The following is a 288,358-nucleotide window of genomic DNA, read 5'->3' as shown; positions in this document are numbered from 1 at the left end:
TTCCTTCCATTATCTTTTCCACAGGTCCTGAACTTTCAGGTGCATGTGGGCAGTACTACTTAACCAAGACTGCTGTGCAATACATTGCTCATTTTCTCTGTTTCATTTTTCGTGGCTTTAAGCAACATTCAATGGTCTTATAAGCAACAGATTGGCAAGAGTCAAAGGCTGTGGCCTTGTCCTTTAAAGCATTGTTTGCCAATGCATTGTGATTTAACACTTGTAAGAGAATGTGGAGAATTTCAAATTCCCCCTCTTCCCCCCACTCTGCCCCCCATCCTTTGGTGGTGGAAAAGGTCAGATTTCGAGGCCTTCAACTTGATGTTTTCACACAAATAGTACGAGATGCATTTGAACTAGTAAAATGTATTATAATTGGCAAACAAGCTATTACAATTTGCAAACTTGCAATCTGTTATTTTTATCAGCAAACTAGAATGCAAGTGAAAAAAGGCAAAAGAGGAAGAAATGAAGAAATATGTCATACAATTCATTACAAAGTGTTTTTATTATGTGTGTTTTACCAATGAGCTTCACAGAATTAAACAGAAGAGAACTGATACATTTTAAATACCATCAAACTCATTCCGTAATTAGTAATTGACTGATTTAATATAGGCTTCAGGGAGGTTTTACCTACATAGAGATTGTACTGCAAAGTTAAATCACAGGAACAGAAAATATGAGACTATAAGACTGTAGTTTCTAGGAGTGTGATAAACATAAGCACAAAGGTTAAAAAAATAATCTTTTTCTTAATACATTCTCTGAAAATGAATGGCTCACAATATTTGAAAGATGATGAAGCAATTCTTTTCAAATAATGGGATGAAATATTCTATGCAAGGACCCAATAATTTTTTTCTAAAGTCATAATGAGTTTTAATTTCTGAATGCAGCCTTGTTCTACATCATATCCACAGGTACATTTAAAGTGTATATTAATACTAACTGGTTGCCTGTAGTTCATCAACCTCCTATCACACAATGCTGTTGTGAGTAAGATTAATCTCTTACAGAAGGCAAAGAAATGGAAAAAATTATGAACTAGGATCACAACTTTTCTTATAATTTACTCTTCTAATAGTCTTTACTGCATTTGGTATTCTGATGGTGAAATAGCAAGTATCTCGGTTTCACCAAATCACTTACACAATATTGCTCCTGTGGATGCCTGACTCATTCATTGAACATGTTTTTCTACTTCATACGTTTTACGGAAAGATTATAAAAATAGGAACCATTTTTCTTATACGCATTAGTAAGTTTTGTTTTAGTATTATCAATATATAAACATATAGTACACGCTGTTAATAAAATAACATATATAATTATATAAATATATACATAATATAAATATATATTGTTAACAAAGACATCAACTTATGCAATGTTGACAAAAAAATGACAACTTCCCACCTTCAAAACCCTTATCATTACAGGCATAGCAGCATACCCAAAACTGGAAATTAGCTAGTACTACATCAACTGCTGATGGCATAATCTACATTAATTCCTCTATTTTAAGCTAATTCAACAGTTTTCTTTTCCTGAAAACTGTTGACACATAATTGCGGAAGAGCAGCTCTGCAATCTTAGTCTCATTCACACACATAAGCTCTTGCTTAAAGTCATATCTGATTGATAGGTATCCCATGGAAAATAAAAACATATTTGAACAACCTCTACATTCATCAGCACTTTCCTACAGCTAACTGGAAGCTATTCCTTGATTATACTGATTTGTTTTACTAAGTGGCACCATTTTCAAAACTGAAACTGTGAGATGGGAAATAAATTGAGCTTCTTGCATTTTTGACCTACCTTGAATCATACTTTGTCATCTATACTAATATTTTTCATCAAACTGAATTACGCATTCAATAAATTCACTGAAGGAGGAGATAACCGCTTGCGTATTTTTTTTTTTTTTAAATTCTGTGCATCAGCACTCAAGTATTTTTCCATGAGTATTTAGTATAAGGTTGTATATAATCCTCAGTGTCTGTATACTCCTACAACTTCCTTTGTCAGCTCCAAAGTGTAACAGTATAGCATCCTCTCACAGTTCTGGATCATCACACATTTTTTGCCTAGTAATGTAGTAACATACACCTTTGCTGATGTGTTAAGTGCACTGTTTTTCTATTCGTTTTCAGGTACAATTTAATAATTTATTTGCTAAGTTACTCAATAATTGGTCTTGACTTGGCTGTGTTAGGTGACTGCTTTTCTCTTTGCTTTCTACTGGCAGAAATTAAGATCAGCTGAGCAACTTAGTGTAAATGTGAAGTGGCTCAATGAGGATAAGTTGGATCTTTCCTAAGTACAAAAGCCAAATCCAAAAAAGAATTAAGTAAATTCACAGACAAATGTCTGTAAACAAATAATAATGAAAACAGGCAGGGATGTACCCTCTAGCACCTCCTGAAACAACTGTGGATGCTGGGGAGCAGGAAGGGGATGGACTGCAGGAGGTGGCCAGGCCCACTTGCTTTCAGTAAATATCACCTCCTATTGCTGTCGTTGGAGACAAGAGTACTGCTCTGGGTGGCCAAACTTACTAGTCTGACCCCAGCAGAGCATGCCTTGGGTGTGTATCTTAATGAATTGGAGGCCTCCTGTCTTGGCCCATAAGGCCCACTTGAAAGTCCATTTATTTATTTATTTATTCAAGTTTGGCTGAGACAGAGTGAACATTAACAAGAAAGTCATAGGCTTATTGGATTCAGTTGTGCATTTGTAACGCATTATTTACTTTGTTTACACACTTGAATATTCAGTAATCTAAACAATAATTCAGTTCTTTCAGCAACATGATCAATGGGATCGTCTCATAGTGGTAAATTCTATATACCCATAACTGTCAAACAATATGTGGATTTCTATTAATATAAATATTTCATGTTTCAAAAATCTCCAGCAAAATGTAACAACAATTTTTTCAGTAAAATTGTTGTTAGTGTACCTAATATTTTAACATAAAGGAGTATTATTCAGATGTCAAACTTCTTGTTTCTTTTGTAGCTCTGATTAGAAAAAAAAAATTAGATCATAAACTTGTAGTATCTCAATGTTTTTGTGTTTATATTTGCAATAAATTGATATTTCACATATATCTTTCCATATGAGTTACATAATGAAACACTTTACATAAAGATTAATGCCATCTTGAGAGCTAGATTATGCATACAGTAGCATTTCAGATCTTTTGTGTATACTCATAACTGTTTGATGTTTCGCATTTCAAAGTTCATATGCCCTTGCATCATTAAATGCCATTATTGTGTACCTGACAACTACACTCAATTGAGACAATGTTTTGCAGCCTTTGTTGGGGGACATGTCTTCACATTCAGAATCATGAGCCACACTTGTAGACACAGTTGTTAGGAAACCAGAAGAACACATATACCCCTCATTTTCTGTGATAGGAAACTTGTGGGAATGTTTTCTGATGTACGATAAAGGTTGCTGCAATTTCTGCGCATGTCAATCTTTTTATTTGCTGCTACTGTTCTGCTCTATTCTACCACAATCACACTTCAAACAAGTTTTTTTGCTTGATTAGGACAGAATGCCATTATCCAGACACCAAACATTTCAGACGTGTTATTATCTCCAAAGTAGGAAGAGAGGACTTTGGGTAAAATCCCAATCCAATTGGGATTATTATAAAAATACCACATTTGCCTTCATCAAATTGAAATCTGTCCATATCAAACAATGTGTTGCATCTATATTTCTTGTATTCTGTTAAGTAGCTCCTTGATACTAGTGTCATTAACTTTATTTCCACATCATGCTTTGCTTTGGTCTTCATAAATGCTTAGGCCATAAAAAAGTTAGAGGATGCGACTAGTCAATGTAATATTTGACCATATAATAATTTATTTGCAACATACATTCATTTAGAATTTTATCATCAGCCTAATTTATTACACAATATGTTTTGTTCAGCAAGTTAAGACAAAAAAAAACACAACAAAAAACAGGGAAAATAAATTATTTTGTTTCCACAATCAGTGAGCAAGCGATGCTCCTTTTTATGCAGAACAACAACATTGTTACAGCCAAATCAGTCCTGAAGATGTGTAGAGCTCTGATTTTGCATCCATAAACCTGAAGTACTACACCTAAATGAAGTACTGTCATTACACACAGTTCAGCATAGTGTCTCTGCCAAGAAAAATATTGGTCTTTAGAAAATGAAAACCACTAGAAGAGAAAACACATTTTCTCCCTCTGAACTTTAATAACACATGATGAACTAATGCAGTTAAAGATGCATATCATATCATTCACATAGCTAGACATTACTCTGCATAGAAATAACCATTTTTACCAAGCAGTTCTTGAAATATACACATCAGCCACAAACTGTAGAAAGGGCACTGTAGATATGAACTAAGGAGCTTGGCTACAGTTAGTATCCAGCCTTCATGTCCTCTCATATTTAATATTTTTTATTATTGACACCCAAATTCCCACAGCTGAGTTAAGCAAACATCAAAATCATACTCTTACTCTTCATCTACAAAATTGATCTAGTAATTATGGTGATGGAAAATATAAGATTTACACTTTTTTCAAGATTTCATATCCACCAGTATCTCCACTAACACATGCTTAATGATTCCATGTAACCAAATGTATATCCTGACTGTCTTAATAGAGGCAATTTCTGATTTGAAACCAGAATGTTTTAAATACCCATTATCTATGCCTTCACAGTCTATCAAATAACTTTACACCCAGCATTTGTACTTCTTGAGTACAAGTACTGGTGCTAATGTTAAATAGATTAAATATTTATATAATAATACATTATTAAAATCCTTTGTCGAGCCAATTATATCAGCAGAATTCTGATACTCATGCTTGTAAAGAGGCTGAACTTTCACACTGGATCACCAGACTGCCTGCCAGGTCATCTGAGTTGCTAACATCAATAGAATCAAACTAGAGCACATGAAGATGGCATTCCACAGCCCTGCAATGATATGCATTCATTACATATGGAAAATATTCATAATTTTATTCTTAATGACATAGGTTTGCCTTCTGATATTGAAATTATATTCAGTATACCACTGGATAGACAAAGATATTTGATAGCATTTATAAATATTAACCTTGTTACTTCAGTCTCAGCTGTTGTTTATTGTCAAGCTCACAACAATGGATTCAAAGCTTGACTACAAATACAAGTAAAAATACTGAAAAACAGGAGTATTATCTCAATTTTTCACTGAAAATTATTTTCACTGATTTTTTTTATCACATACAATGAGATCAAAAGATTAAATCTGGTATGAGTTTGACTTTGCAGCAGCAGATTGAAATCTCTTTCAAACATCATAAAGAGCAACCTGTTCTACATTAGGTATCAATATGCTTTCGCTTCTGTAGTAAATCAGGAGCAGTCGTGCCTACAATCTCTTACGTAAGCAATGGCTAAATCTATACTAATTAACTAAACCATTCAGGGCTTGAGTTCTCACACTGTCGTGTGATCATCCACGTTATTTAACGGTTTGGTGTATTTTTGGCCTGGATCAGCTGGCATTCTCCTTGCCAAGAGCAGGCATAGTGCACAGGATGGCACAGGTTGGGAACTGTTCTCAGGAGACTTCTGTAAGGGCAGCAGAAGGGATTAGTCCTTTTTGTGCAGTGGGAGAAGGAGAGTTTCGCTAGCTCTGCGGGCATTAGCTACACTTGCATGTTGCCACTAAAGACAATGGAGAATCATTACCAGCAGATATGATCAAAATGAACCACACCTTCAAGAAGAGAGGCATTTCTAACTGAACCTTTTTTAATGTTTCATACAGTTACCTCATCTAGAACATATGAAATAAAATGCTGCTAGGCTTCTTCCCTTAAATTTGACCTGTGATTTTCCAGTACTGAAAGCTACATGTCTACAGATACTTTAGCTGTAGACACATCTGTACAACGTGTCAATTATGTCTGCCATAATTTTATGTGGAAACAGACTGCCCAGCTCAGAGCTCCTTCCTTATAATTTCTGATTTCCTCCAGGGGCTTGAGAATAGTTTTTCTGTTGAGGTATGCCAACCTTTGAGGCTGCCATCAGCCTTATGAAAGTGGCAATTCCTTGTCACAGGTCTAATACAGTCCCAAAACACTAGAGTTAATAGCTTTGTGAAAGTTCTGGAAAAGGAAGGGAAGGACAGAGGACAGAAAGAAAATGGTGTTATTCTCTGAGGCTGTATTATCTTCTAGATCTGACATTTCCATCATTTCCATTGTCCAAGAGTGCTTAGGGGACAAAATCATACTAAGATGGAAATGCCCCATCTCATTGGCAAGGGTGTAGTCCTTCCTTTTTACTTCAGCCTTACAGTTTTATAAATACACAAACCAGAGTGGTTTATAAAATAAAGATCAGAATATTTTAAATTTGAGTCTTTCACTGACTTCAGTGATTTATGGACTGTTGCTTAAACCAGTACATGCACTGATCTACTTCAAAGCTTCTCATTTAATGTCATACAGCTGCTTTCTTCTGAGCCATTCTCTGATTTTATTATATTAAGAATCATTCCATAGAAGGTAGATCTGTGTTGAAATTGTCTCCTAAACTGGGAGAGGTAAAATTAGATTCTCAATTTCTCATACATTTGGTGAAGGCTGTAACCAATGTTCTGCTAGGAAAAAGAATGCTCTTTCTTTTCTGATATCTTTTGTGTCGTGTACTCAGAATAGCTAAAAAAAGGCCCCATGTCTCAAAACAAAACAAAAATGCCTGATTGAGTAGTCTGTTTACAAAGGTTTAGGCGTTACACTGATTCGTTATCTCAAGATTTAAGTGACCTTGTATATGTTCAGCAGAATTTATGAAATTTTAATTGTTCAGGAATGATGAAGCAATGAGCAGGGTTTCTGAAGCTTTCAGTGGTGCTTAAGTGTTAGACCTGTTATTTAAATATATTTGAGGAATCTCACGCTAAATGTTTTTACTATAGGCATAATTCAAAGGACCTCATGGCTGAATGCCAGGAAGTTCTCATAATGGCATTTTCAAAAACAGTAAGGCATAACAACAAACAGAACACTGCAAATACAGTTTCAGAGTCTTAGAGAGACCTTCAAATTGCACCACAAAGTGTTTTTAGAATATGCTTAAATTTATTATTTTGCTATCAGTGCTCTGAATCCTACCCTCCTGCCACTGGTTTATAAAGCAGTTTCTCAAAGAGAAATCTAATTCCATCATTAGAGGACAGATTGTTCTAAGAAGCTGGATTAAAGCAGCGTCAGCATGAATTTCAAAAACTTGCATGGAGCTATAAATATAATGTGCAATATTTTGCCATATCTAATGTGTTTTGGTCTAATGTTGAACATGCCCCATTGTTAAAACCAGCTGTGTTCTTTCACTTTTCGTTTCTATAAAGCTATGATAAAGGCTGTCAAAGCAAACCCTGCAGCACCAGCCTTTCTTGATAAAAGTTCTGTGTACACAGTACATAGTAATCTCAAGATGGAACTTTGTTTCAAACCAGAACAAAATCTTCAGCTAATTATAAGTGAACTATATTAAGCACAAAAGGCAATTTCAATTTATACTGAACAAAGTTGCATTTTACTCTTCCCTTTCAAAATGCATTTGTCATGGTTTCTGAAACTAATTGAAAATTCATTTTGCTTAATTTTCTAAGGTTATTTCTCTTATTGCTTTTAAGTAGTCTGTGTAATACTGTAACATTTAAATACCCCCTAAAGAAGATTAGTGGGCCTTTTTTTTGTGTTAATTTGTATTTAAAGCTTTAGAATAAGAAATGAATAATTCTTTTCATTCCTTACATCACATTAGTGCAGCAATCACTAAACTAACAAACACTCGTATTATGAACACATTCAAAGCTCTTGGAGGAAAATTGCCATAAAAATAGGTCTACTGTTTAAACAGAAGAGGACTAAAAATAAAATTGTAGTTTACAGGTGACCAGTTAAAGGAAAAAAATGCTCATTTTTATTTGTTTTCACTTTTCTGTATATGGTATAAAGAAAATTTGAGAAACATTTTTTTTCTTTTTTATTCTCCTAGCTATTTTTTTCAGCTATATTTTACGGAAAACCTATGGAGTTTTCTCTTGTCCTTTTCCTGAAAGCTTTATGACTGGTGGATAATTCACACCTCCCTTTGTAGTAAGTTACAGGATTTGGCTGGACCCAAGCAAAGACATAAATGTTAAAATGTCCTAGATGTATTACCTTGGCTCTACCTCCTTGAGAACCTTTGGCCATTTTTTGTCTCAAAGAAGTCAACAGTAAAGTTTATGAGCCAGAATTCAGTCCAGATTTAGATCTAGTAGGAGTGGTCATGCCAACAAGAGGACAGGTATTAAGGTATGTAACTAAATGGGAGGTCACCACATAGCAAGGGGACTCAACACAGCAGCTGGTGTAGGAGCAGGACCCCAATAGGGAACCTGGGAATGGATCAGATGACATGCTGAAAGAGCTAGTTAACTCCTTATAGAAACTGCAGGCCTGGTATGTGGCTTTCTCCTGGGATGCAGGAACTCACTTACCAGTCACCCAGCATTGCCTGATGTGGCACCAACCCAGGATGTGGGTAGTGTTTTCTACTAGTCCCTTGAGACTAGGACTGAGTTCTTTATATTCCCTGGTTTATTTACTATGGGTAGGAACAGCTTCAATCCAACAGCCACCTTTCTGCAGCCCAGGTACTGGTGGCAGTGTTGATGAGCAATTCAAAGTTCCAGGCATTTCCTCTTGCCTCTCTGATCAAAGGAAAATTTGGGAAGAAACATTTTGAACCCAAGTAAGGAAAGAAGAAAAAGACTGGAGGAGCAAAGGAAGTTTATTTTAAATGCATCACACCATCATTGCAGTTTCATCTTCCTACTCTGGGGTCTGCAATGCTTCTAAAAAAATAGTCTTACTGTCAGTGGGGACTTGCTGAACAGAATTCAGAGAGGTTGGCAGAAGTGATTGGAGCCAGCTCAAGACTTCTCAGCAGTGTTAACTGATCTTAGTTCCCTAATGCTAAAGATAAAACTATACTTCTGAGTCTATGAGGTAGGATGAGAGACAGAGAGAGCAGTGATTTCTCTTTCTACTATTAAAGAACTAGAAGAGACGTTTGGTTTTGATTATTACTTCAGCTTCAGAAGCTGAGGAACAGCCACGTTGACATTATCTGAATGTGCAGGTAGGAGGCAGAAATTAACAGGCTGTTTTGCTACTTTTGCCAAAGCAACAGAGTCTGAAACCTGTTATTTGAGCCAACCTGGTGTTCTAGGTAAATCTTAAATACCTAAACCTAGCTCTGGTTTGGCATCTCCAGTAGATAGTTAAAAGGAAAGGTATCATCAATTGTGTGAGAGAAGAAAGGAATGGAGTAAGAATCAGGCAGAACCCAGGACATGTAGGGACCAGCTCCCCTCAAAAAAACAGTTATCAGTCATCTTTATCAGTTGTTTAATGGTTATTGGTCTTTTTTAAATTCATATGATGTATTTAGTTAGAAAATGGACAAAATGATGTAATCGTTATCAAGGTATATTGAGAGAAAACTGTAGGTCTGAGATCCATGGAATTCAGACCCAGAAAGCAAATTAAACACATGAACCTGTGGTTAACCTTATTACAGTCTACTGCGCACTTGCTAATAGGTGTCTGTTTGTGCGCCCAGCAGGTTGTGTAGGAAGCAATGTCCTACCAGACAGGATCTTCAATCCATATTATAAAGTCATAAGGTGTTACGACCCTTAACACACTCTCCCCTGTTCCAGAAGATTAGGACCACAGGAAGGTTCTTGGTGTGTTCAGAAGTTACCAACCCAAGATTCATGAGTCTTCTCTATTGGTTTGATAGCTAAAAAGGGCTAGATGAATGTAGGCTGATTTACCGTTTTTGTTCCCCCAGTAATTTACAATTTGGTAAATGATACAAATGGTGCACAGCTGTGGTACGTTATTCATTTGACTCAGTCATGACCAAGATCTGGGCTGTGTCTTACAAAGTGTCATGTTTAGTCCTGTTCCTTCCAGCTCATTCCTTCAATTTCAATGTGTTAAGTTACAGGTTTATGGGTCAATGCTTTTCTGATCAGGTTATTCTTTTCCATTTTCATTTCAATGTTTCAGTGGCATAGCACAATGCTGAAAGAGGCCGAGTCCAGCAAGCTGGGAGTCACAGGTAATTCATGATCTTGACAGCTACCTGTTTACAGGCAAGCTTGAGACTAGCGAGTATGACAGTTTTCAGCTGTATTTCTGGCTATCAATCAGAGGTGCATTAGGAAAAGGAGGGGTTTTCATCTTCTTCCAGAAGAAGAAAAAATGTAAAAGCCTGGTACCCAAGTTTGTGTATTTGAATTCAGAGACTAGCTTGGGTGAATCCTGTCTCTGATAGAATAAGATATAATCTTAGAGCCATGACCTTGGGAGCAGCATTGGATAGAAAAGTATTAATTGAGTGTTTAAAGGTTCTTTTGTAACCTTGTACCTGGCAATGGCACCTGTTAGGACATTTTGTGACAGATTATTGATGACCATTGGTTTTGAAAGTTGTCTTTACTATGTCAGAATGACGAAAGTGATGAGTCTGAACAGTAGCTCTCCTTCCTATGTTAATTTAATGGGGTTTTACTTTGGCATTTAGGATTAAGCAAGCAGGAAAACCAGAAAGTGCTCTCAGATACATCAGAAAGGGCATTTTTAATTTCTGTAAGGATTTCCAAGTAGATTAGTGTGTCCAGAGATGCCCAAGACAATAGCAAGCAAGGACATTACTGAGAAGGAAAGTTTACTAAGAGCCAGATTCAATTTCCCATGTGACAACAGTCAGACAACAGAATCACAGAATCACAGAATCACAGAATGTTAGGGATTGGAAGGGACCTCGAAAGATCATCTAGTCCAATTCCCCTGCCGGAGCAGGATTACCTAGACCATATCACACAGGAACGCGTCCGGGCGGGTTTTGAATGTCTCCAGAGAAGGAGACTCCACAACCTCTCTGGGCAGCCTGTTTCAGTGTTTGGTCACCCTCACCGTAAAGAAGTTTTTCCTCATATTTATGTGGAACCTCCTGTGTTCCAGCTTGCACCCATTGCCCCTTGTCCTGTCAATGGACGTCACTGAGAAAAGCCTGGCTCCATCCTCATGACACTTGCCCTTTACATATTTATAAACATTAATGAGGTCACCCCTCAGTCTCCTCTTCTCTAAGCTAAAGAGACCCAGCTCCCTCAGCCTCTCCTCATAAGGGAGATGTTCCACTCCCTTAATCATCTTCGTGGCTCTGCGCTGGACTCTCTCTAGCAGTTCCCTGTCATTCTTGAACTGAGGGGCCCAGAACTGGACACAATATTCCAGATGCAGCCTCACCAGGGCAGAGTAGAGGGGGAGGAGAACCTCTCTTGACCTACTAACCACACCCCTTCTAATACACCCCAGGATGCCGTTGGCCTTCTTGGCCACAAGGGCACACTGCTGGCTCATGGTCATCCTGCTGTCCACTAGGACCCCCACGTCCCTTTCCCCTGCGCTGCTCTCCAAGCCAACAACCTTGTTGGTCCTTCAGTCAGCTAGAGCTTTTGTGGTTCACTGCCTTACACATTCTTTTCTTGGGTGACATGACAGCACAGCAGGAACTCTGTGCCACTTAGAGGATGACAGACTCAGTAAATTCTCGTACAGGCAGTGAAGACCCCACCTAAGGAGGTAGGAGTTAATGGAGGGGAATCAGCATTTGTGCCAAAGATGTTGCAGGTATGTAAGCCTGACTTTTGGGTGTTCCAGAATGTACTACAGGTAGATCTCTTAGGGATGGAATGCTGTGTCACACACCTCAGGGGACAACTGAATTCATCTTGTTGAGCTGGTTAGCCCCCCTAAACTTTGGTTGGGATGAACAGGAATTTAGGACAGGAACCAGGACAATAAAGCAAAAATTTTTTAGTTGAAGCTGTCAAACTGAGTAAGGGAATGTACTAGTAGACTTTTTAAAGACCCTTACCATTTAATTCAACTTTGTTAGCATTTATCATAAATGTCTAACAAACAGTTGAAAGAAAAACCTGTATTTGTTGCATTCTTCACATTCCCTGATCCTGAAAGAAGGGATGATATTTTGGTTCTATTGAGAGAATGCTATAGTCTCTTCCTTATTCGGTGCAGTAATTTATTTTAAACAAAAAGTAGCCATTCTGGTATCAATGTTACTACCTACATACTCAGTTTCATGCAGGTATAAGTGCAGTTATGTTACAGTTTCCAGCAGCAAGAGTTGGTCTTTAAAATCCAACTCTGTCACCCCCATGGCCCTACAAGTAATATAGTCTATAAAAAGAAACAGTAGACTTCATATTCATCAAAAGCAAGGATGAATTTAAAACCCAAAACATTCTTCTTAATATGAAGAAGTCTTTAGGCCTTAAATTCTCTGCTTTTCATTCTTGGCAAATTAGTGGCATAGTACACTGATAGGAAGACGCCACTTTGTGCATTTGTACTTTGAAGACACTTTCTGGAGTCTGCCCTCATTAAAAAGATGGTGAAGGCAACTAAGATCTGCATTTTAATTTTATTTCTGGTTGATTTCTTAGAGAGTAGGACATCTTAATGTGTCTAATGCAAAGTTGGTATGTCTTCCCTCAGTCACTGTGCACCAGTCTGGGAACTTTTATCTATAGTCACCATGTATTTGTTAACTGTATGCTACTTTGTGATTGACTTATGTCTTTGAAGTAATTTATTTTGTTCACTTACTTTTTAAAAGAAGTTCAAATAAGTAGAATGTTCTTGCCTTATTATTTTGAAAGGAAAAATATGCAACTAAATTAACAAAAGATATCATGTAAGACTTATGAAATCTGTGGATGCCATTTCTCTTTCCTTAGGTACTGAGAAGAAAGGCTGTCTCCCTGCAACTGTGCAGAAAAGGACAAACCAAACAATTGTAACTCTATAGCAGAACCCTAACAGAAACGAGGGAGAAGGGACACACGCACACACACAGAGGAAATTACTGTTGTGATGCTCTTAACAGTGACATTGTTATTGCTACAAATTTATCATTGTTTTAAAGTGCCCATTAAGATCAACAATATTGCTTCTTAATATAGTACTGGTGTATTTTACTGTCTCCTAAATCAAAAAGAATACTGAATTACTGATGGCCATAGGTGCTATTCAAAATGAACTCAAAAAGAGTATCAGAATGGATGCTCTTGTATGTATGCTGCATTTTTCAAATGTTTGGGGATACGTTAGGTTATAGATCAAGATCCATAACTCATTGGTGTATGCTTAATTTTAAGCACATGAATAGTTTAACTGATTATAATGGGATTATTCAGATATTTATTATAACTCTTTTGCTGGACTGGCAAAATTAATAGATTTAACTATACATGTGAAATAAAAGCACCTTTGCAAATTTCCTTTTTCTGCCTTGATTAGTTCTGCCTTTAGTCTCAAAATGTTCCAAACCCAAAATATTACTGTTTCTTATGATTCTTAAGTCTACCGAAAATGGAATATTATATTCTAAGTTTCTTACATACTTTTTGAAAATTTAATTATGATGAATGTTGTCACATCTTTCTAAGGAAATTCTGTCTATGAGGTTGAAAATATATTCCTTTTTGCCAGGAAAGAAGCTTCGTCTTTATCTCTGGAGGCACTAATATGTCTATACGATAGACAGATAGATAAATGGAAACCTCTTATATATTCCTTCACTTGAGAGAAAATACACAATTCATTTTCCTCTCCAGCTGTTTCACTTCTGTCCATGTCTTCTTTGGATATATAATGAAAATACCATAACTGTAACTTCCCATTATATGTAATCTAATTTGAGCCTGATGACATATTTTATTAAGACTTCTAAATTATTGCTTAGATCTTAAAAGACATTTATATTTTTATTTAATCTGTGGAAGTCATAAATGCTAATCATCAGTTCATATACCTAATCTTTAACCTTGCTATATAAAAAATGTCTTCTTTATATAACGCTTGCTTCATCAAATATTCCATTGCATCTTTCCAAATAGTTATAAAAGCGATGGCATGCTAAGCAGTAAAACCAATAAATGTTATCTAAAACATATTTAAAACACCTGGCTCATTTGTACCACTTTTAAATATAGAAGATATTGCTTCATTATGGGAGACATAACTAGATAAATAACTACTAGTAAAATTATGGTTCGTGATTCAGTAAGGTACAGCTTAAACCTGGAGATGCAATCATCCATCCAGATGACAAAGCTCTTTTTAAGAGTCACTTCATAAAACTAATATGCACAGATGAATCTTTGGCAAGAGAAGAAGCAGGCAAAACCAGTCAGGTCTTTTAAGAGTACATGCAGAAGGAGGAAAAAATCTGCCAGTCATACCAATATTGGCAATAGACGTCTGCTTTTAACCTTTCACTTTACTCATTTAGATGGTGATCTACTGGAGTTCCAGGTATATAATGAATGGCCAGTGCATGTATGCATAAAGGCCATACTGTTTCCACAGTGAGTCGAATAGATCCTGAATAGATCAGATCTACTGCACATGCACAATAAGTTCATTTATGTTTGTGCTGAATTTTTCCCAGGATGCCTCAAACATGCTGTACATTTACACAGCAAGTTCATATATGTGCATATACATGCTTCCAGAGCTAATAATCTTGGATCCACTAATTCTAACAGACTAATAGTTTTATCAGTCTGGTACCACAGCCCTAAGTAGGAACAGCATTGTCACCCAGTAGTAACTGGCCCTGGCTCTTCAGTATGTTCTCTGGGGCACCAATGAATTCTCGCACAGAAGAATGTCCTTTCTTCACTTTGGTCTCTGTCAACTCTAACACTTGGCACACAAAGAGTCATGCCTTTGGCCTTTGGCCTCCATGAGTGATGCCATGACACAAACACAAGCAGCACCACAGCTTTGCTGTTAACTTGTGGCCCTATAAGCCTGATGCAGCTCCTCCCAAACATTACATTCACAATACGGAAACTTGGAGAGAGATTGTGGCACCATACAGCAGCAAAACTGAGTATGTGGAGAACAGTGTTCTCTGCAGTTTCTTCCTAGACCCTTCAGACAGTTTTCTGTTAAGCAGGTGGGGCAGGTGCTCCTTTTCCAAATACAGAGTATGGCCCCTTACTAGTGAGAAACAAAAAATTAAGAAGTTTGTACCTCTCAAAAGTTCTAACTACTGGAAGTAGAATATACAAAGGGTTTTCCTGACTCTGTTCCGTCTCATGAGCTGACACTTGCATGGTGTTTAGTCAAGAGAAATATATTAACTTGAACAACCATAGTATGTAGACCACAATACTGCTAGCTGAGTGCTAAAATCCACAGAAAGACAGCTAAAGCTAATCAGCCAGAAGAAGAGAGAAAATATTTAGGTTGATCATAAGAAAAGTTCCCTGACAAAATGATACACTATCCAATGGAGTGATTTCCTGAGGGAAATGATGGAAATGCCATCAAAAGAGAATTTTTAAACTGAACTTGACAAAAAGAAATGTGCTTCAGGAAAAACCCTGTATGTATCCTATGCCAAAGAAATGTGCTGAGTACATTTCTGTTTTTTAGATCCTCTGAGTGTGCATCAGTTTATGCTATGTATTAGGAAAACAAATGCTTTAAATATATAAGCTGACTATGCAAACCCAAGCAAAATTATTTTCAACATTCTTAGATAATCTTTCTAGATAATCCCTGATGGCAAGAACGAATCAGGGAATCTGTTCAAATTACTGACAAGTATTTTCTAGAGGTTTTATCTTAATGGTATAGATTTAATATACATACTTGTCCCTTAAATTAAGCTGGTTTTCTGTTCTCTTTCAAATTAGAATTCAGTATTCCTGAAGTGCTTTCTTTAACTTACTTTTTCCAAATCGCAAAAAAACTTCATTCCATGTGCTGCATTACTACATGATTCCAATACTCTGAGATCTATTATAATGAGTAACAATAACTTGGTGTAAAGTTCCTTTTCTCAGACAATATTCAGAGCCAAATAACAGGTAGATCAAAGATATTACAGCACATGTGACCCATCACTACGGAGACTGAATTTTCTCTGGTTTCAGATTGTGTTGAAAGATCTCACCACAGAGAAGCAGAACCAGCATTACTCTTGAGTGATTGTCTTGCTCCTCTCCCTCTCTGTGCTGTTTTCTGTATGTTTTCTTGTTCATTTGTGATGTAAAATTATCTGTGCTCTAATGGAATTAAAATGTCCATGTCCGTGTCATTAGATTGTCAACTCATGGGAATATTTCTGAGACTCTGCTTAAGTCTCCACAATTCATAGCTATTCTGTGTATTGAAATCACATTTCAAGAGTTTTGGTGATGAAGGTAATTGGGGTTTTAAGAAAATTCCCATGGTTTTCAAATGGTGGACACTGAAAAACATTAATATAATCCTAGTCCATTTTTCAGTTATGTTATTCATCTCTACTCAACCATTTCTGCTGTAGTCTCAGCAGGATGTCTGTCACAGAAAAAGATCTGTTACAGAACTGTTCATAAAAATTAAAACCTTTTCATTTTGCAATGCATTATTACAGAAGCAAAATGGCAGTTTCTTCATATTTAACAGACACTGTTTTACAAGTATGCTGAAAAACAAACAAATCTCCAGAGAGCCAAGTACAAAACTCAGGAATACATTTGAGAGAAGGCTGAGATATGTATTTTTAGAAAATTGCTACGTAGGTAACCAGCTACAATAGTTTTTACAGACATGATGATACCTGACACTAACGGGCTTTCTTTTGTTAAGCAAAGGAAAGGATTATGTGTTCATGTTCCTTTGAGCCTGTTCTGCATTAGAGTAGATTGTGTGTTTTAAAGAGATTTTTCTCCAAGGAGTTGGCTTACTGTGTTAAGAGTGGAGAGAGGGTGGAAGGAAAATGGAGCAAAATAAAGGCTCTTCCCCACATGAATAATCTGCTTAGTGTGAGGTGGAATTGTGTTTACCTTGTTGGATTCTAAAAGCCTTTTCATTTTACATCTGCTTCTGGGGGGGTAGCAGAGTATGGGACCCAAATCCAGAGTCACACTTTATGAACAAAGTATCAAACACAGCCAAATTAGTTTGGGCTGCTGGTTAAAAATAAAAATGACTTAGACCAGATTTAAGTAATTTAGATTGCAATTTGATTTTAAATTTATTGATAGAGTTAGACATAAAAGTTGTTCATGTAAAGTAAAAGTGATTTATATAAATAACTTATAAAATAATTTATTAACAAAATATAACAGTAATGATGTTTTATTTCTAAGGATTATTTTTAGAGATAGTATTAAGTAGAGAAAACAGGGGAGGTGACACAGAAAAGAAACATCTCAAAGCAGAGGTGAGTGACTATCTGTCTGTTAAACCTGGCCTAAATAACCTTTTTGTTATTTTTCTATGGTGACACCTAAGGCCTCAAGGATAGGAATTCCAAGCACAAATACAGGCTGGGTGGAGAATGGATTGAAGGCAGCCCTGAGGAGAAGGACTTGGGGGTGATGGTTGACGAGAAGCTCAACATGAGCCAGCAATGTGCGCTTGCACCCCAGAAGGCCAACCGTATCCTGGGCTGCATCAAGTGTGGCCAGCAGGTCAAGGGACGTGATTCTGCTCCTCTACTCTGCTCTCGTGAGACCCCACCTGGAGTACTGTGTTCATCTCTGGGGACCCCAACATAACCATGACCCCAGGACATGGACCTGTTGGAACAAGTCCAGAGGAGGGCCACAAAGATGATCAGAGGGCTGGAGCATCTCTCCTGTGAAGAAAGGCTGAGAGAGTTGGGGCTGTTCAGCCTGGAGAAAAGAAGGCTACAGAGAGACATTATAGCAGTCTTTCAGTACCTGAAAGGGGCCTACAGGAAAGTGGGAGAGGGGCTTTTTACAAGGGCAAGTAGTGACAGGATGAGGGGTAACAGTTTTAAACTGAAAGAGGGGAGATTTAGACTAGATATTAGGAAGAAATTCTTGACTGTGAGGGTAGTGAGACACTGGAACAGGTTGTCCAGAGAAGCTGTGTCTGCCCCCTCCCTGGCAGTGTTCAAGGCCAGATTGGATGGGGCTTTGAGCAGCCTGGTCTAGTGCAGTGTCCCTGCCCGTGGCAGGGGGGTTGGAACTAGATGATCTTTAAGGTCCCTTCCAACCGAAACCATTCTATGATTCTGTGATAGCGAGTATAAACTTCATCCACTGACACATCTGCTTAAGATAGAAATTTTGGAGAATGCATATAAAATCTTTCTTTTTTTTTAAGGAAAAATGTTCCAAATATCCGGTTTTGGCGTTCACAGCTTCACCGTTTCGAAGCCGCGGCTGCTATTACCGAAACGGGCGAGCGGTGTGATCGCCGGCTCCCACTAGATGTCTCTACAGGACATGGAGTCCGCCCGGCGCCGCCGCGGACCCCCGGGATTTTGACAGCTAGAAATGACACCCGTGGTTTGTGTATGCAGCTAGTGCGGCTGTTTGCACATTCAACACGAATGTAACAATAAGTTAAACTCAAAGAACGAGGTTCTTAACAAATGCAGTGTCAGCAGCCTGGTGAGAAGAATGTGTGCTACCTAGAAGTGACTTATTTATCTTTCAGAGCATCAGGCCAAGCACCACGGTACCTGTTACAGAATAGGCATCTAGGTACTTTTTTATTTAGAACTGGTACATTAATACTTTGCAAATACTAAACATGATAAAATTTCACACAAATTATTAGTTGAAATATCGGCAGGTCTGTGGGTAACCAGTGGTAGAGGAAACATGAAGTTTTTGCTCTAAGAAGAAGTCCCACTTTTTAAGATTAATTTAATCAGGAATTACTAAACAGAGGCTATGAATATTCAAAAGTACTTTATTTTGCATGTGGTATTCAAGCTTCCAAACTGGACATTCAAATAGCACAATTTGTCTCAGTGGTCTGCAAATATGATCAAAACAATTTTGTATCCATATGTTGTTCATGAATATATACATTCATTATTTAACCAGCTGTAATGTTCTTTCAGAATTTATTTAAATAGTTATCTGGGTAGCATTCTGCACTTTTATTACAAATACAACATTTATTGAATAGTGTTTCCTTAAGGACAGTCAAATTTAGAATTTTTCATGTTCATACAATTATTTCTATTGTATTCTTTCACGAAGATATGGTACATTTGTGGAATGTGTGTATGTGTGGCAAAGGGCTGCACAAGGGGTAGACAACTACAAGCACTCCATATGTGTACAGAAAGGAACCAAATAGAAGCCAGTAATGTTGCATGGGATAGAGAGATAAACTGAAGATTTTTTTCCCTCTTAACATCTTGGGAACACTTAAACCCTACTTACAAGTGTATGGGCCCAAAACATGGCTGGAGTGAAAGGAACTAGTAATTCTACAGGGCATGTGTACTCATTAGAGCAGATATATCTGCCATTAGAGGGGGATATGTAAAATGTACTAGCAGTGTGACAGCAAACGTATGTATATGAAGGAAGGATACAGCGGAATAAGGGAAATAGCAAGCTTTAGTATTATTGTATGTGTACCTAAAAAAGAGAAATTGAGACAAGTATATCTTGGAAGAATCACAGAATCATCGAATCATTTAGGTTGGAAAAGACCTTTAATATCATCAAGTCCAACCGTTAACATAGCACTGCCAAGTCCACCACTAAACCATGCTCCTAAGCACCACACCTACACGTCTTTTAAATACCTCCAGGGATGGTGACTCAACCACTTCCCTGGGCAGCCTGTTCCAATGCCTGACAACCCTTTTGGTGAATAAATTTTTCCTAATATCCAATCTAAACCTCCCCTGGTGCAAATGGAGGCCGTTTACTCTTATTCTATCGTTCATTGCTTGGGAGAACAGACTGACACCTACCTCGTTAAAACATCCTTTCAGGTAGTTGCAGACAGCGATAAGGTCTCTGCCGAGACTCCTTTTCTCCAGGTTGAAAAAAAACAGTTCCCTCAGCCGCTCCTCATAAGACTTGTTCTCCAGACCCTTCACCAGCTTCGTTGCTCTTCTTTGGACTCACTCCAGCACCTCAATGTCTTTATTGTAGTGAGGGGCCCAAAACTGAACACAGTATTCGAGGTGCAGCCTCACCAGTGCCAAGTACAGGGGGATGATCACTTCCCTAGTCCTGCTGGCCACACTATTTCTCATACAAGCCAGGATGCTGTTGGCCTTCTTGGCCACCTGGGCACACTGCCGGCTCATATTCAGCTGGCCATCAATCAACATCCCCAGGTCCTTTTCTACCAGGCAGCTTTCTAGCCACTCTTCCCCCAGCCTGTAGCATTGCATGGGGTTGTTGTGACCCAAGTGCAGGACCCAGCACTTGGCCTTGTTGAACCTCATACAATTGGCCTCAGCCCATCAATCCAGCCTGTCCAGATTCCTCTGCAGAGCCTTCCTACCCTCAAGCAGATCAATATTCCTGCTTGGCTTGGTGTCATCTGCAAACTTACTGAGGCTGCAAACTTAAGAGACTGATTGAATTTAGTTCTTTTTAAGATGCAAAGATACACACAGATGAATCACAGTTCCTAAGTGTGTGAGACATAGCTGTATATGTTCAAGAATTAATTGTAAAGTATAAAAACATCAGGTTCCTACATCATGTTGTTTATGTATGCGGAAGATGGAGAGGGATCTTTGAGGTAATGAAGGCCTCATAGAGGTTAAATTACGTAGAAATTCAGATGATAATTTGATAAAAATTAATATTCTTCTGTAAGAAAATGAGGCAAAACCTCAAAAAATTTCTGATTGTTCCTGTCACTGTTTGGCTGTGTCAGCCAGGATAATTCACATATCTCTGTGTACCTCAGGTTTTCATGGCTGAAATGTTACCTATGGTTTGAGTTCTGGCACGATGGACAGATTTCTGTGTCAGAACGTTATTGAAGTTGTAGTATGAGGATTTCCTATTGCTATGCAAAATAATTTAAAAACCAATATTGATTCCAACTACTACAGTTGTCAGTGTGGTCACGTGATTGGGGTTACATCATAGTAATATTAAATTTCTTTAATATGACTTCTTCTAGATATTTATTTTAATGGAAATGCATAAGATTTAATCAAATTTAAGTATTAGCAAGTTGGATTTGTTCTGGAGAAAAGTAACAGATATTTGGTGATATGCCATATCACATGTCATTCACTGGTAATTGCCATCACTTTGTCCCCTCCCCTGTTATATTATTTTTTAGCAGAAATCACTTTAGAGACAATGCCAGCCCAAATAACATTAAAATGTTTGCCTATAAGAATCCACAATTATGTACCCATGTGTGTAAATGTAAGCAAATGCTAATGAGTGGGTATTAGGGTATTGTTAAATAATATTAGTTGTCTAATATCCTACCTATGATAACTGTACATAGCCCCCATTACAATTAATAGGAACTGTACATGCATACTGAAGAGAAACAAAATAACTAGCATTTAAAGCATTTAACTTGGCTTCTTACAGGAATCCTCTAAACAGAGAGAAGAACATATGTATACACTATGGGTCTAGCAGATTATATTGTCAGCTACAGTGGAAAGTCACCAAACTACATTTTAGATTTAAATTACTGTTTAATTAACTACCCAAAAGTAAAGGAGTAATTTCAGTTGTCTTTACTAAGGTTTTCTAGCAGCTGGAAGAGTACATCATGGAGGAGTGTGGAGTCATGCTAAAGCTAACGTATTGAAAAAAAATTGTAACAGTGAGCCCTAGAGGAGAAATGGGCATGTTTCCAGTACCTCTAAAAAGTGCATATTGTTTGCATTTAGCAGCAGCAAAACATGCTATGGGATGCAAATTTTCAGTGGAATGGGACCTCCCACAATGGGAGCTGTTCTCCATCTAAAGGATTGTGAACATCCATTTGGAAGGCAAGACGACATCGTGGGTATATAGACAAGCCAATCCACTACTTGGCATCCAAGATTTCTTTTTTAACAAATCTTTAGACAAAACAGTTGTGAAGGAAATTGATAAAGTGTGCCTCAGTATGAATCACAGAACGATGCTCTTCTGAGTTAGCAGATAGGTGAAGCAATAGCTGTGAGATGTGAACTGCCCATTTTCATCTAGTAAAGAAAATAAGCCCCTAAATTACAATAAACGACTTTGACTCTCAGAGATCACAGAATCACAGAAACACAGAATGTTAGGGATTGGAAGGGACCTCGAAAGATCATCTAGTCCAATTCCCCTGCTGGAGGAGGATTACCTAGATCATGTCACACAGGAACACGTCCGGGCGGGTTTTGAATGTCTCCAGAGAAGGAGACTCCACAACCTCTCTGGGCAGCCTGTTCCAGTGTTCAGTTACCCTCACCGTAAAGAAGTTTTTCCTCATATTTATGTGGAACCTCCTGTGTTCCAGCTTGCACCCATTGCCCCTTGTCCTGTCAATGGACGTCACTGAGAAGAGCCTGGCTCCATCCTCATGACACTTGCCCTTTACATATTTATAAACATTAATGAGGTCCCCCTCAGTCTCCTCTTCTCCAAGCTAAAGAGACCCCGCTCCCTCAGCCTCTCCTCATAAGGGAGATGTTCCACTCCCTTAATCATCTTCGTGGCTCTGCACTGGACTCTCTCTAGCAGTTCCCTGTCTTTCTTGAACTGAGGGGCCCAGAACTGGACACAATATTCCAGATGCAGCCTCACCAGGGCAGAGTAGAGAGGGAGGAGAACCTCTCTTGACCTGCTAACCACACCCCTTCTAATACACCCCAGGATGCCATTGGCCTTCTTGGCCACAAGGGCACACTGCTGGCTCATGGTCATCCTGCTGTCCACTAGGACCCCCACGTCCCTTTCCCCTACGCTGCTCTCCAACAGGTCTGTCCCCAACATGGGGTTGTTCTTGCCCAGATGCAGGACTCTACACTTGCCCTTGTTATATTTCATTAAATTTCTCCCCGCTCAACTCTCCAGACTGTCTAGGTCTCTCTGAATGGCAGCACAGCCTTCTGCTGTGTCAGCTACTCCTCCCAGTTGTGTGTCATCAGCGAACTTGCTGACAGTGCACTCTATTCCCTCATCCAAGTCATTAATGAATATACTGAATAGTACTCATCCCAGTACCGACCCTTGAGGGACTCCGCTAGACACAGGCCTCCAACTGGACTCTGTCCCATTTACCACCACTCTCTGCCTTCTTTCCTTCAGCCAGTTCACAGTCCACCTCACTACCCGATCATCCAGACCACACTTCCTCAGTTTAGCTGCGAGGATGCTGTGTCAAACGCTTTACTGAAATCGAGACAGACCACATCCACATCTTTTTTTTAGATGAGCTGTTATTGTTCAGATTCCTGCAGCTGTACCAGCTGATAGTTTCCAATTAGAATGAAATTATTTATAGCCAAAATGTGGTCCAAAGTAAACAGAAATCCCTAAGCTCCAACATAGGTGCTCAGTCTAGTTGGAGGCCTGTGTCTAGTGGTGTTCCCCAGGGGTCAGTACTGGGCCCGGTCCTGTTTAACTTATTCATCAATGACCTGGATGAAGGAACAGAGTGTACACTCAGCAAATTTGCTGATGACACAGAACTGGGAGGGGTGGCTGATACATCAGAAGGCTGTGCTGCCATTCAGCGAGACCTGGACAGGCTGGAGAGCTGGGCGGAGAGGAACATCATGAAGTTTAACAAAGGCAAGTGTAGAGTTCTGCACCTTGGGTGGTATAACCCCATGGACTGGTACAGGTTGGGGGCTGATCTACTGGAGAGCAGCTCTGCAGAGAAGGACCTGGGTGTTCTGGTGGACAAGAAGTTCACCATGAGCCAGCAATGTGCCCTTGTGGACACGAAGGCCAATGGTATCCCGGGGGGCATTAGGAAGAGTGTGGCCAACAGGTCAAGGGAGGTTATCCTACCCCTCTACATGGCCCTGGTGAGGCCACATCTGGAATACTGTGTGCAGTTCTTGGCCCCCCAGTTCAAGAAAGATAAGGAATTACTGGAGAGAGTACAGCGAAGGGCTACAAAGATGATCAGAGGACTGGAGCACCTCTCTAATGAGGAGAGGCTGAGAGAGCTGGATCTGTTCAGCTTGGAGAAGAGAAGACTGAGAGGGGATCTTATCAACACTTACAAATACCTTAGGGGTGGGTGTCAAGAGGAGGGGGCCAGACTGTTCTCAATGGTACCCAGTGACAGGACAAGGGACAATGGGCACAAGCTGAAGCATGGGAAGTTCCATCTGAATATGAGGAGGAACTTCTTTACTTTGAGGGTGGCAGAGCACTGGAACAGGCTGCCCAGGGAGGTTGTGGAGTCTCCTTCTGTGGAGATATTAAAAACCCGCCTGGACACGACCCTGTGCAACATGCTCTAGGTGAACCTGCTTTGGCAGGGGGTTGGACTAGAAGATCTCCAGAGGTCCCTTCCAACCCTTAACCATTCTGTGATTCTGTGATAGGTTTCCCTGCCTGTGGGAGGGGCGTTGGAACTAGATGATCTTTAAGGTCCCTTCCAACCCCAAACGTTCTATGATTTTATAATGTGAAAAGAGAGTAGAGGAAACAGAAATACATTAAAAAAAAAAACCCTACACAAACCAAATAACTTCTTCTCACAAAACAAGGCAATCCATCTTTCCTGCAAAGAAGGCTGAGCTCTAGTATGGCATTCTCTCATGGACTAAGTGGTTTCAGTACAACTATTTCTGCCTCTAAGTGCTTGGCCATACATGGTCAATGCAGGAAGTATTAGGCTGTTAGTGTTCATTCACTATTTTAGCTGCTTCTTAACACCTCAGAATCAAAGGCAGCAGTCAGACGGAGTCATCCTGTAGGCTACATTCAGTGAATGGTTCCTCACTTCTGTTATAAGAAAGAAAATGAAGACTGCGAACACATCTGACTAGAGAACACATATGGCAATTTATGTAATTCCTTTCTGTTTTATTTCTAGCATTTACGATTACAAGATTCCAGGTGAATGAAACATTGCATGCTGCAGATGGAAGCAGAGCCTTCTTAAATCTATGAATGTGGAAGAGTTGTAGAACAAGGTGGTTACTTCAGACTACTGCTAAACAGATCTCCCTCCTCTAACAACACTGCATGCTGGAATATTTAAATTCCCAACAGAAACAGAGAAAACCCTGAGGTATCAGAACCTGTGGACACTTTTTTGTTTGTTCTCTGTTTTTTGCAGGTGCAAGTGAGACTCAACATCCTAGGCTGCTAGGTGTTACTTCATTATAGAAGCAGAAAACAGAAGTTGGAGTGTATCATCAGTGGAGTTAGAGTTGAGAGGCCTTGAAATAAAGGACACAGGAAGAGTCTCTCAGGGAGGCTTTAGGAAGCTGGAAAGAGAAACTGCACCGAGGTGTTGTTTTGCTTATATCCCTAATTATTTCGTACTTCCTAACAGCTGAGCATATATGCAAGGCTTACATTTTTCATTTCATGTGTCATTTACCTTTAAAATGAAACCTTGCAATATTACAAGAAATAATATTAAATATAATGTCTGCTTTCTAACACTGTGTTAGAGAGGCTAGAATTAGACATTATCTCTGGAGTCTGTTGAATTCCACACAGCTTGACAAGCACAAGTGTTCCCAAGATTAGGTCCAGTTAAAAAGAATGTGCGCAACGTTCCCTTGGAGACTTGTCCAATATGTAATTACCATAACCGAGGGCTTAAATCAATGAGAAAGTGACTATATTACTATTCTGTATGGGTATGCCAGAATTTTTTTCATTCTTTAGACAGGGCCTAATTAACAATGTTAGAATTTGTAAGTAATACAAGTTGCTGTGACTTAAAATTCTATTTCTCCCCTGAGATATCAAAACAACCTAATAACAGGGGAGAATTTTAAAGTTACTTCAAGAATTTAAGAGCATACTTACCCCTTCTTAATAGAAAGGATGGAGGCATCTTTAAAAACTGACAAAATGGTACAGGACTCACTTAGAAACAAAAAACTATTTAATCAAACACAGGAAAAACTTCCTGTAGCATTGTACTTGTTCTCTAAAAGATGCCCTCAAGCAACTACTCAATTTATTAATACTTGATATCTGAGATCTGATAGGTGATATTATTTGTGGAAAGGAATACATTATGGCTCTATGCTCTACTTTTTGCAATGCAGGTACAGCACTTTTGCCAGCAAAGCCTAACAAGAGAGAAAACATGGGTATTCCACCGCTGCTAAGTAGAGAGGAGAAATTCCAAAAAGTAAAAAATATGCTTTGACAAAGGACATAGACTGTCCTTTTTACTATTGTGCTTCACCTTCTGCCTGCCTAAGAAAAAGAGGGAGGTGGGAGTCTGTTAAATTATTTGAGTTTGAGTCAATAGATCTGAGCAGTCGAGTTTTTGAAAAACAGAACCTATATATGCTATATTGATTTAAGCAGTAATACATCATCTTTTCTCCTGGCTTTACTATAGCAGATGTTATTTACATTGGTGATGTTGTTCTAACAAAAGCCTCCCAGAAAGTCAGTATAATGTAAACCATAATAATAAAGAACCAAGCAAAACATTATCAAACTTATCAGTAAGCAAATAAAGCAGATTTATTTTTCCAGTTAAGAAAAAGAATCTCATCTAGTAAGCTGATTGACTGATTTTGTCCATCATCACTTCTTCCATGGTTTAGCTGAGGTATGCAACGTCCAAGTTTCAACCAAACCTACATATTAAATAGTCTATAAGTTTATGCGTGACGTTATACTATGTTATATACAAAAGATATAATTCTTATTTTCTGAGCAGCGTAAGCTCAGAATAAGTTTCTTTCATCACTGACAGGACACTGTGTACATGCTACAGTATTATCTACCTTTTATCAAGTGTTGGTGACCTGAATTATGTTAAAATCCAGGAGAGATGTATCTGACTGCTCACAAACAACATGCAAAAATACTTTATATTATGGTTTGATGTGAGCTACATTAAGATAATTTGAAAAACATATTGGCTCAACCACGTAAATGTTTGAGTAAGCATGAATCCACTTTCTCATAAATCCTCAGTTAGCATATGAATGTTTAAAGAAACTTCAGTAAAATGCCAGGAGAAACACTGAGAGTGTGTTATCATCCATTTGCATAGCGATTATTTCCTGTCTAACACCAGTTACCTTTTGCTGACTTTTAGAGAAATCAGCAAATATCCATGTCAACCATCTGCAGTCAGCAGTTACTGAATGTCTCTCTTCTTCTGACAGTTTTGCTTCCTTGGGAAACTGACTTTTATGCTCAAATAATACTCATATAATGCTCAAATAACACAGTCTACACTCTCCACTGACTCGGCCTTTGTCATTTAAGTGAAAGATCTGCAAAACATGGAGTGGTACAAAACATGATATCAGAAAGAAATCTTAAAGACAGAGGCATTCATCTTCTGTGTCTTTTATTATTATAGCCTCCCTCTTCAAAGATGCACAATATACTAAAGCATTATTTAATGAACTGTATATGGTGTAGGGACATGGAATTAGGCTTCCAAAAAGGACTTAAAAAAGGAAGTAAAAGTTTCAGTCAGGAACAGCCTATGATCAAGAAAGGACTAAGTTAAGAATATACCTGTCAAGAGGACCCTTGGTCAGAAGCTGAGTGGAAACTGAGGATGAAATGACAGGAGGCCAGAGGAACGGGTACAAGAGGCACTCAAATCAGAACAATTTCAGACCCTATAAATCCATGTTGAGCAACTGGAGGTATTTACTTATACTCCTAATGGATGGTCCCATTACCAGTTAGACTTATGGTTAGTTGCAGTTACACTGCTCTTAAATTTAACTGCTGAAGAGATTAAGTGTAATCAGTTTCCCAGCCAGCCTTCTCTAGATGGCCTTATTGGTCTTTACTTGGTCCTACACAAATTTTCCTGAGGGTCTCAGGATATTTCACATCGACCGTAGCCTTTGCAGGTAACTAAATAATAAGAGTTTACCAGGATTTTCTCGCAGTCTATTCAATGCGATCTTTCTACTGACAGGTGGTGGTGGTGGTGGCATGTAAGTGATGCAGCCTTAAAGCAATTGTCATATAAAGCTTAAACTGAGACATGAGAAATATTGGTTGTAATGTACATTAACATGTAATTTACATGTAAATTGTCAAAATACATTAAGATGTAATTTGATGTGAACTTTCCTAAGAACAACCAATGCATCCAAAGTATCAATACTCCAGCCAGTGAGACAACTGGGCAGTTTAGTTCAGCGGGTACTTACTGGGTTCACTAGGTACTTTCAGCATCCTAGTCCATTTTTTTTTTTTTTAACTGTACCAAAATTCTCTCAACACATGAAAGACTTAGAGATTAGCAAATGTGATGCCCATCTACAAGAAGGGCCAGAAGGAGGATCCAGGGAACTACAGGCCTGTGAATCTGACCTTTGTGGCTGGGAAGGTTATGGAGCAGATCATCTTGAGTGCCATCATGAAGCATGTACAGGACAACCAGGTGACCAGGCCCAGTCAGCACAAGTTTATGAAAGGCAGGTCCTGCTTGACTAACCTGATCTCCTTCTATGACAAGGTGGCCTGTTTAGTGGATGAGGGAAAGGCTGTGGATGTTGTTTACCTAGACTTTAGTAAAGCCTTTGACACAGTCTCCCACAGCATTCTCCTGGAGAAACTGGCTGCTCATGGCTTGGATGGGTGCATGCTTCGCTGGGTAAAAAACTGGCTGGATTGCTGGGCCCAAAGAATTGTAGTGAATGGAGTTCAATTCAGTTGGTCGCTGGTCACAAGTGGTGTTCCCCAGGGCTCAGTATTGGGGCCAGTTCTGTTCAATACCTTTATCAATGATCTGGACAAGGGGATCGAGAGCACCCTCAGTAAGTTCACAGACGACACCAAGTTGGGCAGGAGTGTTGATCTGCTTGAGGGTAGGAAGGCTCTGCAGAGGGATCTGGACAGGCTGGATCGATGGGCTGAGGCCAATTGTATGAGGTTCAACGGTGTCAGGTTCTGCACTTGGGGCACAACAACCCCATGCAACGCTGCAGGCTTGGGGAAGAGTGGCTGGAAAGCTGCCTGGTAGAAAAGGACCTGGGGGTGTTGATTGATGGCCGGCTGAATATGAGCCGGCAGTGTGCCCAGGTGGCCAGGAAGGCCAACAGCATCCTGGCTTGTATGAGAAATAGTGTGGCCAGCAGGACTAGGGAAGTGATCATCCCCCATACTCAGCACTAGTGAGGCCGCAACTTGAATACTATGTTCAGTTTTGCACCCCTCACTGCAGGAAAGACATTGAGATGCTGGAGTGAGTCCAAAGAAGGGCAACGAAGCTGTGAAGGGTCTGGAGTACAAGTCTTATGAGGGAACTGGGGTTGTTTAGTCTGGAGAAAAGAAGGCTCAGGGGAGACCTTATAGCTTTCTACAAGTACCTGAAAGGATGTTGTAACGAGGTGGGTGTCCATCTCTTCTCCCAAGTGACAAGCGATAGGACAAGAGGAAACAGCCTCAAGCTGTGCCAGGGGAGGGTTAGATTGGATATTAGGAATAATTTCTTCACCGAAAGGGTTGTCAAGCATTGGAACAGGCTGCCCAGGGAAGTGGTGGAATCACCATTCGTGGAGGTATTTAAAAGACATGTAGATGCAGTGCTTAGGGACATGGTTTAGTGGTGGACTTGGCAGTGCTATGTCAATGGTTGGACTTGATGGTCTTAAAGGTCTTTTCCAACAAAACAATTCCATGATTCTATGATTTCCTACTGAACGCAAAAGATTCTCTCATTGTCATTATTCACCTGAAACAATGCTTGAAAACTGTTGTGAAAGGATGGACCCAGCTAGGTGAATAAAGCAAACCATTTGATATTTTATTTCACCAAAAGTTATAAAGTGTATATTATGGCAGGACCTGGAGTTCTGATTGGAAAATGGTATATCTTTCTGGCCTAGCTACACTCTCAATTTCTTTTCATTCTCCCATTACTCTTCAAAGGGAAATGCTTTATGTAGAAGTAATTCCACCTGGAAAAATGAAGATAGTTCCTGTTCCTGGGTTTTTGTGCAAAATCATATGAGAAAACTGTCTCTGAGGGAAAGCTTTTAAGCAGTGGTAAATTAATAACCATCAGCAGGTAGAGAAAAAAATAATTTCAGGATGTTCACATGCTGTCATGTCTTGCTGTATGTTGTCTGATAATCCACTAAGTTTATGTTATTTATGATATCCTGTGTTACACCTAGTAGTCTTAAAACCACAACATATTAGACTAGAACAGAATAGAACAGAATAGTTCAGTGGGAAGGGACCTACAACGATCACCTAGTCCAACTGCAACATAGAAAAATGTTGTTGATTTAGATAATTAGTGTGAATCATATCAAATTTGTTGTGAGTTTATTGAGCTATTCACATACGAAAAGCATATTAGTAACATCAAAAGCATACTAATACTATGATGTTCACATCAGATTACTATTTGTGGTAGTTTTACGTAGGGGAAAGTTGAGTAACGTGTGCCATAAAATCATGTACTATGTACGTAGAATTTTCCCATGTCACCCTACATGGTAACATGCCATTTTCACTCTTGTCCAAAGAAGGCTTAATGCTGCATCTACCTTACCTTTCCAGCACATCAGATAAACAATATATTTAATTCTAGATTGACATCTATGCTAGCTTAGTGATTTCCAGTGTGAGCATGATCAGGAAAATCTAACCTGAATTTGCTTAAGACTGTCTCCATACTGACACACGTAAGATGCTTAAACAGCATTGTGTAAAGATGTTAAGAAAATATTTGTAGCACTTCACACACATCGACAGACAAACACAGTTCTTGTTGCTTCTACAGCAACAACACAGTACGGCCTTAATTAAAACTTCATCTGACTTTTTTTTTACTACAGTTGCAAAATCCTGCTGAAGAAAAAGGATCATTATAGGTGGGTTTGGTGTCCTGACAATTAACTCTTGCTGTTTCTCCATCCCTCCTGCTCTCCTGCTGAGGCTCTGAGATCAAGTGAACAACAATGCCATTCCTTGGGAAAAGTGTCAGGGACACACAGATATGAATTTTGGCAGAGGTGATACTTCCCCTTGAAAATTTGAACTCAATGAAATTGATCTTGCTTGTGTACCTTTTGCATTCCTCTTTGCTCAAATTTCTGTATATATTTTTATGGATATTTAAAAAGTTGTTTGTACTTTGTGCTTATGACTTAAAGTGCTCACACTGTTGCTTCCTAAGTTAGTTGGCTCCTGCCTCTTAGGTGTTGGTGCCTTTCGATGTTTCTGCTCCCGTACACCTTGCAAACATTTTGAGGAAAGCAATTCTGATGAGAGAAGCTATACACTAGTAAATGTCAAGTATTTATAAAGAACAGCTCAATACCTTTGCTCTCTGACTTTAATTATGTTTCAGTGTTAGATGCTGGTTTATAAGCACTCTGAAAAAAGCAGAATATGCCAATCTCAGTATCTGACAGAATGCTACTATTCCCACTTACTGTGGCAAAATCCATTATCCTTTGGGCTGTGTATTTTAAAGTACCTCTGTTTTTTGTTCACGACACTGTTTAGAAAGACCTTCAACCTTCCTGATTTAACACTAAAGACATGTCTTAGTCTCTTATTTAATTACCGTCACCTTGATAAACACTATTCTAGGCTCTCATCTGAAGTCTAGTTAGCAAGGACAGTTGTCAGTCATATGTGGACAACTGACCGCTGGTCAACAGGTCAACAGCTCACGCAGAATTCTTCGCACAGACTGAAAAAAACAATCCTTGCCAGAAATGAATACTAAAGTGATATCTCTGAGAGACAGGAGGCCCTAAACACATCCGTTAGTTCTTTTTTTCACTGGCACACTTTGGGATGCTGTTTTTGTGCCACAGACACAGCTTTGAGCAGTAGCCAATACCCATACTCTTGCTACTTAAATTTCATATTCAGTTTTGGTCAGTCAGAGGACGAACATTCAAAGTCAACCAGATGTTTCCTTGCCCATGGCATGCCAGATTCTTTCGGCCCTCCAAAACAGAAGACAGTAATCATCCCATTTGAATTATCCATCTGTACTGACCTACTTGTATTTCATGTGAGCAGAAATAAATACCTAATTTTCTCAACTAGCCAACATTTTTCCCATTCCCCAGCAACATTGCTACCACCAGGAAGTTGCTTTGTTACTCTATACTTTTTTTATTTCTTTCGAAAGATCAAGAGTAGAAATTTTGTGTATATGCGTATACATTATATATATTCTAGAGTGCTATCATTATAGTGCACAAATTTTCTGCTGGAAGGTAATGTACATGCAAATGCCTATTTCCCATCCCTCTCAGACCTCACAATGGATCATACCATTTAGTTTAGGAGAGACCTCCTTTCTGTACTAACTGCATTTATCGCTTCCATATGAAAGATAAAAATTGTATCAGAACTTAAGATTTTAAAGATCACAGAATCACAGAATCACAGAATGGTTAAGGGTTGGAAGGGACCTCTGGAGATCTTCTAGTCCAACCCCCTGCCAAAGCAGGTTCACCTAGAGCATGTTGCACAGGGTCGTGTCCAGGCGGGTTTTTAATATCTTCACAGAAGGAGACTCCACAACCTCCCTGGGCAGCCTGTTCCAGTGCTCTGCCACCCTCAAAGTAAAGAAGTTCCTCCTCATATTCAGATGGAACTTCCCATGCTTCAGCTTGTGCCCATTGTCCCTTGTCCTGTCACTGGGTACCATTGAGAACAGTCTGGCCCCCTCCTCTTGACACCCACCCCTAAGGTATTTGTAAGTGTTGATAAGATCCCCTCTCAGTCTTCTCTTCTCCAAGCTGAACAGATCCAGCTCTCTCAGCCTCTCCTCATTAGAGAGGTGCTCCAGTCCTCTGATCATCTTTGTAGCCCTTCGCTGTACTCTCTCCAGTAATTCCTTATCTTTCTTGAACTGGGGGGCCAAGAACTGCACACAGTATTCCAGATGTGGCCTCACCAGGGCCATGTAGAGGGGTAGGATAACCTCCCTTGACCTGTTGGCCACACTCTTCCTAATGCCCCCCGGGATACCATTGGCCTTCGTGTCCACAAGGGCACATTGCTGGCTCATGGTGAACTTCTTGTCCACCAGAACACCCAGGTCCTTCTCTGCAGAGCTGCTCTTCAGTAGATCAGCCCCCAACCTGTACCAGTCCATGGGGTTATACCTCCCAAGGTGCAGGACTCTACACTTGTCTTTGTTGAACTTCATGAGGTTCCTCTCCGCCCAGCTCTCCAGCCTGTCCAGGTCTCGCTGAATGGCAGCACAGCCTTCTGATGTATCAGCCACCCCTCCCAGTTTTGTGTCATCAGCAAATTTGCTGAGTGTACACTCTGTTCCTTCATCCAGGTCATTGATGAATAAGTTAAACAGGACCGGGCCCAGTACTGACCCCTGGGGAACACCACTAGCCACAGGCCTGCAACTAGACTGAGCACCACTGATCACAACCCTCTGGGCTCTGTCGTTCAGCCAGTTCTCGATCCACCTTACTGTGCACTCATCTAAGCTACACTTCTTGAGCTTTCCTATGAGGATGTTATAGGAGACAGTGTCAAAAGCCTTGCTGAAGTCAAGGTAGATAACATCCACTGCTCTCCCCTCATCAACCCAGCCAGTCATGTCGTCATAGAAGGCTATCAGATTGGTCAAGCATGATTTCCCCTTGGTCAATCCATGTTAACTACTTCTGATGACCTTCTCCACATGCTTAGAGATGGCATCCAGAATGAGCTGCTCCATCACCTTTCCAGGGATGGAGGTGGGGCTGACCGGCCTGTAGTTGCCTGGGTCCTCCTTCTTACCCTTTTTAAAGACTGGAGTGACATTGGCCTTCCTCCAGTCCTCAGGAACCTCTTCTGTTCTCCATGACCTTTCAAAGATGATAGAGAGTGGCTGGGCAATAACATCTGCCAGTTCCCTCAACACTCGTGGGTGCATCCTGTTGAGGCCCATAGATTTGTGGGTGTCCAGTTTGTCTAAATGGTCTCTAACTTGATCCTCCTCAACCAAGGGAAAGTCTTCCTTTCTCCAGACTTTCTCTTGTACCTCCAGGGTCTGGGATTCTTGAGGGCTGGCCTTAGTAGTAAAGACTGTGGCAAAGACGGCATTCAGTAACTCCGCCTTCTCTGCATCCTCTGTCACCAGGGCACCCTCCTCATTCAGCAGCAGGCTGATGTTTTCCCTAGTCTTCCTTTTGCTGCTGATGTACTTGAAGAAGCCCTTCTTGTCTTTGATGTCCCTTGCCAGATTTAATTCCAAGCGGGCCTTGGCCTTCCTTGTCACCTCCCTGCATACTCTGACAACCTTCCTGTATTCCTCCCAAGTAACCTGTCCCTTTTTCCACATTCCGTAGACTTCCTTCTTCCTTCTTCCATTTCAGTTTTGTCAGAAGCTCTTTGCTCGTTATTGGAGGTCTCCTGCCCCCTTTGCTTGATTTCATCATTAAGATGATGATTAAACTTTTAAAAATTAAAATGCCTTTGCAGTACTTCATGGATGTTACTCTGAAAATGCCTTATAGTCCCATTCTCTTCTAGAGTTGTTTCACAGCTGAATGTCATCAAGAGGTTATGCTCTACATTGTGTTAAAAAGAAGCGCCTCACTTTCAAGCTTCTTATAGAGATGTTTTCCTCCATGAATTTCAAAATGAAACCACAGTAGTGTTTTGATGTGGAAGGCAGTCCCAATTTATATAATTCCTTATCCCATTAGTTGTTTCTTTTAAAGTAAAAATATCCTACCAAGATGAAAAACTAATTAGTCCTATCTAGACTATTCAGTCCTGTCAGGAGTAAAATATCATATCAGGACTAAAAATATTGATAGTGAATTTGCTGTTTCTATAAAAGCTCTGTAGTAGCAGCTGCCAAAGTATGGTACATAACACACAAGTCATTTTTCCCAATACAGAAGTAAGAGCTGGTCATGGCCAGGTATATTAGTGACTACAAGCACTGATGGTGGCTCCTGTACACAAAAAAAAAGTTATAAAGCTCTGCTCTAAAGTCGCTCCTTAATTTTAAGGAAATATTTACAGTTGTAGAGTGCATTGTAGAAAATACTTGTTTATTACAAAAAGTTTAGAAATATCACAGGCTTCTTTACATAAATTTATTTGAAAATAATTTATACCTAGTGCAGTCTTCATTTAGTAATTTGAAAGATTCATTACTACATAACTAGAAGAGGTTGTACTTTAAATATAATAAGACCATTTACTTATGTATCTATAATGCCATATTAGTAGTAACTCATATTAATTTGGAAACTATCTGGTAATCTAGTATACTTCAGTGATTTCTTTACAAATTTGGCAAATGCAAAGGAAGTTTTCCAAAATTTCCTAAGGAGATTTCATTGAAGACCATCTTAATGAAAAGATTTTCTTTCTTGTCCTTGGGTCTTCGGGAGGTCATAGAAGGAACTCTGTACTGTAGCTGTTAGAACTAGAAGAGAGAATATCACTGAATGATACACATACACAGGCAAAAACAATGGCCTGGATTTTTTCTAGAACACATGAGGTTTCATATTAGATAAGTCGTTCAGAAAACTAACAAATATTTCGTGTTAGCCTCATACCCTTAATGGCCCTGCAGATCTCTGTGAAATGACAAGTGGATTCAAAGACACTAGTAGTATTCCATGCCTGAAATGCGTTAGAGGAAAAAAGACCACATAAATTTGATCCAAATGACTAAGTTTAACTACTGCATGAGCAAATCAAGATAACAAGGTAATGTCATTTCATTAAAAAAGTCATTGTTTTGACATGTTTAATTCAACCTACAGTAATCTGATTGGCCTACCGAGTGTAGAAAACCTGAAGCTGACTTGGCTTTATCTGTTTTGGCACCTAAACTGTGTATTAATTAATGATGTGAACTTTGAACATGTAAGGCAGTTTTCATCATATGCTAACAAGCAGTCTCATAGTGTCTCCTCATCAACACTAGCTTCATGTTCTGCTTCCACAACTTTTCCAAGCATTTTGAAATGACACCCTGCATTCTTAATCCTTCTCCAACTGAACTTTTATCTGCCACTGGGACCTGTAATGAAAACAAAAATGAAATAGCAGTTTTTGTCATTTGACAAATTCTTAGAGCTTTTAATTGTAGAGGCTTCCAGCAGCAGTGTAAATTCATTCAGTTTCAGAAGCAACACCATTTGTAGGAACTGAAAAGTCACACAGATGCATTGTCTTAAAGTCCTCATGTACTAAGTTTATAATGGACTTACATTGCGGTTCACATTTTTTTCTCATTTACGCATTGCATTGTAACTGCAAAGTTCCTGCCTGTCCTTTAACTCTACACAGAATCACAACTGTGAGGATGTAACTGCCTTCTAACATTGTTCTTATTGCTGTGGCATGTTGATGTGTTTAGATGATTGCATCCATGTAGACAGGCTATCCTGCCTTTCATAATTTCACAGATGTGTAAGCAGCCACATGAAATGCTTTCAGAGTGCTCATCTTCAGAACTGAAAATGTAAAAATATTCATATATTTTTCATGGAAAAATGAAGGTTTTTCTCAAGTGACTGATAGAGAATACAGAATGGTATGGGAAAGGAAGGTCTGTTGAAGCAAGATTTGTCCAGGTTATGCCCAAGCAATCTTCTTACAGTGTCTAATCTTATGACAGCTGCACTCCATAGAACTGCCAGTCACAGTGTTGACAGTTGTGCCTTGACAGTGAGAAGATTTTGGTAATAAATTTGCAACTCAGACTATTTAAAAAAAATAAATGGTAATAGCCATCTCCTTTAAAGACTTTAAGCCAAATGCAAAATGCATTCCTCTGACATCACTTTTCTGTGTTTGAAAAACATGAATGTATGTGGTTACAGTCTCCCTGAATGCTGTTGCATGGACAGTCACCAAGTTGCTGATCTAGTCTGTGGATCCCTTGTGCTTCTAAGATCAGTGAGCCTGAGCAGCACTCAAGACACTGAATTTGTCTTGGTCCTATCAAATACTGCCACAGCTAGAAAACCAATACTGGTGCAGGAAACACTGTGAACCCCAAGACTGTGTAGGAGCTTAAATGTGCTCCCTCACATGATCTCTACATTGTAAAACTCTAAGTTATATTTTTTTATGATTGGTGAAGTAGTTAGCGTCACACAGATAACAAATGAGTAATATAAAGTTTTGGAAAGACACAAAATCCTGACTTTTTTTCAGTCCTTGTGCAAGTAGAGAAGAGTAGACCTCAGGCCTATTGGACCAGGTCACCTATGCCACAGAGAGATTGTAGAACTGTTTTCTCTTTTACTCAACCTATTCTTTCCAGTTCAATTTTTCATTTGCCAATAAATACTTTCCTCTAAAGTTTTTTCTCTGATATTGTGTATTAACAAGACGTTGCCTCCTCATTTCTAATAGTAGTGGGGCAATGCTATTGTGTTCTATATAGTTCCTAATGCCTATACAGTGCAGGGATGGGAACCCAATAGATGCATCCTCTCATCTCATTACAAGAAAGATGATCCAAGGACATGATGAAATGTACTTAAAGATATACTCATTCAGATGTTTTTTTAAAAGAAAATGGAAGTTAATTTCCAAACTAAGCCTAAGACTCACTGGTTGAAAAGAATATGCATGAATTAATCACAGTTTAGCAAAACAAACCAATGACTCTTCTATCTATAGCTACCTTAAAATCTTATTTAAGGAATAGTGGCATTATATTGCTTCCTGGAATTACATAATTGAACGAGGTTCATTTGTATAAATCATTTTTAGAGCTGACTGGGCAATCATTGATTTTTGGAGAAAAACTGAAAGCAAAAATTATTTCATTTCTAAGTTGCTTTTAGGTGCTTGTACTCTCTTCTAAGACATTCCATACTCTGAAATGAAGCTCAGATTCATCTGGTTAATCTATATCATAAAAAATGGAGGCATGTGACAATGTATTGGAGCTTTCACTGAATATGGAAGAAGCATACAGAATCAAAATACAATTTTTCCACATTTCCAGTGTTTTGGGTATAAGGAATTTTCATTAAAAATCTTGTGAAAGAAGTACAGTTTGAGAGGAACATTTTCAACCATTTCTGACAACATTACTAATTAACCCCTTTTTGATCATTAAGTCCCAGAAAACACCTTGCTCTGAAGTTGTTACATTTTATGTCAGTGATATTTGTAAAGTAGGCTGACTGGCTGTATTATGTTTATTATGTTATCTTTTAAAACTGACTCAAACCCTTTTGGAAGAAAATTAGAACCTTTCAGAAATGCTAAGACTTAAACAACAGGGTGCTATTTGTATTCCCTTGACCTGAGCCACAGTAACATCACTGATTATTTCACTGAAGAAAAGGAACTAGAAAGATCAGACAGGTTACTTCTTTAAATAAAAATACAAATAAAAATAATACACACACCCCTGAACCCCAACATCCTTTGTTCTGATTTCTTATTTGCTCCTTACACAAAGGACTTAGTTTAGAAAAAAACAGTTCTTTAGTTTTTCTAAAAAGTTTCTTAAGTTCTACTTTCTGTTCCATTTTTTTCAGATAAGACTAGGATAAAAACCAAGGTTCCACCAGAACAATTTTTTTTCAGCCAAGATATAACCACCCTTTGTAAGAACTGACTGAAGTGTTTCCATCTGCATTGCGTGCTGCACCTGAAGCCTGTGTTGGAGGTTTTATCCTGCCAACATTTGTACGCTGATTACTCCTATAAAACTTGAGAGTCATTTCCCCAGCAGCACCTGGAATAATTGCAGAGTGACTGGCAAATGAATCACGAAGGTACTGTTAAGTGTGCCTGTCACTGTGCAGCTAATAATAGTTCTCCAGAATCAACATGAAACGTCAGCATATGACCTTTTGCTTCACTGCAGCCCTGTTTTTGTATCCCTCTTCCCTTGATTTGCTTGTTGCTGCATGTAATAACGACAATAAAAGGAAGCACACTAAATTCTTTTCCATTAAAATGAACTATGTTCATTAAAATGAAGAATGAGTGTAAAGGCTGCTAAATCCAAAGGGCCTTTTATCAAAATAGGTGACCACATATTGGCTGAAGATGTTGGTTACATTGACATGCACCAGTTGTGCTTTAGTATTTCTGCTGAACTGCAGTTAGTTAAAAGTGTAATGTACTTTTAAAAAACAGGTCAAAACACCTCATTGTATAAAATGGGGATTCTCAAAGAACAACATTTACATAATACATTCACCATAGTTGCTTTTCTGATTAACTTTTTTAAAGATGTCAATGTGAATACTACATTGCATCTGGCTTTTTTCGTTTGAGAAGGATAAATTATTTCAAAGTTGTCTTTACATCCCTTCATGCTGACAAGTCCCTCTTAAAAGAAAAGCAGGCTACTTAGTGAGTTAAAGATGCTAGTAGTTTGCGATAGCTTACTTTTTAGGGGTAATAATGTCTAACAAGTCCAGGACAAACACCTGATATGAAGAAGTCCTAACCAGAGCTGTTTCGGAATATTTTGACAACACGTTTATCATCAGAAAACGGTGTTTCACTGAAAACAAAGCTTTAAATTTAAAAATATTATCTTCAGTATAATGTACATGATTTCATAAATACATAATTTCTTCAGGAGACTTAAGTATGAGATTTTCCGTATGGACTTCCATATTCAGACAGGTGCCCTAAATTCTGGTCTTCTGTTTCCTTTGCATTACATCTCTTCCTCTCACATTACATTTTTCATGCTATTTCTGGAAGGGTTTGCTTTTATTCTAATGCAGGATGAAAACAGTTTTACAGGCCTCAAAAGTATCTGAAAGATAAGAGTTTGATTTTCTGACAAGCCCTGATTTAAAGCAGTATTACAGAAACTGCCAAGAAAAAAATGTGGACAATCACTTATGATCGCCACAGAAAGAAATGATGGCAACTCTTGATTACCAGTCTCTAAGTTTTGCTTTATTTTAATGGGAATAAGAGCAGAGGGTTTGGGGATTAGGGTAATATAACCAATAGTAGATGCAGGATACACTTGAATGCTATCCAAGAGAACGGTTTCCACCTATTCTCCTATTTGTAATGGGACTCTGTGTCTTCAGAATATGTATAGTATATAATTCTACTGAAAATGCAGGATAGCTATATTAGGAAAATATAAATTATATAGAATGTTGGGTTTTTTTACTCATAATCCTCAATTAAAATGATGCCTAAGAGCAGTGTAGTTAGCACAACCCTAATTAAATGATCTTCCTTTGGTTTACTTGGCTGACAGCTGCCAACATGTAAAGAAGAGAATAAATATTCTAATAAAATGGGAATTCTGGAAACCTCAGTATCCTGTGTATTTCTACGACTTTATTTCAAAAGACTTCTTCCCTCCTTCCTTTTCCAAATGACCACTTCCTGATGCTCTTCTCCTGTTTCCTCTTCACTCATCATAGGGTCCTTTGGAAGAATCCTGTCTCATGTCAGACCTGAAGTGTTCTTGATGCCTAACATCCCCTACTGAGAAGCAGCCACTAAGGACAGGAGCCACTGCTAGTCAGTCCCTAATTTCCAGGTAGAGAAAAGTGCCACTGACCATGCACTATAAAGGCACCTCAGGGAATCACAGCACAATCCTGGAGCTAGTTTTGAAAATACATAACTGCAATTATCCACTTACTCATGGTAGTCTCTGCTTTGTTGTGTTAATGCTCCTAGCTTCCTAAGCCTTGGCCCAGCAGGATTAAGCCCAGTACTAAGAAGCAAAAGACATTTGTATATGCCAATCGAGTTGGATTAATGCTTGTGTTGTATGAAGTTGTATAGAGAAATTCTCACATATTGAAGGACAGATACTTTCACAACTCCATACATTCTTATAAAAACATCTTGGAAATGGTAACTACTGTTTTTTATCCTGCTACTATCACGTTATTCAAATCATCAAGTTTCCAAAGTTCATGAAATATGCTGTAGTTTAGGAATTGCTTCTCTAGTGCATGCCTTTTTGACTTTCTGAGAGACAAGACATATCTTTTAAGATCAATATTTATTTCCTCTTTGAATGCTTTCTCTCTCAGCAACATTAGAAAGTGCCCTATGTGAAAAATGGTTCTGATTATGTATTGTGGCAAAACATTCCTCAATACAGGCAATAAAAAGAACAAAGTCTGAACTTCATTGATAAAAAATGGGGAGAGAAAATAGGTGGCCTTTTGACCAACATAAGCAGACTCAGTATAAGTTCTACAGCAAGGAATTTCAGAATTTTTTAAATGAGAGCAAGTCAGAAAACAGAGGAAGATGTATCCAAACCAACAGTGGACATGGACAAGTGTTTACAGCTTAGTATATGTGTGAGGCTGGAGGTAAGAAAAGGGAAGCTCATATCCTCTTCCTGTCCCTCTGAGTCTAAAGCACACTTTCCTGTCTGAAAACTCATCTGCAGGACATTTGGATGGGACACACAGGCTGCATTTGGCACACAGGTTACTGCCTGAAAAACCTTGCTGTAGAAAGTGCCAGTGGGAATACACCAGTAAGTTCATATTTCATCTTTTACTAATATAGTTTGTATACTACTAACCACTCTTATATGACTAATTTATCATACTGCCTATGAATGCTACCAAATCCATAAAGCTTCCCCTTCATAATTAAATGTTTAAATCTAGTACCTAACTAAAGTCTACTGTTAGACGAAGAACTGAGGAGGAATAGCAAGGTATGCATTCTCTTTCTTGGTTCATTAAGTGCAATGTTTATGTATTCATGTAGTCGCCTGGTTTAAGAGGTTGTCATAAATGGGATGAAGATACTTAGAGAGCCAGTCATTCATAGAAGTTTTAGAAGCTCCTCTATCTTCCAAGAACAATCTCCCAATTAACTGCTTCAACATGAAATTGTGGAATTCCTAAAGAGGTAACACCAAGAAGCACAACATTCGGTGAAGATATTTTGATATGAACAGAGCTGGTAGCTGCAATACAGCAGTAATTGCTGGCTCATTTATGGACTATTTAGCTCGTGCAGTGAACCAGATGAGAACAGCTAATGAGCACAGCTTCTTACTGTAATTAATAGAACAGTAGTGGCTCACAGATGATTTACAGTTTGCAAAAGTCAGTATATTTACCGAAAAGCTTGTGTTCTCTGTGAAGTTGTGCCTATATGATGACCTGAGGAGCCCATGTTTTACTTTCTAATGAGCCTTAAGACTGATTTACAACCACCTCAGAATTCATGTAAATCTAACAGAAACACAAGACTGAACATTTGTGTGTGCTCTCTCTTAGCCCGCATCCTAGACTATGACAACCTATTTTGCCAGTTGAAATATTTTCTTTCATTTTTGTTGTTGCAGAAATAAATTAAAAAACAAATGGTATAATTCTTGCCCTACTGACAGAGTAAAGACCGTTCTCTGTTGTAGTAAATCATAGAAATACAAGCTCTGCAGAGTGGAATTCAAACTGTCATATGGGCTAAAGAAGAGACAGCAAAATAGGGAAGTAAAATGCTTGCAAAAGAGCACTTGATCAAAATTCACATCAGTGCAATACTGATATTTATAGGCTCCTAAATGAACAAATGGATATTTTTAAGAAAGGTTTAATTCTCTTCCTTTCCTCAGCTTATACATCTGTATAGACTGCTTATAGCCAAGACTGCAACTAGAAATGTCAGCCAAATACACCAAAGTGATATTTACTAAATCTATGCAGAAATATTCATGTTGTTATGAAATGTCCAGCTGAGTGTTGCAGATTTACAGAACTTAACCATAACGGAGACTGATCTCAATTTTCTAGAATTTTATCTGCAGTTATTTTTATCACTGTGGGTGATACTGTTGTTCTTGAAGGATAACAATATAATATTACTGAATCTATGAAACTGCTCAGGCCTAGTAAAACCATAGCAGTGGCTTTCCTTTAGTTTAGCTCTGCACACTTGAAATCATACCTCTAAGAGTAACAAGAAAATAATTCAGTTGGGAAATTCACTGTCTCCCACAGCATCCTCGCAGCTAAACTGAGGAAGTGTGGTCTGGATGATCGGGTAGTGAGGTGGATTGTGAACTGGCTGAAGGAAAGAAGGCAGAGAGTGGTGGTCAATGGGACAGAGTCCAGTTGGAGGCCTGTGTCTAGTGGAGTCCCTCAAGGGTCGGTACTGGGACCAGTTCTATTCAATATATTCATTAATGACTTGGATGAGGGAATAGAGTGCACTGTCAGCAAGTTCACTGATGACACAAAACTGGGAGGAGTGGCTGACATACCAGAAGGCTGCGCAGCCATTCAGAGAGACCTAGACAGGCTGGAGAGTTGGGCAGGGAGAAATTTAATGAAATATAACAAGGGCAAGTGTAGAGTCCTGCAGCTGTGCAAGAACAACCCCATGTATGAGTACAAGTTGGGGACAGACCTGTTGGAGAACAGCATAGGGGAAAGGGACCTGGGGGTCCTAGTGGACAGCAGGATGACCATGAGCCAGCAGTGTGCCCTTGTGGCCAAGAAGGCCAATGGCATCCTGGGGTGTATTAGAAGGGGTGTGGTTAGTAGGTCAAGAGAGGTTCTCCTCCCCCTCTACTCTGCCCTGGTGAGGCCGCATCTGGAGTATTGTGTCCAGTTCTGGGCCCCTCAGTTCAAGAAGGACAGGGAACTGCTACAGAGAGTCTAGTGCAGAGCCACGAAGATGATTAAGGGAGTGGAACATCTCCCTTATGAGGAGAGGCTGAGGGAGCTGGGTCTCTTTAGCTTGGAGAAGAGGAGACTGAGGGGTGACCTCATTAATGTTTATAAATATGTAAAGGGCAAGTGTCATGAGGATGGAGCCAGGCTCTTCTCAGTGACATCCCTTGACAGGACAAGGGGCAATGGGTGCAAGCTGGAACACAGGAGGTTCCGCATAAATATGAGGAAAAACTTCTTTACGGTGAGGGTAACTGAACACTGGAACAGGCTGCCCAGAGAGGTTGTGGAGTCTCCTTCTCTGGAGACATTCAAAACCCGCCTGGACGCGTTCCTGTGTGATATGGTCTAGGTAATCCTGCTCCGGCAGGGGGATTGGACTAGATGATCTTTCGAGGTCCCTTCCAATCCCTAACATTCTGTGATTCTGTGATTCTGTGAAATAACAATAAATTATGAAGGTAACATAACTGTGAAGTACATAATTTAAAAGATACACGAATAAACTTTTTCATTAGAGAAGAACATAGCTCCTGAATAAAATATACTTCTGCTTCAAAACACAATCAAGGCAATGAAGTTATTCAGCAAATTCAATTCAAATTTACTTGTCAACTTCAGAGGAAACAGAAGCGACTTTAAAGATCACCTAGTTCCAACCCCCGTGCCACGGGCAGGGACACCTTTCCACTAGACCACGTTGCTCAAAGCCCCATCCAATCTGGCCTTAAACACTGCCAGGGAGGGGGCATCCACGGCTTCTCTGGGCAACCTGTTCCAGTGTCTCACTACCCTCACAGTCAAGAATTCCTTCCTAATTTCTAATTTAATCTACACTTTTTCAGTTTAAAACCATTCATTTTCAGAGTGTAATAAATACTACATGATAGTTTCATGTTATTGATCGTAGTTTGTAATTTATTTAACCGTCCACTGATTAGATCTCTTACATGCAATGTGGAAAACCTCAGGTCCTTCGTGGGAGTTTCCATTCATCAATATGTTCTATCCACTACATTGTACTGTAAGGACACGTTCATCTCATTTGCTCATGCTGACCTATTTGCTTTACCTTGCAGGTACTACTAATTATTTAATGAGTTAGAGAAAGGCAATTCAAATGAGGACATTTGACATAATAGGAATGTACCAGGTTCGCTGCCTTAATAAATTATACTCAATAGCTCAAAAAGTTCTAGGACTCATGAAAAGACCACTCAGTCCATAAGAGACACTGGTAGCACCCCTAAGTCAAATCTAGCTTCTTACAGTACTGTTCTAGTATTCAGTAAAATGGGTTTGAACACCTTTATGAGGGGAGAGCAGAATATACTTCTTCGAGACTTCTGCTTGAATGGGGTAGGCGGGACAAGATGACCTCCAGAGGTCCCTTCCAACCTCAACCATTCTGTGATTCTGTGGTTATATATGGGGTTTTTCTTCATTTTGTTGCAAACCAGGAACAAGTATTTATTTATAAAGCTCTGACACATAATGTTTTATTTGTCAACTTGCTGGCTGGACAATTATAAGTCAAGTAGCTGTATAAGACAATGCACAAAATAGACTAAGCCAAATTAACTAGTGTAGAATCCTAAACAGCAAAAGAAATTCAGTGTACACTGGTTTTGTTCTTTACACTTCCTACCTGCTCTTTTTCACTACTACTTTTGTGTTTTCATTGTATTGTATGATGGAGGTAAATTCTGAAGCATGGTAAAATGTCATTAAAATGTTTCAGCAGCAACTCTTCAGCAAGATGGTACGTAGGAAGTAACAATATCCACAAGGTTCACTGAGAGTAGGGAGGCATTATCAGTGCCCAAGTATGCTATGACAAATCTGCCTCAGATCATTGTTTTTGCCCATTTCTAGTTGGAAAGAGTTTTCAGGAAATTTAGTAACTATTTAATGCAGAGAAGTTGAATAGTTTGGCTAGTGAAACAGCTATGCACAGGATGACAGAGACTCTTCCTGCTTTTAAATATTTTTTGATTTTGCACCAATTTCATTTTCTTACCTATAGCCCCTCATTACCGTGGTTTCTTTCTCATTTTTGTGTCTTTTAAAATGAGGAACAGCAACAGCTTATTTATGTTTCTCTGCACAATTATTTCCCATTCCTGTTTGGAAACTTGGGTCCCTTTGTGACTGTTTGTATAATGAAAAAGATCATCACAGTCAAAAGTCAGAAATCTCACTTTTAGCTGCTGGAAACAACCATCTCAGTCCCAAAGACTAATGAAAATTTTGGCTACAGAGCATGACTAGTCTCTCATGTCTGACCTAGTGTACCCAGATGCATTGATTATGTGCTTAAAGGTAAACAAGTGAGAACAGTAATTTTGTATGAAAGCTGCACAAAGGCAGCTTCCTGTTTACCAGCAAAATCCCTAGGTCTTTTCTGTTTTGGTTTTTTTTTTTTGTCAATTTTTCTTTTCCTGTCATGGCTTTAAATTTCTCTTCAGAGGTGTCACGAAACTGTCTGTTTAGGAAGTGAATACAGAAATTCTCCTTGTACAGACAAACTTTAATAACTTTTCTCTGCTGAATTTCTGTGACTGAGATTTTTCACAGATTTAGCCACTGGCTGGATGTGAGTACATTTATATATAGATGGTGAAAGTCACGTGTCTTTTACCACACTGACTCTCACCACAAAACTACAAGTACATATAGCAAAACTGTGAGGAGCTAGAATTTCTCAGAAAATTATATTTAAAAGATGAACAAAAACATATTCTCTAAATGTGTTTTTTTCAAACCTTACTCAGGTTCATGGTTTGGCAAATTTAGAAAGAAAATTAAAATGTGGCATTTCATTGGAAAGGTAAACATTATCACCTGTACATCCTATACTATTTTACGCTATTTTTTTTCAAATATGCAATCATTAAAAAGAAAAAGGCTTTAAGTTTATGCTGATAAACTATGCCTTGACTTACTACTACTCTGATATACACACAGTAGACAAACCTTTAAACTTCGTTCTACTCAGAGAAGAATCTAAATTACACTGTATGATGTCACATTTAAGGAATATGTATGATATTTTATTAAGTTAGTCCAAACATACAGGAGTAGGTTAGTCTTCATTTTGAAGCATGATCCATTACAAATGAAGTGTTTTTCCCTGGAACTTCCAATTTTAAAAACATAAAGACAAATTTCCTCTTTATGCATTGCTCTGTTTTGCAGTGTTCTTTGATACACTTACACTGTCACAGACATCTCTACATACTTTCAGCTATCGATAAGTTCACACTTCTGTAGATGATAAACCACACCACAGTGACAAACTGTGTAATGTTCAGGAAATCCCCTAAGCTGAAAGGGTTTGCAGCCTGGGAAAGTATAAGCAGGGAATTAGGAGTATACATGCTAGCCCTGTTCTTATTTTTCCCCAGATATCCATTTATAGCCAGTTCTTTTTTCCCCTTCAGTTCACTGAGCCTCTACCAGCACAGGACAGGTGACCTTGGGCCTGAAGATGCCTACCCTGCTCCTGGAGGAGCAACCCACCAGTTCAGCCTTTTTCTAATGGTTGATATTGACTGGTCACAGCTTTTGATAAGTGACTGAGATCTATCAGTCTCGCCTGGACTCAAGGCAGGCTGGCTCTGCCTGAAACCCCAGTTGGAGTGCAGCTCCAGGCAGAAGCAGGTAAACAGAACTAGATGAAACTTCGATCTGAATCAGTATGACCAGACTTTCGATATTGTTTTGAATTGTGTCAATTAGTTCTGTTCACGGAATCCAGCATTTAAAAAAGAAAATCTACCTTTTGTCTCAAAAAGCATTAGAGGGATAAAAAATAATCACCTAATACACCTTAGTGTATACCTCAAATGGGAGGAAGTAGAAGGAAATTTGATTAGTAAGAAGATTCACATTTCACATAGAGTTTTCATTCATATTAGGAGGTCATATTTAAAGGTATACTTTAGAATATTAAAGAGCAATAATCTTTCAAATAATTGTGGTATTGTTTTCCAATTCACCACTGAAATGTAAGTGCATAGTCAAAAAAGTTTAACTTACTGTCGTAAAAAATATCAGTTAATGTTGATACCTCTTCAAAGTGTGAATTCTTTCTGAACATTTAAGTGATACGTGTAATATCTTTGATATTATCAGACTGATATATATAATAAAATGTAAGGCTATTATTGAATGTAATACATAGATGTAGATCATCAGTATGTCTGTGTTATTTGGAATATTTTAAAGTAAATTATAAATAAAAAGATTTATGGAATCCATAGTTGGAGTTGTACGATGAGAATTTAATTACAAACATTGAACACAAAGTTTTAAAGAATTAAATATTTAAACCTTTGATATATTTGCTGAATATGAAATGAAAACCAAGTGAACATAAAACTTTTGCATGTTAGCAACACTATCTCTTTTCTTTAAATTACAAATTCATTATAAAGAAATTTCTGCAAGGAAACAACAGGAGCTTAAAGGCAAGAAAATAATTTCTTCAGACTTCGGAGCCTGAATACAATTTGAACATGATAGGAATTGTATTTTTCAGATGTTCTTCAAGCAAGGATTGTTAGTGCTGGAACGAGACAATTAAAAAGATTCTGTATACAGATGTACCACTATCCACTCTTCAAAATCAGATGTACATTCATCTAATAAAAGCAGGCAAGAAGAGTCCCTGCTTTTAAAAAAATGTACTTTTTGAGAGGGGAGAGGGTCTCTCACACATGAGTTCCCATAAACTCCTTGGTCAATACAATGACCTTGGTCAAAACAATACGAGAGCATTGTTACTTCTTTGCTATATATTTAGTATATATTATAATGTTTATAATACATTATATTGTGAAAGATAATTTTTATAACCTTAGAAAAAAATGTTAACTATATTATATGACTCTTAAATTTCATGTCTGCGTGCTCTTTCTTGGTTCATTCTGAGTAGTAGTCATAATCAAGGAAGTTTCTGCTATCCATCATATCACAGAATCACAGAATCACAGAATGGTTAAGGGTTGGAAGGGACCTCTGGAGATCTTCTAGTCCAACCCCCTGCCAAAGCAGGTTCACCTAGAGCATGTTGCACAGGGTCGTGTCCAGGCGGGTTTTTAATATCTTCACAGAAGGAGACTCCACAACCTCCCTGGGCAGCCTGTTCCAGTGCTCTGCCACCCTCAAAGTAAAGAAGTTCCTCCTCATATTCAGATGGAACTTCCCATGCTTCAGCTTGTGCCCATTGTCCCTTGTCCTGTCACTGGGTACCATTGAGAACAGTCTGGCCCCCTCCTCTTGACACCCACCCCTAAGGTATTTGTAAGTGTTGATAAGATCCCCTCTCAGTCTTCTCTTCTCCAAGCTGAACAGATCCAGCTCTCTCAGCCTCTCCTCATTAGAGAGGTGCTCCAGTCCTCTGATCATCTTTGTAGCCCTTCGCTGTACTCTCTCCAGTAATTCCTTATCTTTCTTGAACTGGGGGGCCAAGAACTGCACACAGTATTCCAGATGTGGCCTCACCAGGGCCATGTAGAGGGGTAGGATAACCTCCCTTGACCTGTTGGCCACACTCTTCCTAATGCCCCCCGGGATACCATTGGCCTTCCTGGCCATAAGGGCACATTGCTGGCTCATGGTGAACTTCTTGTCCACCAAAACACCCAGGTCCTTCTCTGCAGAGCTGCTCTCCAGTAGATCAGCCCCCAACCTGTACCAGTCCATGGGGTTATACCTCCCAAGGTGCAGAACTCTACACTTGTCTTTGTTGAACTTCATGAGGTTCCTCTCCGCCCAGCTCTCCAGCCTGTCCAGGTCTCGCTGAATGGCAGCACAGCCTTCTGATGTATCAGCCACCCCTCCCAGTTTTGTGTCATCAGCAAATTTGCTGAGTGTACACTCTGTTCCTTCATCCAGGTCATTGATGAATAAGTTAAACAGGACCGGGCCCAGTACTGACCCCTGGGGAACACCACTAGCCACAGGCCTGCAACTAGACTGAGCACCACTGATCACAACCCTCTGGGCTCTGTCGTTCAGCCAGTTCTCGATCCACCTTACTGTGCACTCATCTAAGCTACACTTCTTGAGCTTTCCTATGAGGATGTTATAGGAGACAGTGTCAAAAGCCTTGCTGAAGTCAAGGTAGATAACATCCACTGCTCTCCCCTCATCAACCCAGCCAGTCATGTCGTCATAGGAGGCTACCAGATTGGTCAGATATGTCCTTTTTGAACTTTCTTAGATCACTATTTTATAATTTGGACAATACTGCTATTAAGATCTTGCAGTTGGGTCCTTTTCAAAAGAGAAATACAGGGATGAATGAGTTAGGGTTTAGAAGAGGAATCTATTTTCTAAGATGCATCAAAAGGTGCACTTGTTCAGATGGAGGCATTTTCCTCCTAGAGATGTGCTTTGCTAACACCTGGATTTTCAAATCTAAATAGAGATATACAAACCCTAAAATGAGTGACTTTGGTATTTCTTACTTGGGTTGGAAACAAAGCCTAAGAAAGAAGCTGACAGAACTTTAAGAAGCAGCTTGCATGCCTGGAGTTGCAGAATAATGTGCATAATGATTTCACAAGTGTTGCACAGTACGCATCTTAGAGTATATGTGAGTACATTCAACTTAAAGTCACATATGCACAACAAAACAAATAATGAATAATGAGATGCTGCAACTGAACTGTTACTGAGGTAGCAATTCTGTATGTCTCATTTTAGCTTCAGTGACTCTTTCCTTTTAGCCTCAGACACAAACAGAATAAACAATTAGTGCAGTAATTGATGATCTGTGCCTTCAAAGCTTGTGGCGACCATGGTCATGCTTTATAAGTCTAATAATGCAAACACTTCTTCCTTGTGATTAGCATGTTGCCTGTTGTTCACTGATACTGCTTGGAAGGTACATCTGTATCAGATAAAAGATTTTTATCTACCTTTTTTGGTTAGTGAACCTCTAATAAACTGCTCTCTTGTTCCTTGCTGGTTTTAGATTCCAGTTACACTTGTTTATGGAATTGGTGAAATGTTTACATATGTACTTCATTTTCTAGAACCTAACCTTGCCTTCTGATGGGATTGAGATGTAGTTGATTGTGATATGTAAAATAATCTGCAGGTATTAAAAAACTCCCTAATTTTGTATGTCTGTGTTTGTTTTCCTTGAGTTACTCAAACATTGATGTTGTTTAGTCAGATTTTATCCACAACTAGTCTAGTGAAATTTATTTATGGTAAAAAAGTCCTACCTTTTTAAAAAGAGAGCAAAAATCAAAGATTGTAATCTTAGGTTGTAGCTTTCATCAGTAAGTTCTAGGGTAGGATAAAATGAAATTATATCTTATGAAAGAAAAATTAAACTGATAAACAGCATGCCATTTTAGAAGTTTTGCAAGAGGGTATCTTTCATACCATATTAAATTCTTTGATTTATAGATCAGGATCAGGCAGGAATTATGTCTGGAAAAAGTTTTATGATGATCTGAAACCATTCCACAATTATTTGAAATTACAATAAATAGAAATGTAACAGATTGCATGCAGAGGTGTATTCACCAGTGATTTCAAGACTCTCTAGCACATATGCCCTTCTCTAAGGTTGCTTGCCAGGACTTCCCATACTTACTTGCTTTTATGTTACAGCTAATAGGTAAAATAAACCTTAAATATAGTCTACATTGCCAAATAAAAAAAATGAGGCAGTCCTTATGATCTTATGACAATCTTCTGGAGCCTATAAAATAAAATAATGGTGATATTCACACGAACCTGTTTCACATGGATCAATTTTGACCTTTTGTGTAGGAGTAAACTAAAAAAAAAAGAAACCAAGAAAAAAACCCCGCACTTTTGCAACAATAGAGGAATCTCCCCACTAAACCCAAGTAAATGCTTAAAAAATGTTTTATTTATTTGCAGGTATCTAATTTTTCACATTTCTGTAGATTTAGAAAGACAGCAGGAAGCCTAGGAGACAAAAGACTGATATTCTGTAGTATTCTATTTTCAGTTCTGCAAGATTTCATACTGATAGAAAGTGTCACAGCTTTAAAATATCCTATGTTAATAGTCCTAACACAGGCAATTCAGATATTTCGAGTTCTCTTAGCATTTGTGTCAAAACACAACATGCAGTGTTAATAAAGCCCTCTGCAGTCACTGGATAGCAAACACTGAGTAAAGTTATCCACTGTAGGTACAGTGACTTCCGATGCTGTAAGGCATCCTTACTGGAGCTTCATCTTCTTCCCTCTGCCTTCTACAGCTGAGAAATTCATCATCCTTTATCTACATGCACACCATAAATTCCAGTTCTTACCACATTTGGTGTCTTCATTCAGCACCACTTTAAAAGATTGTTCTAAAGATATGTCCCTATGTATTTTGAGGAGCTAAAAGCTCCTCCTAAAAATCATGAGATTAATGATCCATGAAATGACAGCTAAACTGAGATAAGATTTATAGCCATGTAAAGTCAGCTCTGCCAAGAAATCCACCCACACAAACGCAGATGTGTTATGAGTGGGAAAGAGAGCATAAAAAAAATATTGTTTAGAATTATATATACCATGATTTTGACGGTCTTTTTTCGATGGTCTTTTTTCAACAGTCTTTCTAGTGATAGGCAAAATCTTCTGCAGTATCATCTCAAAATAAAGGGAGAAGTTGATGTGAAGTTTGGGAAACAGCAAATTGGATTTCTGTCCATAAGACTAAATCTGAACTTACCCTTCAAATGTTTCTAGCATTTTTCTTTTTTGACCATTTATACATGAAACAAGAATATTATATAAGAAAAGATTTTCACTGCAATGTCTGTCATGCTACCTAAGCTTTTCCTGAGTGCTTACAGTTGCTTCAGAATTCAGTTAAGCACTTGAACTTTTATTCCATTTATTCTTTTCAATGATGTTTCTTTACAGTGAATTAATCTATTATCAACTTTGCCAAATTTTGTGTTTTGTTTTGTTGTTTTCACATAACTAAATATCTTCCTACATAAATTGATGCAGAAAAATTCCTACTATTCAGTTTACACAGAAAAGCAGATTATTTATGCTTTGACAGATTTCCATTTCAGTCCCAGTTGCTCTCATTTTTTATCTGCTTTAGAGCCCTATTAAAAAGAAGTCTTTCTGATTCAGAACTATAAATTAAGTTTAAATAGATTGAATCCAGCCAAAAAATCTCTAAAGATGTTCAGCTATAGAGGGACATGGCAAATAATCAATTCCCATACTCATACTCTGAAAACACAAAGACAAACAATATTTAATCTATTAAAGATTCAAAGAAAGTCTGCAGGATTGAAATGCAATTATGGCATATCACTGCACACAACTATGCATGATCATGCTGGGTTCACATTGGCTGTGATATGGAAGACAATTGGTAAAACAATAGCTTCACAAATGTGTCAGATTAATGCAATGGTCAGAGGTCCTGTTGTTATCCATGACTCATAACAGTAGCAAACATGAAACACCTGGTCTATACAGCTTCAGAGAATTCACAGTGGTTATTTGTAACAGCATATACTCATTATCAAGCTTGCAATGTGATTAGTTTGGTCTCAAAGCTTTTGTTTTGACAGATGCACTTTGGTCTCATAATTTTGAAATCCTAGCTCAAATTTTCTGATGTTCCAGCTATTCTTCCCATTTTGTGTGCCTTGCAGAGGAGAAAAAGTAGGTGACACATAAGGAAAATGAACAAATGTCAAGATGTGACATTTTGAATGCCAAAAACTTTATTAAGCACAGAAGTTTGAATGAAAACTTCCTAATGCTACTTCAAGGCCAAAGTGAGATTCATACTTTTCCATTGACAATCTGAAAGTATCCTTGAAACCCATCAAAGCTAAAGCCTCTCATACTGATTGAATTGGAACCTATTCTATTAATCTTTGACAGGAGCGAATATTCAAGTGAATAGAGGTAATTCTATTGTGCTTGGTGCATGGTTACAGAAGAGCACTAAAAAAAAAATAAAAAAGACTTCCCACCAGCAAACTCTAACTGCAGCATAAGAACTTTTTGCTACAAAAATTCTAATGCCCTAAGATTTTCTCATTTTTCTTAAATTTAAGAATACAGTGTACCAGAATTATTTTTTTTACTGCTTTGTGGAGGCTTTCACCTTAAAAATCTTTCAGATAAAGCAAGCACAAAGCAAAAACCTGTAGAGGTTGGTTGCAGAGTGAACATGATTTACTAGACCTTGAGACTTCTTATTCACAGACACATTGGATACTTTCAACATAAATCAGAACATTCAAATTATGTAGCAAGACTTTGTATCACTCTTTGTACCCAAATTTTCTTTTCTTGTGTGACATGTATCGTAGAGAGAATCTGTAATGTTACTCAATAAAATTAAAAGCCTTCCCTGTCTTTTTTAAAACTGCCCAATAAAAAAAGTACAATGAAAACTGGTCACTTAACCACTGTGTTATTGAACCACTGTTGTATGCATGGTCACACTTGAAGCTAACACACTTGAAAATGGATGGTTATACATATTTATGTTCTTATCTGGGTAAACTGATGTAGTTGCATTCATTTCAGTGCTATGCCCAAAGTTGGGTTTAGGAATTTTAACAGTCATTTACAGAGAAAATAGGGAATGTCTCAGAAAAAAAAGAACAGAAAAAATAAAAATAAAAAGGAGGCATTTCATCCTCACTTTTTCAACTTTCTTCAGTGTTGTTTAAATGACGTGGCTGCATGTCTTTCTCAGGTGAGTGGAATTCCAAGATGTGATAGGTCTGTCCAAATGCACAGGGAAAAACATTTGATCAGTACATCTAATGCACCTTTCAGCACACAAGCAATTAATACTATAAGTATTTAAGCAATTGTAATCAGAGTTCACAGAATACCACATTAATTTGTATGGGGAAAAAGTAAGACTTCTTGCAGTGTTATTGTTTCAGATAAGAGTCGCACAAGAATGTTAAACTTTTCCTAAGGGGATAGTTGAGTTTCCTGTTAGCTGGTGGTGAATTCAAGTTTGCTCTCAATTCTTTGTGAAATGCTTTCTGATATCAGTGAGAAGCCTAGTGATTAAGGAAGATATCAGACTTTGAGTTTTTGTTGTTACCTTCTTTCAGTGTCTTATGTCACATGCAAGATCCCTGTGAGAAAAGGGTTCCTTTTAAGAGCTACGGTTTTCTCTGCTTTTTCTGCCATTATCTTTTCTCAATTCTTTCACGTTTGTTTCTGTCCTAATTCAGTCCTTCTCTCTATATTTTATTCAATGAAAAAGTTTTCATATCTCCCAACAGTTTCACTTCCTTTCCTTCTGCAGAATTTACACTAAAATAATCACTCCTGAGACAGTGAATATGGTTGCAAACAGAACATCATCAGGCTTTAGAGCTAAATATCACAATGAGATTAATGACAGATGAGAAATGCTCATACATTGCAGTCATGGTTTCAATCTGTCTGCAAACACAATTTGCATTACTTTATGTTTTGTTTTGAAAGAACCCCAACAGCTTGGGTTTCTTTTTAAGGTTAAGGTTAAAACCTATGAAATCTGAATATACCATTGCATCAATATTGAAGCAAAGCAAAGAAGCACGTATGTCCTGTAGGATGGGTTTCTGATTTTTCTCAGCTGAAAGCTCAAGACAGAGATGTAAGGTTTTCTTTTTCCCCACAGTGAGTAACAGTAAAAAAATCCTTGGTTTATCACATTCGTGTCAGATATATAACACTCCTATTTTTCTGAAATGCTGGCATTTTCCATCAGAAGCAGCCCTGTGCTCCCTTAAGATACTTAATCTGGAACTTCTAGGGAGAGAGGTCAGGCGTGAGCCAAGCTGCCTGCAGAAGGCAGGCAGGTCCTCAGGGATGGCCTTGGCACTGTCGCACTCACAGCCAGCCATATTGCTTGGCCTGCTCTGCTCTCCACAACTTGCCTCAATTAAGCTTTTATACCATGTGTAGACGCAGAATCACACTGCCTTCCAGGCCACCTTCACATAGGTAATGTCTTTTTTCTGTACTCTATGTAGATGTCTCTCCACACCTGTCCCTGTCACCCCAGTCCTTGCTCGCCTGGGTGAGAAAGATTTCTCTTGCTCTTCCCTTGTTCCATCATCAGGTCTTACAGTGGCAGCCTACTAATGCAAAATCCTGCACTTTTCTATAAAAGTTAGTCTTAAAACAGTCAGATATCAAGTCTCTCCACTATCAATAAGTAGAGTTAAAACAAACACCTACACCAGTTCTTGGGAGTGTTTGGTGACACGATATGCCTGTTAGCATTGCTGTTCAGCAAGCAATGTGTGTGACATGCAACAGACGCCCCACACCCAACCATGAGTAAATTTTGCAAATGTCTACGTGGCTGCCTAGGCCCAGGTACATCTAGAACTTTGCAGCCTTTGAGAAGAATCACTAAAGAGGTCCAGGACGACATAGCAGATACTGGCAAGTGTGCATAGACTTAAGTTAGAAGAGAGAGCCTTGAGATAAGCACTCATTTTTCTGTGGAGCTCTGCTGGACTGCAGGAAAAGAGTTCTAGCAAGTACTGATGAGATGAAGAGGGAAAGAAGAAGCCAACATGTCTCTTTTAGTAAGCTGCTAAAAGTTCTTCCTTGTTGGGGCTGCTGGAGTGTTATTCTTATGACATTATACAGGGAATGGGCATATGGGTGGAATACTTTTAGAAAGAACATAAGCTCTCCCCAGAGTCAGAAGAAGAGGTCACAGAATCACAGAATCACAGAATGTTAGGGATTGGAAGGGACCTCGAAAGATCATCTAGTCCAATCCCCCTGCCGGAGCAGGATTACCTAGACCATATCACACAGGAACGCGTCCAGGCGGGTTTTGAATGTCTCCAGAGAAGGAGACTCCACAACCTCTCTGGGCAGCCTGTTCCAGTGTTCAGTCACCCTCACCATAAAGAAGTTTTTCCTCATATTTATGCGGAACCTCCTGTGTTCCAGCTTGCACCCATTGCCCCTTGTCCTGTCAAGGGATGTCACTGAGAAGAGCCTGGCTCCATCCTCTTGACACTTGCCCTTTACATATTTATAAACATTAATGAGGTCACCCCTCAGTCTCCTCTTCTCTAAGCTAAAGAGACCCAGCTCCCTCAGCCTCTCCTCATAAGGGAGATGTTCCACTCCCTTAATCATCTTCGTGGCTCTGCGCTGGACTCTCTCTAGCAGTTCCCTGTCCTTTTGAACTGAGGGGCCCAGAACTGGACACAATACTCCAGATGCGGCCTCACCAGGGCAGAGTAGAGGGGGAGGAGAACCTCTCTTGACCTACTAACCACACCCCTTCTAATACACCCCAGGATGCCATTGGTCTTCTTGGCCACAAGGGCACACTGCTGGCTCATGGTCATCCTGCTGTCCACTAGGACCCCCAGGTCCCTTTCCCCTACGCTGCTCTCCAACAGGTCTGCCCCCAACTTGTACTCATACATGGGGTTATTCTTGCCCAGACGCAGGACTCTACACTTGCCCTTGTTATATCTCATTAAGTTTCTCCCCGCCCAACTCTCCAGACTGCCTAGGTCTCTCTGAATGGCTGCGCAGCCTTCTGGTATGTCAGCCACTCCTCCCAGTTTTGTGTCATCAGCGAACTTGCTGACAGTGCACTCTATTCCCTCATCCAAGTCATTAATGAATATATTGAATAGAACTGGTCCCAGTACCGACCCTTGAGGGACTCCGCTAGACACAGGCCTCCAACTGGACTCTGTCCCATTGACCACCACTCTCTGCCTTCTTTCCTTCAGCCAGTTCACAATCCACCTCACTACCCGATCATCCAGACCACACTTCCTCAGTTTAGCTGTGAGGATGCCGTGGGAGACCGTGTCAAACACTTTACTGAAATCAAGATAGACCACATCCACTGCTTTACCATCATCTATCCACCGGGTTATGTCCACATAAAAGGCTATCAAGTTGGTTAAGCATGACTTCCCCTTGGTGAAGCCATGTTGACTGCCTTTAAGGTCCTTTAAGGGTAGCTAGCATGTCTTACATTCTTAGTGCATATTGTAAGGTTAAGAAACCAGCATACTCTATCCATTATGGCTACAGAGATCACACGGGTAGGATTTCCCCCCAAGAGAAATATTTAGTTCATCCCAGGATGGAGCTTGTGTGCATAATAACATCTATGCAGTATGAACAACAGTGGATTAGGACAGTGGCATTAAACAGGGAGTGTGCCAATGTGACAGTGTAAACATATCTTTTGAGTCTGCAACGTTCAGTAACATTCCACAGTTCTCTTCCATCTTGCCCAAACGAGCTTCTCTTGGTTTCAAGCCATTTCTCCATGATAATGTCAATGGCTTTAGCAATGCTAAACAGGCTGTGCCTGTTATCTTCACATCTTTTTTTTCCAGTTTTTCATTGTTACAGCTGCTCAGCCAAACCGTCAACAATTTATTTCCCACAAACTAAATTGAGCCAATAACATCGTAATCCAGTATAAATAGAGAAGCAATCGATTCCAATTAGGCAAAAGTTTCAGTGTTTCCAGGCTTGCAGCCAGTTTGTGGTTTTTGAAATTTAACTAAGTTACAGCTTAATCAGTTTGCCACTAAAAACCAAATTCTAGCCAAAGATGTCCTGATGATAAAGGAGGAGCGTGAGGAATGGATAAGAAGATCTTAGAGATGAATTTTTGTAACAGCCATACCCAGCCATTGACAGTAGGGAATCACAAAAGTAAGAACTCCACCATTCTCTAGGTGAACAGAGTTGCGTAATGTCAACCAGCAGGCACAAAAAGTCACAAAGAGGTCTGTTTTGCTGTTGTTTCAGAGTTACTTCAATGTGGAAAAGAAAGCAGCAAGGCAGACAATGCTCATGTAAGTATGCTATAAGGCTTGTCCTGAAGTTAAGGGAATCAATAAATTTAGAAAGCTATAGCAAATCACTCAAATCCTGAAAGTCAAGAAGGTATTATAATGGTGCTGGAACCCTGAGAAAAAGTGAAAGAGTCTAAGTGTTTTAGAATCAACAGAGATACAAATATATAAATAAAAGTTTCATGTTAATGAAGTTAGGGAAAACTGAATGACTCCTGATGATATTCTTAGAGAACTATACTATGTATTCTAACATTTATACTGTTACAGAATACCAACAATGCTTTTCAGATTATAATATGGGCAACACTGTTGGCATAACAGCTGGATAACAGAAAGGATGGGTATTATACTCACAGAAATTTAATCATGATAACTTTGCTAACAGAGAAAAATCCAAATTAAAGTTCTCTTTCTTCATAGCTATTTACCCACACACTAGTCTTGAAAATTATAGTAAGAATTACAGGATAGGCTATGTGAAGTTTAAAAGAATTGCTCTAATAGCCAATACATTATAAAGATTTTAGAAGTAGTTTAGTCCTGTCAATCCATCTCCTGTTTTTTTTTTTGTAGTTGTGCATTTGTCCCGTGCTTAATATTTCTCTCTTTCTGTTCCTGTGAATCTGAGAAAGACACACAAATGTTGGATCCAAAGTGGAACTAGGCAGTTAAAGTGATGACAGTTAAGGATATTTGTAAAATGCAGACAGAAAAGGGAACCTTCAAGCCAAAAGACAAGATTTGTGAAGGTAATGATTTTGTCCTGCTTTGTTCTGTGTGTGGTCAGGACTTTCATTTAGCATACAGAGACCTGTGAGATCAGCCCTCCATCTAGTACAGCCCAGTCTCATTCCTGCTATTTATGCCCCTTAAAGAAACACAACACAGAGATTGTAAAGCATTCTGGGTCAAACTTTCACTGTAGATCAATAGTTTTATGATTGTCGGACCAAGGAGAGAAAATCAGAAGTTTGAGTCTATGATCTAGTGATCAGAAGTGTTCACAGTGCCATGGAAAGTCAAGTGTGAACATATGTCCCTGTAAAGCAAAAGAGAGAGAAAGAGAATGACTGAGAGCGCTTCATCTAAGAGTGCCCAGGAGCCTCACAATTGGTCCACGTTCCAGAGACCTGTATTCAAAGTATTCCTCCAGACGGGGCAGAATGGAGATTTTAAAATAAATTGCCTACCCCGAATGCATTCTGGGTAATAATGTAACAGGTTGCAGTTTGACTTCAATCAAATCACCTCACAGCAGGCTGGAATTCATATAGAGATAAATATCTAGATCCAGTATGGCTCATAATGTCCCCAAAGTAGTCAAGATAAAGCCCCATTTGGCTTGCTGGCTCTTGTGAATCTGGTTCAACTACGTACTGCACAGATTGCTTGTATGCTGAACTCAGTTGAGCACTAAAGGCTGCAATTGTCTATGTTCTTCACTAGTGTAATGTTAAGTCTCATTTTCACAGCCTACATCTCCAGACGAGTTCTAGTGGGTTCTGAAGGTCTTCAGCACTGGTGAAAATTATGACTAAACTCAGCAGGACAAATGAGAATAAGTAAATGTGATATAAGGCCAAAGACATGAGAGATTAAAAAATAGCAAGAAAATTATTTCTGTCCACAAAATGAAATCATAGCAGCCTCAGGCAGAATTTATAATACAGGTTGGTGAGCATTTGTAGTAAAGGGCTTATCTGAAAAACATAATTAATGATAAATTCATTCATTCATATAATTAATCATAAAACTATAAATTTATCAAAACAGATTAGTCAAAATAAATTTCACCTTAGATTCACAAGAGTGATGAGGAGTGATGATATATTTCTTTTGCCTAACAGCCTGGTATGTGGGAAACAAAGGGACAAATTTCCTTTGAGCAAAGAATTCATGTTCATCCTGAGGTTCATCCTTGCTGAAACCCTCTGACACCAAGAAATAACAATAAGCTAGGTTTTAGTCATTCTGCTATGACATTTACCTCCTTGTTGTTTAGTACACAGTAAAATATATCGTGGAGGATTCACAAGTTCTCTCCAACACGTTCTTGTTTTATCTGTATTGTGGTCTCATTATACTGAAGTAGCATTAGAAGGCTGTCGTGCAACAGAGATTCAGACTTCTTTTATGTAAATTTCCTCTACCTAAATCTACAGACTCAATAGGAAAGAACAGGGAAGAAAAAGAGACTAAACTTATAGGCAATGCTTGTATGAATTGTTTCCATCCCTTTCAGAAATCCTGTTGAGAAAGGTGCTGTCAAATTGCTGCATTCAGCAAGAAGCTGTACAGAAGTCTCTTTGTCTACTACTGTAATGTAATATTTTATTTACCTAACTCAAAAGCTGTGCCTGAGATAAGGCTTGATTAATTAAGGGCTTCTGATTCTTCCATAAAAGATGCTATGAAAGTAAAATGGTACCAGAAGAAAGCTCATATCTGCACTTTAAAGTTTGTGTCCACATAATGGCTTCAGATGTGCATCAGCAATTTTGTAAAAGCAGTTTGAGTAAATGTTATAAACCTAAAAAGAGCAGCTGTTAAATCTCTCAACAACATCTGTAACACTTCTTTTAAACATTGGAAAACCTGCTCGCTCTCATGATTAACTTCACTTCTTGTTGGGTAATATTATATAGGACGGATACAGCAACTGTTGGGGACTTTTTTGTTTTCAGTAGTTATTTCATTTCCACTTCAGTTGAAAAGTTATTTTTTCCTTTTTTGTGGCCATAACCTTAGCAGGGGTAGCAGTAGTATGCACATTTTTCTTCCCCAGAGAAGTTAAAGCCATGCTTTAAATATGTGATTAGCCTTATTTAACATTATACATAATCATAATTATTCTAAATATTCAAAAAAGATCTGGGGAACCAGTAAATATACGGAAATAATAAACAGGATGATACTAGTGTATTAATACTACTTTTAGTAATGCTTTAGGTAAAATTACTGTTTATTTCCAAACAAAAAATTGTGTACCTTGAAAAACAGAAAATCAGAGTCCTTTTTGGCACACTAAGTCAACACCAGAGTCAATAGCTTTGTTCTTCATTTATCAAGATCTACCTCTCAACAGTGAAATATGAGACAATATAATAACTCTACATCAAACTGTCTTTACTTTTATACAAACTGAGTTTTACTGTGTCAGTCTTGTCAACACTGCTGAATATTAATGTGAATAAAGTTAATTGCTGGGTGGATAAAGGTCTGATGCAGTCAAAGTGAAAGAAAGCACCTAACAGAAATCTGTCATTTATGACAAGTTGTAATTTATTTCTACTTCATGATATGTACTGACAGGTTTCAAACCTTACTCTAGTCTTTACCATAAATTGCAATTATTATAATTCACAGCGACATTTGACCCAGAGGTTGCGACCTAGTTCACCACGTATCAAAGACTTCACATCTCAGGGAATTCATTTGCAAACTCCAGCATGTATTTCTCATTGTAAATCCAATTGTTTGCACTCAACACTGAACATGCACAGTAAATTTTGTGACTTGCACTGCTTAAAAAAGAAACAGCACATTGCTTTAGCTGAAACATGAAGTGTTTATGACAAAATATTTACAGATATTTAAAGACTAAGATTAAAGTTCAGTATGACTGTACAATTATTAGTACGTTTTACGATACTAGGCCACTGTGACATATTAGCCTAGTGAATTTTCCTTAGTATTTTTATAATCAGTCGTCAATTGTTTTAATAAATGTTGTTACTGCTACCATCAACAACACAGCTGAAGTTAACTCAGTTTAGTCCCTGAAGTTTTGCTCATCTGTTACTCAGTATAGTTTATAAGAAACCTGTTGACGAGTATTCAATTTTTGGACCCACGCAACATTCCCAGTTGGACTGAGTTTATGGTGAACATATCTAGATCTATAAACCTAGTTTTGAAGTCTGTGTTTATTATGACTCTTGTCATTTCTTAAGCTTTATAAATGTAACATACAAGTACAAAAATCTCTCTTTAAAATTATATCAATTTAGAAAAGATCACGAAGATTTAAAAGTTAATCAGATGATGCAGGTAATAAGAAGAAATGTGCTACCTCTAAAACATCAGACTTTCAAGAGATTTAAAATTCTTCAGAAGGCTTGCAGTGAATCACAGTAATTTTATTGTTATATGTAAGTTTATTTCATATTAAATTAGGGCCCTAACAAATGAAAATATTTTCTATTTCACTTTTTAAATCTATCAATCTTCCACATAATTTTGAAAAATGCAATGCATAAATAAGTGTGTACTATGGATATCAGAAACATGACACAGCTTTTTTTTGGATAGCATACTTCCCCTTAAGAGAAAGAACTGGAACGTTCATCTGTATGTGTTACATGCCCTTCACGTTGAAAATAGAGGAAAAGCAGTTAGAAGCTTTTTTGATGTCTGTATCTCTGGTTTATCCTTTTCCTTATATTGATTTCTATACCTGATTTCTGATACAGTAGTAGCACCTGTGAAAGTAGGACTGTGATTTATGATTGCTGAATGCATTTTTAATTAACTACACAGCTTTATTTATCTTGATTGTACCTTTGCCTTCTCAGGCCCATAGTGTGTCACTAAGCAACCGTCAATGTTCTTCCCTCCATAAAAGTACCTTTTTTTTGCTGAACATAATAATGTGCTCTCCGCAAAACCTCCAAATTCCCATTGACTTCACTGAGATCAGAATCGCTGTTCTTTTCCCACTTCTCCACACAATTGTGTTAAAAGTCTAGAGACTACATTTAGAGAACCATGAATAGAGAAAATAATAAAAAATGAACCCTGATAACGTTGCTTAGAATAGCAGAGAGATATCTACTTCTCACAAGAGACCACATTTTCAGTCGCTTCTAAATGAACAACCTGCTTTGCTGAGAAACCAGTAGAGTTGTCCAAGCATCACACCAGGGAAATCATATATGGAGCACTAGATTAAGCTGAGCTATTATATGTTTTTTGTTAGCAAGACTCCAGGCTTTCTGCAGATTCCTATCACAGTGGAGCACAGACTTGTAAGCTGAAACCATTACCAACAGAGTGCATAAATTGGTGATGAATGACAAGGAACGGTGTCTGAGGAGAGAGGAGTAGGAGTGCCATTCTACCAATCACATGACTAAATATAGAGAAGTTGTTTAGGGATAGCAGAGGGAGGGAGAAATACAGAACAGTTTACACTCTTTTAGATGTAACTTACTGACATCGTAAGAGTTGTTCAATAAAAACTCAAAAAGGAAGGCTTATGAAGCTAGCGTTGTCCCAGTCTTAAAAATGATTGTTAACCAGCACCCTTTCTGTCATCCATTCCTTGTGTAGCTATTTGTTCTTTATTGATAAAAGAAAACTGAAAAATAAATGCTTTAAATGTTTAAATGCTCTACACACATTTAAATATCTACAGGAGGAGTGTCTTGATTTGTCTTCTCCAGTTGCATGATAAAGAATACTAGCTTTTGACAAAAATATAATGGAATAACATTGTGGTGAAATTATTTTGCCTTTGTGGCCACCTCTATTGTGCATTTCTCCATGAATTTTATTTGAAATACTGAAACTGTCTTACAACAAAAGGCATTTGAATGCTTTTTTTCCCACATATTCTTTTTCTAAGAGGTGCTAGAAATATTAAGAATGAAAAATTGCATATTGAAGATGTTCAAGGTTTTATTCGTAGACATACAGAGAACAATAAGAGGAAAGAAATACTGTAACAAAGACAGCAGGAGAAAATCCATATCTGAAAACTCAGATTCATATATGACCTTTTTAAAATAATTAGGTATTCCAGGGATGATTCTACATTTCATTTTAAACATCCCCATTATTTGCAGTACTACAAACCAACGGTTTACCAAATGAACAAAAAGTAGTGACTTGGGTAGCAATGTGAGAACAGTAATATCTAAAAGCATTTTTTTCTTTGGTCTTTACAGAATAAAAAGTAATCTATAAAACAGACTCTAATTTCCTGAAAAACTTTAAACCTGCAATTTAGAGCTGTAGCAAACCTTCAGTGCAAGATATGTTATACCCTTTTTAACGTGTCATTTTGAGTATCCTTTGTCACAAGCAAACATTTAACCATGTGATTAAGCCTATGTTTCCACTGTCTTTACCAAAGACACTAGTAAAATAGTTTCCTATGGCAAACAAACAAAAGCAGTACATCACAGGATTAATATATTTCACATGCTCTCCCTTTCTGAATTACTTCACTTAAACATGCATATACTTTCTGATACCCAGATTATGCATACATAAGTCCCTGAAGTATTATTGTTCTTAGCTAAAAGTATCTGGAAGAAATGTTTATAGTTGATACTGCTTTAATGACCTAAAAACATTTTGGCAAAGACTTGTTATAAATCCCTGCCTGTAACAAAGCTAGTTATAAGAGCTACATGTCTGGAATTCATGATCTTACCCCACTGTCTACTGAGCATATGTCTGAATAAAAAATGATGATAAATTGTATGTTTGCTAGAGCAATAGTAGGTCAAAGTCTGGACAGATGCAGCATGTAACCCATCCTTTCCTTACTGGTATGGCCTTTCCAACTGTGGTCGTGAAACATGCTTATTGTAATAAGGTAAAAGCATTACCTTCTTTGGTCCTGAAAAGTGTCGTTACTAAGAATTAAATCTTATTACTAAGAACTTCTTTTAATCAGAATTTCTAAACACTTGTGAAATTAAGCAAAGCCTTCAGCACTTGTCCATGGGATCAAATCTACTATACATAAACACCTTATAAATCTGCCAAAAGACATAAATCTGAACAGCAAGATCTTTTTTTCCTAGACATATGCTATGCTTTTAATAAGGACCTGGCTTGTTTTCAGGCTTATCTTTTTGTTAAGGCAGAACTGAAAGCAAAAGCCTTGGAAGTCGTTAGAAAAACAGAGTAATCACTGAGATACCATTATCCTGTCTCTTGTAGCTTTTGTATTTGAGCTTCTCAAAGCTACAGACAGCAAATTACTCATTTGATACCTAAGCTGCATAAAGAAGATTGAAATCTGGGCTGTTAATGATCTTTTCACTCTGTTTGGGAGATTCTCTGTAAGAGCTCATGTGTACCACAGATTCTGGCTCTCCATATTATTCCTAGGCACCCAACAAAATACACAGGTGGAAAGTGTCATTTATCCTAGATACACTAATGCTGTAAAAAATCTTTTTTCTGTATGAAAGCTGTTCTAAAGAAGGAAATGGTTTTCTAGGAGACGAGATACAACTTGAGGAAAAACATTAGGTTCCTTTTTTATAATTTTTTTGTAGTAAATGACCCACATTACTAGATACCTTAAACGAATAATCAACTTAAATGAAACGGAAATTTTGACTAGCAATTAAGGTGGTGATTAGTAAGAGTATAGACAAATAAATGATTTATTCAAAACAAGATTATCCAGGTGGTATTTTTATGCCTAATCTTTTAAAAATGCTTTAGACTAAAATGAAATGTATATGATAAAAGTGAGCTACTTCTTATTTGGCTAAAGCCACAAAGCAATTTTTTAATTTTGGTTTGTCATTGCTAGATAGAACTTCTTACCACAAAGTTCCCCCAGCAACTCTAGGGAGATAGGAAAAATATTGTCATTACTGGTGGGACAAAGCTGGAGTGTATGAAAGATTAACCGACATGCTCAAAGTCACAGAAGTGTGGGAGATCTGGAAATTCAGTTTGGGCACATAGGCTTCATGCTGCAATCAAAACATAACCGGCTGCCTTCTCCCCACTTCTCTTCTTATACTCTGTTATTAACCAGGTAAATGCAGCTGTTCCAGCATGCCATTGCTAGTTCCAAAAATCATTTAGCATGTCATTAATTTTCTTCGATCCTTTATCACCCACTCAAGTTGGTGAAATGTGTACATGGAATTAATACAATTTTACCCTTTTTATCATCTTATAGATGGTACATACCAGAAAGAAGTGCAGCCCTCAGCATCTGGTTCTGAATGACCTCAACAGGGGAAATAATACTATCGTTACCAAGGAAAAGCCTGATCATGTTCTACTGGGCACTTCAGGAAAAAATGTTTTCTGTAGAGTTAGTCCAGAATGCTTATTCTACAAGCATAACTAAAAGGCCAAAGTCTGATTTTAGATATTACAGGTTCCTTTAATCTATTTCTCACTTCTGTTATATACAGGTTTCTCACCAATTTATAACTTTTTGAATGCTTACTCATCTCTTTAGGAAATACTTTAAAAATAGCATTTCCTTTTTTTTTTTTTTTAAATTGACCAATCTCAGTTTTAAGAATCAATTCGGTAGATAGTGGTGGGATTTTTTCTATCAGGTGGCAGTAGATGAACATCTGTGGGGAAGCCAATAGCACAGAAATTTGCCTGACATAAAGTGAAAGAGCAATTCTGATGGGGAAATATAGAATGAACATATGTTTGCTCCACATGGATATTAAACTTTGTATTACATTTTCCTTAAAAAAGAAAAATATTTCCTCTTTTGCTGCGGACTATCTGCTCCACTGTTTGTAATAATTTGTGAATCATCCTTCAGGCACCACTTAGCCTATCTAAATGCAAAAAGATGAATCTGGAATACTATCAAAGCACATATTGAACAAAAAGAGCCATTCTGCTTCAGCAGCAACACAAGAGACCTGTTTTTTATTATGCATGTGAAGTGCTTAATTTAATCTGTTAATAGTTAACCAGGTCTGGCCTAAAGTTATGCAGATCTGGGAAAAAAAATCCACAAACAAAAAACCCTCTACCTGCCTTCAATTCTTTCTTCTTTAAAGTCAAAGAGAGAGAGAAGACATAATTCTGGAAAATACGAAGATTACTTATGTGAAATACCTTTTTCCCAGAATGTGCAGATAAAGAAGGTAAAAAGTTTATAGCTCATACTGAAAAGCCTAGCAGCCTCAGGGTTACCTGTATTAAAATTTCTGGAAAACAGGAATACCTCACAGTGGAGTTTGAAGTTCAGCTAGAGGTTGTCAGGGGAGCCTACACAAAGCATTTATGAAAAAGGTATCTTAGATGTCTAGGGTTTTCAGACATTTAGTTGTATGTGGTTTGCTTCGCACAGAGCAATCCCAGCCTCAGCATGGAGCCTAACTCCACTTCTCAGATAAGTGAATTTGCCATTATTCAAAAGTGCGTTTACATATTTTATTAATAAATGACACTAATAAAATATATTTATCATTCATAATGAGTAAGTTTATTTTAATAAGCAAATAACTATTCCTATATTTAAAGTTTTCAATAAAATTCCATTTTGGGGAAAAAAAGGAATTATCTCTTTTTTTATCCTGCTTCCAAAAGATTCCAGAAAATCTGTGGTTTTAGACTTGATATTTGATTAGCTAGAAAGATGGGAAAATACCAACATAATATACCTGCCATAGTAAATCAATTTTAAATTAAATATTATAGAATCCAGACACTGTCTACTCTTCCATAATTAAACTAGTATATATGCAGTTCAAATAGAAGGCAAAAGTTCAAGATTTCCTTTGCCTAAAGGATTTATATTTTCCACTGGAAGTAACTATTGTCCAAGGTTGTCTGTTTTTGGCATACAGAAGAAATGCAATGTTAAAGAAAGTGAAAAAGTATATAACTGCCTAATCATTCTTTCTCTGGTAAATTGATAAACTATGTACTAATAGACTAAAAGAAAGCAAACAGAGAAGAACAAATATATAATTTCTTGCTTAGCAACAGTTCTAGAAAAGGATGACAATTTTAGCCATAAATTACTCAGAATGTAATACTCTGAGAGTGTCTAATAATGGACAATAAAAATGATGCTGAGTAGCGCCCAAAAGTAAATTATATCCAGTATTACAATCTTGTAAAAGAACCTTCCTAGGGCTGAAAAAGTTTGTTTGCACAATAATCTCTTAGGAATTCAGCAGTACTTCCTTGATGACTACTGGTGACTTTGTTTTCCTTTTAGGACTGTCTTGGTTTGGTTAACAACAGATTTTAAAAAGGTAAATATACACTTAATTATTTCTCTTCCCTTTTACAGCTTGATCTCATGGAAATCTAGCTTACCAAAGAATTTACATTAGCCTTTGCTGTTAATATACAGACAAAATACTGTTTCTCATACTAAAATGGATTCTGTTGGATCATATGCCACCTTGGGAATTCATATCTCATGGCAGCCATAACTAATCAATTTCTTTTCTTTCTTTTACCAAGTACTTTTGGATTACTAAACCAAATCAAATGATACTTAAGTTAGACTGTACCAATCCAGTGGCAATATAAGACTAATGGACGTCTTCACCTTTATATGACTTCATCTGATTTTTAATCAGCCCAAGTGACCATGCTGGAATTAAATTACTGTGGTTTATGGGACCAGAACTAAGAGTCAAGAAGAGATGAAAATGGACCTAATGTAATTTACCAGTCCCTTAAACATGTGCCCGACATTAAAAAGATAAAAACTTTAACAACAACAAAACCACTTGCTTATGTAAGGTGTTATTTTAAAATACTGTAACTATTCTTTTCCAAAAAAATACACAAATAAGTATCTGAAAACATATTTGTCTGTATACAGTTCACTCCAACTGCAAGTTGCACGGATCCATAAAAATGAATGATCATATAGAATGGGGCAGAAGAACAAGGCAAATGTATTTCTTACGCTTGATTCATAATCCTTGCTTAGATTTTACTGTGCATTAATTAAAAATCTATGAAAGTTGAGTTACATTTTAAGACTGCCATTTTTTAATAAAGTAATAAATGAAATAATGCAGGTTAAAGTTCATTCCATTTTTTTTTAACTAGAAAAAGTAAAATAATAAAGTAGTGGGATGATTATTGCCTGAACAGTTAACATAATACAATTTAAATGCATCGTCCTTGTACTTCCAGTAGATGGCAGGTATAGTACTTCAAACTTTTAAAAACTCAACAAAACTATTTTCTTAATTTTTTGAACAATGAGATGTTATTATCTGGGAAATTTTGCTTATAATTCAACAGTCTTTCCATACACATTTATTTTTTACATTTAATATCGTCATGGAAGATGCACCAAGAGGAAAAGGAATGTTTAATACAAACATATTAAATACTAAAAGCAAATTATAAAGTAATAAAAATAGAAAGAACACAATGAACAACACTCACAGGGAACTGGAATGCTCAGAATAATATTAACAATAAAAACCACAACTGGCAATCTTAAAATAGGAATTTGAAATAAGAACCTTTGTATTTATTTCTCTTTCTCATAAATCTGCCTCTTTTTAAGGCAATGGATATATTATTTTCCATAAAGGAACTTCCAATTTTCTGATATGTGTCACTGAAAAATTAAGAACTATGAAATGATAGTCAAGCTTTTACAAATTCAGAGATTCCAGCAGTAAGGTTGTTAACTAAACCAAGATCAACATACTCAAGAAATCATGACTTTTTTTTTTTTACTGCAAGATTGAGTAATAAAATCCTACTTGCAGCAAAGGAGGTCCTCTCTCTCAGAGCACAGGATAGCTAATGTTCAGTTATAGATTAGGGACAAACCCTTTCATTTTCTTTCCTTTGTTCAGTAGGTGACCCCATGCCTTGTTCACTGCACACTGATACAACTTTGAATTACTCTGAAGCCTAACTTATTAATTTCTGTAAGTGCTTTTTTGTGTGCTCATCGGTTTCATGATGTCATGAATGCCACTTTATCTTGACCAAGGTTTGGTGAGTTGACTTTCTGATATCATTTCTGGTTTACAAATGGGAAAACGGAGATGCTTTGAGATTAAGGCCAAAAGTATTTGGAAATGTTCATTGAATTGTCCAGCGTTTTTTTGGGGGTGGGGGTGGTGCATGTTCAGTATTATAGTATTACAAATATATTAATAACAATTTTTATTAATTTCCATTTTTAGTCATGAGTGCAAGTTGAATGCAAGAAAAGACAATTGCACACTTAGTGACAATTTCTGAGATCGGCGGTTTAAAGGAAAAGACAAACATCACACAAAAACTGCCATTAAAATGACCATCTAAATACAATTTTCCGGGCAGGTTTCCCCATCTTCATCATAAAACTGTATCTTGTGTTCTTTCTATTCCATGTCTTACTCCAGCTTCTACACAAAACAGAATAGCACCTACCTTCTAGTTGGTTTCCCTGTGTTTGGTCACACAGCACTGAAAGAAGGGGGTGGAGTCATCCCACAAGCGTCTTTACTGTTCTTGGTTTCTCTGCTCAAACTCACTATATGAATATTAATTATTCCACTTTTTTCCTGTCTTGCAGCTCATATCTCCTAACCACCACTCATTAAATTCCAGATGGTTTATCTTTGTCCTTAGCTAACCCTTCTGTCCTCTAACCAATATTGGCATTCATTGGTTTTCCTTTTTGTTTTCTTTCCATCCAAACTTCTCCCTGACTTTTCATGTCCATATATCTGCCAGACTAGTTCACTTCTTCCTCCACATTCCAAGTCAGGTCAAATCTTCCTCTGTAGTTCCTATCCCTCCTCCAACTTTCCCTGAAAACAATACGCTGGTATCTTGTTTCAATCTTCCTGCACAATCGGTTTCAGTTTTGTTTTAATGGCAATTCATTGCCCACCTTCAATGTTTCACAGTTTAGACACCTGACTCTCTTCTTCTGCCTTCATTATTTCTCCTAGACTCGAGTGCTATGAGTCCCTTCACCCCAGTTCTAAGATGCCAGCCTTGAATGAGATACTTTCCTTTATTTTGTTCTCTGGAAATCACAAAAGAAGCTATTATGTCATATCATGAAAAAAAACAATAACAGATGATCATGAACACATCAATATCTATTATGCTCTTCATTTCAGTGCCTAATATTGACTCTCTTCCTAAATGGAGAAGCTCATGCAAGGAAGCCTGGCTTTTGTCACATACTCTAAAGTTTGCCTGCTCAGTCCCACTGTGAAGATGGCAAAAGTCCAATCTTGTCAGTAATAAGAGGCGTGAGAGATGTAAGTGATGATGGAATCAACGCTGAACATTATGAAGCATCTACTGAGCATGTACAAACTGAAGTTTCCTAAAGGCCTGTTACCCAAACAAATTTTTGTGTTTTAAGGAAATGGGAAGAATGCCATATGAATAAAAAAGCTGCCAAATCTCCTTTTTTTTGCTTGTAAGTACGTGAATTGTAGAGTTTTTCAAGGAAAAGAGCACAGAAGTTTTTTACATGCTAATTTATTTCCCTTGACTTCATTCTTGGAAATCATGCAATTAGTTTTGGCTGAATTAAAAAATAAACCAAAATAAATTCTCATGCAGGTGCCAAACATGAAAGATTTCAGTGAAATGGATAAATTAAATAAAGTTGCATGCAACAGATAATAGAAAAGTAACCTTAATAAAAAGCACGAAACTTTAACAGCAGGTGATGATATCAGCAGGTGATGATATCAGCTCTGCATTGAATATTTGTTCATACAAAGCACATGTGGTAGCAATAGTCTTACAGAATAAAGCACTTCTTGTAACTTTCTCAGTGTTTCATCTGCACTCCGCCTATTTCCCACTTTGGTCACTGCACTGAGGTCATAGTTTGGATCATGAGAATTGGTTTGGTTTGAGTAGAAGAGGAATTTCTAGTAAAGCCAACTATGTCTTTAATGCAATGTTATTTACTTATCAAAAAAGTACAACAATCTCTTTTTTCTACACAGAAGGAATAAAATAGGAGAGATTATCTTTGTGTATGTTGCCATGCCTCAGTTAGCTATCAGAACCAAAAGCTGCTCCCAAGTTGGTTGGTTGTTTTGAGCATTAGGCTCCCAGCATTTCTTTGGAATTCTGTAGCATTTTTAGCATTTTCTTTCATTCCACCTTCAGACACATTTTTTAAAAAACATTTAGAGTTTTCCTCTAATTATAAATATAATAAAGAATAGAGACATTAACTACAGATCAGCCTGAACTGTTTAAGGCTTCAGCCAATAGCCACTTTTACAAGAAATGTGTTACTGATATTTAGGGCTTTTAAAAAAGTGGAACTTCTTTAGATTAAAAAATTGAGTTTGCACAAATCATTAAAAATTCTAGCTAATCAGTTTTCATTTAAATGACTTACCACATATACATGCTACACACATACATGCTATGTGAGATAACAAAATGACACCATACAAATGTGAAAATGACATTATCTTTTTGGATAAGGTGCTTAATGCTGATGAAAGGCATAATTTTTCATTAGAACTGAGTAGCACTATTAATCTCAGCCACCTTCCATATTTTTGGCCACTTCATGTGGGAAAAATAATCTTTCCCCGAGAATATATAAAAAACATAAGCAATAAAAGAGTAAAAGAATTCAGAAAGCAGGCCAAAACAAACAACGTTCACTACTTAATAATATTGCGAGACTTTGTCAGCCTGATTCAGGCCAGAGTCTTGAATCTATTCCCTGTGAACATATTACTGTTAGAAAAAGACAAGGAAGAGAGAATGGAGTTTTATCATGGCACTCTGTAGTCAGTTTATTTCACAGTGTTGAAGGCTAGTTGAGAAAGTGGAAAATTTTTGAAGATCTTGTCACATGCTCCAAATACGTCAAACAGATCCAGAACTAAAGCTCCGCATGTGTATTTAGGGATAACACTATACAACAATAACATTTTTTACACTTCTTTTGCATCATAGTAGCAGTGAATGTATCCTGATTGCTCCTCCTTTGTTTGCTATAGTCAACTGTGGAGTATTCCTGGGGAATTTATTTCCATCGCATGTTTTTATTCTTTTTTACATTACCACTCAGCAGGACCACAACATAGAAAACTGCAGGAGGATTTTCCTATAACGCAAATCTTCATTATGCCACCAGTATATAAAGTAGCAAGCCCCCCAAAAGATATACAGCAATACAAGACAAAGACTAACACAAGAGATGAACAGGAATATCAGAATACAAATTAATTCATGGTATATCCTGTGTACTTCAAATTCAATGTAAATATCCTGCTATATGGAATTATCAGTAAATATTATCAGATAAATTATTTAAATATTCTTCTAGCAATACAAAGTTCCTGAAAATTGAAAAAAAAAACCCAAAAACAAAAAACACCACCCCAAAACCAGAAATGACCTTGTTTGTGTAGTTTCAATAAACTGCACTGGGAAAACCAGCGGTGTTACTAGCAGTCTAGGAAAAAAAAACCAAACAAAAACAAAACTCCAAAAAGCAGATCCAAAAGCCAGAACCCCCCAGAAATCATGGTTGTCAGTATTTTGAGTTATTTTACTGAAAAGCTGCACAAACAGTTGTACTACCTTCTTTCCCCGACCCATTGAGTTCATTCTTTTGTCACCTATTCTGTCAGCAGAGGATAATAATAACTTTTTTATCCCCCTCCAAACAAGATCTGCTTTAACTGAAATGCTCCAAGCTGCTACATATGTGTAGTGGAAACAACACCTGGCCTAATCAGTTTTCCTCCTTGCTCAGTGACAAAGGCAGCAGAGAGTATCAGCACCTCTGAAGGCTCTGCCCGGCCAGAGCTTGTCCTGGTTTGGCCTAAACCAGGCCGATTTCCCTTTCAGTGATTTTTACTTTCAGCTAAGTCTCCTCTAAGTAACTGCACTTTCTGAAACTAACTGCATGTTTTTGCAGACAGTGTCTGCTTCCAGGACTGATAACGCTCGAAGTTTGTAGTTATCACTGAGGCACCGGTAGGGATGTTGTGCAGAAAGGCTCTTGCTGTACTTATTCTTGAGAGAAACCAAGGTCACTGCTGAATTCCTCACTGCTTACGAGTGAAGAGCCGAAGGGGGGTCGCAGCTGCAGAGGGGAGCGGACAGGGCAGGTGACCCAAAATTGACCAACGAGCGTATTCCATCCCATACACGTCATTCTCAGTATAAAGCGGGGGGATCACGAGGGTCTCGCTCTCTTTCTGCTATGGCCGGTGTCCAGGGAGGACTCCGTCTCTTTTCCTGCTGCCCCCGATCCCGATCCGTGCGTTCCTGAATCCAGCTCTCGACCGTCGCTAGGCCCAGCCTGGGCCTTCCCGGAGCCTGCCCTGCAGTGCCGGTGGTGACGTGGCTGACTTCAGGGGAGCTCAATCTTGGTTTTGTATATATATTTGTATATATTTGATTATTTCTATTATTATTATTATTATACTTTTTTTTCATTATTATAGTTTATTAAAACTGTTTTAATTTTCCAACCCAGAAGTCTCTCTCCCTTTTCCCTTTCCCTTTCCCTCTGGGGGGAGGGGGGGGGATAACAGAGGGCATCTGCAGCAGGTTTAATCGCCAGCCCAGCTTTAAACCGTGACAGAGCTCTAAAGCAGCCCAGGGCTTCTTGTTTACTTGTCGATGTTAAAAGCAAGTTTCCTGTTCTCCAGAGGCTTAGGCCAAAAATCTAATCATGAACACATGCATGGAAGTGGGAGCCATTAGTCTTAGGAAATTAAGTCATTGAACTGTGAGGAAAAGAAGTCTGAAGTAGACGTTTACTGGAATTTTCAAAATCATTATTTGAAATACAGCAGCTAGCTCGCTCTGAAATTGAGAGTGTGACCGGACTGACAAGACCATTTTGAAAACACTAGCAAAACTTTTAAAAAGCATGAATGCTGGCACAAATTCCTCAAATAATGATAGCTGAATATAGGACTGGAGAACGTTTACTTCAGCACCCCTGTACAGACAATGCAGAGAGACAAGCAGCTCCAGAGGGTGAGTCAGTTCATGAAACACACAGAGGTGCTTATGTCTCACCATTGACTATCTAAGGAACTTCAAATAATTCATTTACAGGAGCCTCTGCTAAGTGCTTTAAGAAATATGGGATTCATCTGAACTAAAGAGGATCTCTAGTTTCATGAGTTCAAAAAGTTCAGGGGGCAGGATATAAAGTTGTTCAGCATTAGCGTGGACCAGATATAGGATTTTGGATTACTTTTCAATAGCATTGGAACAGAGAAGGAACACTGAAGCAAAAAATTAAAGACAAACTAGCTTAATGTGCATGGGCGTAGATATCTGGGATCTTATTAATCCAATTGTTCCTGAAGTCATTGTCAATCTTTTTCAGAATAGAGACAATTTTAAAAGGGAGAAGAGAAAAAAAAATTTCTTGATACTACAAAGACTGGAATTCTAAATGTGAGCATCAAATGAGAACAAATATTCTTAGTCCTGTTGAAAGGTTTCAATGTTTTTTTCATCTGAAAGAAAGATAACAGAATGAAGAAAGGAGTGTACATTTGAAGTGATGATGGTACAATCACCAAAGATGATCCTGGCCATGCATTTATTCTCTTGAGAATAGAAAGCCTACTTGCCTTAATCATCACTTCACCATGGATCCATTACTGTTGTAGAACATACATTGGTTTAACTGTCTCTTCAGTACTGAGTAAAACTACTCTAACTAGGGAGGTGATCCTGGTAAGAAGGCCTGGAGCAGAAGAAAGAGAAAATAATAGCTTTAATTTCTAATTAATTGCTTGTAAAATAAAGTAACTGAAAGTATGTCTCTTCTTACATTAGAGTCCAATAAATCGTCTGCAGGTCATAGTACTCTGACATAAACCTGGAATCTGCAGGTTTTGCAAATAAACTAACCTATTAAATTTGTCTTCACCTCATTGTGGGTAATTTAATTCCCAATTTTTCCAGGATAGCTATATGCAGCTGCCATGCCTTGTCTTACATTAAGGCAATTCTTGGAGCGAAGTATGCTAACAAATTCTCCTGTGTCTATTATAGAGTCTCAAGTGTCAGAGACTGCAGTGTGACATAGTCTAATATTTCTAATACAATGATTTGTCAGTTCATATGTTTCAAAGCTAAATTTTTTATTTTGTTTCAGAACTGGGCCAGATCACAATTCATATCTTCTGTTTTGGTCAGGTTGTAGTCAGAAAGAATAAACAAGTCCCTGGTCTGTTAATTAAGAACTGCATGTAATAAAGAGCTGTGTGTTGCGAAACAGATGACTGATTGTCCTTCATTATCACGCCTTCTTATTGCTAACCACCGTTTCCCTCAAGGCAGAACTATACCAGTATTATGAAGATTTTTGATGCAAAGCAACCCATGTATCAAACTTTGATCAGAAAACATGGCGGATCTGCCTTTTATTCTATATCTCTGATGTTTAATTCACTGCAAATTAAGCAGTGAATTTAAAGGAGGACAAATTGCCGGACAAATGCTACCTTGAGTAGGCTGTTCTTTGCAATATATATATTTGAATTAGAAAAAAGATCAATTGCATCCAGAAATAATGGTTTAGGAGTTTTTAATATCAAAAGTAAAACTGTATAATGTTCACAAATACCAGAAACTCATTAGAGAATAATCACATTGGTATAAAAGCTGCTGTTTTCAAATGTAGAATATTTACAAGATCTCAAAGCCCTTAGTTAAGATGCATTCAGAAGCATATGTTGAAATTTATGAAATTATTCTTTTTTTTTTTGTTTTGCAGAAAGCGTTCTGCCTGTGGAAATGTCTGTAAACAGATTACAGTTAAACCCAATCCATTCTTCAGCCAAGATCACCTAATGATTCTTTTCAAACTACTTTTTAAACTAGTGTTTATCATGAACAGATATTAAAATTTGCTATCCAAACTTCTTGCTTAAGTGTGATATTTGAGATAAACCCTAATTGAATGAATTTATTGTAATTTATATTACATGCACATATGACTGTGATCGTTGAAGTTTACTGATCTTCTGTGAACATTTTTGTCATTAAAAATACGTAGTACCATGGAAAAAGAACAGAATATGCATGCATATGAGTGAAAATTTGTTTATTTAAAGTTTAAAATATATTTAAGAAATATTTTTGAAATTCTTGCCAAATATTTATGTAGAGCTTTCAAAGTGTTAATAAAATGAAGCGAGACTTAAAAACAGAGTCACTGAATGCAAAAAGAAAAAATAATTCTATAGACCCAGCTAATACTTTGAAAATACATTTTCAAAATGTTCATAAACCCACCTCTCTTCTGCAAATAGTAATCTGTGGGATAATGTTTATGAACATCATGGGATTCCTATCCCTCCAAATATGTGTTACTGTATTCCTGAAAAGAATAAGGGAAGCAGGCTCAAACCTTTTCCATGAAACGCTTCAGTTACAACAGCTGAACTTTATCCCTGACAGAATAAACTTTTGACGAAGAGTTCTGGCGGAAATGTTGAACATCTATCTTCATGAATGGTATACAGGATAAATAATACAAGTGATCTTATTTCAAGAAGCACTTTGTGAGTGTTAACTACAGAATTCAGAGCTTAATCCAGCTTCTTACCATATATTCAACATAAAGATTTAATTTAATCTAGTGTTATAGATGAAAATTTAAATATGCCAGACTCAGGAAACTCAAAATGCAAGTTCTCACAGTCGTTGGCATTGAGCCCCTTTGTGGAGATGTAAAATTTTATTAGAACAATGCTGTGAGTATATGCCAATGTGGCTACAATGCAGTTAAGTGACAGTTGCTGTGAAAAACATAAAATTCAATTTCCTGACTTCTGCACACTGTTCACATCCTCTTGAATTAACATAAATATTTGCAATGAATATAATATTTGGCATTCCACACTGAATTGTTTCGGCTTTTGGAAAAACAGATGATTTTTCATTGGAAAGCATGTATGTAATCTACCAACTACTGACTCAGTTTAATGAAGTGTTGTATTTTAAATGTACTTCAAATCTTTAAATATATTAATAGCTGATTCTTTCAGTTCATCATTTGTATGCTTTGTCTATTGCAAAATGTCCAAAAAGGCAACATATTGGAAACTTCAACTGAAATGCCTGGTGGAGGGGTGATTGGTTGAAATGAGAAAAAAATGTTTTCTGGTCATTTGCACCTCTCTTTTCCCTCCACATTCACAGAATCATAGAAGAGTTTGGGTTGGAAGGGACCTTTAACAGTCATCTAGTCCAACCCCCCTGCAATGAGCAGGGATATCTTCAACTAGATCAGGTTGCTCAGAGCCCCATCCAACCTGACCTTGAATGTTTCCAGGGATGGGGCATCTACCACCTCTCTGGGCAACCTGTTCCAGTGTTTAACCTCCCTCATCGTAAAAAATGGCTTCCTTCTATGTAGTCTAAATCTACTCTCTTTTAGTTCAAAACCATTACCCCTTGTCCTATTGCAACAGGCCCTGCTAAAAAATTTGTCCCCATCTTTCTTATAACACCCTTTAAGTACTGAAAGGCTGCAATGAGGTCTCCCCAGAGCCTTCTCTTCTCCAGGCTGAACAACCCCAACTCTCTCAGCCTTTCTTCATAGGAGAGGTGTTCCATCCCTCTGATCATTTTTGTGGCCCTCCTCTGGACCCGCTCCAAGAGGTCAACATCTTTCCTGTGCTGAGAACTCCAGAGCTGGATGCAGTACTCCAGGGTGGGTCTCACGAGACCAGAATAGAGGGGCAGAATCACCTCCCTTGACCCTCTGGCCGCACTTCTTTTGATGCAGCCCAGGATACGGTTGGCTTTCTGGGCTGTGAATGCACATTGCTACCTCATGTCCAGCTTTTCATCCACCATCACCCCCAAGTCCTTCTCTGCAGGGCTGCTCTCAATCCTTTCATTCCCCAACATGTATTGATACCAGGGATTGCCCCAACCCAGATGCAGGACCTTGCACTTGGCCTTGTTGAACTTCATGAGGTTCACATGGGCCCATCTCTTGAGCTTATCCAGTTCCTGCTGGATGGCATCTCATGCCTCAGACATGTGAACTACACCACCCAGCTTGGTGTCATCTACAAACTTGCTGAGAGTGCACTTGATCCCACTCTCTATGTCACTGATGAAGACATTAAACAGTACTTTTCCCAATACAGACCCCTGAAGGACACCACTTGTCACTGATCTCGATCTGGACATTGAGCCGTTGATGACTAAAAAAATATATTTAGATGTTTACCCTGTATTCCCATGCAGGATTTCTTTGCCTGTGCTGCCTAAAGTGGCCCCAAAGCAGTCCCTAAAGCGTTTCCAGTAGAGCTTTGTACCAGCAAGATTTTTATTTGCTTACTTTGAGATACAGTGTTGCTGGTTAAAGAATCACATGATTGACAAAACTTAACTGAACGTATCTGACTATTCTGGTGAATACAGAGAAAGAAGTTTATGATGAGGAACAGCTGCAAGGGCCTACAAAGCATACAGATCAATCACCCTAATATTAAAGATGTGAGCTACTGGAGTGCTGATAAATATAATTAACTATTTCCTAGACCACATCACCTGAGATTAGGTCAAAGTAATACAGACCATCTGTTCCCTGATCCCCTGACCCCAACTGTCATTGCTGCAATTAATATGGATGAGCCAAACAGGACCACCTAGGATTTTAATGAGACAAGCTTTAGACAAATGCCTGCTCTTTGCTACATCTGTGAGGACGTTCACATCTCACTGTCTTAAAGAAATAAGATATAAAGTTACCTAAAACTATTTTTTCATCAAATTTCTTCAAATATATCAGATTTATTAAAAACTTGTAACACATTTATCTGGATAATGCAATGCTGCGTGCTCAAGTCTGAAGTGAAAGAAGCAGCTGGAGGTTTGCACCAACATACATGCATGCACAGTCTCCTCCTCAGAGGAGAGCATATTTGTTCTTTCCTGGAAGGAGGCAGGTGAGGGGCAAGTGGTTATTGAGCTAGTTTTATATTGGTGACACTTGAATTCAGTTCCCTGCTCTATCACAGACCAATGTGGTCTGTAATTTATGAGAAACTGTCTTAGTTGTAAAGCACAGTGCACTGGCATGAAATTAAGCTTTAAATAAATTAACTTGTGTCCCTGTAGCTGGCTAACTCGAAAGTATAAAGCTTATATGTATACTAGTTTAAAGCAAGACTGCATATCTTTGTTTTCACAAAGTATCACGAGTTACAAATGTGATTCATTCCATGACTCTCAATACGGGAATAATAGTTCTGTTCTGTTTTGCAAAGGTGCTGTAAAAATATACTTCAAAAACAGTAAGGTATTCAGACAGCATGGGGGGAACACTTAAAAAAATTCTAAAATACATTGCTACTCTAATACCTGCATTTGTGTCCTTAGCAAAGACTTGTCTTCAAAGTAGGCCTCAAAAACACGAAGAAAAAGGATAATTTTTCTTAATTTTAGAAATATTAAAAATGAGTCTTTACCCTGACCCATAACTACAATATGAAAATAATGTGGTGGCAAAGGGACAAACAGTATTTAAAAAAATGTATAACACATAGGCTGGATTAAATCACAAAGATATGATATCTGCTCACATCACAGAAAAGCTCAAATCCATGTATTCAGATTGCCGCACTTAAGAGTATTTTTGAAAGCAAGAATCCTTTTCCAGCTGTACAATTCAAATTATTCAACAGTTGCTGAACTAAACCGAAATAGGAAGTGGCTTTTCTTTAGAAGTTTTGGAGCAGCTTCCTGAAGCTGTATTGTTTTGTTTTCATAATGCATGAAATCTAACCCTAACATCACAAACGTTATTGAAGACTCTCGTTAGTCATGACCAGTAATACAGGAAAAAGCTAAATCCTTTTTTGTGCTGTGTGCCACAAAGTTGGCTATAGCTTGCTCATTGGAAGAAACAATCTTTAAGAAATAAATAATATTTTCTTGTGCCAGTGCAACTGACCCGTATGCACCATAGCATCATTCCTCTGCAAGTGCAGCATTCCATCATTATGTTTTTCGTATTAGGGATATATATTTACAGATACACACTTACTGATTCAGGTACATTATCAGATTTTAACTGGTTTTTTTTCCATTTTTAAGTGACTAAATATTTTTTTTTTAAATAACAGTTATTCAGAATCAGGTTAAAAATTGAACAGAAAGAAATTTGAGATCTTAAGGTAGAATATTTAGCAACCTTTTCTTCACCTCTAATGTCTTACTACACAGCTGTGTTGAAACTATCAAGGTATAGTGACGCTGGTGGTACCCTGAAGACCAGATTTTCTGATTGTCCATAGACATTCACACACCAAGTGCCAGCTCCTACAGCCTACAGAAAGGAAACTGCCTGACTCAGGGGGATACCTACTAAAAGAAGGAGGAGAGCAGCCCATATCAGGAGCTAAAGCTTTGTCATTGTTCTTTCCATACATGTGTGCCCTGGTACCCTGCAGAACCCCGCCAAAGAAGGCCTATTCTTTGCCTTATTGTCTGAGCCTCCAGGTGAAGATTGGAGTTGCTCCAGTAACCGTTGCACAAAGAACAATATAGAGCAAATGTCTTCTTGAGGATAAACACTATACTCAAAATGGTATTTTTTACTTGATTCATTCTAGGCAGAAGGAACAGATTCTGTGTAAGTTTATCTTTGAGTTCAAGTACCTATCTCAAAACCAAATGCACACATGGGGGTCAGTGCAGGCAAGAGCATCTCTGTAGCTCAGAACATATTTTATATGCTAGTAATGGCCAGTCTTCCTCTGCTTTTCTCTCTGTCTCGGTGGTGCAGAGCTGCAGATAGTCCTATGACCCATTCACAAGTGGTTCCGCTATTATGAAAAAATGAAGGAAAGGAGTATAGGGGAGTGAATGCAGAGGACATTCTGAATTGGTCACTGGTGAACACCAGAGGTTTGAGGAACATGATGACATCAGGTATGTGCATGATGCTTGTCATCAATGCATGCTGCAGCTGGTCAATGTCATCTCAGGATCTGATGATACTGGTTGCTATTCCAGCACTATCTCTGTCTGGTAAAGGTGTAACCATCTTAAAATACATCTTGAAATGTAGGTTGTTCTTGCTTTAGGTGACAACTAAAAAGCAACTCTCAGAATCAGAAATTCAGATTAAGTTCTTTACTCTGTTTCAGTTTAAGATTGCATGGGAAATTCTCTAGGCTCTACAGGCTCCTTTTTATGCTTCCTTCTCTAGAAGAAGTGATCCTCAAAGCATTTTCAAGTTTACAGTGGGATCTTTGTGCTCACAAAGAATCCAGTTAAGCTCTTTGCTAGTCTTGCTACCCATGCAAAATCAATTAGAGGATTGGGTTCTATACTTGGAATATAAAAATATTTATCTTTGGGTTATGGGTGGTTAGCAGGACATTCACATGCAAGAGCTTCATACTCACAAAGACCATCTTAAGTTGTCTATTTTTCTCTCCTAGTTCTGGAGTTAGCAGAAAATTGTTGATAACAAATTCTTGACAAATGTGAAACACATCTGCCTTAGACCTCTAGAAGAGAGACTTCAGAGAAAAATATATTACCATGTCTTTAAAACATAGACCCATGTTAGCCTGATACTTTTTTGTTGAACCTAATAACATGTAGTACAAAATGTACATCTTTTAGAAAATCAACCACTCGTGTTTGGAAGATATCCACGTATGAATTTCTCTGCTTTCTTTGAGAGACTCCAAAGACAAAGATGAAAAAACGTGCCTTATTTCTAAACGTTTGATTTCAACTTTCAGGGCTTTTTTAATGTCATCTTTTCTAAAAAATCTTTTATTCTTGATAATATTTAGCATGATCAAGATCAGATTACTTAATTTATTTTTATTCTTCTGTTTGTCTATCTATATTTCTAGCTAGTTTTACATTGTAATATTCTCTTATATACCTGAAAGACATTATTCTAATCAAGTTATTTTTAAGACTCTCTTCACATGCTTCATTGTGTAGAGATCCACTAAACTTAAGCATAATCAAACACGGTTAATCTGTTTGAAATGTCTTTCTACTCTATCTTATGATTTCCTGAGGGTAGATTTAGATTAGATATTAGGAAGAAATTCTTTACTTTGAGGGTGGTGAGACACTGGAACAGGTTGCCCAGAGAAGCTGTGGATGCCCCCTCCCTGGCAGTGTTTAAGGCCAGGTTGGATGAGGCTTTGAGCAACCTGGTCTAGAGGAAAGGTGTCCCTGCCCATGGCAGAGGGGGTTGGAACTAGATGATCTTTAAGGTCCCTTCCAACCCAAACCATTCTATGGTTCTATATAAACCAGGATGACAATGCTGCAGCATTGTGTGGGGCTTCATGTTGAGATGTTTGTCTACTATGACAAGGAAAATATACACTTTTTTTTCCCTGTGATTAGGCCTAAATTGTGGTTTAAATGAAAGGGCATTTTATTTTATTACTTAAGGAATTATTCAGCAATTAAGTCTTTTTTATGTGCAGTTATATTTCCTGTCTTGGAGTAAGGCACAGGAACAGAGGTTCTGTTTTCTGTGTGTATTTAGTTCTACAAGGTTATCCTAAATAAACATATGATGCTATTGGTGTAAGAGTGAACTTTCACTAAGTTATTCATGAGGCTTGTATAGAACAATTTTTAGTGTTCATATAGTATGTAGTATGTGGTTACATGGTTTACCAGTCTTTTATTTGTTGCATATGAAAATGAAATGAAATGTTCCTTAATTTGAATTCCAAACTGAAAAGATATGACAAGATGAAGTTAAGATTGCAAGACAGTGACTGTAAATGAAAGGAAAATATAGTTCTAATTATCTTAAAACTCAGCCTTCTGAGTTGTTATGGTTAAATTTTTAAATCCAATCATTTTCAAGTAAGAAACTGCGATGCTTTGTACATCTTCCCTCTTTTCATTTTTACCTTACTCTCTCCTGCAAGTTCCTTGGGATCCCCTGCACCATTACATTCCTTCATCCTCTCCCCTCCTGTGTAAAATACTAGGTTCCCCCATAATGTTATTCTTAGCTCTGGCTTTTCAGTTTCATGCAGTGAAACCAAAGCAGCAGCGGTAACCAACTCCAAGAAACATTAAAAGATCAATGACAATTTAGGTAAGAAATCTATTGATGCCCTCTTCCTTTGGGCAGTCTCTCTAAACTCATTAAATCATTACAAGTAAGGAAACTTGCACAAAAGTATAGAGGAGTAGTATTTATCGATTGTCTTATATCTATTGTTTCTATAATCCCACCTAAGTATTACCTGGGCCTGTATGTGGTCTTAGTATTCATGCAGCAATCATTAGATAATTTAGGTTAACCATAATTTAATTTATTCAAATTATATTGTACATCAAATTTTGTGGATAAAAATATCAAACCACATAAAAGTATGGTAAAACTAGTCATAGTGGGACTAACCAGTATGACAAGCTCAGTTAGCATCTTTTTAAACACCAGAGCAGAAAGTCAGTAGTCATTTCAGAAATATCTAGCTCCTAGATAAATTTCTAGCTCAATTTAAAAACTTCCTGTAAACCTGTATCCTTTCCATACTATCAGACATTGCTTAGATCACAAATAAGACTCTGCCATCCTTAATTACCCTTGGCCACTCTGCATATTCTCTACTTTGACGTGTCCCATAAGCTTTGGAGACAACTGTTGATGGATAGTTAACAGCTTATACCTCTTTCTTTAGGCTGTATCCGCTCACAGAAATAGTATGACACCCATTCCTACAGTTCAAAATCATGCATAAATTACAACATATGTATCTAATTCTGCATGGGCAGTACTCTCTTTCTCAGCACCTGGATTATTTTTTGAACTGCCAAAGAATTTCAATGGAAATGACATGGAGGCCTGGAGAGCAGCCACAAAAATATTAGTGTTAAGTAACAATATAACAGGTTCCTGATGTGTAAAAGAACAAAGTTTGTAAATCAGTTATGCTTGTATGTATTAATAAGTGAAGAGTACCTCAAGAACTTTGCTATAACAAAACCCAAATTTAACTAAAATACAGTATAACTAATTTTCAGTAGCATACATATTTTAGTAACTGAATTATCAATCTAGTTTCAAGAAAATTACCAAAATATAGCAAACATACTAGCTGCTTATTGAAAATTATCCCCAGCTAAACTGTGAAAATCATGTAATCGTTTCTGCAGAGGAAACAGCTGTTATGTACTATTACAAAGTCTGACTCTCAGACCTAGAAATTTCAGGTCACTGCAGCCCAGAACCCTGTAGAATTTTATGACAGTGACATTGAGGAGACTGTTTAGTGAAATACTGCTATGTAAGTGATAAAAAAGTGTCTTCACACAGAATATACTATTCAGAAATAAACTAAGAATTAGCATTAAGAAATTTCTGAATAAAACCTGTGCTGTGTCTTCCTTTAAGGTACAATGACTACTTCATTTCCAGTATCCTCAGAATGGGAAGCATGTCTCAGATGATAGCAGTTTTAAGCAGCAACAACTGCCTTGTTCCAGAAGTACCGTGCTCCTAAGAACCAGAGAGGACAATTTGCACAAACATGCACAAGCAATGCCAAGATACTCATCTGAATGCATCAGTTATTCTACCATCAAGCCATAACAAACATCCTCAAAGCATACTTTGGGATAAATGGAGCCTGTCCTATCCCAGAATTGAATTTCAAGTACAGTAAAGTCAGTTTGGAGCACAGAGAAAAAAAACACCATAAAAACTCTCCCCCCCCAAACCAGCACACTTTTTGCTCAAAGAAAAGAAACAGAGTATGCAGTCATTTGACATAAGAAGCTTTTTCCTGCAATACTTCACATCCTATTTTAATGTTAATTTACCTTGTATGTCCATGGCCAGTTTGCCCAGAGATAGGCTTACATAGGCAGAAAACAGTTTTGCCACTCTAAATCAGATTCTAACTTCCATTCCCAAGATATTAAAAATAAAAAAAATCTGATTTTTTTAATGATCCATTTATAAAAAACACTACATCGAGTTGTCTCAGATTTTTAGACTTGAGTTGAATTTTTAAGCTTAATGTTTTTAAATGTTTAGTCCTAATTATCTAAAACATTTAGCAGAAAGTCATGAAAGATAATACTCAAAAACTTTCCTTTTAGAAATGCTGGAGCAATTTCAACAATTGGAAACATTTTTTTAAAAACCCAACAAAACCAAAACAACAAACAAAACAATTTGGGAGATTTACTGACAGTGTTCACATCGACCATTTAGACCTTAAAATATTATAATTTGGTCATGGAAGTAAGTAGCTCATCAGAAAATCCGTAACCAGTTCCACAGCTAACATCTGCTTCTTCTCTCCAAATAAATACCCAAGAGCTTATTTGTAAAACTGTTTGGCCAGTATTTCAGATATCAGCTCCATTTAACTTACCCATTCAGCCCCTAACACAATACCGATCCCAGATCCAGTCACATTTGCATTTCCAACCCTAGTGTCCTTTTACTTTCCATCACAGTCTCCACATTTCATCTCAGATTTCATTCCATTGTATTTACCAGTCTGTTTTTCTCTCTCTTGGTTAATTTTTTTTTTTCAATGCTCTGCTTTTGAACCGAAGAACTTTCTCCCCAGCAGCGTCCGCTTCAGGAGAGAAGTTATGGGAGCGTGCAGTCCACTTTAAACATAATCTCAGCATCTGAAAACAGCAGAAAGAAAAAATGGTTTCACTTTTGTAGACCTGTCTTTAATAAAGCATGTTTTGCTGCTTAGTAAGAATGCAAATACCACAGTCTGTATTCAACTGTAGAAACAGGAAAATTTCACATATTCTTAACATAAACAGATTTAGCTGAAAGTTCAGCGTTAAAATCTAAGTCTATATAAAGAATATGTAAACCACACCTAGACGCAAGAGCTACTCCTTGTAAAATTTGAGTTTTCTGCTCAAGTTTGTTGGTTGGGATAGACCATACATTATCTGCATTTCACAGATTGCAATATAAGTTCTGGAAATATTGACCCACCGCCACCAGAAAAGATATGTTGGATAATGCTGTCATCCTTAATGCCTTTTTTTCAAGCATGTGGCTAGTGCAGCAACATTGTTAGGAACAATGAAAAAAATGAACCTAGTAGAGGACAAAAGAAGTTACGGAGTATTTAGATAATTTTTCACGTAGTGCCTGATAAACACAGAGTATCAGGTTATTTAAATATCTCACTGAAGCAATCACTAAATTATAAATACTTGCCTTTGAAGGTTAGTGGATGGGTGTGATACTGGAAGATTTAGAGTAGAAAAAAAGTATTTAGGGCATTACTGATGTGTGAAAATAGTCTAGAACAATAAAAAAAAAGTGAACACTGGAAGACAGCAGTGAAATCGGTATCAGGCCAGCACCGATTTGTTGTAAAAGACAAATCATGACAAACTAATCAAATTTTCCCCCGTTACAGTGCATAAGCAATAGGTGTGATGTATTTTGACGAGTTTTTTGACACAACCTCATAAACCATTCTTCTGAGCAAACAGAGCAAATCAGGCTGGGAAGAAAATATTATATAGTGGACACAAAACTAGTTGGGTAAAAACACACAAAGAGTATGGGTGCAACGGAATTCCACAGGAGTCTGTACTTCATCCCATTTTATTCAATCCTTTCCTAATGACCTGAATAAGGACTATACCTTTTAAACTTGTGGATTATATAAAACAGAGATGGACTGTAAATGCAGTCCATGAAGTACTTGTGATTCAAATTCAAATGATCTTGACAAATTGGTGTAATAGCCTGGAAAAATAGGAGGGGCTTCTACATAGATATGTGTAATGAAGGATGCTTGTGCAGGAATAAATCAACTTCAGATATACAGAAACAGAACAAAATAATTACTTAGCAGGAAGAGATCTGAAGCTTGTAATGGACGGTGCTCTGGATGCAAGTCAATGCACCAAGAAGCTGGACTTTTTGAAAAAGTGACATTGGGATGCCTGATCAAAGCAGTAAGGGCGGAGGTGTGTGTGGTTCAGGAATGTGTGAGATGAAGGAAACAGAATAATTTTAGTGGTAGAATGCAAAAATGGGTATCGGCCTGATTCAGCAACAGTGTCTTTGCCTACTTTTACATTTGATCTGTTGTTGCAGGTTGAGGAGGTAAATTTTCAAGGATGAAAAGCTGTTGTCTTCAGCAGTGGCTTGGAGAAGACACTCTTCCACAGGCTCCTGCTCTGTGTGGAACAGCCTGTGGAGTTCAGCAGAGGTGAACAAGTGGAAGTGACCTAAGGAACAAACGGTTTATGCCAACTCACTTTCTTCCTGGACAGATGATGTCATCCTTCTGAGGCAGAAAAGATACACTTCTTTCAAGGGAGAAATATAGATGATTATCTTTACATCTCTGAATTTGTGTGTGCTGTCACTGACAACAGAATCTGCCTGCCTTTTTTGGATCCCATTAAGAATACAACTAACGGACAAAGTCCATTATCTTTCACTCTGACCTTGGGAAACAAAGAAGTTACCACTGTACTGAGTCCAAAAGCTTGTGTGTGAGTAAACTCTCAGTCTGAATTTGAAAACATTTAAAAAGATTATCTGTCACTTTCTTTGCTTATTCATTCTAATGACTAATCAGCCTCATCGTTAAAATTTGAGCTTTATTTCCAGTCTCACTTTCTATCCAGCTTCCATAGATTGCTGCTTCTTGCTTCTTTCTCTACTTTAGTCCTATTATTTTCTCCTTGCCAAGATGATACACTATACTATTGAGTATACTGTCAAGCAACCTACTTTTCAGAGTACTGATCCCAGAACTGGATATGATATTCCACTATCTGTCTCACAAAGCCAGTAGTAATCAACTCATCATAATCACCTGTGTTGTACTCTCTACATAAATGTATCAGAACTAAATTTTAGGTCAACAACTTTGACATAAAAACTAACACCATCTATATCAAAGAAACAGCCTTGTAGAATATTCTCCATTGCTTATGCATATCCTGCATTATTCTTTCCTAGGTGTTTGAGCTTACATTTTTTAAATTAAAACATATGCACCATACAATTGCTTATGTTAAAGAGCAGAAAAAACAAATGGATAGCTGGCTGTTCAAAAAGGATCAGTTACATCACAGATGCACAAAGCAGAAAGCAATACAGACTTCATGAAGGGGATGACTCTTATTCCCAACAAAAAGAACAGAACTCTGTCTATACAATGTAGTAAGCTGAAAGAAGAAAGGTAACAAGTTTCAGTGGAGGGTATGCAATACAGGAGAACATACACAGACCACTATTCATGCTTCATACTGTAGTGATACAGAGTAATTAGAAGTAACATTACAGCAACTGTACCATGGGGGCAGCTGGGAAAGGTTTTCATAATGGGATGTTACAATGACATCCTCTGCTGACTGCCCTCTTCCTGTACTCAGCTAAATGCATAAACTGTGTAGCCATGTGCCTCAAACTAATTTTGTTTCCCTGCAAGTTCATGTAGTATTACATGTACTGCTTAATTGATTTGTGCAGGTGCAGTGCAAGCTAAACAGCCAGAGGTTTTTCCAACTGTGCATGGACAGATTGGCTCAACCAGGCATGCACACTGTATCAGGTCATAGGGAAGAGAACAGACTGCTGTGGACAGTCTTTTCCCCTCCCTGGCATCAGCACAATAATTCTCCCATCTGGAAGGATCATGAAATAGATGACATTTCAGTCAGTGCAACAGGCCAGGTTGTACCCAGGATCATATCGTGTGATTTCACTGAATCCTTTTATAAATAGCGTTTGTATATGACTGGTTGACACAGCGTTGAATAAGTCCTGCCTTCATCTATTCCGATTACAAAGGTGTATTCAACATGGCCAATACACTAATCAAACGACTCAGCAACCTACAACTTTTCAAAAATACTATAATCTTTTGACAAAAAACTTGTGCCCATGTCTGAACAAAGGATGTGGATCTGTGGGTGAGTCACAACCTATGAGCTCTATCACTAGATTTCACATAGATGAGAAAACCAAGGATATATAATTCCCAGCATTGCTACTGCTAGCTCTCCTCTTTGCTTACTTTAAGAGTTGCAAAAGAGCTGTAACACAGTGTATAGTAGCTAAGGTCATATACAGCTGTCATTTTTCCACTCTTTCCCTTGAAAGCAAATGTCATCATGGGACTCATGAAATGCTCAGTTATGTGACCCTATAATTAAATATGGCAAGGGCAGGAGGGAGGGGGGACAACTCACCAACCTATTGCCATCAGAGCCACATCTGCTTTTGCCACAGTGAGCTGTAGGGAAGAAGCACTCTGAGAGTTGTCACGGTTTAAAGCTGGGCTGGCTATTAAACCTGCGGCAGATGCCCTCTGTTATCCCCCCCCCTCCCCCCAGAGGGAAAGGGAAAGGGAAAAGGGAGAGAGACTTCTGGGTTGGAAAATTAAAACAGTTTTAATAAACTATAATAATGAAAAAAAAGTATAATAATAATAATAGAAATAATCAAATATATACAAATATATATACAAAACCAAGATTGAGCTCCCCTGAAGTCAGCCACGTCACCACCGGCACTGCAGGGCAGGCTCCGGGAAGGCCCAGGCTGGGCCTAGCGATGGTCGAGAGCTGGATTCAGGAACGCACGGATCGGGATCGGGGGCAGCAGGAAAAGAGACGGAGTCCTCCCTGGACACCGGCCATAGCAGAAAAAGAGAGACCCTCGTGATCCCCCCGCTTTATACTGAGAATGACGTGTATGGGATGGAATACGCTCGTTGGTCAATTTTGGGTCACCTGCCCTGTCCGCTCCCCTCTGCAGCTGCGACCCCCCTTCGGCTCTTCACTCGTAAGCAGTGAGGAATTCAGCAGTGACCTTGGTTTCTCTCAAGAATAAGTACAGCAAGAGCCTTTCTGCACAACATCCCTACCGGTGCCTCAGTGATAACTACAAACTTCGAGCGTTATCAGTCCTGGAAGCAGACACTGTCTGCAAAAACATGCAGTTAGTTTCAGAAAGTGCAGTTACTTAGAGGAGACTTAGCTGAAAGTAAAAATCACCGAAAGGAAAATCGGCCTGGTTTAGGCCAAACCAGGACAGAGTAGTTGATGACACTTATGACACTTCACTGCACTCAAGGATCACCTGAACAACGAAGCAAGGCTGCAGGATCTTCTAGTGTGCTTCTTTCAACAGGGGAGAAGTAGGAACTACAGCACTCACAAAAAAACTACCATTGGCTACCTGATGTGGCTCTGGCCTTGCATTTGAACTTATGATAGGCATTCAGGGATGGCACCTGGACCTCACATGCCTTTCCTGGTACAGATTCACACATGGACCTCACAGTTCTCCCACGCTAACTCCTGTATAGAAAAGCTGGCTGCACCACAGGATCATGGTAAGCTTGCAATAGTTATAATGCCTCAGCAGGCTTTGACCTGGGAGTATAAACCTACATGCTCCAAAATATCCAAGCACCAAAACATCTAGTATACAGGAGCTGTTAGGAAACAGCCCATCACAACACTAACGAGCATAGCCAGGGTACACTACTGTACTGAAATTGATTCATTGTCAAGGAAATACTGCAGACAACAGCAAAATTAAGTATGATTTTCAACAGCAACGCCAAAGAATATGGTTGAAGATGATTATTACCCCTCATGTGATAAGAAAAAGTCTACTAAGTGGGACTAGTTATCATCTCATTCCAGAGCGTTGACATTTTCAGCAGATTTGGTAGTCTGTAGAAGATGCAGATTAAAATGCAACCATTTCAAAAGAAAATTCACCAAAGAATAAATGGATTCAAAAATTACATAGACAGTAAGGTGCTGTGTGTGTGCAAATCCCAGGTGGGAAATCAGCTGACAATAGTAAAATGGGTCCTAATAAGACAGCTGATCAAAATGAAGCAACGCTGCAGATGTACATTTGGTCAAAAAAACAGTTTGTAAAGAAACAGGCTGGAAATTTGATCAACCTCTGTACTTACAAACATACATTTAGTACTGACAACCTCACAGGTGCCATATATATAGCTTGAGAGTTTCTCTGTTGGTACCTAAAATATTTACAGTTCACGTCTCCATTGCCTTCACATATTTCCAAGTGGAGACCAGGGATGTGCTTTTTAGACTAAATGTTGCCTGCCATCGGTCCTGTCTGTGCAAATGGAGGGGGCTTGTGCTGATCTGGAGAGCTGGGAAGAGTAACTCATCCTGGTTTTAGGCGGCAGGCAGCTCCTCCTTAGCACAGACCGTACCTGAAACTGGAAGCTGGTTTAGAGAAGAGATGGGTACGAGCTGTCCCGTGTTTTTTCCCCAAAACCTACGGGGGCTGCTGGAGGAGGTGGCACGGTGCTGACCAGAGCAGCCGGCCGAGGCCAGGCAGAAGAGCCGGGGCCAGGCCGGAGCTCCCCTCCCCTGGCACTTCTTTCCGTCCTCAGAGGCAGCTGCCACCACCCTGCCCAGGAGAGGCCACCCTGCTGCCCGGCAGCCAGGGAAAACCCCGACTCTCCTCAGGATTTGCCTCGACCTGCGGCCCGGGAGGGCGCAGCGGACCGGGAGAGGAGGGATGAAGGCAGCTTTGAGGTGCTGTCCAACGGGGGTGACCGGCGAAGGGGAGGCTCTCCCCTCCCCAGCACCGCAGCCCGCTGACTGGGCCGGGCAGGGAGACCCGAGGCAGCTGAGGCGAAGCCCTGCCGCGGGGGGACCAGCCAGCCCCGCGTGGGCTGGGTAGCCAGGGGGCCGCGGCGCCGAGGTCGGGCCCTGCCGCCTGTCGGGACACAGCCGCCGTTTGGTGGCGGAGCGGCGCGGCGCGGCCCGTCCTGGCGGAGGGCGCGGCCCGTCCCTCCCCCGCGCCGCACACAGCGCCCACAGCCGGAGCGGCGGCACCAGCTCGGTGGTGCTGGGTTGGGCTCCCCCCTCGCCCTGCGCGTCTCTCTCGCCGCCTTTTCCTGTCTGCATCCTCCCCGGTCCTCCGCCCCCCCCCCCCTCGCCATTTTCACCCGGGAGGAGCTCGGCGGGACTTCCCTGAAACTTGGCGGGGGAACTTGCCCGGCACCTCCGAGGCGGCCGCAAACTTTTCACCGCGGCGCCCGCCTCTCCCGCTCTGTCCCTGACCCCTCGGCTCCGGCGGCGGCTCCGGCGGGAAGTTTTCGATGAGCGCCCCTCCGCTGATCCGGCCGCCCAGCCCGCTGCCGGGGGCTGCTGCCGGCGGCGGCATCGCCTTCCACCTCCAGATCGGGCTGAGCCGGGAGCCGGTGCTGCTGCTACAGGACTCCTCGGGGGACTTCAGCCTCGCTCACGTCCGGGAAATGGCTTGCTCCATCGTCGACCAGAAGGTAAGAAGAAACCTCCGCAACCGACCCCCCTCCCGCTGCCCCCCGGACCCCCTGCTCGCGGGCGCTGTTGGTGGCTGTGAACTTTCCTCTCCCCGGCCTCCCGGCAGCTGGGCTCCGGGGCTAACGAGACCGATCGCAACTTCGCCGCGTCTCTCCTCCTCCTCTGCCGCCGGCCCCGCTTCCCTCACCCGAGCCCCTCGCTCTTCCTCTGTCGCCCCCACGGCCCCGGTGCCGAGGAGGCTCCGTGCGGGATGCTCGCAAGCGAGTTTGACTTATTTTGTTGGCAATGGATGCAATTAGCTGTTATTAAAAACAAACCTCAGCCGGATCTATCTGCCTGCTTTTTAATGCTGCGGAAGCGGGGGGGCGGGGGGGGCAGAAACCTGTCAGCTGTGGTGGCAGCGCGGCGCCCTGGGTCAGTTTACGCGTTGTCCCAGCCCCAGCCTGTGCTGCGAGAGGAAACTTCCCACTTAAAAAAAAAAAAAAAAAAAAAAAAAAAAGCCAAACAGCAACAAGGAAAAACCAACCCTGAGAGCCCAGGATTCAAAGCGGCGCACAGCGCTTCGCACGCCTTCCCCAGTGCCGGGCAGCCCGGCGGAGGCGTGAGACGGGGGTCAGCGCAGCGCCCCCGGTCGTGCCTGCCTGTGGGACGGTGCCAGGCCGCGGGGGTGGGCGCCGCGCCGCGGGCAGAGAGGTCTGCGGTGCAGGCTGGCGCTGGGTGCCAGCTCCGGGAGCTGGCAGGTGGCCGCGGCGCAGAAGGGGACCGAGACAGCCTTCGCTGGCAGCTGCTGCGGGCGGCGGTGGGTCCCTCGGCGGGAGGGTGGGGAGCGCCGGCCGGCGGATGCGGTGGCCCCGGGAACAAAGGTGGCACCGCCTGCGGCGGTGGCACTCGCGGCTGCTCCTCTGAAGCGGTGGCATCCCTAGGTACAGTTCACCAGAAGGCTGGTAAAATTCGCGCAACACATTGAAACCCCTCTGGCTTGCATCTGGACCTCCGCTGTCCTTTCGCTTTTCCGATTTCTGTGGTTTAACAATCATGTATAGTGAAATAAAGTTTTGCTTTGTCAACCTTTGTTGTGTGAAAGACGAACATAAAAGTATCATAGTGATTGCAAGGGATTCAAAAAAACCCCTAAATATTCAGGGTGGTTATAATGGGAAAAGCTGTGTTTTTTTCCCTTGTTTTTACTTAGGTAAAATCATTTCAGGCAGACACTGTTTTTTAAAAGTTGATGGCTTTGCTTTATGTCTGAGCCCATCACCTGAACTTCACTAAATAGTGGAGTTTCCTTTTCTTGAAGAGAGCATAATGAAATGTTTTCAAAAAAGTGTGAAATATGCATCTTCATTTTTAAGTTTTGTATTTTTCTCAGTTTAAGAAAAGGTTATCTGCTTCATTAAATTCAATTCTGAAGAAAGATGTACCCTTTTGTTTAATATTACCATATTTGCTCTCAGAGCTGGGCCAAAACTTGGTAATTGGTCACATAAACATCAGACACAACTTAAATACTTTTAATATTTCACCATTCATAAGTTATTCTGCTAGCAAGAATGGAAACCTTAAGATTGTTGCATGCATTGTGTATATTTGTGCTTGAGTAGTTTATTAATTTAATGAGTTTACTATAAACTTGAGTCTATTCCTAATTTCTTAATAATGTACTGTTGTCTAAAGAAAACTAAATGTGTTGGCTTGTGCTCAGTCAGTCAGACGTATTTGAGTTAGTATTGACATAAAAATTTTGAACACTTCAATTTGTTGCAGTTTCCTGACTACATAAAAGAGAGCATCATTCAGCTGCTTCTCTACAGAGCACACTTGAATGAGGAACTTTCTTCTAGTCACAGTTTCTCAGAGCCCAAATATCTGCTTTTCCAAGGCTGTTGGGAAGGAAGTGGCTCAAAGAAAGGGAAAACTGGAAGAAAGATAGGCTTTGTGTTATTTTTTTCTTTTCAGGTGGTGGCCTCTACCTCTTCCACTCTACAGATTAATTTGTGTGTTACTTAGTCTTCAGAATCTTTGTTTTAAGCTTAAACCTGCAAGTATGTCTGTATACATGGCTTCACTAACACGTTTCACTAAACATGACGGGATGGTTTGCCTATACAAAGTTGGTCAGCATACTGGCAGAGACCCTCTTTTCAAAAAAATTACGTGGTATCTAGAACTGTTGTGAGGTAACTTTTTGTGTGGTGTAGATTCACGGTTTTCTCTGTTCCTGAAGTGATATGAAGCATTGCTTACTCTTGATTTTATGAGAAAGATGTATTTGCTTATCACAATCAAGCAGGAGACTATACTGTAAAGAATATTTTCTTGAAATCTCACACTATTTTCAAGTTTCTTTGGGTCTGTACAGCAGTGGCGTACCAGGTAACAATTTTGTCCCAGAGTTTTTGTATGTTCTGGATTGTTTAAGCAGTGTATAAGGATGAGAAAATGTGATTTTGTTTTTCTCTTTGTCTGTCATGTTAGACTGCTAAAATCAACTCTGTCTGTGTGGTGTGCCGTTAAAAATTTAAGCAGTCCCCTTGTACACAACTTTATTTTTAGGATTGTGCCAAATTCTCTTCAGTATCAGTGTCTCATGATCTGTTTATAGAGAGCCTCTTTCCTGGTAATGTGGGTATACCTGAGTCAAGATATTTATGACCCTTATTCTGCACAGATTTATAAACCAACTAATTTACTGCTACTCAAAATTTATGTTAAATTGAACTGAGCTTCTCAAAGAGTGCAGAGTGGAGCATATTTAGGCCTGAGTAGGATGTTAATATGGGGGTGTGTGTGTTTGTATATATTCATGTATGTGTGTGTGTGTATATGTAAAAAAGCACCATATTTCTATATCTTTATATGGTGGGTTTATTTATAAGTAATATATAATATACATGTGCATGCACGTATATAAAACTTTTATTGCTATGTATAATTTATGTTTATATTTAGATACAAACATGTACTTGCATATATTTACACTAGTGGACTTTAAACAGCATCTGAAGTACAAAGGTTAGGTTTTCTAATTTTGGTAGAGAATATAATTACATTAATAATCTAATGTATATGATGTGAAAAATGGAATGAGCAAAGTGTGTCTTTTTCTCCATTGTCCATGAGAGGCGTTCTTTTAGCAATTTCATCCTGAGATAGCTGTGTGGAAATTTTCTTACAAATCTGAAGATGAAATGGTATGTACTAGTTTCGATATGTACTAAATTCAAACACATTTAAATATTTTAAGAACTGCTCTGAAGACAACTAAATTTGATTCCTTTGAATTTGTGTATTTTGTTTGTCTTAGAACCAGCGACATGAAAACCTTGAGACTTGTTCATGTGGGGTTATTTTTTCTTCAGTTGAAATGGAATTTTAGCATTTAAGTGATGATGTGGTTGACAAGAAATGAGGATCAACTGCAAAATGTTTGTCAGTGTTTGTCTTCTAGGCTGACTCCCCCACAAGAACAGTGGGAGGATATTGTAAAATACAGTTGTTGTTTTCTGAAGATAAATAGTTTGAATTATTGCCTATTTTGGGTTAGCTGCACACAATAGAATCACTTCTCCAGGGCAAAAGTGTAATGCAAAGCGGACTAAGTAGGAATGTGGTGTGTTTTTAATTGTCTGGAATGATCATGTTACCAGTGACTTTTTCTTTTCACTGGCAAAAGACGAAGGAATCTTTATACGAATTTTTATACAAGTTCATGCAATTTTCATTCAAAGGGGAAACTAGTTATTATTTATATTTTCTGTTTGTTGAAATTCTTCTTCATTGTTATACCTCACATACAATGTGTTGGGCTACTGTGGCGGTATTGCCAAGTTTTGAAAACTTTTAGCTCTCAAGTAAACATATGATGCAGCGTTATTTGACTTGAGAATGTGGATTTTGTAAAATAGCCCTTAGGTCAGCTGTTAAGAACAGATGCTGGCTAGGCCTTTAGCATTTGAAGGCAGAGAAGTTGCAAGGAATAGGAAACAGACAACAGGTACAAGAAACAAAATTTGATGTGAAACAGAGGAAACAATTTGATCTGCATAGGCCATGTATCGTTCAGACTGATTTATAAAAGTAGTGTTGTAGATGGTTCACTGGTTTGGATAATTCTGAAATTTCGCAGTAGGAAAAAAAACAATCCTGTAATAAACAAAAAGTAGGCCATTTCAGGAAGGGGAGAGGACAAAAAGAAAGGTAATAAAAAGGTGGTTCAAGTGGCAATACTGCAGCTGGAATACTTTGTCCAGGTTCATCTTTGTGTAAGGTATTCAGTGTTAAATTAGGACAATTGTCACAAATCAAACCAAGAGGCTTTTTAAAGTATTCCTGAGAATTGAACCAAACACGTTCAGGAACAAGTATGCATCCACTTGTGCTTCTAGGTGTCCTTGGTAAGGGAAATCTAACTCATTCTTAAATAAATAAAATAGGAAAACAAAAATAAGTTTAGTTTTGTTTTCTCAGGCCAGAATCTCTAAACTTGTGGTCTGAGCAAAGAAAGGAACTTTTCTAAAGGTTGACATGAAAATATGCTTAACCTTTTCAGCAAGAGTTTCATGCAGCTATGGAAAACATATGGGGTTTGTTTATATGGATGATGTATTTCTCCCCTCCCTCACCCCCCCCATCTACACGCTCTTCTAAAATAAACAAGAGCGTGGTGGTAATGAAATCATTTCCTTTGGAGTGGGATAGGGGCTCAGGGTAAATAGTATACCAGAAAGAAAGAGTTTTAGCCTCAGGATAAACAGAGACACTGTGATAGGTTTTTACCATGCTGACCAAAACTCATACACTTTCAGTCACACACACGGTTGTAGACATTTCATATATTTGCTACATTTTTGGCTGTAGTGACAGTCTTCATATGTTCTGGAAAAGTTAGTACAGATGTGCTGTTTATCTGTTAAAGTTACATTCTCATGGAGTCTTTAACTGGTGTACACTGGTAACAAAATGTTAAACTTGCTTTGCTGAAGGGAGCCTTTCTCTGCACTGAATACTTCTTTCTGCCTGTGTTGGGAAAACACCAAGTTGTTAAATTTCATTTCAGGAATGTGAGGTGCCTTGTCATTATGCATATAAACATATTCCAAAGTGAAAGTACTTTTCAATAATCTCACTCTTATACACTCAAGTGAGACTTTTAATGTTTACCATGTAATCCTTTATTGACTTTACATTCATTATTCTCCACCCTGGAAACTGTAAGTCAGTTTATGTAACAGTAGTTTGTAGGTTAGTTAAAATCACTTTTGTTGGAGCATGTGTGAGAAAACACTAGGAAAAGCATAACTTTGATGAAAGGGAGTCAGTCTGAATTTGTTTGTAGAAACCGTGGGGTTTTTAAGAAATGCTAACTTTGTTATCTATCCTGTCAGTGATCCAGACGAGGAAAATTGGTCTAGTGCCACCAACTTATCTAGAGCATTTGAGAAATTCCTTGCCAAAGATTAAAAGCTATCAAATGAATTCTCATAGAATAAGAAATACGATGGAGCTTTGGATAGAGGACAGGCTTGTAACCAAAGCAGTTGACATTTTGATTTTTAAAGGAGTCTTTTGTTGATCTTGTGTTAGTCCTACTGATGGTTCCCCCAGGAAATACATAGTTTCCATAAAGATTTTAAAAAAGTAGAAGATGAACAAGCATATGAGATGCTTCTCTGATTGCGGATGAGATGAAGCTCTATTGCCAGAGAAAGGATGGAATTTATTAATGAAGTTGCAACATCTCCCAGACAGAAGTGCATGTGCGGACATCATAGGACGTGCTCAGTGAATGTGAAATACCCAAGATCTGACTACTTGTCCAGTACAAGACTTAATGGGCATAAGCCACGCGGATGACCTGAGAACACACAGTAAACCTGGCACATCCCGAAGGTGCAGTCTGTTTACTGCTTGTGTGCAGGTGATCTGTGCTGTGGTTTATGTGTGGAACACCCGTTATGTGTCAGATCTCTGTATGGATTTGTGCAGACTTTGTCCACAGGTATTTTCCCAGGATTTCTAGAAATCCCTTGCAAACGTCCAAAACTATTTGCTCTTCTTATCTGGATTTCATTTTTTTCTGTGTTGGGAGAAATCTGGCTGTGTGGTTACCATGTGTGTTATACTGTGGTTACCTGCAAGAAAACAAGCACACTTCTTGAAGTCTGCATGTTGTTACTTTTGGTTTCTTGTTTTTACTGTATTTTGTATATGAAACTATTCAGATGGAAAACTTTTGCCAAATGTATGTTCGCTTTTTTTTTTTAGTGACTCTAAGCTAGCAATTATTTTAAGGACATCTCTGGAATTTTTAAGATATGTCTATATGAAATTAAAAATTACAACTGATACAGACAAATTGAGTACAGTGAGACCGAGAGTTGTCTATGTCAAGCAACCTGTGATAAGCAAATGCATTGTTTGTAGGGTTTTTTTAGATTACTTTTGTACAATGCTACAGGCCACCACTAATTTCTTGATTTTGCCCTCTGGTTGGTATCAGATAGGTTTATGTTGACTTTATGTAATATGGCTGCAGTTGTACAGATGAAATAAAGTATATTAATAAAATCTCTCTCCCAAGTGTAGGTGAGTTCATTTTACCTACACATTTTAGAAATCTAAATGATTTCTAAATGCTCTGCAGCTGTTGGGAAATGTTTTGTTTCTGCCTCTGTATACAGAAGCACGTGCCACAGGTCTATCTGTTCTCTAGAAATACTTGATTAATCCTCCCCGTACAATAGTGTCGCTGTATATATGTCTTTAGGCAGTGCTAGCAATTGCCTTATGTTTGGCTCTTGCCACTTGGAGGAGGACTTCTCTTTCAAATTGTCTTCTGGAGCTAGTATGTGCTCCTTGCATAATGTCAAGTTGTCCATTTTGGGATAGATTTGAAATCTGCTTTAGGGTGTGTTCTAGGAAAATACTGGTTTAATTTTTCAATGTCAGACTTCAGTGTCTCTTACACAGGGCTGATTGTAGAGGTGCTGCTAGAAAGGCTGCCTGAATTTTATTATCATGTCTCATTAACTCCAAAAGAATGTGGATTATATGAGAATAAAAAAAAAAAACCCTGTTTCATTGAGATATCTTTTACCTCATCTTTGACAGTGATTTTCCTTCTATACATGTTACATTCATTGTGCTTTACCACTTTGTGAGAGGAGACTTTTGATGCAATGCCTTTCTGTGCTTGGCTGGTGGGGCCCTCACTGGGGTAACCTTGGATGCCCAGCATGAAATTCTCATATATATATATATCTCTCTCTCTCTCTCCTTAGAATGTTTCTAAAATGTTAGGATATGATGATTGTTAGTATATAGGTACTTGCTAGTTGCAAATAACAATTAAAAAGGATTATAATGAAGTATAGTAGTATTAACTACAATGTGTATTGAGGATTGGTTTTAAATTGTATGAGAATTTTGTATGGCATGTAAAACGTACTTCTAGGTATCTTTCTGACCATGAAAGGCTTGTTAGAATTCTGTGAATGAATTCTTGGGTCAAATACTCATATTTTGTGTGCAGATTCTACAGTTGGGTCTGTATTTATTACGGTTTCTTCTGGTACAAAGAAATTACCCTTCTTCCCAGTATATTGTTAAATTTTCCTGATTTGTAATTTCTTAGTATTCTTCTTCAATAGTTTCTGTAGACAGCGATATACTGTGGAAGGGATTACTTTTAATGCATTTTTTGTAAGGCAGAAAAAAGTAACTAAAATGTCGATGGAAAGCAAATGTCAACAGAGTATATCTTACTCCTTTCAAGAAAAGAAAATATTAATAATTTATTGTATTGATAAAATTTTTTATGTATAGAGCCTTTAAAATGACAGTGTTACTGGATGTTTATGAAACTTTTTTTCTTTCTTCTTGTGGTTTTATCAGAATATGGGTAAACAAATTTGTGTTTCAGGTGTTTCTCAACATGAGAATATGAAAATATGAAAACATGTCAGTTTGCAGGAAAAATCAAGGTGCTTTCACATAACTTTTTTTCTTCTGGATTTTTTGGAAACATATTTTAACACATCAAATATTGCTTTTTATGTTTATGTAGAGAAATAAGATTTTTTTTTCCTGCTTTATTATTTTTCCTTTGTTAAAAAAAAAAATCCTTCAATTAAATTCCTAATTTTAAGGAGAGATTTTTTTTTTTCAGAATCTTCTTCAGCTGTTTGTGCCCTGGAAATTTCTATAGTTTTCTGATCTTAAAGGAGCCAGAAATAGCTCTCATTTTATCAGAGTAAAATGTCACTGAAGTTTTTGTAGTGAAAAATACAGAAACTTCACCATGGTAATGGTAGGTGACCTCTCTTCTTTTTGATCTTTGCTCCGTGAAACATTCTATTCTGAAGCGTATGACAGGGAGTATTTTATTGAAGACTTTATATCCCAGAGGTTGTTTTGTTCATTGGAAAGGGGGTTTGCTATGTCTTCACGTAAGTAAGCAGGATGGGAAAAGAGAGTAGAAGTGACGATTTGTGACGCTGTCATATTGCCATTGAAATAAGAAGAAGTGGCCAAACCCTTTTTTGTTGCAGGTTTACATTTCTTGTGACTTTAGCTGATGTGTAAGTGAGGAAGTACACATAGCATTTAAAACCTCACTGGAAAATTAGTTTTAGCTGCCCCTTATTATCAGAAGGGGGGCATACAGTTGTCACAGTCGTCAGAGAGATCCTGCTGTAAACTCTTAATGTTGCGGCTGACTCAGCTTTTTGGAGCTATACATCTTTAGTTTTCTAATTAAGAGCTTTCTAATTCATCTGAATTCAGTGTGTATCCTGCTTTAAGCAGCAGATTGGACTTGACCTCCCAAGGTCTCTTCCAACCTGAAAGATTCTGCAGCTACAAAGGATAAAAATTGAAAAAAAAAAAAGGTCTTTCCATTATTAAGTAAAATATATGTTTTCTGCTTAGCAGTCTTTAGTTTTGTACAATAAAATATTCTAAATGTACTTCTTTGCAATTTCTTAGGTAGTAGTATTGGGGACCACAGCTTGCAGATTCATATTGGAATCTGTTTTTTCTGTTTGCACAGAATCACAGAATGTTAGGGATTGGAAGGGACCTCGAAAGATCATCTAGTCCAATCCCCCTGCCGGAGCAGGATTGCTTAGACCATATCACACAGGAACGCGTCCAGGCGGGTTTTGAATGTCTTCAGAGAAGGAGACTCCACAACCTCTCTGGGCAGCCTGTTCCAGTGTTCAGTCACCCTCACCGTAAAGAAGTTTTTCCTCATATTTATGTGGAACCTCCTGTGTTCCAGCTTGCACCCATTGCCCCTTGTCCTGTCAAGGGATGTCACTGAGAAGAGCCTGGCTCCATCCTCATGACACTTGCCCTTTACATATTTATAAACATTAATGAGGTCACCCCTCAGTCTCCTCTTCTCTAAGCTAAAGAGACACAGCTCCCTCAGCCTCTCCTCATAAGGGAGATGTTCCACCCCCTTAATCATCTTCGTGGCTCTGCGCTGGACTCTCTCTAGCAGTTCCCTGTCCTTCTTGAACTGAGGGGCCCAGAACTGGATACAATATTCCAGATGCGGCCTCACCAGGGCAGAGTAGAGGGGGAGGAGAACCTCTCTTGACCTACTAACCACACCCCTTCTGATACACCCCAGGATGCCATTGGCCTTCTTGGCCACAAGGGCACACTGCTGGCTCATGGTCATCCTGCTGTCCACTAGGACCCCCACGTCCCTTTCCCCTACGCTGCTCTCCAACAGGTCTGTCCCCAACTTGTACTCATACATGGGGTTGTTCTTGCCCAGCTGCAGGACTCTACACTTGCCCTTGTTATATTTCATTAAATTTCTCCCCGCCCAACTCTCCAGCCTGTCCAGGTCTCTCTGAATGGCTGTGCAGCCACTCCTCCCAGTTTTGTGTCATCAGCGAACTTGCTGACAGTGCACTCTATTCCCTCATCCAAGTCATTAATGAATATATTGAATAGAACTGGTCCCAGTACCGACCCTTGAGGGACTCCGCTAGACACAGGCCTCCAACTGGACTCTGTCCCATTGACCACCACTCTCTGCCTTCTTTCCTTCAGCCAGTTCACAATCCACCTCACTACCCGATCATCCAGACCACACTTCCTCAGTTTAGCTGCGAGGATGCTGTGGGAGACCGTGTCAAACACGTTACTGAAATCAAGATAGACCACATCCACAGCTTTACCATCATCTATCCGCCGGGTTACGTCCTCATAAAAGGCTATCAAGTTGGTTAAGCATGACTTCCCCTTGGTGTAGCCATGCTGAGTGCCCCTAATGATCCCCCTGTCCTTGATGTGCCTAGAGACAGCACCAAGAACAAGTTGTTCCATCACCTTTCCAGGGATGGAGGTGAGGCTGACTGGTCTATAGTTACCTGGGTCCTCCTTCTTGCCCTTTTTGAAGACTGGAGTGACATTCGCTTTCCTCCAGTCCTCAGGCACCTCTCCCGATGCCCACGACTTAGCAAAGATGATGGAGAGTGGCCTAGCAATGACTTCCGCCAGCTCCCTCAGCACCCGCGGGTGCATCCCATCAGGGCCCATGGATTTATGGACGTCCAGGTTGCTTAACTGGTCCCTGACCCAGCCCTCATCTACCAAGACAGATTCCTCCTCTATCCTGACTTCTTCTGAGGCCTCAGGGGTCCGGGGCTCCTCAGGACAGCCTCCAGCAGTATAGACAGAGGCAAAGAAGGCATTCAGTAACTCTGCCTTCTTTTTATCCTCTGTCTCCAGGGCACCCACCTCATTCATCAGTGGGCCTACATTGGCTCTAGTGTTGGTTTTACCTGCAATGTATTTGAAGAAGCCCTTTCTGTTGTCCTTGACCTCTCTTGCAAGGTTTAATTCCAAGGAGGCCTTAGCTTTCCTAGTTGCCTCCCTACATCCTCTGACAACAGACTTATATTCCTCCCAAGTGGCCAGCCCCACCTTCCATGATCTGTACACCCTCTTCTTCCACTTGAGTTTGCCCAGCAGTTCCCTGTTTAACCATACAGGTCTCCTGATACCCTTCCTTGACTTCCTACCTGCTGGGATGCTCTGATCTTGAGCTCGGAAGAAGCAGTCCTTGAATGCTAACCAACTATCTTGGGCCCCCTTACCTTCTAGTACCCTGTCCCATGGGATTTCCCCTAGCAATTGCTTGAAAAGGCCGAAGTTGGCCCTCCTGAAGTCCAGGGTTGTGATTCTGCTAGCTATTCTGTTCCTGCCACATGAGATCCTGAACTCTACCATCTCATGGTCACTACAACCAAGGCTGCCCTCAACCTTCACCTCTTCAACCAGACCCTCCTTGTTAGTGAGGATAAGATCCAGCAACGCTCCTCTCCTAGTTGGCTCCTCCACCATTTGCATCAGAAAGTTATCATCAATGCACTGGAGGAACCTCCTGGACTGAGGATGGCTGGCTGAGTAGGCCTCCCAGCAAATATCAGGGTAGTTGAAGTCCCCCATGACAACCAGGCCCTGTAATTGCGAGACTGCTCTCAGCTGCCTGTAGAAGGCCTCATCACCCTCCTCATCCTGATCCGGTGGCCTGTAATAGACACCCACAACAGTATCACCCCTGCCAGCCTGCCCCTTAATTTGCACCCACAAACTCTCAACTCGCTCCTGATCCGCCCGTGGACAGAACTCAATACATTCTAGCTGCTCACTCACATAAAGAGCAACTCCACCACCTCTCCTTAGTGGCCTGTCTTTCCTGAACAAGACATAGCCATCCATGACCACATTCCAGTCTTGCGAGTTGTCCCACCAAGTCTCTGTAATTGCCACTAAATCATAGCCCCCCGACCAAACACGGATTTCCAACTCCTCCTGTTTATTCCCCATGCTGCGTGCATTGGTGTACAGGCATTTCAGGGAGCGAGCTGAGCACACCGATTTCACCCCAGGGGGATGGGAGGCCTCCTGGTCTGCCTCAACACTAGAGCGTTGCCCCAGTGGTGCAAGCCCAGCTACTACCCCATCCCCCTTCGAATCTAGTTTAAAGCTCTCTGAATGAGCCCTGCTAATTCCTGTCCCAGAACCCTTTTGCCCCTACGACATAAACTTCTACTGAAATTTCCATCAAGTTACAAATAGTTGCAGTTTCCTTTGTGTGCTTTATTATGCCATTTAATCTTTCTTTTTCTTTTGGAAATAAAATACTATTTTTCCATAGTATCTTATGGATTTATATTTAAAAAGAATTATCTTTTAAACCGCCAGGGAAAGGCTAGAAAGAAAATTGTTGTTAAGTAATTAACAAGTTATTTGTATCTTCGTGCTTGGGTTTCCTATAAGGATAGATAAAGAGGAAGAAAGTTAAAAAAGACAAATTATAATCTTCTGTTATTTGTAGAGGTAATTCCATTCCCTGAGGTACTGTAGTGTTCTCTACTGCTTACAATTTTTCTTGGTATTTAAAAATTTGACAACAAAGACTTTTCAGTTCAGTAAGTCAGAGTTTCTGTTTAACTATATATACTATATATGGAGATATTTAATCTGGACAGTCTTTTCATCTGATTCAAACAAAATTCAGTTTCTCATTATTTCATATAATAGTGATTAGAATAATTGCTCAGTATGTAAATGTTTGGGTTTTCAGAACACTTAGTTTTTCTTTTGAACTGAATATTACTTATGTACCACTTAAGTGTGTATTTAACTTTTCCTCTCTCAGTTATCTGATCCTGCTTACTGCACAGCTGCTCTGAAAGGTCAGTGGGGAAATGGGAACAAATGACAGGCGAATGGAGTGGACACTATTGGAAGAAACTGGATCTTGGTTTTCTAAGTCTAAGACTTTACATGTTCGTTGTTCTGTCATCTCTGCTGTCCCACCCCTTCCTTTTTTTTTTCCTATTGGCTGGATTCAGTTACATTTAATGGAAGACTAGAAATATCAAAGAGAATTTTGTTCCCCTGTTTTTTCAAAGGGACCAGCATTGGGGTAGAACAAGGAGCCAAGTAACCTGACTGAAGGTAGGCTGCCTTGGAGCTCAGGCTTATTAAGTTGCAGAGAATTCATATGGGAGGCAGACATTTCAGCTGGCTTAAGCATAGAAAATTTTACATCAGAATTTACAAACAATCATGAGACAAATGCATTGGAAATCAAGCTTTATTATTACTAGGTTAAATGGATGCAAATCGTTGTGCATCCTTAGATTCTCTTTTGCCTTCTAATTTGCCTCAGCGAACAAAATTAAAGGAGCTGTTTGTAGGTTCCCTAGTTATATGTAGATCCTTAAGTATTGATAGAATATTAATGAGCTTTCCTAAATTAGTTATTTATTCTAAATGTCTTTCATCGCACTCTCTCTCCTAGCATCTCAGGATCTGGGCTATGACTTAAAGAACAGGCAGATCATAACTAGCATTTTTCTTACATGAGCAAGATCGCTTTTCTTGCCCCTTCTCACGACAGTTTAATGTGTTTGCATCTTTTTGTATTGTTCCAATATGCAGTTTTAGACTGAACACAATTTCACAATTTTGTAGGTTTTTTTCCAAACCAAAAAGAAAATCTCAAAAAAACAGACCCCCTTAAAACTCTGCTACAAAGTATTGTTGTCTTTGAGATTCATAATGGCAAATTTGAATGAAGATATAATGTAAAGGGTAGATGTGCATCTAAACAAGAGTTTTCAGAAAATAAAATTATCTATGACACTTTAAAGACACTTTATAATAATTCTTTCTTCCTACGTGTATATATACAGCTGAAATTCATAGGACAACTGTTGGATTTGTAAACATTAACTCGGTGGATTCTTCTATATTTTTCCCAAGAAATTAATGGGACTGCTTTTGAAATAAAATTTTTAAACTAGGATTTTTTTTGCCAAGTTCCATTCTGGAATTAATTTTCTCTTATTGCTTGGAAAATGGGAGTTTCAGTAATGGGAACGTAGTCAGATACAGGCCTGTCATATATTCTTGCAGTTTTATGTCAAGACACAATGACAACTTGTGCTTTTTTAAAATCACACAACAACGAATAGGTGAAGGAAAAATTCTGCAAGTAGGAAAGTAAGTACTGAAGGCTGTCCATGCAGTGACTTGGGTTGGGAAAGCTGGATAAAAAACGAGGGGCACCTAATGAAAAACATCTGTAAAAGTTACCTGTGTACATATGTTTTTGTCTGGAATCCATATAATAACAAAAACATGGCTTGAAGCATATTCTGGACATATCTTTTTACCCAAATGGTCATTAATATAAAATAATATAAACCACTTCTATCGTTAATGAAACATGAAAATTTGGGTTCTTAAAGATGACTTTACATATTTTTTTAAAGCTAGTGTGACTTTTCAGAGAAATCAAGCAAAATGGCTAATGACAGTACTCTCTAAAACATCTTGAACGAGGTAGAAAATACTGCATAAATAAAGATGAGCGAGTACATTATATTAATACAAGATTGCTAAAAGAAATTGTCAATGACTTCTCACTATTCTCCTAAATTTTCATTGCATAATATTGTTTTATGCAGATTGGCTAAAAGGTTGTTAGAAGGAAAACAAGAGACAGAATATAGTTAAAATGTGTGTGGAAAACATTTTGGAATATTTTGAAAGTGTGTAACTTACCACTGATATTATTTTTACATTGTAAAAACTACATTAACATAGGTTTTGTCTATGCTAGACTGGGAATCATTCCCAGCTTCAGATGCAGGTGGGTGCTATGGCTGTGTTCTTGGAGGCCTGGGGATATGGGCTGTGCTCTAAGAGCTCCCTTCCACACCTTGGAGCACATCTGCCCCGGAATATATATTGGGCATGATATCTGTTACCTAGACTAGTGCAGCTCCATGAAAAAGTGACCGATACCTCTGAGACAGTGAATTTGGGATATCTCACTCAGAGAGCATGAAAAATAAAGTTGCTTTGCTGTCTTTTCCCGTGGACATTTGACTTTTTGAAATTTCCACTGTAACATCCGTAATAGTATAATATATCCAGCAGAATCAGTTTTTTATGGTCAAAGAAATAATTTTAAAATCCTCTCTAGAAACTTTTATTTGATAAAGAAAAATAAGCGACCATATTTCTGTCTTTGTGGTGTTTTATTTGTTGCTCATGGACGTTTGTAAAAATAGAATTTCAAGTAAGGACATACATTTCATTTTTATGTTTTTACAAGCTTGTTTACACCGCAAATAGAAGCTAGTTTTAGCCTAATGAGAGAGCTGCAACTAAACCTAGTTGAAGGTAGAAGTTCTGTCTAGTTGCTTAGCTTATGTGTTTTTAATAGTACAGTTTCATTTGTGTTGATGCCAAAGATACTATTTTTTTAAGTTTTAAGAAAAATACTTTTCTTTCTTTTCTTCCATACTTTATTTTAAGCAGGTATCACAGAATAACACAGAATCATTGAGGTTGGACATGAATTTTTTTTTAGCTGACATATCATCTTTTGATAGAAGATTTTTACGATTGGTAATTGAAGTCACTTGCCAAATGGATTATATCTGCTCTTCCGTGAGGTAGCAGATGATAAGCCAGATATGAAGAAAATTGTCTTGTAAGACGTGGGCTTAAACAACTGATAGAATACAGTAAAACACAATTTTTGGGGGGGGCCCTCTTCTGGTTTTGTTTTTCTTAAAAATGACCTAGCACTTGACCTCTAGAAATAATTTGTTCCTAATACTGGGACATTCACAAAGAAATATGTCTGTGATAAGAAGAGGGTTTGGTTAGTGATGTATTACACTTGAGCTCACAAAAATACCATTTTAAAAACCGTGAATATACTATCGACTACCTGGTATATACTGATTTGCACTGTAGCAACTGTCAGATGGAGCTGCTGTTCTAGGGTGAGAGAGAGAGCGGGAGGCATTTAGTGCTGTAGGAAATTGAACTTTTTAAATATAATGGAATAGTTTTGATCATGCAAAATCTAACTAGATGTAATTGGCCTATATATTGAATAAATAAAATATTTTTACAGAGTTGGTGGTACCTTCCCTGGACCCCAAGTCCCAATCCTTGAACTAACCAAATAACTGCGTACTTGGCAGGCAAATGAAACAAAGGCCAAAAATGAGATGAAATCAACTGACTTCTGTAATGCTCTCAGCTAAGAGGAAGTAAATAGATTCTAAATGTACCTGTTTCCATGTAAAATTTTCATTTGTGTAGTTTGATTTTTGCCAGTCTGCTGTTGAGTACAGGATTAAAATCTTTCTTAAATAAGCCTACGTGAATAAGCTAACATAAAAGTTGCCCTCCAGACATGAGCCTGCATCTGTTTCTTTAGTGATTCTTTTAGAGGTGGAGTGAGGTGACAAGAAATGGTTTTTAGAGAAGCAGTATCAGTTTTCCTACCATTATTATTGATAGTGCTAAGTACTCCATTTGGGTCTAGTTGTCTCTGTTTTAAGACAATTTCAGATAAGTAATGTCATATTTGCTTCTAAGAATATCATGTCAAACAATATATGAAGACATGGCGAAGTTCAAATACATGGCTTCTGCTGCTTCCCCTTTAACTCTGCAGCTCACATTATCCTGTCAGAGAAGTTAGATTTGGTTTGTAATGATTAGTTCTTAGCATATTTAGATTGTTTACTACCTAACTCCTGTCTTCCATGTTCATGTAAGTAATCTGATAGTTAAGAGCTAGTACTTTTAGGATGAAAGCTGACCAGACTGTAATTCCCAGATTCCTCTCTTTTCCCCTGATTTTTATATCTAATGGTTGTCCATTAAGTCCTACCTTAATGTGTTCATCCATGAGTTTTCAAATGCAATTGCCAAGGGTACTAAAATTGCTTTGAATTGTTTTATAAAATGCTAGATGAAGTTCTTCAGAGTCGTCCTTTTTTTGGAAACATCTACTTTACATGAGTACTCTTGATTTATTTTTCTCCGGCCTGGGTTAGTCATGTTTGTTCTGGTGGTGTTTTTAATGAAACTTGATGAAGAAAAACATTTGAAAATTTAGTCTTTTTGATATCACTGATTTCTCCACAGAGTAGCAGGCAAACTTTTGTTACATGTCTAAGACTATACAACTGTAGTCAAATTATTACTTGCTATTGCTGATACTTTTTACAAATGCAGACTCTTGTGTCTTTTTTTTTTTTTGGTCTGGCCTTAAATGTTTATGGTGTTGTTTTGTACTCAACCTTCTTAATTAAACTAAGTGTCCACTTTCTGAATGTCTTCTTTTGATGTATGAGGTCAATCAAAACCACATGATTTGCCTAGTTCAGTCTTTTAGTACATTTACTGTTTTTTCTTTGGCCTGTTTAATTTTTTAATGGAACTGCAGAGTTGAGTTCCTCCTTAGACTTTTCTCAACTCTGAGATTATTGAGGACTGCAAGACCATTGCTTTCATTTTATTCTTCTCATTCCTGTCTTCTCTGAGGAATGTGAACTCTCTCTTGCTGTTGTTGCTCTTTGTGAAAGTGCTTTTCACCTTCTCATTCTCAGTCATTTCCTCTATATTGGTTGTATTCAGAATTTGAAGAGACTTTTACTATTTTCTTCACCTTCTAATAATGTTTACCAACGTATTCCAAGAACTTGCAATCTGGTGCCTTAGTGACTAGTAAAATGCAAAGAGAAAGGAACCAGGATTTTATTTGTGCAGTCTGTTACAGGCTTAGGAGCATATGTTCACACTGTGTATTTATCACCTGTGGGAAATTTGCACCAGGTGTTGGTCCTAGGTGTGTACCACACGTCTGTGAGTGATGCAAAGCAGACTTCTGTACAGATTTGTGTGTGTGCACAGGGAGCATACTGCTCAGAGAGCTTTGAGAAGATACACTTTCTGGTATAGTAGATACCTTTTGTTTGCCTTGCATGTACAGTGCTCCTGTGCACGATTTCAACTTTGGTTCCACTGAAGGGGAAACTGCTGAATGCACCAGTGATGTGTTTCACTGTGTACTGTGTAACTCCAAGAATGGATGCAAGTTGCATTTGCACCTAAAAGAATCCCTTCAGTAGATCAAGCCGCTAACCCAGATGTGTCTTTGTGTCCTGCTGTGCTTTCATCACAAATGGCTAAGAAATTTAAGTTCTGTGCTTTGAATTAGTCTGCTGGCTATTTAGAAGACTGATACAGCTCATTTTTAAAAGTCTTATGAGCCATTTCACCAGCTAATGAAGTCTTAATTATGCTTCAGAACATCCACGTCCTCTAATTTATTCTCCATACTTTGTGTAATAAGCTGTTTTGTGTGAGGACTCCAAGTTGTTTTTCTCTTGTAATGTTACTGAGTAGCCATCTCTGTGTAGCATGTTTTGTACATGTTTCTGTGTTTAATCTTTACTGTGGAGTTTTGTCACTACTTCCTCATTGTTTTTTAAAAGGAAATGAGCCAGCAATGTGCCCCTGCCACAAAGAAGGCGAATGGCATCCTGAGCTGCATTAGACAAAACATTGACAGCAGGTCAAGGGAGGTGATCCTTCCTCTTTGCTCAGCACTGGTGAGGCCACACCTGGAGTACTGTCTCCAGTACAAGAGAGACATGGACATACTGGAGAGAGTTCAGCAAAGGTCTACAACTGTGATTAAAGGACTGGAGCACTTCTATGAGGAAAGGCTTGAGAGAGCTGGAACTGTTCAGCCTGGAGAAGAGAAGGCTCAGGGGGATCTTATCAATGTCTATAAATACCTGAAGGGAGGGTGTAAAGAAGACAGAGCTAGCCTCTTCTTCAGTGATGCCCAGTGCCTGGACCAGAGGCAATGGCACAAACTGAAACACAGGAGGTTCCATCTGAACATCAGGAAACACTTTTTGACTATGAGGGTGACCGAGCACTGGTGCGGGTTGACCAGAGAGGTTGTGGAGTCTCTGTCCTTGGAGATACTCAAAAGCTGTCTCAACATGGTCCTGGGCAGCTGGCTCTAGGTGGCCCTGCTTGAGCAGGGGCCTGGACCAGAGGACCTCCAGAGGTCCCTTCCAGCCTCAACCATTCTGTGATTCTGTGACATAAAGTAATGAACAGGAGTAGAAGACTGTGTAGATGTGGTGCTTGGGAACATGGTTTAGTGGTGGACTTGGCAGTGCTAAGTTAAAGGTCTTTTCTGACCAAAACCATTCTATGATTTCGTAATAACTTTATCTGTTCGCCAAAAGAAACATAGCTAAAGGCAATATCTTCTACCTGTGGTTGTACTTCAGTAAACATTTGTAAGTGTTTTTAATGGTTACATCAGGAAAGTTCTACTTTCTATCAGAAAATTGATTTTCCTTCCTTATTTATGCTTGCAGAAACAATTTTGAATTTTATTAACACTGTTTTCAGATACACACCTGGGGAAATGATTTACTAAATATCTAATTTAGTGATTTACTGAAGATCTAATGTGGAACGAAGAGTAACAGAGAGGCATAAAAACCATTAAATGTCACTTATAAAAATATAAACAATGTACTTGCATACTGAGTTATGTCAACATTAAGGAAAGCATTCTGTTCTACAGTTGTCATTTCTTCAAATTTAGTTCAAGTTAAGATCGCAGAAACGTAGGTGTCGATTTCCTGAAAAATGAAAAAGGACTTATTAAGTTCTGTTCCTCACTTGACATTCCTTCTCTGGTCTCTTGTCTTTGTGTAAATGATCTAGGCAACATTCTTAGTTGTTACAGTCTTACTTTTAGACTTTTTTTTCCCTTTACTAGTGTATTTGGTATCTATAGTCTGATGTTCACTAAGTTTTGAGTATTTGGGTTATGTGTGGTGTCAAGGATTCCTGAGTGGTGTTCAAATACTGTCCAGGTCCAGGGCCTCAAAGTACAAATGAGATCTAGTGCATTCAGACCAGCAAGGCTCTGGGCAGCAGTTGCATGGAGAAGGATAAATGGTTGTTGGAGACTTCCCTGACTAGCTGCGTTACTAAAAGTGAACAGCATATTGGTAAACGTTGTCCATGTTTTTAGGTAATGATCAACTAATAATGTTTATTAAATACAAGAAGGAAACAAAAAGCCATGAATACATTTATGGAAGTAAATCTTCAGGGGGGAAAAAAGGGTTTTTGGATTTCTTGGTTGCATTTGTGTTTAAAAAAAAGTGTGGCATATTTGTTCTTCATGGAGTATCTATATTTGCTCTGTCTTCAATTACGTGCCAGTTTGTAGTACAGCTACCTAAGTGAGCCACTATTGCTACAAAGACTAACTTCAGCTAGACACTGTAGAAACAAGAACATGATTTAGAAGGGATTATTTCTCTTTGTGGATATTTGTTCTCTTCTGCCAGGGGAAAAAAGTAAAAAAGTAAATAGCTCTTTCTACGACTTTACCTGTATTTATTTTCACATTTCTGTTTCCTTGGGTGCAGACTCACTTATGTCCCAGAGTTGCAGACTCTGTTTGTCTTCCACCCACTGCTTTCTGAAACTACATTAATGTGCCTCAGCTGTCTTTGCTTCTGTCAAATCCATAACTAATGACAAAATGGTGCTTTAAAAATTAATCAGACTGTTTCTGGGGGAATGAAGGTGTGATCTGCATGTAATCACTTTATCCAGAAAGGAGAAAAATATTCAAACATGTAAATTCATAGTAGGTAAAAAAGCATGAGGTTTAGAAACGTGTACGCTGCTATATTTTTTTAAAAGTTCCTGCAGCTTCTCAATTCATTCTCCATCCCATTTTTAAAATGGATTGCTATAAGTGAATGAAATGTGACTCATAAATCTGAAGACATCTTGGATGTAGTTATGTTAAAGTATTCAAAAATGTCTTTAAATTCAAATAGTGAATTTCAAAGTGTTTACAAAGTTATGGAGCATCATGACTTTCAAAATGAAATTTTCTGATTTTCCACTTTTCTTGGTGCCACTTAAAGATTTGAAAATTTCATATATATTTCCCTTTCTTACCAGCAAGCACCAGCTTGCTACTGGTAGGAAATAAATGAGTAGTTTATCTTGCATTATTTTTCCTACTGAGTATATGTTACAGTTTATTAAACTGTCATAATGACCTTGCTGACCACTTTTCTTAAGAAAAATAAAAAAGCTACATTTCAACCCTAGCTGAGCAAGAAAAGAGTCTAAAAAAATTTAAGAAAAGGTGAAGGTGATGAATTTTATATTTATCCACATGACTTTCCACTATTTGGTTTTACATTATGGGTTTGAGTGAAGTTATGGATCATCTGAAACAGTAGATTATCTTGTCTGGATTATGTGGAAATCAGTTGTAGTTTCCCTGAAGGATGTTTATACCTTACAGAGTTTTTCCACTAAGCTTTGGCAGAATTTTTTTTATATTAACCAAATGTGGAAATACACTATTTTTGCAGTTGTAATTTGTACAAACTCTATAAAGAGTTCTTTTTTTAATAGATGAATGTCATTAGGACTTACCAACAGAAATCTATACATATATATAAAAATTAAAAGGTGATCCTTCCTCCCCAAAATCAAAAAATCTAAATTGGTGTTAAGAACCTGTCAATTTCAGGACTACATGAAGCCATTTGAGTGACAACTTTTAATACATCAATAATATTCTCTGTAGGAGCTATGAAGTAAACAGGATGGTTGTGAAACAATGCCAACTCAAGCAGCTTGACATCTGCATCCTAAAATTCTCAAATGCGTCTCTTGGTGACTCTAAGAGGTCTCCTTTTTCCTATCGGACAAGATTCAGAAAAGTGCAGCCATGATTTTTGTTTAACTATGAAGTCTCCAAGATGAATAAGGCTTGTTGGGTAGGTTTAGCAGTAAAGCAACGAGTGCAGAGATCTTGCACATTGGAAGAGATACTGTATTTCAGTTGAAAACTAAGAATTAAATTTTTAGTATTTGTGAGGTTGCTTGTGCAAATGTTGGAAAATCTTGTGGTTTAAAGCAACAAGCTGCAATGGTTTTCAGACTCTTCTGATCTAAATTGATTGGCGTGTCTAAAAATGTGCAGAAAATTGCCATGCTTTAATAGGACAAATTGGTTCATGTTTCAGTATATTGAACACCTTAAGATATAGGAGTAGAATGTAAATTTAAGACTCTTTATCATGTTACTTGCAGTTATAATAGTAAATCTTTTGAACAAAACCCAGAAGTTGTCTTCAACTCTAGCATTTTGGTTTTATGCTGTTAGTATGCATGAATGCCTGTGAAAAAGAGCCGCAGCTGAAGGGGTGTGCTTTTGCTCATCATACACTAAACCTAATTTAGTCTTTCTTTGTCTTGTGAAATGTGGAAGGAATCTGAACTAGTGTTCTAATAATTTCTGATTGCACCCATTTTTTTTTCTCTTTCCAATTGAAAAAAAGATTACAATATGCGTGACCTTCTTGGGGTAATAGTGAAGCAGAAGCTGTGTTGTCACAAAAGGAGAAATCAGTCAGTTGAGTAAGCAGTGACCGATACAATTGGAATAGGTAACATACAAGAGAAAGTAGGGAGCTGAATGAGAAAAAAAGACTGGGGATGCATTTATGTTTTGGGAATATTTATTTTTACAGCTCAGAACAAGGGCAATTTTTTTAAACTACAGAAATACAGGTCTAGTTTAGATGTAGAGTTTTGGAACATATTGTTTTTTCTATGTTGTAGTCTTTCTGAAGAAGGGACTATAGGAGAAAAATTATGCAAAAATTAAAGATTCAACTTACTAGATTAGTTTGTTAAGAGGATGTAATTACTCCCATAGACAAGCACAAATACTAAGTTTCGTGGATTGTACAAGGTATAATTAAATTCAGAAATAGTTTGCTAAAAAACATGCAAGAAAATGCTGCACGCAGTTTTAATTCTGAACACATGTTGTCTTTTAATCTTGACTAGCTTTTTCCGTAGAGCACAAATTTGGTTTAAGCTGATACAGAAAATGCTGCACTTCTACCTTGGTTAGAGTTTGAAACTGTAAAACTTTTCTGTGGTTTGATTGTAAGTCTTAAGAATATAATTATTTTTAGAACAATTCTTTTACTGATTATAAACAAGCTATCTAACTTCCTTAGTGCTCTCTGTAACTGGCACTGTCTCTTGCATTCCTTAAAATAAGTTAAGCGACAGTAAAATACTTGAGACCGGATGGAAGTGGTCATTTAGATCTGATCTCCAAGCCTGGAGAAACAGTTGTCTGTGAACATTTTAATTTGCCACACACTTCAAATCTTAGGCTATTCTGTGTTTGTTTTTCCATCAACTGTGTTTGCACATGCATGCTTCTTGCATAGCTCCCCGAATGTCAGCCAGCACTTGAGGGCACTTTAGATTGTGTATGCACAAAAGGAATCTGTTTCCTGGGGAACCTGATGTTTTTGCTTGTTCTACCTTTAGGATTATTTTCAAGGAAGCCCAACAGTTCTTTCAGAAATGTAGAAATACTTAAGACGGTCAGGTTTAGGAGACACATGTTACATGAGAATAAATTTTTACTAGTCAGTGCACGTGCTAATGTAGCTGCAAGAGACAACCATTGGAAGAAACAACTTCTCACAGAGCTTGGCTCCATTGCTAATGAAACCTCACCTCTCTCCAGCATATGATGAGTGACTAGGGTTTTTTGAGGGAAACCTAGGGAAAAAGAGCAGTGGAAATTACTGACTGAGATCAAGCATGAAGAAGTGTAGGCAACCCTTTTTCTTTGTTTGTTTTTATAAAAATATCAATTTTAATTTTTTTTTATCTGAGGATGAGATATTCTATAAAATGTACAAACTGAGACTGACCTTTCCAAAAGTAGAAAACACAGTGAGGGTGGAGCTGTAAAACTGTCGACATCTGGTTCTCTATGCAGCCTCTATATCTGGAACCACTTATATGTTATGTCCTAATTTATTTGCAATAGTAGAGCAGGAAATCACATTTGTACTGCTCACTGCACAAATACTTTGAAGTAGTGAAAATCGAGTAGATCTAAAGCGATAGGTCCATGCCAGCTGTTCCACTGGTAAAGAAAGCATTTCCCATTTCTTTTTTTCTAATGAACAGAAGATGAGCAGAAATGTCTCCAGAAGAAGAGGATTATCACATACCTCAGTACTAAACTAAACCAAAACTTGGAATGCACCAAGAGGAATACATACATGTTTGAACTTTTGGGCTGTAGCTCTGGGATTGAACTGGGACTGAATAATAGATAGAATAGTTCAGTTGGAAGGGACCTACAATGATCATCTAGTGCAAATGCAGATGGATCTGGCTTTGCAGGAGGGGTCTTGTATGCTGCCACGCACCCTTGTGCAAAAAGTCTTTGCTTTTAGATCAGCTTTCTAGGATCAAAGGAAATGGTATTTTCTGGCATACTAAGGAGGAATTGATGAAGTCAATAATGGAGGCTGTTGCCGACGGGAAATCATTTTCATGTTTTGCAAATTTTGAAGTGTATGTGGTGAATGAGGCAGGAAAAAAAAGTGGAAAAAGAGAAAGATGGCATAATTATAAAGTTGGATGCCGTCTTGGGGGACTGTATTCATCCCCATACCTGCTGCTAAATTCCTTTGTGAAGCAAGCCAAGTAACTTTTCACTAATACTGCACCATCAGTTTCTGAGTATCCAATCTCAAACCATGAGACCTGGCTTCCAGAAGCGTAGAAACTTGCAGCTGCAACTACACCAAATGCTTAGTTTTCAGTGAACTGAACACCATGTGACAAATACAACTTAATTTTTGGGTATAGGGAAGGAACAAAAGGGAGGAAACTATTATGGCTTCATCTTCTCGATTACCCTTCATCACTTAAAACTTGCAGTGCTGTGAAAAGCCTTTTCTCCCACTTTTGTGGTGTGGCTCCAACCACATCCCTTTTTTATATTTTCCACACAGAGGATGTGCCACCTTCGTTTCTGCGTTTGCATTAGACTTATCTGCAGCATGTAGTGGGAAGTACTTTGGAAAAAAACAAAAAAGCCCAGATGCGTGTAAGGTCCAACTGGGCCCAGGCAACTACTTTCTGCTCACTCTTCCGTTGACTAAGTTTCTGATAATTCAGACAGACCCTATCATATTTCTTATTTCAAATGACTGTTGTCACAGTAGTATTTTTTCAAAGATTAATATACTGTAGCAATGAGTATCATATAAAAATTGAGAAAATTTATTCAAACATTATTTAAAAAAAAAAATCATCTTCTTAAAATAAGTTGCTCCATACTGAATCTGAACAGCATTGAGAAAAACCATTTAGTCCCAGGCATGGAGTGATGGAGGGGTCAGAAGTAGTATGATTACAAGTGTAATGACTCAGTATTATGATCCTGCAAAGCAGATGAAGTTTTCATAGGCAGCCTTAATTTTGAACTTTAAAATACCTGGTTTAGCAAACTTAAAAATCTTTGTGTGTTCAGATGTATAATGTACTAGTTCAAAAACATACAAAAGAAATGGAAGTTATTTGTACTGATGTCTGTGTGCTTTATTGTTAGGCTTGGAAACCTTAGATCTGTCTTACAGTTTTCACAATTGACCTGATTAATTAGACAAATATGTTTAATTTTTCTGCTTTCATCCTGCAGCTTGTCATGTCATCATATTCAGTGATGAAATATTGTATGCTTAGAAAATATCTGTAAACACTTCATATTTAGAAAAATTCTCAGATAGTGCTATAATTAAATATTTTTGCCAAACTGGTTTTGGGTAAGTCGTCCAGGTGATCAAAGTTTCTGTGTCTCTTTTCCTAGGTCATCTGTGAACAGTATAGCAAAAGAAAATCACTTCCAGGACAAAAACTTTGCTCTTAAGTCACTTGGTTCTTAAGAATTATACTCTTTTTACATTAATCGGCTTCGTATTCAGAAATGGTTCTTATTTCATAGAATAGAACCATAGAATCATTTTGGTTGGAAAAGACCTTTAAGATCATCAAGTCCAACCGTTAACCCAGTACTGCCAAGTCCACCACTAAACCACATCCCTAAGCACCACATCTACACGTCTTTTAAATACCTCCAGGGATGGTGACTCCACCACTTCCCTGGGCAGCCTGTTCCAATGATTCACAACCCTTTTGGTGAAGAAATTTTTCCTAGTATCCAATCTAAACCTCCCCTGACGCAACTTGAGGCCATTTCTTCTTGTCCTATCGCTTGTTGCCTGAGAGATGAGACCGATGCCCACCTCACTACAACCTCCTTTCAGGTAGTTGTAGAGAATGATAAGGTCTCCCCTCAGCCTCCTTTTCTCCAGGCTGAAAAACCCCAATTCCCTCAGCTGCTTCTCATAAGACTTGTGCTCTAGACCCTTCACCGGCTTTGTTGCCCTTCTTTGTACTCAGGTCCTCTATTTAAAAATATATTTTATGCATTAAGTGTAAGCGCACTAATATCTTAAATGAATGCATTATATATAGGGGAGCAAATTATATATGGTAACTAATGCTAATGAGCATCTTAGTAAATTGATTTCAACCCCATAGTCTCACATCAAGTTGATTGATCACTCTTCCAATCCAATGATCTGGAATTTCATGGTGCAATTAACTTTACTTCTTCTAGGCAACTAAATGTCTTGTCCCTTCTACAAATATGTGTAGGACTTGGAAGTTTCTTTTGTTTGGATTCTCTGAGGCAAATACTTTCCATAGAAAGGGAGAAAATTCGAAAAATCACCTGCCTCATGAAGGACATAAAATGTGCAGGCCATTACTGACATTCTTCTACTTAAAACAAAACACCTGCAGTAGAAATTCTATTTCCTTTCTCCTCAGTTGCCATCACTTGTTTTTGCTTAAGGGAGGAATGTAGGAAGTGGATTGGAATGGCTACAGAATTGATGTAGCCTTGGTGGTGAATAATTAAAAGATTTGTTTTGTTTTCTTAAATTTTATAAAATGATACTTGATTTTTCTTCTGGCCTCCATACTGCACCAATCTGTGTCTTGGACATAAGGACTTCAGTACCTCAAAAATCTCATGAGCCAGACCGGTTTTTTGTCTAGCCCAAGTACTGCTGTCTCCAGCAGTGGTAGTTAGAAACTCTTTAGGGAGGCAACTCAAGCCTGGCCCCTCTTATGAGCTAATTTCCTACACCGCCCCCCACCTTCAAATCATTGATTAGAGTTTTTAGAGGGGACATCCATTCTTTTTTTTAGGATCTATTTTGGACCTGTGGTCCATTTGTTTGTCTAACGCCTTTTTGATCCTGTTGAATCTAACGAACCTAGGGGTGACAGGCCTGCATTGGGGGCAAGACCGTTAGCATAGCTGAAGTGCATTTACACCAATGCACGCAGTATGGGCAACAAACAGGAAGAGCTAGAAGCCACTGTACAGCAGGAAGGTTATGATGTGGTTGCCATCACAGAAATGTGGTGGGATGACTCTCATGACTGGAGTGCAACTATGGATGGCTATAAGCTCTTTAAGAGGGACAGGTGAAGCAGGAGAGGTGGTGGGGTAGTGTTATATATTAGGGAGTGCTTGGACTGTGTTGAAATTGAGAAAGATGATGAGGATGACAAGGTTGAATGTCTATGAGTAAAGATCAGGGGGAAGGTCGGCAGGGCGGACATTACAGTGGGAGTCTGTTATAGACCACCCAACCAGGATGAGCAGGCGGACGAGGCGTTTTACAAGTGGCTGTCAGAAGCCGCCCGGTTGCTGGCCCTTGTACTCGTGGGCGACTTCAACTTGCCGGATGTCCGCTGGAAATACAACATGGCAGAGAGGAAGCAATCTAGGAGATTCCTCGAATGTGTGGAGGACAACTTCCTCGTGCAAGTGGTAAATGAGCCCACTAGAGGAGGGGCCCTGCTTGACCTGTTGTTTGTGAACAGAGAAGGGCTAGTGGGAGATGTGAAGGTCGGTGGCCGTCTTGGGAATAGTGACCATGAAATATTAGAGTTTTCGATATTGGGGGAAGTAAGGAGGGGCAAGAGCAGAACTTCTGCCTTAGATTTCCGGCGGGCAGACTTTAGCCTGTTTAAGAGGTTGGTGGACCGAGTCCTTTGGGAGTCGGTCCTGAAGGGCAAAGGAGTCGAGGAAGGCTGGACGTGCTTTAAAAAGGAATTGCTAATTATTCAGGAACAGGCTGTCCCGGTGTATAGGAAGGCAAGCCGTTGGGGAAAAAGACCGGCCTGGTTAAACAGAGAACTTAGGCTAGAACTTAAGGAAAAAAACAGAGCCTATTTGCTCTGGAAGAAGGGTTGGGTAACTTGGGAGGTCTATAGGGACATGGCCAGGTCGTGTAAGGAGAAGATTAGAAGGGCCAAAGCTCAATTAGAGCTTGATTTGGCTGCTACAGTCAAAGATAACAAAAAAAGCTTCTGCAAATACATTAACAGCAAAAGGAGGGTCAAGGAGAGCCTCCACCACTTGCTGAATGAGGAGGGTAGTGTAGTGTCAGGGGATGAGGAAAAGGCAGAGATGCTCAATGCCTTCTTTGCCTCGGTCTTTAATGTCAAGACTGGTTGTCTTCAGGAGACTCGGCCCCCAGAGCCTGAAGTTAGGGACGGGGGGCTGTGTGAAACCCCCATAATCCAGGAGCAGACGGTTAGTGACCTGCTGTGCCAGTTGAACACCCACAAGGCTATGGGCCCGGATGGGATTCACCCCAGAGCAATGAAGGAACTGGCAAATGAACTTGCCAGACCACTCTCTATTATCTACCGGCAGTCCTGGTTAACTGGAGAAGTTCCAGCTGACTGGAAATTAGCAAATGTAACCCCCATCTACAAGAAGGGTTGGAAGGATGATCCAGGGAACTACAGGCCTGTCAGCCTGACCTCGGTGCCAGGCAAGGTGATGGAACAGATCATCCTGAGTGCCATTACACGGCACATGCAGGACAATCGGGGCATCGGGGCCAGCCAACATGGATTCATGAAAGGCAGGTCCTGCTTGACCAACCTGATCTCCTTCTATGACCAAGTGACCCGCTTAGTAGATGAGGGCAGGGCTGTGGATGTAGTCTATCTAGATTTCAGTAAGGCATTTGACACTGTCTCCCACAGCATCCTCCTAGACAAACTGGCTGCCTGGGGCTTGGATGGGTGGACTCTTCAATGGGTTAAAAAACTGGCTGGATGGCCGAGCCCAGAGAGTGGTGGTGAATGGGGCAAAGTCCAACTGGCAGCCGGCTGGTCACTAGCGGTGTTCCCCAGGGCTCAGTTCTGGGGCCGGTGCTGTTCAATATCTTCCTAGATGATCTAGACGTAGGGATTGAGTGCACCCTCAGCAAATTTGCAGATGACACCAAGCTGGGTGGGAGTGTCGATCTGCTGGAGGGTAGGAAGGCCCTACAGAGGGATCTGGACAGGTTAGATAGATGGGCCAAGACCAACGGCATGAGGTTCAACAAGAACAAGTGCCGGGTCTTACACTTCAGCCACAACAACCCCATGCAGCTCTACAGGCTGGGGGAAGAGTGGTTAGAAAGCGGCCCGGCAGAGAGAGACTTGGGGATGCTGATCGACAGCTGTCTAAACATGAGCCAGCAGTGTGCCCAGGTGGCCAAGGCGGCCAATGGCATCCTGGCCTCTATTAGGAACAGTGTAGCCAACCAGTCTAGGGAAGTGATTGTGCCTTTGTACTCAGCACTGGTGAGGCTGCACCTTGAATACTGTGTCCAGTTCTGGGCGCCGCACTTCAAGAAAGATGTTGAGGTGTTGGAGCTAGTCCAGAGGAGGGTGACCAAGCTGGTGAAGGGTCTGGAGGGTCTGACCTACGAGGAACGGCTGAGGGAGCTGGGGTTGTTTAGCCTGGAGAAGAGGAGGCTCAGAGGTGACCTTATTGCAGTCTACAACTACCTGAAGGGAGATTGTAGTGGAGTGGGAGTCGGCCTCTTCTCCCAGGCAACTAGCAATAGGACAAGAGGACACAGCCTCAAGCTTCGCCAGGGGAGGTTCAGGTTGGACATTAGGAAGAATTTCTTTTCAGAAAGGGTTATTAGACATTGGAATGGGCTGCCCAGAGAGGTGGTGGAGTCACCATCTCTGGATGTGTTTAAGAAAAGACTGGACATGGCACTTAGTGCCATGGTCTAGTTGACAGGGTGGTGTCAGGGCAACGGTTGGACTCGATGATCGCAGAGGTCTCTTCCAACCTGGTTGATTCTGTGATTCTGTGATGCTTTTGCTTCCATACTTTCTTGCTATAAATTCCAGAAAATCCCTATATGCCATTGTCCCGGTTTCATGGGTATAAAATCGTAGTATCAATTTTCTGTTACATTTGGTTTTAGTTTCTGGCCCGTCATAATATGGTGATGAAGGCCATTAGCAGTGAAAGCCAGGGCAGCTGACCCAGGCTGGCCCACGGGCGTGTTCTATAACATTAATGTCACGTTCAGTATAAATGGGAAAGCTGCTGGGGATGGGGGGTGCTTTTTGCTTTGTTCCCTGTTCACTCTGTCTCCTCCTCAGTGGCTGCTACCCCTGGAGGGACTTGCTACCACTCTAAGGGCTGAGTATAATTTTGTGTCTTTTGTATTAGGATTGATATTGGTTTTCTTATTTTATTAAATCTGTTTAAATGCAAACCCATGAGTCTCCCTCCTTTTCCCAATTCCCGTTCTCATTTGGAGAGGGGAGATTGTGTGAAAGAACAACTGGCGGTTGTTTAGCCCTGTGTGGGGGCTAAACAGAGACAGCTATATAAAAAGAGCTTACAAATTTTTTGTAAGTCTGTGTACTCTCTGCTTAAGGATCCTGAGGCATTTCTTGCTAGAGTGCCACTTACAGGGAAAAGGTTGTCTGTACTTGTCAGTTGGAACATGCTAAGAGCTGTGTGTGGAAATCTTGTTTTCTCATCAGGGACAGTTTTCTCGTATCTTGAAGTCACCTTGAGTCTTTTACATTGTATTCTGAGAATACACCAAAAGGTTTTGGAACTATGGGCCTGAATAAAATGAGTGGTGAATGCGGCCAAATCAATTGTTCTGGTACATTGTAAGTCTGCCTTGCACTGTCTTGCTCTTCAGCAGTTGCATGTACTATTTTCACGTGGGGAATAATTCAGTAATCCCCTGCCTCATGATGGACGCTCTCGATAAGGTAAGGTGATCACAGAATCACAAAATCACAGAATCAACCAGGTTGGAAGAGACCTCTGCGATCATCGAGTCCAACCGTTGCCCTGACACCACCCTGTCAACTAGACCATGGCACTAAGTGCCATGTCCAGTCTTTTCTTAAACACATCCAGAGATGGTGACTCCACCACCTCTCTGGGCAGCCCATTCCAATGTCTAATAACCCTTTCTGAGAAGAAATTCTTCCTAATGTCCAACCTGAACCTCCCCTGGTGAAGCTTGAGACTATGTCCTCTTGTCCTATCGCTAGTTGCCTGGGAGAAGAGACCGACTCCCACTTCACTACAACCTCCCTTCAGGTAGTTGTAGACTGCAATAAGGTCACCTCTGAGCCTCCTCTTCTCCAGGCTAAACAACCCCAGCTCCCTCAGCCGTTCCTCGTAGGTCAGACCCTCCAGACCCTTCACCAGCTTGGACGCCCTCCTCTGGACTCGCTCCAACACCTCAACATCTTTCTTGAAGTGCGGGGCCCAGAACTGGACACAGTGATGGACATAGATATCTGAGTATTGGATACTGCTTACTTTAAGTCTGTTTAGGTTGATTTAGTATGAGCTGGCTGGAGCGTGGACAGATAGTGAAGCATGGTTAAATTGTCTCAGTCATATTTGATGCTGTAACCGATCCTTCAGTGCAGTTTTAGTCCATCCTAATTGCAAAGTAGAACATGTTGTTTAAGCCATTGTGTAAACATTGATCATTTGGTTATCCATCAATCAAAATTCATCATGACTTGAGTTCTTTGGGCCGGAATTGAATATCGTAAGAATACTATATTTTTTCAGAGTTTTTTTCAGGAAGCCTTAATAACTCAATACTTGGGATGCTTCACTGTGATACCCTATATAAAAGCCTCCTGTATATTTACTGTAATTGTCGCTTCTGAACAGAATATGAAAAGCCTCCTTACATTTTTGGCTAGCTGGGAGTGTCTGTCATGCAGGAAAACAACAGTTTCCAATTCACTATGTGTAATAACTTTTTTCTGAGATTATTGTAATATATTGAACTCAGTAATATGTCTTTTCTTTACTTTGTATTTCCTCTGGCTGATTAATAGAAAATTAAACATTTCTCTAAATGTTGGCGTTTTATTTATGCATCTCTTGAGCCATCCTAATTCAAAAGAGAAGGAAGAAATAGGTGCACGTGAACATAAACAATAGCAAATATCCTTGCTTAAAAATTGTGTTTATTAGTATATATAAAAAATGGAGACTTTTTTTCTCCAGAAATTTCTCAGGAAGAAAAGTTTTAGGATGCAACAACAATTTGCAACCTTTTTTATATCCTTTTTATATCCTATTTACATTTATATTTATATCCTGTTTATATTGTATATTTCAAGTTTGCGTCATTTTTTCCAACTCAGCTGATGAGCTATCAAAAGAAAGAGTGTGACTTGGACAGTTGCAGCTGTTTCAGATGAGGAAATAATGAAAGGTATGTCTACTGTGCAGTAAGGTAGGGATTTGCCTTCTGAAGGCCAGTGAGGATATTGTCTGCTCACAAGGTGGTAGGATGCCGGTCACTGAGAAGTACTTCACTCAAAATGGCACTGGGCAGGCTGGTAGGAAGAGGATTTTTATGCTTTTCTCTTTGTCCCCACCCCCCAAAAAGACCACTGATAATCATTGCGTCTGTCTTATCAGACTGAATAGTCAGTGACATGTGCTTTAGAAATATGGATCCACAGCTGAAAAAAGACAATCTGGCAGGTTTTTTTGGTTTTCAGCTGTTTAACTAATTGCTATGTATGTGAAAACCACTAAGTGGAAATAGAAATAGGCTGTATGAATTTTTATTATCATGAAATACAAACCTTTACTGAAACCTTGCTCTAAAAAGAAGGCGGCTTTATCTACAAATAGAGATATTTGGTTTTTCATTGTGTAGATTCATTCTTGCTTAGTGTATTTAATGTAGAATTAGTGTCATGTGATGACCTTTCGACTTTTGAATCACTGTTTTCTTGAAAAGTAATTTTTCATAAGAAATTTGGCTACATAGCAATGAGGCATTATAATATGAAGTTATTGTATCCTTTGTTATCTCTTTTGGCTGTTGCATATTATTGGAATCAAAACATATACTGTTTTATATTGAATCTTTAAAAAACATTTTGATTCCCGATTCTTTTTTCCCTGCTTTGGTAAAAAATATTTATTTTATATACTATGTTTTAGGAAACTGCTTAGGAAGTTTCCTCAACTGTTTCCTAAAGATTTCCTTTTAATGAAGAAGAGAATATACACGCACTTGTTTTATGTGTGTGTGGATAATGTATTTACAAGTGTGTCTAAAACCTGTAAAAAATTTAAAACATAAGCCATTCTCCCCTACGTCTTTGATCTCTGTGTTTTGACATATTGCTGTAGATAGAACTGACCTTATGTATGGACTGTAGTGTGAAATGTGGCATGAAAGTGCTGACATTAACTTACTATTACTTTCAATATTTTTTCTCTGTTGTGAAAGTTTTATTCTTTGACACTTTCGTGTAAGTGATTGAGTCATTACATCACTCTGTGCCTTTATTTTTTCACCTTTAAAAAGGGCAAGTATATTTAACTCTTTCTACAGTTGTGTGCTTTGAGATCAGTGGGCAATGCTTACGGGAGTGTTACTGATAATAGTAGTATATAACTATTTTAAAACTATTCAGAATAAAGTAGGTGATTAATAAAGTACATAGAAAAAACTAGTGCTATGAGGGCAAAGCTTATTTGTGGGAAACGCGTGTTTTAAAGATGTATTTAATCATTGTTACAGGAATACAATTAAATTCTTCTATTATGGTGCTTGTCAGGAAAATAAAATTATTTTGAATTTTAGTTCATGTCAGTTCCCAAATCATAAAAGGGAAAGACTGCTGCTTTAAACATTTCTATACCGTAAAGAAGAGGTGACATTTCTGTCTAAATTTTAGAATGCTAACACGTATCTGTGTGCTACTGTGTCTCTATTGTCATTATAGGTTATATACCTGACACTTTGCATTCACACCTCTTCCAGTGATGCACATTTAGTATTTATGTAAATTCAACTGGGGGTCAATGTCGCCGTTTCTGCTAGTTTTATATGGTGTATTGCTAAGCAACATGTGTACAAATGACGGTGTTTGCTTTCATTTTATCTCTTTCCTGTCCCTCTCCAGCCCCCCTCTTCCCTAAAAAGTGACACAAGTTTGAAAGGAGAGTATTAACTTGTCAGGCAAAATAGTATTTTTAGTTCATACCCTATGAATGATGGAAGATGCAGTAGGTAGTGAGGGTTTTGGATGTTCTTCAGTTTTATTACTTAAATATTGATGACATTCCCAGCAATTTTTTTTTTCTTGTGAACGCTGTTTTTTTCTTTTGGAAGCAATCATTCATTAGTATTTTTTTATGCCTCCTGGGCCATATTCACCTTGGAAAATAGATTTAGAATACTGTTTTTTCTCAGGTACACACCTATTATATTGTACCTATACAAGGTATGGGTAAATTATAGATCTGAGTATCCATTTCAGGTATTGCTGAAGACCTGTCATTGCGCTATCTAGATTCCTGAAGTGTAAAAGTACAATGATAGAACATTATACAAATGTATATACGTATATATATAGAGAGAGGAAGACAGGGACAGGATTTCCTATAACTGGAATTCATAGAGTGTGTGACTTTTTTACGTTCATATACAGCAAGCCAAATCCTGGTGTAAATTCTGGGGAGAAATAGGAAAAGGATAAGGGACCAAGTCCCGGAGTCCTAGTCTCTTAAGGAATTTAAGCAAAGGAATTACTGTGTCAATACAAGAACTTGTCTGTTGACTTCCTTAAGCTTAAATACATGAAATAAATATGCAAGGTCGTTTCTGTGTCTGGTCCACATGGATCTTCTCAGTTCAATGAAGATACAGGAATAGCCAGTCTGTTTTTGGGAGCTACGTTAGTGGGCATACCAAACCTTGAAGCAAACCTCAATAGTCAACTGAGTTTGTGTGGAAAAATGGATGCAAAAGGCATGTTTTCTTGCCTGAGCTAACACTAATGCCAAAACTCAGGATGGAGGTATGTATCTGTATGCAAAGACATTTTATCAATTTCAGTTTTATTTTTCAGACAATAGACTTTCTTTTTCAGTATTAATTTTACTTGTACAGTGCAAATTTTCCTTTCTATGAGAAGATTTTCCAAGATGTTCCACTGTTTCCTGGATAGTGTTCTCTGTCCTTCCAGTTGCAGGGAACGATGAGGGAAAAAACAGGAAGAGCCAGCAGATCAATACTTGGCTCCAAGCCTGATGTCACCGGCAGAATTTTGGGTTTTTTGATCATGGATCAGTTTACACAACACCAGGCTTGCTGGCGACAGACGGGGTACACCTGTCTCAAACGGGGAAAAGGATCTTTGCACGGGAGTTAGCAGGCTCATTGAAAGAGCTTTAAACTAGATTTAAAATGGGAAAGTGATAAAACCAGGCTCGCTAGAGATAAGCCTGGGGGCGGCATGCCAATGTTTGAGGGATGATGTGCTACCGAGGTCCTTTGGTCTGCCATCTTAGTGGAGGCAGGGGATGGAGAGCCATGAGACAGCAGGTTATTGATGTGTTAGAAACCACAGAAGTGCCTGAGAATGGTCGTGTAGGGATTAAGGCTTCTCTCCCCAAAAAGGTGGTGGGATCAATAGCCCAACTGAAGTGCATCTACACCAATGCATGCAGCATGGGCAACAAAGGAAGAGGAGCTGGAAGCCGTTGTATAGCAGGAAAACTATGGTATAGTTGTCATCACAGAAAAATGGTGGGATGACTTGCACAACTGGAGTGCTGCAATGGATGGCTATAAACTCTTCAGAAGTGATAGGCAAGGAAGGAGAGGCGGTGGGGTAGCCCTGACTGTTAGGGAGTGTTTTGACTGTCTAGAGCTTGAGGATGGTGATGACAGGGTTGAGTGTTTATGGGTGAGAATCAGGGGAAAGGCCAACAAGGCACACATCATGTGCAGTTCACCTCCCAAGTGTGATTATGGTGTTTGTAACCTGAAAAACACAGTTGGCAGAAAAGAGCTTTCCTGTAGATTAATCCCAAAGGTTAGGGACTGAAAATTTTGTTAAGATCCATATGACAAGCAATAGAAAATTGGGAAGGAACGGAGCTAGAGAGCAATAATTCTTCATTTCTTCCTGCATTCTGAAACTTGTTTTCATTTCATTCATTTCAAGAGTTGGACTTGATGATCCCTGTGGGTCCCTTCCAACTCTGGACATTCTATGATTCTATGATTCTATGGTTGGAGTCTGTTACAGACTGCCCAACCAGGATGAAGAGGCAGATGAAATATTCTATAAGCAGCTGGGAGAAGTCTCACAATTGCTAGCCCTTGTTATCATGGAGGACTTCAGCTTAACCAAATGTCTGCTGGTAATGCCATACAGCAAAGAGGAAACAGTCCAGGAGGTTCCTGGAGTGTGTGGAAGAAAACTTCCTGACACAGGTGGTGAGGGAGCTGACTAGGGAAGGTGCCCTGCTGGACTTCTTGTTTGCGACCAGAGAAGGACTTGTGGGTGATGTGACAGTTGGAGGCTGTCTTGGTCACAGCAATCATGAAATAAGAGAGTTTTTGATTCTTGGAGAAGTGAGGAAAGGGATCGGCAGAACTGCCACCTTGGAGTTCTGGAAGGCAAACTTTGGCCTGTTTAGGGGCCTGGTTGACAGAGTCACTTGGGAGGCAGTCCTGAAGGGCAAAAGAATCCAGGAAGGCTGGACGCTCTTCAAGAAGGAGCTCTTGAAGGCGCGGGAGCAGGCCATCCCTGTGTGCCAAAAGACAAGCCAGCGGGGAAGAAGACTGGCCTGGCTGAACAGAGAGCTTTGGCTGGAACTCAGGAAAAAAAAGGAGAGTTTATGACCTTTGGAAGAAGGAGCAGGTGACTTAGGAGTACTACAAAGATGTTGTGAGGTTATGAAGGGAGAAAATCAGAAGGGGCAAAGCCCAGCTGGAACTTAACCTGGCTACTTCTGTAAAAGACAATGTTTCTATAAATACATTAGCAACAAAACGAGGGCTGAGGAGAATCTTCATCATTTATTGGATGCAAGGGGAAACATAGTGACAAAGGATGAGGAAAAGGCTGAGGTACTTAATACCTTATTTGCCTCAGTTGTTCTCTGGGTACCCAGCCCCCTGAGCTGGAAGACAGGGAAGAGGAGCAGAATGAAGCCCCTGTAATCCACGGGGAAATGGTTAGTGACCTGCTACACCACATAGACACACACAAGTCTATGGGGCCAGATGGGATCCACCTAAGGGTACTGAGAGAGCTGGCGGAAGTACTCACCAAGCCACTTTCCATCATTTACCAGCAGTCCTGAGGTTACAGTTGACTGGAAATTGATAAATGTGACGCCCATCTACAAGAAGGGCTGGAAGGAGGATCTGGGGAACTACAGGCCTGTCAGTCTGACCTCAGTGCCAGGGAAGGTAATGGAGCAGATCTCTTTAGTGCCATCACGCAGCATGTACAGGACAATCAGGTGATCAGGCCCAGTCAGCATGGGTTTATGAAAGGCATGTCCTGCTTGACTAACCTGATCTCATTCTATGACAACATGAGCTGCTTAGTGGATGAGGGAAAGGCTGTGCACATTGTCTACCTAGACTTTAGTAAAGCCTTTGACACAGTTTCTCATAGCATTCTCCTGGAGAAACTGGCTGCTCATGGTTTGGATGGGCGTAGTCTTCACTGGGTGAAAAACTGGCTGGATGGCCAGGCACGAAGAGTTGTAGTGAATGGTGTTAAATCCAGTTGGTGGCCTGTCACAAGTGGTGTTCCCCAGGGCTCAGTATTGGGGCCAGTTTTCTTCAATGTCTTTATCAATGATCTGGACGAGGGGATCGAGTGTACCTTCAGTAAGTTTCAGACGACATCAAGTTGGGCGTGAGTGTTGATCTGCTTGAGGGTAGGAAGGCTCTACCAGAGGGATCTGGACAAGCTGGATTGATGGGCCGAGGCCAACTGTATGAGTTTCAACAAGGCCGAGTGTCAGGTCTGCACTTGGGGCACAACAACCCCATGTAATGCTACAGGCTTCGGGAAGAGTGTCTGGAAAGCTACCTGGTGTAAAAAGACCTGGGGGTGTTGGTCAATGGCCGGCTGAATATGAGCCAGCAGTGTGCCCAGGTGGCCAAGGCGGCCAACAGCATCCTGGCTTGTATCAGAAATAGTGTGGCCAGCAGGACCAGGGAAGTGATCGTCCCTCTGTACTCAGCACTGGTGAGGCCACACCTCGAATACTGTGTTCAGTTTTTGGGCCCCTCACTACAAGCAAGACATTGAGGTGTTGGAGCGTGTCCAAAGAAGGGCAACAAAGCTGGTGAAGGGTCTGGAGAACAGGTCTTATGAGAAGCGGCTGAGGGAACTGGGGTTGTTCAGTCTAGAGAAAAGAAGGCTCAAGGGAGACCTTATCGCTCTCTACAACTTCCTGAAAGGAGGTTGAGTGAGGTAGGCATCGGTCTCATCTCTCAGGCAACAAGCGATAGGACAAGAGGAAACGGCCTCAAGATGTGTCAGCAGAGGTTTAGATTGGATATTAGGAAAAATTTCTCCACCAAAAGGGTTATCAAGCATTGGAACAGGCTGTTCAGGGAGGTGGTAGAGTCACTATCCCTGGAGGTATTTAAAAGACGTGCAGGTGTGGTGCTTAGGGATGTGGTTTAGTGGTAGACTTGGCAGTGTTAGGTTAACGGTTGGACGTGATGACCTTAAGGATCTTTTCCAACTTAAATGATTCTATGTTTCTATGGTATTTTTTATGTTGTGGGGACTTCCTAAATCCTGCTTACATTTTGCTAGGTTTTTATGTGGTGGTGTGTTGTGGATACCTTGTCCTGTCTTTTCTACTTTTCTAGAAGGAACAGTTTGAAAAATTCGGGATATGAGCCATTGCTACTTTTTCCTGCTAGATTTGGACTAGGAGCAATTGAGTATAGTATTTACTGATAGGTTGCCTTGTAAATATACTGTGTTTTAAATCTATTATTCAAAATCTGAACTGCTGTATCAGATTTTACCATGAAAGTTAAAGGTATTTTACATAACTCAGATTTTGTACGTTTGTTGTTACCATTTGCAAATAACATATAGGTAAAGGTGATCAGTATTAAATTTATTTAATTTTCTTTTTTTACTTATATAGGCAGACCGATGGTAGCCTTATTCCTATGCTGCCTTTCCTTTTTTTCCAGTTTTGAGGAGAAAAGAACGTCTTTCCTGGAATGTTTGATTACACAAAGGTGAACTCCATTATTTTTCTTGTCTGATATTCATCAATTTGCATATAAATGTTTTCAATGGAAACTAAATATGCTAATTTCACAGCTTCTTAGCAGATACCTTAATCATGAGGATATTTGTATGTTTAAAAAAAAATGAGGTAAACTGCAGCATTGGTTCATAAAATTATACTACAGGTCAACCTGAAAATCATGTCTGTTTCAGGGGCCTCATCTCCATAGGGAATATAACCAGCTGCCACTGAAGCTGAAGTTAACCCATAAATTAAGAGATTTGTGTTTTGGTTTGGTTGATCCCTCTGCCTTTTACCCCTGGTTTATGTAAACAGTCAAGCAAGTGTTCAATCAGCAAGTCAGTCAGCAGGTCTTCCAATCTTCTTGTACATGTTCTTCAAAAATGTGTTTGTACACATACTTAATATAGGTAGCCTCTTTACCTTCAGTTATGATTAGATGGATAAGAACTTGAATGCTTTCGTGCGTTGTAACATGGAGTTAGTGTGATGAAAGCCAAGAACCACTGTTTTAGAATCAAAATACATAGGAAGAACTAAAAACATGTTTCTAAGACTTTCAAAACTATAGCTGCTCTTCTGAGGCTAATTTAATTTTTTTCTTAGTGTTAAGTTAATTCCTTCCATGTCTGAAGAGATCATATTGTAACGTCAAATTGCAAAAAGCTAAAATACATATAAATGGTAGCACAATTAACAGGTTTTCTATCCCAGTGGAGTAGAAATGTAGCACTGTAAGCAGGCCAGCTGTAGGGTTGAGGGGATATCCAACACAGATACTTAAACAAACCTAGGCTCTTCTGTATAGCAGTGGGGGGGAAATAAGCTTAAGAACAGTGCAATTTAGAGCACCTAAGTTAGGACTTGCCCTAATGGCCTGTATGATCTGTGGTGGTGTTTGGGGGGGATGCTGAGTTGTATCAAATGGCTAGGAAAGCTCTTAAATATGTTGAGAAATTTTTCAATAAATATTAGATCATGAAGCACTTTAGTTTGTCCTGTTCACAGAACATTATTTATAGCACTGGCTGGATGTTATTTGTACCACACTATCATTGTATTTAAACTTGATTAATATATCTTCTCACTTTGTTTTCTTATACTGTATGGTGTATGCTGAATAATTATGTCTGTACATTCATGCAGTTTAGAGCTTAGTCATTACATTTCATAGTCAAATTTTACAATTGTAATCCAAATGTCCTCATTTAAATGAGATATGCATCTCATGAGGCTGTCTCAGTGAGCAAAATTTAAATAAAATGCATGTCATCTTGTCATTAGGAACTCTCTGAAGAGATTTTTCTGTTCAGCTGTATTTCAGTGTTAACCCAATTCTTCATAGTCATTTCAGTAACGTTGCTTAAAATGAATGAAACATTAAATTATACATTTTTTCTTAAAAAAACCCAACAACTTTAAAACAATCTACCCGTAATGTGGTGTTATTATTACAGTAAGAACAGTGCTTAGAACTAGTTGAACCTTGACTATAGGCTAGTGTCTGGAAATCAATATTTTGGTGCCCCTCAAATGGCATCTAACTCAAATGTTGCACAAAGACATTGCCAAGACAGACTGATGTCATAGGATCTCTTGGAACTAAATTAATATTTAAAAATCACATTTCCTAAATAGTTTCTTAACAGGAATAATTTAAATTTTCAGTAAGTTAATTTGATGAGGTAAATGTCCTTTTCCAGACCAGATTTCAATTAAGACTAAGTAAAACCAATACTTTTTAAAAAAACATATTCAGTAGAAATAAATACAGTTTGCGATATATACCGTTTCAAGCATTTCTATTAACAGATCTAAGATAGATTTTTATTCTCTAATCATATGTTTAGGGGATTGGCTATTTAGTAGATTTTCAGCTTTCCAGATGCTCAAACAATGCACTTTAAGTACAGTATCCATAGATTATCCCCAGAATGCTTTAGATTAGCTATTTTAAGATTTGAATTGTGAATAAAAGCTGGAGAAAAAAGCAACAGCAGTTGCAAATGTGTTGTCTCAATTAGCTCATTTTAAATGTATTTACAAGTGAAAGAGGCAAAGTAGGCAATGTCTGCATGTAACACTGTTACTTCATTAATATTTTATATACATATGTGTGTGTCTATAAATAAAAGCTTTATGTGAATTCTGTCAACAACAAAGAGTATCTAAATCAAAGGCCTTTTTTGTTTGTTTATTTCACTAGGGATGGCAGTGCAAGTTGTTATCACCAAGGGCTGATTAGCAAATTCCGGACAATAATGAACGTAGTTAAATTTTAAGTAGAACTTCTTTCTCTTTAGATACTCAAAATTTTACAGTTTTGGCAGAAAGGTTGCTTCATTGCCAGTTGGAACAGTATTTTAAATTTGCTTTAATTTAGTAATTGTAGCTCTTACAAAAATATCTTTTTATTTGTAATTTAATTTGTAACATGTAATTGGTAGTCTTAAACATATTTTATCTTTATTTTTAAATTTCAAATAATTGCCTTAAAATGCTTTTCTTATTAACAAACAGTACTTGTTGGATCTATGTCTTGTTGCATTACCTGATTTAGCTAACTTAAAGTAAACCAGGTTTGAAGCTGTGTGCTTTTCTTCTTCAAATATTTAGGTTGAAGAAATACTTAGCTTTACCAAATAAGTAAGTTGCACAGATACTTCAGTGAGAAATCAATAAAGCGTTCTAAGAAGTTCTATAAACTGATTAAAGCTAACTCAAACCAGTTTTTTTATGGCTTATGTCTGAGTTGTTAACAGTGCAAAGTGATACAGACCTTGCATTCATCGCAGGAGCTATATGTACTGCAGTCGAGTATGTTACAAAATATTTTTTAAAATCAAGAATAACAGGCCATTCAGTAATGATTTAATTTTCCAACTTTGGTTAAATAAAAACTGTATTTCAGCGAACCTGTCCTCCATCATACATGGTTAAAAGAGTCTGCATATGTTACTGCATTATTACAGCCTTGCTGAATAAAAGTAGACGATGAGAGTGCCTGCAGAACATGATGGTTCCAGGGCATTTCAAATTGATGGAGTATGGCTACAGAGCAGACTTGCAGGCAGAAAAGAACCAGTGTACCTAAACCCAAAAGAGTAGTCAAGTAACACTATTATATTAAAATTTTATCCTACTTTAGTAACAAAGAAAAAATGAAAAATTGCTTTATTTGTTAATTTGATTTAACTGATCACATGATTGCAAAATCATTACTGGTTGTTTTTTAGCAGTACCGACAATATTTTGTGTATATTTTATTTTCTTTTTCTGATTGCTGGATTTTTATATCATAGAATCATAGAACAGCCCAGGTTGGAAGGGACCTTGACAGATCACCAGGTCCAGCCTTTCACGGGAAAGGGAGCCCAGATGCGATTATCTAGTACTCTGTCCAATCGCATCTCAAAAAACCTCCAGTCATGGGGTCTCTACCCTGTGGAGGTTGGTCCAGTGATTGATTGCTCTCTCTGCACAAAATTTCTTTCTTGTATGGAGGTGAAACATCTCCTGATGCAACTTGTACCCGTTGGCCCTTGTCTTTTCCATGTGGCTCATTGTGAAGAGGGAGCCCCTGTGCTCTTTGTAGCTGTTCTTTAAGTACTGGAACACCCTTTCATACTGGAGAGTAATTATATATGAGTATGAAATTGTTAGTACTGTTAACATTTTTTGCCTGTATTGGTTTCTTAGGAGAATTGTCACTTAGGTATCTGGAATACTGCAAAATATTTTTTAAAAAATTGAGATCCCTGAACAACAACAACAAAAAAGGTGAATAAGAAATTTTTTGCACTGCTTCCGACTTAGATTGTGTAATATCAGCATCCTGAAAAGAGCTTCTCTGTTTGTTGAGCCCTCCAGTATTTTCATGGCTGCGGTTATTGGAACAGATGATACACATATATCAGATTTGTGTAGTCAACTTATAAACCAAGTGTCTTAATAACTTGTAGTAGTTACAGGCTTCTGATGGCTAAAACTTCACATCCAGCACAGACCATAAGTTAAATGCACAGAGGAATTGCACAATGAAGTGTTAGTGGCCACTGATACCACCTAAAGAATATTCAAGGAAAAAAAAAAAGTTGATTGTGTTATTTTTTCCATACCTCACATTTCCTTAGTATGAAAACATTTTTTTTGCTCTCTGTTGTTTGCTTAGAATAACACTGCAACCACTGCTGGGAGTATACCACCATTCTTGTTGCAGATAACTTACTTAAAATGCACATGGATTGATTAAACTCCTGAAGTGCCTTGAGCGCTGACTTCCAACTGTGCATGTTCTGATTGCTGCTTGCAGTGTACGCTGGGAAGTTCACTTGTGGAGAACAGGCAGACATTTGGTATTGCACTGCTCAATACTAATTGTGTAACAAAAATGGTAATGGAGAAAAATGTGCTTAATGTTCTGAGGTGTAAATGGGCTTTTGAAGAAAAAGGAAAAACCTGGCATTACTGCGTAGTTAATAGTACAGATGTTCAGTTTTCGTATACTTTCTGTATAAATGCCAGCTATATAACTAGTAACACAAATTAGACGGTTTACTGAATCCTGTTGTCATGGCTAAATTTTTCCTTGGTTTTGGCTACTGAGGGTAATTTTTTTGTAAGATCTTGTAAGGTTTTTTATTTTTTTTTTCTGGAATGATCTTATTTGCACTCTTATTTGTTTACTGAAGGATTATCAACATGACAGCAACTTCTAAAGGAGGAGGATTACTTATTTTTAAAATTAATTATTACAATGAAATTGGAAATTACAGAAGGAATCCTGTTACAAATTATCATGTTTTCCTATTAAGGTGCAAACTATGTGGCTGGTATTTAAATTAGATGGATGACTGTCAATAAATCGTATCAGATCACATTCTTATACTTATGGGGGTAAAAAATTAATAAAACCACCGTGTTAGTTGTTGAAGTTACTAAATTTGATCTGCTGCTGACTGAGCTCTTCATCTCGAGTGTAATGAATATTTTGCATTAAACAACTCTGCATTATTTATTCAAATCTTTCATCCAGAAAACTAGATCACTTTCTGTGCTGATGGGAGAAGGGGGACCTTGAGTGTAGTCCATGAGCTGGTAGATGTAGACTCAAGCAATTATCAGTCCTTAAAGGTAGAAATAATTGGATTCACTGAGTTGGTTTTCAGCACTGGTTTACAGTTACTGATTACAAGTATGGACATTTTGTATAAATATGGATTACGACACTAAATTGGTGAGAATTGTGAGTGGAGAAAATGAAGAGTAGTTCTTTATTCTACAGTATGGTTTTTTATGTTTATAAATGTGGTTTGCTTCCAGTTCAGAATTTTCTGGCTTCTTATTTTTTATAGTACATACATATTTCAGTTTTTGCCCAGCAAAGAGAGAAATTCTATGCAAACTGAATAGGCTTTTTTCTTTGAGAAAATCTAGCTATTGGCTAGAGTCACCGTTTTGAAATGTGAAAGATTTCTCACCAACATTGGGTTTGATTTTTTCGTTTAAATAAGGTTCTCAGTGTTATTACTGAATAAACAGTAAACTTACAATCTAAAATCTGGTAACTGTTCTGTGACCATCTTTATTTATACATGTATTTAACAATGAAGTTAAAATAATTAAAATTAGCATTATGTTCAATTCAAGAACTGTTTTGCCAACCCTCTTGCTAGCAAATGGCTGGCAGTATAGGTCAGCTTTCTTCATTAGCTCTTAAGGAAATTAGATTGCAAATGAAGTTACTAATGAGAACAAAACCCCAAACCTCTCCTATCGTATTCACAATGGATTAAAATTTTTGTACCTAAAAATGAGTTTGAGACTAGCAGGACTTAAGTAAAATTGCTTGCAGTTTCCTGATTAGTAGATGAACTTAGTGGAGGAGATGAGCATTTACTATTGTTTCTACTGGGCCTAAAACTGCAGAATGAAAGACGGCTCTGATTTCACTAAAGCTTTGCTATCATACCTTTCAACTTTCGAGCCTGCCAGTGTGTGTGATAGAAGCCATCAAAATGTGTGAAAAATGACCCAAAAGCAGAACTGTTATTTGCAGTTATCAATACAAACTGTTATTGTGCCATAATTGACAGATGGTTTTTCACTCTAATATCTGTTTTTAAGGATATTTTTACACTGATTTAGACAGAGTTGTGTTATGGGTTGTGGTTTGGTTTTTGTTTGGTTCTTTTTTTTTTTAAAGTTAAAACAGAAAGCTAGGAATTATATGGTGCTCAACGAGAAGGAATTGCACTGTAGAAAAATTGTGGGAATATAAAAATAAATTGAAAATGGTTATTTGAGTTGAGGAGCACTAGGGCCAAAAAACGGGTCTCAAACCTCCTGAAAGTGTGCTGATGAGTAGCTCTTGGCTGTTTTGGTGTGAAATGTATTTTACTTTCTGTAAAACTCTGAGGTTTATTCTGCTGCAGAGAGGGAGAATACTTGAGAATTCATAAAGCTGAATGAAGTAAAAACTATTTCTTTCTAGTTTCATTGGAGAGCACGTTTGGCTAAAGCAGTGGTGAAGTCTGCTATTAAAGTGACTTCACCCAGTTCTTCCCTCCTGTCCAGTCATTTGCTTGGAGTGAATTAATGTTGATGGTAATTGTAGCTCTGCCTTAACACTGTCATTAAAATTAATGTGTTCTTAGAAAGTTCTTGTTTTCATACAGGTCACGTGTAGTTTTCCTTAGGTGTACAACTTCAAGACTAGTGTCTGGACCAAACATAGATTTCCCTCTAATTTGGTATAATTTCTGCCTGATGTTGCTCAGAACATTAAACCGTATATTTTTAAACTAAATTACATTTTCTTCATTGAAAGTCAACAGATTGCAGTTCTTTGCTTGAAAACAGCAGTAGCCAGATGTCTGCAATATAGAAAAGATCTGTAGTCAATAGAAAGGTGTATGTTAAGGTAGGCTGGCCCTGTTATGACAACTGCTGTTTGTGGAGTGTGTTGTTATTTGGGGAACTGTATAAAAACTGCACCATTTGCAATTATGTTATGTTACATACAGTTTTGTGACTTCGATCGTGCTCCTTGGATAGACTAACAGACTGAACTGTTGTTGAAGAGGATAACATAAGCAGTAGAACAATGTTTCCGCAATACCATAATATTTCTGTAGATGCTTTTCTTGTGTTAATTACAGCAGAATTCTCCTATGAGAAGAATTTAAGTGACTGACTAGAAGCATCTTCAGTCTCACTATCAGCAAGGCTTCCTTCTAATCATTTGTCCTGGTTTGGCCCAAACCAGGCCAATTAGTCTTAAAGAAACCAAGGTCACTGCTAAATTCCTCACTGCTTACGAGTGAAGAGCTGAAGGAGGGGTCGCACCTGCAGGGAGGAGCAGACAGGGCAGGTGACCCAAGATTGACCAACAAAGTATTCCATCCCATACACATCATTCTCACTTTCCTATTTATCACTAACCCACCGCCTCCTGGAGGTGGGGCCCAGGAGGGAGGGGCCTTCCTGTCTTCCACTGATTGGTACCAGCTTTGCCAATTCTCCAGTTAAAAGCCTGCAGGTGTGATGGCAGGGGGAGCTACTGCATTTTCCGCCCTGCCCGTGCTGGGGGGAGCAACTCTGCCTGAGGAGGATTTCCAAGCTCTCGATCTTGGTTTTGTATATATTTGTATATATTTGATTATTTCTATTATTCTTATTATACTCTTTTTCATTATTATAGTTTATTAAAACTGTTTTAACTTTCCAACCTGTAAGTCTCTCTCCCTTTTCCCTTTCCCTTAGGGTGGGGGGGGGGGGGGGGGGGGTTAACAGAGAGCATCTGCCACCAGGTTAATAGCCGGCCTAGCTTTAAACCGTGACATCATTATTTTTGCAAAGTGGACATGCAGGAAGCTGTGTTGGCTGTGGAGGCGGTGGTGATGCTGCAGCTCTCTGGTGAAATGGTGATGGGATTAAAGAGCGTAGTGATAGTATGAGGACCTGTCTACATCTAGAGCTTGGCGGTTCCATTTGCCATAGTCTTTTCATGGAGAACAGAAGAAAATTGATCTCAGGAGACACTAAGTGAGGTATAATGATAGGAACCAGGTGAGAGAGGGCAACTCTTTGAAAGATTTGAAAGAAATTTGAGCAGACATGTAGAACTAGAAAGGAATAGAGTTGTGTAAGGTGAAAATAAGATGGTAAGGAATGTTCAGCTAGTGTACAAATACATGAAGTACAAAAAAATGATGTGGTTATTTTTGTCTGGGAAACAAGCCATATTAGGTATGGGGGAAAAAAAAAACAAACCAAAAAAACCCAGAAGTAGAGAGGGATATGAGGCATGAAGGCAAACCATTTGGGAATACTGACTTGTCACCCTTTCCTTCCATACTGCACATGCTCACAACTCTCTTTTTCCTAATGTGGCCTTCTTGGATAATTGCTGGTCCAAAGTTGTTTATATGTAGATCTCTCAGGCACTGCTGTGTGTCAGGACAACCATTTCTGGAATTAGAAAAGCTGGGAAACTAATTTCTGAATACACTCATCTCTGTCCGTATTCTAAATCTGCAGATTTGCCTAATCTCAGTGGGTTTCTGGGGATTTCCTCAGCATTTGCTGAAGTTAATGTTAAGTGTGTATTGGTGATAACTGCATAGAACATGTTCATAGCAACCACCTTTAAGCACCAAGATGAAGTTGTTACATACAACTTTGCCTGAAATTGAATATAAAACTATCACCCACATTGTTTAGTCTTTTTATATATACATGCATATGTATATTTCTTCTCTTTGTATTTTTATTACCTTTAACCCATTGAAGAATTAACTTGGGGCTGTCACAGGAGGTTGCATTGTCTCCTGTCTGTTGCTATAAATATTTCTGTCATCATCTTAAGAACAGGCTGAAATGATACAAAAATTGACAGTTTGCAAGAGTATTCTCAGAACTTCAGCTATGGGCTAACGATGAGTTTGGTATTAAAAGAAAGAACAAGCCCCAGCACAGCTTGTTTATAATCCCAGTACCACTTCCTTGCATGCATGGATTTTTTTTTATACTGTGGGTTGAGGTTTTTTTTCTTCTTTGTTTTATATAGTTGATGGGGACTATTGGAGCCTTTGTACAGGGATGAAAAAAGTGATAAAAGCAAAAGTCAAATATGCCACTGCTTTGTGTAAACCAGGGTTTTAATATGGTAATCGGCAACACCTAGCCTTTAGGCATGAATGTGCAGCTGCTGAGAGCTTCAGCATCAAGTACTAATGTGGGCATTCATACCCACTGCCCTTTCCTGTACTGATTCCCTATAACTTACTTACTTTATTAAATACACCAACTCTAATCTGACAGCATTTGCAATCTGCCGAAGTGTAAAACTGTCACAAGATACATTTACATTTATAGCAGAATCTGCATAGCTGTACAGGAGGTGCAAATAAGTCGATATAAACCTATGTCAGTGAAGATAGGATTTTGTGTACAAAAAACTGGCAAAACAGTTAATCAAATTTTGGGCTCTCCTTGGTGCCAGATGAGAAATGGAAAATTTTATGAGGAAACAAATGACAAAATTTTGAGTCAGTTTATTATAGGGCAAAGTACAGGCAGTGAGCTAGCCACTCACGTGTTGAAAGCTTACAGTAAATTGATATTAATCACTGCCTAGAACATTTTACTAAATTGTCATTCTCTTTCAGAGGCTTGCTATTTTTTTTTCATGGTGGACCCTGCTTTTCTTCAAAGCTTTGACTTTATTGTAGCACTTCGCTGTCTTGATATAATTGTTGAGACAGTCGAAGAAGAAAAAACCTAAGCAAGTGAAAAATGCTGGAAAACTTCATGAAGTATAAAGATCAGATTTGTGTGGGTTTTTTTGTTGTTGAACTTTTGGGTATGTTTAGTTTTGTGTTTTTTTTTTTTTTTTCTTCTGATACCATCACTAAAGGTGAAACCTGGATTTTTGTCATATGCAGTAATAAATGAATTAAATAGTTCATAATACATGTACTTCAAAATAAAGATTAATGCCATAAGCTCTTTATATTTAAGAGTATTTTGTAAAATAACATTTTAGGACAAAAAAGTTGAGGGCATCTAGAACAAGTGTAGTGTTGTGCTCCTTTTCGCAATGTAGGAGTTAAAGTAAGGGCAACTTCCATGACATGCCAAATCTCAGGCAGTTTATTATATTTCCAACTGTTTGTTATTTGCTCCATGTGAACTTTTACTGCCTGTGAATCAGCAAAGATGGAAGAGTCATGCTCTGGGTTTTAGTGCTTCTTCTCTATGCTTGTGTTTGGAAAGATGCTACCCTTCAATATTAGTTTATATCCTTCTGAAATATTCCAGTGATACTCATAATATGGGATAGTATCATGAAGATAACTGAAATTTGAACCTCTAGAAACAAAGACATAAAACATGATGATATGTATTACATGGGTGTGTATCATCTTTGTAATATAGTGCAGAAACTGCTTGGTAGAACATTTAGTTGATCGAGGCACATAGTAGCAGTAGTCCTGGGGGATCCCAGCAGGGAGGAAGATGTGGGCATGACTCAGTGATACAAGCTATGAAGATGAGGGCTGTTCCGGTAAACTGTATTATAGTGCAGCATATGATGATAAACCAGCAAGAAGCAGCTCTGCCTAATGGTTAATGAATTGATAATGGACTAATAAGAAGGAAAACATTGAGGAAGGTGGAAGTAGTGGTCTGATGTTGCAGGCCAGAAAATGGAAGATGAGGTGCTGGTTTACTCTCACTTACTTAAAATTATTGTGAATGTTGTGCAATAAAATGCTTCAGATATTAGAACAAGAGCATGTCTGTGAATCCTCTGTCTGGTAACATTAGCAAGTATAAACTGAATGTTGCACTGTGGGGCCATAAATCCAAATGCATTGTGGTAAATTATCCTGGATGAAGGAGTAACACGTGGGAATTACATAGTATCATGGCAGCTTTTTAAATGCAAACTTGTGAAAATTGGAACTAATAAAATAATCATTATTTGCTAAAATTACTGTTTCTGTTAAAAGATGTTGAATTCACTGGCAATTTTTTGTCAATGTATAGCTGGTTTTGCTAGATAGGATTGTGAGTCTTTGCGGAAACTGTGTCAGGAAACTGAAACTTTGGAAAACAGGAGATAAAGCATTAACCACCATGCTGACATGAGGTGGTCAAATCCTTAATTTACCCACAATTAGCTTTACTTAGAAGCTTGAAATAAATGTGCTTTATATTGTAATGAGAATTCATGTAAATTTGTTCCAGATTCACTAATTAAGTACCACTTGAAATTAATGATTGTTTTATGCTGAAAGCATATTTATATTTTTTTTCGTTTTGTTTTGGCAGGGGATAGTCCAACATGAATATTTATTAAAACTTTTCAAGTTACTTAACATTTTTCATAGTGCTTAATTAATGTATTTTAGCAATTTGTTTCTCTGTTACCAGCTTTAGAGCAGGAATGCAATATAAATTTATTGTTATGATACTAAGATTGTTTGAGTAAAAACTTTAAACCGTGAACCCCTGAGAAAACAGTGTGGGGTTGGTGTCTTTTTTTTTTTTTTTAAGGTTTATAGATTACATATGTAATTTCTTGGAGTAGTGTTTTGGTTGGTGAGGGTGGGGTTTTTTTCTTCCAGAAGCCTCTGATGTCAGAGCATGGGCCTTGAAAACATCTGTGGTTTTTGATATACGGCTAGATAATATGTCATTTATTCACACTTTCAAGTTAGCAGTATTTAACCTCTAAATTTGCAATCCTTTTAATTACAAGAAACATTAAATGACATCTAGGTTGCCCATGGAGATTATAAGTATACATTCTTCAGGTGTATTCTGTTTTTGTATGAAAACACTCAGAAATTTTCCGTAACATATCTAAGGAGTGGGGTGACTGATGATAAAACATTCCTGTTTAGTACATCGCCACCTTAAATTTAATAAACATCCTGAAAATTTAGGCCAGTTTTAGATTTGGTAGTGTGATATCAAGATAGTGTAGATTTTTCCAAGGTTCCTAGGAGAAAAGATACATTTTAATCCCTGCCCATCACTTTGGAATAAAAATCTTTCTGATATTTTTAATGACTTGATTTTGTTAGAATACTAGGCTAAAATCTGTAAGGAAAGAATACAGTGGGAAAGATTACATGGCAGTTAGTCAATTTAATGCATAATTTATGCTGGGCTGTGCTTTTAAATGCAAGAAAGAAAACGCTATCATTTGTGAGACCATTGAGAGAGGACTTACGTAAGTGAAGGAAATCAGAAAATTTTTTTTTTTGCGTGTCCAGAGTACAGAGTATTTACATTGTGTTGCCCACGTGTTCAGCTTTAAAAACTTGTGTTTTGAAAGTCCATGTTTTCTGCTATTGGCTAATAGAACTGACTTTACTTTTCCCAGATATTTCATATGGTTGTGAGAATTAAAATCTTTTTTTGCAGCTGAGGTGTGTAATCTATGTCATTGGCACAAAAAAGATGTAAGAAATGCATTCCCCAGCTACCTATGCAATCAGAAATGTTATAATGGAACGATGACTTAGAGTGAAATCTAATATTATGCAATTATGTCATTGTCTTGTCTTAACAAAATGCATGTTAAGAAAATGCTAGATTTTTATTTTAAAATTGTCTGAATGTAAAGTAATACATGGGTTTACTGCATTTGTTTTGGACCAGATGGTCCAACAGGTCGTTCTGAAGGTATGTCAATACCATCAGGGTTTGAGAGGAGATTGGGTTAGATGAGCTCTAAAGGTCTCTTCCAACCTGAATGATTCTGTGTTGGTGCATTCCACACCTCATACAGTTGTCCTGTCTCACTGATGGTTCACACTGTGTTGCAAATAGTTCCCTCAGGAAGGCCAATGGAGAACAGAGTTCAATAGGTAGAGCTTCACCTCTAGATGAAGCATGGACATGATCCTGCCTATATCAGATGCACTCTGCATAGTCCAGCCTTCCAAAGGGGTCCCAGCAAGCCTCACAGCTTAGTGTTCTCGTGTCATATCTCAGTCATGCTGTTAAAAGATGCCTCAGATAAGTGTCAAGCAGAATAAATCACTGTGGAAACTTAAGTATATTGTAGAAGGATATGATGTGGGGCATGGCTTGGGCCATGCGCTCTTGTATGGTTTTAGATTTGGAAGAATTTCCTGGATGTAATAGTATGAAATACTGGTGATCTAGCTCTGCGAGTATTTAGCATTGTGTTGAACCATAGCTTACAGTGAGTGTCTTTGTGTGGGTACTTGCTTGGTAGGTGGGACAGGTGAGAAAGGGCTGGATTTCAAAGATGTGTATTGACTGGGCTGTACAATGGAGAGGATGCTGTCTCTGGCTGGTTACAAAGATGTGTCAAGCAAGAGACAACAGGGAATGCCATTAGGGTGGTGCTTTTACACAGCAGAGGCAAACCAACAGTAGTTAGTCCATTCTTCCAGTATCCTGTGGCTGAAGGACCCTTACCTGCTCTTTGTTCTTCTCAAGTCTAAGCTCTAGGTTGCAGTGGGGCTGCCCGGGTCTGCTAGGCAGTACCCTACTACTGCTCCCTCCTTCTGCTTTCATGGTAACTTGTTTGAGCCTTCTGGCTCAAACTTCTTGACATTTGTATTCCTATTCAATGTACATTTTTATGTTGTTGTGTGAAGTAACAGACCTAAGAATTGGCATACTAGATTGTAAAACCGGGGCTTAAGATGCAGATGTCTTAGGAAGATTGGACTGGGCCAGCACACTTGACACGGTACATCGTGTTCTAGGTTTTATGACACTAATTCAAGGTGATGCACGTGTTCTCCCAGCATAGTTCTACTTAGGAGACTCAGTGCTGCCTGCTCGAAGACTGGCCTCTGCATCCCAGGACTCCAAAATGGAAACTGGTTGATGTTGTGGGGACTTCGGGAAGGCTTTTGACATAGTCTAGCACAGGTAATGCTGTCTCTAAACTCAGGATATTAGTGTTAATTGAAGCACATTATTCATGCATTTGTGATCAGGTTAACCTGATGGACAGTTTCTTTAGAGTTGCACGGTAAGAAGGTGACAATACTTGTTTTTCTTACTTGAATTTTTCAAATCTACAGAAAGAAAAACTTCCATGAATTACAAGCTAAGAATATGAATACTATTTCAGTATTAAAGTTTGAAATAAACCTCAGTAAAGATTTTGTTTGCCAGAGTACTGCCTGACTGAACTCTGTTTCTTCTCATTCTTGTTGTCTTGTACTTTTACATAAAATCTTCATAAACTAAATGTCTTCCATGTGAAATTAGGCAGAGAAATGATGGAAATATGTATATTTGATAGAAAGTATAGTTAATACAGGGCTCAGGGGAATTAAGGGGATGAAACTGGGAATATATGGTGAATATTACCTTTCCATTGTTAAGTTTTTTAGTTTAAAGAGAAAAAGTTGAATATCTATTTGGTCACAGATTGTAACATAACTACCCATCAGACTGACACATGCAGTCATTATTTAACCTCCTGTACTGCTGTAGCTCTTTATGAAACCAAATAAGGAAAAATACTTTCAGGCAGTATTTTAATACTACTGGTCAATCAGGTCAATACTGAAACTGTTCTATGTTTGTTAGGGTCTTCAAAGCTCCTAAATACAGTGTTTTCCTGTCAGCATAGTGGTTCCAACCACGGTTGGAATGGTTTATTAATAAAGACAGTTTTTAGGTACATTTTTTATGTGGAAAAATGTTTCTGTATCACTTGCAGTTGTCTTCACTGGGATAGCAGATGTAATTTCTTCTTCGCATTACTGCACATTTCAGGTGCAGTAATGAATTAACATTTTGTACAAGTGGTGGTTTACCAAAGGAAAATATTAGTCCTATGATACTGTAATCTCTTTAATTCATCCCTCACTTCACGCTTACAAATATTAAGCATCGGTTTATTTTTATTGTGTGTATACAAATATACATACAGATGTCAATACATACATATGTATATATGAATATATATGACCACTTTTACCTTTTTTTTTGCCGCAAGAGAAGGATGAAGAGAGTGATGTTAAAACTTACTGCAGATATTCTGCTACGAATGTTTGCTGTTGAATAAAGTCAAGACTGAATGTGTACGGTACACGCACTGGGTATTTAGCTCTGTGAGGCAAAAACATATAGTCACTCAGCTAAAATTCTGATTAAATCATTTTTACTTTTCCTAAAATTCTTTGTCTGCTGATATTTAAATTACTAGATTGTCAGCGGACTCCATTCTACAATGGCATACACTGATCACGTTAACTGCTGGGTAGACGTTCACTTGTTGCTGTGGTAACTCAGTTCTGAGGAGCAGGAGACAAGAACAGGGAGGACTTTGCATAAGAGTGGTTTCCAGTTTCCTGGTGATGCCAACTGTGTACCAATACCAATGCAAAATGAATAGTCCTTAAAATGCACCACTGATGTCTGAAATTGACCACTGAGTCATTTCAAAGAGTAATAGGAAATTTGACTTTCTAGAAATTCAAACTCTCGATTTTGGTCTTCAATTTCTTAGACTTAAATGCAACACTGCTTTGCTTTTTGCTTGCTTAAAGACTGATGTTCCCACGGGGAGGAATTTCTGGCAACAAATGGTTAGGTATTGTGTCAGGCAGATTTAGCAGGCAAATAAACCGTTCAGTCAGAAGGCAATCACAGAATCACAGAATGTTAGGGATTGGAAAGGTATGTGATGGTACTGCAACCTCTTTAGCTTGATGTGCTTAAAAAAACAAAGTATTAACTGAATTTCCAAAAATAAACCCAAATATTGGTATGCCTTACTGTTGCTCCTCAAGTTGTGACAAAATGCTGCTTGCTTTCTATGCATTGGTATTGCTAAACACTTATATTTGCATTCATTGTGCTGTAAATGCAGGCTGTGTTAGTGCTATTGTAACCTCTTTCTATAAGTTTGGTTTTACTGTTTTTGAAGACAGTGGCTAATATAATGTTAATGCAGAAAGCTGCCTTTAAAAAACGAACACTAGATCATTCTTTAGCAATGTGTGCATTTTTCAAGTGTAAGGTTAAGACCTGATTCTGCAAATACATATGACCACATGTGGTGGTGCAACTCTGTCAACCTTCAGTCCCAATGGAATTGCTTTGTTTTAGTTTACTTTGAGTCTTTTTAGATTTAAAGTGGATAAGCATGTGCGGGGAGTTGTCAGAAGACTTGCTGGACATGCAAGATACCATGTATTTGTATTAGGAAAATAATTACATAGGAATAAATTATTTTTAAGAGAATAAATAAATGTAAACTATAAAATTACAAATTATTAAAATTATAAAGAAAAATAAACTATTAAAATAAAATTGTATAAACAGATGAAATCACTCATGTATGAAGAATGCAGAAGAACGAAGAGAACAATCAGAAAGAGTCTTATAGCAATTGACTGTATAGGTATGGGAAATTGCAATATCCAGCCCATTGAAAAATACATAAGACTGAAGTACTGTCAAACTAGAAGAGTATAAAACTTAAAGCAGGAGATAATGACAATCTGAGTGATACTTGAAACACCACAGATGGTATGGATGCCAGTGGTAGCAATGAAGCTTTATGGGAAAGAAATACTTAAGCCTGGTGAAGGTAGCCTCTGTTGTAGGGGTGGCTGAAGGCTTTCCAAAGCATGAGGAAAGATTTATATTGTTTCATTATATAATTCAAAAACAAGGGAGAAAACATTTTAAAATGTGGCCTTTGACTTTTGTGGTAGGAAGAGGTAACATTTTTTTGTTTCAATTGGTATGTTTGGAAAAATCATGCCAGCCCTTCTTTAGGGTTAAAATAGAAGCGGTGGCTCTACAACTAAGTACAGCTGAGAACAGTTGTTCTGAACTTCTGTTAATTATGTTAATCTGTGTTACAGTGTCAGTGAAAAGGAGGTTGGAACCTGTGGACAGAGAGAGATACTAGCAAAGGGATAAGTTTGTTAGCCTCCGTCAGAGAGAAAGACACATAGTTATTGCTTGTGCAGCACTGAGGATTGTTTGAATTCCTACATCATCACAGCTGCAGCGGTACTTTGACTTTTTTTCACTTCTTTTTGCCAGCAGCTCATTTGCCAGCACTGGTAGGTCAGTCTAGATTGTAATTCCAGTGCACCTGTGAGACAGCACCTTGGAAATAAATCTTCTGTGTACAAGAAATTCGCTTGGACATTTACCGGTAACAGAAGTAGCTTGTTATAAAAATACCTAAACTAAATTTTCATAATTTATATAGATATTAGAACAACAGAGAGACATTATAGTAATACAGATAGGTGTGTATATATATAGGAAAAGGTTACAAAAAATTCTCAGGTCAATAGGAAAAAATTTCTGGGCTGGTGAAAATAGAATTGATGAGTTTGGTTTCGTGTTTCTATTAATCTTCAAGAGCTTTCTGGAGGAAAACTTGCATTATTTGTATTATCTTATTTATCATATGTATTAAAATATTTGCACATTAGTAAAAGTTAATGATTTCTACACTCTTTTTTTACCACAAGATAGTATAAAACACTGTGAAATTTATCTCTGGAAGGTTTCGGCTTTAGCATCGACTTGGTTCAAAAGATTTTGCATTGCCTCAACAGCTTATTCATTATGCCTACTTCTAAGAGGATAAAACTGATTAACAGATTAGTAATAAGTTATTATTTTGTTAAGATTAGTAGCAACATGCATGTGTTTTTTCCTTTACATTCAAATAGAATTCTAGGACTGAAAAGGATCTCCTGTGTTATCACTGCTGTTGCAGACAATCGTGTCATTTAACTTGCATCATGAAATTGTCAAACTTGACTTTTAAGAAGATTTGGCTTTCTGCCCCTGGGGCTTTAGCTGGAAAAGCTATCCAAAAGACAAATTTCTTTGAAGCTAAGGAATCCTTTTTAAATATTATACAGCTTGACTCTCTTCCTAGTCACCCGATACTCACTTCTATTAGGTTGTATCTTGGTTTTCCTTCTAGTTTTCTTTCTGTTTTAGATCTCGATATATGTGCAAGTTACTATTATTTTCTCTTTCAGGTTAATTGAGACAGATTAAACAAACAAAACTTAGTCTAATCTCATAAGGTACACTACCCATTTCCATCATCGTATTAGTTTTATCTTCTTTCCAAATAATCAGTTTAACTTGTTTATTTATTGACAGTGGGGTGTAGAGATTATGCATCATACCCACATTGAAGTCTTACCAGTGCTTTTTACTACGGCATGAACAGATCCCTCTCTATTGAATATGTGTAGAACCTAAGGTATAGATTTTTATGAGAAGCACACCTCCATTTTCATACTTAGGTTTTATACTTGGTTAAGATTAAATGCAACATTGTGCTTCTTGATAAAAGTCTGTAAAGTTATAATATCAAAGTTAACATTGGACCTTGTATCCTTGTATAACATGTCTTAAAAAAGGTGTTTCTGTCTGGGCTCTGCTTTGCTATAAATTAGCACAAATCTTTTTTATTTCAGTAGAAATAGTCTTTGTTAATTGTCTTCTAAAACCTAGTTCAAAACGTTCTCTTATGATGCAATTTCTGTTGAATGTGGTCAGACGGCCATTGTTTAACAATGTAACAGTATGTTTCCGCTGGATAGGATAAGGCACCGCGTTGATGTCTAATTTAGTAATTGTGAACAGGAGAGTTGTTTCTGAAGGAGTTTATGGTGAGTTCAAAAGAGGGTGAAAGAGGTTGCTCGACATGTTATGCTCCTCTTGGACTGGCAACTCAGAAAAATCAGTATTTTGTAACTTCTGTTTGACCTGATAGAGGATACAGGAGTGTCTCTGGATTGTACTGGTAATGCATGTGAAGTATTTGACATGACGGCAAGAATCTAGTGAAACCCAGTTTTCTAGTGCATTTCATTAAAAAAAGTTTATAAAAATTAAAAAAATCTTAGTGGTAGAAAGAAAAGTTGTAGATGGCTTGTATTGGACATCAGGGTGCAGGTGCTAGAAGTCTTTGGGTTTAGTCCATATGTGTGACTGTCCTGTTTTCTAGCCTATCGTTTTCTTTTCCTTTGAGCAGTCTGTAACACCACTAGATTACCGTCCACTTTTCAGTCTCATCCATTCCTAGGATATTTGCAGCACCTTGTAGCTGCTGAAAGCCATAGAAAAGATACCATTGCCTAGCCAAGTCTGGTGTGCTAGGATTTTATCAGTATATTAAAAAAAAGATATTTTTTTATCTTTTACTGCTGAAGAGGCATATTATCTGTTATACTAGGTAGCAATGCATAAAGGAAGTCACTGGTATAATGCACCCTCAGCAAATTTGCAGATGACACCAAGCTGGGTGGGAGTGTCGATCTGCTGGAGGGTAGGAAGGCCCTGCAGAGGGATTTGGACAGGTTAGATAGATGGGCCGAGACCAACGGCGTGAGGTTCAGCAAGAACAAGTGCCGGGTCTTGCACTTTGGCCACAACAACCCCATGCAGTGCTACAGGCTGGGGGAAGAGTGGTTAGAAAGCGGCCCGGCAGAAAGAGACCTGGGGATGCTGATCGACAGCCAGCTAAACATGAGCCAGCAGTGTGCCCAGGTGGCCAAGAAGGCCAATGGCATCCTGGCCTCTCTTAGGAATAGTGTAGCCAGCCGGTCTAGGGAAGTGATTGTCCCTCTGTACTCGGCACTGGTGAGGCCACATCTTGAATACTGTGTCCAGTTCTGGGCCCCACACATCAAGAAAGATGTTGAGATGTTGGAGCGAGTCAAGAGGAGGGCGACCAAGCTGGTGAAGGGTCTGGAGGGTCTGACCTATGAGGAACGGCTGAGGGAGCTGGGGTTGTTTAGCCTGGAGAAGAGGAGGCTCAGAGGTGACCTTATTGCAGTCTACAACTACCTGAAGGGAGGGTGTAGCGGAGTGGGAGTTGGCCTCTTCTCCCGGGCAACTAGCGATAGGACAAGAGGACACAGCCTCAAGCTTCGCCAGGGGAGGTTCAGGTTGGACATCAGGAAGAATTTCTTTTCAGAAAGGGTTATTAGACATTGGAATGAGCTGCCCAGGGAGGTGGTGGAGTCACCATCTCTGGATGTGTTTAAGAAAAGACTGGACATGGCACTTAGTGCCATGGTCTAGTTGACAGGGTGGTGTCAGGGCAACGGTTGGACTCGATGATTGCAGAGGTCTCTTCCAACCTGGTTGATTCTGTGATTCTGTGATATTTTAAAAGAGTAAGCGTGACATATAAGAAACAGGTAAATAAATGTAACAACCTAAGAAGTGTTTACATTTTAACTGCTGTCAGTGGCCTTTGATACACTATAGTTGTGGATATAAATGTGAGGTACATGTCCTTTTTCACTTTCAGGCCTTGCAAAGAACCCTGATTGGAAGACAGAGTCTATAATGTTCCTTTCTGCTCTCCTTTAGGGGTAGGAGAGGTGGAAGTAGTTGTTGGGTCTGAGGCTCAGGTCCTACTTCGTTGTAATTCTGGAATCAATTTTCAAGGAATTCTGTGCCCTCTTCTCCTCTCATCACACTCATTCACTGGCATTGGCCTAACTTACTGTTCTTGTTATTTAAATTCATCCTTCATTTTCCCTCCTTATTCTTTTCCCTCTAATCCTAGTTGTGAAGGGTAAACAATTAGAATCAATTATTAAAAATAACCTATGTAGCAAGTTTGCTATTTTTGTCATTAGGGAAGAAGCCTTCTGGCCTGATGGTCTACTCAAGCCACTGTAAAGAGATGCATTGTATGCGAGTATAAAGACATAAACTCACCTTTTTCAGTAAAGAATAATTCGTTGTTAAAAGATCTAGAATTTAATATGTTCTCATTTAATTTCAGTGATCGCTTTGCTATATACATTTTTATTTATTTGCAAATCTCAAGGGAAGATATTCATGTAAAATGACACTGATAGATGGTGAGTTATTTAGCCATTGCGGTTGGCAGGTGTGGAACTTTGTGGTTTAGTGGCTTCTTATATCTTTGTGCAGGCACAGACTTTGGAGGAAGCAGAAGGGGGGTAGGCAGAGGTGCATTTGTTTCCTGATGATTATGTTTGTATTCAAAATATAGTTGATAAGTTGTTTTTTTTTTTTCACTGATTCGCTTCTTGCTATTTTAAAATTTTCTTGAAGACCCTGTTTCAGGGATTGCATTTGAAATGCAGGATTGGATGTCTCTTTGAAATGCCATTCTGTTTAGAAAGAACACCTACCATTTAAGTAAAATTATAGAGCTCTGAAAGAAAAAAAATAGTCTTTTGTCACTCCTGTATATTTATGCATATTTCATTTTAACCAGAAGGATTTTTTTTCCAGTTTGGCAGAAGTAATCATTGGCAGAATTATTTTTTACTTTTTAAAATACCAGTGTGAAGACTTCTCTATCTGTTTAAAAATTCCTCTTAACATCATAGTTAGGTTTTTTTTGTTTTCCTTTCAGCTTTTTCATAAATACAACCAGTTTCATTCCGGATCCGATGATTCCATTGTCTTGGTTCTGTGGGCTTTTGGGTGAAATCAAGTGCATTTCTTTCAAAGCCAGCTGTAGTTCAGGGGGAAGAGAGGAGGAGGCTGCTGTGGTGTGGGGAAGTTGACATGGGCTCTCTGGTTGTTCTACCCTGTAGGTAGACCAAGCTACTGGTGATTTGTCCTTACCCAGACTTTTTCTTCTGAGGCAACCACTGCAGAGTGGTCATTTGCCTCTACTTGTGTGCTTGTAAAAACTTCAGAGCAAAAAAGGAACTGGCTTGTATTTAAGATATTTAACAACATATAGGCAAGTTTTCAAGTTGGAATGATATTGAGTGATGTTGAGGAACGAAAGATGTATTATCATTGCACTAAAGAGCATTAAACATTTTGTCTTCTTCCCTTTACAAGAAAGTAAACAGTTGCAAAGAAGATTTCTAGATTACGTATTTAATTATCTTTTAAGTGGTTGCAATTAGAAGCCCCACCTTGCATATCTGTATATTGTGCTGTATCTTTGGAAATAATTGGTTATTATGGCTTTCACTGTAATGTAACTTTTTCTGAGTGGTGAAGTTTTGGTTTTCTGAGGGAGATTATCTGTGCAGACTTCCGTAGGCTGTAAACAGAGGTTCTTGCTACAACCAGGTTTGTGGTTGTGGGCTAAGATGATCTGCAGTCTCGAATCAGACAGGTCCAAAGAAGGACGAGCAGGCGGGAAGGAGGGAATGGTCAGAAACCAATGAGCACAATGTAAGCTTGCATGTAATTTGAATGTGCACCTGTCTGTGGATATGAAATCTGCATCTGTGAATACAAAATTGTTTCTGGCCCCAGTAATTTGGTCTATATTCAGATTTGACTCTCCATGATAATACAGACATTCTGTTTCTACTTCACTAAGCTTTCTTTTTGCTACTTGTTGATTTTTTTGTTATTATTTTACTGGATTTCAAGTTTATTTGTGAATAATAAAAACCTTTCTCTTCTGTGCATAGGTGACACAATGGTGGAAATTGTTGCTGGTGAATCATTTGGGGAGGAAAATATAATTGCTTTTACAGAACAGAACTTCTGCTTGGGTGCATCTTCTTAAGACAGCTATACATTTCATTCTTTCCATCTGAAATTTTTTTAACTTTCTTATTACATTATAGGTTTTGCTGTAGTACAGGTTACAAATGGTCAGCACAACAATAAGAAATGAATATGAACCAAGAGAATCTAGTTTCTAAAAGTCAATTTTAACTTACCATCTGTAAGAGCTATTACAAGATGCTTTTAAAAATCATGGCCTTGGACGTTTTACCCTGTTGAAAATTCCAAAAAGTCAGATTGATCTGCATTATATCCAGTTTCAAGTGCCTGTTTACCTTATTGGAGCATCTAATGTGTGTGCTTCTAATGGTACGTTGCGTAAAGTGAATCAAAGGTGACATAACCCATGAAGCGTTCTTTGGTGATTGCTTTAGGCTTCTGAAATGTCATTGGTTGTTGTTGAAACCATACGTGTTGCCAGTTTAAGATAGCATGCTGGATCACTGTACTCAGATGGGTGCTCATATGAAATATTTATAGCTTTGTTCTCACACAGTTGTGCACTCACCGGTTTTAAAGGCAAGAAATAATTGAGGTGAAATTACCTGCTGATAATACATAATTAGTTGAGTAAAAGTATTCGTTGCTGTGAGGAAAAAAGAGAAGCCATTCAAGAAGCACAAATATTCTCTCTAAAGTACTTTCATAAATACTGCAAGGAAAAAACCCTCAAATTTTCTCCGTGCAGTTAAAGATGATCTGAATCAACGCAAGGAGTGTGTTTGTCATAATCTTAACACAACCATCCGTTATTTCATGACTTAGTGATGCATAGTAAGAACACTGCCACTTATAGAGGAACAACACAGTTGAACATGTCGTAGGAAAATACTTAATTTATGTTTCTTGGTTAGCATTCAAGGACTGCTTCTTCCGAGCATCCCAGCAGGTATGAAGTCAAGAAAGGGTATCAGGAGACCTGCATGGTTAAACAGGGAACTGCTGGGCAAACTCAAGTGGAAGAGGAGAGTGTACAGATCATGGAAGGAGGGGCTGGCCACTTGAGAGGAATATAAATCTGTTATCAGAGGATGTAGGGAGGCAACTAGGAAAGCTAAGGCCTCCTTGGAATTAAACCTTGCAAGAGAGGTCAAGGACAACAGAAAGGGCTTCTTCAAATACATTGCAGGTAAAACCAACACTAGAGCCAATGTAGGCCCACTGATGAGTGAGGTGGGTGCCCTGGAGACAGAGGATAAAAAGAAGGCAGAGTTACTGAATGCCTTCTTTGCCTCTGTCTATACTGCTGGAGGCTGTCCTGAGGAGCCCCAGACCCCTGAGGCCCCAGAGGAAGTAAGGATAGAGGAGGAGTCTGTCTTGGTTGATGAGGGCTGGGTCAGGGACCAATTAAACAATCTGGACATCCATAAATCCATAGGCCCTGATGGGATGCACCCGCGGGTGCTGAGGGAGCTGGCGGAAGTCATTGCTAGGCCACTCTCCATCATCTTTGCTAAGTCGTGGGCATCGGGAGAGGTGCCTGAGGACTGGAGGAAAGCAAATGTCACTCCAGTCTTCAAAAAGGGCAAGAAGGAGGACCTGGGTAACTATAGACCGGTCAGCCTCACCTCCATTCCTGGAAAGGAAATGGAACAACTTGTCCTTGGTGCTGTCTCTAGGCACATCAAGGATAAGAGGATCATTAGGGGCAGTCAACGTGGCTTCACCAAGGGGAAGTCATGCTTAACCAACCTGATAGCCTTTTATGAGGACATAACCCGGTGGATAGATGATGGTAAAGCAGTGGATGTGGTCTATCTTGATTTCAGTAAAGCGTTTGACACTGTCTCCCACAGCATCCTCACAGCTAAACTGAGGAAGGGTGGTCTGGATGATCGAGTATTGAGGTGGATTGTGAACTGGCTGAAGGAAAGAAGGCAGAGAGTGGTGGTCAATGGGACAGAGTCTAGTTGGAGGCCTGTATCTAGCGGAGTCCCTCAAGGGTCGGTACTGGGACCAGTACTATTCAATATATTCATTAATGACTTGGATGAGGGAATAGAGTGCACTGTCAGCAAGTTCGCTGATGACACAAAACTTGGAGGAGTGGCTGACACAACGGAAGGCTGCGCAGCCATTCAGAGAGACCTAGACAGGCTGGAGAGTTGGGCGGGGAGAAATTTAATGAAATATAACAAGGGCAAGTGTAGAGTCCTGCATCTGGGCAAGAACAACTCCATGTATGAGCACAAGTTGGGGACAGACCTGTTGGAGAGCAGCGTAGGGGAAAGGGACGTGGGGGTCCTAGTGGACAGCAGGATGACCATGAGCCAGCAGTGTGCCCTTGTGGCCAAGAAGGCCAATGGCATCCTGGGGTGTATTAGAAGGGGTGTGGTGAGCAGGTCAAGAGAGGTTCTCCTCCCCCTCTACTCTGCCCTGGTGAGGCCGCATCTGGAATATTGTGTCCAGTTCTGGGCCCCTCAGTTCAAGAAGGACAGGGAACTGCTAGAGAGAGTCCAGCGCAGAGCCACAAAGATGATTAAGGGGGTGGAACATCTCCCTTATGAGGAGAGGCTGAGGGAGCGGGGTCTCTTTAGCTTGGAGAAGAGGAGACTGAGGGGTGACCTCATTAATGTTTATAAATATGTAAAGGGCAAGTGTCATGAGGATGGAGCCAGGCTCTTCTCAGTGACATCCCTTGACAGGACAAGGGGCAATGGGTGCAAGCTGGAACACAGGAGGTTCCACATAAATATGAGGAAAAACTTCTTTACGGTGAGGGTAACTGAACACTGGAACAGGCTGCCCAGAGAGGTTGTGGAGTCTCCTTCTCTGGAAACATTCAAAACCTGCCTGGACGCGTTCCCGTGTGACATGATCTAGGTAATCCTGCTCCGGCAGGGGGATTGGACTCGATGATCTTTTGAGGTCTCTTGCAGTCCCTAACATTGTGTGATTCTGTAAATGATCATTAAATGTTTTTATGATCACAGTGACCCTTTCAGGGCTTGAGGAGTGGGTAAAAATGTTGGGAGCTGGGTGGAGTGAAGGGTGTTAGGTGGCATGTGGGTAGTGAGCATGCAGCAGTAGATGTTTGTGTATGGAGCAACTTGAACGTTCAATATTAGGCATGGGAAATGCTGAGTAAGTATCATGCATAAAGGATGTAGAGCAGAAGCACTCAGCTACAGCTGGTCTGTCTTGCTTTGGACTCTGGCATGTTCTCTGAATCCTGTGCTGACCAGGAGTCTGCTCCTCAGAGAGGGTGCTGAGAATTTGTGGCTCACTGCAACACTCCAGAAAAATGCATGTGGTCAGAGCTAAATGGATTAACCACCACTATTTTTGAATGAAAAAGGTTTGTGTTTTTTTTGTCTTGATAGAAAAATGACTATAAGCAGAAAATTCAAACAGCTTAACTGAATTACTGGATTTTAAAATGGTGATGAATGAGGCTGTCCATGTCGTTCCCTCTATTTTCCTTTCATCAGTAGTCTCCTAACATTTCTACTCCCCATTTGTAGAGTCGTTCAGTTTACATGACATACAGGTTTCTACCTCCTTTGGTTCTGAACCTTACTGCCCATCTTCCTGCTTCTGATCAATTGCAAAAGACTTAAGAAGGCCCACAAAAACTTAATTCTGTATATTCTTCTCTAATATCTGAGATCTTGTTCACCCAGCTGCTGGTAATACAATCTCCTGCTCTCCACAGACTTCTAGTTGCTAGGAGCTTCGTGTATTAAGTGTCTGGCTCTTCACCTCTGGCTGGCTGGGTGCCAAATGGCTGAGACTTCAAGCAAATGAGATTATTTTACAGTGACTCATTTGTTATTAGAATTTAGAAGGGTTTCTTCACATGTTAGATGAAGGTCTGAAAAGTTTTCTTAGTTTAACGTGACAGCTGCCTTTCCCCTGACAGGAACAGAATTTTGACTTTGCTTGTAGTGCTCTTCAAAATATTGTGGTTTGTGCCAAAGACTTCAGTTTCTCTATGAAAGGCAGGAAGCCATAATTTCCTTGCTGTAAGCAATATATTTTTAATATGGCATTCTGTATGAAATTACCCTGTGAACTGGTAGCTTCAAGGGGCTAATTTTACCTTTTTGTTCTTGGTGTAAATTTCTTTTCTGCAGCATTTATAAGTTAAGAGTTCTGACTTTAAGTAGGAAAAAAATCATAATCTTATATCTTTATGGCCTTTTTTAAGCCATTGTTAAGAAGATGACTCTAAAAAAAACCCCATGTTTTCTTAAAATTCCAGCATCAATTGTGGAACACAATTCTGCAACTGAAAACTGTAGCACTGCACAGTGAATAAAAAGTATATTAAAAAAGATTTTTTAAAAATAGATTGAGTGATGCTGTTTTTGCAAGAAGGCAGGAGCCAGCGCTTGAAATTAAATATTCAGAGATATGATTAAGTCAATATGTATTCACAAAAGCATGTACAATTTTTTAGCACCAGAAGCACTTCAATGCCATGAAAAACAACAGAGGACCTATTTAAAGACCAGCATCAAGAGGGCAGAGCCATGAGAAAAGTTCCAGTCACTTGTTGACCCTGAGAACATTACTGTCGAATATTGATCCCATTGCATGTGAAGAGATGAGATTTAGTGAGTGTGAAATTCTGTACCAGAAAAATCAAACACTTAAGTATTGGAAGATGAGAGTGGATAGTGGAAGACAGGCAAACCCATGCAGGAATTTAGGGTTGACAGGGTGTTCATTTCATCTGTTAGAGACATGATTTCTAAGATGCACGTCATACATATTAAACTCTACGGCAACTTTTGTCTTGATGTTTAAAAATATTCTTGAGGCAGATAGGTCTGACTGAAATTAAGCTGCCAAATAATCTGTCAGTACTAGTTGGATGGGGGTGGACCTGTATTCACGCACACTGAGATGTAAAAACTTCCCTTGTGAAATGTGGCAGCTACGTAGTGTTGTAGAGGAGCACTACACAACAGTTCAGGATAAAAAATGGGGAAGTATTTATCCAGTTGAACTTACAATGGGAATTTTAGATAACCAGAAAGGAAAGTCACAGGAATGTGACATACAGAAAGGAACATTAAACTGTAGGAATGTGCCTTATGTAGTTTATTTTTCTTACTCTGAACTGAAATTATTTTTTTTCATGTCTTCCTGAAGAGTTGTAGATACAGGGATAGAAAGACCCAAGAGGCTTTCCTCCTGTTTCAAGCCAGGACCAGCTGTTATCTACATCCTTCTTCTCTGTCTAACTTGTTCTGAGAACATTCAGTGACGGAGATGCCCCAGCCTCCCCAAAAAGTCATTGCCAGTTTTTAAACTATCCTTAGTTCTTAATATTTAATTTAAAGAGTTTATACAAAGGGGATTGACTGCCTTACTAACAGACCTAAAGACTCAAAGTTTCCTTTGATATATTTTCTTTCCTCTAATCATTGCTTAGCTCTTTAAATCTTTCTTTTTATATCATATTTTACAGAACTCTCTTTTTGGTGCTGTCCTTGGACTCTCTCTGGGTACCCAGAGCTAGACAGTGTGTTACATTAGAGGTCTTGTCAATGCCAAAATTGAGTGGCAGGATAATGTCAGATACCTGATGCATTAGATATACCTGTTTTGTCATTCTGAGGGTAAAAAAAAAAAAACAAACCTCTGAGAAGAGTTCCAGCTGTTAGCTTTCTCTGGTTAGTCTGACTGTGAGTGTTGTTGCTGATTAATAGAGTATGACAATTATAGTAATTATTTCTAATATTTTTTTTGTATAAGAAAAGCCACAGGAGTTGGCTGAATTAGTTCCTTTTCAGAGTATCTTTTTTAGAAACAAAAATCCAATAATGTGGAAATAGCACTACCATATTTGTTTTTCAGTGAGCACTTGTTGTAGCTACTTAAAACAAGCAAAAAAAAAAAAAGAAATTGGACCAGCAAAATATTTGTTGTGTAGTCTAGTTCTACATAGCCTCAGCTGTCGGAAATTGGAACATGCTGTTTCTTTGTCTGCAAGGAAGATGAATCAATAAATAGTCAAATTTCACTTTCTCGTACAGATGCTTATCAAAAATGATCAAATTGCATCCCAACCTTCCTTTAGAAATTGATCGGTTTACTCCCCTACTGCCATGTGCAGGAGAGCAAGTCTTTGAATTCCTTAATTATTCTATCATTCTTCCCTGAATCCCTTCTCTGGTGTCCTAGTTTTTTTGAATTTTAAATGCCACACATGAGTACAGACTTCCAGTTGCAGTTGCATCAGTGCCAAATGCAGAGGTAATAAATCCATATGCTTCTTTGATATTCCCCAGTTTATGGCAAAAGCAATTCACTAAGAGTGCATGTTCATCTAATTACCCACTACATTAGCTAAATTTCATAGTTGCTTTTCAGAAGAGAGTCCCTGTTACATCAGAGCAGCTTGTACTCCACATTTCCAGGGGCCTGACACAATATTTTGCAGTCTGACTTTGTGTTGCTGTTAAGTTATGCTTGTGCAGTCTCCTCATTACATTACCAAGTTATTTAGTCCGTAAGCCAAGGTGGTACTTAAATAGTAGTACTGTCCTTCATGTTATAATTTGTTGAACTGTGTATCTTTTGTTCCCATTGTTTTGAGAAGTCCACAGTTACGCAGGTAGTTCTGTTTCCCTTTTTAAAAAGCAGCACATTAGTTTTCCTCCTCTCAGTTGCTCCAGAACGCAACCACTGACTTTACAGCTCTTTCAATTTTGCTTTAAAGTTTTTTGGGCTTGCCAATATAAGTGTGCAGCTTCAGTGAGTCCTCTTCAACATCCATTACAACTGATGTTACACTAGAAAGCATTTTGTCATTAATACCTGATACTGCCTTTTCCCAAAATGGGGTGGGGGAGAAAGTGATTGATAAATATTTGTGGATGGTAGAATCTTTATAGTTATTTTTGTTCCTAAAGTATTAGCAAAACTTTTAATGTGCCTTAAGTATTTCCGCATATCTTCTGGATTTCCTTAGTGGTTTTCTACAACTCTTAAAGTTTCTATTTATATCTGTTGCTATCAGCTTTTTGTTTTGGACATTATATTTCTGTATGTATGAGACGCATACTTTAAAGCAATCTGGTTTTGCAATCTGTCAATTCCTATGTTTAGTGCATTTATATTTTGAAATCAATTTAAAAAAAATAATTAACCTTAAGGTTTATTCATGTGCTTCTCTTTGAATTATTTTCCTTGTTCTGTGAAAGCATTCCTAGATTCACAGAAGACCTAAACATATGTTTAAACTTTATGCCTGAGTGTGGTGAGAGATTTTCCTTCAGTGCAGACGTGTGTTATTAAAGGACATCGTGGATGCAAATGGAAACAGAGCAGCTACAAGCACTTTTGTTAAGAAACCATGCTGCCAACAAGATGTTTGGGGAGGAGGAGGCTCTCAGGAGGTTTTTTTAATTTTTAATCTCTTAACTGTCCAGTTTCTGTTGAGTGCCTATTAGAGAGACAGAAACTTTGTTATGATCTGTTTGTGATCCCATATATCTCTCAGTGGTTTCTGTTTCTTTAGTGATCTTGTCCTAGCCTAATGGTTAGGACTATGTTTGAAAAGTTATACAGTCCAGCTTTGAAACTTTCAGGTGGGAAAACCTAGAAACCCAAATGGCCTCTTCCTGAGTGAGTCACTATGTAGAAGTCTATATATATATATCTAGTATTATTGCATGAAAGCTGCCATTTTTTTTGTCACATTAAAAAAATAAAATCATGCTGTTTTCCTATCCCCAAACAGGTGTTTGGCAAGGAAAATCCTTTTGGATGTTGTGGACAATCGCAAACCTCCCATGGCATGCCTTACTCAGATCTGCAGAGAGATGCTAAATTTGCATAAAACAATTGTTTACAGACTTTTCTGTCCTAATGTTCTTTACTGTCTGTTCTAGACAGTTTCCTCTTAGTATTTTGGCTTTTCTAAGCCACATCTTGAATGGGGAATTAATGTGTATAACATGACATTATGAGTTCTTATGTTAGTCATCTGACTCCCTGTGCAGATGTGGTTCTAGGTACGTGTGCTCATGCTGACCTGGTGTCCAACATAAGCACCCTCAGCCTTTTGTCCTGCAATAATCTCCTCCTGATTATATTCATTATAGGATTAGGGAGCCCAGTAATCCTGTTATTTGGTGTTGTCTCTTTATCCTTTATTAATAAGGTTCCTAGTTATTAATAAATGGAAGTAAAATAAACAACTGATCAAAGAGCAAACTAGTTATTAGTACTAAAAGTTGAACCAACATGCTTCTTATACTTAAAAAACCATTCACATTTCTATCAAATTCAGTAGAAGAGAGCCCTTCACAAGTATTTTTCAAATGGTTCTTACTCTATTTCCTGGAATATAGAATAATGTTGTGAGTGGATGAAAGAGTAAGTAATTTTCAAAATCTCTCTTAATACTTTACTCCCAATGTAAGGGAGTTCTGCTTTTTGGGGAGGAAACCACATATCTGGGAATGCTTTAATTAAAACAGTAGTCTTGATCAGAGCTGTTTTGTTTTCTGTTTCTTTGCAAAAAAAGTGCTAAATTTCTCTTTAAACAATTACCTAAACTGACGTCTATCTTGAAGGAAATTAAGTGTATTTTGGAAGCAGAGTAGAGGTATAAAGAAGTGAGAATGATCTCTAGATCTCTTACCTTTATTAAATCTGTCTAGATCTCTTACCCCATACACAGAAACTATGATTGCGTGTAAGTAGCTTACATGCTGTGCGATCTGTAAAAAAAAAAAAAAAGACACTTGTTCTATGTCTTTGTAGTCTCTTGAGTTATGTACCTGAGTGAGTCTTCTCAATTGATGTAATGCTTGCTCAGAGATAGCTAAAATACATCTGGTGGTAGACTCTCACAGAAATGGGGGGGGTTTGTTTGTTTTTTAAATAATGTGTAGAATTGGCTCTTGCATTGGTTCCTTTTCATCTTTCTTAAATTAGGAGTTTGTTTTCCTAGATGTAGTATATGGCATAGAATTAGTAAAACTGCAGCTTCAGAAAGAGTGAATGCTTGTGAGGAAGGGACTCTTTAGTCACAGTCTTAAATCTTCTTTTGATTAAAGGAACTAGAAAAAGTACTTGATTTTTTTTAGTGATTCATCATCCTTTTTCTGCCTGTTCCCTGAAGGGCATGAAAACTTCTGCTCCAGTTCTCAGCCTCCTTGGTGAGAACTGTAATCTGTTTGTGAAGCATCTATATAAATGGATGCCTGTCAACCATCTGACACTGTTGTTGTCATGTTCTTCTAAACGTTTCACAGGAAGCTCCGTAATTCTGTACTGGGGTGGACAGTGTTGGGCTGCACAGAGAACGTATACAGGAACTGTGGGAGCCTTTCTGCTGAGGTCCCTGTGTTGCCTAAGAAAGAGAAATGTGGCATTAATGGATCGGTGTTAGCGGAACAGTGCTCCCAGACTCTCAGTATGAAATAACAAAGAAGACACGAACTGTTAGTGCTCTCCCTCAGTGCTTCTGCCTGTGAAAATTTTCAGGTAAATTATGCAGCATATGCAGATGTGGTATATGTGATGATAATACTTTTGGTCGCAACAGGATGCAAAGAGCAGTTTCTCTTTTGAGCTTCCTTGTGTGTTTATTGTTATTACTTTTCTAAATGGTGCTACGGAATTTAACCTCTTAATCTACATGATAGAGAAGTCAGCTACAAAAGTGTGTTTTGGTTTGCATGGCACATGAACTTTTAGAATTTTTATGTGATAAAATTATTTGAGTATTTTCTCAATATCTGAGTTATTGGAATTATTCTTTCTTTACATCTGCTTGACTCTGCATCATCTTTATTGTATTGGAAGCTGTAACAGAATATTCACAAAATGCTGAGGAAGTACAGTAGAAAAAGTAACTCTTGGAGAAGATAAATTATATTTAAGAGTCAGAGTTTATTTTAAATTAAGGTAGTCTTTACATCGGATTAGTGAAAATCAATTTCCAAGACATAATCACTGTATATTTTTGGTAACCCATTGCATGCAGTAATTCAGAACGAAGTACTTCCACAGAAGTATCAAAATATAAATCCAATCTTTTTAATGGAAATGAAGTAAGTTACATTAGTGTCTTGTGGTAGCACAAATAGTTACACTAGTTATGCTACAGATCTCTTTGTTTTAGAGAGAAGTGTTATTATTTAAGATTTTTCATGTTTAATTGCATTGAGCTGTTGTGGGTTGACCCCAGCCAGCAGCCACTTGCCAGACTCAGTTCAGGAGCAATAAGAGAAAACTTTTTTTTTTCCCTGCTAGAGCAACGTTACTAGGAATCATGATCTACAAAGTCACCATGATTTTACTGAAGCTTTCAATAGCAACCACACAAGTAAAATTTAACCTTTTTGAAGCTGTGTTTCTGATGTGTCAACTTTACTTTCTGTTTGCTGTTGGTTAAAAGAATCTAGATTTGAAAAAAATGCCATGTAGTGCTGTTAAGATGCCTTTATTTTGATTCTCTGCCTATATCTCTTGCTGCTTGCCCTGAACTGGGTTTTTAAAGTCTGCATGCAAGTAGCTTGAGTAATGTGGTGTATACTCCATGTTTTTGGCAGTGAGCAATTTGAGTGACGGAAGGGAAGCTGACATGCGGTGGCAGGAGGTGTAGGTAGCAAGAGAACATGTTTGTTTAAAGATAGTATGCAAAGGAAGCAACTCCTGCCCTGAGTGTCCACAGGGAGCAACCTGTACTGAAAGAGGCTGACAAAAGGGTTGCTCAGAGGTCAGGCTTTCTCCAAAATAGCCATGTTCCTATGTTTCACCACAGCCATGTTTCATCTGTTTCACTGGATATTTCTGTGAGGGAGCTCAGCTGTATTTTTCCTCTGTGGTCATCATTGTTCCATAGATGGCAGCTGCAGAAACAGTTGTAGTTTGGTGCCAGTCCAAGTCAGTATGTGTGAGCAAAGTACTCTGTTGCTGATCTGAGAGAGATCAAGGAATCTGATTTCTGCAGCAAACCACTGCTGCAAACAAAATGAGCAAAATATTTTTATGTGCATATTTGTTACCTAAAATATTGTTTACATCATGAACAATAAGAAGTTTGCTCCTTTCTGACGGCCCACTTGGAAAAGGCTTATTAGCCTCTATGCTGAAGGTATCACGTTGTGCTTTATAGAACATGTAATTGATCAAGGATTGTAGTAAAAAAGTAAAAAAAAAAATAAATACTGTAAATAGGGAATGATACTGCCCATGTTAAAGCATTAAGAAGCTTAACTGTTGTTAGGAATGTACCAAATGACAATAGTTCTCTGAAGTTATATCTAAAAATATATCTGTAAGTAAACCAAAATGAGAATACAGGCTCAAGAACTGGCCCAAAATCACGTAACCTTTTTTGTTTATTTGCGTGCTTCCTGACACAGTTTGAACCATGCCAAATCACACTCTTTCAGTTGATGCCCAGAGGATCTGGGTCCTAGCATGTGTGACTGTTTAAATAAGCAGTGGGAATGTCATCTCCCTGCTTCTGGGGAAAGACATCAGCTATATGGCAGTGAGCCATTTCCATGCTATTTAGCCTTGGATCCAGAGAATGGTTCCTGACTGGTTTAGTGGGTATAATCTTAGAAACTTCTCTGTTTCACTTAGTGATTAGATCAGAAGCAAACCTTCTAATACTTTTTTGGGAATGCAAAGGCAAAAAAGAAGCAAGGAGCTATACTGCTGTTCCCATTCACTGCTTTAACCCTTGTAAACCAGGCTCCTTGCTGCTATTCTCAAGGCTCACAAGACATCAAGGTCTTTCCTGTGCCTCTGTTCTAAGCCTGTTTTCCTTGCTCTGGTCATCTCTCTTCCTAACCTTTCAAAATTTCTTCGGTTGCTTCTTTACCTTCCAATGCAAGATCTTTATTCGTCAATCATTTGTCTTCCTTTCTGTACCTGTGGCAAATGGGCCTGACCTAAGCCTGTCTTGGGTAGTACTGCAATGTAGGCAGTATCAAGATGGTCAGTACTACTATTTATATTTTCTGTCACTTTTCCTGTACAACTGAAAGCTGATTGCCTGGGGAAAATAAAAAAGAAAAAAGGAAAGAAAGGAAAGGAAATAGGCGTTTATTGCCTATTCTTGCTGTTTGACTGCTAGGAAGTGTAATTGCAATCACTGAAAAGGTCTAGAGAGAGTCACAGTTTCTGAGATATCTTAAGCACAGCATGAAACATCCTGGAATGAGGTGGAGATACCACTGCTGCTGGTATCAGCAGGCACCAGCTCTGTTCTTACTCAGATTCTACATATATTCTGTATAGCCATAGTGTGAACTTGTATTTAAACTCCAGAGTTTGTATATGTTTGTAGTAACTGTAGTGATGTATGCGAAGAAAGTCTTTGAATACTAACTGATGTTTTTTTCAACAAAACCATGTAGTCTTGTGCTATTTTCTTTATGCATAAAGGAAAGACTAATATTTTCATGATGGATTTGTGCTTGGTAAATAGAGCCTTTTAAAAATCTCTTAAGTTTTGCAAGTGAGTTAATAGTGACTGCCACAATTAAGGGAGAATTTAGGCAGTCCTCTTGGCCAAAAATTCTTTGCTTTTCAGTATCATGAATTTGCTGTTGTATAACCTCTGTAGAGAAAGGAAATCCTGACTTCTAAAAATAAAATGCATTGTTATTTTAAGAATGTAAAAGAAGAATCTTTCAGTTTGGTTAATATGATTGTTTAAAAAATTTTATACATTTATATCTTTATTTTAAACCAGTTCTATCAATGTAAGACAATTAATTTATTTATTTTAAAACAAGTTACAGTTAGGTCAACAGCTTTGTTTAGGTTAGGCCAACCTAACTTCTATTTTAGCAAGTTAGGTTAGGTCAACAAACGTTCAAATGACTAAACTTCTCCACATGCTGTGAAGACATTGTTTAGCCCACAGTCGTTATGTGTGCTGGGTCGTTATCTTTGTGCTGTGAAAGATTTCCAGGTTTTATCAAGGTTCTTGCTGCTGTTACAGTAATCACTAAGGTCTTCTCAAAGAGGAAGGCTTGCAAAAATCTAACTAATTTAGAAGGAAAAAATAGTTATCACTAAAATAGATGTAGTTCAATTTAATATTAAGAAAAAGGTCAATGAGGACTGAAAAAATTAAGAAGACAACTCTCTACTTCCTAGAGTAAAAGCAACAGAAACTATCCCTTACAGGAAATGTGCAAAATTGTAGTAACATACAAAAAAAAAACAGAAACAAGAAGAGGACTTTTTTTTTTCTTTTGCACCTTTAGCCCTGAGAATCTATCTACCTGTTCTGTTACAAAAACATGACAATTTTAGTATTTTAAAAGAATTATTTTTGCAAAATTATCAGAGCAACACTCTTTTTTGACTATTGGATTACATTAGTAATTACATTGAAACCAGCATCAATATTTAGAGTATGTGTTTTCCAGCTCTTCCAGATAAAGTTCTTTGTGTGGAAGAAATTTATTTTTTACATCAGTTTTCCATTTGAGAATGTGCTAATCTTCCACATTGTTAATTACGAAACCAAACTGATCAGAGAGTTGTCTCACCTTAGACAGTCTCACCTTTCCTTTTAGTTAATTTCTAATAGAAATTGTGCTTTACTGCAGTAAAGAGGAAGGCTGAATATGCTCTCCATTCAAATAACTATGTATATGATTAATTATTATTAATTATTGAAAGCTTCCCAGTTCATATTGGAAATACATTAACATTTAGATATATCAGGTCTTCTAAAGTTCTGTTTCTTTAATAATAAAACCATTTGATTGTCACAGTAATTGGATAGAGTTTTGAATATCACCGATTTTTTTTTTTCAGCAGTTTGTCTTTGATCATTGTATTGTGAACAATCGTTAATAATACAGCACAGTTATGGGCGTATGTAGTTCAGCTTGTGCCTGCATGTGGATGGACGTATGCCATTGAAATTATTGACTGATACAATGGATAATGGATTAAATGAATTATTGAATACTTATAATTAGAGGTTCTAATTATTGAAATTTAATGAGTCTCCAATCTTTTTGTAGTATCACTTGAAGTCTTTTTAAATGAAAACCCAGAATTTACATAATCATTTGGCTTCTGTACAGTTATTGGTGAAATATTTTGGTGGATTTTCTTGAGATGTTCACGGTTGCTAAGGGTAAAAACACTTCAATGATTGCTTCCACTTCGGTATCTGCTGAAGAAAGGTTGGTGCTGAGCCTCCTTTTGCGCTGTGTTTTGTAGATAATCTGTTGCTGTAGTACACACAAACTGGGCAATACCAAATTATTGCTTGAGATCCTGACCAACAGGTTTTTTTAATCTGAAAAAGTAAGGGTGGTTTTGTTGTGTGGTGTTTTTTTTTGTTTTTTTTTAAGTCTTGGGGGTAGATAACGGTTATGTGATATTTTCAGGAAATGAAAGAAGCACACAACTTCAATCTGCTTACAGGTGACTTCAATGCTAGTACTGTTTCCTGTTTTTTACCGTAAAAGCTGCTACAGTATCATATAAAACACATTTTATATGGATGTTTAGACAGCAGTTTTTAAAGGCCTAATATTTGGAATAAAATTCTGTTATGCTTTTCCCAAATAATACGCTTTTATTGTGGTAATATTACAGTACATGTAAGGAGAAACTATTGGTATAATATGAAACAAGCATCGTTGAAAAGTCAGGAGTGGGAATGCTGAAAATTGACATTCAGGTCTTTATTGTTGAGATTTTTAAAAGTAAATCTTAGGGTAACCACACCTCTTGAGAGGTATGTACGTACATTTTGTTTCTTGTGGAAATGTAGCCAATTGAAGTAGTACTAGTAGTATTCACAGTCTGTGATGATCACTGCATCTGCTTTCAGTAAATATGAATAGTTTAAAAGCTAATAAACTAACAAATTTAAATCACTATTATCCAACAATAAACGCGTTGTATTCAGAATTGTAATACATTTGTAATCACTGCAAGCAACAGTAGTGAACACTATCTGGTTAATAGAATATTTAATTTCCCTTTTTAAAGTGGACAAGTAAGAAATAACTTTCACCTTGATCCAGAAACATCGTCTTGCTAAAACTTCAAACAGTCCCCATCTGCCATCCATGAAAACTGATTTTTAAATGGAGGAGATCTCTAAATTACAAGTTTTCCTCATCAAGCTATCTGAAATCAGTTGGACTCTACTGTGACATGGTTGTTTGTCTACATGAATGCTATTTTACACTAATGGCTGAAACCTTTTACCCTGCAAACTTACATGTGTGCGCTTAATAAATAGTTACACTGATCAGTAGTAGTCAAATTGTAAGTCAATTCAGTGCAGCCCTGTAAAGGGCACAGAAGTCAGATCTTCCTTGAAGATTTAAGCCTGGTAAACAGTTTATTTACTGCCAGAATTCTCTTGCTTCATGGGAGTGATTCATTTTTTTAAATGTCACTTTCAGTATGATGGAAAACAGTATGTTGTATTTCCTTTCTTGCAGAAGAGAATGTTATAGATTAGATAATAGTTTGCTTTGAGAGTAGTAGTTGTTTATGTGTGATATAACCTTTACAATAGTTTTCCCATGGTATACTATGATATCCCTCTTGTACATTACAGGATGCTTACCAGTAACATAGAATGAGGGAACAATACAGTGCTTCTGCTATAAGTCTATTGCACTGAGATAAACATAATAATCTACATAGCAAGGCTGGACAACATTAACTGCTCTTACAGCAAAGGTAATACTTGTACATCTTCTTAGGATACTTTATATTTTAATTTTTAAAAAAATTTTCTTAAATTACCTTTGATTTAGTAAATTAATGAACAAAACCTGTGGTTGTATAATACAGAGTTTCATCTGTATAATAAAGACAGTTTTTTTGAGAACAGTCATGCTAAGGTTAGCATTTTTTTGACCTAATATCACTGAGGATAGGCATAAGCAAGATTTAACATGGCTAGTGGACAGGGAAAGTTGTACTTAATAAATAATATAAAAATTAGTAATACACATTTAGCCATTTATTTTGTCCCCATTTGTTCTAGATAGTAAATTTTTCAGCATCGTGATTGATAGGTCATATAAGGTTATCTACTTTATCCTTCTATCCCAGCATAGAAAGATCAGCAGTCAGACTCCTGACATTTGTTTGATTTTTTTCCTGTTAAAAAACCCTCCAGTAACAGAGATTCCCTTTCTTAAGCAAACAATAAGATTTTTTAAAAAAATTTTTATCCTTGCAAAGCTTTCCTTGTCTCTAGTCTAATTCCCTGTATTGTATCCCTTCCTGTGTTTTGGATTTGCTAATCCTTAATGTTTCCTACAGAGGAGAAACAGATTATTCCCTTTCTATCGGCACCAGTCATTTATGTATTTGAAGACTGTAATCATTTATTCCAGGATCCCAGACAGGGACTGCATGTATCAAGGCTAAAGAACCTTCCTTTTTATGGGGGATATATCTAATATGATGTATCTTTGTAATGGTCTTAGACACCTCTCATAAATTGACCTTAAGTAGCAAAGTTGAAAGTACGTGTTTGGAAAACAGAAATAAGGCTCTTATAAGGATTCACATTGCACATTGGATATTCTCTTCAATAGTAGTTGCATTCCTTCTTATTTGTATTTTCTTTTGATTTTCTTTTAAAGTGGTTTTATTAAAAAATACTCTAATCTTTCCAGAACTTCAGTGTCTATAGTGAACCAAATTTTCAACTTACCTTCAGGTGTGCTGAACCTTCTATTCTTAGACTGACTACATTTTGTAGTTTTAAGTGTCTTAGAAGCATGCTGTCCAGTATTTCTTCTCTTTAAACTGGAAAATATCTAATAAATAACATCATCAAGACTGGGGATAGGCTTACATTAATACAGATGTTTTGCTAAATTGCAAATCTGGAACCCAGAATTGTTTGTAAGTGATGTAAATCATGTTAGAGAGCTGATCTTTCTTTCAAAAAAAGGGGGGAGAGGCAAACTTGAAATACACAACTAAACTGTGATAGTTTAACAAGTAGTTATGCTGTAAAGGTCATTTATCCTGCCTCAGTTGTAAACTGGTGCACCTTGGAGTAAACCACGCTGAAAGCAGTTTAAGAAGATGCATTTTATTTCATACTTGGAGTAGGCAACCAGTGTGCATATGGACAGTTGTGATGTTTTAATGACTACTGGTGCCTTGTTAAGCACCCAGAAATAGACTTTTTCTGAACCCCCTGTAAACAATTTTCCACTCTCCTGATTCTTACAGAAATATTTTATTTCCTCATTATAGACATTCCAATGACCATTTTACTCCTGGTAATTCTACTTTAAGCAGCTATTGTACTGAAACAAGGGCTTTTATTATTGTTGGGAATTTGGATCCAACACCATAGTTTTTAGTTAGCTTTTACATAGTTTGACATATATGCATTTCCTATTTTGCCCTGTATTAGGCAAAAAAAAATGCTATTTATAGTGTTGTAGTACCAAGCAATGTGGCTGCTTTCCGTTTACTTTTGTTTGTGCATATCAACATCATTGTTGGCAGGAATAAGCTTAGCAGAGGGAATATTTTTGTCACTGTTGCAACAGTTGGCCCTTACACAATGTTTTATTTGGAGAATCGCACCATCAAAATGGCTTTCTTGGCATGAGAGTAGTTTATCTGAGGAAAACTAACTCGAACCCAGAAGATAATTCTTGTATATAATTTACCAAAAAACATTGTGATTGAATTTATTTTTCACTACAGAAATATAATAAATAATACCTCAAAATACACATATTTATACACACATATATAATACATGTAATATAGCAAATAATTTTAAATGTAGAAAAAATAGAGCTAATTTGAAAAGAGCAAATGGAATGGGATTGTAAAGAGAAAGCAGTTTGTCATAATGAGTTTAGAGAGAAGTGCCTGCACTATCTCTGAAATCCGGTGAAATGAGAAAATTCTTTCAGTGTTTGAAAAAGATCAGCTGTGCCCATTTTGAAAGATATTTTTAATTTTTCACTGCTTCTGTAAAAGAGAATTCTCACTCTTATGACATGTCATCAGGCTTGTATACTGTAGCAAGGTAGGAATCTATTTAATTAAATTTATAACCCTACTGGGGTTACTTTCTCGTGCGTGTTGTAAATTTAAAATGATTATGACAAGAGTGAACCTGCCAGCTGCCAGCTCAAGTGCTGGAGTGAGAGGAAAAAGAGCTTCTCCAGCTGTGGAGCACCATGGCACAGGCATCCGAGTGGCTCCATCAGGCTTTTAGGTTCGGCTCAGTGCTGCTAGGTCAGACATTGAATGGCTTTGTAAGACACTCAGGTGTCTATTAGTGCCTGTGTCATCTGCTTTTCTATTACCTAGGCTACGCTAGCACCTCTATGGATGAAGAGACTAATTGCAGTTCAGATTACATCTCTTGAAAGCTTTGATTCCCTCCCACTTACACGTAATGTAAAGCAAATTTCTTTAAAAGCTGGGGTAGCTCTTTCACATCTAAGCCATGAATTTAATTCATTCTTGAACTAGAAGAAATGTTTTTGGCACTACATTGAATAATTTATTATTTTAATGAGATTTGGAAACAATGATAACTTGAGAATTAAGGTCCTTCAGCATTATTTGGCTTATTCTTACAGGTTTAATCCATAATATTTACTGCATCTTAAGTATGTGATACTTGAAATATTTATCTTCACATTTGGGACTGTGTGAGAAAATGTCATCTAGGTTGTGTAGTATTTATGCAATATTAAGAATATGTATATATATATATATGTAAGAGAACTTTTTTCAGGATTTGCACTGTTTCTCAGAAGTTCCTCCCTTAGGTGAAAATTACTCTTGTCACTATGTTTAGGAGTTGATTTAAATTGTATTGAAACTTCGATTCTCTTCTGCCCTTTCTCCTTTAGTTAAGATGATGGAGGATATTACTTTAGCATATAGAATATGGCTATAGAGTAACAGGAAGACACAAAGATGCCCAGATTCGCATTGCTGTGTAATGAAAATTGGTTTTGTCTACATTCTCTTTCGAAAACTTTCTATTTTCTCTGCCGTTTTACCTGCTTGGTAAACTTTTAAAATAATTTAAAGTTAATATGGTTCGTTAAGGTTACATCTCTTTTGGTAATTGAATAAGAATTGAATGGTTTTGATGTGTAGGCACCACCCATAATGCCTATGTACAGTCAAGAATTGTTCCTGCCTTCCCAGGAAAATGCACTTTTCTGAGGTGAGTATGAAGCAAGTAGAAGGTGCCTGCACAGTGGAATCATCCAAATATGGCATCATTTCATTACTTCACTGGTTATTGCATGACAAAGTGTGACTTTTGGCTGGCTAACAGCTCCATTAGAACTATGGCCTATATGACAGTTTTATTCTAAATAAACAAAAATTCAGTATCCATCTTTACTAATTTTGTTGCACCTGGTGTTGCTTCTGTAAGTTTTGAATGTGGTAATGCATATCTTTTACAGAACTCTGTTATTAAGTGTTTATGATTTTACAGAGGAATACAAAAATAGAAAATACCATTTTTGCTCCTCTTAACAAGAATAAAACCATGCATAACTTTTTTAGAAGGCAACAGACCAAACTTTTAAAGAGCAAGTTTTTGGTCCACATAGAGGTGGTAATCATCAGTGAGAAATATTTTGGAAATATGACGTAGTAAGCCATTTTCAGCTTTATGAACATGGTAAAGTACACCTTGCTATTACTGTGACTATTCATTTGATTGAGATTGTGAATGTGAATGGTTAACTGATTCCTAGGAAAGTTTTACAAATATATATCTCTTTTATATATGTAATTGTAATGCTTGTTTAAAAATATGTGTTGATGTTGGTGCCAGTCTTCTCAAAGTTTGGCAATAGATTGCCAACTCTTTCAGTTTATAATTAGTAGATGATAAAGGTGCTTAAGGAAATGGCCTTGAAATAGTATCTCATATAATACAGATAAGTGATCTATCTAGGATTTTTGATGTGGTGTACAGTGCACATGAGCAAAAATTCTGCATCTTTGAACACATGCACTATAGCAGAATTTTGCAGATATTCTGTGAGAATGCTTTTATGTTTAAGACTGGAAATTGTTTCTGTTCAGTATAATATGTACAGCAACTTTTTTTTCCAGGCAGGTAATCTGCCTAACCAAGAATTAGCAGTGGTTCAGTATTTATGGTATAATCTGGAATAAGACAGACAAAACTTCAGAGATTCAGATGCATTTCATTCAAACCAGGGATCTGGCCATTTTGTCTCTCTCTTTTCAGTGCATGCTTTAAAACTTAAAAAAATGCATAACTTTCTTGGGATACTTGGATAGATTGCAAAGCTTCCAGTAATCAATAATGAATATACTGTTTTAAACTCTTTTAAACTCTTTGTTGTGTTCCTTCCATTCTGCATTCTTTTCAAAGTAATTATAACCTCAGAACCTGACAGTTTATTTCTTGAGCTGTGTTTATCATTGTGTTTCTTTCACTGCATGTTGATAAAACTCCCAGATACTACATGGAGTAGTTAAGTTATGTAAAATTGAATTGAATCCTTTGTATCAAAAAGGGGTTCTTGGCTATGTTTTCAAAACAAAATCTTAGTTCTTTAAGCTGGGAGTGTGAAAAAAATTTAACTCCCATTTTTGTGCTGCAGCAAAAAAGATGGAAAAGAATGTTGCTTGGATAATAACCTCAAGTTTAATTTATAACCTCTGAGTTTTTTAAAATCTTTTATAGTTTAAACAGGACTTAATCTGGTTTCAAAGCTCCAACACCTTTGCATTGAAATAGAAGATTATGATTAAGTTTGGAAACATTGTTTTATGTGTCTAGTAACTTAAGGTAGGATGTGTCTAGTCTGAAGAAACAGGTATTTTCGAATGAGCTATCATTTAGGCATTGCATCTTAGGCAGAGCTGAAAAATATTTCTTCTGGCCTCAAGGCATTTTTTTTTGGCACTACTGGAGAGAAATCTTAGAATAATGGAATAATATAGACTGGAAGGGGACCCCCATAGGTCATCTAGTCCAAACACCTGCTCCAGGAGTGTTTAATTAGATCACCTTGCTCAGGAACTTTTCTTTGAAGAGTTGTCAGCAGTGGCTAAGGGATGCACTTATTTTTTTTTCTCATTTTCTAGTGGATACCGTATTGCTTACAGAGGAGGAGGAAGGCAAATGATCTTGCTTGGGGGAAAAGCCATTTTCAGAATATAGTAATAAATATTGTCATATGTGAAAAAATATATATTCTGTTCGGTACTAGTCTGAGGAATGGACTACTCTGCTCTCAAAATTAATTATATTAATTGTTTTTTACGGTTACTTATTTACAGTGTAGTAAATTCTGATGGGTTTGTATTTGCAGTTTCCTGAATGTGGTTTCTATGGAATGTACGACAAAATTCTGCTCTTCCGCCATGACCCTGCCTCTGAAAACATTCTCCAGTTGGTGAAATCAGCTGCAGATATTCAAGAAGGAGACCTAGTTGAAGTTGTCTTGTCAGGTAACTGAAAAACAGTGAAAATTACTGTCATGCTTTTGCAACCGAAAAGATCCACCGTATTTTTGTCCCAGTTAGGATTCAAGAAAAAGGAGATTTTGTTTGTATGGACTTTCACCTATGTTGGGTCAAAATCTTTCTCAGATGTATATAGGCATATTATGCCTATTGATTTGTTTTTTTTCCTGTTGCACTATGTACTTTTTAACAGCCTTTTATTTTGTCCATATTACTAGTTAAGCAATAGGTTAATTTTAAAAAGCAATTTCAAATATGTATATTCTACATTTTTAAAGGAAAAAATCATCCCATGTGGCACAGTAGAACTGAAATGTAACAAGTAACAACAAACTACAATAGATATTTTAACATTTACTTAATTAACAGAGTAGCTTGAAAGTTAGAATTGGTCTTCACATATCTTGCGTGAAGTATCAACAGTTTAATATTTAATTGGATAGAATATACATTTTTCTACTAGTCAATGCAGTCAGTTCATAATTACCTGTGGAGGAATTGTCAAGGCTGTTCTTGCTAACAGTGACCTGGCTCCTTTTAAAGTAAAGATTTTTAGCTTTTACCTTATAGTATAAGTGCCATAAGAATGTCCATCGGAAATAGGCAGTATGCCTGCCAGGGCTGCTCTGACTCCTTACATGATTTATTTTTAAAATTATTTAGGAAAGGAAGAGGAAGACTTAAATTCTAGGTGAGGAAGTAAATAAAATTCTAGAAATATATATTATTTATGGATGGCTTTCCAAGAGGAGTGCTGGATGCTTCTTGTACAGGAGTGTTGATTGTCTGACAGGTATGGTGTGGAAGGTGAAAAAGTGGAACAGAAGAAAATAACTATTTAGGGCCTAGGAAGTGCAAAAATCAGAGGAGATAAGTTGAGAATATAAGTCAGTGCAAAGCCAGAGAATGAAAGTTATAGTCTGAAGGTGACTAGCAGGTGCAGGGATGTAAGAAGGGGTGTAGTATGACTGAATCATAAGGTGAAAGGCCAAATTTTGGAGGCAGGGAAATGATAAATGGATTTAAGGAGCATGTTTGGCCAGCAGAATAACCATAAAGAGTGGATTACTCAAATTGAAGTAGGAAATAAGCAGAAATTACGTGACTGGAATGTAGAGAAAGTCTGGGGATGCCGTTAGGTGTCAACAGGACTTGTCAAAAGTTTAGATGTAAGAAGGGATGAGTTATGTGACTAGGAATGGTGCAAAGTTTACGAGGGTATGCAGTAGAGTGAATGCTGGAATTGTAAAGATGTAAAAGGTGGTATTTGATAACTAAAACTTAGAAGATGGCTGAAGGGCTTTATTTTTGCAGTTGGAACATGCAGTTAGAGCATCTGGAAAGATGCTTAAAAACAGGGAGACATATATGTCACATAAAAGTCAAAATTGGATCTATAGAAGGGTGTAGGATTAGTGAAGAGAAAGCCAAAGTCCTAATGGATGCTGAAAAGAGTGGAGATAAGAGTTAGGTCACATAGTCTAAGCCAACTGAGCTTTTAAATATAGTTTTCTTGTATAGGACCCTGTTCCATAGTCTTTGATTAGAATAGGAAGAAGTACGATAAGGAATAATGCAAGTCATTCCTGTAAGTCATCGTTCATCTTTTCCATATCAGGATACAAATTTTTCCATTTTGAAAAAATACCAATAATCTTTATTTCGTATTTCCCACAGAAAATAATCACTCCAGATCAGTAAATCAGATGTGCTGGAAGAAAACAGCAAGGAATTTAGTGCTTTATTTGATGTATTGTTTATATCCTTTTGAAATGGAGACCACATATCTTCCAGTTCACCAAAATTGGGCAAGTAGCTGTTTAAATCTTCAAGAGCAGCACTTTATGTAGTATTTGCAAGTGAGAAAGGAGAACTATACTGTTTAAGAGCATTAGGGGATTTATGGTTTTATTTTTTCAGGTGAAGCATCACTCCACAAAAGTGGTCAAGCATAAGCAACTCTGCAATTTTTAGAGGAAGGCTATTAAACCAGCACTGCATGAAACTGTGGGTGGTACCTAGAATTGCCCAGAATCTGTATATTTTTTTCCTCTTGCCCTCCAGCTTAGAGTATATGTTGCTGGCTGAAGGTTTGAGATTATTACTATCACAAAGTACTGTTGTTCTGTGTTCTAGTCACCAAATTTTAGCTAAAGGTAAATCCCTAGAGTGCGCTATCATACACTTCCTAATAATTCTGTTATACAGTTGTTGACAGTATTGATCAGCTGTATCATTTTATCTGTTGTGGGTTTTTTTTATTATGAACTCATGAAAGAAATTTATCTTTGTTTATTATCTTCTTGTTATTGATTTATGATGTTTCTGTGATGGACTGTTGCCCTTTTGCAATTCACTGACTGTATCAACTCTATGAAAAGTTGTGCAACTGTAACAGTGTGTCATGATGGGTTAAAAAAAGAAAAAAGAAAAAGAAAATAGAGAATTTAGGGGATCCAAATCTTTTAGAAGGTCATTGTAATGGAGGCAATTAATAGGTTAAGAAAATTGTTGTATCTTGAATAAATTTACAATGCAAAACACACGTGTAAGATTGTGATGTATTGAGAACTATATGTATTATAATTTTTTGCATACTGTTTCATAGTTTTACAGGAAATAGGGTGTGATCGTACCTGTGTAGTCATAGCATTTCAGAGTCTTTAATTCTTAATTTTGTTAATTTGTTTTCACTGAAAGTGATTAGTAGTTCTAATCCCTGAGAATAGTTCTTATCTCAGTTTTATCATCCAATTAGTAGTAGTTAGTAATAGAATTTGTTTCTTTCTCTCTTTTTTTATTTGTTTTGGTGTCCTGTTCCCCCTTCTGCCTCACCCCCTGTATATCTAAAGCTACTTCTGGAAAATATGAGAGAGAAATATTACTATCATCTCTTTGACCAACCAGCAGTCCAATGCTAAAAGCTGTTTCACATGTTATTTGAGAGTGCCTAATTTATGTAACCTTAACTACAGCCATCGCTCATGTCCTCACTAAAATGAAGTGGATTTTTTTGATAACAAGTCAGGATCGAGGAATCTTAAGGCTCTTCTGGCAAAGTATACTGGTTTCTTAATTCCATGTGGCCCAAAGACTACGATTTTGTTTGTTTGTATTGAAAATTGAAGTAATCATTTTTCTCCTCTCTGCCAAAAGATTTAAAAGTCTTCCTTGGGCCTTTCCTTCCTTAGCAATGAAAAATTATCTAGTTCTTATGCAAATAAATGTGTATTTGTAATATTTTATATTAGCAAAGCTGACAAAGTATACTTTGAAAAAGCAGTTATTTTTAAACTAACTTCAGAGGCAATAGATTTAGAACAGTACAGAGTACTTAAAAAAAATTGTGCCCTAAGTAATGATATTGCTATCAAGTTCATACAGTGTTCATCCAGAACGTTTGATGGTGCATACCAGAAATGTATTCTGACCCTGTGCAAAAGGTGGCAAATTATTTATTTTTAGATTATGATTTAGATTAGATTATTATTTAGATTAAGTCCATATCTCTTTTGGACTAGGGCGGCTAGAGCTGGACACAGTACAGAACTGGACACAGTGCACAGTATTCAAGAGTGGCCATGCAATGACATTGGTCACCACTTTACGGGTACAACCTGTCAGGCCCCATGGATTTATGTATGTCCAGTTTGCTTAAACGTTTCATAATCTGATTCTCCTCTACTGAGGGTAAGCCTTCCTTTCTCTAGACTTCCCCTCTGGTCTCAGGGATCTGGGACTCCTGAAGGCTGATCTTGCCTGTAAAGACTGAGGCAAAGAAGGCATTGAGTACCTTGATCTTTTCCCTAACCTTTGTCACTAGATTACCTGTCCCATTCAGCAACAGGACCACATTTTCCCTCGTCTTCCTTTTGCTGCTTTAGTTAAGAAGGTGAAGCTTCCTGTTCCTGTTAGCTATGTAAAGAGATCTTATTATGAAACCTTGACAACAATGTGAGGTTTGCCAGAGGAGGAGGAGTGGAGACCAGTCAGTCAGGGGTTTGTGATATCTCAAGAAGTTTAACAGCTGAAACCCAAGAAAAGGGGTGGGTCTGTTGTTTGTACCTTTTCAGTTGCACTGTCATACCAGATTCTTCAGTATGATTTCCTGAAGATGGAATCCCAGCTTTCATTAACTTGTGTCTGCTTTCAGTCATCCTCCTGTCCTACTGCAGGAGTTTCCTGTGAAGACTAATTGCTAAGATATGTTTTCTATATTAACATGCTGTAATACCAGCTCTTAAACAGGAAGGTTTTCCTTCCCCAATTGCACATGAACTTTAACATTAAAGAAATCACAGAATCACAGAATGTTAGGGATTGGAAGGGACCTCAAAAGATCATCTAGTCCAATCCCCCTGCCGGAGCAGGATTACCTAGATCATGTCACACGGGAACGTGTCCAGGCGGGTTTTGAATGTCTCCAGAGAAGGAGACTCCACAACCTCTCTGGGCAGCCTGTTCCAGTGTTCAGTTACCCTCACCGTAAAGAAGTTTTTCCTCAAATTTAAGTGGAACCTCCTGTGTTCCAGCTTGCACCCATTGCCCCTTGTCCAGTCAGTGGATGTCACTGAGAAGAGCCTGGCTCCATCCTCATGACACTTGCCCTTTACATATTTATAAACATTAATGAGGTCCCCCCTCAGTCTTCTCTTCTCCAAGCTAAAGAGACCCAGCTCCCTCAGCCTCTCCTCATAAGGGAGATGTTCCACTCCCTTAATCATCTTCGTGGCTCTGCGCTGGACTCTCTCTAGCACTTCCCTGTCCTTCTTGAACTGAGGGGCCCAGAACTGGACACAATATTCCAGATGCGGCCTCACCAGGGCAGAGTAGAGGGGGAGGAAAACCTCTCTTGACCTACAAACCACACCCCTTCTAATGCACCCCAGGATGCCATTGGCCTTCTTGGCCACAAGGGCACACTGCTGGCTCATGGTCATCCTGCTGTCCACTAGGACCCCCAGGTCCCTTTCCCCTATGCTGCTCTCCAACAGGTCTGTCCCCAACTTGTACTCATACCTGGGGTTGTTCTTGCCCAGATGCAGGACTCTACACTTGCCCTTGTTATATTTCATTAAATTTCTCCCCACCCAACTCTCCAGCCTGTCTAGGTCTCTCTGAATGGCAGCACAGCCTTCCGGTGTGTCAACCACTCCTCCCAGTTTTGTGTCATCAGCAAACTTGCTGACAGTGCACTCTAGTCCCTCATCCAAGTCATTAATGAGTATACTGAGTAGTACTGGTCCCAGTACCGACCCTTGAGGGACTCCGCTAGACACAGGCCTCCAACTGGACTCTGTCCCATTGACCACCACTCTCTGCCTTCTTTCCTTCAGCCAGTTCACAATCCACCTCACTGCCTGATCATCCAGACCACCCTTCCTCAGTTTAGCTGTGAGGATGCTGTGGGAGACAGTGTCAAACGCTTTACTGAAATCAAGCTAGACCACATCCACTGCTTTACCATCATCTATCCACCAGGTTATGTCCTTATAAAAGGCTATCAAGTTGGTTAAGCATGACTTCCCGTTGGTGAAGCCATGTTGACTGCCCCTAATGATCCCCCTATCCTTGATATGCCTAGAGACAGCATCAAGGACAAGTTGTTCCATTTCCTTTCCAGGGATGAAGGTGAGGCTGACCAGTCTATAGTTACCCGGGTCCTCCTTCTTGCCCTTTTTGAAGACTGGAGTGACATTCGCTTTCCTCCAGTCCTCAGGCACCTCTCCCGTTGCCCACGACTTAGCAAAGATGATGGAGAGTGGCCTAGCAATGACTTCCGCCAGCTCCCTCAGCACCTGCGGGTGCATCCCATCAGGGCCCATGGATTTATGGACGTCCAGATTGCTTAATTGGTCCCTGACCCAGCCCTCATCAACCAAGACAGACTCCTGCTCTATCCTGACTTCCTCTGGGTCCTCAGGGGTCTGGGGCTCCTCAGGACAGCCTCCAGCAGTATAGTCAGAGGCAAAGGCGGCATTCAGTAACTCTGCGTTCTTTTTATCCTCTGTCTCCAGGGCACCCACCTCACTCATCAGTGGGCCTACACTGGCTCTAGTGTTGGTTTTATCTGCAATGTATTTGAAGAAGCCCTTTCTGTTGTCCTTGACAGATTGCTGGATTTAGTTAGACTGATCTGCTAACAGTTCAGTGTTTTTCTCTAGACAACAACACTATGCTCAGAAGACTTTTTCTCTCTAAATGCAAAGGAGAGCAAATGAAACTTGTAATATGTCATGGCCTGACTTATGATTACCCTATTACAAATTAAAGCCTTCAGTCAGATGTCTCAAGTTATACAAGAAATTAAATACGTTTCCTCCGTAAACACTGAAGAGCATCAGCATCCTCCCACATGTGAGCCTTGAGTAAATGCAGCAATTAATTTCCGCAAAGTTAAAATTCCTGTGTCATGGAGGGGAGGAAAAGTATGCCCAGTTCTGCAACACTGGAGAAGAGAAAGAACTTTATAAATGGTCTGTAATGTTCGGGGAAGTATTCACACTAATGCAGGCAGTTTTTTATTGAAATACATTCAGACATATTTTCAAATTATTATAGATTTTGGCAATAGTGCATCACAAATCAGCTGAAGATACGTTGTCTCTCCTTTTTAATTAAAAAAAAGTCTAACTAAATACAGGGCCATAAGAATTTTTTTCATGATACTTAATTTGGATATGCCTTGAAAATTTATTTTGACGGCAGGAAAAACTTCTCTGAAAACAGGAGAGTGTGGTCTTGAGCGCTATGGTGGCTGATATTGAGCACTTGAGCAGTGGGAAGGACAAAAGAAATGCAATATATGTTCAGATGTTTATGTTGAACTGGTTGAAGTGTTTTATTTCTAGCCTCCATTACAAGTATCTAAGCAGAATATGCATTCTAAAGTTCTTTAAATTCAAGGTATATTATGACAATTATTTTTGAATGGCATGTGTGAAAGAGGCAGTAGAACACAGTGTTGCTGCTACAGCTTTGCTGCTGAAAACTGTGCACTGTGGGTAAACATCCCCTGAGGCACTGATATCTGATGTCAAAAGCTGTACTGATCCACTGCATTCATTTCTTATTGCACATGTCAATACTGGTCAGAGTAGAGAAAGCTGAACTGTCACTCCTAGTACTATGGGGTTGTACAATCAGTTCATATCCTAATACTATGCATTTTCTAATTTTCATTATAGTTTACTTAATTACAAGGTCTTTTATAAAGGCTGGACAACCTGTGATTAATTTTTTTCTTATTGCACTTATGTTCTTGGTAGTTTAAGGATAATAGATATGATCATCTTCTGTTTTAGAGCTTATATTACAGGTTCTTGAAAGATATGAAAATTTATCTAAAAAATTTATAATTGAGAGGAGTTGCTCATTGTAGCTGAAGCACTTTAGTCCATTTTAGGGAAGAAAATTGTAGCTGCGGATGTCATACAGTATAACTGAAACAGTTTGTGGTAGAGCTAGAGGTTTCTGGTGAAACACAAGAAATTTAATGAGCTCAGAGTGCATCACCTGCTGTGCTTTTATATTCATAATGAACATTATTACTTGCATTTTGCATTGGTGCATTATGCAGTAGGATTTTAATGGAGTGTAAGAATTGCATGACTTGCTGAACAAATGTTGTGTGTCTGTCTGCTGACTGGTCCAGAGGAGATAAGCACCGGCAATTGCACTCAGCCAGAGGAATTGTCATGCAGTGCCAATATATATTCTGGTATTTTGGAAGTGAAAAGCAGGGCATTATGAGAGTGGAAGCAAAAGGATGTGCTGCGTTACAGACTCAGTCAACTGCATGTTAAAAGAGGAAAAGGGAACTTTCATTATGAACCTTAGTAGCCCTCATAAGTACAGTTTTATTTTCATCTCTTACACTGTTTCTTCCTTTTATGTATTTTTTTAAATATTATCTGGTTTAATACTTTATTTCAGTTGACTACATGGGATTCTGATAGTGTTTGTATAGGAGATATGGGGATATGTCAGAAATGTATTACTTAAACCCACAAATTTGTATGTTGAACCCAATCGGTTTATTAGGCTACACTCCTGGGTGTTCATCGAACAGTATCACTAACACCATTCTATCAGTAACATGTTGCTTCCCATGTTGCTGGTTTTTTAGCTGTGAATTTTCTATTTCATTTCTTCTTCAAAATGTTAGAGAAGTGCATCTGGTCTCCTGGTGCACGAGAGAGGAAAGTCCTTTCTAGTGCCATGAAAATCTCCACTGATGTGTTCATTGAATCTGACATTTACTTAGCTAAATTGGCTTTCAGACTGAAAAATGATCCGAATCTTTGCAGAAAGGATTTTATCAAGTTATAATTGTAGGAAGATTTCCTTTTGATTAGAATACTCTCAAAAATTAGTAGGCAGCCCAAACCAGGAAGCAAGGTACTGAAGTTGCAGTCAAAGTTATAATCAAAGGTGGCTGCAAATGAGCAGTCAGTCATTCATAAACACTGAAAGGAAGAGAAACCAGAAGTTGCATCTTTGTAGGTGGCTCTCTCTAAAATGCATTCTTACTGTTTGCTCAAGAAAAGGAAGTAAACTTTATGAAAGGTGAGCTTAAGTTGAAGAGTGTTCTTCAGTCTTGATGTGATTAAGTAATATTTGCTACAAGCTTCAACCTTCAACTGGATCTGTGAAAAGGTAACTTTCATGTTCCACTCATGAAATAAAGAATGCAGATACAAATCACCAAAATAACGTTATGAAAATTTCATAGTAGATTTGAACAGAATGGAATATGCTTTCTCCGATAAACTGGCTTCTTTAAGCTTAACCCCTAGTTTTGGGAGCTGTTTTGTATTCTTTTGACTAGGCTTTTAAAATTATTTATTTCAACTGCCATTTGTTAATGCCAATAAAGAGATATTAATTATTGAGAGGTAGTCCTTCATACACAGACTCTATAGAACAAGCTGATAAATGAGAGTTGCTGTGGCTCTGTGCTTCTATGCTCTGACTCTTTTTGATTTCTGTTTTTTGAGGCTTTCAAGCAAACAGTTACTTTAGATGCCTTCAGACTTTTGTTCTTGCCAGCATAGTTCATGCCCTATGCTATACCTTATTCATGAAAGTTTATTAAAAACTGCTGTGTAAATTTGCCAACTCTTTTCATGTCATATAGAGCAAAAAACAATTTTATATTTACAGTTATAATATGAGTGTGCTTATAAAAGTCCTATCTATTTTTACTGGGGCAAAATTACATTGGCATGTAAGAGATCTCTGCCAGCCGCTGGAAGGCAGACGATGAAAGGTTAGCATCTTGTGCAAATTAGTGGAATGTACTTCATCTGCTTGCTGTGAGCAGTTGAGCTCAACTTGGCAGGATTCCTGAGGCAAGAAAGTCAAATAGCAGCTATTTTGTGTTCCCTTGCTGAGCTGATGAGGGCAGGAATTGATCCACTGATTTTGTTAAGAAGCTGTTTCTGTTTTAACACCACATAGATGTGACACCATCTGATCATTAGATGCTGACATTTTATGTGGATTCAGTGCAGTTTATACTGTTTGGTATATGATAAAATATATTGAACTGAATAAAAGCTGTGGATAACTATGCAATTATAGTAAATACCATATATCAACATATAACTGGATTGTAATGTTAGCTTGACTGCCAGCTCCTTGAGATAAACATAATAATGTTATATCTTTGAACATCATTTTATAGTACTTACATAGTTGGTCAGAGTTTGTGACTTTGCTTCATTGTGATTGAAAAACATCGTTCTCTTGGTGTCTTCATGGCTGTGTTAACACCTTCTTTTTCTGGAGTCTTTGAGAAATACAACTATGTTTTCTCTATCCTGTCCAAGATGATACCTTTTAAAATTATTCTTTCTCTGTGTCCTTTTAATTGTCTCTAGCTGTCATGTTTTTTTCTTATTTCTGTAGAGGTAAGGCTCACTACTGAGTAGGTTAAAGTGGATTTTTGTACCCCTCACTGTTCTTTAGCCTACATTGTTCTTGGATAATGAATTTCAGATAGATGACTTCGTGTTTGAAGTTCTTAGGATTAAAAGATTCTTCTTTTGTTTGTATTTTGCCTCATTGTCCTTTCTTCAGCTTGTAAGTATTATAATTGTTACCTTCTGGATACAGACTTCAAGATTCTTATTTGTTCTACATCAGCAGACTCTTTCGAACCCCCTGTCTTGCCTTACCATTCTTTTCTTTCTGCTGCAGAAGGGAGTAGGTAAAAATAGGATTAAAAAAATAGGTAACTATCAACATCACTTCCTTATATTCTCTGGCTGAATCATCGATAGTACACACTGAGTAAAATGATATGCGACAGGCAAATGTTAGTAGGGAAGCGGTTAGTGTGCCAGCTTTGCTTTTACTGCTCTTACAGAAATACAGGTCTTGCTAGTTATTCTTCCTTGGGTCTTTCTATATGTTTTTAGTATTTAATAATTATTTCAGCAGCAGAAAATCTGAAATAATTGCAGGATTTTGTGAATGTGGATTGCAAGAAAGCAAGCAGTGTATTTCTTCATAGGAACAAAATTAGCTTTAAGTTTTTAAGTAAGCTTTTTGAACTCGAGTAATTTGTCACTCATGTCAAGATTTTAGATGTCTTTTAAAGGCTTGATTGGTTGGTAATCATAAACAATGTCATTTTGTATTTATTAAAAAATTAAATTAAATTTTGGAAAAAATACTATTGGTAAGGAAGGTGAGTTTTCCTTGAGAGAAACTACAAATACACACACATCTTTCTCTCAGGACAGAACCTGTTTATGAGAGTTCACTATTCCACCTCTAGCTAATAGATCAGACATCCAACATTGTACAGCTTTAATTGACCAATTTCAGAGATAATACATTATCAGTTTCTTGGTGTGCTGTTTAATGAAAATATCAAGTTTTCTGTTCTGTTGAGATAATGTACTTGGTTTTCCAGAAGTCATACAAACACTTTGTTTTCCAAATGCTTATAAAGAAACTACGCTTTCATGAAAGCAGAGGATAGATGCTTAAATGCATAAATAACTATTTAAGACTTAGGAAACGAAGGGTAGAAATATATGCTGTTTTCACAGTGAAAGCAGGTTACTAGCAGAGGTTCTTAGGTCTGTGCTGTTAAATACATTCATAAATGATCTGGAAAGCATGAAGTGAAGTGTCAGTGTCACACAGAATCACAGAATCAACCAGGTTGGAAGAGACCTCGGGGATCATCAAGTCCAACCGTTGCCCTGACACCACCCTGTCAACTAGACCATGGCACTAAGTGCCATGTCCAGTCTTTTCTTAAACACATCCAGAGATGGTGACTCCACCACCTCCCTGGGCAGCCCCTTCCAATGTCTAATAACCCTTTCTGAAAAGAAATTCTTCCTAATGTCCAACCTGAACCTCCCCTGGCGAAGCTTGAGGCTGTGTCCTCTTGTCCTATCGCTAGTTGCCCGGGAGAAGAGGCCAACTCCCACTTCACTACAACCTCCCTTCAGGTAGTTGTAGACTGCAATAAGGTCACCTCTGAGCCTCCTCTTCTCCAGGCTAAACAACCCCAGCTCCCTCAGCCGTTCCTCGTAGGTCAGACCCTCCAGACCCTTCACCAGCTTGGTCGCCCTCCTCTTGACTCGCTCCAACATCTCAACATCTTTCTTGAAGTGCAGTGCCCAGAACTGGACACAGTACTCAAGATGCAGCCTCACCAGTGCCAAGTACAGAGGGACAATCACTTCCCTAGACCGGCTGGCTACACTATTCCTAAGAGAGGCCAGGATGCCATTGGCCTTCTTGGCCACCTGGGCACACTGCTGGCTCATGTTTAGCCAGCTGTCGATCAGCATCCCCAGGTCTCTTTCCACCAGGCCGCTTTCTAACCACTCTTCCCCCAGCCTGTAGCGCTGCATGGGGTTGTTGTGGCTGAAGTGTAAGACCCGGCACTTGTTCTTGTTGAACCTCATGCCGTTGGTCTCGGCCCATCTATCTAACCTGTCCAAATCCCTCTGCAGGGCCTTCCTACCCTCCAGCAGATCGACACTCCCACCCAGCTTGGTGTCATCTGCAAATTTGCTGAGGGTGCACTCAATCCCTACGTCTAGATCATCTAGGAAGATATTGAACAGCACCGGCCCCAGAACTGAGCCCTGGGGAACCCTGCTAGTGACCGGCCGCCAGCTGGACTTTGCCCCATTCACCACCACTCTCTGGGCTCGGCCATCCAGCCAGTTTTTAACCCATCGAAGAATCCACCCATCCAAGCCCCGGGCAGCTAGTTTGTCTAGGAGGATGCTGTGGGAGACAGTGTCAAATGCCTTACTGAAGTCTAGATAGACTACATCCACAGCCCTGCCCTCATCTACGAAGCAGGTCACTTTGTCATAGAAGGTCATTGGTCAAGCAGGACCTGCCTTTCATGAATCCATGTTGGCTGGCCCCGATGCCCCGATTGTCCTGCATGTGCCGTGTAATGGCACTCAGGATGATCTGTTCCATCACCTTGCCTGGCACTGATGAAATTCGGTATAGATCAATATAAAGTGTCAGGGGAATTTCTTTATTTTCATCTGTGTAACAAGGAGCTCAGAGTTAGCTGACACTACCAAAAATTGAGAAGTCCAAGTTATAATATGAAAATGTCATCTTAGTGCTCAGTACCAGTCAAGAAAAGCAAGTACAAGTCTTGGAATTCTTAGGAAAGGAATACAGACAAGACAGAAAATGCTTGTAATGGCACTGCCCTTGTGTCATCTGTCTTTGTCACCTCCCCTCTGCTTCAGAGAATGCTTGATCTGCAAAGCATGGGCATCTGAGGTGGTGGTCTGGAGAAATACCAAGAGATGCTGATGCTGCTTTGGGAACTCCTCTTTGAAAGGCAGGATTCCAGGCTTAATAGATTTTGGTCTGATCCAGTCATTCTTATGCTTGTATTCTTATCACAAGATTTCACTGAAAAGAAACATTTTTCAAGTTACATCAGTTTAACAGGGGTAACCTCAATGCCTGCAAATTTTCTGTGTTGTTACGATTAAGGTAGAATAAGCGATTACATTATTTTTAGTTATTATGCATCAATAAGTTGTGTAGCCAGCTTTCCAAGAAAGGGAGGATTGAAGTTGCTTACAGTTTGTTAGTTACGTTCATTGCAGTTAGTGCATTAAAAAAATGACCATCAGCTTCTAAAATAGATCTAATTAATTCTTGATGTTAATTTTATGTTATATAGTAGGTATGTATGTTAAAACCTCTGAATTTAAAAAAACCTTATTTTCCTTAAAATCTTATTTTCACTTGGGTGAGGCAATTTTTTTTCCTTTCTTGTTCATTTTGACTCAGTTTTCTTAATATGATACACATCACATTTACCCTTCTTTACAAGTTTTTAGATATTATCATTTTGACTGAGTCTAACACAACCCACTTACTAACAGTAGCTTAATAGATTATTCAAGTGTTACACTTCTGCAGCCCCCACTTCAGCTGATCCTTTCTCAAAAGACTTGAGATGATGAATGAAACTTGGAGTCTGTGGTACATTGTCCTCTATTTTAATGGATATTTCTATGCTCATTTGGACTTTTAATATGATGGTATCATCTGATTAGCATTCTGAATCAATATGAAATGCTTATAATTAAAAAGGCATTGACAGAGAAAACAAAAGTGCATGTTAATACAAAACGTATTTCCATCAAACGATGAATCAACTCTGTTTACTTTTTTACAAATTTATTTAATCTATTTAGGCTTTTCTTACACTATGCTGTGTGAAACTTGGACATGGCTATAAATTATTTCTCAAGATGTGTGTTTAATAGCACTTGAGCTTTTCTTAAAGGTAGAGTGGCGAAGTCCTATAGATCAGCTGTCTCCAAATTTTTTTATTGTGCATCCCATCACTAAAAATTTTTGAGCATACACCCTCAATATATGTATATTTATTTATTTGTAACTTAACGTGTGTTGCTGAAGTTCTAATATTTTCTTCCTGCACCCTAATGGATTGTCTTGTGCACACCCAATAGTGTGTGCACTCCACTTTGGAGACCACTGCATAGGTTCACTGAAAGTTGTATATTAGAAAAAAAATTGTTGACCTCTTTAAAAAATTTAAATCTTATTTTTTGATTATGTGAGTAAGGAAACTTCAATTAAACTTTTTTTCTCCTTGTCTCGGTTCTTCATATTCTTTCAGTTGTTTCTGCTTCTAACACAGATTCTAATCATAAAACTGCCAAAACCTGAAGATTTCTCTTTTCCCCACCAAGCTCCATCCTCTTCCATCAAATAACTACCTCTCCCACTTCATTTTCAGTAGCTACAACATGTAATGAGGAATAAGCCTTGCTTAGGTGAAGCAGAAAACTTTTTGATTGGTCATAGAGGTTTCTATTTGATACACTTATTTGACAGTTTCTTTGACCAATACATGCTTGACCAAACATTAGTATCATTGTATTTGTTAATTGATAGTAATGAGTCTTGACAGGAGAGTAGCTGTAAATGATTCAGAGAGAAGCAGCATAATTGAAAAATAAAAGGTAACCCACTTGGAATAACTTGCCTGTCAGATGAGTCGTGTTGTTAACCTGTCAACAGTGTATTCTGCACTGCTTGGATATATGTCAGGAAAAATTCTACTGTTTGGAGAATCTCTCTACTTTTTCAGTCTCTCTGAATTCATGGTCTCAATAACTCATTGCTCCAGTAGGTTTCAAATTAAATATGGCTTATGTAAAAAAAATATGTCTTTCAATATCACTGTTGAACTCATCAAATTTACTTTCATTGGCTGACTGCTGGCTTTGGTATTTTGAAAGAGCAAATAGAAATACACAGTCTCATGTTTATTTGTAATAAATAATGTTTGCAACCCTTTGTGGTAAGGTACACATCTTCTTTTAGGAAGTGCTTGAGGCTTGTAGCTAAAGCAGGTCTGAGCACAAACAAGCAAACCTCCTTCGCTTGGGGAACATAACAATTTGAAAGGGAAGCTAAGGAGGAAGAGACTCTGGCAGGAACTGCCAGAGGTTGCAATCTGCTGTTTTTTATGTCTGGATGGTAGTGTGACTCAAGCCTGAAGACACTGTCATTCTGACTGGAATCTGGCTCACTCTGGCTCTTAAAGAGGCTCCAAGAATGTTTCTGCTAACCCAGTTAAGTGCAATTTGTTGCCAAAAAGAAGTTTGGAGAGCTTGCGTGCTTCTTAGGACGTGAAGACTCCTATCACTGTAGTTTTAGTGGTGTGGAAGGTTATATTACAGGGGTTATGTTTGCTTCCTGGTTTGGGTTTTTTTTGGCTTCATCCTCTTCTTGAATCCGGTAAATTCTTACTCATTTCCTCTTCAAATGAAACAATTCCAGTCTTTTAATCTCTCCTTATATGGGAGTCTCTTCCATGCCTCCCGTGGTTTTTCTCATCCGTCCATTCTTCTCTCTTACCATACTCCTTTTTGGGTCGGTCTCACAGAAACTGAACACAGAATGTCAAGTGAGGAATATTAGTATCACCATTTCCCAGTGTTAATTTCAGTGCCATTTATTTATGTGTGCATGGGTGAAATCCTGGGTAAACTTACTAAGTCAGTAGAACACTTTTGTTATCTTCAGTGGAGCAACCATATATTCTCTAAACATTTTGCTTACCTTTTTGACCTTCAGGTCTACTTGGCCAGGCACTGTAGATGTTTCTGTGATGAGTCATTCTTGAATTGTTGTAATCCATTTCAAAAAAATGAACCATAATTCAGAGCAATAATTCATTTAATTCTTCCAGGTTATGCATTTCATGTGCAAACTGTATTTCCTTAGCATTTTTAGGTTCCCTTCTCCCTTTTCTAGTGTTATCCTAGAAAGGTTAAAGTGGAGCTGAGAAAACACAATGGTTATATACAGTCATGCTTCTGTTCCTTGTCTCTGATGGTCCCGTATCAAAGACCTGAGACCTGAAGAAAGCATTATAAGTCAGGCAGACACTAAAGCATATTCCAGAAGTAATCTTATATTTCCAGGATTAGTTGTTTCATTGCCTTCCTGGGGCTCGAGGTGGGGCGTACTGGCCTGTAGTTCTCTGGGTTCTCCTGCTTGCCCTTTTTGAAGGTAGAAGTGACATATGCTTTCCTCCAGTCTTTGGGCACTTCCCCGAGTAGCAATGATCATTCAAAGATTGTTGAGAGTGGCCTCACAATGACATCACCAGATCCCTCAGCACATCAGGGCCTGTGGACATCCGATGATACCACACAAAAATACTCCACATGTGTATATTCTGTATATAATAATATATATTTATGAATACTTAGGGTAATTTTAAGAGATATCTAAACGTTGGCATATTGTTCACATTAAAGAGTGGTAAAAATAGTTTAATGTACACAGAGGTTCCTTACTGAGTTCAGTGTAAGATTGTATTTTTAATTCCATTATACTTTTAGCCATCAGCATTTATTCACCATATAACAAACCATTTTCTTAACCTTTTATGAAAGAAAGAAGGAATTAGGTAAGTTTTACAACTGCTACTGATTCTTTTTGAGCACCTCTTCTTTTTGAGGTGTATAATTCTGACAGTGACCATGTAATCCATCACCTGATTTTTTCAGAAGCCTTGGAAGAGAACTGTGAAGAACTTACAAAACAAAGTCAGAGGAAATAAAGATATAAAAGGCTTGTAGTGTTTACTTTATGATATTAATTTAGATCATTGTGAGCAGAGAAGAGGAGCAAGAGGCTTTAGTTTTAATTTGGAGCTGCTCCTTATTGCCAGTAGTCAGAGTTAATTTTGAACACTGTATCAATAGCTCCAGTAAACTTGCGGAGTATTTAATTTTGTTTTCCTATGCTAAATTAATACCTCTTCAGTGTAATTTTATGATTAACAGGGCCCGAATCTGTGAACTAAGGTATTGCTGTTTTTTCTGCTTGGGTGAAAAATGGGTAGATTCATAAAGAAAGAATTCTGTGCTGGGATTTCAAATGAATATAAAACCTACTGTGCTGTATAGTTTGTAGGTTTGAAACTGTGGAATCATTCTCAAATGCATAGAAGTACATTAAAATTGAACTTTAAAAATTCAGAATGTACAGATGAATCAAGCATGTTGACTCATAAATGTCAATCTTTTATTAAAACTCTCCATAGAAGTCTGAGCTAGTACTGGACAAATGATTGTAAATGGTTTATTATCGCCTACGGTTTATTGCTTAAATCTCACGTTACTGGTGAGACAATGTAAACAACAACCCATAGTGAATCTGGATACTGGGGTTTATTTAAGAACCAAGGAGATCAGAGCTTTTACCCTACTTGAATGCCTCCCCCACTGGCTTATTTGCTCCCTTCCCAGTGTTACATTCACTAGCTCCCCACTGTCACTCCCAGTAAGGAGGTAGCTGCTGGCCAGGGAAGGCCAGGCACAAAGTCATGTTCATTCCTGCTGTGCCACTGCTTGTAGCTACCAGTCTTGGGCGTCATCGACCAAAATGCATGGATGTCCCGTGTCTCCATCTCCCTGATCTCTGGGATCTTCCCCTACTTCCAGCATGTTATCTCTAAGCAGGCTCTTCACCTTCATCTTTCCAGCCCACCTTCTTCCTTCTGAGGCAACTGCTTCTTTTTGGGGACCTTTCTTTTCCACCTCCTCTTCTTTCTAGACCCCCAAGCTCGTGGTGTGTCCAATCTAAATAGTCCATGTGCCAAAGCACAATGTTATGATCAGCCTTGTAGCTGGTGGTTCAGTTTCCTGTCTCTGCCACTGGAGGATTGAGGGCATGCCACTTCTGCTTAGTCTGGGTGTTATAATAAAAAATTGCAACTAGCCTGTACCAGTTGCAGTTACCAAGTAGCAGGCTTCTGCTTGAGAGTTCAAAATTCAATTCTAAAAATTGATCTCCCTCTTCATCCCTGCCTCCTACAGCCAATTACCTGCCAACTGTTAGCATTCATAATTTAAGCTATTTTTTGCCTAAAACACTGGGATAAAGCAATAATAGGTAAGGAAAACAAAATGAAATTTATTGGATTAGAAAGATTTTCCTGCACGTAAAATTTAGAGTGCTGAAGTACTCACATATCCAGAAAGCCATTAGATCCAAATTTTCCATATCCAAGTTTCCTTATTTCAGAGCAGGACAAATAAAGAAACAGACAGATTATAAATCTGTATATGTCTAGATTTTAGGAAGCTGTAATGTCTATTATGTATTACGGTCCCTATAATCTTAGTTTAATTTTTACATCAGATTTTAAAATAGAGATCAGAGATCAAGTCTTTGGCTTCTATGAACTGCCCTAGCTCTGCTGACTTTGATGGGACTCTGAAAACTCAGGCTGTCTTTGATTGCCAGGATGGAGTAGTGAAAAGAACAAAATTCTTTCCCTTAGCCCAGTGAAAGTGTATATACAGTCTTTAATTGTTATGGTTTAATCAGTGCTTGAAGTGAAATAGTGTATAATGGTATGTTATATTTATTTTTAAGTGGTGAATGCCAGCAGTTCTTGTAGGGAAGGACTCGGTTACAACTGCCTGTGGGAAGTCAAAAGGATACATTACTCTTAAAGGCATTCCAAATGGGAGAGGGTAGCAGGAGAATGTCTGCTTTTCATAGCTGCAAGATACTGCTGATCATGTGGTTGATGGTTTCTTATGCTATGAGAGGCGTGGATGCTGGATGACAGCTCCCATTACATAAAGCTCTGTTGCTAATAATAACAGGATCTCACCTCTGCTGATAGTTCAAAACCCATTTGGTCTTGGAACTCAAAATGATCAGTAAATCATTCGCCTCTTTCTGAAAGCAGGACCTTGCCTCTGTGAGTTCCAGTGGCTTCTTGTTCTCATTTCCAGCTGTGCTGAATGATAGATCAGCTCCTGAGCCTAGAACAAGGAGTACTAGCCATTAACAGCCAAGTCATTAACAGACTTGATGAAATAGCCTTGTCAAAACTGTTGTAGTTTCAATGTCTGTGTTTTGGTGATACTAGGAATGCTTAAAGAGATGATGACACGTTAGCCTGAGAGTTAACAGTGTACCAGTATCATATTAAGAACATAATATTGCAGACTTTTCTGCAGAGTAGTAAGTTTTTCGGGATATGGTTGTAGGCACGTTAGGAGACCTTTCTTTTTTTTACTGCACAATTTTACATGCAGCCAGAAAGTTGCCTTCACAGTATCAGTGCTATGGGAAAGTGAAAGGATAGCCTGACATGACAGAAGCTTTTTTGTTAATATGAAAGGTCTCCATTTAATTTTAAAAAAATATACGTATCTTTCTCTTTGTCAGCAGGGCTTTTATTTTTTCAGTGAATGACACAGGACTATTCTGGAAGTTAAAACTCTGATTGTTAGTGGCTATATAAAAGCCTTTCTAGACATGTAGCTTTAAAAAGTTACAAATTACAAGATGATGGAAGAAATTTAAAAGAAGAACCTAATTCATATATAGCTGCTTTTGGAATTGCCTGCTCTGAAAATTTAAGCTGTGCTAGGCTTAGCCATAGAAAGTTAATTATGCCACACAGGTAGCAGAACAAGAAATATAAATTATCCATGTTTATACAGATTAAAGATTTGTGCAGCTTACTGGTTAACATAGTTCTTCCAGATCAAGTTCTAATGACACACTAGTTTCAGCGAATAGTGCTCTGAAATAACATCATTTCATGAGACAAGAAAACAGAATGCTGTCTATAGAGCCTGATGAGAACACATAAATCTGAAACCTAGAAAAAAGGAGGCTGAGGAGGTATGTTGTAGCATGCTGCATGGCTGGAGTTTCCAAAATGCTGAAGACTGCGTCTTCACGTGTATATCACAGTCACAGTTTCATAGACCAGGAAAGAGGAGAGGAAGGTGTGAATTACCGAGGCCCAAAATGATTCCTTGGTAGTCTCTAGGAGAACAGATGACAGAAAATATCCCTCTCAGCTGCTTCCATATGAGACAACAGTCAAGAATCCAACCTCCTAACCTGTAGACTGACCAGCACAGATGCTAGCGTGTATTTTCTATGAAGAGAGGTTACAGCATAGCTGTGAACTCCTGAAAGTGTTTTCCTTGCTCCTCTTCCTCCCGTCCGACTTTTCTTTTCCTAAACAAACTGGCTGCCCGGGGCTTGGATGGGTGGAATCTTAAATGGGTTAAAAACTGGCTGGATGGCCGAGCCCAGAGAGTGGTGGTGAATGGGGCAAAGTCCAACTGCTGGCCGGTCACTAGCAGTGTTCCCCAGGGCTCAGTTCTGGGGCCGGTGCTGTTCAATATCTTCCTAGATGATCTAGACGTAGGGATTGAGTGCACCCTCAGCAAATTTGCAGATGACACCAAGCTGGGTGGGAGTGTCGATCTGCTGGAGGGTAGGAAGGCCCTGCAGAGGGATTTGGACAGGTTAGATAGATGGGCCGAGACCAACGGCATGAGGTTCAACAAGAACAAGTGCCGGGTCTTACACTTCAGCCACAACAACCCCATGCAGCGCTACAGGCTGGGGGGAGAGTGGTTAGAAAGCGGCCTGGTGGAAAGAGACTTGGGGGTGCTGATCGACAGCCGGCTAAACATGAGCCAGCAGTGTGCCCAGGTGGCCAAGAAAGCCAATGGCATCCTGGCCTCTCTTAGGAATAGTGTAGCCAGCCGGTCTAGGGAAGTGATCGTCCCTCTCTACTCGGCACTGGTGAGGCCGCATCTTGAATACTGTGTCCAGTTCTGGGCGCCGCACTTCAAGAAAGATGTTGAGGTGTTGGAGCGAGTCCAGAGGAGGGCGACCAAGCTGGTGAAGGGTCTGGAGGGTCTGACCTACGAGGAACGGCTGAGGGAGCTGGGGTTGTTTAGCCTGGAGAAGAGGAGGCTCAGAGGTGACCTTATTGCAGTCTACAACTACCTGAAGGGAGGTTGTAGTGAAGTGGGAGTCGGCCTCTTCTCCTGGGCAACTAGCGATAGGACAAGAGGACACAGCCTCAAGCTTCGCCAGGGGAGGTTCAGGTTGGACATTAGGAAGAATTTCTTTTCAGAAAGGGTCATTAGACATTGGAATGGGCTGCCCAGGGAGGTGGTGGAGTCACCATCTCTGGATGGCACTTAGTGCCATGGTCTAGTTGACAGGGTGGTGTCAGGGCAACGGCTGGACTCGATGATTGCAGAGGTCTCTTCCAACCTGGTTGATTCTGTGATTCTTTAGGTTCAGTATGATTTTCATCTATAATTTGATCTCATCCAGCTCCTGGGCTATTGTAGCTCAATTGGTATCCATATCTAGTAGGACCGTAGAGGTGGCTGTTGCTAGACTGTGGCAATTTTCCTCCTGGTGGCTGCATGCTGGTGATATAGAGGCTCAGAAATATTAATCCTTCCCGAATTCCACAAAGCAATGATCTACTGGGGAGGTGTTATCCTAGTTCCTATGATATATCTTCAATATGAAATTAAATAAGGAAGTTAATATGCCTGTATTTTGTACTGTGAAGAGCAAAATATGCCTGTTTGTACAAGTGAAGAATAAATATGTATTTTTATATTTTAAATAATGTCAAAATATGTTTTAAAGTTTAAGTGCTTGATCCTTCCAATGTGTTCTTTGATTTGGTAGTAATTGCAGAAAAACATCTGGCTATATGCACAGAAAAGATGGTTGACTTTAAGTCCTAGACAAAGTAAAATCACAGTAATTCTGTTCAACATCTAAAACGTGTTCTGATGAGTTGTGTTCTCTAGTATACCAAGGACAGCATTACCATTACAGAGTGAGCATTGCGTTAACAGTAGTGAACTTGACTGCTGTAGTCTGGGAAGAAAATAGAAAAATGACATACTTGAACAAGTATCCTTATGTGTTTGAAAGCACTTGAGGCTGAAAAAAATGCCTGGCCTAACACTCTTAAATAAATATAAAACTATTTTATTTCAGATTTGGGATGTTCTAACATGTTGGACTGTTTTATGAAGTTCTAATTTTATGAATTAATTAAGCTTTTTAACATGGCTTATCGTGAAAACTATGAACAGAATAATTCTGGGAAAAGAAAATGAAATCGTGAATTTAACAAACTGTTAGGTGTTTGGAATTGTTTTAGTAAAAATTAAAAAAAGAAGGTTTGATATCATTGGAGTCATTGGATCCTACTTTTGTGATGGAATTCCAAATACCTCCATTCAAAGATCCATAGACTGAAAATTGGTTGAGACTAGAAACATGCTTTTCTGTGGACATTTTTGGAAAAGGTTTTTCTAAGAGTAGCAATTGTGTGCACAGAAGGAACTGAGTCCAGGGCATAGGTCTTTATTGGTACTCCGCTCTAATTAGTTAAAAACCTTTTCTTGATTGGTATGCAGATTTTTGGTCCTCTTTTCATTAATACACAAGGAACAAGACAGGGACTAAGGGTATTTGGATCTTTTAGGAATTCATTTGAGCGGAACCATTTAAAAAAATGTGTTTTTTTTCTCTCAGTTGCAAATCAGGAATGTATTTCTGTTGAGAGACAAAGCATTTCTATTAAGTGGCTACATACCTGGTTCATTCATACTGATATCTGTGAAGAGTAAGCACACCCTTAAATCACCTGTTTAAATGGCAGTCCGAATGAGGTCAAATGTTTGCATGCGTGCTTAACGTTTAACAACATTTGACAGATATTATTTTTCATTAGACTATCTGATATATGTTTAACATATTTAATAAGAAAAAATATTTCATTAAAGTATATTTTTTGAAGTATTGTGGTACTGGCTGCCTCTGTATACTAAATAGTTCTTAAAACACTGTCATTGTTTATTTTTATAGTTTACACTAGTGCCTTTAACTAGCCCCTGTAACTTTACAATAGTTGCGAGCTCACGTCTCTGAAAGGATTGGTACTTCAGGAAATGTACAGCAGTCTTCCAGACTGCTCTGCAAGGTTTTTGTCTTTGTTAATGATTGGGTGTGTAATTACATGTTTACATGTTTTCTTTTTAAACTCTAACGTATGTTTTCAACTCGAGCAATCAGTTCACTAATACCAACACAGGCTGCTGAATAAGATATACCAAATAGTTAGCTGGAATGGCCTGGTTTTGATACATTTTCATTTACTTGTCTAAAAAAAAAAGTGTTTCTTTACTGGATGTATTCAGTTTATCTTATGTATGTAGACCTTTACAGTCTATAAAAGAGTATATTGGAAAATTTCCAACATTTGATTGAACTCTGCCAATATTTGATGCGCTATTATCCTCTTGTGTTATATTGGAAAATATTATCAAAGTTATTGCTGCAAGTTTGTAACAGCAGCTTTATTCTTTTTCCGGTGGTCATTGTATGTGATATACCATTGGTTGATGGTATATCATCAATCTTTTTATCTTCAAAATATGGTATAACATCCAATACAAAATTCAGAGTTCATCATTGTAGTGACCAAAAGGTGTTTGCTTCGTTCCGTGGTGAAGTACCACATATATGAAGCATATTAGTTATGTTACTAATTTTACTCATTTTTGGAATGATCTTCTTGTTACAGCTTCTGCTACATTTGAAGACTTTCAGATCCGGCCCCATGCTCTTTTCGTTCATTCGTATCGAGCGCCAGCTTTCTGTGACCATTGTGGAGAAATGCTGTGGGGGCTGGTACGCCAGGGACTCAAATGTGAAGGTAAGCTGCAGGGAGGTGTGATTTTCAGTCTCGGGAAAAGACCCATCCGTTCTACTTATCCATGTTGTCTCCGATGCTGCTTTTAAATTGGTTAGGCATCAGAAAACAAATTAGAGTAGATAGAAACAGTAAGAACTATCAAAATAGTTAACTGATTAAGGAACTAATCCTTTTGACTGCTCTGAGGCCTCCTAGATATAGCTCTGTAACCTGAAGTGCAAAAAAACTTGTTCTATATGTATTTTTAAGAAAAGGTTTTCTATGTCTTAAACTTCCCTTATGAGCCTGAGCCTGTATCTAATTCTATGTCACATTAATTCAGATCATCTAACTGAAATTACTGTCAGTCCATATGAGGTTGTAATAGCTATCTTTCCTCATTTTGCCACAGATCTTTGACTCCTGGCAGACTGTATCCAATGGAATGTACCATTTCCAGTGAAAGAGTTCCTTGCCTCCCAAATGCAGATCACAGAAATTTCTTGCACTTTGAGACCATAGATTTTTGAAAAATCAAAGAAAAATCACTGGTTATAGATATAACTATTCAGAGCTCATAACATTATCTCTCTAAAAATTTGTAGAATATAAGAACTAAACTAGCAGAGTAGAGGAAAAAAGTTTAATCAAAAATACGGGTGGTGTTTTTGAACCCTTGTTGTTTTTTTTAAAAACAAAAAATAAGTTATTTGCTTTTTCCAGGAATAAACCGTAATCAGATGGTTTTACATTTCTCTTTTCAGGATGTGGTCTAAATTACCACAAGAGATGTGCATTTAAAATCCCTAACAACTGCAGTGGCGTACGGAAAAGGCGCCTGTCAAATGTTTCCCTAACAGGACTCAGCAGCGTTCGGACGGTTTCTGCAGAACCCTCACCCAGCGTGCCGGATGAAGCCCTTCTGGTATGGGATTCCCTAGCTGTAAGAGGCCATGCGTGTTGCTGCTAAGAAACAATAACATTTAGTGTTACAGGATCTGGTTTTGCCTGTTATAGACTACAAAGGAGGGGGTGGTATGTAAGCTATAATACGTTGCTATGAGAAAAGGCATCTTGACATAAAAGGGAGGTCACCAGCTTAAGGTATGTGGGTTTAAGGTATGTGGCACTTCTGGTAACTCCCAGTAGTGTCCTCCCTTTGGCAAGAATTAGGTTATTTTGAAGGTCTAAAACTGCCACCCATGATAATGTGAGTAGTTGCATCTTGGAGGATGTCTTCTCTGGAACTAGAAGTTGAATTTTTTCTGTATCAGACTGTTATATCCATTGCTTTATGATATAGGAAAGATTTGCCTCAGGAGAACACTGTGACCCAAACACCACCTTATCAAACTGAGCATCTGTAACAGTCAAGGCTGTAGTTAATCAGTCGAAGCTACTGTATTTAGCATATTTCTAAGTGTTCTGAAGAAAGTAGGAGAAATCTCCATTATTTCCTTAAACAGATCTTTGTGGTGAATGTATGTATGTATCTGTATATATGTGTGTAGGTGTATGTGTAGATGTACAGTATACACACAGGCACATGTAAATATATGGTATACTTGTATATGCATTAATGTAGAAATGTTCCATCATGAAAACAACCCTTCTGAGAACAAAATTTAATGACTGGAATAATTAGAATGATACGTATTTTTTATCTTTGGCATATTTGTTCCATTTAATACTCATGTCATAATATACTTGAATAGTTAAGAATTTACACTGTGTGTAAATGAATCCACTCCTAAGTGAAAGTTTTGAAAACCTTAAGGTTTAAAAGAGAGGAAAGAATTTATAAGTACACACAACAATTATCATGTTTTCCTCTCAATTAGAATATTAAACCTATTAAACTTGACATACTAAAAGGACACTATTGCAAATGATGTAGACCTGGTGTTATATGCAGTGCCATCTATGAACCATAATTATGTACTTGTGCTACTGATTATCATTAGCCTAAAGCTACTTGGAAATTAAGGTTAACCTTATGAATCTCTATTTTTAATTGAAAAGCTGCATAAATGAGTAAGGTGCTTAAGCTCTGCAAAAACTGCAACAAGAAATCTTTATAGACTATTCATAAATCTTAGTAGGTTATATCAGAAATGCTGACTTATTCAGACCAAGACAGAAACTTTTGAGCAAGGCTGGCCCTAGTTCTGAATTGTTTCTGGAACTGTGGTCAAAAAAAATTGTATGAGTGAGCGTCCTGGTATACTGGCTATAAATATTCACTGCACTGTACAGTTACATGATAGAAAAAGATTTCAATTTGAAAACATTTTTCATTATATGACTCTGTTGTTTGCTGATACATTCTGATATGAAATACCTGTTTTGCAAAGATATGTATTTTAAAACTGTTGAAAATATTAAAATTGCCAGTGAAGAACTACAGTGATTTTCATATATCCTGAAGGCTATACTTCTCTAAGAACTTGTCATCATCAGTGTACCCACACTGATGATTTAGAACATCACACATGCACACAAAAGTGCATGCACAAAGAAAATATGTTTACAGTAGGTACAGGGATGGGCATTAGCCTAAAGAAATAGCTTTCCAATTTCACCTTCATTCAGGAAATCATGGTATCACGTACCAGATTTTCAGAAGTGTTCTCCCATATGGTTTCTATATGTCTTTTGTTTTGTTTTGGGTTTTTTGCATTGAATGTGTTTCAATTTTTTTTCCCCCTTTTTTAAGTGTGCACAAGCTGTGTCAGTTCTCCTGTATCAGATCTGTCCTTTGGACTCCATTCTTCTGCAGTACTTGTGAGATAAGTTTTATGGCAGTTTATACTGTGGTACCAATGAAAGCATACACTTTGGAATGTGTTTCATTTTTCTACAGTCTATGTGAATATACTAAGAAACATTATCCTTGTTCACAAATTTGTATCATTCATTATTAGTATTGGTGTGGCACTTGAATCACTGGTAAAAAAATATAACTTCTGTTTGGGACCACTGAATTCAATCAGATATCTGTCAGTTCTTTAAATATGACTAAAATAAATGTTATTTTTACCTCTATTTACTATGTAGAGTCAGGGCAGTTGAGAGAGGAGTTGTTCCTGGAAACCTTTCATAGATGGAATTATTAACTAAGTTATGGTTTCAGAACCTTCTGTTGATGTTGTGTGAACCAGAAAGAAGCCAGCTTTAGCTCACAGCGTTAAATTTAGCCTGTAAATCTGGCTTCTGGAAAAATGCCACTTATGAAGTGAAGAAGTTATGCCCTACCCTATGAAATAGTGGCATTTGAAAAATCTTTGAGACATGATAATGTTAGGAATCCTGCAAAGGGTACTTTAATTATCCTTTCATAGGGAACCACCACACACAGGCACAGTTTCAGTTTGGGTATAAATGTTTTCATTTGCCAATAAAGCATTTCATTTGAGCTGAAAATTGACTGGGGGCTACATTTAAGTGCAGCTTTAAAAATCTGCCTCCAAAGAACAGAATTTGGACAACATCCTTTTCTTGATTCTTAACTTAGTAGTGTAAAACTCATCAATCAGAAATGCTAAAAACATGTAGAACTAGGAGGATCCTGTATAACCCAGATGTTTACCTGCCATAGCTCAAATGCAATTCTTTTGCATTCTGTTCTATAACATAAAATGAAAGTATAAAATAATCACACATTCATGCTTGCTTCTAAAGTAACATTATTTTCTGTCTTTTTCCCCCCCCCTTACTACTTTTTTCTGTTTTTTCTTATTTCCAACCTCCTTTCTCAGTCTCCTGTCAGCCCTGGCTATGAGGTATGTACTGAATTTGCTCTACTCCCTATCATACTATCAGGAACATCCTCTTTTACAATTATCAGTGTCAATGTGCAGAAATGCAGGAATTTAATCAGATTAGTATTTTATGATCTTTAGAAGTTAAGAGCATTTATTTTTCTTTTAGAAAGAGTATATCCAGTGCAAAACTCCAAAGTCCAGATTCCAAAGTGAGGGTCATAATTCTTATATTAAACAGTAAAATTAGCTAACATTAAAATATTTTTATACAAAAGTGGCATTTTAATTTCTTAGGCATTGGATGGATTATAGCCCGCTTTTACTGGTAGTAACACATGGGGGGAAAATTTTAACTTCACACTCAGGACACTGGGAATTTGCTGGAGTAATGCAGAAAATAAAACATTTTATTTTAAGCTGAACAAACCTGACCTTTGAGTGCTCACCAGCAATGAATATCTAATACCATAATGCAGTGTAGTGGCTTTTTTTTAGAATATGGTTGCATTAAAAAAACCCCACAGCCAGGATTCTGTATTTCTGTGGAAATGAACAGTGTACAACTAAGTTACAGCTAGATATAAAAAGAGTATTAAGTCTATCTTAATGAGGAAACAATTTCTTTTAATGGGTACTTCATCTCAAAGGTTATCCTCTTTGGCTTTCAATATGGATTTTCCAAAGAAGTTTGTTTCATGTTTAAAGTTTCAAAAGGTTTTGAAACGATGAAATCTTGGCATCTTTCCCTTGCAGCATGTATTTGAGATGCAGCCAGAGAAGAGCAGGCTTTGCAAATGTTTTCCTTTTTAGTAATATACATAGTTAATCTAAGGAATATTTTATTACAATGAAGTGCAGATTATAACGGCCAGACATCTCTCTCTTTGCAAGAAATAACTTCATTTCTTCCTAAAACACACATATGCTTAAGTATCATAGTGTGCCTGAGAAGTACAACTCCACAGAGTACCCTTAGAACAGTACAAACAAGCATATATAGAATAAGATTTTTGTAATATCCAAGATAACTTTTTTCTAAATATATACTATCTGAAAAATGGTGATGGATTACCCTAAATTAACAGTAATTAAAAGTAGTAATGAAAAACGATAAAGGTATTTGGAAGAAAACCAAAATTATGTTTCTTTTGTAAAAAGAAAAAATATGTTAACCATCTGTGTTTTAAATTTAAAATACATTTATGCGGCACAACAGCATTTTATTTCTATTTTTATATCTGTTTCTATTATTTTGGTAAGTTTTATTGATTCTTTCAGAAGCAATGAAGGTTGATGTGTTAAGGTAGTTTTTTAGACACACTGGCAGTGATTTCTCAGAAAAAGCCTAGCTGAGCTTTGAATCTAAAATAGGAATGCTGTGTCCTGCGGGGCACAGGTAAGTGGAACAGAGTAGGATAGACTAGACTACTTCAGTTGGAAGGGACCTACAACAATCATCTAGTCCAACTGCCTGACCACTTCAGGGCTGATGAAGTTAAAGCCTGTTATTAAGGGTATTGTCCAAATGCCTCTTAAACACTGACAGGCTTGGGGCATCGACCACCTCTCTAGGAAGCCGGTTCCAGTGTTTGACCACCCTCTCAGTAAAGAAATGCTTCTTCCTAATGTCCCGTATAAACCTCCCCTGGCGCAGCTTTGAAGCATTCCCATGCATCCTGTCACTGGATCCCAGGTAGACCAGCATCTCCCTCTCCACTTCCCCTCCTCAGGAAGCTGTACAGGCGTCGCCCCTCAGCCTCGTTTTCTCCAAACTAGACAAACCCAAAGTCCTTAGCTGCTCCTCATAGGACATGCCTTCCAGCCATTTCACCAGCTTTGTTGACCTCGTCTGGATGCATTCAAGGACCTTCACATGCTTTTTAAATTGTGGGGCCCAGAAGTGCACACGATACTCAAGGTGAGGCCGCACCAACACTGAATACAGTGGGATAATCACCTCCTTTGACCGGCTGGTTATGCTGTGTTTGATGCACCCCAGGATGTGGTTTGCCCTCTTGGCTGCCAGGTCACACTGCTGACTCTCACTGAGTCTGCTGTCAACCAGCATCCCCAGATCCCTTTCTGCAGGGCTGTTCTCCAGCCATTCCTCTCCCAGTTTATACTTGTGCCCAGCATTACTCCATCCTAGGTGCAGAATCTGGCATTTTGACTTGTTAAATTCCATCCGATTAATCATAGCCCAATGCTCCGATCTATCTAGATCCCTCTGCAAGGTATTGCGTTCCTCAAGAGAGTTGACAGCACCTCCCAGTTTGATAACATCAGCAAACTTGCTAATGGTACATTCAACTCCTGCATCCAGATCTTTGATAAATATAGTGAACAGGACTGGCCCTGGAGTTGAACCCTGAGGAACACCGCTGGTGCCTGGTTGCCAGGCAGATGTAGCCCCATTGACTACAACCGTTGGAGCCCTGCCATTCAGCCAGTTCTTCACCCAGCACACCATGAACCCGCTCATCCCACGGTCGGGACAGCTTGTCCAGAAGGATGTTGTGAGGGGCAGTATCAAAAGCCTTACTAAAATCCAGAAAAACGACATCCACCACCTTCCCTTCACCCACTAGGTGGGTGACCTTATCATAGAAAGGTATCAAATGAGTTAAACATGACTTTTCTTTTGTGAACCCATGTTGACTGTGCCTGATGATTGCATTATTCTTTAAATGCCTCTCAATAGTACGCAGTGTAATCTTCTCCATAATTTTTCCAGGAACTGAGGTTGGACTAACAGGTCTGTAGTTCTCTGGGTCTTCCCTCCTGCCTTTTTTGTAGATGGGAATAGCATTAGCTAGCTTCCAGTCAGCAGGGACCTCTCCAGACTCCCAAGACCTTTGGTAGAATATTACAGAGTTACTTACATATTATCTTTGCTTTTTGAGGGAGAATCAGGAATTATATTTTACTAAATAATTTACTTCATTTTAGCTTAGAAAGACTATTTACATGTCACTGACAGAATACAAAGCACCAGGTGTTGCCTGCCTCTGTAGATTTGTTATAAGCAGAGCTGGCTTGAGGCTTCTCTATATATAGAAGAGTGATTTTGCAGAACTAGGACAGTGTAGAGTCTCTAGGAGGAAATTGTCTTGAGTTGCAGATGGCCATTTGCTCTTCTTTCCCTTGTACTGAGCTCTTCATACAGCTGCTCTTTTCTCTTGTGCCACTGAAATAAGGAGTCCCTGTTTCCCATGACTCAAAAATTCCCACTCTATGAAGCCTTCCTTTTCCACACACAGACAGAAGACACATCTCCTTTTCCCAGTTCCAGTCTCTAGAGAGCCTCATATGCCTCCCCAATTCACTGGACTGGAAAAAAAAGGAGCCCTTGACAGAAGGCTTAAAGAAGAGCTAGGGTGTTGCAGCTGAGAGCAGCTTCGTGCCTTAAGCCAGTTGTAATTAGTAAGAGTCCTTTTCTAATGGCTAGAGTAGAGTTTATTAGACCGAAGATCCTCAGTGGCAAAATTAATATTTCCTCTTGAAGAAAGACAGTTGAGTTAACTCTGAATTAATACCACTCATAGTTACGTTCTGTTCTTGTCACCCCCAAGTTATCGTGCTATGCTCCAGTGTTGTACACTCCACATCCCTCTCTGTCTTAAAGGAATTTATTTTCAGTGTGCTTGTTTGTTTGATAAAAAACCATAAGCTATTTTGGGGAGTACTCCTGGAAATTTTTGAGGTCCAAAATCTAGATGTTATTTAAAAATAATAAAAATGTAAAATATAGGCTGTGAACTAAACCAATCCTGAGTAATGTTTACATTGATTTAGTGCCAGATTCACCAGGTGAATCTAGGGTCATGCACTGAACAGAACTGGGAATCAAGAACTCAGTGAATCTGACACTGAAAGATAAATATTTAAATAGGAATTTAAGTTAATTCCAAAATTTTTTAGGTATCATTTTTTTGTTTTCTTGCTTTGGTACAATTATTTAAAATATTAAAACATGTTAAAGGTAAAAAAACTCAACAAAAACTATTAAAATGTAGTTCCCTTTTTTCTTAAAGCATTGCATGTCTATGACATTCAAAGTCCAGCTGAACCCTGAATTAAAACATTGTACGATACAGAAGGTAAATTTGGAATGGTTTACCTCATACACTGCTGTGCCATAAAATAGTAGTAGTCCCTGTACTAGCTGCCATGCACTAAATACTGTAGGACTGAATTTTTCGTGACTAATTCAAATTACGTTAGAGCTTTTCTGGCCTAATTTGCCCAAATCTGATTGTTTTAGAAGTTCATCACAGCTAGATGAGATCTGAGAGATGATCAAGCCAATTATTTTAAGTTAAAAGTTGTATATTTAGGAAGCCGTTAAATACTGCATCAGTTTTGCACCCAGTATTTTCCAAATATCTAGGAAGATAGGTAGAAGAGAAAATAGTAGACAGCTTAAGATGTACCTGTCCTGAAATTTCCTGTGTGCCATGCCAGCTGATGTTTTTGAATGCAGCTTGTGATCCCTTGGAGAGGTTTTATGAGTACTTGATTTTTCAGCTTGGAAGAGAAGAAAGGTTCAGGTGTTCTTGTCCTCAGGTAATTGCGACTTGCTCTTAAATCCCCTGTTTTGTTTTTAGGAAAGATGTACAGTAATAATAGTTGTCAGACTGTGATCCTCCATATAAGCCTCCACGGCTTAAACTGAGGTCTTCTAGATGCTCTGCGACTGTAGCAGAAGGAATTCTTCAGGAGTGTACGATACGTCTAAGGACACATACGCTCAGAGCTAAGTTTTTGTAGTTTCTAAGTACTAACATAAGGGTTTGCACATATATAAAATTTAAAGACGTGGCAAATCCTGCAGCACACATTTTACTTTCCTATAGCATCTCTGAAACATCATTCATATTGGCAGTGGGTCTTATGAAATGGTACAATCCTTATGTGCGATTTGTATTCTGAGGAATAGAGGCAATCAGCGCAACCTTTTACCTCCACTTACCTGGCCCAAACATGTTCAATGGTGCTTTCCCTTGGTTTTGTGCATTGTAACATCCTACTGTCCCCAAACTCCCTCCCTTTAGACAAGCCTCACCAATCTGGTTTGTCTAGATCTCCTCTGTCCATTGCCAAATCTTTTTTCCAAAGCAGTGGCTGTTCATTAAACTCAAAGGCCTGCTGGTTATCCCTGATTTGGTAAGAATGGTGTGGAGAGTGTCAGATGGGACACCTTTATACAGACATTGGAAAAAAAAAGGCAATATTCATATGTGATAGTGTGAACCAGAATTGTTCCCTGAAGGGTTTTGTCTTGAATTATAACTTGGCTATACTACCTTTGTATCATGATATGTGCCTTTTTTCCTTTTTTGTTAGTTCTTTGCAGTAGGCACAACTGAGCTCCTGAGTCTGGCTTATGATGTGGGCATTCTAGTAGTGCAAGAGACTTAGATGAAAATAATTTATTACTTAAAATTACTATACTTAAAATTATGCAGCACATAATAGAATGCCAAACTAAATGTAGTATTTTCAAAGGAACTTGCATCTGTAAGATGCAGGAAAAAAGCTTTGTGCTATATAAGCCCTACTATCGCTGCTGTCACTAGAAAATCCTTTGTCAGCAAAGGGCTTTTGTTTTGGGAAATCCCTGACTCTGAGAAGTCAGTGTAGTCACACAACTACTGCTGAAACCCAGTAATCTTCTCTTATTGCTTTACAAAATAAGGCAGGTTACAGACAGAGCATTCAAAGCACTGTTTGCTGGTATTGATGTCTGAGTGGAGGAACAGGGTACATAATAATTTCCATCTGTGGATAGTTTAATATTAACAGCTTGTACTGAAGCCAGTTCTTCAATGTGTTTACACATGTAACACTGAAGTATTTTTCAGACCATAGCTTTCTGACTATGGTGCTTGTAGGATTAAATCATACACTTGACTTAAAGAGAAGAGTGCAAGAAGCTTTGAAAGACAGCACAGCTGATTGCATTCTAAGTGTGGTATTTCAGTATAGTTAACTGAAGATTTGTTTCCTTGAATTCACTTAATTACAGTCACATAGTTTAATTTGTAAAAGAAAGTCAACATTTGCATTGCATTAAAAACGTAATAGTTCCTGTGGTTACATAGATATCTAGCACCTCACTTGACAGTAGCTTCCTGTGAAGAAAATGTATATGAACATATTAAGACTTTATCCTCTGCCTTCAATATAGGAAGGAAATGCATGTTTCAACAAGTATGCTTCAACACTGAAAATGAAGCTTCATGCAGTCAGTTATTGCTGTTTGTTTTTTTTTTAAAAAATATACATCACTTTTCTTAGTTGTCCAAGTAAATTAAAAAAAAATAGCTCATGATAATTTGTTTCTTTTGTTAAGGCAAACACTTCATAAATGTATGAATACCTGTGTAATTTTTGATTGAGTATCTCAATGTAAAGCACAGGAATAATGTCACAATACTTTTTAGATATTGAGCCTACAAAAGGTTAGCACTTCTTTGTGAACAGTGTTGAAAAATTATATATTTAGGAGAGTATAGGATGCGTAGCCTGTTCTCTTCTGAGTGAAGTTTAGAGACTTTAATGTGTTTCCACAAGCATGATTTAAAGTAAGATGGTCAAATGTCAAAATTGAAGTATTTCTTTTCTGACTTTTCTAGAACATGAAGCTCTTCAGTAAAGTTTCGTCAGAATCCCTGAGACATTTTTAGTGGGACTGTTGAAACCTTTTAAAAGAAGTCAGGCAAACAGCAGTCTGTTTTATGTTTTAGGCTAGCTTGTGCAGTTGGATTGCAGGACTGTTCCTTGTCTTTGTTCCCAAGAGGATAATTCTGCATCCAGTCAGTCAGCTTTTATTGCTTCCCATAAGCCCCTTCAGCTCCTCCCTAAAGTTTCTTTGATTTCTGTGTCTGGAATGGATAGATGTGGTGCTAGAAGACAGTAAAATTCACGCAGGTAGTGAGAACGGCTGAATCCATTGGCAGAAAATCAGTATTTATTTCAGTTTCTTAATTGTATTTTGCAATGGATTTGGACAAGGAAAAAAGACAGACAGGAGGGATCTCCTGCTGAGGGATTTTAACCTTTGGGGTAGCAGTTATATGGAGGACTTTCTCCTTCCTGCAGTGACAGGGTTCTGCACAATGACTTTGTGCTTCTGGCTACTGTAGACAAATTGTTGTGTCCTTGAATAGCTTTTAACAAAGCTCACCAGATAAACCATGAGTAGCTTCAGTATATTCCAAAAATTCTAAGAAGTGGAACAAAAAGGAGGGGCAAGGCATCAGCTAATAAGAGTCATGGAGAATGCCCCATGTTGGGGAAAAGCTTGGCACCTTTCCCTTCTTGGAATTAAAAAAAAAACTTTTTTCAAAATAAAAGAATAAGCAAACACTGGATTCGATGAGATATTCTCATAATTTAAGGCATAATTGAATTGAAGTCTCTGGATGTGATCAGTGTTGCTGGCTTGGTTGGACATCCGTACAGTTAAATATCGGCACATATTTCTCTGTGTTTGTCACTTGGAAAATCATATTCTGAGCTGTTAAAGTACAGATTACCTCGCTGGGATGATTGTTATAAAGGGTTGTTTAGTGTTTGGAGCCGTGCAGGCTGTTAGTTTCCATGGTGTAATCCAGTTAAGCAATCGTTTCCTGGGAAGTTTCCAGATTTGCTGAGTCAGTAGTCTGGCTGACTACCAGGAAAAACTAATTTATCTTTCTAACAAACCAGGCACACCAGCTGAAGAAGAAGGTGCTTTGTGGAAGATATTCTTGCTTCTGCAGTGAAAATAGGATAGTTCCTGGTTTCCTTTTCTTTCAGGGACTTTAAATTGTGCAATCTGTCTGAAGCTGGGAGTGCTGGAAGTTAAAGTTGAGGGATATTGACAGGAGTTTTCAAAGTTATTGAGAGGAGAATCTCATCATTGGCAAGCGGAAGGAGGTATTCCTCCTCCTAATAGGTCAGTCATCAGAGGGGTGTGGAGTGACCGCTCTGACTGCTGCTGCTGCCATCAGTCCTCTGTCACCAGTTTCCCTTCCCTTGCTGCCTCTGAGCAGGAGCCAAGGGTCACATTGCCTCTGGCTGGAAGAGGGAAGGGAGTGCAAGTCCACCATATGAGGCCTGGGTATGCAGGAGATCAGAGCCAGTACTGCTGATGTCTTTTCTAGAATGTGGGAGAAGGTGAAACTCAGCTTTACCTCTTACTTGACCTGAAGCCACTGTAATTTAAGAATTGCTGGTGTGTTACACAGTGTGCTATGCTGCTGTTGCATAGCAGCCCAATGCTTGCACAATGGCAAAGAAAAGTTGAAATACTTTTACTGTAAATAGAAAAAGCTGACAGATATTTTCTACAAACAATTTGTTTGAGTCAGTTTAGGCCTACCTATTTCCTTTCACTCGGTAAACATGGTAAACATGGTGAAATTGTGTTCGTTTGATATTGAGCTTGTTATTCGTTGTCGGTATATTAGTTTTAACAGAAATATAAGCAGCACTTTGAATATTAATATCACGTTAAAAAAAAGTAAAGTAGAAATCAGTCTTGAAGGCTGACATTCTGCAGTAGGTCTTCCAAAAAGATAAATCGTTTGTTTAGTACCCATTACTGCTTGAACTGTAGAGAGCACTTCTAAATTACTAGCAAAAACATAGTTGCTCACAAAAATGTGAGGTGAGACTTGAAGTAAATCCTTCAAAAATTATAACTGTGCATTGACTGGCAGAAATTTTGAGAAACAAGTTTAAGAAACAACAATACAAAAGCTTTATCAGTGGTAACTTGGTATTTGATCAAAGCTGATGGTGTGAGTGACTGTTGCAGAGTTATCTTTCAGAAAGGATTGAGTCAATGTAGAGCACACAGAATTCACTTTTTGTCCAACCTGATGTTTTCTCAGAACCATCCAGAAGCATATACTAGCACACTGAAACTGAAAAACTTGCCATCAAACTGAAAAAGCAAAAAATGTAGCAAATAATTTGTCCCACATTCATACTGTACCACACCTGAGATTTGATCAGACATCATCTAGGCAGCACGTCTCAATGGTCAGAGCCAAAGCTGTAGGGAAGCCTGTCTCTCTCTGTTAATCATATAAGTGCCTAAGATTAGTCTCAGTACATTTTAGCAACGGTACTGATGTTTCTAAAAACCTGAAAGGCATTTGGTGAGAAAAACTGGGCCGCACCGGCTTTCTAAAATCCTTTGAGTATGAGGTTAACTAGATATAAGTAATTTGGACTTTTAAGAAGCTTTTATCAGTATTCAGTTGCCAAAATCATTTTTGATTTGGCAATAATTTGGAAAATGAAGGCAAAGAATGACAGTACAAAGTAGATTTAGTTTAGTTGGTACTACAGAGGGTTCTAAGAGAGATCATACTGTTAGGATGTATTTGGATCACTTGTGCTTCAGACAAGAGTAATATTCTCAAGAAATGGCTCTAGTGGTGAGAATGGTAAACTGAAATATTAATTTGTCGCAATGACATGATGAAAGCAAACAATAGAACTCTTTCCCCTTAGAAATTCTTACTCCTTTTCAATTAAAGTACGTTGTAAGAGAATAGTGTTGCTACTTGTGAAAAGTCCACCAAATGTCCATATTCGAGACAAAGACAGCAAAGTGTTGTGACTAATGCCTTTCAGGTAGTGGTTAGAGTTAAGGCAAACCTTTAAAGAATTGCTCTCTTCAAAAAGAAAATACTTCTATAAAAACATAGTATGTCACATGTGTAACTGTTCTTGTTGTGAGCACCGAAGAGCAGATTCAGAGCTAGGTGTCTGACCATAGCATAGGGTTGAGGATGTAGCTTGTAAAGCACTGCACCAAGACTGCGCCAAAACTGTCCCTATTCTACATACAAGACTGAGAGGAACTCATCGCAATTTCTATCTCCTCTTGTGTGATTTGTCCTGTCCACAAGTACTGAGCGATGTCATTTGCAGGTAGTTTGCACAAGCTGCGTGATGCAGTTTCTGCTGTATATGTGGCCTCATTCTTTCCTTCCTGTTGGGCTTCTGCCCTCCCTTCCAAAGCCCTGTTCATGTTGACTTCGTAAGACTTAGTACAGTCTGCCTTGGAAATATTAGGCAAGCAATATTGCTAACTAACAGATATTAAATAAGTTTAATCCAAAACTGAGACTAGTTTGGGATTTTTTTTTCACATGCATAAGTGCTTTACAGAGCATGAAGATCTAAAACTCAGGAAGTAAACACATGATATCAAAGCGTGTACTCATAATTTTTCCGCTATTATTTGTGATGGAGAAAAGACAGATGCTTTCTTATACTTGTTTCAATCTGGTTTTATGGTGACCACATGTACCTGGCTTATACAATGTATTTTGCATATGTCTCCTTGATTTGACAGGACTGCATCTATACAGTGGATAAGCATGTGATGTTGGCATTGTTGTCAATTAGCAGGGTCACTCTAATGTTCAGCAATTCTATTGCATGTGCGTCTTTGGAAAGACAGATAGTTCTGCGGTATAACCAAAAGAAGAATTTTGGTCTTCACAATAAGAAACCTATCTGATCTTTGCAAGGAAGAAACTTCTTTTCTTCCTATGGCAAATACACTATGAAGGCAAAGCATGGACCTCCTTAGCTGCTTCTGCCATCAAAATGACTTTCAAATTCTTATATTGTATTGTAATATTGTATTTTTATATTTTGATTACCAGGAAATAATAATAAATCACCTTTCTCAAATGCAGAATTTCCTGTAACATTGTTAGTTTGAAACAAAATAGTTTTTCAAGTTAGGCCAATCTGAAGTTTCAGCTACTACAACTTTTCGAACAGTGCAGCCTCCCTTGGAAATGACTCATTTTCTAGCCTTCAGTTATCAGATTATTTGCAGATGATGGCAAGAGGATGCTGAGTTTTAAATGATCAAGCTGCATCTTGTCACTTTTTTCTCCTTTCCATGTTAACTGTGGGTGTAGTTTGGTTGTTTCTCAAGGGCAATTCTTAGGAGAAGGCAGTTTTCTGGGTCAGTTGTTTTGTGGGAGAATTACTATATTTACATCTAAATGAAGTTAGTAGAGAAAATATGGTAACTCGTTTCTTTCAGGATTCTTTTGATTCCATGCCTTACTGTCTCTCTTCATACATATTTATATATGTGCATTTAAATACCTATTGTGATCTGTTGTGCATAATCTAAATGTAGTAAGGTTAGCGATAGCAAAAATTATAAATAAAGGGATGGAAAAATACTAACCTGTTTTCTGTCAAAAACCTACATGCACATAGAATAAGGTAATGATTTTCTTAATGTTTATACAAAAAAATACAGCCTTTCAAAGTTACCATTGATTTAAAGCAGAAAATAAAGAGAGGTAAAAATGGCTTGTATTTTTATCAGAACAGAAAATGCTTTTCTGAGAAATCTTTAGTGAATATTTTCCTTTTGATTTAAAAGATATTTTTTTTAATAAAAACTTGTTTCAGCCACAATGTAAAAGGTATGATAGTAGTGTTGACAAAGATACTGTTTGATACCATTCCGATTTTTCGAAAGCAGTCTGAGAGTGTGTTGCATGTTCTATTAGTGTTTAAAGTCACTTATATTACTTTTTATGACATATGACTTACTGTACTTGAGGTGAGTATATGTGAATATGATATTCTTTTAAAAATGAATACATCATGATTATTTCAACTGTTCTTTTTATGTATTTCACAGCAAAAGACACAGTCAGAATCATTCACTGGGCGAGAGAAGAGATCAAATTCACAGTCCTACATTGGACGACCTATTCAGCTAGACAAGATCTTACTGTCCAAGGTTAAAGTGCCTCACACTTTTGTCATCCACTCTTACACACGGCCAACAGTTTGCCAGTACTGTAAGAAGCTTCTCAAAGGGCTTTTTAGACAGGGTTTGCAGTGCAAAGGTAAGTAAACGCCCTTTAGGAGCATAAAAGCTAAGCATAATAAAATTACTAAATTAGCGTTTGAGTAGTTGCTATGTAGCCTTAGTCATGATTTCGTCACTAAACTGTCTAGGTGTAGGCACATGTACAATTACATTGGATTAAGCTGGAGTCAAAATTACAGTAATTGCTGTTCTGCAGGAGCTGGCTGCGTGGCTCTTCATTGTTATCCTGCAGTATATCTGCAGTAGCTCGCATCTTTTTCATTTAGGTGTAAATTAGCTTGTATTTGGCACTACGTGAGTGTATGCTCACAGGCAGTTGCAGCAGAATAGTTAACACAAAGCACAAAGGACTGTATTCTTCATTGTTTTCAATCTACAAAGTCTTATACTTGAACTGAAGTATGTGCATGAGTCCCAGCAGTTCAGGGTTTTGGGGAAGTTGTAATGAAAATAAAGTAAGATGAGCTTATATGAGAATTTAAAACCATATTTTTCCAATGTGACTAATGTGCTCTCAAGTCTCGTGGGCTTGTACCTCAGCAGGTGCTGAAGTGAATCAAGCCCCTTGGATTGTAACCTAGATTACTGGCTCGCCTTAGCCAACTAAAGTGCCCATAAATACAAATCATTGTGCATGCTATGATGTTAGATAACATCAGCTAACAGATCCTTAAAAGCACCTTCCTTCTATTAAAATAAACAATAACTATCATAGAATTAATCAGTATACTTTGTGTTTCTTCTTTGAACTAACACCCTGCAAAAAATCAGAGTTGCATTCATTTAACTTAAAATGTGATTCTGATGTGATTTTAACTAAAGCAAAATCTCTATGAAGGCATCACCTGTTTCAGTTTATTTTGAATCCCAGTGACATAAGCAAATATTAACCTGATTTTTTAAAAAAATATTTACCTACAGTTTGGAACTGCTATACCTCAGTTGGTTTTTGGATCAATCTGAATTTAATAATTACAAGGATAGAGACATCCTTAGCATATTTCTTTCTTCCTGGCTCTTTGCTTGTCCAGGTGTGTTAATAAGTTACAGCTCTTAGTTCACGTAAAATTTGTTCCGTAAGCCAAGAGAAAACAGTTAAGATGACAGCTAATAAAGTGCTACTTACAGATAGGAAAAAAGTAAAGGTGGAGTGAAATAAAAATATCTAGGAAATAAGGAAGGTATTGAAGGAACCCTCCACTGAAAGCTGTCTAGAAGTTGCTTTGCTATGCAAAGAACAAGTCTTTTCTTGCTTAGAATTGTTGGCTTGGGTTCTGCTTTTCAATTTTCAGTCTTCAGCATTTGATTTGTAGTCAGTCACTTAAGCTGCAGTGGATAATACTGCAGCCCAGTCTGCTTCTTTCACAGGAAAAGCAGCTCTGGCTTTGCAGACAAGCACACAGGTCCCCCGATTGCTCCCCTAGATGAGCTGAGCATGTGCTTCAGCTCCAGCTAGTGCCTCCGCCCAGCTGCCATCGGTAATGCTTTCCTTCTGCCTCGGGAAAACATGCCTCTAGCATCTTCATCCTGTCCCTTCCACTGGCAGGTGGCGTGCAGCCGGGCTAAGGAACGCTTTCTGGACACGTTAACTTTGTACTAGTGAAATGATAGGGCTCGACATTTATAGGCTGGATAAGAGGAGAAAGATATAACTGAGTCACAGAAAAAGAGAAATAATTTTACTGTATCCCTTTTTTTCTTGACAGACTGTAGGTTCAACTGTCATAAACGCTGTGCTCCTAAAGTGCCAAATAACTGCCTGGGGGAAGTTGCCATTAATGGAGGTAAGTTGCCTTAATGTTTCTGTCATTGTTTAAACCACCAGTTAAATAAAGGAGAAATGTAAAACTGATGTGTGCAAAGACACATTTTTCCATTGCTTGGGAGTGGGCTTTCCTCTGTGATATTTCTGTTGTATGTCAAAGATGAAGTGTGGGAGGAACCCTACAAGTGGCTCATACACCATCAGCTCTGAGCATGCGTCTGCCAAATAGGTGGCGCTGGCAGACAGGCTCCGCTGTGCCACAGAGGTGGTGTCAGCAGCAAAGCGGCCAGGTGATCATGGCCTGCAGAATGCCAGAGTAAAGCAAAAAGCTACACACGTGAGAAGTTGGCATTCACCTGTCAGATACAAGCACAAAATTGCTTTTTTAATCTGGGGGGGAAAAAGTGTTTGTTTTAGGATAATCTTCCTGAGAAGGAGAAGTGTATCTGGAAGAACTGGGAAGGCCTTCCAGGAAAAAATTCCACTGCTTACTGTTGGCGTAAAACTAATCGTATCAGTTGCGAGAAATAAAGGCTTAAATATCTGCCATTTTCCCATACATGTGCTGTTGGTTTTGTGTCAAGATAGGAATGTATGGGTAGGCTTGACAGACGGTACTGGAGAAAAAAAGGGTGGTTGTAGATGAGTTGTTGGTTGCCTTGAAAATGTCGCTTTCCTATGTGATAAGGGAATGAGAAGTGTGGTGAAGTGTTCAGTTTCTAATGCATATTACCATGTTAAGTTGTCAGCCTAAACTGCTTCTGAGGTTAATAAAGTATTGCCTTATTAGGTATCCTTTTTCAAACTTTACATCGGTGATCTACTTTATTGAAGAGATATCAAGAATTGCCAAAATTAGGAATGTTAACTAATATTTTTCATAGTATTTCTCATAGTAGTGTGACTTTATTACTACAAAGTTTTTCTGTTAATGGCAATTAGTGTAGGCAAAAATATTTCAGATGCTGAGTATCCAACTTGAAACGTGATAAGGTGCATGATTTTCTGGAAGGTTGATATTGCACTCCTACTGCATGTTCCTCTCTGATGCGCCTCAAACTGAACTCTTGGAGTCACTGTTATTTTTTTAAAATCTTTACACCATTTATAGCTCACTTAACCATTAACCATCCCATAACATAATTATTTCTTCAGGAGTGCAAGTCATGATGCTTATGGAAGTTTATGACTTGATTTTCAAATCCAAGAGCTAAATATACACCGTGATATAATAATTCCATTGATAACAGTATAGAGTTGTCCCTAAGATTTGCAGTCAGAGAAAGTAACTAAATCTGGTTAGGTGCAGTTTTAGAGAGGAATGCAAACCAGGATTGATCAAAATTACGAAGAGAAGACAGGAAGGCAAGCCTTGTTTCTGGACAGCGGGACTAAATGAACAAAATTTACATTTGTTTCTGAATTACTCCTTGAAGTTCCCTCTTTCCATCTGAGGCAGCTGTATTTCATCACTCCAACTCACCCTCTGTGCCCTCTCCCTGCCTTTGCCCCACAAGCAGCATGCTACTTTTGTTGACTTTCCTCCTACACATGAATCTGGTGCTGGCCTGATGGGAAGTGATGGTTTGTCCGAGGAAAAGCTGAGTGAGGAAAGCTTGCGCAGAGCCACTTGGGGTGAGAACATGTACTCCAAGCTTACTCCAAGTGTGCTCCTTGAAGCTCTCCATCTTAAAATTTATAAAATTTGGCTTTTTCCCACCAAATAATATCCATACTATGGTATCCATAGCATCACAGTAGAACTCTTAGTTGTGTATCCTAAATGACTGATATGGGATCCGTAGGATTATCAAAGGCAATTTCATCCTGGTGTCTCATTTCTATTTTTACAGTAATTTGGTTCACATTATTTTCAAAAATAATAAATAAATACAGTATCTGTCACTCTGTCCATCTGCTGTGTGATGCATCTTCCCCAAAATAGTAAGGGAAGGAAGAGCTGAAGCAATAAAATTCCAAGTATGATCTCATTAATAAACACATTAAACACTAAATGTGGGAGGTTATTTTTAACTGATCGTGGGTTTATTAAAAATAGAGATTTAAAAAGTGTTGTGGGAATAGCAAAGAGAGAGCCTTGCACTGTAAAGTGTCATTCATGACTGACTGACAGTTTCTGCTAGGGATGGAGTATAATGTGTCTCTTAATCACACATCAGTAACTTCTATCCAAACATTTTAAGACTACTGTACATGGAAACAAACCTTTCAGCTGAGTGAAATGCTATCAATTCCAAATATTTTCCTGTCAACCAGTTCAGTGTACTTTTTCTTTTGAGGCATCCTCTACGTTGACTGTCAAGAACCTTCCTCCACACAATCAGGCAAAAGTTTCGTGATGAGAATATTTGATTTATTCTATGTGATTTACCTTACTTCTAATTCCTGAAACACTGCAAACATCCCAGAAAAACTCTTGCTGTCTTTCCTGTCTGACAGGACTGATGATTTTGACATGTTAGATCACAGCCTGTATAGCAGCAGGTTGAGTTTCAACAAAATACCTTTTTTTGGTGGTTTTTTTTTGTTTGGTTTTGTGTGTTTGTTTTTGTAAAGTAAGTCCTTAGGTAAATAAGTTTGAAGTTTTCTCTTCCTTTCTGTCTTCCAGATAAATCCATTCACAAGCAGCAATAAAATAAAAAGTTATTTCTTACTTTGATCTTGCTTAGGCATATCTAATCTTGAAATTGGAAAGTTTAACATAATTTAAATATAAACTGGAAAATACTACGCCATAGTCAAATAAGTTAAATCCTAGGTCTTCGGGTTTTTTTCTATGGTATCTCACATTGGACTTTCTGATATTTATTTAATATTTATTTTCTAAAGGCAAGGAGTGTTATTTCAGTAGTATGGATTACTGTGCAATATTGGGCAGCCTTCACAGAGAACACTGGTGCAAAGAAATATCTTTTGTTCCCAAAAAATACAGTTCACATAATAAGTAATTGTATTAGGAGTTATTTCAATAGTTCATCGTCATGTCATCATCATATTACAAAATTCCTAGTTTTGAAGTTGCTGCTCTTCTAGCATCAGTTTGCAGCTGTAGCCTGCCAACAGCCATCAAGCCAGTATACAACATTCAAGCTATATAGAGAATCTACCAGATCTCAGAAATAAACACATGGTTGTAGAATTTTTGATAGAGGTCCATGGATAAGAAGTTCTGCCTTGACTTTGGCAGTTTTTGATAGAAAGGTGTATTTCTGAAAGTATTCTGGTTTGACGCATTTACAGTTTTCTGCAGTGATTTTCTCAATGGCTGGTTACAGACCACACTTCACCAGTACACACTGAGTAGAGACAGACCCAAAGAGAACCTGAGTTTTCCTGAAGCTCAAAATGTGTCAGGATGTTGTGATTGGAGTATTGTATATTTCCAGATAATAACTTCAGAAATGATATTCCAGATCTTCTTAGTCCTGGGGCTGAGTCTGACGTGGTCATGGAAGAAGGGAGTGATGACAATGACAGTGAAAGAAACAGTGGTTTTATAGATGACATGGAAGAATCTATAGCTCATGATTCTGAGATATCAATGACAGGATGCCATAGTGACAATGGGGAAATGCAGGATGCTGATCCAGATCATGATGAGTCTAACAGGATGATCAGGTGAGCTGGGGGTTGTACCTTTCATCTTCTTTTGTATTTATTTGTAAGTATCATGTCTAGGGCTCACGGGGGAATCTACATGGACCCTATTCTCACTCCTTGAGAATGGAGAGAGCTAGTGACATGTGGTGGTTCTGAAATGGCAGTGAGATTGCTTTGCTGAATATATGCATTATGAAATTAAGAGAAACTTAAAAATTGTGGTCAAGTTGAAGTAGCAACTGAAAACTGATGCACAAGTAATTGTTACAGGTCTACTCTATTATGAAAATTACCTTGTGAAACTTTATTTGTGCATGTGAGCAATAGGGAACAATGTTCTTTATTTTCCTAAGCTTTTTTTCCCTGACTAAAAGTGCAATGACTATTTAAATTAAGAAAAAAAAAAAGAAATTACCTAAGTGGCTGTGGATGAATTGTTTGCATTTTTAGATACGTTTAGAAAGAAGGAAAGTTTGATGAACTTGAAGTAGTAGTTTCAAGCAAGTTACAAAATAGATTAGTGGTTTGAAGTAACTAACCAGGAAGAAAAATGAGGCATTGAGTTGTGCAACTTACCTTAGAAATATCTGAAGAGAAGAAAGCGTTATTCACTTACTGGAACTGTGCAGACTAGTAGGGAAAAAAGTAGAGATTATTCATTGTCAGGGAACCTAAAATGAAATAAAGTCCTTTCAGCTGTAATTGCCTTGATGCAAGGGATCTGTGCCTTGAAGAATTATAGAATATTTTTCTTTCATAGGTTCCAGTTTGACCTGCAGTTTCCTCTTTTTTTTTTTTTTTTTTGCTTACTGGGAGTCTGTTTTGGTAACACATTCCCCTTAGCTTATATTGAGATATATGCACACTCTGATTTAAAAGATTTTTTTTCTTTTTGTCCAAAGTTGTCTTCTTTTTAAAAGCCTTTATTGATTTATTCTTAAGCCCTTCAACCAGCAACAATATTCCGTTAATGAGAGTGGTACAATCTGTGAAGCACACAAAAAGGAGAAGTAGCACAGTAATGAAGGAGGGTTGGATGGTTCACTATACAAGCAAGGACACACTGGTAAGAAATGTAAAGGAAGACCTGTCTTACTGTACATGCTATATGATAGTACAGAATCAAATCCTAACAATATTGTGAGAATTTACAGTCACTCCTGTAAGGCGCTTTTTGCAGTACTGTTGATTACTAAGTCCTGATTCTTGTCATAACTGAGGACTGGCACTGCTTGTAAGAGACAGGAGACAGTTGAAACACATAAAAAATATCTGAATGTGTCAGTTGCATTATCATAGGCAGCCAAATGTGAAGACATTCTGAAGGAAGTAAAAAATAATATTAGCACCTTAGGGGTTCTGGAAAGTAGCTTTACCTTCCAGCTGCAGTCTCCTAGATACCTTACTGCTAGGTAAATTGAGAGATTTGTAGAATAGATTTAGTGTAGAAAAAAGTTATTTTCATTCCAACCTGCTAAAACAGAAATAAAGACTTCAGTATGTGGCCTTCTGAAGTGAGCTGGGGTGTTATAACTGATACAAAAAGAAAGTTCAATTGCTTTAGCAGCACACCTGTAGCAAATTGTGCTGAATATAATGCAAACATTAAAGGGACATTTTAAATTTTTAAAACTTGAACGATTTGAACAGATCTAGGTTATTACCAAAACAACAGCGGGTGGCCCTATAAATCCTAAACTTATATATAAAGTCCTCATAAAAATCTTGTAATAGCAAATTAATCTTTATCATTCACAATTCATCTCTTGAAAGTTAATTGAAACATTTTGAAAGTGATGCTTTTGAGAAATGAACATTTCATTAATTTACTTGGAAAATGCTAGAAAGATTTTTCCCTTGTTTTTCATTGCAGAGGAAACGACACTACTGGAGACTGGACAGCAAATGTATTACACTTTTTCAAAATGATACTGGAAGCAAATATTACAAAGTAAGACGTATTTTTCAAATCTCTTTTTGTACCAGCAGTATATGATGACTGAATTGCTGGGTTAATAGATATTTACTAAAACTACACTAGTAGTATAACTTTTATCTATGTTTGTTTTCATTATTTAAGCTGCATATGTGTGTTTTGCCTTTCACAAACAAGTCTCAGATCAGAAAGGCGTCAGCTAACAAGGACCTAGAAAATATACATTGTGGAAATGGAAGGCTTTTATACAGGGGCAATTCAGTACCAGCGACAAATTTTGGCACGAAATTCATCTGACATTCTGTCATTCATAATACAAATTCGTGTCAGGGAAATACGTCAGTGAGACGTGCCCTAAGTGTTATTCAAGATGAAACAATCAAGTTTACACCTATGTGAAAGGTGGATTTGGAATGTTAATGTTGAATAGATTTATTCTGCAAATGATTTATTGCAAATAAATTTAAGTAACTAAGGAGTCAACAGGCTTTCATTTTCTAGTGGAGTTCTGTTGATACATGGATGGTCCTGCTCTTTTCTGATGGCACCTCACTCCTCTCTTTGATAAGTTTAATTAAATAAGTAAAGTTCTACTTGGTCTTGGAAAGAAACATTTCGTATTTTACCATCAACAGTCCTCTGTGTCATGGAGTTTCAGGTTACAAGAGCCTTTTTGTTTGTAAAAGAACCATGTGGTTAAAAGCAACAGCTAATATAAATTAGTTAAAGTTCGTGCTTTAGTTATATATGTTGATAATCTTTACACAGAAAATAAAACATTTTTTCATTTTAGGAAATCCCGTTGTCTGAAATTTTGTCTCTGGAACCTGCAAAAACTTTCACTTTACTGCCTCAAGGAGCTAATCCTCATTGTTTTGAAATAAGCACAGCAAATATAATCTATTGTGTTGGAGAAAACATAGAAAACCTCTCAAGTGTTCCACTGAATAACAGTGTTATCACCAGTGGTATTGGCATCGATGTGGCACGAATGTGGGAGATGGCAATACAGCACGCCCTGATGCCTGTCATCCCTAAAGGGGCATCAACTGGGTCAGGACCCAGCCTACACAGTAAGTTTATTAATTTCCTCCATTTCAGATAAGTAGAGTCGTATCACAAATGACATTGCTCAATCTTCTGCACATGTTGAAAGGAAGTATTGCACAGCTAGTAAAGGCAATTCTGTCATGGTTTATCACCTGTCTGCGTATTATTTTAAATGCCACAGTTTCTCATCTATATGTTTGCAGTTTATACTAGGACATCTGTACTAATATACAAGATGCAATTTGTTTGCGAGCAAATAGTTGTTCTCTTTGTAAGGCATCTCATCCACATTTGTGTTGCTGACATGAGTAATAGTTTCCTTGTACAGAGGCATGAAGTTTTCTGAGCTCCAGTTGGGAATTGATAGATTTTTCCCATCATGACTGTAATTGATGTTTCTAGCTATCTGCAGAAGCAGCTCTTCACTCTTTAGGTCACTGCAGCATAGACGATATGCTCCCTTTCATCACATTTGGCTGTACAGCCGCCACAAACATTGTCCCATGCTGAGATGAAATGAGCTCAAGTGTGAAGAACAGCTGTTCTAAGCACAAAAAGCGTGGATCTTACCCACGACCAAAAGGACTGAATGTGTCTTTGCCTCCAGTTTACGTACCTTTGGGTAACTCTCTAGCAAAGATGACAGCTTATGTAAACCAAACATGAAACTCGTTTAAATCTAGCTCAGGTACCACTTACAAAGTAGCACAGAGCAAACAGTTCCCCGCTACTAGGCACGTGCTGCTGTGGTTGCTCTGCTACTTGTACTCAGCCTAGTTAGTGTAAAGCAAATTTGGATATGTCTACACAATTTGGATTAGACCTTTTGTTGCAATATACACCCGCTTTAGCACTTGACATCTGGATGCTATTAATGCAGCATGAAATGCTAATGAGACCGGAAGCCCTTCAGAAACCAAGTGATACAACAGGCTGTGGCATTACATCTCCAGGCACAACAGCTCACATATCAGATTAGATCAGCTCCGTCCTTTGCTTTGTCAGCTGGGTTCCTGCATAAAATAGTGTCAAATTCTGGATGTCATTTTAATCAGACTAGTTGCTTAGCGCCCCTGCTTTGAGCCCAGCGTAGCTAAACAAATGACCTAAGATGCTAGACTGGGAATGACAGCTGTCTTCTCTCTTGGGAAGTTTGAAAATTTTCTTTACAAGTTAGTAGTTATCTTTGGGGTTTTTGTGTGAAAATTAAGGTCATCTGAGACCTTTAGAACGAACTCCAGTGGGGTCTGAGGATGATAGCAACTTTCTGCCTTCTGCTCAAAGTCTTTGTCCATGCTTTTTTTCATGTAAACACAAAGCAGCACATACATTTGAAAACAAATTGGCAACGATAGAAAGCTTATACGTAACCGAAACATTGCATTCCAGCAACAATCGATTCCGAAGGAAGGGACAAGGGAATAAGTCACACAGGGCAGAAGTTATTCATGCTACTTAGTGCAACTGGGAAAGATGCTGATGGGCAGTAGTGTCTTCAGTGTGTAATAAAGGCTTTATAGTAGAGAACACTGGTTTTGATGAGGCTTTAATCCATACTAAGAAATTCTAGGAAGAGGCAGGAGACAGAGGCGGCAATGCTCCAAAGAACTATCCTTTCCTTCCCAAAATTATGTCGTTGTGTAATCATAGAAAGGAAGGGACCTTAAAGATCATCTAGTTCCAACCAACCTGCCACAGGCAGGGACACCTTCCACTAGACCAGGTTGCTCAAAGCCTCATCCAACCTGGCCTTAAACACTGCCAGGGAGGGGGCATCCACAACTTCTCTGGGCAACCTGTTCCAGTGTCTCACCACCCTCAAAGTAAAGAATTTCTTCCTAATATCTAGTCTAAATCTCCCCTCTTTCAGTTTAAAACCGTTCCCCCTCGTCCTATCACTACATGCCCTTGTAAAAAGTCCCTCTCCAACTTTCCTGGAGGCCCCCTTCAGATACTGGAAGGCTGCTCTAAGGTCTCCCTGGAGCCTTCTCTTCTCCAGGCTAAACAAACCCAGCTCTCTCAGCCTTTCTTCACAGGAGAGGTGCTCCAGCCCTCTGATCATCTTCATGGCCCTCCTCTGGACTCGCTCCAACAGCTCCATGTCCTTCTTATGTTGGGGGCCCCAGGGCTGGACACAGTACTCCAGGTGGGGTCTCATGAGAACGGAGTAAAGGGGCAGAATCACGTCCCTCGACCTGCTGGCCACGCTTCTTTTGATGCAGCCCAGGATATGGTTGGCTTTCTGGGCTGCGGGTGCACATTGCTGGCTCCTGTTGAGCTTCTCATCAACCATTACCCCCAAGTCCTTCTCCTCAGGGCCGCTCTCAATCCATTCTCCACTAAGCCTGTATTTGTGCTCGGGATTGCCCCGACCCACATGCAGGACCTTGCACTTGGCCTTGTTGAACTTCATGCGGTTTGCACAGGCTCAGCTCTCAAGCCTGTCAAGGTCCCTCTGGATGGCATCCCTTCCCTCCAGCGTCTTGACCGCACCACACAGCTTGGTGTCATCAGCAAACTTGCTGAGGGCGCACTCAATCCCACTGTCCGTGCCACTGACAAAGACGATAAACAGCGCTGGTCCCAATACCGACCGCTGAGGAACGCTACTCATCACTGGTGTCCGCTTGGGCATCAAGCTGTTGATCGCAACTCTTTGAATGAGACCGTCCAGCCAATTCCTTATCCACTGAGTGGTCCATCCATCAAGTCCATGTCTCTTCAATTTAGAGACAAGGATGTCATGTGGGATGGTATCAAATGCTTTGCACAAGTCCAGATAGATGTCATCAGTTGCTCTTCCCGTGTCCACCAAGGCTATAACCCCGTCATAGAAGTCCACCAGATTTGTCAGGCATGATTTGCCCTTAGTGAAGCCATGTTAGTGAAGCCACCTCTTTATTTCCCATGTGCCTTAGCATAGTTTCCAGGAGGATATGCTCCATGATCTTGCCATGCACAGAGATGAGGCTGACTGGTTTGTAGTTCCCCGTGTCTTCCTTTTTTCCCTTCTTGAAGATGGGGGTTATGTTTCCCCTTTTCCAGTCAGTGGGAACTTCACCAGACTGCCACGATTTCTCAAAAATTATGGATAGCGGTTTAGCAACTTCATCCACCAGTTACCTCAGGACCCATGGATGCACCTGATCAGGTCCCATGGACTTGTGCACTTGCAGGTTCCTTAGATGGTCTCGAACCTGATAGTCTTCTACGGTGGGTGGTTCTTCATTCTCCCAGTCCCTGCCTCTGCCTTCTGCAATTTGGGCAGTGTGGCTAGAGCACTTGCCGGTGAAACTGAGGCAAAGAAGTTGTCAGGTACCTCAGCCTTCTCCATATCCCAGGTAACCAGGTCTCCTTGTTTCCTTCTGGAGAGGGCCCATGTTTTCCCTAGTCTTCCTTTTATCACTGACGTACCTATAGAACCTTTTCTTGTTGCCCTTGATGTCCCTGGCCAGATTTAATTCTGTCAGGGCTTTAGCTTTCCTAACCTGGTCCCTGGCTGCTCAGACAATTTCTCAGTATTCCTCCCAGGCTACCTGCCCTTGCTTCCAGCCTCTGTAGGCTTCCTTTTTGTGTCTGAGTTTATCCAGAAGATCCTTGTTCATCCATGCAGGCCTCTTGGCATTTTTGCCATTCCTCTTTGTTGGGATGCATCACTCCTGAGCCTGGAGGAGGTGGTCCTTGAATACTAACCAGCTTTCTTCGGCTCCTCTTCCCTCCAGGGCTTTATCCCATGGTACTCTACCAAGCAGGTCCCTGAAAGGGCCAAGGTCTGCTCTCCTGAAGTCCAGGCTAGTGAGCTTGCTCTGCACCCTACTTGCTGCCCTAAGAGTCTTGAACTCTGCCATTTCATGGTCACTGTATCCAAGGCTGCCCTTGAGCTTCATATCCCCCACCAGCCCCTCCTTGTTGGTGGGAACAAGGTCCAGCATGGCACCTCTTCTCATTGGCTTCTGTGTCACTTGGAAAAGGAAGTTATCATCAATGCATTCCAGGAACCTCCTGGATTGCTTATGCCCTGCTGTGTTGTCCCTCCAACAGATATCGGGGTGGTTGAAGTCCCCCATGTGGACCAGGGCTTGTGAATGTGAGGCTACTCCTATCTGTCTGTAGAGGGCCTCATCCGCTTGGTTTTCCTGGTTGGGTGGCCTGTAGCAGACTCCTACTGTAGTGTCACCTGTCCCTGCCCCCACTTTAATCCTAACCCATAAGCTCTCAGTCAGCTCCTTCTCCATCCCCAGGCAGAGCTCCATGCACTCCAGCTGGTCATTGACATAGAGGACAACACCCCCTCCTCGTCTCCTCTGCCTGTCCTACCTAAAGAGCCTGTATCCTTCCATTCCACTCCAGTCATAGGAGCCGTCCCACCACATTGCCATGATGCCAATAAGGTCATAGCCCTGCAGGCGCACGCACGTCTCTAACTCCTCTTGTTTATTCCCCATGCTATGTTCATTTGCATAGAGGCATTTCAGTTGGGCCCCCAATGAAGCTGACTTACTGGCTGGAATTCCTTTGTGCTGCTCTTCTGGCACTCTCCTGCTATCCTCTCCATGCTCTGGGCATCTATTGCTGGCCCTGGCATTGGACTGGCTGAATTGGGATGGACTGAGGTTCCCCTCCCCCAGGAACTCTAGTTTAAAGCCCTCTTCACCAGCTTGGCAAGCCTATGACCAAAGATGGACCCCATCAGCCCCTAGCCAATACACTTTGCAACAGACATATTCTCAAGTTTTATTGAACCCCTCAATAGGTTTGCACTTCAGAATGCTTATGGTAACATCCTAAGCTCTGAATTTGTAGAGGTTGGGTCTGATATTTGTTGTATTTAAAGCACAAGTGCAAGTTTTTATTTCCATTATGTGTTTTAATAATGTCTCTTAAGCCAGTTGAAATGTGTATTACTTTTAACAGTACACATACCAATTTGAATGTGTGTTGGCCTGAACAGCATCAAATACATTGTAGATGACACTGTAAATAAAAATTATTATTAAATCCACTAAATAAAAACAGTTTACCATAGTTGCAGTTATGTTATTTGCATGGGGTATAAAGCCCCAAAAATGAATGCACAAAAAGCAATAATAAGCTTAAAAATGGGAATTATAAGATTCCAATATTAAAAAAATTAATAATGACATGTATAATTCTGTTCTTTACCATACACTGCAAAACTGTTGTTCAAGTCACGTATTTGTGGGCTGATGTAATTTTATATTGGCTGGTAGATGAACAAGCTGACCTAATTGGTCCAATTTCTAGAGCTGTCAGTAGATATTGATGTAATGTGAATGTCATTTCCTATTACTACATGTTTGAACTAAATGCACAGCAATCTAAAGTATAGTTTACTTTCTTCCCCAGGGGATATATCCATCAGTATTTCTGTGTCAAACTGCCAAGTTCAAGAAAACGTGGTGAGTGTTTTCTGGATGCTGGTGCTAGACGTGCTATGATTAAGCTTGTGAAGTCAATGATCTGTTTTGCAAAGAGGAATGTTGAAGAGGAGTTCCCATCAGCCTTTTTTTGCATACTTTGTAGAAATTAACAATTAGCTTTACTAACTTCTGAGAAAAATTATCTTCATGGCACCTTGTCTTGAGACGCAAGAATTGCGTATGGGTAATTTCTCTTAACACAGCATTTAACTATGTATCCTTGCAGGATGTTAACTACCAAAAGGAAAAGTGAGCTGTAGGAGTTATTAGTTCATGGGACTTCTGTCAGCTGAACTTAGTAAAGCTAATCACAAGACTTGATAAATATACTGTTTCCTGTCATCACTGCGAGATCAGATGTTCTCTGTTGTACAAAGATGAAGCTCTATCTGAAGGAAGAGTTACATAAGTTGTTACACATATGTAAAGAATTCTGGGTTTCTTTTACCAAGGACTGTTAGACACAGGACATTTGTTCAAGCTAATCAGTCACACTGCTGATTTTCTGTCTCATGGGCGGAGGAAATAAACGGGACTGCCTGCAGCTGAGTACAGCTTTGGGGCAGCTCTGGTATTTGCCAGAAAAGTGCTGGGGAAGGATGTGTCCATTTCTTTCCTAAGAAAAAGCAAGACATCCTTTGTTATCAATTCCTTGACATTCTTTTACTCTTCTTTGTAAATGCTGCTGGTTAAATATCAGAAATATGAAACTAAGCTCCAAGATTTGAGGTTTGTTCGAGTCTCCCAAATGAATCCGCTAACAGCTTGTGCTTTAGCCTGTATTTAGGCACTAAGGAATAGCGAGATGTGAGACTCCCTCTCTGGCACGGATGGAATATTTAACCCTCAGTGGACAAACACAAACAGCCAAAGCCCAGAGCTGCTGATACTCACAAAGTTTTCTATAAACTAAGAAACCACTTGCATTTCTGTGGCTGACATGAGCTGACATTGGAACTTTTTCAAGAAAATTTTAAATTCCTGATTTCTCCCTTTTCATAAAAACCCAGGATATCGGGGTAGAATGTTGCTAACAAGACCCTCTGTATTTCCTTCCATATGTACTTTCGTCTTCAAATTTCACAATTACAAAGTGTAATGTAGTGTGCTGGGGGTTACTTGCCTGGAAGATGGCAGCAGCTGAAACTTATCGAAGGTGCAGCAGCTTTTACAGCAATTGAAGTTAACATGACTTTTAAGAAAACTTGCGTGAATGTTTTTGGCAGATAATATATTTTGAAATGTACTGTAGTAAATATGTGCTACTTCCCATTAGCAAAAGCAAATGAAATACAAATTTGTTTCCATATCTCAGGGCTTAATATTTGGTTTGTTTATATAAACAGGATATTAGCACTGTATACCAGATCTTCCCAGATGAGGTGTTGGGATCAGGACAGTTTGGAATTGTTTATGGAGGTAAGGCTTTGGTGTGCTGTACACTTATGCTTAAGATAGAAAATTTCTTGAATGGTGAAAGTATTTGGACTCTGAAATGTTTTGTTGCAGAAATTAGCTGCCCATTGTTTTATATAAGCAATATTCATTAAAGAAGGAAACTTTTTTATTGATGAAGTTGTTTTGTAATTTGAAGTTTTCTAACCAGTAGCGGGTCAGTGTTTATTAATAGCTTCATATTCTCTGTAAGTTCTAGTAAAGAAGACCCTGAAGTGCAGAAAACTGTTCGAGAACTATAATTGAAGAAGAAAAACAATGTATAATTTCTTCTTCCTGCTGTTTTTCTTGGCATGTTTTTGTGAGCTTTTTTTTTTTTTGGTTTTCAGTAGTTCATTAGAATTGTTTTTTTATTATTTTCTTAGTCATTTTCCTCTTTTTCCTCCTTTTTTCCAGCAGTTTTTGAGGGTGTATTTAGGTACAGCTGTTGTTTGAGACAGTGAGAACTAACTACAAATTTCTCACTGAAGAATCTCTGTGAGTCTCTGATAAATCTGGGACATACACTCACATTCCTAAAGGCCATCACCTACTTGCTAGTCTGGAAATACTATCAAAGGACTAAGCCTACAACCTGCCAATTGCAGAAAATGCAGCTTAAGTATATGAACAAGCATATATATATATATATATATATATATCTCAGAAAGTTAACTTTGCACCTATGTTCTTGAAATGCAGAGCTGACTTTCTCATATGTGTATGTGTCTTACACGTTTAAACAGCTTTGTCAGATGTTAATAAGAAAAGTTCTCTTGTCAAAGGCTAGAAAGAAGGGAAATGACAGAAAACTTTTAATGACTTACATGACTTAATTTGCTGCAAACCTGCTCTGAAAATTACTTGGTTGTGCTCATTTGTCCAATTCAGTGAAAGTGTAACATTTTGCAGAATTAATCATGTTAATTGATAGAGGCCTTTTGTTTTATTAATGCAGGAAAACATCGTAAAACAGGAAGAGATGTTGCCATTAAAATAATTGACAAACTAAGGTTCCCAACTAAACAGGAAAGTCAACTTCGTAATGAAGTTGCAATTTTACAGGTATTTTTCTATTCTTTCTACTGTACTAACTCCATTTATACATTACTATAAATAGCAGATAATATGATAATTATTTTAATTGATAATCACTAGTATTTTGCAAAAGTACTAGTATTTTTGCTGCTTAATCTGCATAAATTAGCCAAGACCAAATGTACTGGGAATGTAACGTTAGGAATTACAGTTTCTGCAGCTTTAAGCACCAGGCACAATAAGGAAAATGTATGTTTGTTAAACTGATCTGAAGTTCATACATTCTCCTGTACTCTCCCTAGAAATTTCATGCCTGTTGCCTACAGATTAGGCACACAATTTAAATTATGAAAGACTGAAATGCTGTTGGTTTAGGGGGTCTGAAGACTAGCTATATAATGATAAAACCTACTAATCATGTTGGGAAATCTGTTATTCAAGTGCTGTATTTATCTTTAATAGAATCTTCATCATCCTGGAGTTGTAAATCTGGAATGTATGTTTGAGACACCAGAAAGAGTATTTGTTGTTATGGAAAAACTCCATGGAGACATGCTGGAGATGATCTTATCAAGTGAAAAGGGCAGATTGCCAGAGAGAATAACAAAGTTTTTAATTACTCAGGTAAGAAATTAGTTATAGACCTAGAAGGAGATTTGAGGTCAAGTATTATCACTATTGCTTATGTTTTGCTTTTGGCATAATTTACCTGTCTGATTTATGAAAGCCTGAATTGTAATATCAGGGATGGTACAGACCACTTTGTTTATATTATATGATAGGTAGTAAACCATTAAGAGGACCTAGAACTAGACACGTGTATATCTGTCTGGCTGCTGGATGGAAGGACCATCAAGCTACAATTTCTCATATACTTGAAGAATTAAGCACAAGAAAGGGATGCAAAACACTTAACAGCAAACTGTTGAAGACCTGCACAAAGAAATTTGAGCCTCTTTAACTGTCCCATACATAACTGTTGCAGTTAGTACTGTGCACTTTTGTGCATATTTTCTGTGCTGAAATTGGATCTTGGCACTACCTCTGATTAAATTAATCTGGTTTCCTGTATGACTTAACAATGTGATCTGGGTTGGGTTTTTTTTTTTGTTGTTCTTCCTGTTGTCATATTATCATATTGCTTCTTTGGCTGCCCATAAAATTTAGATTTAAATTTAGATACACAATTGAGAATTGAGCCACTTCAGAGTCAGAGCAGTCTGTGTTTCAGCAGTCAGGAAAAAGAAAGGAGCAGGAACAACAGTGTTACAGTGGAAGTTTATTATTCAGGGTAGAATGTAGTAGGTTCCCTAGTTTTCAGGCTTTCGTGGATGAAACTGCCACCAGCTTCAGAATTTGGTTTCTTGCCTTCCCAGGTTCATTCAGCCTCCTTGCCATTCCCTGCCCTAATATAGTGGGAAATTCTGCCAGCTCCTGACCAGATAAAAGGAAAGGAGTTAAAGCCACAAGAATAGGATAAAAATTTCTGTTACACTCTATTGCCATGTTCTTGTGTATGGAATGGAATAAAAATACATGCAAGACTCCTTATGCTTTCTCTCCTCAAGAAAATGTTTAAAATGGATCACATAATATTTCTGGGAAATTTTTTGAGTGAATTCAGATCTGGATGGTCATTTTGCAAATGTTCCTGTGTCCAAAGATTTCACCAAAAAAAAAAAAAAGTAAGCAAGTACTTAGAACACAGTTTTTAAAAATATGTTTAGAATATGAAGTCTTTGGAGAGGGAAAAATCATATTCCATACAGTGAAACGTCAAGAAAACTTGAGGCACAGCAAATAATAGCTGACATTTTTGCCTTCCCCACTCCCCCATTGTAGATATTCCTACAAAGGTACGTTCTTGTTGGATTGTTTCTCTCTACACCAGTCCTTGATTCTCTGATCACTAATATTGTTCGAACAATATAAAACCAAAGAAAATGTACGCATTTAAAACTGAATTTCTTTCTGATTTGTTTCTTCACAGATCCTTGTTGCTTTAAGACATCTTCATTTCAAAAATATTGTTCATTGTGACCTCAAACCAGAAAATGTGTTATTGGCATCAGCTGATCCTTTCCCACAGGCAAGTAGAAAATGCCCTTTCTTAACATAAATTGTTCAGATTAATACATGTTACCAATGATTATTTTATGAACAAACAAGAAATTTACTAGTGACCTCTCTGTATCTCCTCCAGGAACTACACAGAGTTTTTAGATATGAAAAAACTGATCACTTATTCAAAAAACTTTGAAAAAAAGACATGTTTGAAAATCCTTGCCTTTTGTCATTTTTCTAAAATATTCAACTAGATTTTCAAGTGTGGCATAACTACTTGTGCAATTGTTTCTAATTTGCTCATGATTACAGCACAAATTACTTATCTGGTTAATTTGGTCCAGATAAGTGACAATTTGCAAGCAGTCACCAGAAAGACAGTTACCTTTCTGAAAGTTAGTATAGAGCTCATGAAGAAGAAGAGCTGCTTCTTTAATTTTATGAATTTAAATGCCAGGTAGATGGCAGAATATTTAAATATACTTTCTGTCTCATTGTATTTCTTATTAAAAGGTACTTGTATCAGCTCCTGTTACCTTTGATCTGCAGAGTTCATCTATAATCTCTTCCAACTGCCCATATTCAAAAGGAGCACTATTGATAATTTGTAAATAATACTAATATCAATAATTGGAAAGGAAGAATCTATACTGAGCCGTTAAGTGAGAATTTTTAAGCAGCTAAATCTGTCCCTCTGAAGAAATCAGACAAGGGAGTTTGCAGAGAGGCAGGGTGTAACTAGGTCCATAATAAAATGAAAGTGGAAATTCAAGAACTAAATCTTGTCCACTTGCTTGATTTAGGAAAAAGCCATAGGGTTTGCCATGTTTTTATGCTATGAATTAATCAGTATTACTTTGCTTTACTACTTTCACCGGGAGCCTGAGCTGTTAGGCCCATCCAAAACTGCACTTCTTTCACTCTAACCTGTCCTGTGTTACTGCTTTTACCGTGGTTTACTCATGGAGTGAAGGAATAGAGGAGATAGAGTGGACTGGGAATCTGGTCTAATGTCTTGGTGGAATACGGGTATTCCTCTCAAAGAGGAGTTTAAAAGAAAGTACCCTTTTAGAAACAGTAGATGATGCATCTTGCAACTAAACTGCGATAAAAGTTCCTCGAGTATGTATTTGATAATAAAAATAATGTCTCTCTTACTATAGCACTTTTCTTTAAACAGGTAAAACTTTGCGATTTTGGCTTTGCCCGAATCATTGGAGAGAAATCATTTAGGCGTTCAGTTGTAGGCACGCCAGCCTACCTTGCTCCAGAAGTGCTGAGAAACAAAGGCTATAACAGATCTTTGGATATGTGGTCTGTGGGCGTCATCATTTATGTAAGCCTCAGTGGTACCTTTCCATTCAATGAAGATGAAGACATACATGACCAAATCCAGAATGCCGCTTTCATGTATCCGCCTAATCCATGGAAAGAAATTTCTCATGAAGGTAATATCTGTTTGTGGCTGGTATACTTTTTTCCCCCTGTGCGTACTAGTGAAAAAAAAAGATTTGAAATTTCAAGGTACCATAATGTAAAGTGTCTGTTTTGTGCTGTCATCAGCTGCTTTAGACCTTTCCTGCAGAGCATGTATAGACTGCATATGGTGTAATCCTCTGGCATGGGATCTCTCCAGGAGGTGTTGAAGGAAGCACATAGCCACCTAGAGATTGGGTTGCTATAGAATCTTGTGGGGAACCTCAGCTGCTGGAACTGGTGTGGCTTATATTTACTTCTGTACCTCTTCTTTCAGCTCTAGTGCCTCTGCAGGCTTTTTCTTGTTCTACTTGTACCAGTACTTTAGTTTCCATTCAATAGGGTGCTGTACCCTGGTAGTCTTTCTGTGGAGAAGATAAAAAAGATACTGAACAATTCCAAGCAGATGAGATTTCAAGAATGGTGTAAGAAAGTGTCACAAAAGAGGCTTCCTGCAGGGGAAGAAGGCTTGGAGATAACCAAGGAGACTTTTGAAACTAGGTTTCTAGTCAATGCCATCAAAGATTTTTGATAGTAAAAGAACAATGTGAATAATTCACTATGAGCATCTTTAAAGAAGGTAAATGGATTCTATTAAAGATGTCTCTGAACACAACTAAGTAGGGCATTTAACAAAATATCAGTTCTGGTTTCACCAACATTCTTGTACATAACAAACATTTTCAGGTGGCTTGATTTTCTTTGGGATTTTTTTTGTTTTAATCATTATGCCCTTAGCTTTTTGCAAGATAGCTTAATAAGTCTTAAAGCAAAGGAAACATTATAAACATAAGATTCTTGTACTTTTTTTCTGAATTGTAATATGTACCAAATTGAATTAAAACATTAGCATTTACAATTTCCATTTTTTACAGTACAGTTTTTCTGGGTTTCAGGTAACGTGTTTAACTTGTATGTTAATGGTAGCTTAGAGAAGTGTGCCTACTGCTTGCTATAATATATATATTACAGCCATGTGAGATTCTCAGCTGAAAAGTGCTTTGAGAGCATTGTCTGTTGTTTTATCTCAGTGGCAGATGAAGTTTTGGTGAGTTCTGTTGGAGGAAGGAAAAAAAAAAAGGAAGCTATAAATCTGCACAATTACACACTGAAGTCCTCCTGAACCTCCACACACTTCTGATATGTAAGCTGACAGAATCTGTTGGCAGCAATGCTTTATCTAGCACTAGAGATAAGCAAACAGCAATCAACACAGAAGAGGCTGCAAGAAATTGTCTCCCACAGGTTTCTACTGTGGTAGACAGAAGATCAATTTCTACATTCAGAGGTGAAGATTCAGTAGAGCACCTGCAGAAAACTCGCCTACTGGGGTGTTATCTCTCCTTTCATAGAATCACAGCCTTCATTAAGAGTTAATGGATATCAGGCTGCAAGCATGCAGAAGGATGGGAAAGAACACACTTTAACAAATTATTAAATTAAAATCTGCTTACATTGTGATTTTATTATATATTTTGAATTCCTAGCTGATGAGCCACTCTATTATGCTGAACGAAGACCTGAAAAAATCTGAACAGATCCATTATGTTTAACACAGGGAGCTGGAGTCTACATCTCTGTCCAAGTATTACGTGATAATGTTGACTTTCAGAGCTCAAAATTGAACTCAAACTCCAGATTAGCTAGGGAAAATAAAGGAACGGTTTTCTCATGTCAGCTACTCTGGTCCATGCTCCTGTACATGTCACAAGAGGGCAGGTGCATGAGCCCTGTACATCTGCTGGCCCCATCCAGTTTATGTCATCTATGACCATATAGCATGGTTAAAATGCAAATCTGTACCCGGTGTCCTAACACATCTAATCTAGGTTACAATTCTGAACAGTGCCATGATAATTGATGCTATAAAACATTGAAGCATTTGGGGGGGAAACACAGATGATTATTTAAAGATGTTATGAAGTTGCTTACTCAACATCACAAATAAAAACTATTTGAAAAGGTTTGTGTAATTAAATGTGAACTATGGTAACATGAAGCTCATTTCAAGCTAAAATACACTCACTAGGGCTCATAAATTTCTCTGCATTAAGTGCTATAAATCTTCAAAATTCAGACAGAGAATTAGTTTCAATCGAGGAGGTTACATTTGTGCACATGAAAATCTTCCTCTAGCTTGTCATAGGCTCTTCCAGCTTCCCAAACAGATAAAGCTAATGAATGAGGTATTTGCCTGCCATATATTTTCCATTATTCGTTTTGCCAATTAATCACTGAAGTTTTTTCAACACAATTTTTAACATATATGACTATTACTTTTTTTAATGTCTTAATTTTCATATAAAAAGATAAATTAAAGCCACAATAGATTTCTTAACTATTTCCTGGAATTTGTATCATAGAAATAATTCTCCCAAGAAAACATTAATTATCATCAACTAGTTCTTCCACTCATGCTTGTAAGGGAGTTATATCAGTGTGGAATGTAATGCTGCAGCAGATTCTAGCAAGGTCTTTATAAATAAACATTTATCAAGATATCTCATTCAAGCTGGTATGATTTGAAATTGCTCTTTGTCTTGAAGGACCAACACAGATATTTTCTTGCAAGAAATATTATTGTTTGTTTTAAAATTAGAACAAACCTAAATAAGTTTTATTTTTACTTGTAAGAAAGAAAAAATGTTGAAGATCCAGCAGTTAGTCCAATGTATTTATTGACATATAAAAACTTGTGCAAATATTTAAGAGAACTAAAATAATAAACAACCACAGTCTTCACAGAAGCCTTCAAATGAAATTTTGCTGCACTGCTGTAGCATTGGAAAATTGAAACCAAAATTGATTAGACAAGTATTACTGTCTCAGATAAAAGAGATGCAAAATAAATATTATCTTTAATTCAGTTAAGAAAGTTCTTTTTAAAGTGTTTTGCTGTGCAAATTTGAAAAATGGGAGCCATTTGTCAAAAGGTTACAGTAAGTAAAAGTAGTGTAAATATTCTGCTTCTTTCTCCATTACTTCCTGCATTATTCTCATACGTCCAAAAGACAGTCCTGGGTCCAAGCAGTCTGTAACAATGGACTACATGAATTGTACATTAAAGCTAGTTTTTAAAAGTGGTGCCTTCATCCAGAGACTATATTACGTGCCTCAGTAATAGCAGACGGAAGCTGAGAATTCAGTGAAGTTAGAAGAGCTAGGCTACCATCTATGAGAATTAATATTAACTTTGATTTGTGCGTGCCAATAAGAATGCTCAGGTTCTCTGACCATATAAAATGCAATATGCATGACTGTTACATCTTTTTTTACTGCTGAAATATGTCAGTACTGGTTGCTATGAATGTTCATAATATGATAATCCTAGAAACACTTGTAGAACAGTGACAAGTAGTAGAAGGAATTACATATCAAGTTGAGCTAAAAAAAAGAAATAAATGTTTATTCAAGCCTATCGCTGTCTGTATCAACAATCCTGCTTGATGCCTAAAGCAAATGATGGCAGATAAGACAGATACCCTAAAACAATAGATGGCGGGGGGGTACTTCTAACTGTACTGGGTTAGGATCACTAGCGCAGACATATTCACTAACTCATTTGCTTGAAATTCTGCGTATGTACTTTTAGCAGAACTGTAAAAGTTTCAAAAGTTGTGAGTTTTTTACCTTGTTATGCAATTTTCAGTTTAGCTTAAGGGAAGTGATCATCAACCAAGTAAGTGTATTGCCAGTGTCTCTGAAACAACAATTTTATTAAAGGGCATATAATTTGTCACAGAATGGCTAATGAAAGCAGTGTTAGGAGTTTTTGCATGCCTGTTGCAAAAACTGACACTGAGGAAAGCAGAACAGCGCCCAAACCTTTTGTTTTCTTGCTTATGACTGTTACTCTGGCTCAGAGAGCCAAATTGGATGTAAAACTCTTGCAACTGTAGTTATTTCAGTGCTCTTTTCAGACCATTACTCATGTAAACAGTTTAAGAATAGCTAAACTTAGTTATTGCCATGTTTACTTCTATTTTTATTGTAATCAGAGAGGAATTAAAAGCTCAAATATTTTACTTTTTAGCAAAATCACATATTTCTTTGCATTGAATGGGTAGTGCACACATTAGATGCTGTGTTTATCACCACTTTGGTTTTAGTGCTCAGCAGATACGTTTTCTGTTATTGCCAAGCAACAGCATGTTAATGTGGGAGCTGACATGCAGAGGATAGCAAAACTTTAAAAGGGGAAAAAAATGAGGTAGATCATACCTAAACATTGCGTCTGGAAAAGCAACAACAGTGGTAAAGTAGCCTAAATGTTCCCATTCTCTGTTGCTTATTCAGTTATTGGTCTTAAGGTAAAATTCAATTGGCTTTTAAAATTCTAAACTGCACTGATGAGGCGATAGATTTGTAAAAATACATGACCCATAACAGTTTAAACTGTGTGATTATATGAATAATACACTTAAAGTCTAGCAGGTTCAGAGCAAAAACATAAGGGAAGAAATTGTATTTTGGAGGAAGAGTGTGTCATGAATGTAGTAGTGTGTTCTGTGTTTATTTTCTTGAGAATTACTTTTTCTGTAGCATTTTCTAGCAATTTTAAAAATAAATATCTACAGTCACAAGCCAAGAAAGAAGGCAGAATCCATTTGAGGATAACATTTTTGAGTGTTTAATGTCTTTCAGTCACTCTCAACAGTTCTGTCTTCTTTGCCAGTCAGGAATGTGGTGTAGTCATTGACTATGACTCGTTTCTCTCCATAATGTGTCTGCCTGATGTCATAACATCTGGATTAATCTCAGCAACTCTTCCTGCTGAGAAATTCTAGCTTTTTTATGTAATGCTTTGTCTGTCATCTTCCCCCGTTAAAACTTAACCTATAAAAACTAAGACCTTTCAATTTTTGTAGCTCTCAGAAATGTATTTTTTCCCAACTGATTATCCATTCAGAACATTTCTGCGAGCATCTTTTCCCAAAACTTAGCCTTCATGCACAAAATGTCTTTTCTAACTTCGCCAAACCCAATTGCTTTACATTTTAGAGTTTTTCAGATGGTGTGTATACACACACACACACACACACACACACACACACACAATCTCACACATCCTCCTCCATAGGGAATTACAATTTCTACCGCCACTGAGCAAATGCATTTTCCCACCTTTTTCCAATAGCTTCTCTCTTTTGAAAGAATACTCCCCAAAACCTGAGTTTGTGTTTGTATGTCTAAATAGAATTGTAAGACATTACTGTAGGGAGGTAGTTTCTGTGGTAAACTTTGGGTATCTTGTATAAACCAGGTTTGTCACAGCCATTCAACATTCCATTGCCCAATCTGCAATTTCTGTTCTGTCTTCAATGATTGTCAAGCCAGCTTACATTTCCAAATTCACTGAATTGCTGTATGACAATTTGACCTTAATTTAGACTTCATTGTGGAATTTTGCTAGATATTAATACTGAGTAATCTACTTGCAGAATTCTCTCCTATTTTACAGCTTTAAATTTCACATCTGTCAAACATGGAGCTGTTTTCAACAGCATTACTGTTTGTTTCCAACTTTAACCTTCCATTCCACAAAATTTGCATAATCTCAAAAGATTTATTTTGACTCAGCTACAGGTTACTCCCTGAAGGATTTTGTCGCTCTGCCTGTTAGTGTTTTACCTAGAGTGTCTTCACTATGGTGGCTGTTCTTTTGAACTGCATGGTCCTAAAATGTGCTATGCCAAGCTTTGGATTATCCATGGTGTGTTTCATTCTGTTCTGGAATTTTCATGAATCATTGTACTCATAATTATTTTTTTGTCAGTTACCAACACAGCTATTACTACTAGCCTGATGAGCTATATGATATGCACACTGTTGATTAGGTGCTTCACATTACTTCATATTATTAAATAATTTGGGAAGAAATAACGCAGTTTCTTCCATGCATTACATTTGATCATGGTGTGCCTGTTACACTGCTTTTGAGTCAGAAATAAATAAATACCACAGCTGCCTTTAGGCCAGCATTTATGTAGACTTGTTTCAGCATAATGTGAATAGAAACTGTTGCACACATTAATGAGAAAGTCACATGAACAAGCATTAAGTACTGGGAGGTCAAATGCATGTTATAGCTCAAAGATTCTCTTTACCTCAGTAAATTTTTAACTAGCTGTTTAAACTAAGGTCTTGGCTCTATTTACACGTTTGCTAGGATAGATTAGTATTAGAAACCCTCTCTTGTAGAGGTGCATCTTATAATTTGCAAGGATTTTTGAATCCATGTCCCTGAAAATAATAAGCTCTGCCAGCTAAAGATTATTTTTTGCCAAAATAACTGCATGTATGCTACAGCATTTGTCAACAAAGCTGTATTGACCAACAATAGCAAAGGGGTTTATGTGTATGAAAAAATTATACCACTAATCAACAGAGCGATACTCGGAAGAATCCAGGGCCTAGGAAGTCCTAAGTTTTACATTAATGTCAGCAGCTTAAATTTTTACAAGTGATGGCTGTAAGAGTAGGTAACATTATGGGTATACTTTAAAAATTCTGGACTAAGTATAAATTTATAGTTAATTTGGCACTGCTTTTCTTGATATTTTTAAGGTGATTTCTTTTTTGTACCTTATGTGAAAAGCTAAAGACTGTGTGGTAGGACTAAATGAATGGTAGGTTCATAACAGGGTTTTCAGATATTTCCGGAATTTCTGTGTTAATGTGTGGGTTACATCCTAATTGAGTTAAAGCAGTTGTTCCTATGAAAACTGTCATTATCTTGTGTTAATTTGATACTTAGGGTAAAAATTGTTACTGTGTCTTTACTACAGTTAATTATTTGCCATACTAATAAACTGCCATAAGCAGTTTAGAAACATGAATGTCCTGAAGGTTCTTTCCAGTAAAATGCAGCTAAAGAGCAATCTTACCTAAAATCAAGGGGACATACAGCTTTTTGAAGCTGCATTTGAATCTTCCCATTGGGGATTCTGCTGAATGATCACCTATCTAAATGACCAGTCGTCATGCTACTGGAGCAGTTGCCTAGTTTATCTCCTTTAGCAAAGTCTCCAGCTCCTGGAACTTGTTAAGCCTTCAGCTGACTACTTACGCTATCCGTAAATCATGGCAAGTAAGCGGGAGCCTATAAAAGTGTTAGCAAAAGCAGTACCATAATCCTCTCAAAGCTTGCATACAGGTTGCTTCCTTGGTGATAACCTGTTGGATTCCTGTAGAAGATGCACAGACCGTAGGTGGTCTTCCTTAACTCTCTGCATTTATTGAATTATTGATTTCACAGAGGAATATTGTCAAATTATATAAAGCACCTAAAATGTCTGACAAGGATTACTTTAAAACCTGAATTAAAAAAAAAAAAGATCAGTCTCTAGTGGAAAGTAATAACATTTAATTTAAAATACAGTGTAGTTGCTCCCCTTTCCTCAAAACTGCTTTATCTTCATAGAGAGAAAATTTAATATCCTAACATTTGATGCCCCAGTTTGGTTCCATGAATCACACTTGAATTGTATGTCTAAACTAAATGGTAATACCTTCCAAATTTTTATCTATCATCCCCAATATTTTTAAGCAGAACTCAAAAAATAATCATCAAACTATTAATTATATGAATATTTTTTTAATTCTGAAACTGAGTCCACATGAATCTTGCTTGTTTGTACATCTTGTATGAACTGTAGCCAGATCAAATTATGTTAGATAGTGGCTATCAGGACACTATCAGGACAGGATGGTTTTTTGTAAGCTGAAAGAGAGAGAATAACCAGGATCTTTCCTTATTTCCTTTGAATACTCCCACAGAACCTATCAGTGTCTGAACCTCTACAATTTGTTTAATGGTAGTTAAATTCAGAATTTACTCATTAACAGACTATTCCAGGTCCCTAAGGAAACCCTTTACTCCTTCGGTTCCAGCACTCAGCCTGTCTGTATTGCACTCCTTAGCTTCTGCTTTCCTTTACACAGCACTGTCCTTTTGTTGCCAGTATGTATCACCTGCATCTTGACTTCTGGTACTCAGAACTCTTAACACCTGAGAAGTGGCTTTTCTTGGATTGCATGATTTCCTGGTAAAAAAATAGCAAGTCATTTTTGCTGTTGAAACTCATGTTTGATCTCATTCTTCACCTACATTTGAAAACTTTGAGTATTAAAGGGAATTTTATAAGTTAGTTTGAGCCCTAAGTCCTCATAACAGTCATGTTTGCATTTGTGCTTATTTATTGTTAAGAGGCAAGTGATATTCAAAACTTTCCCAGCGAAAAAAAGAACCCTAGATAAAGAACTGAAAACAAACACCAAATCTTGTTACAGCAACAGCAGTATTCTAGTTGTGAAACAAGAAGGCTACCTGAGTAAACTGTTCTCAAGAACAAATGATTGCTTAATACTGAGAATCCTAGCCGTTCTGTGAAGTTGCCTTTTCACTTTCATCTTTGTGTACCATCTCTTGTGGTTGGTTCTAGACCAGTGCCTTTCTGATCTGTTCAACAGCCCATTGACATTTTCCCCTGAGAATACAAAGAACGGTATTACATGTAGTATGTCATTGTCCTGAAGGAAAAAAAAAAAAGAGGCAAAAGGTTCTTCCTCCTGTTGTAACTTGGAGGAGGCTGAATAACTATATATAATTCAATCACTTGTAAGGCTCATCATCATACCTGCTTCCAGTGTGGATTGGCCAAAAGATGCATAATTGAGACATTATCAGTACTCCATGGCAGGAAGAGTATTCAGTAGGTACTTGGCAGTTATAGAGGCATATCTTGGGAAACATGCACTTGTATCTCAACAGTTGGCTGACTGAAATCAGGTCCCTGGACAGTCAACTCTTTCATCAAGTTCTTGACTTATTTGCCAAAATGAGATTCATAGTGAATGATGAAAAATTATCTCTGAAGACCATATGCACCTGAGTACCGCTGAAGATAATAAATGAATGGGAACCATATTAAATTCACATTCAGCACTGGCCTATTTGTCAAAGACAGACTGAAGTTTTACTATAATTCTGGACTATGACATATGACTGACTTTCCTGTGTCTTCCTCGTAGCTTGGAACTCGAGAACTTCTCTTACCAATAAAGAGGAAAAAGATTAACCCCACTGTTTTGGAAAACAAACCAGTTTTCAGAGTGCTGCCATCTATCAGTAGTGGCCTTGTTGGCTATCCACTGGCTTTCTGGTCCCACATACACTTCACAGACATTTTGAGAGGGAACAAAACAAATATGAGTTAGGGAATTAAGCATGAACTGTACTGTGCGCTAAAAGAGACAGTAGCTAAAAATCTGTCCACAACAGAAAAAGTAAAATTAGGACCATCTGCTCCAGGAAAAGCATGACTAAGAACCTCTGGCGATGCTTTGTTTGTCAGAAGTCCTGAGATTTGTTTTATTTCATTCCCACAATTGCTTTGATTTCCAAGATAATATTCAGCACCAGGAAGTCAGGGCTACTTTAGTGATAGCCTGTTACTGCTAAGAATAGTTTTGTCTGTCAGACTTACTGCATACGTCCAGCTAGGCTGCCATATACATTCCCATTTTCGTGGACATTGTGCTTATTGTGCTCAGCCCCATCACAGAAATGCACAGAAAAGTCTAGTTGGTAAATTGAGCCTGGAGAGAGGAAGCCTCTGTTAAAAAAGAAAAGCTTTTCCATATTGCTGCACAAAATATAACCTCAGAAATGTACCAGTTTAAACAATTCTGTCCTATCTCCTGCTCTTAAAACAAACAAAGTGATTATTCAGGTCCTTCAGTATCTAGCTGGTAACAACGTCCATCTGACATGTTTCAGACCCAGTTCCCCTTGGTGATGCCGTGTTTCTGTGTTACTTTTAAGACCCTCTTTCTCTGTCACCAAGATATAAACAACGAAATAAAGATATAAACCAGCATACTTCGCACAAGCCAAGGGATACTGTGATAAAATGGGAAAGTGGCAGTGATATTATAATTGCTTGTGGTCTATCAGTTATTCTATAACAACACGTTTTCTCCAAGAACACATGCCAAACATTTAGCACCATGTAGAACAGAACTTAACTTTTCATGATACCCTCTTTTTTTTTGTTTCTTTGTTTGGTTTTTAATGGCTTTGTTAGATACATTCAAAGCTCAGCAATCTCATCCCAGATATTTTTCCAGGTGGGGTCACCCTGCGGTTCCATGCAGTGATCATTGTGTCATGGGCTTCTTCCCTTCAGGCACCACAGCACACATAACTTCAGTGAATAATTGACTCCCTTAAAAACACAGAAATTAAGAAATTTGTAAAGAAACCCACTTGCCTTTATGAAACACCAGACTGCTGACTAGCAGGTAGAAGCAATGCTCAGTTCGAAAGAATAGTATTGCAAGACACAGTGACTCACAAAACCCAATTCTTCCACACAGTGCCTGGGAAGGTGCTGCTGTCAGTCATCTAAAAGTGATACTGAGAGTCTCAGAGAAATATATACATATATAGACATGTGTTTACTGTGGTACTTGAAGAAAACTATAGTCCTCACTTACATGAGATTTTTTTTCACTTGAGCAGGAACTGAGTGAGAATTATCTTCAGACTTTGCTGCATGCCTGCAAGTGAAGACACAGAGGCAGACAATATACTAGCTTGCAGGCAACTGTTTAGGAAAACAGTTGTAATTCCATTAGGAGGGGTTGCATGGGTACCTTCAGGGACATCAACACTGACTGCAGTTTGTAAAAAGCTGGAGTAAGAAGGGATAACTGTACTCGTTTTACAACTACCATGTCTGTCTATCTCTCTGTCTGTATGTCCTAGTTGAAACAAATATATTTAAACTGATGTTTCCAATATTATTTCTTTCCAGCTATTGATCTCATAAATAATTTGTTGCAAGTGAAAATGAGAAAGCGCTACAGTGTGGACAAAACATTAAGCCACCCGTGGTTACAGGTATTGCTATGAATTCCATGGATTTTCCCACATCTTTAGGCTCTAAGTACATAAAAATTTTCATCTTGAAGCACAATAGAATCTAAGCAAATCTGCAAACCTGGAGATGTTTTCAGTTCCTGAGAATCTCATAGACCTTCACCAATTTATGTATATATTCTAATTAATTTTTGAAGTATTAGATTCCAATACTGAACTCTCTAATGTTTTCAAAATACTCTACAAATATATTTTATCCTTTTTGTCCACTGAGAACATGATATATATAAAAAAATCCGTTTATAGTCATTTGACTTACATTTTTTCATTGCCTGGAGTCTGTCCTGATTCACTTCTTATTAAAACTAATCAATGGGCTGCTGCTTCACAGTCATCAGAACTACTAGTGAAGTTGTATGCTTTCCAGGAAACTACATTAGCCACCTTCAATTGAAATCTTCAGCTGAAAACTGAAATGTTATGACTTTTTGAGATGCTAGCAGCCACCGTCTTCTGCTTCTCATATGTTATTTTTTTTATCCTGACAGCAGCCAAATCAGTGCAGGTTGAAAGACTTAAAACAGAATCAGTGCAGTGAGCAGCCAAGGCCTGTCCCACTGCCCCCAAGCCAGGGAGCAGGGCAGGCTGAGGAAAACCCCACGCCGGGGCATTGGGCACCTCCATGGGGACGGGCCGAGGCTAGGCTGGGACATCAGCTCATGGGATCTCCGAAGGGATCCACATTTGCATGTGGAAAAGTAATCATGGCACGGGCACGGCACAGATCAGATGTGTAGTCCACAGTTCTAAAGGAATCTTTATCCAACCAGAGAACTGGCTCCTACTCCAGTACCTTATATTTGCAACTGTTTCTCAAAGTAGAGGGTGGCCTGCTGCTATAGGAGGAAAAGGGCTGCAACCTCCTGCCCTGCACCCCGCCTCCCCATGGGACAATTCTCCTGGGCTTGCTTTCTTCCTCCCAGATTTCCTGTCACTCTCCAGTCTTTTCCTCCGAGACTACTCTTTTCCCAGGCAACCATTGCAGAATGCATTTGTCTGAGCCTTTGGGGACTGCAGAGGTGGTCTGGGCTAAGGTCTGCAGCAAGGATGTTGGCTGTCTCACATGATGGGACAGAGTCCTTCACCTCTCTACATCCAGTTTTATTGCTTGTGCAATAGTGAGTGGAGGTGAACTAAGGTGAGGCAGTGCAGCAGTAGCTCTCGCACCATGGATGAGTCCTCTTTCCAGAAGAGCCCAACCTTGTGGGCTAAGGAAAAATAACAGTGGTGTGTGGCAGTGAGACTTAGAGATGATTTCTGAGAGGATGTCTGTGTAAGAAGTGGGCCAAAGGATGTGAGGTGCTAAGGATGAAGGCTGTCATATACTTACAGTGTGTGGGCTTTCTGGTACATTGGCTAGGTGACTGGGATTGTGTTTTAGGTTGAGACAAAGTAAAGGAGTAAAAAGAAAACTGGATACAGGATCGTGAGCAGAGGTTAGTTTGCATGTGGCTAGGATTAGCTTTATTACTGCAGCTTCATGTATGCTTTGGGTGGGAATAAGAAAAGAAATTATTAAACTTGAAATATGCTATAGGCAGACCAGAGGCTGCAGAGCATCATGGTCTAAACAACGTGAGAACCAAACCAGTTTCTAGCCTTACTGTTAACTGTCAGCATGGAGTTCCAAAGTACCTTGATGTTTAGATGTATACGTCTCTTTGAGCACATCAGTAATTGCCTAAGTTTGGAAAAGCAGATTTTTTCTAGCCCAAGCTGAATTCATATCCTGCACCATTATACTGAGATGGAGCAACTGTCTTGACTAGCTGATATGGATCACTAGGATCTACATGTATGATTTAAAGATGTTTATTCTGTATTCATCTTGTGACTAGTGCAAGGAATTGTTTTACCACCCATGCCTCATTTAGATGTCATGGAAATCTGTAGACTATCCATACAATCTGCAAAACAACCTGTAACATGTTCATGACAGAGTTTAAAAAAATTAATTTATCAAATAATCATGTAGAAATTAAACCTAACTCTATAGACAGATTTTATATTTAATAAGATTTTTCCATTCTGGAGCAATAGGGATGCATGACCTTTAGATTGTCGAGTTAACAGCACTTTGCATATTATTGGTAATAGAAGGGAATGTAATTTATTTGAGGAATGTTAAAAATAATCCTGTTATTTTATTTCAGGACTATCAAACTTGGTTAGATTTAAGGGAACTTGAATGTAAAATGGGGGAACGTTATATCACCCATGAAAGTGATGACTCCCGATGGGAACAGTATTCAGGAGAACATGGACTGCAGTATCCAGCACACCTTATCAGTCCAAGTGCTAACCATAATGAAAACACCAAGCTAGAAGAAACAGAAATGAAAGCCCTCAGTGAGCGTGTCAGCATCCTTTAAGTTGCATCCCCTATAATCTGTCAAAACACTGTGGAATTAATAAATACATACGGTCAGGTTTAACGTTTGCCTTGCAGAACTGCCATTATTTTCTGTCAGATGGGAACAAAGCTGTTATGCCGTTACACTGTTGATGTATCTGAGTTGCCAAGACAAATCAACAGAAGCATTTTTGTGTGACCAACTGTGTTGTATTTACAAAAGTTCCCAGAAACACTAAACTTGTTATTGTGAATGATTCATGTTGTATTTAATGTATTAAAACCTGTCTCCACGGTGCCTTTGCAAACTAGTGTTTTTCTTACTTGATCCTCCTTTTCGTAAGAGAGAACTTTCCCATGAAGATCTCGGGTTATTTTGCGCATCGTTAGCATTGTAATTGTAAGCAAACTCTTGAAGAGTAGATTATAACTGCTGTTCTGTGAACAATTTGAACCATTTGGGTAAAAGCTTTATTTAGTGTCAAAAAAAATAGAAAAAGCAAAAAATAACTGATTGCATAGCACTGTACAGTTTCAAAACAGATAACCTGTGTATATGTGTCTGTGTGTTTTTGTATATAGATAAACACACACACACTATAACTTGCTCTTAAGCCTAAATGCCTTAGTAATGTAAACTGCAGCATGTCGGTTGTATTTCCCCTTTTCTTAAAATATTTTTCTCTAATATGGATATTCTCTAATATGTACATTCAGAAGCTAAATAACTTGTTGACTTTGTGTATATTTTCAATAAAAGTCTTGTTAAAATAGGTTCATTTGATTAATCTTTCTGTCTAAAGTAGCCCTGGAATGGCATCAGAAGTAGGTGGAGTAAATTAGTTCATCATTAAGAGGCCCGTGTGGAGGGAGGTAGGAAAATGCTGCCAGCTAACCTGCGTACCTGTAAAACACACTTTGTAAGAACCTACTTGGACTGATTTTAAATCATAAGTTCAGTTTTGAAACATACTGGGGGAGTGGGGAATTTGAGTACACTGGTTTTGTACCAGTGAAATCAATGGGAATTTATTTTTTAGAGAAATGTGCTGCTTCTGCTTTTCCACTGAGTTCCATTGAACTGACAAGGTAATATGGATCCATCCTGCCCTCCTTCCCCTGAAAACTTTAAGGATATTAATTTTCATTTCTAACAATTGCTTAGTGTTCCGACATTAACCCACCTAACTGTAACTGTGAGAGAGGTTCAAGCTGCACTGTGAAACACGTGCCAGAGTAACTTGGTGACAAGTTGAAAATTATTCTGTGCCACAGGCTATCTCTGAAAAAAAACCAGTTGATATACAGGTACTGAAGAGAGAGGTTAAAAAAGAAGAGATACATGGGGTGAGAGGCAGAAGTGTGCAATGATAAGAGCCACATGCAATAAACCTCTACTGATCAAATCTTGGCTCCATGTTACAATCATGAGCTTTTCATCAGATAAATCCATTCTTGCCTCGAACAGCTTTGTCCGGAGGAAGTTTATACCAGATACATAACATGACCCAAGCCAGCAGAATTTTACTTATTTTGCACCTCTACTGGACAGATAGTGTGTACCATAGAAGAAATGAAGAAAAGACAGCTTTATTCAAACAGAAAAAAAATATATTTTATAGGAAATTAAAAAGTATTGTGAAAAATTACTTCTAAATCTCTTTTTCCTCCTCCCCAACTCTTTTCCTCTACTCCCACTGCCAAAAAAAAGAAATCCTTTTCCATTTCAGCTGACCCTGAAGGAAGATCTCTGATAACACCAGCCTTGTAACATGCTCTAAAACAACTCTGCTTGGGCAGAGTTCAAATGTGTTGACTTTTCTGCCATACTGTAATGTCTGTATTTTCAGTCAGGACTTTCCTACAAGGCTAGATTTGGCTAATCATTGGCCATTGTTTCTTTTTCATTCAGCCTCATTCTTAATCTTAAATGAGCTGTAAAATAAACATAAAAATAGACTCAGGCTGATTGTCAAATTTCTGTCAGTAAAAGTGTATACAGGTGTGTATATTTAAAAGCAAGTCCACTTAAAGGTGCAGTGGTGGACTCATGGATATATAAAGGTTATATTCTGTTCTTTAACGGCTTCAGGAGTCAAGCCAAATTAACTAACTTCTCTAAAAGGAAATTGAGAGAATTATCAGAATCATATAGACTTTGTTCAGATGCCAATATCATGACTGTTCATAAGGAGCCATGACCTCACAGAAGTGCCTTAATTTTGTTGTCTCATTCCTCTGTGTTAACCAGTAACGGAGATTTAGAGCTCTGCTTTCATATTGATCAATTTAGGTGAGACAGGATTTTATTAGTGGCTTGGTTTTATTTACAATTAGTGTACCAGCCCTTGAGCAAAGGTAATTTTGAACAACACAGTTAAATTCTCAAAAATATCAAATAGCGTGCTGGCACTCTTCTCAAGCATGGACTCTAGTCAGGAGATTAAAAGAGAAAGCAAACTACTTTGCAGCTTGCAACGGCATCTCTAAGAAGCTGGGTGACAAAACTAAAACCAGTGCAACTTTTAATGAAGGAAGGACATTGAGTACTTAGACTAAACCCCATCATTTGCTGATTTCTGCCATAACAATGCTTAGCATGCACAAGGATTTGCTAAGCACAGACCTATGTTGATAAACATATTTAAACTCATGGAGCACTTTTGATAAACTATTTGCCAACAAAGCAGAGCCAAAAGTATAAATGAAGTACTACTTTGAGAAACTTTCTGACTAGCTACTAAACGTGATTTCAAAGGAACACTTGTTTTATTACTAGAGGCTTATTATACTTTTTTCCTCCCCATGCCTGGTTTTTTTTTGAGCGCTGAAGCTTGCTTCATTGCTTTAAGGAACTTGTGCAAATACTCATTGCTTTTCAAAAAAGAATCTGCCATTAGCCAATACAATAAATTAACATTTTTCCCTGCTGCCGTTCAAAAATGCTGCAATGTGAAATTTGAACTGTTTGCAGTTCAGCCAGACAGATGAATTCACTGATTCCTAACTCAAAGCCTAAATGGAAACTTGCTCTTCCAGATACATCAGCATCAAAATGTACTGAAGCAAATCTGGGATTGTGTCATCCTACAGGATTTTCCTTCGCTTGTTTTACTCAGGGAAAAGAAATGGTAGGCTGCTCTGTAGTAATGTTTCCATGGCCTTTACATTTTCCATTAGGCCAACAGTTCCTGCACATGCATCATGGAAGCAAAAACAACAATGGTTATGCTGCACATAAATATTGGCCTGAGGATCTGTTGATGTTATTTCCTTTTCTGCTGTGATACTGTGTATCATATGCATTTCAAGCACATGTATACACATAATCATACATCTGTAGAGATATTTATTGTATCAAAGCTTAGCTGTGGAGTACAGAGAAGTAGCCAACACGTACTTGAAAGGTAGAACTTCTGATTTATTTTAAGTTGCCATTTTCACTTCTACCATCTTCTTTATTCATTCAGATACACTTGCTTTATCCACTATCTTGTCCAGGCAGTTTAACTAACTCAGCAAATAAGGTGAGCAAAAAGCATGCACTTACACAACATGTACAGCTCAACTGTCGTGCAGCTGCTCAGCCACATGTGACCATCCACCCACACCTTCACGTCATAGGATAGAAGGGAATTCATCAGTGGGCCTTGTCTCCCATTGTTTCAAATACTATCTCAGACCTCCTTGTTCTCAGCTTAGCAGGATGTCTTCAAAACTCGTTGAATAGTCTGCCTTCCCCTTTTCTTCCTCCTCCCACCCATTGCCTCACTATTGAAAAGCCTTCCTAGAATCTCACTTTTCCACTGGTTAGAAAGCTGTAAATCCTGACCTCATGGCAAGGCAATAACCATCTGGGTTTTGTGTCAACAACAGTCTTTTTTTGTGTGAGAGGTTAAACAAACCAGGTTAGTTATTTCACGTTATTGGATAAATCAACATGTCTTCTGCACACCTGAATTTATCCTGGACAATGAAGTCAGAGAGGTGACATGGTAAATACTAATAAGCTAAAAAAAAAACCCCAAACCCTTACGGGACTAACAGGAACAGATACTTGGCATCCCGTGAAATTAGGGAGAAAGGAAAAAAAAGAAAACTCCTAGGGAAATTTTAATAAAGAAAATTCCTAGGGAAATTTTAAGCATGAATCACTAGGCAAGTTAACCCCCATATACTACTTCAGTCCATAAGACATAGGGAAAAAGATCGGAGTTGAATAATTATGGATTATGGTGCAGTATTATTCAGATAGATCTACCAAAATATTGACATCCTGGAAAAGCTCTGCTTCATGGAGATAAACCAGAGCCCTGTCCGTGTAGCTGTTCAGCACCTCAAATTTGCTCAAGTTATCACTTTCCCAGATATACTAATATTTTTTTTCCAGAAATCTATTCTAGCAACAGAGGAAGCCAGCCACATAGTGCATTGGCTACCTTCTACCTCATGACCAGACCTATGACGTCTGAACCAGAAGTCTCGTATTTCTGGGGTATACTGTGCATGTGCCAGATAGGAAGGAGCTCGACCAAATCAAATATAAACCAGAGGAACTGTCTTGGTAGATCAGGTACTTTTCAGCGGTGACAAATTTGACACCTGAATGGGATGCAGAGTTTCACCTTGCTTTTTGCTTAGCTCGTTCCTAGCAACTGAAGCAAGTGAATGCTGAAATCAAGGTCTACTGGGTGAGCTGATATTTGTCTGTGCTTCTCACTGAATCTTTGCTTTGCTTAGGTGATGAACGGGGAGCACACATTATAAGAAGTGTAAATTATTTTGCTGCCTTACTAAGCACATCTACAAACTTGAACACCAGCTGTTCACAAATAAGAATTTGAGGAAAGTCTACTTACGTTTTGGATGGAAAAGTTGCTATTTTGAAAGGTCCCATGAAATGAAATGTTGTGCTTGGGCATCCAAGCACTGAGATTCTACTTCGTAGGGTGTCTAGCTCTGCTGCGAGCCTGGAGGGCCTGAGGCCTCTTGCTGCAGAAGTCTGCCAGGCAGGGTTCCAACCAGGGGAGCTACAAGGAAAACAGGCACAATGAAAACGTGCCTTTAAGGCAAATACCGAAATCTGCAAGCACGTGTGTACTGCCAAAGTTTGACAAAAATTGGCAGATTCTGTTGAAGTATTTCTATCCAGACAAACTATTTTCCAATATGAGTTTATGATATGTTTGCCAACTGTAACTCAAATAGTTTCCGATATAACTTCCAAAATGAATAGTGCTTATTGGTGACAGCCTCTTACACTTTTAATGGGGACTGATTTTTCAGGAAGCCCTTATAACTGCCCTTTGAAAAGCAAGTAGTTCATTTTGGTTCCACTGTTGACTTAGGCATACAAAAACATGAGTTAATTTTGAGCAGTTAAGTCACTAAATATAATAAGCGGAAAGTGTACTGACATATTCTTAAGAAAAAATAAAAATTGTCTTGAGGGACCTGGCTTACATTTACCAAGTAAACAGCTGCAGCATTTTAAGATGTTATTGTCTCAGCCTCCAGCTGTTTGTTACTGGCCTTATAACAGAGCAAAAATAGAACTTTTCAACTTTTCTAGTTGATAATCAAAAGCATCTGAGCACAATTTTTATCTTAATGGATAAGTTAATTTGCCCAATTGTGAATTAGAGCTGTGATGCTTCGTTCTGCCAGCTCTGCCACAGGGAGACATCTGGAAAAGGGGCAGGAGGGAGGGCGCAGGTATTGCACTGCTGCAGCCAGGTTTGCCAGAAGTCACGTGCAGGAGTCGTTAATTACATTTATCAACAGTGAATTAGGAGCTTGCAAGCCTGAATCCCTGAGGATTTCTAGGTGTCTCAGGCTTCCTGATTTCTTCTGAAATAGGATTTAAAGTCCTCAGTGAGTAACTGAGGACTGCTGAGGTCTCTAAACCTGACACTTTTGATCCTGGCGTTGTATCTCTACATGTGCTCACCACAGATGATCACTACAGGTGTTATGATTAGGAATCTTAATGAAAACAATAATTAAGGTGATGTTACAAACCCATGCTCATGTAAAATGTATATATCCACAGGCCTTATTCTGTAATTTGTCAAAAGGAAGTATGTTCAAAAGCATGTAACAGTCAAGAATATTCATGGCACAAAGCAGTGAAAACTTAGAGTAGGCATTTGGCTCACAGCCCCAGACTGGAAAACCTCTAATAGGCAAAATGAGACCTACTACTAGAAACATAATGACTGTAGTTCTTTCATAGGGAAATAAGGAGCTCTTAATAAGGAGCACTTTTTATGTTCCTGGGCTGAACTCAACTTTACCTTAATCCTAATGGGAAGTTTTGTACATCAAAGTTCCATCAGGAAAATGAGCCAGTTCAAGATTAACTGCTTTCAGTCTGATAATGGCTTTTTCATATTCATTGTGGCCTGAAAACAGTCTCCCTTGCCTAAAAAATGCATATGTATGTATATGCATATACATTAATGGAAAGTTGGAAGAGTTCCTATTAAACAAGCAAAGCATCATCAGAAAGTATTTTGTATTTAAAACTGAAACACCCCTTCTCATTCTCAAAACTCACTAAAACATGAAGGAAAAATTTCACAAACTGTTGGTTTTCAAGGTCACAACATTTCAGGAAATTCTGAGAAAGTTGTAGGATTAGGATGATGAATCCATACTTAGAAATCGGAAAGAGCACAAAGCAAAACTGTCAGATATCCAGAATTCTGTTCCCCTTTTTGCGGTTATTGAGATGCGCAATACTTTTACCTTTTCTAAAAATTTATGACTATTAGCCACTTGTCTGTGAGAAAGTAGGCAAATACCACTGTTCATGCTTCACAGTTGGGTAACATAGGTTTAAATACATGAACTGGTTTGCTCAAAACAACCTCACATTAAAAAAATCAGCCTCAAAAGCAGTCTCAAAACAGGAGTACCTTCACAGCCAGACATTATCCTGACTTATATCTTAGTTTTCTTATGGAATTAATGACATTTGGAAAATACAACATTCAAAAATATGCAGGAATGTGCAATATTCTCAGTCAGCCCCTCGTTATGTTTCTATGTTTAGCTCCATTTGTAGATGGCAAACTGACAAAGAAAGTAAATGAATGACTTGGGAGCAGAGAGCAGTAATCTGGAACGCAAAGCCAGGAAAAGGCAAGCATACTAGGTGAGGTTTTCTCACCTTTCCAGGTCAACTTGGGTGCATCCAAAGAATAGGCATCTTTAGATGAGATGTTCTGTGGGAGGCAAAGGCGATACTGTGTGCATGAAGTGGGAATTACAATCCATTTACAAAGAAATCTTTTCGTCAGACATTTAAAGAACTTGTAAATATACAGACTTCCTGCAACCACAACCACAGTTGCCCCAGAGGTCACAGTGTCCACATTCTAGTTGCTGAGTAAAGGCACAGCCCTTGAAGTCCTCATAACAGGGACTAGCTAGCCATGGCAGATCCATGGGTTTCTGACTTAGTTCAGCACAAATCTCTTAGCAGGTGGCTAACAAAGCACTATGACAAGGTAGGATATTGTTTCATTGTACATTAGATTGAACTGCACCTGTGCATCTCTTATCCCTATGCAAAATATGGAGCACCTCTCAATGAATATCGAGAAACCAATCTTGCAGTTCAGTGTGATAAAGAATGCACACAGAAATAGACTGGTGTGTCACCGATGGGTGATAGCACTTAAATCCTTCACAGTGCTATGTGAAAAAAAAAAAAGCGTAGTTGCATGACATAATTTACTCTTTTTATCAAGAGGATAGAGGTGTCAGTGACAGTACTAGGACTATCATTTCTTCTGCTTCTTGTTTCCCAGCCTTCTAGCCAAAGCTGACCTTACCTGTCCCTGGAAGCGTCTTGTGGCTAAGGCTCCAGTGCCTGGGGCAGAGGACACTCCCTGCCCTTCCTTTAAAAGCCTCAAGGCCCTTTGCCCTCACACAACCCCTTGCATCCACCCAGTTCCTTTTGCATGTCACAGACCTCCACTCTTCCCAGATTTACTGTAGATCTGCTAGATGCTTTTGCTTGAAAGGAGGCTCAGGCAGCTTTTGGACAGAAGGAAGAAGACTGCCTACCAGCTCTTCCACTGTTACAGCAGTCAGCCTATGAAGGTAACACCTCCTTGGCTCTGGGGAAGGAGACAACAGAGTGGAAAGGCTAGGCAGTGCAGAGGTTGCAGGACTATCATAAATACAGCAGATTTTTCCAGGCTTAATAACTCTGATATCACAGATATTTAAAATCATTGTCCACATAGTCTGTGTCTAATTTGTTTTGTGGAGACTTATTCATGTATTCACAGCCTCAAGGCTGTGACAAAATTATTAATTTACTACTCTAATCCTCTCTCAATATTTGCACTCTTTTGTTGGCTAAGCTGGATCTTTTTGCCAGTAAAATTATATTGGCCTCTAGAGTAGACATATTTATACGAGCACACAAGTCTCTTATAGCTATAGAGGTTAAATCCCTACTCATACAGAAATAGGTATACAAGTATGACTAGATCCAGACAATAATATCATTTTAACTAAATCCATATAAGTATATGTATATGCATATGGATATAAGCACAACTTCACTGTTCAGACAAAGCCTTAGACTCCCTTTTCAAATCACTTTGCCAAGTAGGTGTCATTATTTTATGATGTGGACAATCATGCATTAGCCTGAAATCACCAAAGCTATCTCTTTTGAGCCAAGTGGGTAATTATTACCATCCTAGACTGAACTCAAACCAGTGATCAAAGAAAAAAATGCCAGGGTATTGCCAATTTTCTGAGCCATCCAGTAACCAGACCTTGTATTGTCTGATTTGCGTGATAACTGTGAAATAAAGGACTGTGTGATTTTACTCCTTTCCCAGTATCTTTGCATACTTTTGGTTTTTCTAGTAGATACTTATTAACAACTTCTTATTTCCAACTCAATGCAGTCTTTATTACTAAACTGTAATACTCAATAAGGAATCATCCTCAGAGAAAGCTGGGATGCTGCAGGATGCCCCGCAGCTTAGCGATGTCTGTCGCTGCTCCGGCCCTTCCCGGCTCCCCGCGGAGCAGCTCCCGCGCGGCGGCGGCGCTGTGGGTGTGCGTACGGCGCCACCTGCCGGCCGTCTCGGGACCTGCGGAAACGGGCTCGTTAACGGAGATGCGTAACGAGCCCTGAGGCTTTCCTCAAATTAGATCGCCCTGGTTTTACAAAGCCATAGGCATATACGAAGTATGTAATATGCCAGTCTCCTATGAAGTTTTTAATGTGAAAATACAACAATTCATTATAAGATAGGTACTAAGTCTCCTTCTGTCACATATTAGAATCACAGCGTCACAGAATCATAGAATGGCTGGGGTTGGAAGGGACCTATGGAGGTCATCTAGTCCAACCCCCTGCCAAAGCAGGTTTACCCAGAGCACGTTGCACGGGGTTGCGTCCAGGCAGGTTTTGAATATCTCCAGAGAAGGAGACTCCACAACCTCCCTGGGCAGCCTGTTCCAGTGCTCTGCCACCCTCAAAGTAAAGAAGTTCCTCCTCATATTCAGATGGAACTTCCTGTGTTTCAGTTTGTGCCAGTTGCCCCTTGTCCTGTCACCAGGCACCACTGAGAAGAGTCTGTCCCCCTCCTCTTGACACCCACCCCTAAGGTATTTGTAAGTGTTGATAAGATCCCCTCTCAGTCTTCTCTTCTCCAAGCTGAACAGACCCAGCTCTCTCAGCCTCTCCTCATTAGAGAGGTGCCCCAGTCCTCTGATCATCTCTCCAGTAGTTCCTTATCTTTCTTGAACTGGGGATGTTTCAGAGTCTGCACCAATGCTGCTAATTACTCTGTGTTTTAGAACAATGAGGTTCCCCTCTGCCTTCAATTTCCATAACAAAGCAATAACTGCTTTTTAAATGCAGAAGCAAATGCCCAACAGCTAGGAATCGATACAGTACTTCTGGCAGCTTCTAGTCAGCAGAGTTCACAGCGCAGTGCTGCCAAGCTACTTACGGGCAGCCAGTTCCAGATAAATTTTAAAATAATGCTGCATAGAAAGACTGTTGAATGACCCACTTTCGATTCAAAAGCATTAGTCAAGAAGACATATAACTAAAATATATTCAGTGAAATGATTAGCCCTTTAATTGATAATTAACACATTGTGCAAAGAGTCTATATGAAGTAAAAAGGTTAACTTGCATAAAAATCTTTACACAATTTGAATATAAATAAGATCCTGAAAGTTCTTTGGAACAATTGGTCGAAGTAAAAATGTACTCACAGGAGTAAAAATTAATCTGGTTTACTTATATCCACAGAAGCCAAATGCAATGTTTTTATGTCTACATCAAAGTGATTTTTCTCACAAATACAGATGGCACAGTGGACAAACAAGTTAAAAACCACAGCTAAACTGTAATGAGATACACTTGGGCATACAAAAAGAAAGGTAAGATACAAAACAACCTAGAAATTGATGTGACCTGATTATTGCTCCTTGACTTCTTTCTTGTTTACTTTATACTTCTTGATATTACTCCTGTTTTGTCCCACCACTCTTTTGCTTTGAAACTGTTCTGTATCTGGCCTCTAATAAGTATTGAAAACTTTGACAGTTTGCTTTGTTTTTTCACCATTTTGATTGCAATCTTCTCCTAATTCCGTGTTTTTAAACTCTGTTTTCAGCCAATTTTTTTTTGCACAAAGAAGTAGATACCCAACTCTAACGAGCAATTTAGTGTAGCTCATGTCTATCAGCCATTAGAGTTCCCCAAGTAAATATTCTGCCATTTACATAATTTGACCTTTCCCAGTAGATGTGTAGCTCAATCCTCCATTCCCTTGCAAATTGTTGCGTTACAATCCACACACTACTTGTGGTACCATTTCCCTTTTTTCCCATGCTGCCATTTCGGCTTGTCTACACATCAGGCATCACATGAGAACAGAAATGGTCTCTTCCCCTGGAATACCCTCCTGTATGATTCTTGTATGAGCTCTCCCAAAACTGACGATGGTTGGGCTCCTTTATGTATTTCCAACAAAGCCTTTCTGCTAGAGGCTTTTCGCGTTTGTCAGGGCGAACCAGATACAGTTCCAAAGCAGTCAGTTTGGTACTGGATTACCTTTTCATCTCCTTCTTCTCTTTATCTGGGAAGATTGGGAAGATGCTACATGGCAATAGGATGAGCATGGAGAAATATGGGCTAATAGGTGGCAAATGAAAATACAAGACAGCTTTCCTCCCATCAAAGAGGCACACTTGAGAAAAGACAGAGGCGTTGGCTGATTAAACTTTGGGGTGTGATATAACATTGTCCAAGTGCAAAGTAGAATAAGTTTTGTGCTGGTTTCCAAGCATAGCAATGTGAAGAAAAACAAAATTGCATCAAAATAGAATCTACAGCAGCCGAGTCCTTACACAGAATGCATGTCCATTCCCGCTTGTAAGTGAAGCTTATCCATACTTTCAGGAGACTACATATGTTTCTGCAAAGGTAGCTGCCCTGTTATCCTACAGAATTTGTGTATCAAATATAAGTACAGTAAACACCAATTTCAGCAGCACTAACAAGTTTACTTATTTACAGGTACTATATTACAAGTTAGATTAGCTACTGTGTTGTTCTGAACTTTCTAGTCTATGAGCACTTTGCAAAGTTTTTTTGTTGATCTTTACAGAAGTCTTGTGAAGGACAAACTACCATCACTCCTGTTACAAATTCTTTCTGTTGATAGAAAGCATTGAGATGTATCTCAGTTAAGCAATTTTTTCCCAGTAACAACAAAGTCTGTGGCAAAAACAGAACAGAAACAGAACTAGAGCTCCAGAAAATGAGTTTACAATATCTTTGCCACAATATGAAGGTCCTAAGCCTTTTGTATCAGTGAAAGAAATGATTGGATAAGTTCAGGAAAACATTTCCTCAGTGTAATATCAGGTAATTAGATCCTTTACTTGGATATTTTACTTGTTCTGCTGTGATGTCTTAGTATTTCCAAATTCAAGAGCGCTTTGTTTCTTACATCTCCTGAAAAGTGAGCTCTCCCAAGTCTCTGAATGTGACATTCAAACATTACTTACTTGTCCCATTCAAAATTTGAAAACAGATTTCTTACTGACTTAGACATACTATCAGTCTCTTCCAGTATACAGTTCCTTTGCTCGTTTGTCAAACATTCTTGAACCCACTCTGAACACCACTATTGCTTTCCCCAAAATGTGCTGGTTTAGGATCTGCACTGGTATGCAGATCCATGTCCTCCTGTGAGTATCATCTAACTCTGCTCGGTTTTATATTATTTGATACTTACAGAAGCAAGAATTGAAAGCAACTTGAGTGGGAAAAAACATAACCTTTTGAAAAAGCACTGGGTCTATATCCTGCAAGTTATTTCTAAAATGCACCACTGTTCAATAAGATCTTGTTTCCTATTTGCAAATGCCTTAATAAAAAATAAAAACAAAATTAGCAGACAAAGCAATCTAAATTATTCTGTTTACCTGTTTTCAGTGTTACAGTATTAAAATAGAAAGTATAAGTATTTAACAAGTTCGTGGGGGCAAAGATTAGTTTAGCAAATTGCTACCAGGAGATGGCACCATTAACAAAATAATTTGAGTGCCACATACAAGTTCCTCTCAACTATCTGTATCTGAACGCTTTGACAGTTCCAGGTGTTGTCTGAGCCCGATCCTGCAAATCGTTTATCCAGACAATCCTCACATGTGAGTGATCCAGGGCATGGCGAAAGGATCCTGCACACTGAGTGACTGGTGACTTATTTGCTCTGGTTGGCAGATCAGGACTTGTGCTGACTTATCAAATACAGGAAGAGACTAATAGTTACTGGCCAGTATTTTCATCCCTGAGACATATATATTGATTTAGAGAAGAGATTGAGGCTACATATCCCTATATATATATATATTTTGTTTTATTAATTTTTTTATCTTACTTTGCCATGTATAGACTGCAACTAAGGTGCATGAGGAGCTGAATGCAAATTCTCAGAGAAGGACTAATGTGGACTGGCTCCGATTACAGTTGCAAGAGCCGAATGTGAGTATTCAAACACTCCTTCCAGGAGACTGAAGGTATGACATTGTCATTCTTCCAGCATCTCCAATGAATAGCATGAAATGATTTTATATTTACAAGCCTGTAGGGAATCCAACTTAAAACGTCAAGAACTTAAAGCCTCTGAGACCTTACCCTACCCTGCTCAGAGAACATCCCTGTGGTCAAATCAGTCCTGTGGAAGGTGAAGGAAAGATTTTAGTTGATTAAAATAATGTCAGAATTTCACCTGTTGACTGCAGATGAACTGGAGCTTTGTACTCATGCAGTTCGCAGGATCTGATCCCTTGTGTGACAGGAAGCAAAATATTTGCCATGTGTTTCATTTCAGTTTCAAGCACTTCAGGTTTTGAATCCTCTCGGTTAAGGAATTGATGTTTGAATGCCCTGTCCCCTGCTTGGTATTTTAAAATAAACCTTTCTATAGCACAGATTATGAATCAAAACAGCTGCTGTAGCTGAAAGTGTACTTAAACGGCAAGATGGCTCTTTGTGAATCATAGTAACTAGTTTCATACATATTGCTTCAGCACTGAGGGAACTAAATTTCATGTATTTTGGTTTAAAAGATTCATATATAGATCTGGTGTTTACAGCTTTTTTTTTTTTGTCTCCTCCATCACTTACTGCCAAAAAAACAATTGAACTAAAAAATCCCTTGTTACCAATATCTGTTGTCAAACTTGCATTTCTCATGTGCCACAGCATATGAGATTATGAAGAAATCTTTTGTCTTCTGCGAATGTAACCAGAAACAGTTGAAAACAGGGTTTTACAAGCACTGCAGTAAGCTGTTTGCAAGACAGTCACACATTGACACAGAAGCCCCTCTAGGCACAGTTAAAATATCTAGATTAAGATTTTTCATTTGTCCGTTGGGTTCATGGTGAACTTTTAGAAGGACAAATAAAGAAAAGAAAAAAAAAGATCAAATTTTGACTTCCTGGTGGGGGTAGGACAGGAGCTGTATATGTGTATTATTGTAAACAAGCCACAATATGAAAACATGCAGGGGATATTCAATTAGTCTGCACTGAAAACTGTGATGAAAATGCTGTTGTAAGAAAGATTGCATACAATTTTCTTGAAGCATGCCAGTGCCCATGTAGGATCTAGGTATGAAGACTTCATTCATCTACTAAAACAGAAAGCAGAAATTATAGAAGCCATTGCTCAAAACATGCAAAACCAGTCAGAAGGTGAAATATATGGGCATAGTGATTGAAAACAAACACAAGGGAGTGAAAGCAAACTAGTGTAGAGATCAGGAGACCAGGAGGCAGGATTGCAATACGGTGGTATATTATTCATCATAGAAACAGCCTAAATAAAGTAAAAGTAGAGTAATGCTGTCAAAAAGAAAGAACTGGGGAAAAATAAGCAATTGGAAGAACACATGGAATTGTGAACAAAGATATTCTCACCTTTTTTTTATCTACAATGGAAAGGGAAATAAAAAATTGTTTATGATCTTTGGAACAAACCAGAACTCAGAATACATTTCTCATCCTAAGAACAGTAGCACACGGGATCATACGTATTACCTAGCTGCTTGGAGTCATTAATAAATGTTATAGTATTAATCAGTCTTTCTTCTGTGGAATGTTTTTTGCAACAGTTCTCCTCATCTTTCCTAACTTTCAGTCTTACTGCTGTAACTTACTAAAGCTTGTGCTCTGAGCTTCAGTAAGCCCTCTAAGCTACATCCTCTAAGATACTCTAGTAAGCTATGTCCTCTAAAAAGCTATATTTAGTGAAAAATATACCTTACTGAACACAGACATGGCAAAAGATGCTATAGAGTTGGAGCTCTCTGAGCATGCACTGGTTTTATCTGCATTTCTGCTTGCAGTTTAAAATATAGGGAATTAGACTGAAGGACATCTGAGAAACTATGTTTTTAAGTCTTCTTGTCTATGACTTTTAGTAGAATTATTCTTCAATTATTACCTCCATTTAAGTGAATGAGGGTGGGTGACAAGTTACACTGAGGTGAAAGCAGGATCAGTTTTAGTTCCACATCCCTACTGTCCATTCATCTAATTGTCATGAGGGAATCCAGCCACTGAATGCTTGAATGTTTGGGGTCTCTGGAGCCGATGGGAAGCCTGAACGCTGCCCTTTAACCTTCTGGCCTCTTGGTTTACTCTTAGATTCCCTCATAAGAGCTGAACCTTGCCGTCCAACTTCCTATCCCAGCAGTAAGTCCAAACTCGCATTGTCACTTAAACTCCTAGAATCTCCCTGAAAAGTGAGCTCTCTGGTTTACAATTTAACCCCTCAAGAGCCAAATCAGCGATGTGATCAAACTTCCTGGTAGCAAAAGACTTGCACTCTCTTTTTTAAGCTAGGGTTGGTTTTTACTTAATAAAATGCAGGAGATTATAAAACTCTGGAAAAAGAAAGAATATCCTAAATGTAATGCCTTCTCTATATTTTTCCCTATTTGTGAAATTTTTGAAAGTTCATCTGTCTTCAGGAAGATGGGGAAAGAAGATGCTTTCCTTCAGCAGGGTACCTCATCAGCTGCACGCTTTTCATTTCAGCTCCTACAATTTGCAGGCAAACTTTGCTACCAAGACAGCTCTCCACTGCTTAAAGCAGTTATAGTTTATAGCTACAGTTCTTGTGCCAGTAGTCCCTAGAAATAAAAGCTGAATCGTGAAAGTAAGAAAACATAGGTTAGACTTGAAATCAAGGTGGATTTTACAATCTGATGTGAATAACTATAATGTTCACACTCCAGAAAATATGTGATAGATTCACACATTGATTGTGTTTTTCCAAGGAGAATATGGGCCTAATCCAACAGTCCCCCAAAGCAGCAAATAATTATAACTAGAAAAATAAAATTAAATATTTTGTAGCGCACTAAAAATGCAGGAAGGGTTGTGAAACAAGTAGGGCAAACTTCAGAGAGACTTCAAGAGAAGTTAAGATGGAACAGAAAGGAAGTAGCATGCAGGAAGTGCAAAGACAGGGTGGTAGATTCTCTTCGATACAATTGCCACAAATCCGGAAAGTAACAGGACCAAAGGAAAAGGATGAAGCTTGCAGAGACAATTGGGTTTTTAATTCAGGAGAAATCATATGTATAGTCACTCTACTTTCTTCCACAGGATAAACTGTAGAATCTCATGCTAGTTATCTTCCCTATGAAGACCTAGAACCTTTGACTGAATATTGTAGAAAGAACTCAAATCTTTAATTAAATACTTCAAACGGTAAAAGGTCCACCTTGTCACTCTGCAAATTTTCCGTAGTGATTGAGAGCTCTCAGTATTTGAAATGTGCACCTCATTTTTAGTAAAAGATGCCTAGCTTCAGTTTCCAGTCAGGAAATCTTGCTAAAAAATGACTTGCTGTCTGAAAACTCATACCCTTGGAGACTGTGCAAAGCACAGGGTCAAGTCACCAGTCACAGAAGTTTTTCCTAGTAAGCCAGTCAGGGGGTGGGAAGGTTTTTTGTATAAAATCTGTAGAACAACTCTGTTCCACAAACTTTAGGTATCATCTTCCTTCTGATATACTTTTTCTATCCTTATGTTCCTTCTTTCAGAGCTGATTAGAGGAGGAAATGAAAAAGGGAACATTCCACATGGTGGAATAAAGCTCCATCTCTGCTGACCCTGATCCTCAGTTCCTACAAAGTAATGCAGCTATGCCCCCAAACATCCCCCAGTCTGTCAGCACTTGGTTCCAAGAACTTAAGTGCTCTAAAAAAACAATCAACCAACAAACACAACGTTTATTGGTTAACATTGGACTATTTTTCAAATAGTTCTTAATCTTTGTAGTCCTGGCCAAAATCTAATTTAGTGACCAATCTAACAAACAGAAAAGATTCACCAACAGTAAAGCAACTTGGAGATGAAAGCCACTGAGGTACTTCATTGATCCCAGGCTTAATGGAGACACACTTTGAGGCACATTTCGCTGTACTCCAGACATTTACCAATAAACCCAGTAAGACCAGTCTGTCTCTACTGACTTTTAGTAAGCTGTCACGTGTATTGGTGCTCCTCCTTGCATATGTTTTCATGTAAATTTTATTCTGGATTGCAAGGCTGCAGGTCCATCTACCCGTACAAGGTTACAAAATTCTGTGGCTTTAAATAGAGCCACCTGAAAATAACAGAACTAGGGTAATGTCAGAAGGCTTTCCTCTCTCCTTCCTGCCCAGTTCACTGAGAGAAGCTGATGAGTATACTAAAAAGCAGTAGATCAGCAATACGTAGAATCTGGAATCACAGGTCAAATCTCAGCAGGATTTGTTCAACTGTTCAGCTTGCCATAGCACTTAATGGAAGTAAGCATGGAACATCAAAATGAAACCTTGAAAGATGAGCACCTGCCAGCACTAAGTTAAAGTATCTCCTAAGAGTTCAGCCATAGGTAAGTACTGTGCTGCTGGTCCTGGGCAAAATTTCCCTTCCAAATTTCACAGTCTCAATAAAGGGTCTTTCCCCCTGTAGGAGTCTCCATTTGATTGTAGCTCTTAGAAGCTGTAAATAAAACTGATCAAATATTTTCTATCCAAAGAGTTTTGTAGGCACAGTTATATTTTCAAGTATCTACTGTCCCTTCCAGAAAAAAAAAAAAACAGAGATTAACACACTTAGCTTTCTCAGACAGATAAAAAAATCAGTTTGCTTTTACAAGAAAAAAAAGTTGAGTCTTAAAAACCTACAATTTCTGACAAGCGGTACTGCACTCTGGTTTTAGGTTGGCATAGATTTTGTATGATTGCTTTAATCATAGTAGGCAAGCCAGTTTATTCAAAGTGACAAGATTAAGACAGACATACTCTTTTCATAGCTATTTGAAATGGAGATGACAGGATATACCTTTCTAGACAATGTCTTAGTGGGACAATGAAATGTCTACTTTTCCCGAAGCCTACTCATAGAGTAAAATTAGAGGTGAGAAAAATAAAAACCTCTGATGTCATCAAGTCCAAGTTACTATAATTGTTGACCTCTCATAGACGGCTCAGATACACTGAGATCTGAATAGCTTCCAGAGAAGTGATGCATTCTTCTTCTTACAAGGTTTCACAGCTGTGGTTTCTTTTTTTTTTTCAAAGTACAAAGACAAGCATAGAAAACCAAAGTCAAGCCACTGGGAAAAATTTTCTTCTAAAACTGGACTGAAATCACTAGAACAGTGAAATAAATTGTAATTGGATTATTATTTACTGATGATTTTGCTACATTGTACCATGCATTTAATTTCTATCTGTTACCTACAGAATATTGGTGATCTCTCTTTCTTTTTCCCCACCTTTTGTCCATACCCAATATTCCTTGCTCCTTCAGGCTTTTTAACCACAGTTGGAGCCCTTAAAGTTCCTTCTAAACCACAAAAGAGCATGTATGTCACCTCCATGTTATTTAATTGACAAAACAGATATTTAGAATTTAGTCATCAAATGGTACCTATGATATACCTACGAGGTACCTCAGTGATGGAGGGTCCTGGGATGGGAAGACAAGGCAATTGCCTTCACAACTTGCTTCACAACTTCAAGGCTTGAATGTCCACTTTTTCATCTTAAAAAATGTGCTGTTATTTTTTATTGATATTATAATGACCTTCTAGGCTACCAGTTAAGGATCAAAACACGTAAATAATATGTTAGGTTCAGGGCAGCTGGTCAACAAAAAGAGGATGTCTCTTTCTGGAAAAGCTGGGAAGCCATTAATTAAAGGACTATTTTAGGTTTCCTCTGTACATTTTCTTTATGTTTGAAACATCTTGCATGCAGCTATACTATGCAAGAGGTCATAATCTGATTCTTACATACTAGTTTATGATATTCCCATTACTCCAGAGGTTTTATAGAACCTGAGTAATTCATGCAATGCATAACAAGCAACCAGCTTTCTCATTCCTCTATTGGTGCAATTTGTTTTTACCACTTTATCCTAAGAACTAAAACTGAAGCAAGCTGATACAACTCATTACAGACAGAATTTTGGTAACTACAGTCTTTAGCGTATCTGAAGTTTGTTCCATGTATTAGCACTGCCAATGCTAGGCTGATGTGTAGCAAAGAGCACCTGTCAAAACGAAAGAGCTTCACGCCTCACAAGTTTAAGCCCCAGGTAAGAAACTCAGCCTTGTAGATAGGCTGAGAAGAAGATGTTGCAACCTGAACCGAAAAAGACTTGTAAGAGAGAAAATGAGATCCCTCTGGGTGCCAATAGGCTTCTGTTTGCCACGATTAAATCCTCTTTGTTTCATTACATACATCAGTGCAAAAACAAACAGTCAGATCGAGATAAAGAGCTTGCAACACATCTTTCTCTCTTTTTCCCTCCCCATCACAATTGCCACCTTTTTCCCTGGACAAGCTTAAAAGAATTGGCTTTGCTCAGATAAAATGGATGAGACCTCTGAGCAGGTGTACAAGACAGCTTTGTCTTTAAAAAAGTGTGAAGCACTTATGTCAATGACCTGATCAAACGATAAGCATGCTGGCTTCCTTTGCTCTCTAATTAATTTTCTCTCTTGAAGAGGTTATCTAGAATTGCATGATGCCTAGGCTAATTCTTAAAGTCTTGACACCAATGGAAATTCAATGAAATAATGCTTTTCCTGGAAAAAGAAACCTTTGCTATGGTACATGAGCCTCACCAGAATTAGAGGAGTGTTGTAACTTGCCAGTTTGGACCATATGTTTATTTCAGCAATTGTTTTCAATGTTATTGTTAATACAACATAATAGTTTCTTTGTCTAAACAAAACAAAGATACTGACAGCATGATAGCTACATAAAGCTGGCAGGAACTGGGGTCAGATAGACATACATTTTAATTATCTCTTTGAATCAGGAACTTCATTCAGAGACATTTATTACCATTTACTGTATTGTAAGGTAATGAGAAATGACTGTACAACTTCTTCACAAACACTGATTTCTCCCTGTAGAAGCAGTATAGTCCAATGAGGGAGTGACCAGATCAAGTAATGACACAGTCTACATCGAAATAATAAACAACTCTTTGCATCTTATTTTTAATGAAGTGGCAGGAGTTAGCAGTGCTGCTGTTCAACGGCAATATGCTTCCTATAACACTGAGGTGCAAAGGTGAATGGTAAAAATGAGTGGTTCTTCAGCAGAGGTTGATTGTGAAAGAATAGAGAGTTAACAAGCAATTTATGCTTAGGGCAATTATCTTTGTGTTTCATAAAGTTAAAGGAGTTTGCAAAGCTTCCTCCTCCCGATCCTGTTTATGTTCTACAAATGATATGGATGTACTACCTCTAGTTAGTAAAAATAGATACAGGACAAACATCACTGCTGAATTAGTATAGAACTAATTGCAGTAACAGTTTGTGTTATTGAAGTTAAACTGATATTCAGCTTAGGTATCCTCGATGAGTTGAGATAAGGGTTCACTCAGGTGTGGATACACAATACAGCTGGAAAAAAAGAGAAGCTAAGCTAGTCTGATAATTACACTTTTTTGTTGATGACTTCCTCTCAGTGAAAGAATAGGATTCCGAAATGAAGTATGCCTTACTGTGTTTATTTGCACACACACAGAGACACACACCCCCCCACACCTGTGTGTAAACAGTTCTTGCTTTTTGACTTTGGAGCCTTTGCTGTAAGCACTGCTAGCTCACTGCCCTCAGCCTGTGTTGGGTATTGTTACTGTTTGCTAAAAAAACCCTAAGGAGCAGAGATGGATCTGGCTTAGTTCTTAATACTTAATATTTAAACTACCTTAATACTTAACACTACCTTAACGGATAGTTGTAGAAACCTCACTAACTGTGATGAAAACAGCAGAAAAACATGTTTAAAAAAAAAAGAAGAAATAAGAATGGAAGGGGGGAGATAAAAAATTGATTGAGGATAAATAAGAAGAAAATCCTTAGCAGACTAAGCTGAGCGAACTTTCTGTCTTGCGTTCCCGTACATGTTCAATGATGTATGGGATTGTTTAATCAAAATCTTGTTTAATCAAGATTTTCTCATGCCCTGAGTCTGTATAACAATCTTAAACTTCTAAAACCAGGTATAGATATGTGTTTTAAAGTAAAATGACATAGAGGGCAAGATTGTGGTGCTCTTCCTTATGCTCTGTAGTGTTAATATAGTTTCGCTGGATCACATAGAGCTACTTCTGAAATGCGAATTTCACTGTCAGTAAAAGTTGTGCAGTCGTGCTGAATCCATTCAGATGTGGCACTTTCTCTTCCTTGGTATGTTTTGCAACATATCAAGGGACTCGAGATTCAACAGTTTGTGGTGTCAAACGTTTGGAATTTCAGTTCCAGATTTCAGTTCCCATGAAACTCTGGACTGATTCAGTCTTAGACAATCTGAGTTTTACCCCTGCAGTGACTTGGATAGCAGACAACCATGTACAACTGGGTCATCTGACTGTGTCACTGCTGTGTTGAGTTGTAAAGATAAGAGTACTGAAGTGAAGGAAATGCAACATAATCACATATTTTTATTGTTATTACAATTTTTTTTTTTACTTTTGGAGGAAAGAATAGTTGTTATGAATTTTAAAACTGGAAATACTAATCTCACACATACAGCTTTTATTCTGCTGTTGCCATATTCACTCATACTCAGAATTCATACTCAATTTCTTTGTAAAAGCAGAAAATAAGAAACTTTGAGATAACCCGTTCTTACAGCACGCACTTATGGCATACTGCCGTCCTGCCACAGACACTTTTAAACTGGGGGACATTAGGCAAAAAAGATAAAGCACTTCAGTGGGCATAAACCAGTTGTAACTTTTGCAGTTAGGAAAACTGGCTTTAATATGGCAGACAACACCAAACAACTCAAATGAAGTTCTGATACTTTATTTTGTCCCCACAGGATGACCCAGTGGTCTGGTGTATCCAATTCTTTTGCGTGATCCTGAATGGCCAAGGAAGCTATGTGATTCATTTTACAATTCCTACTTGTTTCACTGTGTCTACTGAAGGAATAATCCATTTATAGAAGTGAGCACTTATTTATTTTCCCCATAATGTTGTTGGTATTAATATGTTCTAGAGAAAAGGAAGCTTATGTAAAACACAGAATGAGAAAGAAAAATATTGAAACGTGGTTTTAAAAATGGTGAGTGTCAATCATTTTAAAGTAGAAAAAGAAATGCACCTCAATCTTTGTATTTATAACAACAAAAAGTTTTTTTTCTTTTTGGAGAGGAAAGATGTAGAAAAGGGCACTGTATTAGCTAAATATTGTACCTTGCAACATCAGTCATTTCCTACTCAATAATACTGAAAAGGTCTAATTTATAAGTTTTTCCATTTCCCCGTTATGCTGGTTTGTAAGTTCTGACATTGCTACTGGTATGTTAATGAGAAGCTAGTGTTCCATTAAGAGTAAACCATATGCTCTACCGCATACTGTGAAAGAGAAAGCTTATAATGTGACTGTTGCCTTAGTAACACATTAATTCATTTTGTCAGTGTTGGCACAGATCATTTCATTTATAAGAAAACAAGTATAATAGTTTACCACATCTATAATATTTACAGTGTTTCTGTTACAAAACAGTGACAAAATGAGTTTAAAAAATAGAGTTGGGATAGTATTATTAAAATACGGAATTTGTGGTAAAAATGTTCCCATACAAATTAAAAATAAGATTGGTGTAAAATTTCTTTTCACATTATAACACCAAACTGTTTGCTTTTTTGCATATTTTTATTCCACTAATAATATGCATAAAAATATAGTCCATGAAAAACCACAAGTACATTAGCAGTTTTCAATGAATGCTAAATAAAATATTTCATACAACAGTTTTGTTAAGTTACAACCATTACAACCTAATCGTATGTTAGTGTGTTACTCATAACAAAGCTAAACATTTATCTCTTTTTATCTGTTCTTCCAGATGTTTCTTAGTATTTTAACACCACTAAAAGACAGGAATTAAAGTATTCCATTCTCTTAAGTGATCATATCTTAAGTTTTATTCATTGAAGTAGGTACGTATATATATATTAAAAAGTACATTAAATGTTTTAGACAGAACTGATACTTAATATGAATTGAGATACTGCAAAGATTTGATAAGGAAAAGAAGTGGAGAAGGGAAGGTAATTCCTCTTACTATAGTCTGTACCTGAAGAATGGTCTCAGCTCTTGTTCTTAGGACATTGTACATCTGTAAATGCATGTTTTCAACAACAAATGTTTTACATCTGTAATGCATACTGATCACTTTATACTAAAATAAACATTACATTTTACATACAACTGTCATGAAAAAAAACATTTTTCTAGTACAGTTACTCTCTTCTGCACACATCCCAAACAAAAGAACTTAGTAAGTTGTCAGCACTGTTTACAGCTCTTTAGTTATTTGGACTAGCGCACATAGCCTGTAAAAGTTCAGTACAATTCCATTTCTTATCACAGTATGGATAGTGGGCCAATTTACTCTCTCAAAAATAAAGAAGAAATATTTCTAAAACTGTGCTAAGACCATACTTAACAAATCTGTGATGCTGTGGGGTTTTTTTTACAGAGGATTTATGGAACTTTCTAATGTTACTCATTTCCATTAAATCTTACTAAGTCTTGTGAACTACTTCTGTAAAGAAAAATTAAAAGAAAAAACTATGGTAAGATAGCTGACAGTAAGTTCTCTCTGGAATATAGTCACAGAACAGAATGGGTCACAGAAAATAACACCGAAACATTTTAGCTAATTTTTGTAGCTACTTAATTTTTTCATTTCATTTTATTTTATTTATTGAAGAATAAAAACAAATCTGTAAAGTCTGAAAGAAGCCCTCTTAACTGTAGGCACTCTAGCCATTAGAATATATTTGTCATCTGTAAAGCCAAATTCCATTTCTAGACTGAGATGTTAATATTTTTTAGCTTAGTATTGTGCAATTCAAAGATTAATGAATACAATTACTCCTATTGGATGATTCTCAAGTAAGGTAGTACATTTAATAATCTCTCATTACAGCTAATAGAGCATCTATAAATAGGAATAACTAATAGAATACCTAAAATCTCTTGTTAGATGCAATACTACAAGCACAGTTCTACATTATTGGTAGCTTTTAAAATTTATAGATTTCTGCTAACATCCACTATTCAGTTAACTCAAATGCAAAGACATTTTTGTCTGAGGAAATTAAAGTTTATATTTTCTTAGCTTCTAAAATGAAATTCCCTGCTTAAAGCTGGATGTCATACTGATACAAGATCACATGGGAACACTGAACACTTGATATTTTTAAAGACCATATTTAATAAGAAAAAACAAGGAGAAAAGCTTGTGAACCCAAGGGTTACAGAACTTTTATGGAGCTATATAGCTACATTTGATCTGGAGACTGTGTAGAGTCCTCAAATTTTCTTTCACATCATAATCAATCATATCACATCACCAGTATAATTGACAGGACAATCAGATCCATAATCTCTTCATGTATATACAGAAAGGATAAAATAAGAAAAGAGAGAAGTGGTGACTTACAGAATAAACAAGGAGTTCTTTACCTACTACACAGTGCAATCTCAATTACTTTCTGATGTCATCAGGACTCTGAACTTTTGGAAAACTTTGGATCTGACAGTTCTGTATTGATTTCTGAGAGACTGCTGAAGTTAACAAAAAATGGATAAAATTAATTACTTGTTGAATTTATCCTGTTTTTCTTTTCACCTAAGTATTCCAAACATTTTTCATTATCAAACATAATGCTGTGTCTTCCCTCTAGGTGTCTGTGCATATTTCACAACTGTTATGGAGAAGTTAGATGATTAGATGTGATTTGAAACAAGTTATATAATCCTAAAAAAATAACATAAGCCTATTGTGCCAAAGTCATTATGTTCAGGTAGAGGCAGATGATGATAGCCTGAATCACATGAATGAAAATTTGCTAGCTACACCATATCACTGCTAATAAAGTTTTGAATATTGGCTACTGTTTCATATAAAGTCATAGTTATGGGATTTTTTTCACTATTGTTACTGTGATTCACTTTGTACAAGACAAAGCTATGAACTTGAAAGATTTACATAAAGTTTCTGAAGATAAAGATTATTTTTCAAAAGAGGCTACTGAAGTTTAGAACAGAGCTTAGGTACCTATACTAACACATCGTTGAGGAAACCTTTCTCCAAAAATGTGCTTTTTTGAGCACGTGCTTTTAACAAGCAAAGAAATCTCCATGTGGCTATACCAAATCAAATTGTAGACTCTCATCTGAACCCAGACCTGTGGTAAATTTTGCCCTGATCTCTTCAAGAGCATGGACTTAAAGGTCTCCTGCATTTCTGTTGGACATCCCACATTCCTTATCAGTCTTTTAAAGGGCATTTAAGGACAATTTTAGTGTCCTACTGCTCTGAAGGCAGTATGCAACACCTGGCTGGGTGAGTAGATGGAACAACGCCTTCCACTGAGCTGCTGATGCTAAAATTATCTAGTGCATCTCCATTGAAAAATAAAGCACTAGCCCTGTCTGGACACTTCTGAAAATCTGTGTCAGAGAATTTTAATTTCACATTCCTCATTTAGTCAGTAGCAAGCGGAATTTTGACCAAGTATGGAGTACAGTGCAAATTCAGGCCGATGCCATAAGGTTTAGATAGAGGTGCACATTTAACTGGATGCACCAAGGTTTTCTTCTCTCTGCTTCACAATGACAGGCTGCCTCTTAAATGCATTCACTGCTGAGAAAACATCCACTTACTTAAGACTACATGTTCCCTGCTAATCTTTTTTTAAACATTCTGGATCTGACACCATATTATACACTTACTCTATGTGCGTATAAAAGACCTGGGCTAATGTTTCATCCTTCCTGATGGGGGAGGATGAACAAAGATGAGCTAGGCTTTGTATCAGATTCTCCAGGGAAACATTCAAAACCTCATTCTTCTCTAGTAACTGGCCTGAGTACTGATGGATACCAATCGATAGCTGAAATTCAGACAAATGATTTAAAATTCCTTAAAACTAAGGTACAAGCTAATATACTACCCAATAATTATTCTCTTCATTGTTGGATGCACATCAAGCCACATGCCCACTAGCAAAACTTATGTTGCTTGCTCCAGCATTGGACTTACTATAACATGCCACTTCACTTACGAAGCACAGTACGAACAAACATAGTGGCATTTTGCTGTCTTGACACTGTCCCTGCACATTTAGACCAGGCAGAAGCATCAGCTATAAAGGCTACTGTAAGAAGAGGCTCTGTCCCTTAAAGGCAACTCATTTATTTTCAATCTGCCTCTATCACTGCTTTTGTCCAGAGCTCATTTAAAATGAAAAACAATTATAAAGGAACAGGAAATTTTTTAAAAAGGATAAAGAATCACAGAATCACAGAATCACATCTTAAGCACAATGCATGATGTTAGAATGTTTGAAAACTATTGTCCTCTAGTCAGTGGCAAAATGTTTAGCCTGTGACAAGTCTTGCAATATGTCCATGATAGCGTGTAAACACAGTACAGCAAGTCGTATCTGGCACACAAGCATTCTAACTTGCTCCTGACAGCCAGCTAACCAGAAGCTTATTTAGATTTAGGGGGTGGTAGTGATGAGTCTTTGGCAGTTGTAGAAATAGTAGCCTAACAACTTGTAATACATATAATTACTCTCCATATCCCATGGTCAGCATATCTTCTGATATGTAAATTAGATGGAGCAAGCAGATGTATAACCTAGGAAACATTCCAGATTCATCTTGATAAAAGTATGGTATTCATACTGGGCAGGGTTCCTTTGTCTATAACAATGCCACCAGCAACACCAAAAATACAGTGAATGTAAAAATAAAGCTATTGACCGTTTCCAGGGGCTACAGTCTACATGGAACGTTTTCATTCCACCTGCCATATCTAATAAGCAGTATTATTTATCAGCATCAGCATCACACCAAGGTCGATACGTGATAAAGACATAGGAAATGGCAGAAACTGCAAACGTCTTATAAAGAAATTGATAAAACTTGCAAATTTAGCTAAAAAGTTAAAAACTAGAGGAAGATGAATGTGACAGTGGTAAAACTCATGGCTACAGAAGCTACTTTTACGTGCATTTGGAAGATGTAGAGATCTCTCTGTCTGTCTACCTACCTACTTGCCTATTACAATTGTCTCTCCCACAAACACAGAACCTAATCCGACGTCCCAAGCCGCTGACACTAGATAACACAGAAAGTCCTAAAGCAAATAAATCGTATTTCTTAGTCCATGGAACAGTCACCGGGCACTTAAACCACCTATGTTGTTTTTTTTTTTTCAATCAATACAAAGGCTTATTGAGCCCTTCTGGTAATTTAGCCAACTTCTAAACTAGTGAAATTTAACATAAGCCATCTATGTTTCCACTTGTACTTACAGTAGTATAGACAGAGTACTTTTTTTTTTTGGAGTGCTGTTGTTGGAACCAACAGCTCCCTTTTGTGCTCTCTCGTGACAGTGCTTATGTTTGGCAAAGTAAATTAGTTGTCTGGACATATTTGGCTTTATGAACACTTTGAGTATTGTAAATCTGCTTATAATTTAGGAAACCTCATGATTTGGCATATTGTCACGCACAGCACAAATCAAACTTTTTTCTTAAGATTAAGTTTTTGACACAGCTAGGATGTCTTTTTTAAGACAAAATTTTCACTGTTTAACGATGCATTTGAGATAATGTAGCAAATCAAATCAGTACTAAATGTGAACATTGCATGCTGTTATTCTGTAGGTATATTATCAGAGCATTGTAAAAGACGAGCATTTCTTTGTTAACTCGCAGAAAAACAATACTTTGCTCTTGGCCAGATTCCCCAAATAGAATTGAAATGCTAGGTGTGAATTTTTTTTGTCTATGTATTTATTCTATCACAGTAACTTGTGTTAATGTAGTGAGTTTACAACTATAGTAATTTTGAGATTATCTTTCAATACAGAAATTTTGGATCAAACCAACTGCTACAAAATCATTCCCTGAACTCACTGCTGGAATGTTTCTGGATGCGCTCAGATGATCTTATTTTAGTTTCAGTAAAAGCCTTTTATATTTCCCAGGGGAAAATATTCAATAAGGATAGAGTAACCTGATTTTTTTTTTATTTCATATTAGGGCATGCAGTGTTTGGTTAGAACGTTTCTCATGTGAGCACGAAACATATATATTTATTGGCCTGATATGCTCTACTGAACACCCCATTGACTTGTGGGAACTGAGACAGTAAATTACTTTTTTTGTTATTAGGCCATCAGGTTCATTTCAGTGGGTAACAACATATTTTGCTACCCTTACCTTTCCAAGGTCTAAAATTCTTAGTTTTCTAAGAACTGACAGTTCTGACCCATTGCCTTCACTCTGTGCATCTTCAGACTTTTTAAACTGGAAAAGCTTATCTTGACCATCTCTCAGAAATTTTGCTAGAATAGACTTGAACAAGATTTCAACTAGAGGAACCCTTCTGAGGAAAATTTCCAGTTGTGTGAGCAAACCAAATGGAATGCAGTGCATATTTATAAGCTAGGGAGTTTTCTATCGATTCTAAGGTATTGTTAAATGAATTTTTCAATTCTTTATTTATATTAGATTAACAAAATCCAGGAGATGAAGTTGGAACACTACTGTATGAAAAAACTTAACTGTTCACTGTGCACAGGTGATGAAATGGCAGCAAATTTGGTAATTTTGTCACAACCTAAAAAACAATGATTTATAATGTATATTGAAATTTATTAGTTAGAGAAAGAACTAATAGGCTCTAATTTGTGCAAATAATTTTATAGTTGACCTAAAATTTTAAAGAAATCAATTTCAGTTCAATTTACCAGTCTGACCTTCATAAGCCTTTTTATATTTCCAAAATGATTTTATGTTTATTTCAGGGATGGTTTTTGTGATTTCTAAATTCTCAGCATTGCTTTTCCTTTGGTCTGTTGGCCTCATATCTATTTTTTTTAATTGTTCCTTAAATAAATTAAAGTCATCTATCATATATGTCTTAGAATTTTAAGACCATGGGAACTAAAAGTTGGATCAATTGCCATTGCTTGCCTTAAAACCTCATGATTGAGAAACAAAACAGAACTTAAAGAAAACTTACTAAGCATAGGAGTTTGATCTCTGAAATTGCTGTTTGCTTATTTTCTGTTATGATTTCAACATTTGTTGGCTGAATTACTGTACTGGGTATTGAAAAAATAATATCAAAGGAAAAATGGCTTGCATTTTTTGAGATAGTCACCAGAGGGCATTTATGGACTAACTCAAGATATATTTCTGCATTCACTATGGGAATGCTGAGAAGTATTCTGAATTATGCTATGTTACTATGAAAACTAAATCACTACTTTTTAAAAGTGGAAAGTTTTTATTTAAAATGATATTTTATTTACAAAGAGGGAAGAAAGAGAGATGACCAATATAATTTTTGGCTTCTCTAGAATTAATTGACTGTATTAGGTATGTCACATGGCATGAATTTTCACACAACCTCAGAAAAAATGTAATGGGAAAATAAAAAAAAATAAAGGAGTAAACATTGTTTTCTTTCTTTCAGCATTTTACAAATATATATCTAATATATAGTTGGAGGAAGAAGCTAGTTCTTTTTAAGGCTAGTACAACTGAATAAAAGCAGGGGTTTTTTTTTAAGATGGTTTCATCTTTTGTGCTGGAAGACATGTTAATTGATATTATTAAATAGCTGCCTTTCAATGAACATAATAATAAATAATAAAATAATGAAAACTTTGAAGAAATGGTTAGGAATCAGGCAGTAAAAGCTGATGTGACATTCCAAATGTAAATTTACATAAATTCTTATAAAAGCAAAATGAAACAATTTTGATTATCAACTTCTGTGAATATCCAAAATTCTGTATTTCATGTATGGTTGTGTTTCAGAATGAAATAACATCTTTAGAAGTGCCTTCTTTATCAAGAAGAATGTCTTTTTGGCCCGGTTCTCCCCAAAACAGAGATCTTGTCAGCATGAACTGCATAAAACACAACAGAAATCCCGAAAAGACATGCGTTAGACAGGAAACCTTATAAGATAAATCCTAGCTTTGATAGTAATAACCAAATACTGTGGTAGCTTGATTATAAACTAGACAATTATACGTTTTAGTTTTTAGTAGAGGAAAGAAATACAGGGTGAAAAAGATTAGCAAAATTACAATAAAAGACCTAAAGATCATTTAAAGTACAAATGTTCTGCTTGGGTGGGTATCTGCACTCACCTGGGTACAAAGTTAGCAGGATTCAGTGAATATCATTTTAGGAAATGTGGGTTTTAAATTTCATATTAGTGTTCTAGCTTTAACATCCAACTTTTATTCCACAGATATCACAGGCATTGGTAATAATAAATTTAATTCTGAAATCTTGTTGAAAGAATTATCCTATATTAAGTAACAAACAAATCATGCTTTTTTTGGTAACACAGGTATATTTCATGCTCTTTCTTTTCCACATTTTTTTTCCCTTGGAAAAGGATATGTTTTCTTTATTGCAAAGCAGAATTTTCATATGTGTTTGTAAGCCAAGTCTTTCAGATTGTAGTTCAGTGGAAGTTCAAAATGTTTCCGTACTTTCCATTTGTTTCACACTTCTAGGGTACAATCCCACTATAGTAGTCCAGTGCCATCATGCAATGTTTTCAGTCCCCTCTTTCATCCCTTGTGAGTGAATACAGATATTCCTCCAATGTTCTACATTGGCTCAAATTATTTTAATTTATATAGTGTTAATCAGCTGTTTCCAATTCAAAAGAGCCCACAATAAATATATTGACTGTGTAATAGAAACACAAAATTACCAAAATCATATACATGAAATCTTCTCCTAATTACAGCAGCAGCCTTCATTTGTATGTCTCTGAGAAGTTAGAGTTAACACATTTAATGCCTTGAAGTTCGGGAGAATCCTTCTGTCAGAGCATTGCATGAAATATGTTTCAGAACAAGCAGTTACCAATGACAATGCCTTGCTTTTCTTTTTAACACTGAAGGTTCAGGTGTTTTCAGCTGTTGTTTCAGTAACAAAGAGAGAAGTGGCTACCTTGGAGGTTTCCTCCAAGATAACTACAGACCAGATCATCTACAGTGTTGTATTTAAACTAGAATCACAAATTACACAGTAAAATGATACCTCCTGTATTGCATAAAACAACCCAATTCACTGACTGTTACTGGTAGCAGAAAAGAGACACAATTTCTGAAGTGTCCTCTTAGTAACCATACATTTCATTGATAGAGATTTTACTTGAACTATATTTAATGTACTCTTATTCAAGTATCCTTACAGAGGCTGGAGCTTTAATACTGCAACTATATTCAATATATATATAAATTAAATTTTAAAAGACGTGGTAGAGTTGATCTTTTCTTTCTTTGGCCACATGATCTTTCAGAGCTGTGAATTACATAGTAGTGTCTTATCTGGTTCTCTGAATGCTGTGTGACACCTCATGGAAATATGCATTATGCATGTTAACTGTAAATGAGAGTAACTAGTTTAGGAGTATCATAGATTTATATACATATATATGTGTGTATATGTATGTGTACATACATATATGCCTATATATGTAAGCATTGCCTCTCTATATATATATGCAGACAATTGTCAATTGGCATTTTTTTCTTCCTCACTGTGTAAATCCAAGAGGCCAAAGATCCGCAGACCTAAGAAATAGCCAGAAAAATATTTTTTCAGAATTTCTATAAAATTTATTATTCTTTATAAATGACCTAAAATTAATAAAGTAGTCATAGTCCTAGAACACTTGTGCCACAAGGAGCTAATCAGACTCTTAAAGGACCTTGAATACATGCAGTCTTCAGGTATATCACCTCATAAAAAAAATACAGGTATCACCAATGTCAGAAGAAAAATGGTGAAAAATTTGTTTCTCTGTGACATAAAAGTTTGTGACATAAATAAGCTTTCACTTTTTTTTTCCACTTTAATATTTTTCCTACATGTCTGTTTATATTAATTATTTCTGCTCTGCTATCTCTCTTCCCTCTTTTCTCCTCACAACTGCCAGTGATGAATATCTGTGGAAAGAACAGAGCAACACCAATGAAATTGTCCAGAGAGTGGCAGACAACATGGTTCAGAAAGAAAAGGCTAAGTCTGGAGTTTGGCTTGGAAGAGAAATGTGAAGAGGATTGGGAAGAAGGGACTGAGAAGACAGAATTTAGCACTTTGGAACAATGAAAGAGGTCAAATGAGAATGATATGGAAGATGATGGAAAAAGAAAATGTAGATGAAGAAATGCAAAGGACCAAAGGCTTCTAGGACTTCAGAAAACAATTAAGGTTAGCAGGACACAAGAACAGTGCAGACTTTCTTCAAGACACTACATTTCTGCAAAACAATCATCACGCTCATTTTCATGTAGAAATGTAACAGGTAAACTATCTGAGGTTATCTTAACTAGTGTTTAACTTAACTGGAGAGACACGGTAACAGGAAAATGAGTAAAAGAGATGTGGGATTGCTAAAAGAGAGAAAAGAATGAGCTGGACTGAAAACAAATGGTTAAACTAACAGATTACCATATTTCCCTGGGACTGATGTGGGATCTGATGCTAATTAGCATTTTCATTAATAACACTGACAAAAAAATTAAATTTGGTTTTGAAATTTGCCAATGACACAAAACAGAGAGTCATAAACAAAATGTTCCCCAGAAAGTCATCAAGATACTAAGGAGTTAAATTAGAGAAATATGATGAAATGTTTAAATGATTCATGTTCTTTGCCAAGGGACAGAGAAAAAGCAAATGCAACCCTCTACTTTACTAATTCTGGATTAATCAAGGTATTTCCAGAAGAGCCATGTACCTGCTAATGTCATTGCACAAGAAACTGGTAGGATTATTTTACTACTGTATGTAGTTGTGGTCATTCATAGTCACTGAAGATAAACTCATACTGAAACCAGTGAAGAGAACTACTGGGATGATTGGGGTGAATCTTACAGGAAGAGATTAATAGTGATTGCCTTGATTAGCGTAAATAGATGAAGACGAAGTTCAGATAGATGTTCCAATGGGTTCAGGAGTATGTGTGAATGTCAAGAACAGCCTGCCTGCAGGGCATGCAAGCTGCTTAGCCAGTTTTAAGGGCTTGATAAATGTACACCTGTATAATGCTTGTCTGTGTGGTGGTGGCGTATTGGACTTGGTGATCTTGAAGATCCTTTCCAGGAATGACAGCAGTAACAATATAAACTTTGGCACTAATGGAAACAGTGCCTGTATAGGCCTGCAGGTAAACATTGCTTGTTCTTTTTGTGTTTATTAGACGTGCAACTGTACAGAATTACACAGCCTGACTAAAACACTTTCAAAGATACAAAATAACACTTTCTCTCATCTAAACTCGTCACTTAGAGGAAACGAACTCTCACAAGTGGTGGTATTTGTTTCTAGTAAGACGTGCTCTGATCCCCATGATTGTGCCATTCCATTGCCACCATTAGAGATTTATGGTGGAATAAGAGGAATTTCACTGCAAGAAGTGCTAAATTCAGATTTTTATGTATAATGCTTGAAATAAATATTTTAAAAATATTTTTTTAAATAATAGTGAAAAAGCATGAACAAAAAGACATTTTGGATGCTATAATTTATGACTTCATAGCTGACAGATTGGCTGACAAAGATTGGTGATGCTATGGATAATAGATCTGCTCCCATCTGTGGGGAGAGAAACACTTTGAATGGCAGTTTTGGAACCTCTCTGCTAGACAAAGGTAGTGACAGAATGTTAGAAGTATCTGAGGTTGAAGTGGGGAGATAAGCAAACTAAAGCCTTGAAAGGAGTTATTGTCCTGCTGGTGAGGAAACTAACAACATTCTTTTTTCCTTTTTCTTTTTTCTCTGAAGTGTAAAAACTGTCTTTGAAAAAGAAATATAAATTGAATTTTTAAAATTTTAAGTGGGCTGATTTGTTTTAGGGGGATTCTCACCCAGTGGGTCAAAATGAGACTAATGTATTAATGAATTAACTCAAACACAAAGTTTTTCACCAAAGTGCTAAAAACTGTGACTAATTGCATGAGTTAAAAGGTATTACTAGACAATTAGACCACTGTTTATGAGTATAGGAGCTCTGAAGACTGGCATCAAGCACTCTGTTTTTTCTCTGGATTCTCTAGTAGCAAGTTGCAGTGGTAGTGACGAAAACATACCAGCCATTCTGGCATTGTTGATACCGAGGTAATCCTCTCATGTAAATGGACACTTGAGGACAGTAATTTCTTAAACAGGCACCCAGGGTTGCTAGAACTTCTCTGCAGACACCCTGAGTGTGGTGTTCAACTCACCTAACATCTGCTCTGTAAGCAGTTGTCCAGGCAAGCCTTGTGTTGTCATCTGTATTCCTTTTTATAGCAATGGAGAAAGGAAGAAACCACTAAGGGCCATTTCATCCTACCCTGAGGTGAAAGGGATCAGTCCCTCTGTGAAGGCATCTGCCATTCAGGTGATGAGAGAGGGAGCCTAGACAATTACCTTAAACCAGATGTTCGATTTTCATGTGACTAAAGTTAGGTGAGAGGGATCCCAGGGCACTTCCAGAAAAGCTCTGATAATTCATGGTGAGACAATGTAAGAAATTATTACCCCTAGTTGTCTGTGCTTTTTCTCTGCTGGAGATTGACACCCCATCAGGGGGGTTGGTCAGCAAAATGGAGCCTTGCATTTCACATCCTAATACATGTACTTAAATAGCTATCAATGAGTTAATGCAGCATGTTGTTGTTCAGAGAGCACAAATTGAGGAGTGAGCATACATATTAACTTTTCTTTTATCTCCTCTACATTGGAAACAATGGGCAAAGAAACAAGATAGTCAGCTATGGACTGCAACAACACAACAGAAAACATTAGAACTTGTTTGGAAGTGCTCAGACTTGTGATATACAGAGCACATGCCTTCACTTACCCAAGCATCAGTTTCCCAGTACATGAAGGATGGTTAAAAATATTTATCTGATAAGAACAACTCTAATGTGCAAAAACTACCTAGCTCCCACTGTCCGTATAGGTCACTAAGTTTTTTTTTAAAATTCACAAGTGGAAATATGGCTATGAAAGGACATATTTCTCAAATTCCTGTAAATAACTGCAACATGAATAATGAAACTTCACTACTTTGAAAATGTCATTATCTTATTCTAAATCAATTGCAGATTACAAAGTAGATTTTTTGTTGTTGTTGAAAACAAATAAATAATGCCTTCCTCATGAATAGTTTGCCCAGTTCTACTGTTTTAGAAGCAGTGTTGGATGCTTGAAACATTTGTGTTATAAAATAACATTACTTCAACTTTCAAGGCTGCAATAACAATAATTAATACTTTCTATCAGTACTTGATATTCATTGCAAGTACCAGTAACATTAGTGACATTATTAAAAGTTCCTAGTCTGAATGCTGCTGAAATAGACAAGATGCCTGATTTTGGATCAGAATGCAGTATCATTTAAACCTGGATTTACTTGCCACCATTTTTCCTGGCTTCTCCATCAAATGGTGCATTGTAGAGATTATTTTGGGACTCAAAATGTTAACTATTCATTGGAATGCGCTGTACAAACTTAGAAACATGATGAATGGTATTTTAAGCATAAGCATTTAAAACATATCTGTTCTGTGTTTAAATGTCAGAACAAAGCGTATTACAGGAAAAACACCTACCAATGCAAAAATGCAATAAACCCACAAAATATGGGTTAAAAATTTCCATATTTGATCTGGGTAGCAAATTATAGAGAGCGCAAAAACCCCCTACGCATAACCATAGCTACCAATTCTGGATCTTCCAAAAAGCAAGGGCAGGATACCAAGTACATGATTCTCTCTTGTGCCAAGCAAGCATCTATGAAAATGTCACCTTTATGCAAGTGAAACACAAAACGGGTAGAATTTGCCCTTAAATGTGAGGGGGAAAATGTTCTGAAAATAAACAAAATGCTTTTTACTGCTAATTAAAACATGAATCAATAAATATTTTCAAAGTTAAATAATACTGTTCCTCTCAAGCTGAGCACCAATCTGCTGGGCTCCAGCCAGGAGAGAATCTTTTCTAGCATAGTTACAAACAATTGATGAGTGGGGTGGAAAACAGAAACATGAATACAACTTTCACAGTAATTCAAACAAAACTGCATGACTTTTAATGTATCAGTTAAAGGTTCTTTACCCTTTACACCTCTTTGTATAGTGGTCAGTAAATTGCTGGTGAGATAATGACCTACAATGAGCAGTCAGATTACTGGAATTAAGATGTCAGTTTCAAAATAAACACACCAGTTGGTTCAACAAAGCCTGCAGCTAGGATTACGTCAGGACTAGGAAAATATTTAAAACCCAATTGAAGCAGAGTTACTATTTCTGAACAGAAAGCATGCTATAGCATCCTATTTTACTGTAGACTTACCGAACTGCTGTTGCTGATTACCTGAAACCGATTACTAAAACTGGTCTAGGAAGATACTCAAGGTACAGTCCTGGCTTTGGATGCAGAATCTGATCAGATCCTCATTTCTTGTCTTCTTGGACTCGATATCTTTGGTTTTCCACAAACATTTTTTCACAACTGGGTCTATGATTAGAGAAACAGGTCCTCAATTGCTATCACCTACTCTTGTTGCTTTGTATACTGGTTATGGGATAACATTCCCAGCAGGGAAGGTGTAGCAGGGACAATAAGGGACCCTTGAGTTATAGAAAAGTACCTACCAAGATTTCAGAGTTGAACCCATGATTCTTACTGACCACTCACAAGTTAAACCATGTCACATTTTGTTAATTACATAAGGATTTAGCTTAATCTGAGACTACTGAAGATTCCATGAAAAAGTTTACGCTGAACATACAAGAAGTTTCTTTGTTCTCTCTCTTGCACCTATTCTGAGCATAACAAACAAATTAAAAACCCACAGCTCCCCTATCCCCAACTAAATTTTTAAGGGAATGGAAAAAGTCTTTATACCTGAATTATGGGAACCGTCAAGGAACACTACATTCCACGATAAACTCCATTTGGATCTATTACTTTCACATACCATTTAAAAACCAGTTTATGTTATCCTTTAAACAGCACTGTAACATTAAGGAGCCAAAGTTTAATTTTTTATTACCTTCTCTTTTTTCTGGGGTACATCTGCTAAGGTCCTAATCAAATACATCCATGTCACCTGTGAAACAGAATGATGTACTGTCCCTAGAAAATGCCAGTTGCCATAGATCTTATAGCCAAATACCTGAGTAAGCAGTTTTAATTCTATAATTCTGTGATTTGCAGGTCCTGCTTTTTAATATGTAGGCCTTTGTGGCAAGTATAAAGTGTTAGGTTTTATATACATGTACACACTTGACCCTCTCATATCTCTACACCCCAAAAGGTGGTTGTATACCAGCTATTCTGGACAAATTTATCACATAATATTTTATGTCCATTAGAGCTTAGACTAAACAACCTCAAGCAGTGGACAAAATGCATTAAATTTCCATACAAAATATTCAACAGACCGATATGACTGCATTATAGCTCAAACAGTCTTCAGAGTCACTGCTGACAGTATTTTGAGTAACTGGGTTTTATAACAGCCCTGATGCATGTTTCAGGACTACCTACAGTACTTGAAATTTTAAAGTTATTCGATCAGTGGCAAAGTTAACAGGGAAGCTATTTCTAAGTCTTATTGCCAGGCATGGGATGAAGGTTTCAGTCCTGTTAAGCAATACTGGACAGATTTCTGGCGAGTACAGGCATAAGAATACTCTGACCACAGACTGGTTCTGGCCAAGAATTTACCCAGCCCATGGCTACGTCAGATCTCTGTTTCCAAGAAGACTATTTTGGACTCTTACCCTGCATCCCAGCCTTCCACTCAGTCTCTCTGTATCGGCTGTCTCACTTTTGCTTGCCTACAGCAAGCCTATCCTACTCCTTTGTGGGTAGTGTGGGAGTATATGTATGTATATTTTATATGTATATATATAGAAGCACTTGGATGGTGGGTTTTAAAGCACTTGGATGATGAGTGCTGAAAAATACTGTGCAGTATGGGCATTCAGGTGTCAAGGAAGTAACAAGAACACTGAGTAGTAATGATAGTAGTGTCATTGGTGGTGGGATGATGGCACAGCACAGGCTGGGAGGCCCTGAGCCAACTCATGATTCTGAGTATGCTTCTGGAGGTAGCACAACCTCTGCTTTCATGTGGTTAACAGCACAGTGTAGGAGACAGCCATACAGGAGCACTCTGGGAGGTATAATGGATGGGAAAGTATGTGTCCTGCCAAAATAGTTGAAAGTCCTATTTATTACTCCACTCTATTGTAAGCTGAATGCAATTAAGGAATGTTGAGATCTAAATAGTTAGATCTATTGGTCAGTGAACTAAAAGATGATGCTTGCTTTCAAGCTGCAATCACTTACATGCCCTTTGTGGAGAATTGTGGCAGGATGCAACAGACATTGTATTATATTGGCATAAAATAAAGAATAGTAGAATTTATAGCAAATAAGTTTGCTAAATCCTGCATTAATGAAAACATCAAAGAGCCGCAGTAGCTGCTGCATGGCAGTAGGGGTAGGCTGAAGAAGATAATTGTAGGAATACAGATATATTATTAGAAAGAATGCTACTCTGCTTCCAGCTGCATCCCTTCAAACACACTTAATGGTACACTTTACTGTCTTTTGTGTTTACGCATAGGGCACAGGCATACAGACAAATAAGCCTACCACTCACTCTCCCTTTTTCTTTTGCTGTTATGTACACTACATGCATGCACGAACATGGACTAGAACACAACGCATTACATCACTTCCTGTGTAATGCGCAGGGAATACTTCACAATTCCCATATGGCTGTTCCTTATTTAGTATTAGTACTTTACCTTTGAACCTTTTATTTTCTTTTACACATTACTTCATTTCATTCCTTTAAAATAGGGACAAACAGGGAATGAAATGTGATCTAGTAGATAAAATAAAAGCTGGAAATGGGAGGCTAGACTAATTTTTGTGCTTTATAGGATATTCATATGCAACTTTAAACAAGTAAAATTGGAGAAACCGTCCTTTCCAGACTCAAGGGAATATGTTGTGAACATAAG

The 288,358-nt window shown here is 38.2% G+C and overlaps 1 protein-coding gene across 2 annotated transcripts; it reads left to right on the top strand.

The window, feature by feature from the left end:
- The first annotated feature begins 93,111 nt into the window (after positions 1–93,111).
- Positions 93,112–249,924, top strand: PRKD1 (protein kinase D1). Of its 2 annotated transcripts, XM_068398167.1 has the most exons (19): positions 93,112–93,559; positions 176,658–176,796; positions 200,276–200,407; positions 201,151–201,311; positions 204,145–204,168; positions 215,834–216,044; positions 217,735–217,812; positions 221,228–221,432; positions 222,357–222,480; positions 223,288–223,365; positions 224,144–224,423; positions 229,768–229,820; positions 231,188–231,260; positions 232,234–232,340; positions 232,776–232,937; positions 234,304–234,402; positions 235,558–235,825; positions 246,674–246,759; positions 248,952–249,924. In XM_068398167.1, the coding sequence occupies exons 1-19, from the start codon at positions 93,377–93,379 to the stop codon at positions 249,168–249,170; spliced, it is 2,682 nt and encodes an 893-aa protein (XP_068254268.1). In that variant the 5' UTR covers positions 93,112–93,376; the 3' UTR covers positions 249,171–249,924. The 2 variants fall into 2 exon arrangements, with proteins under 2 accessions (XP_068254268.1, XP_068254269.1); XM_068398168.1 differs by lacking the exon at positions 204,145–204,168.
- The last annotated feature ends 38,434 nt before the right edge of the window (positions 249,925–288,358 follow it).

Source organism: Nyctibius grandis, chromosome 4, assembly GCF_013368605.1.
Source record: "Nyctibius grandis isolate bNycGra1 chromosome 4, bNycGra1.pri, whole genome shotgun sequence".
Lineage (NCBI taxonomy): Eukaryota > Metazoa > Chordata > Aves > Nyctibiiformes > Nyctibiidae > Nyctibius > Nyctibius grandis.
Note: the sequence above shows the minus strand (reverse complement) of the source record. Positions and strands in the feature narration are given on the sequence as shown.

Bases quoted from the DNA above. Each gene is read 5' to 3' on its own strand.
- PRKD1 (XM_068398167.1), top strand. From the start codon at position 93,377: ATGAGCGCCCCTCCGCTGATCCGGCCGCCCAGCCCGCTGCCGGGGGCT. The intron at 93,560-176,657 runs GTAAGAAGAAAC...TTGTATTTGCAG, and splicing joins GCTCCATCGTCGACCAGAAG to TTTCCTGAATGTGGTTTCTA. The intron at 232,341-232,775 runs GTATTTTTCTAT...TATCTTTAATAG, and splicing joins ATGAAGTTGCAATTTTACAG to AATCTTCATCATCCTGGAGT.